Consider the following 288,358-nt stretch of genomic DNA (forward strand, 5'->3'; position numbering starts at 1 on the left):
TTTTGTATTGTATTAATTGCAGACTGGGATTTTTAATTAATTTAAAAGTTTTTAAGCAAATCTGAGACCAGAAGTTTTGGTCTAGGTTGACTGATAAATCTGCTTCCCACTTTGCAGTAGGAAGGGATATTGATTCATCTAATTTAGAAAGTGTTCTGTATATTTTAGATAATAATTTGGGGGATTTAAGAGTAAGAAAATGTGCCGCACTTAGTGGTGTTTGTAATTCAACTTGACTGAGGTTAAATTTCTTTTTTACTATGGATTTAATTTGTTGATATTCTAAAAACCTTGTCTTGTTGATCCCATATTGTTCAACTAGTCTGTCAAATGGAATAAATTCTGTTCCCTCTAATATATGTTCTAAGTATTTAATTCCTTTACAACTCCATTCTGGGAAATTAATCATATTATTGTTTTGTAATATGTCAGGATTATTCCAGATAGGTGTACGTTTGCATGGGATTAATGAAGACTCCGTTATTTTTAGAAACTCCCACCATGCTGTTAGAGAAAAGCTGATGTTGATACTTTTAAAGCATTCATGTCTTTTGATGTTTGAGCTAATAAATGGTAGGTCTGAAATCTCTAGATCCTTGCATAGTGCCTGTTCAACATCTAGCCAGGGCTCAACTAAGAAGGTATGTTTTAACCATTCTGAGATGAACTGAAGCCTGTTGGCTAAGAAGTATTGGTGAAAATTAGGCAGATCTAATCCTCCTCTATCCTTGGTTCTTTGTAGCGTTTTTAAGCTAATACGCGGGGGTTTATCTTTCCAAAGAAATTTGGAAATATATGAATCCAGAGATCTGAACCAATCTTGTGATGGTTTGTTAGGGATCATCAAAAATAAGTAATTTATTTTTGGCAAGATCATCATTTTTATAGTGGCGACCCTTCCCATGAGTGATATGGGTAAAGATTTCCATCTAGTCAGATCGCCTTCTACTTTCTTTAGAAGTGGGATGTGGTTTAGTTTAGTTAAGTCTGAAAGCTTAGGAGAGACATTAATACCTAAATATTTAATATTTCCGGATTGCAGTGGGGCAGAGGAAGAATTATGGAAGGAGCAGTTAATGGGGAGAACTGTAGATTTTGGCCAGTTAATTGAATAATCTGAAACTCTTGAAAACCAGTTTATTAAAGTAATTACCTCAGAGAGGTTGGTTTGTGTGTTTTGCAGAAAAAGCAACACATCATCCGCATAGAGACTGATTTTATGTTCTATGTTCTTACATTTTATGCCCTTAATTGTTGTAGCCTGTCTAAATGCTGCTGCTAGAGGTTCGATAAAAATTGCAAAAAGTGAAGGGGAGAGTGGGCATCCCTGTCTGGTGCCCCTCAGGAGACAGAAGCTGGAGGATGTCTGGTCATTTGTTCTGATACGAGCCGTTGGGGAATTGTATAATATTCTTATCCAGTTTATGAAAGAGTTTCCAAAACCAAATTTGTGTAAAGTTGCGAATAAAAATTTCCAATTAACTCTGTCAAATGCTTTTTCTGCATCTAGAGATAATATTATGGTTTCGATGTTTTTATCGTATGAGTAGTCTATTAAATTAAGTAGTCTACGAGTGTTTGTTGAGGAGTGCCGACCTTTTATGAAACCAGTTTGGTCAGGATGAATTAAGAGGGGGGTCATTTTCTCTAATCTCTTTGAGAGAGCTTTGCAGATTATTTTAAGGTCTACATTTAAAAGAGAAATTGGACGATAGCTTGAGGGAAATAAAGGGTCTTTGCCTGGTTTTAGCAGGAGACTAATGTTGGCAGAATTCATATTTGGTGGTAGTCTGCCCTTTTCCTCGATTTCCTGCAACATGCTGTGGAATACTGGTGCCAAAATTGTCCAGAATTCTTTGTAGAATTCTGCAGGGAAGCCGTCTGGACCTGGAGCCTTATTATTGGGCATACTTATCAGGGCTTCCTGGAGTTCACTTGGCGTCAGTGGCGAATCCAGTTCCATTGCTTGACTGTCGAATCATTCAGTTTCTAAGAGACATTTTTTTTCAGGAAAGCATTCTTCTCTCCTTTTTTGAAAATGGCAGTTGCAGAAGCTAGATGTTTAAACTTTATGTAAATTCTAACTGGTAACAAACTTTATTGGCTTTTGTTAGTTTGTACTATTTTAAATATTTTCTTGGATCTTAGTGCAGAACAACGAATATGTTGTACTGCTTGAAAACAAAACAATAGAATATATATTAACCCTTTAAGACCTACCATAGAACCAAGTCCGCCAGAGCTTATCTTTATATTTTTACATGCTGTAGTGCCATTTTTGGGAGCATTTCAAGTTGCTATACATCAATACAACCATTATAGCCCAAATTTTAATAATATGTCTGCATTAAGTGCATAGTAATTACATAAATTGCAAAAAAGTGCAATAAACTACAAAATTTTTTTAAATCGTTTTTGTTTTTTTAACATATATTTCTAGTTAGAGAAATTTAAGAGGCTTATCCCTCAAAACTGTAAATACAAAAAAGTTGCACAAAATAGTTTCCCACCACAGGAAATTTATTTTGAGTGTCTTCATAGTTTTATTTTTTAAATACACCAATTTTTATATACTGCAGGAAAAACGAAAATAAATATTATAATGCAAATTTGCAAAAAAACAGCATGTGCATCAAAATAAACTATTTCTAGCAGTGCAATATGAGTCCTAAGCATCCCAGAAATGACACAGAAAGTCATAAAGTCAAACATAACCTTTAAAAACACCAGTATATGCCTGTATAGGCCCGGAAGGTAAAAAAACTACATTTCCGCGAAATGACATCACTTCCTGTTTTGGGCAGGTAATGGGGGAAATGCGATAGTTTGCGCTGAAGTTTATTCCAACTAGGAAGTGTTATGAACAGCTGATCGGATCGGCAAAGTGTGTTTCTGGAATATTGTGTTTTTGTTGCTGCAAGTGCTTTTTATGCAGTTTTTGCAAAGCTATATGTGGAAGGAAACCGTGACCTAGGACAAGCTGATGGCATAAGATGTAAGTACAGCTCCTGTGGTTTCATATGTAAAAATAATTATTGCGCTAGCTTATGTGGTTGCAGTGCTACCGGGATTTAAAAATAGTTACGCAAAACGGAGTGTGCCTGCTCCGACCGGCTATAGTTATAGGGTTAAAAAAAAAAAGAAAGGCTAAGAGTTAATCAAAATCTTTGTTGAATTAGCGTACAGCTTCTTGGCATAACCATGTGTACTTGTGGTATTTCAGGAGTGTCTTTGAGAGCATTTTGTTCCAAGGCTGAACAGAGGTAATAGAAAATGAGGAAAGAGAGGTGAAATAATGTTCAACAAAATTCTCCAGTTGGCATCAAACCAAGAATGTCTTGCACACAGGTTGCTTTTCAACCGCCAGGCCACATAGGTTCCCCACAAGGAGATAAGATTGGATCACTGTAGTTGTCCTCAATTTCATTTTTTTTTTAGCTTCAAATAAATTGGTAGCCACTCAGAGGTTGTCCAGATCCAAACAGATCATTAAAGTTCATCTGAAGCTCATATTTGTTAAACCTCTAACATTTGTTAGGTAACAAACTTTGGTGGCACAGTGATCAAGTTTATTTAGTGCAGTGTTACTGAAATGAAGGCCAGCGCTTAGAACATAAAACAATGTCTGCAAGAAACTGCTGGTTTTAAAGGGAAGTTATTTCGCTAATTTTCAGCTCAGTGTTTTTATTCTTGGCCTCTACTAGAATAGCTTTGCATTATTCAATTCATCCATCCATCCATCCATCCATCCATCCATCCATCCATCCATCCATCCATCCATCTTCATCCGCTTTGTCCGGGGCCGGGTCGCGGGGGCAGCAGCCTAAGCAAAGAGCAATTCAATTTTATTTATATAGCACTAAATCCCAACAACAGTGGCCTCAAGGTGTTTTATATTATAAGGTAAAGATCCTAGCAATAATACAGTTTTATGACGATTCATAGTTCATTGTTTGAAACGAGGTGCTTAAACACTTGAAGCCATCTTTGTTCTGACTGGCTGCTCCTTGTACAGACGGTTTGAACAGCAAACAGAAGGAAGATTCCATGTTGACAGTCTAAGCTGTGCGCCTGTGATGACCATATACAGTCATTTTTCATATTTTTGCACATTACCAAATACACCTACCATTTCTACAGGAATGACGAGGATCTCTCATTATACATTTTGAACCCTCAGAGAATGCACTGCTAAAGGGAACAACAAAAAAAACTATATCTCAGATTCTACAGGACTTAGGTCAAAAAACTTTAAATGTCAAAGTTCATGACAGTAAAATTAGAAATAGACTGAACTTGTATGGTTTGTCTGGAAGGGCTTCCAGGACAAAGGCTCTTCTTTCTAAAAAGAACATGGCAGCATGATTTAGGTTTGCAAAGATGCATCTGAACAAACCACAAGACTTCTGGAACAATGTCCTTTGGACAAACAAGACCGGAGTCTTGTTTGTTTGGCCATAATGCCCAGCACCACATTTGGAGAAAGCCAAACACAGCATATCAGCACAAACACATCATACCAACTGTCAGCACGGTAGCAGAGGGGTGATGATTTTGGGTTGTTTTGCAGCCACGGGACATGGATTGCTTGCAGTCATTGAGCTAGACATTAACTCCTCTGTATACTAAAGTATTTTAAAATTAAATGTGAGGCAAATTGACCTCAAATGGGTTACATAACAGGGTAATGTTCCCAATATGGCTGAAAAAGAAAAGACTAAAAGTGTTGGGTCCTTAGGAGAGCTGTACAAAATAGCAAATACCTCAGTGAACTGAAGCAACATTGTAAAGAATTGGCCACAATTACTCCACAATGATGTGAGACACTGATAAAGTCATACAGAGAACAATTACTTCCACTTATTGCTGCTATAGGTGGTTCTTAAAGTTTTCACAGTACTCCTGTGACTGTAAAGGTTACGAGATCTCACTGACATCAAACAGTCAACACAACAATCTGTTGCTATGAGCATCACACCACTCTCTTGGCAGTATTGCTGCTCATAGCAAGAATACATATACTAGCATCAATATCTGAAAAGTTGGCTTTGTTTAATACGAGAATCCACCATCACAGCAGTATAAACACGACAGAAAATAAGGAAAATAAAAATATCTTTATCTTTAATAAGCCACAGCAGTGAACTGCTTGATTGAAATTATTTAGCTGTAAAAAAAAAATCCTTGCTTTCCACAAGAATAACAATTTCCCCAAAAGATAAGTAAACAGCCAATGTGAAGAAACTGCATTACATGTATAACAAACCCCCAAACTCAAATTTTGCACTAAATGAAAAATGCCATTGTAAACTAATCTCATTTGGGAATAGTGCTAAACATTGTTCTTGAAATAAAAATCTATCATATTTCTGATTAATAAATCTATGGACAGAGCTTGTCTGCTAGAGGCACTACATGAAAGCCTTTATATTTACTGCTGGAGAGATCTTTTCTGTTTAAAAAGGGGGAAAAAACACCCTCCTGGCTCACAGAAAGAATTTCTTTTTATGTTATCAGAAGCAGAAGCATTGTTTATATGGAATAAATGGAAGAGAAGCACGAGCAGTCATAGCAACCTAAAAAATCGTTGAGTGACAGAAAAACTGAGGGAAGATTGCAAAGCATTGCACACACCATTTGACTGACAGGCAATACCTGAAAATGGATTACTTGGCTGCTTTGAGACCAAGTTGTCACCAAAATAAATGTTATAAATAGGAATCTCCTGTCTTAAAGGCTTTAGGCTTGTAACTGGCATGATTTTAGCACATATGTTGCTACCACTGTTTTACAGGGCTGCCAGACGAAGGCAGACACTTGTACACCGAGTGGTAAATCTGTGTTGGATGAATGCCTCAATGAGTGCGATTTAAAATCCCATCTTTCTGCCTGGTGTTTAGGCCTCTTCAGACCCTGCCGATAAGAGAGGGAAGTTTTCAGCCGCATTACAAGTAGAGAGAGGATGATGACAGCAGGGCTCACCTCACCCCAGGGAGGTGAGTAGCCCAGAGGTGTTGTGAAGAAATGGATTTTAGGAACACGGCTGTGCACCGAGAGGACCAAAATGGAGGAAAGCGAAGGCACACAGTGGTAAACACTGCAAGACAAAATGGGAGGCACAGGTGGAGAAAGTCTAAAGATCAATACTGGTTGTCAGCAGAGAGAAGAAGAATAGAGGTATTGAACGATGAAAATAGGAGATAAACATTTAGGTTGAACATAGAATATAAAGCAATAAAGTGTCATATTTATACATAAAAATGCAACAACCCTGAGCGCACAGGTATTGTTGCATTCATCTTTATGATGATTCAAATATGTTCGCCAGTCTGTCGATATATGGAAATCAAATATTTAATTTCATCCTTTTAAAGTATGTGTGCGCCTCAAAGTGTAGTGGTTTACACATTTACTTGGCAAGCCAAAGGTAGCTGGTTTAGTTTCAGTAAGATTCACAAATCCCTCTTGGATGCAAGAGGCCATCTGATGTAAAACTGCCAAGTCAAATGTGCAGGACGCTCTGCTGCTGATGACTCCTCGGGACAAAGGAGCAGCTGAAAGTAGCTTCATCTATCCTTTTAAACTCTGTGTTCTTCTCCTCGACGAGCTCTTGAGAGCGATATCCATTATTTGGTGCTCAGCAGGTGCTGTGCAGAGTGTATTATTCAAGGTTATTTTGTCGGAAACAATTTCCTGCTGTGATCAAATAGTGTATGTATTGTAAATGGTTTCCACCATATAAGACTAGCTTGATAATTTCCACTGACCGTTACAGAGCTCCTACACAAAAGTACGATGTAAACTTTCAACTTCTTTTGAAAACTAACATGATTCCAGTTGTTTGTTTACTGCTGACATACACAGTGGTAATATTTCCCCCGAGGTTATCAATGATAATGTAAAACAACTTGAACCTAAAAGTCTTTTTTGAATTAAAACATTTACATAATTTTTACCATGTCTGAATTATTTGTATATATTTTTTTCCTCCTCACTTCCAAGACTCTGAAGAATGTACGGAGTGTTGCACATAGGATGGGAATTAAGAACTGGTACTTATAGTTACCTGGTTTCCAGTAGTTCAGTTCCTGCCATCACAACTTTGGCTCTTCGAAAGCAGCTTCACAAACAGCATGCTAACTTTGCTATGGTGCATGCTAACATTAAGCTAGCTAAGAATCCAGAGTGACGTTAGAGCTGAGTGAATAGTAACAAACCGATGAAAAGTTAGGTTGGAGCCTCCATTTCTACCTGTTCATGTTTCTACAGTAAACTCACTGCAACGATCACTTTAAAGTCTCTTTGCGCTGGTTTTCATCTTTGTCAGCATTGTGTTCTTACTTAAAAACTAAGAGAAAACTCATATCTGTGTCTTCATTAGGATAGGGACTTGTGTTAGTGTGTGGGACTGTAATCTGTTTTTTTTTTTAATCCTTAGGTGGTAATTATGAGACAATACATTTTCAGGTCATTTTACGGAGAAATGCGAAAGTAATGTAACAAGTAGTATAATAAATTACTTTTTTCTGGTCATAATTAAATAAACAGCTACAATACTTTAAGGAAAGTGTTCTGTGTAATGTGTGTAATAATGACTTTTTTTTTTTAAGTATCGACCCCAACACTAATCACAACAAAGATGGGAAACATGTCCAAATGGCACAACCATTTGGCCACACAGCGTACAATTTATTTCCACGAATGTAATGTCTTTGTTATGCTGCTTAGCGATGGTGGTGGCCAATTAACTCAATTAGATAAATTGATATGTGATATTGATAATTTACACTTTTAAGTATCAAGGAAATTGAACATCAGAACTGCCCCCACTTAAGCCAAACAAGATAATAAAATAGCATCTCAAATTAATCTAAAACATTGCATTACTGATTAGCTAAATGTACACCATACATCCAGCCATTAGCTTTAAATGGACAAAGAAAGCAAGCATGGTGGTGCACTGAGCTCTGCAACTTCACAGCAAGATGGTTCTGGGCTTCAATCCACATGCTGACTGTGGCCTTTCAGTGTAAGGTTTGCATGTTCTCTTCATGTACTCTGTTTCCCTCTCACAATCTAAAACATATATAGAATCTGTGGTTCTAAATCAGTGTTGGTATGAATGAAAAACCAAAAACCAAAACAACAACTTAAACAACACCTTATTAATGAGGTCCTTTTGGAAGTAAGTCTTAGTTCTTGGCATCCCTTATGGCAGCCATTCTGGGCTAAAAACACATTCCCCAGCTTAAGTAAATTGGGAGAAAGCCATAACCTACTCAGTGGTCACTGGGGCACAAGATAGCACACAGAGTTGATAAAAGCATTCATATAAAAGTTTGGTGACTTTGTCTCCAAATGCACTTTAATAAGACTTTTCCTCCAAAGTTAGGTTTGTACTCACCGAGCGCAGTTTTATGACATTATGGCTTTATTTATGACTCAAACCAGAGTGCCAGTCAAAGGAAGTATTCTACAGCAGTAAAGGCAGATAAATATTTATTTTGTAAAGTGCACTCACTCTTTGGTTGAAGGACAGTGCTTCATTAAACATCAGAAGACCCTTTTATCCATTTAACAAGCTCATAATGTAAAGTAATGGTTTTGGCTGTAGGAGAACCAGAGAGACATTTTGCTATTAAAGGAAGTTCCTCACTGAGTGAAATGCTGAGGAAATACACTCTAGTGGGTTCCTTTTCATTCCTGTAGCAGATACGTTGGGCCATCCTTTAAGAAGGGAAAGGAGAAAATGTCATCCCATAACACGCTGGAGGCGCAACATTCAAAGTTGATGCACAGCTCAGCTAAGTGTAACTATTATTTACTGCAAACTTTATAGTCAGTGATTGATGAGTAGACTTGAGGTTGATCTTCCAGGTGAAGCATATAAATGTTAGAGATATTAAAACACAGAAAACAGCAGACCTAATATTGATGAGATGCATCATCATAATCAGAGTAGAGGACTTCTCTAAGCGATGCTGTTTTATTTTCTTTGGACTCTGCTCTTTTCCTCCTGCCATGCAGCTCAGTGCTCAATATTGTTTGGCCAGTATATCCACTATCCCTCCTCTGCACATGCTCAAACCCCTCAAGCTGAGCTCTTCCCTCTGATATACTCATTTAAGGAGTGGTGCCACAAAATTGCTGGTGTAAAAGCTGAAACACTGATGTCACTGCCACAGCAAGAAGTCCACTGATGACTTTTAATTGCAGATCACATGATTTATTTCCCCTTTGAAATTTAACCCACATTTAACTACTTTAAGTTAAATACGAAAACAACAACAACAAGCAACACATGTAGGCTGGTTCTCAACTGGCTGGACCAGGTATATGACCGCAGACTCCAACCGGATGTTTTTTTTTCTGATCCATTTATTCAAACAGCAGCTGGAGAATAACAGACTTCATTTACAAAGAACATGAATTGCAGTGTCATGTAATTTGTACATAAAATATTTGAATAAAAAAAAAAAAGACAAGTAAAGCCAGGTGTCACGATCCTGGGTCTTAGGACCCAGTGTTTTGAGTTTTAGTTCATTTTGATGTTTATAGTATGTTTAGCTCATTAGGCCTCCTATGTTGATTTGCTTATTAGTTCCCCCTTGTGTTTCAACCCATGTTAAGTCTCCCCTGCCCTTCATGTCTCTCTGTGCCCCCTCTGTTCTGTTTATGGTGTGTCTTTGCATGTTTGAGTTTCTTGTTTTCTGTCACCCTGCATTGTGCATTATGTTCTCATGGTTGGTCTTTTGTTACTCCCTCTAGTCTAGTCTCTTGTGTTCAAAGCTGAGTATTTCCCTCTGTGTATTTTGGTTCTTAGACCTCTGCCTTATGGTTTGTCTCTGTTTCTTAGTTGCTGTCTCCACTGTGTCTAGTTCGCGTCTCTGTGTGATACTTCCTGTTTTACTTTGAAGGTCCATGCCTCATGTGAGTGTTTCTAGTTTTGCGTCTCTGTCTCGTCCAGTCCTGATTTCTCCCAGCTGTGCCCTCCTTCTGTGTCTCATTCCCTCGTTATCCCTCTGTGTATTTAAGCCCTGTGTTTCTCTTTGTCAGTGTCGTAGTCTCCATCATAGCTGTGTGATTTTTCCCTGTGGCTCCTTGTGCTTTAGTTTTCCCAGTTTAGTTTATTTTGTATTGTTTTTCGTGTCCCACTCCACGCCAGCAATAAAGCTGTGTTTTTTGAGTTTACCTTTTGTCTCTGTGAGTTTGTGTTTGGGTCCTACTTTTGCCTGCACACAGCCGTACTGTGACAGAAGACTACGACCATTACATGGACCCAGCAAACCGCTCTTAGCTGCGTGAGCGTCAGGATGCTGCCTTTGCTGAGCTAGAGGAGGAGCTCCGCTTGAGGCCTGCACACAGCCGTACTGTGACACCAGGCTCAGTAGTGCTCTTTACTTCGATTCAGGGTCGGAGGTGTAACGCGATGATTCCTGTGACTTACATTTTGATAAAAAGGAAACGTGCGCGACGAGTGAAATAAACTCAATTCAGTTTGCTGTTTAATGTCTTATGAATGGCAGCTTCTCACTCAGAAGAAATGTGAATCTTCTTAAAGCTGATGTTCAACAGTTCAGTTCTGAATGAGCAGTTCAGTTTCCAAAAACAAATGTGCTTAGTTAGTGTGTAAGTTGCACTCATATGTAAATGGACACTGATCATTAGGTAACAGAAGATAATTTGTTACATGCAGTGTGAAAGCATTAAGGTGCTTGACTTTACCTTCTCCCTGCAAAGGATGATACAAAACTTAGAGCCCCACTGAAGAGACTGAAGTGTCAACCTAATTTTCAACATTATCCAAGAAATTTAAACTGGCTGTGATAAATTAATTTTCTCTTTATTCTGTAAATGGAAGTTTGCACTAATTATAAAAATTGATAGTTTTGTGAGAAGCTCCTGATACTAAAAGCTTTACTCTATGATTTATTTCCGTATTTTAGACTATTTCCGTTATGTGGCACTCTCTGTTCAGTATTGGTGTCATACCTGCATTTATCTGAACCTTTTTCTAGCAATTTCCTCTGCCACACCAACCCTCTGCATGTCCTCCTTCATTAAATCCATGAACGTTTTCAGCATCCTTTGCGATATACCCACTACACCTCCTGAGCTACAGCTACAGCTCTGCCACCTGAGCTACAGCTCAGGTGGCAGAGCAGGTCAGTCACTAACCAGAAGGTCGGTGGTTCGATCCCAGGCTGCCTCCTGGCTGCATGCCAAATATCCTTGGGCAAGATACTAACCCCGTGTTTGCCTACTGGTGGTGGTCAGAGGGCCCGGTGGCGCCAGTGTCCGGCAGCCTCGCCTCTGTCAGTGCGCCCCAGGGCAGCTGTGGCTACAATGTAGCTCGCCGTCACCAGTGTGTGAATGTGTGTGTGAATGGGTGAATGACTGAATGTAGTGTAAAGCGCTTTGGGGTCCTTAGGGACTGAGTAAAGCGCTATACAAATGCAGGCCATTTACCATTTACATTCACATGTGAGCTGTCTCCTCAGATGTACTTAATTCTAATCATGGCCATTCTGGTCCGTACCAGTGAAAATCATCAGTACCCTCCTCTTATTCGCTACCTTTACTTCAATTCTTGCATCTTCAGTTTTATCTCCCTGTGATTCAGACAGATGTATTCTGTGTTGCTTTTGCTAACTTTCATTACAGTGCATACAGTGCATACTGTAATGCATTTTTGATTTTCGGTATAAATGCTATATACAGTAGTTACTGATCAACACTCCACGGATTAGAGGGATATCTAACATAGAATCACAACAAACATAACTCATTTCTTTAACCATGTAAATTAATCTATGAACATGCAACAATAAGAAAAAGAACCTCTACATTACACTGCCTCTCAGCCCCATCTGTGGTCCTCAGAGCCACAGCAGAAGGTAGTTTCTTTTGGCCGTACAGTACAAGTTTCATCAATGCACGCAGACTGTATTTCCACAATTCTGCTCTCAGAAGGCAATCTAAGTAATGAACTGTGCGAAAACCCATCTGTATTCCATTTTCAATTTGGCGCATCTGCAGTGCTATTAATGATCTTGCAGACATGTTTGTATGCAATGTGATTTGCTTTGTTGCATCTTTCCGCAGCAGCACACAAAACTTATCGATATGTTGAATCACGAGATTGGATTTGGAATAAAGTTGAGTGCGGCGTAATATCTTCATGAACAGGACATTTAGAAGCCATTTTTCACACACAATGAAAAGACTGAAAAACAATGAAATCATTAGTTCTTAAAGCAAAAATGTGTTTTAAATAGCTACATTTCCCAGCGGAAAAAAAAGAGGTTTTCAAGATGATATCGTCAAAAAATAAAAGATCCAAGGCGTAAAATTATTTTCAGAAATTATGCCTTTTTGTAGAGGCGGCAAAGCTGTTTTATTTGTTTGTTTTTTATAGCAGTGTGGTATTAGCAGCAATAGTTACAACCACAGCTTGTAAAGTAAAGAGTGCTTCATAAAGAAACTCAATTCTAAAAGAAACTAAAACATGGCTGTGGGTATGTTAGTGAAGCACACTAAATATGTTGAGGCTGCTGAAAATTATCCAGAGTCAACTGCTTGTTATTGATCTGTTTATCTCCAACTGGATCGAGTGAGGTGATACAGTTAAATTTGATCTTTAATGAAGGCAGATAATCAATTCTTCATGCAAAGAAGAAAAAACATAATTAAGATTTTGTGTATCTCAAACTAAGCGCCCAGAGCTGTTATAGGATAATTATTTTTGTTGAAGAAATGACAAAATAATATATATATATATATATATATATATATATATATATATATATATATATATATATATATATATATATATATATATATATATATATATAATCCAAATATAATAGAAATATAATTGGCAAAAAGCAGTGTTTATGGGTTTTTTTTAAACTGTGTATTGAGGCAGAAAAAACATAAACACTTATAAAATTGTCATGGTATTTTTTTCTCTATTTTTTTCAAACATCTGACACAAACAAAAGAACATGACCATTTATTTGGTGTAGTGTTTTCTTCCACTCAATGAAGATAACTCCAGTTTTCAGTATTTGATTTTAGCATTTGATTTGAAAAAGCTCAAACTTCACTGTCTGCCATCTGTCTGGCAACATTTGGTGCTTTGCAGACAGTGAAATGTACATTTCACTCAGCTATTTGATAAACCAGAAACAGACTGATGCTTTAAATATGTGTTTAGCATGTTAGCATTGTCTACAAACCCCCACAAACAAACCAAACAAACAAACAAAAATGAGCTTTAAGATTCAAGAACACCACTGTATACAGAGACTGCAGATTTAGGTGATAACAGCTTTTAACTAGCCAACAAACATTTGGACAATGAATGACCATTGCTGTGACATTCATTCAAGCCATGTTTGAAAAAATATCTTGTGCCAATGTCCAAGATGTGGGAGAAATGCTTTGTCACTAGTCCAATTTAAGATTTCTATACCTGGATGATTGTGCATGCAGAAAGTTCTAGAGCTGTGCTTTCCTTAAATAAAGTGTCACAATGGTGGCTTTCCATTTATTTGGCTAGATCACCATGTTAATTAATACTTAAGTTGAAAGATTCAGAGCTCATTTTAGAATAAATTGTATCTAAATTGTGCTTTTCTACTTGATTTGACCGCTTAAAGTGCTTTTCTAAGCCTCATTCACATACACATTGATACATGTGATTCACACACTCACACCCCAATGGATGGATCAGGGCCAACTAAGGGTTCAGGGATACTTTGACATATAACATCTGTTATCTCTGACTGTCTTTAAGCCAGCTGATTCAAGGAACACCTGATATATTGAACTTGCTTTGCAGTACACCTACATCAGGGAGGTAGTTTACCATTGAAGGTAGGATAAGCTTTTGTTACAGCAATGACGATAATGATATACAGCAAGTAAAACTGAATATTTTGAAATCAACAAAGCAGAATTTTTCAAATTAAAGAGCTTATGAGGCTCTGCCAAGCGGCTCCATTGTGTTGCAAAGAATCACTGCATGTGTTATGAAAGCTTTCCTATATCTGTCCTTGTGCTAGCAGAGCTGAATCACTCTGTTATAGAAAGTGCTGCGTGGATATTGGAGAGAAAAATACAAAACTTGTAAATTTGAGTTATATCATAAGGTGGGATCACACTCAAAAAATCCTTTTCATAGCACTACATTTCATACTGAACTAATCAGCCATCATGCTTAAAATTAATATTTTAAGTGAAAGGGACAATAGGACAGAGGACATAAAAGACATACTATAACAGAAACCGAAGAGAAAATGTAGTTTACCGGTTGGAAACTATTCTTGATGAATTTCTGGCTTCTCAGAGAAGTTCAGTGTGTTAGCTCAAATTTGGGGATAAAAATGTTTAAAATTCAGTTTGTTATTTGCCTAATAAAAAGCAAAAATACTATTTATGGTTTCAAACTGATTGTTTACATTATAAAGACTTTCGGGCTGCCTCGAAGAGATTCTGGCAAACCGTCAGACGTCTCAGGAGGGGAAAGCCAAGTCAAGTCAAGTCAACTTTATTTGTCAATTCTGCCACATGTACAGGACATACACAGAATAGAAATTGCGTTACTCTCAAACCCTAGTGATTAGAAAAATGCAATAAAATAATTAAAAAGTAAAAATTTAAATAAATACAATACAATTTTACGTATAACAAAAAAAAAGCTATGCAATATACAATATACAATATTCAAGTAAGAAGGCATAGTGGTGCAAAATAGACAAATAGTGCAAATGGGGATTTAGTAGTGTACGGTAAGAGATAGTGTAACAGCAAAGTCTTATGAGGTCCAATGCTTAAGCAGTCCAATGCTCCACAAAGTGACTGGAGCAGGCCAGTGAGTGCGTCAGAGAGTGAGTGTGTGTGTGTGTGTGTGACAGAGTTCAGTGAGACCGTGGTGGAGAAGAGGGGAGAGGGGGGCAGAATCGGGAGGGAGTTTAGCTTCCTGACAGCCTGATGGATGAAGCTGTCCTTCAGTCTGCTGGTCCTGGCCTGGAGACTCCGCAGTCTCCTCCCTGACGGCAGCAGCTTGAAGAAGCTTTGCATTGGGTGCGTGGGATCAGCCGCTATGCAAAGGGCTTTTTTAGTGAGACGGGTGCTGTAAATGTCCTGGAGGGAGGGGAGAGAGACACCAATGATCCTCTCTGCAGCTCTCACTATGCGTTGGAGGGTTCTATGGCAGGACGCATTGCAGGCTCCAAACCACACAGTGATGCAGCTCGACAGGATGCTCTCGATGGTGCCTCTGTAGAAAGTGTACATGATGGGGGCTGGAGCTCCTGCTCTTCTTAGTTTGCGGAGAAAGAAGAGACGCTGCTGTGATTTCTTGGCCAGTGCTGTGGTGTTGTACGTCCAGGAGAGATCCTCTGTGATGTGCACACCCAAGAACTTGGTGCTGCTCACTCTCTCCACAGACGCTCCGTCAATGGTCAGAGGAGCATGTTGGGTGTGCATTCTCCTGAAGTCCACAACAATCTCCTTCATCTTCTCCACATTCAGAGAGAGATTGTTGTCAGCACACCACGTGGCCAGGCGTCTCACTTCACTTCTGTAGTCGGTCTCATCCCTGTTGCTAATGAGACCCACCACCGTTGTGTCGTCCGCAAACTTGATGAAGAGGTTGGAGCTGTGTGATGGAGTGCAGTCATGGGTCAGCAGAGTGAAGAGGAGGGGGCTCAGCACACATCCCTGCGGGGCCCCCGTGTTTAAAATGATGGTGCTGGATGTATTACTGCCGACCCGTACTGCTTGAGGTCTTCCGGTGAGGAAATCCAACAGCCAGTTGCACAGTGAGGTGTTGAGCCCCAGCTGGACCAGTTTTTGAGTGAGCTGTTGGGGGATTATAGTGTTGAATGCTGAACTGAAGTCTATGAACAGCATTCGAACATATGAATCTTTTTTGTCCAGGTGTGTGAGTGCTGAGTGGAGTGCAGTGGAGATGGCATCATCGGTTGAGCGATTGGGCCGATACGCAAACTGGAAGGGGTCCAGGGAGGGGGGCAGGACAGTCTTGATGTGCTGCATGACTAGTCGTTCGAAGCACTTCATCAGGATGGGAGTAAGTGCAACAGGACGGTAGTCATTAAAGCAGGAGGGAGATGACTTTTTTGGAACCGGAATGATTGTGGTGGCTTTAAAACATGTGGGGACGACAGCCTGGATGAGTGATATGTTGAAGATGTCTGTGAAGACATCAGTGAGTTCCACTGCACAGTCTCTCAGTGCACGACCAGGAATGTTGTCAGGACCCGGAGCTTTACGTGCATTGATCCTGCTGAGGGATCTCCTCACGCTGTCCGGGGACAGAGTCATCACCTGGTCACCAGGAGGGGGTGGGGTCTTCTGTGCAGTGGTGCTGTTTTGGACTTCAAAGCGAGCAAAGAAAGTGTTCAGCTCGTTCAGCAGGGGGATAGTACTGTCACAAGTCTGTGGTGGGGGCTTGTAATCTGTGATGGTCTGAATGCCCCGCCACAGGCTCCGTGAGTCTCTGCTGTCTTTGAAGTGATGGGATATTTTCCTGGAGTACTGTCTCTTAGCCTCTCTGATGCCACGGGAAAGGTTGGCCCTAGCTGTCCTCAGGCTTGCCTCGTCTCCATCTCTGAAGGCAACATTCCGAGCTTTCAGCAGCCTGTAGACCTCTCCTGTCATCCATGGTTTTTGATTGGCCCGGACAGTTATGGTTTTCGTGACTGTTACATCCTCAATGCACTTGTTGATGTAGGCTGTAACAGTCTCTGCGTACTCCTGGAGGTCAGTGGTGTTGTTGTAGGTGGCAGCCTGCTTAAACATGTTCCAGTCTGTGGTGTTAAAGCAGTCCTGTAAAGCCTCTGAAGACCCTTCTGGCCACACTTGTATCTGCTTGCGAACCGGTTTGGTGGCTTTAACGAGCGGTCTGTAAGCAGGCATTAGCATGACAGTGATGTGGTCTGAGGCGCCGAGGTGGGGGAGGGGAAAAGCTTTGTAAGCTCCTCTCTGGGTGGTGTAAACAAAGTCCAGAGTGTTATTTCCCCTTGTTGGAAAGTCTATGTGTTGTTGTATTTTTGGAAAAACGCACTTTAAGTCTGCATGATTGAAATCCCCAGCCAGGATGAGAAAAGCATCAGGATGGGCTGTCTGCTGCTCACTGATGTGCTGGTACAGTTCATTCAGTGCCTCGCTCCTGTTGTTGACATTGGAGGAGGGAGGGATATACACAGCGATATACAAAGGGATGCTCTACCTGCACTGTGTATAGTGCTGGCGGAGCGCTGCTGACGTCGACTGAGAAAATTGTCAGGCGGTGGAAGGAATACTTCGAGGACCTCCTTAATCCCACTGACACGTCTTCCGAGGAGGAAGCAGAGTCTGGGGATGAGGGGAATGACCCGCCAATTTCCGGGGGCGAGGTCACTGAGGCAGTTAAACAACTCCTTGGTGGCAGAGCCCCTGGTGTTGATGAGGTCCGCCCCGAGTTCCTGAAGGCTCTGGACGTTGTAGGGCTGTCCTGGTTGACACGCCTCTGCAATGTTGCGTGGAGATCAGGGGCAGTACCTGTGGACTGGCAGACCGGGGTGGTGGTCCCCATCTTCAAGAAAGGGGACCGGAGGGTGTGTTCCAACTACAGGGGGATCACACTCCTCAGCCTCCCTGGGAAAGTCTATGCCAGGGTGCTGGAAAGGAGAGTTCGTCCGTTAGTCGAACCTCGGATACAGGAGGAACAATGCGGTTTTCGTCCTGGTCGCGGAACACTGGACCAGCTCTTTATCCTCTCCAGGATACTTGAGGGTGCATGGGAGTTTGCCCAACCAGTCTACATGTGTTTTGTGGACTTGGAGAAGGCATTCGACCGTGTCCCTCGGGGTGTCCTGTGGGAGGTGTTGCGGGAATATGGGGTGTCTGGCCCATTGCTACGGGCCATTCGATCCCTATACAACCGTTGCAAGAGCTTGGTTCGCATTGCCGGCAATAAGTCGGACTCGTTCCCGGTGGGTGATGGGCTCCGCCAGGGCTGCCCTTTGTCTCCGGTTCTGTTCATAATTTTTATGGACAGGATTTCTAGGCGCAGCCAAGTGGCGGAGGGCTTTCGCTTTGGTGGCCTCAGAATCTCATCTCTGATTTTTGCAGATGATGTGGTTCTGTTGGCTTCATCGGGTGAGGGCCTCCAGCTCGCACTGGAGCGGTTCGCAGCCGAGTGTGAAGCAGCGGGAATGAGGATCAGCACCTCCAAATCTGAGGCCATGGTTCTCAGCCGGAAAAGGGTGGAGTGCCCACTCCGGGTCGGGGATGAGTTCCTGCCCCAAGTGGAGGAGTTCAAGTATCTCGGGGTCTTGTTCGCGAGTGATGGGAGAAGGGAGCCGGAGATCGACAGACGGATTGGGGCTGCAGCTGCAGTAATGCGGACGCTGCACCGGTCCGTCGTGGTGAAGAGGGAGCTGAGTGTAAAAGCGAAGCTCTCAATTTACCGGTCGATCTACGTCCCTACCCTCACCTATGGCCACGAGCTGTGGGTAGTGACCGAAAGAACGAGATCGCGGATACAAGCGGCAGAAATGAGCTTCCTCCGAAGGGTGGCTGGCCTCTCCCTTAGAGATAGGGTGAGAAGTTCGGCCATCCGGGAGGGGCTCAGAGTAGAGCAGCTGCTGCTCCACATCGAAAGGAGCCAGCTGAGGTGGTTCGGGCATCTGACAAGGATGCCCCCTGGGCGCCTCCTGGGTGAGGTGTTCCAGGCATGTCCCACCGGGAGGAGGCCCCGGGGCAGACCCAGGACACGCTGGAGAGATTATATCTCTCGGCTGGCCTGGGAACGCCTTGGTATTCCCCCGGATAAGCTGGAGGAGGTGGCTGGGGAGAGGGAGGTCTGGGCCTCTTTGCTTAGGCTGCTGCCCCCGCGACCCGGCCCCGGACAAAGCGGATGAAAATGGATGGATGGATGGATGTTTACATTTTAGGATTGGTGGTCTATTAAATTTGTAAAGCACTGTCTCTGAATGTCGTAGCCATGTTTTGTTTTTGTGTTGTTGTTGTTTTTAAATGTTCATTGTCTTTTTCTTATATAAAGCTGATATGTGATCTGTACTTTTTGGTTTGTACTTTTGGACCACTAGTGGAAAGCAAAACAGCATCCCCTCTGGCTGTCCTTATAACCACAACAGCTTCAGCCATTGTCACTATCACCTCAGTGTTGACTGGTTATGAGTGACTCATTTTCCATTAGCAATACAGAATTTATCCACCCCAATGTTTAGTGTTCAGTGTAGCTTTAAAGCAGCTGTCATATAATATCTATCTATATCTATCTATATCTATCTATATCTATCTATCTATATCTATCTATCTATATCTATCTATATCTATCTAGATAGAGAGAGATAGAGAGAGATAGATAGATCTATATATACACACACACACAAAATAAGCCTAAGTCTACCTTCATTTTGGAGAAATCCATGATTTGTTTTTTAATGAGAGATCATCTCACTTTAGAACCAACCTCATCAATTGATTTTTTCCACTAGGTGTTTTGCAAACACGGCACCGCAGAGATGGAAGTTGAAAACAAACCTCATTATGCCCCGTGACACTGCAAAGCGACTGCAGGTGTGTTTGTTTTCGTGAGATGGGGAGGGTAATGTGAGGATTTGACCTGCAGTACACAGTAATTCCAGCTACACAGTCTTAATCTCATCTCATTTAAAGCTCCCCTTTTCCATCAAAACAAAAGAAGCCATCTCACATGGAGCCCAAATTGATTATACCACATCCCCTAATTCAAAAAAGTTATTAAATCAGACCAGTATTCTAGTCATTCTCATAAAGCTGTAGGCCATCTCATGGATGCCTTCTCCTCCGCTGCTGGATTCTCCAGAGCTCACTCCATCACCTTCCCACAAAGTCCTCCACATTACCCTGAGCAGCTGTTTGGGAAAATCAAATTATGCACAGAGATATCATTTAAATTCAGCAGCCACCATCACTGTTACCCGTGATTTATTGATACCTAGGAGCAGGCATTAATATTGTAGTTGTGATTAAGACTCATCTGACTTGGTTTATGATCTGCACCCATTTTGATGTCTTTATTATATGCCCTTCAGTCTGCAGGGAGGTTAATCTTGTGTTGGAACCAAACTGTTTGTCAGACATTTGGGGGGTTGTACAGTAAGGCTTCCCTTGTTATGCCTAACCTTTCAAAAGGTTGCAGTGTTTCATTTGACATTTCAGAAACAGACCATTTGCCTTGACAGGCACGCCATCACCAAATGACAGAATTAATTTTCTCTGAACTACTGCTAAACCTAAAACCCCAAACATTATGTGGTTCGTTGGTTTTCCATGACAGTTAAGTCATTTAATGATATTTCATGACTAACGTTCTTTATAAATTAAATAAAATAGTGCAAGAATTTACTAGGAGGGTAGCCAGTCAATGAAGTAGTATTACTTGTTAGTAAGGCTACACCTATAATTTGACAGTGAAGTTTTCTATTGAAAACACTTTTGGACAACCCAATAAAAAATGGAAAGTAAAGAATTAAACTAATTCTGTCTTCTAAATATGTAAGAATATGCAAAGGTATCCTTAATATGGTCAGGAAACCCAGTAGCAGCATATTAGAAGTTGGCTGTAAATGGGGGGTTTCTTAAAGGGAGAAGAGCAGAAATGGTTTAACCAAAGAGCTGCACTGAGTCCTAGTATAAGAAAAAGAAGGATTATTATTGAACAAATGAATCATGCAAAGCTACCACAGTGGTAGTAGTACAAACATATGGTGATTTAGTTGAACATAATAGACCCACTTTAATTTCCATTTCACTCTCACCTGCATTGTTTCCAGCAGCAGAGACAAGCATGCTGCATACTATCTGCACACCACATGCATAGTTGTGGTGATTAGTTTACATACACTCATCATGGGCATGAATGTCATGACAATTTTGGGCTTTTTTTTTTTAAACTGTCAGTTGTAGTCAATCAAGATCACCATTTAAACTGCAACTCTGGTTTATCTCCTGGAAAGGAGAAGTCACACAAAACAATGTGCAAACAAAGTTATGAAATATGATTCAATAAACAAGTTTGTGGTTGAAATAGTAAAAAATATAACTTTTTCTGCAAGGATTTTATGTTTTTTGGCTGATTTTAGATCAATTGCATTAATACAATATGTCAAAATGAAAACGTAACTGTAAATTCAAACATGTGAGGTTGTGCTGAAAAGAATGATACTAAACAAGGCAAGTAAATAGTTTTTAAAGGCGAAATGCAGAGGACAAATCAAAAGTAGTCAAAAATGGCCAATTATACCCTGGATCCCAGAGGGTTAAACATTTTTTTTTAAAGTAACGCAATAGTTACTTTTCAAGTAATTAATTACCTTTAGAATCTTGTAACTCAGCTAATATTTTATATTTATTATTATCAATTATGTTTCCTAATGCGATTTGTATCATTGGGGTTTAAAGTATCAGAACATAATACAAAAGCATATAGCCTTTAAATGTAAGATGAACAGTAACATGTGACATCACATTGTGTCATTATTTAACCAAAGATAAGTCAAAATGCAGAAGCAGAATGTAAACAACTAAGTACATCCTTAATGCTTAAAAAGAATTTAAATGGAAGGCACCTGCCAGGTGCTGCTAATAAAACCTCTATAAAAGCAGAAGTTTTGACAGTTTGTAGGTCTGGGGCATTCAGGTGTTTGTTAACGCAATGCTGATGAGGAAAGACTGCAGAAGTCTTCGACAAAGAACTCTTGGTGCTCATTGCTTTTCATAAGGTAATTTCCAAACCATTTCAAATCCATCATTCTACCGTTTTAATCAAAAATGTAACATTTAAAGGCCCCATTTATCATATGTTAATGTCAAATGTTAATGTCAGTGAAGGTACATTCATGCCAACTGTCAAGCACGGTGATGGGGGGGTTATGATTTGGGTTTATTTTAGAGCCAGAGGACCTGGGCACCTTGTAGTCAATGAGTCAGTCATGAACTCCTCTGTATACCAAAGTTTTTTAGAGTCAGAAGTAATGCGATCTGTCACAGCCAAAGCTTGTCTGAAACTGGGTTATTAAATAGGACAATGATCTCAAGCAAATATACAGCAGAATGGATAAGTGAGCCTTTTTCAAAGTCTAGACTTTAACCACGTTGAAAAGCTTTTGCAAAATCTTAAGAGAGCTGTGGGTAAATGAGTACATTCAAACCTCAATGAACTCAAGTCATTAAAGTCATTGAAGTAAAGAAGAGCAGACAAAAATTGCTCTAAAATGATGTAAGAGACTGTAGAAATAAAATAAAAAGCATCTCAGGATTTTACTTGAAACAATGTGCCTGGTTAGTCACATTCCCAAATGGATTTTCCATAACAGACTTAATAATCGAGTCATGTTGCATTAACCAAAAACATAAAACAAAAACCATATCACATTTTAAGTTAAATTGAGATCTGATGTTATTCAACATCATTAGGCATATCGTAGAAACATGAGCTAAAATGTTTTAATCCCATTATATCTCTTGGCACACCCAGCTTCCTTGGTGGGCGTGCTTTGCAGTTACCGATCACCAAATCCAAAAAGCAGTGCGATACAGGGTCCTGGAAGACACCTGCATGTCAGAACTCAGATAAAAATGCAGGTCTTGTGTGAAATAGCTTTAAGTTCAGAGGGATTTTGAGATCAATCACCTCTTATTCAAACCAGTGAAAGCCACAAGGCACAGATGAAGAGTTTTCAAAGAAAAGAGCAATCATAGTGACTGTTGGTCTCTTACTGACTCACAGTGGGGGATTTTCTTTTCTTCTGCCTCCTTATACAATACCACAGCCTAAGTCCTTGCACTGCCTTAGTCACTGCGCCATCATTCCACTCTGACACTATTGATTGCATCAAGTCCCTCCAAAAGAATGAATGGAATAACCTTCCTCTCTGTATCCATTTCCTTTAAACTGATGGCAGAAACACAGAGGGTGTGGGGAACGCTGGGCCAAGGAAACTAGGCAAAAGGATTGGTCTGTGTGGATTCCCGCTCTACTGATCATGTGCACTGAGTGCCAGGCTGACAGTAACCGCAGACAATCATCCTCATCCCCTCTCCCATCAACCTCATCCCCTCTCCCATCAACCTTGGTTTGGCTCGGCCAGCCACAGCCTGCACAGAATCAATCAGCACTGAGATATGGGCAGCCGTCACGGTGGTGACCAATTTTGGCATGCAAGGCTTTCCCTTAATAGACAAAGAGACGGAGATCAATAGCCAATTTGGCCTTGGAATGAGGCTGGACTGGATCAAGGAAAATTCATTTTCTTATCCCCTTTTTTACTCTGGAGAAGTCGGGTAAAATATGACGAATATTCACGACCTGTACAGTAAAGAAGTGAATCATTCATCTGTTTGAGTACGGATAACCTTGAAAGCAAAGTCAAGACTGAATTTTTGATCTGAGGTTTTTGTATGTGGCATATATAATGTGCCAAGAAAATGACAAGGATTTTAATACATAGAGTATGTTTCTTCTGTTTTCTTTTGTTGCCTTTACTGAATCCAGATTTGCTCATTTTCACCAAAAGCAATGCAAAAGTTAAGCCTGGAAAGTAACTGAATACATTTACTCAAGTAGTGTATTTAATGTTATTTTTTGAGCTTACTTGAAAAAAATTCATTTTGCATTTTTATAAAATCACACTCTTTTTCCATCTGAAACAAACCTTCTTTGTGATCTCATTTTTTTTAGTTTACATTTATTATTTTCCATCTTCTTCAGGTTCATCTCATGGACTTCCAATTTTATATAGACCCTACAATATTAAAAGAAAACCCCAAGAAGGAGAATGAAAAGAGAGCAAATGAGTTTCCATAGAAACATAAGGCACAGCTGGTGGTAGCGTATTGGCTTTAATGTGCCAGTAGAACACAAGACAAGAAGAGCACCCTTTACTTTTTTACTTAATATAATTAGCTATTATCATTCCAATGACAAGCTAAGCTAATAGGTGTATGCTAAACGATAACTCGGCATGGTGGCGTCCAGCAGGCCTATCAGCGTCTCATTGGTCAAATCAGTAGCTGGCTTCACGAGGGATATAGCCTCATCCAGCTTATCAATAGTATCATTTTTGTCCACGATGTTGTGCCATAATGTAAAACTGGTTGATACACAGAGGGACAGCATGTAATGGTTGTTTCGAGGATCAGAAATTTTCAGCTCTCTCAAGCTATCAGGTTTCTCCTGAAGGACATAATTCAGGCAGAAATTGTAACAGTTGTCGTAAATGAATAAAGAGCTTGAGAGATGGGTGTAAATCCTGCATACAGCATTGCCTCCATACAGCTGGCCAAGCCGATAACAGCATGTTCAATTCTACGTTTTTTCTTTCTCTCAGCCCAAAAGAGTTAAAAGTAGCCAATGTTTCATATAAAGAAACAGCAACTAATACAGATCCTTGTTCCCAGAACTCATTAATGCTCTCAGATGACTCGGGTTTCTCTTTTCCCCCCCTTTCACTTCTAATACTTTACATACATTTTACCGGAAACAGTTGTGTTTCCTTCCCTAAGTAAGAATTTTAATGCAGTTCTTTAACACTGGTATTGATTTTTCCTTCTATATACAAACAAATAATTATGTGTTCAGTCCACATTTCTCGCTCTCTTTGGAAACACCATCACTGCCTGTCTCATCCTATTTTAAAGTTTTGTCACAATGTGAATTATAATTATAGCAGTTGGGACTAAAATGACAATAATTTGTGGTTGTGCATGAATGGACAGCAGCCTGTCGAGAATGTAATTGGAGCAGGAGCGGATTCAGTCACGAAACCTGAAGGGTTCCTTTTCTACCCATTCACTGCTCATAATTATAATGTGACAATTCTCTCTACTATGTTATAATTTTCCCATTGAGATGCATATTAACTTGTTTCCATTAGGAGCCTGTCTCCGTGGAGAGTTATCTGGGGCTGATATTGCTCATATACAGAGTTATCAGTGGGGAGAAAACCATGGCCTGCAGGCGTTTGAGGTGTTCACGTCTTCCTCCTCAGGCTGTCCTCGAGCCTCCTCGGCCTCGCCACAGAACAAAAGGGTGGATTCAATTATGAAGTGACACCTTGAGGCATGTAACAAAAGCATGCTGCTTCGAAGGAGATCACTTAAAATGTATCCTCCCTCTTTATCTCCTGTCTGTCTTCCTGTCTCACCCCTGTCTCTCTCAAGTCAGTGATTCCTATAGAATAAAAAAAGGAGGAAAAAACACGTGTGTCTCATCTCTCAGACGCAAAGGGCTCCCAAGGTCATCGTACCCTGAATGTGACAGGGAACCTTTCCTTTGGATTAAACAGTTTTATTGATTCAGAGCAATTAGTGCAGAACCGAAGGGATAACTCAGCCCACACAGCTGCATAGGTAATGAGGATTACTCCCTTCTTGTTTCCAGCAGTCAGATATGTTCACTGCATTGAGAGATGTGTTTTAGCCTTTTTTCCACTCTCTACACTGGCTGGTTGCCATTTTTTCACTTTTTATCGCTTGTTTTACTTATTTAGTATTCTGCATTGAATTTACATACTGGCATCAACTACTTAAAACATAGAAACACAGAGTAACAAAATTAATGTTGCCATTCTTTGTTTAGATGTATAAATGGTATTTACACTGACTAAATGCATATAGCGATGTTTATAATGGCAAAGTCACATGGGGTAATACCTGAGCCTGCAGTTCCCCTTTTAGAGTCTTTCAGCTAATTCTGTTTGCTTTTAAAGCCCATATTTTCACTGCTTTTTACACTCTTACTATACCTCAAGCAAAAGGTCATAAACAAAGAAGATATTTTTCTGTGTTGGCTGAACGCATAAATGCATGCAAAAACACTAACTTTACACAGATATGAGTGGGTACAAACAGTTGATGTGGGAACAGTGATGTTTTAAAAAAAAATATATAGAGTAAAGTGTTTGCCACTTCTCGATTTCTTATTTTTTGTATGTTTGTCACACATAAATGTTTCAGATCATCAAACAAATTTAAATATTAGACACAAACTGCAGTTTCAAAATGAAAGTGTTTATTATTAATGGCCCCTAAACCTAACAGCAACAACTCCCATCAAGTGTTAGCAATAACTTGTAATGAGTCTTTTACGGCACAGTGGAGGAATTCTGGCCCCTTTGCAGAATTCTTGTAATTCAGCCACATTGGAGGGTTTTTGAGATGGAGATGCCCGAACCAGTTCACTGGCTCCTTTCGATGTGGAAGACTAACAGTGCTTGATGGCTGAACTCTTCAGAAAAAGCTAATTTCCACCGATTGCATCTGCAATCTCCTTCTTTTTGTCACTATCCAGACCAGAAAAGGGTGGGGTGCCTACTCTGGGTTAGGGATGAGCTCATGCTGCAAGAGTTTAACTATCTCGGGGTCTTTTTTATGAGTGAGAGGAGAAGGGAGCGGGAGATTGACAGATGGACTGGGGCTGTGGCTGCTTTGATGCGGGTGCTGCATTAGTCTGTTGTGGTAGAGAGAAAGAGAGAGCTGAAAATAACATGTGTGCCCAAAATTGCTGAAAGCTTTATTAGACTGAGCACAGTCATCACATTAAACACAACAGCAAGCAAACTCCTGCAACCACTTGTCAACCGGGGCAGAAATATATACATTTCCCTGGTGACTGGTGGAACCAAGGATCACTCAACAAGCTCAGGAACTGCATGATTTCACTGACTTCACATTGACACATCATTGCCAGCTCTCATTTTTTCCTATTTTTCCCTAGCAATGGGTGGTTATCAGGCAGTTGCCAACTGCTCTTCTGTGGCTCTTCTGCTCTTCTGTGGCCAGTTGTGTAACAGGTGTCTTAGACAGAAAAAAAATCATAACAACAAAACCAACCAACACAAATATGATAAGAAAGAAAAAGAAATGACAAAAGCCACAAAGATAGATATGCGATTCATAACAGTACATACTCGAGTAGTTAGCAGTTTGAGAAAGTTTAATAGGGATGTTTTGTTAAAAGGGTCTCTCATACAGGTGCAATGTAGGCCAGACAGTCTTTATAACCTAAAGATGACCTACTTGCGTTTGCAGCCCCTCTGCTCCCAGTGATATTGTGTGCAATTCACATCAGTTGCTAATTTTTTATGCCCTTCTGTTGGTCTACATTTAGCGGTGATAAATGTAGACATCAACAGCAGAGAAAAAGAGGCCTGCCACTAAGTAAACAGAAACAGATACAATACAAACATCTTAAATATTAAAATAACTTGGCTTATAAATTTTTAAGAGAAAATAAATAAATAAATAAATAATACCTTGGGGCACCTTTTAAGCTCACAGGGTATAAACTTCAAGCCTGCAGCCTCAAAAATAGTAAAGGTGCACAATTAACATCAAATCAACATCAAAACTCTGCTCAATAATCTCCTTAGATATAACCCTTTTAGCACATATATCTACAAACTATGTGAATGACTTATACTGACTTCTACCTCAAGTCTCCTGTTTTATATTCCTAAATAAATATTTCTCCTTTCTAGAATAAGGTTTTGTCAATAACTATTATAGTTATGTCCATTAATTATCTTCCATGCAGGCTTGATTATGTTCCGGATCATACCAGTGTTGTGATGATTAAGTTCCATTTCCACTTTCACAAAGATTTGCTTTTACTGCATGTTGTGAGACTTCAAATACTCACATACTCGTCTATATCATTGAATTCTGGTGTTCCAGTCACTTCCATGACCACAGGTGTATAAAATCAAGCACCTAGGCATGCAGACAGCTTCTGCAAACATCTGTAAAAGAATGATGTCCAAACTTTATGTGGCCTTCAGATTAGGTCAAGGCAGTTGTGTAAAGGAGCTTCATGGGATGAGTGTCCATGGCCAAGCACCTGCATCAAAGGCCTACATCACCAAGGGCAATGGTCTAAAGCAGGGGTAGGCAACTACAGGCCTTGAGTGCTGGGGTCCTGCAGGTTTTAGATATCACCCTGGATGAACACACCTTAATCAAACGATTAGTTCATTATCAGGCCTCTGGACTCCTTCAAGACATGTTGAGGAGGTAATTTAGCCATTTGAACCAGCTGTGTTGGATCAAGGACACATCTAAAACCTGCAGGACACCAGCACTTGAGGCCTGGAGTTGCCTGGTCTAAAGCATACTGCCAGTGGACTATAGAGCAGTAGCAGAGATGTGTTCTCTAGAGTGATGAATCATGCTTCTTCATCTGGGAATCCCATAGAGGAGTCTGGGTTTGGGAGTTGCCTGAAGGATGGTACTTGTCTGACTGCTTTGTGCCAAGTGCAAAGTGTGATTGTTTTTCAGGAGTTGGACTTGCCCCCTTACTTCAAGTGACGGTAACTCTTAATTATTTGCTTCCAATTTTGTGATTGCAGGGTTTGCTTCTTCTTGTTCCAACAAAGCAAGGTCCATAAAGACATGGATGAGTTTGGTGTGGAAGAACTTGACTCGCCTGCACAGAATCCTGACCTGAACCTGAAAGAACACCTTTGGGATGTATCACAGTGGAGACTGCAAGCCAGGCCTTTTTGTCCAACATGAGTGTGTTACCTGATGAATTAGCTTCTGGAAGACAGTTAAATAGTTCCCATTCTTGTGGTACTACCATGCCATGAGGCCCCATGTTGTGCAAAACATATTAGGTTAAAATTCACAGATGGCTTTCCTACTCACTGTCAAAAAGCAGTAATTACAAGACTTTTAAGGGAAAACCACTCAGCCAAGTAGCTGCAATTAACATACATTCATATTTATTAGCTCTTAGTTAATGGTGAGTAGATGCATCTAAAGTTTCACTGTGATTAAAGTTTATTAAGTTTATTTTATCAAAGTTCTTAACCCTTGTATTTTAGTGAAAATTGAAAATGAATCTACAGGACTCATTTAGTCAGTTTTTCACCATCAGTTTCATCGGCCTTGGCTCACTTTCTGTGAAGAACGTGACAAAAACACATTTTCAATGAATGCACACCGTAGCCACCCACTCGCCTACATATTTACATTACATGTGTGGTGTTTGGGTCCACTCGGGGTAATAAGTGTGGAAATTGTAGTACTGTTTACATTCACTCTACCCTGTTCTACCTTGGCCTGTTGTTAGTGTGTGTGTGTGCGTGTTGGATTGCACATGTGTGCACGTGTTTTGTCTTTCTGCTCCTGCTATTCCTGCAGAAATCTGCAGCATTATTACATTTCAAGCACCTGCACCTGTCACATTACCACTTGTTTTACCCTCCATCTTGCAAGAACCATTCCATAGTTTCCTCACACTCTATCTCAGCTGCATATTGCAGAGAAATACATATTGATGCCAGCAATGGTCAAATTGAAAGGTCTTCTTGCCAAGGAAGACAGTTCAAAGAAATAAACATCATTTATGGTGAAAAACTTTAATTTCTATTTGTTCAAGGTAAAAAAGATTTTCCATCCATGTCATATGATTTTAATGGCAAAAAACAAATTGCAGTTTATTCATAAAATGTGATCTAACAGAAATAAAGTCCAAATATGAATGATATATGTTGTCTATATCACTGAAGTAAATCACAAATCTACAAAGCATTTTTACATAAATTGTTATATCTGTGTTGATTCAAATGAGCTTTTTATTTCATCTTTGACTTCCTGTTCTCATGCAACAATTGTGCCTGCTGAAACTGCAACTCCAGCCTAGACATGAAGTGTATTCTCTAACACGGCTGTCTTACCCTGACCATTACAATTCAACTTGCTCTGCAATATTCTCTCACAATGCATCACCTTGTCATGTTTTCTGTCTTAAATTACTCCGTGATTGATTTCATCTAAAGAACTTGATGACTTTTCCGTTCAAGGCTGGGAGGAATGATTGGTGTTCTTTGTTATTGAATCAATGTAATTTCATCCAATAGGCTTAAAATTGCAATGGTAATAAAACAGTTTGGAAAGACATATTGTAGCCCTGAAATGCTTCTAATCTTGACAGCGGTGCTACATCTACATGTGGTAAATGCCTGTTCACACATAAGGGAAGTAGAATTGCTTGGCAACCATTAAAAAAATGATCTGGCTTTGATGAATCAGCTAGGAGGAAAGGGTTAATTGTGTACACTGTCAAAATGGCAGACATTAATCCCCCGCTCAGGCTGGCCTGGTTATCTTTCTACCCTCTAACTGAACCTAATGACTTTGCAACACCTCATCTGTCACTGCTGTCATAACTTTTACTGATTTCATTAAAGCCCCTGCAGAGATTAAAACTGGGACTCTTCATTCTGCCTTTGCAGCCTGACACATTATTGGCAACGCACGCAGATTAATTTAAATGTTTTCTGAATCAAAAAGTGAAAATATGCTCGTCATTCCCCCCTCTAAGCTAACATAATATAAATGTTAATTGAGATTTGTGCAGTGAGCTGAGAAAATGGATATTTGGAATAAAGCAAATGCTCTCCAACTTTTGAAATGCAATACAGTATTGGCTTCTTCTGTGCTGTACATTTACAGTACACTAACTGAGAAAACACATTTAGACAAATGAAAATATATAATTAGGATGGAGCACGAGTTATCAGTGAAGTGCTGCTTCTAAACAGGCCCTTCTTCCAGTGCAGTAATCACTTTGGCAGCTGAGATAATTTAAAGATTGAATTTTATACTGAAGTGAGCTGGTCAGCTGCTTTCTTCCCAAACAGCGAGCGACCAGTTTGAACAAGTGAAATTAATCTGTCGGCAGCTATGAATACACGTGAGCTGACGGTTAAACCGGACTCGGTAACAGATTTGTTTAACTTAAAAATATATATGCATGTACCACACACACACATTTCCAGAGATGCCTAACAGGCAACTCTCCAGCAGCAGCAACACCACCACCATTAATTTTAATCTATTTTTTATTTCCCCAGCTGTGAAAATAAAAAATTCAATATTGCAGAAGCTTAACAGCTCCACTGGAATTAAAACTGTGTAGTCAGTTTTATCCCAAGGCTCACTATCATAGCTGAATATCGCCTTTCTCTCCACGGCAGACACTGCTGTCGTTTGTGTATAAATGAATAAACTCTAGTGCATTAAGCTGGGGTGAAAGGTTTTCTCATATTTAGGTTAAACAGAAACAGCTGTGTGTATTCATGCCAACCGCTGGTGCTGTAGACTTGGTACAGCGGGGTAATTGTGTGTGGCATTGAAGCTGGCCCTCATTAACCTTACTGCATTACCTTTTACTGTGGATAAATGGAGGGCTTTAAATCAGCCATCTGTTGCTGCCCAGCTACCTCGCCAGAGTGGAAGTGACATACCCAAACCTTTCAAGGACATTAGTGTTGTAGACTAACAAGGAAGGGAGCTTTAATCAGACACAACAACCCTGCAGAGCTCAAGCTGGTTGATTCTTAACATCTTTTATCTCACATTGCTCCCTTATGGAAGAATTTGCTTTTATTGCAGCAGATGTTGATTTTTTACTAATTGTAAGGCTTATTTTTAGAGAGACGTCCCTTGTGAGGTGATGAATGCAGCATGACTGTTGCTGGTTTGATTTGAGCAACACAAGGGATGGGAAAAAATGATTTGGGGGAGTAGGCACAATCAAAGAAGAAACTCCATATGGACTAAAAACCTTATTCAACTGTGAAAAGGTTGTCTTGCGGAACCTATAGATTTTAGTAGACGCAGCTGTTTCCTCCAAAGAAAAATAAGAAAAAATAAGAAAGTGTATTCCGGCTATGACTTTTCACAGTTGGAGGATGAGCAATGTGATAATGTCAGCCAGTTTTCTGTTTTGCCCTGCTGAGTTCTGCAGTCACACAGTGTTGACTCTTGTTAAAAACAAGGCCAAATCAGGGTCATAATCAGCCTTGGAATCACGTTGTATGTTCCCAAGTGAACCCCAAGAACTGGACTGTTTATTAATCTGAGTGAGGGCAAGTGTAATGAGTTTGGAGACTGCTGCTCGACCGCAGGACACAAGTTTAAGTCTCGTATGCCCAGCTGAAGTGTCCTTGAGATTGGATGGGATTTTTCAGCACCTCTAGAAACCCTTTTTTCTGTTTCCCTGAACTCTGAGCTAAAAACATTTTCCTAAACAAAGACATATATTCCCTATCTCATAAATTCATCCTTTCCTTTACAGATCCTGAATACATCTCCATCATTTCCCAAATGTCAGATAACTTTTTAGTTCTTTAAAAAAAAAAAAACTCCCCATTTTAGTTACCCATCCATGTCCAAGTATCAAAATCAGCAAGCATCAATATGTAACATATGTATGGTTTTTATTCAGCTATGAGTAGGTGTTTTTTTTTTCACACCCATATACAGTTATGTGGAATAAAAAGAATTTCCTCAGGACCCTTTGGTAGCTCGCTGAACCACATTTAGCAGCAATAACGTGAAGTAATCATTTTCTGTTTTAGTCACTGAAAGAATTTTGCCCCACTCTCCACCACTTATAACATTGTTTCAGTTCACTGAGCTCGGCCAAGTTTGGCCATTACAACATCTTGTAATTCTTTTCATGTTTAGTCATTCTGTTGCAGATTTGCTTCTGTGCTCAGGATCATTGACCTGTTTTCTGCCAGACAGAGAGCCTCAGATTTGACACTAGAATATTTTTGGTATATGGAGGAGTTGATGGTTGTCTTGATTAGAGATGGCACGATACCACTTTTTTATGTCCGATACCGATACCGATATCATAAATTTGGATATCTGCCGATACCGATATGAATCCGATATAGTGTTTTTTAATCAACAAAACTGTTTTTTAAAATATCTTGCTGCATTTTGCAAGTCTGCAAGTTCATACTCAAGTTTAAAACAACAACTACACTAAAGCTATTCTGTTATACCTGTATACAAAAAAAATATTTCATAGTTCAGCAATACTGATCAATCTAATAAACTTAAACCTACACCATCCTCCCTATTCTGGTATTTTAAAGAGTACTTAGCGTAAATATTAAGCAACCTAACTAATAGGGTTCCAACTCCCAGCAACAACAAAAATAAATAAATAAAAAATAGGGAACCACCCCTCACGCGCCACCTCATGATGCTTAATCAACGTAATCAACCTTAATTTGATGCAGTGTGAAAAAAAAAATGCACAGAAATCAATTATTTTTCAAGAAATATTAAATAGATTCAACATCTTTCTTCAACAAAATTGCAGACTGCACAGATGGTACCTTCCCAAAGGAAAAAGTACTATAGCTTACTAGGGTATATATATTAGACTTAATAGTTACTATATACAGTAATTGACTTCTATTCATTTTACATCAAATTAAAACTTTGTGTGTCAGATAATTATTTATTAAAAGCTAGACATTTTAAATGAGAATAAGAAAGAAAAGTATGTCTTTGTGCCCCCTTTTCCCAGTTAATGCCCTATCGGCCCCCCTGGCTAAACTTTGCTAGATCCGCCCCTGCACAGTTACCAGCCGTCAGCTACGTAGAAAAAGATCCTGGTGTAGAAAGTAATATTAAATAAATTCTAACAACAGCTGATCAAGCTTAAACGTGCTGCTGTTGTTCAGCCGCTGGTTTCCTCTTTCTGGTGCAAAGTGGGCCAAAAACAAAGACGGACTCGCGACAGAAAAGCCGATCAGCTGATCATTTAAGCAGTTTCACGATTGAAGTAGCAGCAGGAGAGCGAGAGGCAGTCGCTCGTTAAGCTTAACGCAGGAATGCTTTACAAACATTCAGAGATGGACTTACACACTTGCTTTACTTCTCTCGGGATAACTTTGTCGGAGATGAAATGCCAGGTTGCTAGCGAAGCTCCAAATGCTATCCAGACCACAGGTCCTGCATGCCACAGCTGCTCTATCACGTGATGCATACTGCTCCGACGTGCTAACGTTCTGAGGCGAGTTACAGCGTGTTGCAAGTTTTGTGAGGTGCTTTCGTGATATTTAATGGATCGGATTAAATTTTTTTATTTTTCTCCGATATCCGATCCAGTCATTTAGGTCAGTATCGGACCGATACCGATACGTAATATCGGATCGGTCCATCTCTAGTCTTGATGCTCTAGTCCTGTGGCTGCAAAACAAGCCAAAACCATCACTACTCCACTATCGTGCTTCAGAGTTGGCAATTGTGCTGATATATCTGATTTCGTTTTTACCTGATATTTTCTTCCACATTGTGTCAAAACATCTCAACTTTGGTCTCATCTGCCTTGTTCCATAAGTCTTGTGGTTTGTTCAGATGCAACTTTGCAAACTTAATGTAAGCTGTGCCGTTCTTTGTAGAGAAAATATGTTCTCTCCTTGCAACCCTTCCAAACAAGCCATACTTGTTCAGTCTTTTTCTGATTGTGCCATTTAACGTGCTAACTGAGGCTTGTTGAGTAGAAGATGCAGTTCATGGATTTTTTGCATTTTCTCTGTGTATTGCATGTCCTGACTTTGGGGTGAATTTGCTTGAATGCCAGTCTATGCAGGCTCAGGAAGACTGCGTCAGTAGGGCCACAGTCTTCCTGCAAAGAGTCCTATAAAAAAAACATTTCCGTTCACATGCCTGTAGTACATGCTTCATCACCATTCATTTTTACCAGTTCTATACTAATGCAAATGCATTTGGCATTTTGGAAACCTGCCTGTGAGACATCTCTAGAGTTAGGGAATCCAAAACATAGTTCAGTTTAAATGTGAATCAAGTTTATATTTAATTCTGAACTAAAATTTTAGATCGGAAATTAATTTGACACGGGTCTTACACCCTTATCGTCACCTGTTTTTAAGCCCTCTGCGCCAGAATTCAAATGACCTGCCAGCAAGGAACATGGAGCCACAGTTAAATTGTATTTGTAAAAAGCTCCCAGTTGAAGGCACAAAGTAATTTGAACTGGCAGCCAGCAAGACCGGTGCCATTAGTGAAATACAAGATGACAAACTGCCATAATAGTGTCCAGTTTTCTGTTGACTGACATTAATTTGACATGCATTCAAACAGTGTGCTGTATGACTTGTTAAAATGTCATTGTGGTGACAAGTGCGGCACATACGCTGCATAATCAACCACAAATCACGATTAAATGAGAAGTCTGAAATGGAGAAGGACACAGTAATGAACGCAGAGAAGGAATATGAAAGAGACACATCTTAATGATGCACCAAATATTTACAGACATCTGTAAACCATCTGCAAGTAATTATCACATCTGTTTACAATAAACGCAAAAGCTTTCTTTGTCCTTAAGTTCATATTTATTTGTAAAAGGAAACAGGTGCTCATTGAAACATTTGACTAGTTAAATGACACAAACAGTTTTTTTTATTGTTTGATAACACAAATTTTTATCTACAATGACAATGAAGTTTCTATTCATACAACAGTTATAATATAACGTTTTATACATGAACTGAAAATACAAAGTTACAGTAAACATGCCTTTTGATAAAAATATTTTTACAAAAAAATGTACATTTCTATACAACAGTTATCAGTTACACATCTCTACAAGTCCCACGATTCTGGTTTAAACCTGCAAGTACTCCAACAAACTGTCAGTGTATTATTTTTTATTATTTTTAACTTTTAAAATTCATCTAGCCTTTTTGAAATAAACATGGTAAGGGCTATTTACAGCGGAAAGAAAATCGAGTTGAGCCAAAAGTGTTCTAAAGTGACCCAGATAAATTACGACAGTTAAAAGCAATGAGGGTTTTTTTTCTGTGTTTTTGCAGAATATTTGACACGTCACCATACTGTCCATCAAAAAACAGGCCACCAGCAAAAAAAGAACCCAGACAAAAACCCCTCCCCCAAAACAAACAAACCAAAAAAGATAAACATGTTGCAAAGCCATTTCCTTTAAACATGTTCGGGATACAAAAATAGTGCTAAATATTACACATTATCATCATTCACCAGATGCTTATTTTGAATGAGCTTCAGGATAATCGTTTTTTGATTTTATGCATGTTTTTCCCCAAGTAGCTCTGCCCTGCCAGGACTGAGTAGTGTATTTATAATATTGTGCAAAGTGACTTTCCATTTTCGAAATCTTCTGCTGAAGGGAGTTTATTCAACCAAATCACAAAGAAATATTTGCTTACCTACTCTTGGTGGCATGGAATTTTGACAGCCTTGGTTTGGTACTTTCAAGCTACAATAATTTTTGTTTATGCTTTTCAAATCACTGAACAATTAGAATCGATTCGAATACAACCAACACATTAACTGGTATTCATAGTTTTTGAGAGCAATTATTTTCTCCACAGTCAAAAAACAATTTAAAAAACACCACAGATGAGTGTATTTTTTAGATCAATTACGACACTGTTTTTCAAAAGAATGCCGAGTGATGAATTTATATTTTATCTTGGTTACACCAGGGTGGATCAAACCTTTAGCAATTCAAGGAACAACAACTTAAAAACAGGGTCTCAGCTTTATCAGGAAATTATTGAGAAAGTCTTTTGTATTATTAACAATATGAATTATTTATAACCAGTTTCTAATTTGGTATTTTGAGTGAAACAACCTGTGAAACTTTCATCGAGACTGAATCACATAATTAAACATGTCTTATATAGCCTTCTTATGTATCCAGGATGCACCTTTTTAGTAGCGTTACTCGAAACAATAATCCTTCTTCATTAGGGAACCTTTAAACTATGCTAATAGCTTTAAAAGAATACATACCAGCTGATTATTTTGTTGCATCAATCAGCTGATGGAGCAAGATGGTGCTAACTAGCTACATGGCATTGTTAGTTATTATAGTTCAACTACTAATAAGAACTTCAACAATCTCAAATATGTATATAACATACCATTTAATATAAATACAGGGGGATGAAACTGGCCTGTTTCCTTCTTACTAACATTAACTATATCATAAACATATCTAAGAATAGGGAAGTTCTTATTAATACCTTTGATAATTCAGAGGTTCAGCACCAATCAGACGGTTTAATTCTGGGTTTTAAACGTATTTTACATTGCGGGCCACATACACCTGAATTGGGCTGGACCAGTGAAACTACATCATAAATGTATAAAGAAGAGGTTCTGGCAGTTCACTGCCCATGCTGTCCTGTAATTCTAAAAAAACAAAGTTTTCATGAACTCACAAAAAAATGTACTTTTAATTCAGTGGACTCACCAAGGACTGTTAATTGTGTCTGCTAGCAAAAATAAACTGCAAAATAAAAGCTCCTGTGGGTCGGATATCCTCCCAGCATGCAAAAGGTCCCACAAAGTTTTTATAAGATGAAAGCTAAACCTTAATGAGAAAAAAAAATAGGGATGCCAACAATACAACATGAGGAAGAAGAATGGAAAGATTGTGTTATCCCATCATTCTGTTGTTTGTGTTGCGATGCGTAGCAAGAACTTGTCGGTATCCAAATTCCAGTTTGAGGCTTTAATATTTTTATAATTTAAACTACAGTATTTTGAAACCTGGAGTCAGGGTGTGATTTATGAAACCAAACAGAGGTGTGGGAGTTGTTTTCTTTCCCCATGAAAATAATGAATGTATCACAGTGGTCCTATATACTCTGAGGCCAGTTAGAATATTTAGTACTGCTGTAATGTAATGTTCATAGAATAACGACAATCATCCATTTAAAACACGACGTTTACGAGAATATTAATGGTAAAATTAATATGTGTAATATTCTCTGTCTCGTGATTTCCCCTTCAGACACAGGTAATCGACTCCAATTACAAAAACACAAATGGTGAAACTTTTCAGTCAAACACTAAAACACTGACAGTTTTTACTGTAATGAAGGCGTGAACAGAATTTTAGCCGATATGCATCTTCATCAATGCTACACAGCGATGAGCTGAGACACCTGGGTCCCAACAACAACCTCCTCTCAGCAGGCTTGGAACAGCATCAGCTTCTTATTGTTTGAATTAACACTGCGGTGGTTAAATTTGAGTGGTGGAAAAATACCAGAGTAAATTTGATTTGAATAACGAACACGTTGAACGCGCTGACATCCATTCACTTGCAACGTAATTCAATTTGCAACAGTTTATGTATAATCAGGTAAATTATAATTGCTCAGCTAAAGCTGAAACTAGATTGTTATGCAATGCACATAAACAGTTGAAGAAATTCCAATGTTTTCTTTTTTACTGTTCGTAAGCTGCACCGAGTGAACGGTCAAATGATCTCAGTGCCTAGTGAAGTTGCTTTAATAAAGCACTACGCTTTATTTCAAGTTCGATTATTCCAGAAATTTCGGGGTTCTGAATCAAAGATCTCATCCTGAGATAGTATCAAAGCCTGCCAATGTTTAATTTAAAATCATAACAAGTTCCACCATTTCAAAAAACCTTACTTTGCTGGCTCAACTAGATAAAATGGAATCAATGCAGGATGCAGAAGGAGAGGGTGAAGGAGAACAGCAGCAGTCCATGTTTGGATGCACAAGCTGAGCGGGGAGGAGTGCACTGAGACGTTAGGGCACTGCTCCCTGGCAGGAGGCCTGTGCCAGTGTTGGCTCTCTACCACAGGAAGCCCTTTCTGTTTCTGAAACTTGGCAGGAGTTGGAATATATGATGGAACAGCCCCACAGGGCATTTGTGTGATAAATGGATAAAGCTGGATAAAGTTATGCTCACAGCTATTGGCTTATGTATGAGTCAAATCCGAAGCAGACGGCAGCGATGTTTCATTCTTTTGCTGAATTTCCTACCACGGTCACAGATTGTTCTGTCATTTATTCATTTGATATTTGAGCATAAACAAAAATTCTTTGAAAAACAGAAATTACAGCACAAGGACATTTCAGAAGAGCAGTAACAATAGATCAAAAACATTTCCATCTTTGAACATAATTTCATTTAGAAATCCAAATAAATCCTTTTATTCCTTTGACTTCGGTTTGATTTTTTTCAGTTTCAGGATAAGAGTGCGAGTTCTTCCAATGAAATATAAGTTGCACATGAAGTAAACTCGGGCCACTGAATTAAAATGGGTCTTGAATATATTTTCTTTAGAGATCATCACATCACATTTTGTTTGAGCTGCACAGTCAGGCATCTAAATGTGATTCGGGGTCTCTCATACACAACTTACAGTCCTGAATGGGTGTCTTGATCCCTTACAGATCATTTCCTGTCTCTTGAAGGTGACGATGAATTCTAATACCACCGACCAGGAGCGTCTGCTTCCTCACCCTGAAGAGATAAAGGAGAAAACTTATGAAAATACATTACAGAACTGCGTCTCCTCCTCAAACATGGTGAATGCTTATAATGCTGTAAATCTGATGAGGATTAAGCTGAATTTTAAGGCTTGTCCATTCTGAATGGCCTCAGAAATATCTCGGGAAGTGCAGAAATATTTTCTGGTAGCTGGAGCTGCCTTGCTAATCCTTCTGGACATGACTTATTGAGGTTCTTCTCACTGTGATTTTCAATCCTTGGTGGGCCTGCAAGCTACACATTCATATATTCTCTCGATCCTCGAGTGGGATTTTCAGGTTTTTAAATGTATGTGCTGTGAGGGGGTTCGGTGAATTGGCCACTGATGGAATTTCAAAAAGGCAGAAAGAAAATGGAAAACTCAAGTGTAACGTGGTTTCATAAGAGGTGGAGGGGGGAATAAGCTGTTGCCTAAACTGAACATTTTTGCCTGTACATTAAGAAACTGTAGCTACATAGCAACCACATAGCATATGCTCATTTTGTACAAAATCCCACACAAATGATTAGCTTCATTGAGCATAAAGATGGAGAACAGAGGGAAATAGCTAGTCTTGTCATAAATGGCAATGAGAGGAATCAAGGGGCCTTTATTGGCAAATGATATAAGCTCATGCAAGCACAAAGTCCGGAAAGGTAAAAAGTAGTGCTGTCAGCATTAATCTTGTTAAAATGACGTTGACGCCATAACCGCTGCACGCCGTCAACACGTTAGCGCGGTTAGCTCATTAATGCATTAGCTCCGTGCAGCCACACGCACGGGGCGATCCGCACTAGCTCGCTAACGGAGATTTGCCGCGTTAATGCGGTTATGGCGTTAACGTCATCTTAACGAGATTAATGCTGACAGCACTAGTAAAAAGTCAGAAAACCAGGAACACATGCAGCATAACAACAGGGAATATAAACAGGTATCTCAAAGAGGAGGCGGGCTATGAATACAGTGGGAGCTAATTAAACAATGGCAGATATAAGTGAATAAGGTAAAAAGAGTCAATGGCAGGTGAAGACAACAAGCGAGAAGAAAAACACCGGTGAGACTAAAATAACAACAGAATCACAAACAGCACTGTGCTACAAAGCAAGTCCAGCCTATGCGGCATGTCCCTCTGTTATCTGGTTTCATCTACCCTAACATCAGCAATCATGCTATGCGGTCACACAAAAGTAGCTATCAGCTCAACCGGAGGTTTAACAATCTAGCTATGAGCTAGTTTACATGAAAGCTGAAGCTTTGGCAGCATGTGACCATCAGAAACATGGACAGGTCCTCTGTCAAAAACCCCAGCTATGTTAGAGTAACAGGGTATCAGTGCTCTGTCATTAAGACATGGACGAATCACACCATCTATTATTCCACTAAATCAATATTTAAATGTTCATAAGACCGTTATAGTTTATATTCTTTCAGCTGCAGCCCTTGGTAGCGGTAGCTGGGATTACTCTAAAGATTAAATCGAAAATTCAAATGTAGGCTTATGCTACGTACAAAATGATCTAATTTTACAACGAATAGATCAAAATTGGGTACAAAAACCAACAGAGCTCTGCAGCCTCTAATGAAGTGAGTTTGCCTTAAGTCATCCAACACCAACAGAAGACTAACAGAGTTTAACTCAGTGCTACGTCTACACTGAGCTACTCGTAAACACTGCCGCGCACGCATGCTGTGAAGAGCTAGCCAGCACCAAGCCAACTGATGGTGTGGCTGCATCGTTACCCACACCCTGAGAGGCGAGAAGCAGGGAACTCTTTACCTTAGGCCTCACCATTCATATCCCCTTTCACAAAATTCAATTAGATGAATGTTGTTTATGGGCAGTTCTGGCCCATTGGAATGTCATTATTGCTCCGTCTGTCGAATTCGGTATTAGATGCCCTTCAGTGAAGCTGGTCTTCCAAATGTCACGGAGCTTATGACTTAGGAGATGATTAACGAATGTTTAGAGAAGCTCAAGACACAGTTCAGCAGCTACGGTTTCTAATGAGGACTGGATGTAAGGTCTTTAATGAGGCCAGGCTGCAAGACCCCCCCAGAACCTTTTGCAGTCTTTTATTACGACTTCACAGCCGCTATAATGGATGCTTAGATCAAATACAAATCTAAAGCTCTTACCTGATCTCAGTTGTCAATATCCGATACGTGGTTTTCTATCTGTAAAGGAGAGCACATAGAGGAGGTTAACATCACAGACATGATACAGCCTTTTTAACTGAACACAGAGGTTGTATTTAATCTTTTCTAAAGGTCACTGGTGATATACGCTCAACAAGAGCAGCCATGCCAACCCGCAGAACAGTCTTTGTAGCACATTATCACAAAGTGTGATCAATGTGACCTTCAGGAAACAAATAAATCTCTTCCACCATGCCTCTGAAAAATAATCTCTTCCATTAGTGAGGACACGGAGCTTTCATCTAGGATAGTATGGCCATGTTCACCTGCTGGGTAATGGCTAATAAATAAAGTAGGGCTGAACGATATATCGCATTTGCGATAATATCGCGACATGATCAAGTGCAATTTTCTAACCGCAAAGGCTGCGATTATACTCTGGACATGTCCAAATTCATGGGCTGCATCCTCCTGAGGCCGCATTTGTAGACCGATTACGTCACAGCGACGTGCCGAAGGCTGTCCAAATTACTACCATATCCCAGAATTCATAGCGCGGCCCAGCCAAACTCCAGTTTCCAGCAATGGCGGCCGCTACTAAGTTTTAAAATTACTCATACTAATCTTTCTGGGTCACAAAATAAACTTTTAACATATTTTCAGGCGAGGAAGTAGTTGTGTAAACATCAAATATCTGCTCGGTTTATCAAGATATCCCATATTTGTAAAAGTGCTTCGACGTTTTCAGAGGCGTCTGCTACCCACCAGCTCGACAGCTAGCCGGGAGCTCGAGGGTTACTGATGCGGCTGAGAGCGGCACAACTCCCGGCACATCATTTTCAGATCACCGCGGAGTTTCGCTGCTCGGGTTAAACGTAATATATAAGTCACTTAGACAACCTAAAAATTTTATTGTTGGGCTTTTTTCAGTGTTTTGTTTGTTCGTGAGTAAATCGGTTTGGCTGAGATTAAAGTTATTAGATTAGATAAAATAAAACTTTATTAATCCCCCGGGTGGGTTCCTCCTTGGTTTTCACACAGCTGACTAAACGTCAAACAGAAAACTTATTAAACAGAAGTATGAGACAGTCGAGAATTTACACCAGTGTCTGGTTATATTTTAGATAGCAAGAAGCAGACGGCCGAGTTTATTAAACTCCACCGAGACAGCGGTGACGCTAATCAGAACTAGCCTTCTGATTAGCTAATCAGAAGGCTAGACCGTCCAATTTCACGCCTTTAAACTTTAAAGGCGTGTTTGTGTGTGTGTTTATACAATTGCTATTATGTTTGCACTTTATGTGTAATGTTACTGACTGCAGAGATCAGTAAGATGTGTGTATTTTTTATTTATTAGTTTTATTTATTTAATATTATTTTTTAATTGAATGACTGTCTAGTAGTTCACAGATGTCGAAAAACTGAGTGTGGTAAAGCCACTGATTTTTTTTATGTATATTTCTGCAATCTGCACATTGTACTGACTTTCATTTTAATGTTTACACCAGGGTTCCTTGTCAGCACTTTATGCTCAGATGTTTGTAAGCTAAAAATAAACTATTGTGTTCAAATATACTGTTGTGATTGAAGAAGTTAAATAAAAATGTCAGTCATCAATTCATGCATCACTTCATGTCATCATAACAGAGGTCTGTCTTCCAGGAAAGAACAGTTTAAAATTAATGTAATATAGTATTGGCCATACTATATGATGTATTGCTTGTCTTTGTTTAATAATACAGAAGACAAAGACCTTAAAAAATAATCGCATATCGCATCGCAATCGCAATATTGGGGCAAAAAATCGCAATTATATTATTTTCCATAATCGTTCAGCCCTAAAATAAAGCATAATAAAGAAAACAAGGCCAGTGAAATACAGATAAAACCAGTATCAACTGTTTCCATGCCACTACTTGAACTTGACGATTGTGAAATGGAAAACATATTTAAAACGTTGAAGTATTGAGGATGTTTTGAATAGGTGAAGCCAACATGCATTTTGGTTTTGTTCCCCGGGACCTTCACCATACATCAGTCTCTTTTACTTAACAGCAGTCTATTTTTCAGCTGAAATCACTGGCGTAATAAATGTGCGTCTAAGCCACAGCTGACTGAGATCAACTGGCTGAGTGAATACAATCAATATAAGCATTGTGGGAACTATCGCGTCAGCGGAAAGACTGATTAGTTTCAGTTTTAGATTTTCCTTGATTGGAAATAGTAATCTTTTTGAATTGTTGGTAGTTTGAAACATAAACATATAAATGCCTTCCTTGCTTTCCACCACCTTCCTCACTGGTTCTAGGGGTTTTGACCAGTTATGGTGTTTTTATGATATTTTAATGAAAAGATTGCTGTAACTACACAAAAGATGTACTGTATTGTTTCATTAAGTAATCCTTCTGTTAGGCTGATAACTAAATTACGCCGTCACTGGCTAATGTCAAGTATTTAAGCAGTGCATTAAAATGAAGGTGAAAATAATTTTGCTCAACAGACTACATATGTCTACGTCTAGGTTCGATTTGTTGTACATTCAGAGATGCTCTTCTTCATACCTTGGTTTTCAAAGTGGTTATCTGTTATCTGTTTCCTATCAGCTTGAAGCAGTCTTGCATCAACAATCTATTTTCACCAAGAGAACTGACACTCTGCTGATATTTTCTATTTTTCAGATCATTCTCTGTAAACCCTAGTGATGGTTGTGTGGGAAAATCCCAGTAGATAAACAGTGTACAATACTCAAAAGTCTGGCAACAACAACCATATCACATTCAGACTCACTAACATCACTTTTAGTGAACTGCTGATACCAACATCGATATTGACACTTTAAACTTATAAAGGCAGTTTATGTAGAGGAGAACAGTGTGCGATGACTTCTGAGATTAATCGTCATCAGTCTGAAAATCACACATTTGAATGACCTCCAAATCACTGTGATTTTTGCTTTCTACAATGATTAATGCAACAATGTACACTGTACATTAGAGAATATAGACAACAAAACACACTTTTCAGCTTTTCACCTATTTTGAAATGATTTTTTGAGACCTAAAATGTCTCTAATGGACTTTGGGACAGCTTCTGTTGTTTAAATGGGCTACATACTGAACTACGAGGATAGAAACAAAGGATTGATCCATTACTGATACCAATGCTGGTGTCAGTACTATTGGTATTTGAACTGATCTGCCCACCTCTAATCACCTTTCTTTCCCAATTTTGACTTTCGGTCTTTACTTCAGCAGGTGGTCTTGACTATTTCTACATGCCTAAATGCACTGATTATTGGCTGTTTTACTGTGTTAACAAGCAGAAATCTATATACATCTATATAGTATAACACATAGTGTAATATATAATTATACAAAACTGATAAAAGTAATAAGTTCTCTTTAGTCAAATAAATTCATGTTTTTATATGAACCCAGCTGAGAATTTGACATTTTCCACTAAATTATTATTATTTTTAAATAATCCTAATAATTGAATCTCTTTGAGGGATCATCTTTTGTTGGCTGCTTCTACTGACCTTGTGAAAGAAAACCTCCGAACTGAACCTTCACTTCACGGTTGGACCCACATCACTTCATGTCAAGTCTGTCTTAAAAGCTCTCCTATGTGTATTGAACCCACTGCTTTAATTATAGCCTGCAAGCATGTGTATGTGTGTGAGCCTGTGCCTGTGTGTGGGCCTGAGAAGAGGCTTACTTCCACTGTTTCAGCCAGGGTCGACAGGGAGAAACTGTCAGTCCGGACGCCCTCACCATTCACTCATGTGAAGCAACCGCTCTCTTAGATCTGTGGCCATGAATAATTCTGGAAAATTAACTTTCAGAAGGCGAAGACTGTCTGCCCACTTGAGATCTCCCAAAGTGCCTTGGTTTCTTCCCCCCTGTCAGGCCTGTCAACCGTTTCTCTTACCAGATGGTGGCTACCCTCCTCGTCATAGTCATCCTCGCCTCCATCGGTCATCTCTCCCGCCTCTACGTCCAGCGCCCCCTCGCCGGCCTCCTCTCCAGAGTTTTCTGCCGTCTCTGACACAGACTCCTCATGCAGGGAGTCACAGTTGTCCTCATATTTTCTCTGAGCCTCTGAGAGAGAGAAAGGAGGCCACAGTGAATGAAGTGAGAGTGTAAGCAGGGCCTGTATTTTTCTTTGATAATAATAGTAGTAGGCTGCTTTTTTGCTGTTTTCCCAGTTGTGCAGAAACAGGCCATGGTTCTCCTTACACTCAACTGGAGTGAAGTAGTTTGTCCTCAGCAAGCAACCGGGTGACTAACACTACTTTTTTTATTTGAAGTAGCAAAGCATCAAATTAGGATCAAAATTCTAGCATTTTACTGTGTTTATTCTTTTACAAGCGTGACATGTTTCACTTTTTTCCCCCAATTAACACACGTGTGTACAGTTCTTAGCAAATTTACAAGACCTCCTGTTACATTAATAAAAAAGCAGGAATGCACGTACGTTTTGACAACAAATTTTTCAAAAACTGTTAAAAAATTATATCACTTTTATCATTTTTAACAGCAAATTGAATTCACATTTCTATTTGAACACTGGACTTCTCTGAGAAGTCAGAAATGAATCAAGAGTAACGTTAAACCACTCAAATTATATCTGCTCAGGAATGTAAATCATTTCAAAACTTAAAAAAACAAACAAAAGCTTTACAAGTGCTTTACTATTTTTTTTTACTATATTGGAAAAATTAATGAATCTAAAAATAATAATATAATTTTAACATTAAAAATATCATTTTGAGTAAAGATCTCGCATATACACGTGGATTAATGATTACAGAGACACAAAAAAAAAGAGTTTTGGTAATTACAGAAACTGTTAATTTAGAACAACTGTGGGATTCCCCTTAAACTGGGTGATGTTACAATTAATCTGTTTAGTACTCTACATGCTGAAAGGCACTGCTGGTAACATGTTTTTTATTGTACAAGGGTTCAGACAAGGTGTTGGTACTCCATAAATAGCTTCTTAAAGAGATCATATTAAATTTAAGGGATGTAACTGCACTGAGACAGCACACCTGATTTGCATTTAGATGGAAAAGGATTTAGATTTAAATTTTGTATAGTTTGCGTTATTTAAAACAAGCTCAAATATACAAAATCCACTTTTGCTAGCTAGCTACCAACAGATGTGTCAACCCCTGGATTTGCATATAGCTTAGGCTTCCTACTATTTGCCTCCATTTTCATCTTTTCTTTCTTTATGAAGCCAGTTCATTTAAAGCTCCGCTATATGTGCATATTTAGGTTACAGTGTCACATGTCTGCATTAAATTATCCAGGCCACTTAACATTAGGATTATTTATTACACAAATTGTATTTTTTTTTTCAAGATGTATCTGTGAAAACACATTTTATATCTTATTTTGATTTATTTTTATGTTAAAAAATCATAATGGCTCTTCAGTGTAGTGGTTAACACTTTTCCTGAACAAATCAGAGATCCCTGGTTTGATCCTGGGAGGAGACACAGATCAGGATTAAGTCAGGAAGCACATCCAGTGCAAAGAGTTTGCCAGATCCAACATGCAGAGCTGTCCGCTGTGAGTAAGCGGCCCTTTATGAATAAGGGATCAATCCGAAGTAGCTTTATTTATGTACGCTGCTTTATACTGAATAGTCAAAATGTCTGTGCAGCCTAGTTTAAAACGTTTTACACAAATGTTTAAAGACCACAGCCCCAATATTCTCCTCATGTCACAGTTTATTATGCTTTATGACTTTTAATCTTGATGTTAACTGCAGAACTTTATTCCTGGAGAGCACAGAGAAATCAACATCCGTGTGTTGTCTCTGACTGCAGCCAGTTTTTTGTCACCTTAAGAAAAAGAACTTGGCGAGCCGTGACTTCTTGATATCCTTTTTAAGACTGGCTACCTGTTGCTTTTTGAATTCATTATAAAATCTTTTAAAACCTTAATTGAGGCAGTCTGAACTTCTATTCAAAAACAGAACAAGTGAGACAGACAAAAGATGATCTGTAATAAAAAATTTAAGGCTATTTTATAGCAAAAAAGATGGGTACATTTTGTAGTAAATTGCCTCCGGTTTTTCATTTATCCGCATTAATTTTTCATTCTCACTGCTAACAAGCTCCACAGCAGTTTGCCTAGAACACAGCCGGGAGCCGGGTTGATTTACTCGGTCTTCAAGTGCCGTGGAAGTATAAGAGAGAAGTTGAAAACAAGCCACACATGGTGACAAATGTGCAACATGCACTTTATGGCATGTAATTTAAATGACCTTCACACTGGGCTGCACTCTGAGGCTGTCCTGTAGTGAAGGGCACTGGTGAAGACCTCTCATATAAACTGAGTCAGCATGGTGTTGACACCTGTCTGCGGTTATGACAGAGAGCTCCGCTGCTCTTATCTCCCACAATGTCACTAAGACTTATGACCAGTCTATGCTCTTAATTTCCCTCCCTTAGTGGGTGGTGTCCCTTTTCCCTTTTGTTCCCGTCTAGCTCAGATTCTGCCGTCTGCTTCTCACCGGTTTCAGCTCTCTGCTGCTTCTCAATCTTCTCCAGGCGTCCCAGCAAAGAGTCAATCTTCATCTTGATCTGAGTGAGCTCTCGTTTAATGGTCTGAAGTTGGTCCGTTTTCACTACTGAGGCACAGAAATACAAAAATGATTTAATTTGCATACTCATTGTAATGATACACAGATTGCCTGCCTCCATCATATTAATACTCTTAGTCTCGAGTTTTGGATGTCACAACATCATCTGACTCACACTTTCCTCAGGGAAGAACATCTCAATCTGGCCAACTGAAAGCTACCCTGCTAAGACTATGGACCTGCTGCTTTCAATTTGAAGATTAGTGCACGGCTTACGCCCACCATGCTGTGCAGCGCTGCTCGAGTTTTACTCAGCAGTGCCAATATCTGAACAAACTGTGTGTGATTGCTCAGTAGATATTAGATCATGTTATTGAGCATGGAGATGGCGTGCACCTTAGGGCTGTACCTGCTTCTCTGAGTGCATATTGTACATTTGGTTAGTGATATTGAAAATTCATCATTTCCTGCTGTTTGAAATGGCTTAAGTGTTCACAGCATGAAGCAGCCAAATGGGCTGTATTTGTATCTATGCTGTTAGCATAGACTGTAAATGAAAGATGGACACTACCAGTACCAACCAGGCTGTTTTGCAGCCATGACAACTAGAAGTCTTGTCACAAAGAAATAGATCCATCCATCCATCCATCCATCCATCCATCCATCCAATTAGCATGTCTTTTAACTGTGGTAGTCACGGTATTTGGTCTTTGACCCAGTGTTTTATGTTCTGGGCTTGTGATTCCTGTTTGTTTATTATTATTTTGATCATGAATAGTGGGTTATGTTTCCTGGTTTAGTTTTCTTGTGCTTATGTGTTTCTGATTATGTTGTTTATCCCTGGTGATTAAGGTTTATTTTAAGTTGATGAGTTTCCTTCAGCTTTTCCTTCTCTATCTTGTCCTCAGTTTTTTGTCTGTACCCCCCTGTGTCGCTCCCCCTCTCTCCACGTCTCACTCCCTCTGTGTCCCTCTTTCTCTTTCTGTCTCTCTGTTTCTCTTAGTCATGTCTCTGTGTTTTATCTCCCTCACCTGTTCCCATGTTCCTCTCTGTGTTTTATCCACATCTCCCCAATCCCCAAATCCGGTTCTTGTTGCAATACTTGCAAAGTAGATATTTCATTTAAGGGAGGAAACACTACGAATATGCAAAAGCATTTGCTCACAAAACACGCGATGACCTTAAATGAATGTCGTGTTTTTAATTCCGCTCCGGACTCGTGAATCTCAACCCAGCAGCAGCGGTAACGTTTGCACGTCCTCTCCCGTTAATGCGGCAGGTAAATAATCAACTAACAGTGCATATTATGTTATTATGTACGATCTGCCTTATTACAAAACCTGCCATTACTGTGCATTTAGGTGATTATGATGAGAGAGACAGACAGAGTCTGGCTGGCTCAGATGCTGGCAGTTCTCGCTGCAGTCTACCGGTAGCGTCTCCTTTCAGGCCAGGATAGACGAATGTCACCGAGCAGTGACTAAGTTTGTGGTAAAAGGCTTGAACCCATTTGCCACAGCAGATGCCCCCGATTTTCGGTAAGTGAATGTGTTTAATTGTAGGCAGGGACATTACTGGATATTCTTGTGTAATTGTTACAGAATAATTTATGTTGTTACACTTTCTCTTACCGTACACTACTAAATCTCCATTTGCACTATTTGCCTATTTGCACTACTCTGCCTGGTTTACACTCAATGTCACTTACCCATTATATTGTATATTATATAGCTTTCTTGTTATATGTAAAATTGTATTTATTTAAATTTTTACTTTTTAATTACTTTACTTGCATTTTTTTAATCACTTTTATATTTAAATATATTTAAATGTTCATTTGCTATTTATCTAGGGATTGAAGAGTAACGCAATTTCTATTCTCCGTATGTCCTGTACATGTGGCAGAATCGACAAATAAAGTTGACTTTGACTTTTTTGATACTTTGTTATTGCTACAGAAGAATATTTATTTTATTGTTTTACATTTACAATTTTTTTTCCTGTGGACCCTGTGACACCCCATTGAAGAAGCTGTGGATCTCTTAAGATCTCACTGTTGGGTTTGTAAGGCCATGTTACTCCTATATTTCTATCTTGTTCAAAGAGAAGATATAAAACAAAGTTCTAAGCTAATCGAACTTAGTGTTCTCCTTTTTTTTAAAAAAAAAGAATCGATAAGAGAATCGATAAAGAATCTAATCTTTAAACAGAATCGAAAATGGAATCGGAATCGTGAAAATCTTATCAATAGCCATCCCTAGACATATTGATACCATAAACTCTTAAGGAAAATAATTACTGAGGATCAAGCGAAGTAATTTTCTCACACAAGGATTGGACCCCTCATGGCAATCAAAGACACATTTCCATTCTTGTACTTGAGGAGCTTTGGTGTTGATGAGCTGGCTAGTGCTTTTGGCCACTGCTAACGTTTTTGCTGTCACTGTGATTGGTTTGTGTTTGTTAGTCTGATGATGGCCTCCTTCACTTTGACTGACAACCCTTTGTACCTCATATTGAGAGCTCCAGTGAACAGCTACCAAAAGCAAATTCAACACTTTGAATAAACTCTAGGTTGTTTATCAGCCTATTTTTATTGCTGAACGACAAGGGAACAGACCTCACCTGGCAATAAAACCGTTTGTCAGTCTACTGTCAAATTACTTTTGAGCCTGAGAAAAAAGGTAATGTAATACTTTTATTAAACCCTTTGAATTGAAGCTAAAAGTTTGCATTTCTTGACTCTTTGAGTTTCAATCCACTCTGGTGGTGTAACAGACGTGAAATCACAAAAATCAAGTAATTGCCCAAACATTTAAGGAGCTGACTGCATGTCTATAACAGATAGACTAATTGCTTTTCAAAGAGTGAGAAAAATTCGGAGACAAAAAAGGAGCCATCAACGACCCCGATGAAGGCCACGAGCTGAGACGCATCGCACTGTTTCTACAACAACTCTTAGACATCCATTAGCAGCTAAGCGTGTCAAGAATATTAAACACATTTAATTAAATACTGTCACGGTCCGGGGCAGCGGCCGTGTGGAGAGTGGAAGGAGGACTCAAAGCGCAGCACTTATTCAGGTGTGAGGGTGATTTATTGATAATAACAAACATAAAGAGGAGATGGCAAAACAGAACTACGGATGAACTAAACTGGGTGAAACTACACAAAGGAGTGGCAAACCTGAACACGAAGGGAGAACAGCAGGGAGAGCACGCAGAGGATTTCACAGGGTAGATGCAGAGTACGCAGGGTAACACAGAGGATGAACACAGGTAGGAACACAGACGACGCGACGAGGAGCAGAGGAAATCACACGCTATAAATACACAAAGAGACACTGGGAAATCACACACAGATGGGGGAAACAGCTGGACCTGATTAACCTGACGAGACAGGGGAACACTAACACCAGGGACCAACAGAGGGAGCACAAACCCAGAACCCAGTGTCTAAAATCCCAAACACAAACCATCCCAAAACAGCCATGAATAATAATGAAAGTAATAACAATAAGTACATAAACATAAAGTCACTGAGTCATGGTTGCAGGACCATGACAGTACCCCCCCCTCAAGGGCTGGCCCCCGACAGCCACAGAAACACACCACCAGATCCGGGCGGGCGGCAGGGGGCCCAGGACGGAGGGACCGGACCACGACCACGGACGGAGGCCCCAGAGTCCCAAAACAAAGATGAACACAAAACCCACAGGGGAGCAGAGTCCAAAGCACAGTTCAGGAGGCCGTCCACGAAGAAGGCAGCGGCGGCGCATAAAGAGTTCAGGAGGCCGGCCGTGCGGAAGGCAACGGCGGCGCGTAAAGAGTTCAGGAGGCCGGCCGTGCGGAAGGCAACGGCGGCGCGTAAAGAGTTCAGGAGGCCGGCCGTGCGGAAGGCAGTGGCGGCCAGTCAGGCGACGGCGCTCGGCCAGTAGCCTAGCCAGCGGTCCAGAAAACGGCCGTTTAGCTCCAGACCCAAACGAGGCTGGGCCAGGCGAGGCTGAGGGCACGGAAGCCGGGACCGCAGCAGGCGGAGATGATGATGCAGACACGAAGGCTGGACCAGACGATGATGCAGACACGAAGGCTGGACCAGACGAGGGTGCAGACACGAAGGCTGGACCAGACGAGGGTGCAGACACGAAGGCTGGACCAGGCGAGGGTGCAGACACGAAGGCTGGACCAGGCGAGGGTGCAGACACGGAGGCTGGACCAGACGATGCTGATGATGCTGATGATGGACCAGACGAAGATGAAGCCGGACCAGACGAAGATGAAGATGAAGCCGGACCAGACAAAGATGAAACCGGGCCAGACAAAGATGAAACCGGGCCAGGCGAAGCTGACGCTGTAGCTGAAGCCGGGCCAGGCGAGGATGAAGCCGGGCCAGGCGAGGATGAAGCCGGGCCAGGCGAGGATGAAGCCGGGCCAGGCGATGAAGAAGCTGCAGCTGAAGCTGGGCCAGGCGAAGCTGACGCTGTAGCTGAAGCTGGGCCAGGTGAGGATGAAGCTGGACCAGAATCAGGCGAGGATGAAGCCGGGCCAGGCGTGGATGAAGCCGGGCCAGGCGTGGATGAAGCCGGGCCAGGCGATGAAGAAGCTGTAGCTGAAGCCGGGCCGGGCGAGGACGAAGCTGTAGCTGAAGCTGGGCCAGGCGAGGATGAGGCTGAAGCTGGACCAGGCGAAGCTGACGCTGAAGCTGAAGCCGGGCCAGGTGAAGATGAAGCCGGGCCAGGTGAGGATGAAGCCGGGCCAGGCGAGGCTGAAGCCTCAGGCTGAGGCGTGGCAGTAGCAGGTGGTAGCGCTGCAGGTGATGGTACTGCAGGAGGCGGCGCTGCAGCCATAGGTGGAGAAGCAGCCACAGGTGGCCGGACGGGATCCTCGGGCCCCCCAGCCGACGTGGCAGTCAGTGTGGCATGAGGCTGGACGGGCTCCTCGGGCCCCCCAGCAGGCGAAGCAGGAGGCTGGACGGGCTCCTCGGGCCCCCCAGCAGGCAAAACAGGAGGCTGGACGGGCTCCTCGGGCCCCCCAGCGAAAACAGCCGCAGAACCAGTGGGCACCGGGGCCCCCGGCACACACGAAGCAAGACCAGTAGGCACGCGGGCCTCCGGCACACATGAAACAAAACCAGTAGGCACGCGGGCCTCTGGCACATGTGAAACAAAACCAGTAGGCACGTGGGCCTCTGGCACACGTGAAACAAAACCAGTAGGCACGTGGGCCTCTGGCACACGTGAAACAAAACCAGTAGGCACGTGGGCCTCTGGCACATTTGAAACAAAACCAGTAGGCACGTGGGCCTCTGGCACATGTGAAACAAAACCAGTAGGCACGTGGGCCTCTGGCACACATAAGGAGGGCTGCAGCTGCGCAGAGCACTGACCCTGCTCAGGCAGTGACAGCCCGGTGCAGTTCACAGCTGGCATCTTGGCCACCAGGGGTCCAGAGTAAGCTGAGGGTAGTAACCCCGCCTCTGGGGAAGCCCCGGAGTGAGTAACAGTCACTAATGTTGCCAGCTGTTGAGGAACAGGTCCGTAATGTAACAGTTCCTCTCCCTGCCTAGAAACAGCGGTGGAAAAACAGTGTGAAAACTGTGATTCAGCTATTACCGGAACCGTGGGTTGTAGCGATGCTAGCGGTGATGGTGGTGGCTGAGTGGCTAACTGGAGCGGCGGCAGAACAGGCAATTGCGCCCCCAGGGAGGCTAACGGCTGAGCTACTGACTGGGGAGCTTGTGGCCGAGCACTGAACTGAGCCGGAGAATGGCGATAAAGTCCTGGCTCAGAAGGGGTGGCAGAGACACAGTCTGTTAGTCTTGCAGAGGGTCTGTACACGCCCACTTGCGAAGGGTCCGTTACCACGAAGGTGGGTAAGCGATCCGAACAGTCTCCCATCCCGCTCTGGATAGCCCCAGAAAACAGAGTCTCGGAATCTGGGGAAGCCAGAACATGTCGCTCGCTCACCGCCTTGGACTGCTCGGAAGTAAAAGCAGACGGGGGGTGAAGACCGAGGTCCAGAAGGAGGAACTCCCGCTCCCACGAACAAAGCGAGCCCAGAAGCCATGGGAGACCGGTCACCAGACGCTGTAGCCGCCTCTCTACAGCGCGCTGGGACGTGCCACCCGGGCTTTCCAGCCACAGGTCGATCAGCTCCTGTGTGGCATCGATGAGATTTTCCCGTAGTTCCCTGGACGGATTAAGCGCTGCTGGGTCCATGTTGTGGTCGCGTCGTACTGTCACGGTCCGGGGCAGCGGCCGTGTGGAGAGTGGAAGGAGGACTCAAAGCGCAGCACTTATTCAGGTGTGAGGGCGATTTATTGATAATAACAAACATAAAGAGGAGATGGCAAAACAGAACTACGGATGAACTAAACTGGGTGAAACTACACAAAGGAGTGGCAAACCTGAACACGAAGGGAGAACAGCAGGGAGAGCACGCAGAGGATTTCACAGGGTAGATGCAGAGTACGCAGGGTAACACAGAGGATGAACACAGGTAGGAACACAGACGACGCGACGAGGAGCAGAGGAAATCACACGCTATAAATACACAAAGAGACACTGGGAAATCACACACAGATGGGGGAAACAGCTGGACCTGATTAACCTGACGAGACAGGGGAACACTAACACCAGGGACCAACAGAGGGAGCACAAACCCAGAACCCAGTGTCTAAAATCCCAAACACAAACCATCCCAAAACAGCCATGAATAATAATGAAAGTAATAACAATAAGTACATAAACATAAAGTCACTGAGTCATGGTCGCAGGACCATGACAAATTCTCTGTCTCTCTTTCCAGGAAAGTACTGAAAATCGACAGTTCTTATAAATTCAACAAATCTAACTCAACCCAATCAACTGAGACTTTGTACCTCATTCACATTAAGCATTAACAGCTTCCAACAGAGGAATAGAGAATAGATGAAAAGAAAAAGATTTTACCTTCCCAGTAAAAATGTAGCTTAGAGTTGTGTAAATGATCCCAAAGTTGGAACACTAGAATAATTGCATTCATGTATTTTATCTTACAACAGATTCATTAGTAAAACTGCAACTTATTCACAGTTGAATCCATACAAGTTTAGTTTATGCATGCGCACAACTTCACATTATTTCATAAACAGTCAGAGGCCTGTGTCATAACACGAAACGGTACTTTTGAATGATTAAGTAGGCTAAAATGAATACTTCTGCTCGTAAGGTAAACAAACAAAAAAGCCTTCAAACGATATCAGTGTGTTTCAAAGCCACTTTTGCATTTCACACACTCACAGTTGCGTGATCGTTGCTTCACTTATAGAGCCGCATGAGAAACAGGCGGCACAATTTTCCCTCCCACAGCTTCTGTTTACTGCCTTATAAATAATTGCTCTCCCCTACCTGCTTCGCCCGGGGTCTAAGTGTTCTCTCCACAATACACAGCTGACGTTGGAGTAAATGAAGTGTAACTCTATCATGTCAAAGTTTGAGTCTCAACCTTGATATGTCATATGGAAATAACAACTGCCGAATAAAAATAAATAAATAAAAACTCAACGTCATAACCAATTCAATCTGGTCCGTCTCACGGCTGCTGAAATGAGGGTGTACTCCTCAGCAGCTTGAACTGAGCAGATTAAAGAATTTAGACCAAACAGTAATAAGATAATCTCATTCCTTACCCCTCTGAAGCTGAAATGTGTCATCTTTTGAGAGGAGGGGGGGAAAAAACAGACACCAGAAGTTGAGAAGAAAACATAAAATTCTTTTTGACACCTATCAGATTCTGTCAGGGCTGGAAAGAGGACGGATGAGCGCTCTGTAAACACACCCACGAATTCCTGTAAAGCTTCAGCTGGAAAAACCAGAGACAGGAGAGGCACGCTAAATCAAAAAGTAGCTTGTCTGGTTATCATTGTCTGCATGTGGCTCTTTAAGTTGGCTCCTGTGATGTACATTTACGCCCACATGCCATCACAACGCAAAGCCCATCCAGTCTACCAGCTACTTTGAACGATCTGAACTAATGCATAAAACATAAACACCTACACTTAGAGAAGATGTCAGTGCGTGATAATAACAAAAAATACAAAATCCTGACATTTTACCTCGTGGTAAACTAGATTCCCCCCAAAAAAGACTTTTTAATCTGTCACCAGAATTCGTGCTGAAAAACAAACACTACAACTCTCCCTCCAGTAGGATCCAATTCACACTACACAATATTTGTCATTGTGTGCTTTCTTTGAATCGACGCGGTATGATTAATGTGTCCATGAAAAAGAGTGAGAGCCCATGGTGACACATTGGAAGCATTAAATAAGTAATGTGTCAGGAAATCCCAACACCTATTCTCATCTTGTTTTGTAAAGCAACCTAAAATCTGTGAAAGAGCAGAAAATTGATCTTTCTGAATGTAAAAAAAAGGGGGAACAGTAGATACGCAATCATATCTCTACAGGGCACAAACTGAGGTATCTCTATCTCCTTCTCGGCTTTACCTCCTTCCATTTGTGCAAACCAACATCGATGACTAGACACACATATACCACCCACTTCCCTATTCCAACGTTATCTGAGCTCACTCTGGGCAGCTTTCTCGTCGTCCTTTGATGATAAGAAAATGTGGAACAGTTTCTAATTTATCGCGGCCTCCAGGCCTTTTTTCCTTTTGTGCTATCAGGCGCATAAGCTGCAGAGAGAAAACATGCCCGTCCTAATCCAACATTGTATCATCAGCGCAGCATCTTTAGATAGCTGGAGTTAAAGGAAAAGGCTGGGGAAAAAAGCCATTGTTATTTAATAAGCATCAGGAAAGATTTAGGGAATGAGTAATGGGTCTAATTTTAGGACCTCATGATGAACGGCAGACGTTTTATCTTGGGGATAGTGAGACTCTCTTGAATCACTGGTCTATGAAGATTAAACTGGACAAAGAGTTTTAGGGTTGGTGATGCTGATGTCATTTACTGGGTTTTAGGACATAATCTGTTAGTTTTAATACTGGAAAACAGTGATTTTTCTGGAACACATGTACCTCTTTTTAACCACATATTTGTAAGTATTCAGTAAAACTGAAGTAAGCTCACTAGTGTAGTGTTTCACTAGAGATGAAACGTCTTCAAGTAACTTAAAGAAGTCCAGACGCTTTTCTTTGCAAGCTCCTTTGACTCACTAATGTACATTCCCACATGGACTTGGTGCTTGGTTTGTTTAATTATTTAGGATGGTATCCAGTTAAATCCTCACCCAAAGTGTTCAGTTTGAAAGTGTCACAATTTTGGCTGTTCTCGGCAGTGTAAGTTCCCACTGTCACTCTTAGACTAGCTGTTTTTTTAACCTTAGTTTTACATGCAAAATAGAACACAAAGAAGAATTAATTAAAAACCCTGATACTAGAAACTGCGGTGACATTCTGAAATGTCTTGCTCAGGCAGAACGACAGTCTGAAACCCAAAGATTTTTAGTGTGTTCTTATAAAAGGGTAGGAAAACATGAAATTTTTCCCATTGGAGGAGCTGGATTCAGTGAAAGAAAGAGTGGCTTTAGAAGAGAGGGCTGAGAGTGGAAGATGAACACAGTACAGAATCCAAAGGCTTCATTCATTCAAGTTGTCGCCAGCACAGCCAATCAAGCCTTAATCCTTCAAATGTCTGTGCCTATTAAATATTATAAATATCTTCTTAACGCAGACAACACGCGCTACATGACAACATAAGGTTTATTATAGTGATTACACGATTTCCTCCAGTGACAGCAGCTCCAGTTTCTTGGGGATTTGTTTGTGCAAAACGCATTGTGATAAAAAAATGAAACAGCAGGAATATAGTTTAAAATGTTAGATTATTTGGTTCATGTGTCTATGGGATGTTAAGAAAATCTGCAATGTGCTCTCGCAATGTAATGCAATGATAATGTGACTTGTAGTGAACAGGATTTGCTGAAGTTTTTGTATTGATTACATTGTTGCTGTACTAGCCTGCTTTGATCAGTACACTCCAAACACTTAACAACAAGGTTATTTTTGTAACATTTGGTTTTTGTATCATTGCTATTGAGTTTTTTTTTTAATCTGTGGTGCATCTGAGTTTTGTTATCTAGATTTATTGTTCAATGTTTCTTGTCTGATTACGTTCATTCTGATTGTTTGTTTCCAGTCTGTATTCCTCATCAGGGTGTGTAACCTTTAGTTAGCATCATTTGTGTTTCCTTTCTATCTCCTCAGTCAGTGTTTAATGTCTCCATGTTTATCTCCTGTCACTGTCAAGTTCCCATGTCTCAGTCCTGGTCTGAGTGTTTGTTACTTCCTGTTTTATTTTGATAGTCCTTCATCTCTTGTCTCTTGTGTTAAGTTTTGCTTCCCCTCGTCTCGTTAGTCTGATTCCATTCATCTGTGTTCCCCGGTGTTTCCCATCTCTCTAATTACCTGGTGCGTATACATTGTCGGAGTATCCTTTTGTTCTTTGTTGTGTCGTCTCTTGTGGTTGTGTCCCTCACTGAAACAAATGTTTGATTCTCCTAGTTTTGGTATTCTTGTATTTCGTACTTTGTTTTAGTTTAATAAAACCAGCTTTTAGTATACCCCGTCGAGTTTGGGTCGTACTTCTGCCAGCAACACAGCCTACTGTGAGACACCTATAAGTGATTCTTTACATCCTTTAACTGTAAAATTGAAGAGCATATACACAGAATTTAAATCCAGACACTTTAATATTCCTCTCACCTCATGCCTTATCCTCTTATGCCTCAGTCATACAGGTCTATAGACCAGGTGAGTAGTTTCTGAAGGTTGCTGACTGTCAATAGGTAAAATTGCAAGATTGTTTTGGTCACTAGCAGATTCTCATGGTTATCTGTAGTTTGAAAGGTGTTGGTTGCAAACGAAAGGCACAACTTTTACTGTGAAGTTGAACACTTTCCATTTTAAATTTCACTTTGCTAACAGGGTAATTAGCTAGTGTTTGTAGAGAAGTTGGCATCTTCTGTGCAAACTACGGGCAACAGTGGAAATCTGTCAATCACAAAAGCAATCGCAAGGTTTTCAGGGCAGCGCCGTGCCTTTTGTGGTCATTTTCACTCATCCAACAGTCCAACACTGTTTTGCTAAACCTTGTGACAGTGGTGAACATGGCTGTATACAAATAAACTGCTTGATTTGAGCTTCCCCAGCTTCAAATCCAAAAAGTAGAAAAGTCAAAATCACGGTATTCACCACTCTCTTGATCTTTGGTATACGTGATTGAAATTTGAAGCTTACTATTTTTTTCAGTTACTATTTTAAAAGCTACCAGGCTGCTACATGTTTTTTATTATCAGGATTTACAAATTTCATTTTGATTTATTTGCACAAACTAGGATTATTATTATACATAATTTTAAACTCAATACCACTACCCAGAAAAATAATCAATGCCATTTTCAATACGAAAAATAACAAAAAAATTAAATGGATTATTTTTTTGAATAAATACTAGAAAAATACCAATAATTAAATAGTTATTAAAGTAGGAAATACAAACTATTTTAAAGCTTAACTTTTCACTTGAGATTGCGGTTTCTGTTATGGAATTAGTTAACCCAAAAGTGTGAAAAGACCTCCCTAAAACACATGTATCCTCATAATCCAGTCATCTGATGACTGTCTCCCACCCCAACCCACCCCGAGTAAAGTAGCCCAAGTGGTTCAAGCTGCCCACACTAGCCCACCATTTTGCCAGGACAGCCTAACCTTATTTTTCTGTCCAATCTATCTGGGCCACAATCAATACAAACAGTGATTTTTCATGGTCCTGGCAGGGGCAAATTAGTCTCCCAAACATACAGCACCACTGCTTAGACAGAGAAGAGAATTCATTGACTCTGTCCAAAAAGAGGATGGGAGATGCTCTTTTTTTGCTCTTCTCTGTAATACCAACTGCAGCTGGGTCCTCCTGACAGGCCTTACCAAGCTGCTCTCGCTGATAACACTGGCTAGACAGGCAACAATGAAACAAACACTGTAACCAATTACACAGGCTGCGGATAGAGACAAACGTTTAGAGAAACACAGCTGACCACAGCTCCACAGAGATGGCCCCAATCTCACTTTAATTACATTTAGGACGTTATAGTGCATCACCAGTTAATCAGAGCACCAAACGGGATCCAGATGGATGCTGGGTGACAGGAATAGCACTGTTTGCTGAATGGGTACTGCTTGGAAAGCTGGGATTATATTTGCGTTTTGCTCTACATTGCAGCGTGGCTCGCTCTGAGCTGCTAGAGTGAAATTAAATAGCTGTTTATAGAGGCGCTTCGCAAGGAGCACAGCTGAATTATGCCACTGCTCTTTATTCTCTGAGCCATGGTTTTGAGATGTGCATTAAGCCGTCAGATTCAGAAGGGACAGAATACCATTAGCGTAATTAGGCTGTGCTCTGTAAAAAAAAATAAAAAAATAAAAAATAAAGTAAAATCTGACAGGTCCAGTGTAAACACAAGACAAGCAATAGAGCACCTTTGTTACGTACATTTCACTCCGGCGGAGGATGATGTGGGAGGTCTGGAGGATGAAGACGAGGAAGAGGAGGATGTTTTGATGGGGAAGGAGGTCTTCCCACGGCGGGAGGAGGGAGCGAGCACCCTGGAGCGTTTCAGCGGGATCACAGCTCTGGGTGGGGGGGCCACTCTGCCGTGGTAGTCAAAAAGCCTCAAGAGAAGAAAAACCTATAATATTACACTTGACTTCTTACGCATTTTCCATAGGCCCTATAGCAGTCAGCAAATGTTCATCTAAAGGGTTATTTGATTTATTTCACCACTGCTTCTTTCCACAGCCCTCTCGCTATTTCCAGTATTGAATCAGAAGGCAGATTTGCTATGGATCACTCGACTTCCTTCTCTCAAACAGCACAGGTAAAACAAAAGACAGATGTTCCAGTTCAATTTTCCTGAGATCCCCATTTCTGTTCCACTAAAGGGTGTGTTGCATGCATGGAAATAATCCCTTCACATATATAAGAGGATGAAATTGAGAGGGTGCTTAATGTCAAATAAAAGTGCCAGCTTTGACTGTTCCTGGTGACACCAGATTGTCACAGCTCTCAATGTGAAGTTTGACATTTAGAAAATAGAAACTGTCTCTGCAGATAAGCACTCTGATCATTGGTGGATAAATGTGAGACAAAACAAGTGTTTCTTCATCAGCATGTTGATCTGTTCAGTCTGCACGACAACTCGACTATTTCAGTGTACCTGTCTGGGAACGTGAATAGAATTTAATAGGCAGGACAAGTGTCTCAAAGTCTGTTTTACTACCCATTTGCTAAGACGCAGAAGAGATGTGAATAGTAATTATTATCACAGAAAAACAGCTCTGCAAAGCTTTGAATTCTACACATTTATATGGTCATAAACAATACTCAAGTAGGCTGTGGCATTTAAGTGATGCTCAGGCCTAAAGTATGACGAGAAAGGCAGGATGGACTCATGGGTTGAACATTGTTCATGCCAGATTCTAACCCTACTATTCAAATGTTGCAGCAGAAATCAAGACATCAGACCAGGCAACAACTTTCCAATCTTCTACAACCCAGTTTTTGTGGGTGTGTTAGAACCATATCCTCAGTTTCCTGATCTTAGGAGTGGCACCCAGTGTGGTCTTCTGCTGCTGTAGTGCACCTGCATCTAGGTTCAATGTGCTGTACATTCAGAGATGCTCTTCTGCATATCTTGGTTGTAAATAGGGTTTATTTGAGTTAACGTTGCCTTCCAGTGAGCCTGAAGCTTTGTTGCTTTTTACAACAAAGCATTTTCAGAGAATTTCTGTTCACTGGATATTTTCTCTTTTTCTGGCCCTTCTCCGTAAACCCGAGGGTCGGTTGTTTGGGAAAATCCCAGGAGATCAGCATTTCTACAGGGATTACATGCACCAGCCCATCTGGCACCAACAACCACACAATTTTTTTAAGATTTATTTTTGGAAGTTTTAGCCTTTATTTGATAATACAGTATTTAGGGTGAAAGAAAAGCATAGCTTGAACCCAGGTCAGAAAGTTGCTTTAATAAGTAGTTAAACAGGTGTACCTAAAGGTGACCAATGAATGCATTTCAAACTGAAATTGTAAATACCTCTACAATGTAACAGAGCAATGCAGTTTTCGTGGTGTAGCCAACATGCACAGCTAAAGACCAACATCAAAATAGTGAGAATGTCACAGCTAATGTGACATTCTAATGTCACATTAATGTGAGAATGCAAAGCTTGACAGATGTTACAATTAAACTGAGTCTATAGAAATTATAATGTGATGTATAATGTTCTGAAATGTTACATCTGATCACATATTGGTAAAAAAAAAAGAAAAAAGAATGGTACCTACCTGCTGTAGAAATCATCCCTGTAGTACTCGTAATCAAATTCATAACCACTATTAGAAAGACAGAAGGGGAGGAAGGCACAGAGAAAGACAGAGAAAGAGAGAATGCGATGGATTATGATAAGAGGAGCCATTTCAAGCCTGTCAAAAATAAGCAGATAAAACACAAACTGTTCCGACTCAAACGGACATGCTCTAGTTGACGCCTACAGCCCATCACAGGTTAAGCAGTAAGCCTAAGCTACGCTGACATGCAAAGACCACAGATCGAGAAAAGATCAACAAAAAGTTTGAGAGAGCCAATACAGTCAGAGTCAAAAAGAAAAAAAGTTTTTAAGACCCTAGAGCTGAAAATCGATGTGGCACGCTCAGGATGACAACTGATTTAGAATTCAGGGAGAGCAGCGATGAAAAGGAGTTGTTTTGAAATGCTGCTATTCTCGCAGGAATTTTAATGTATTAATGATTAATGCATTACTATTTCGATTTAGAACAGTGTAGTGTTGGTTTTTGCTTCTCCGGATCCTGCTCCATAATTACCATATTACACCCGACTCATTTCTACTGCAGATATAAATTGCAAATGAGGTTCTATGATAAAACAATGCAAAGACTAATAAAATTAGTGTAATAATACTGTAAAAAAAAGAACAAACTAACCAACAATTCACAAAAGTGTAAGGTATAAGCTTTGCCAATGAAAGCGTCCCAGTGACACTTTCCCAGAAAAAACATGCCTAAACCTCTATCACATTAGTCTGCAGTAAACAAGCGCAGCTTTGATCTGTTTGTGACCAGGAGATGTGTGCGGGGCAGAGAATCAGGGTCATGCTTAATGAAGCTTACACAACAGTTTCTCCTTCGAGATTTACAGACTTGTGCTGAAAAAACTTCAGTCGACGTTTTAAAACTCAATTAGAACGAGGGGGAAAAAAGCGAACATAATAGGGATCCTCATATTTTTAATATTACTGCACATTTACATCAGCTGGAGCAGCAGGATGTGAAAGATGATTAATATTAATGATAAGAAACTTTTCCAGAGGAGGAACATGCTGGAAGAAGGGCAAATCTTACCTGTAGACAGCTGAGAGCGGCCGTTTGGAGCCTGCTTTGGGCCTGTATGGCTTGGGCTCCCCGGCCATGTTTATGTCTGTAAAAAGACAAAGCGAAAGTCTTCAGTCATCAGTCATAAAGGGGTGTTTTTACTGTGGATTAAAATAACATACAGAACACTATTGTAACTGTGTAATTTAAGTATTTTTATTTTAGTTTTAAGTATTTTTCTTAAAAAAAACCAAAAAAAACTATCCATCTGTTTCTTTGTCTGGCGATGTGTGGTCCAAATTTTCTTTGCAGGAATTTTAGGTCAGAACACGCTGTGTGTGGGCTGCCTCGTCCTCTTCCTCTGCAGCAGAGGACACACAACAAAACAGCAGCAGAGACTCTCACACTGAGCTTAAATGAAACACGACCAAACAAATTAATTAACAACATCAAATAAAAATGTTTTAAAGCTCTGTTATTTGGGGTCTCGACCGATTGTACAGAACTTAACTATACACATTTCTTGCATGACATTGTGCACACACTGCAAATACTCAATCACTACTAACCGACTCGCAATAAAACTTTGAAAGTTAAAGCAAATCCAAGGATGTTTTTGCCAACTAGTTAGCAAATATGCACATTTTTCTCCTAGTGACTGATGGTTGCTAGGTGGTGGCTGACTTCTCTCTATGGCCTGTATGAATGGTGCTTTTGCAACTGATTTCCCAGCAACTGCCATTAACCTCCAGCAACTACTCACCAACCGGTGGGGGAACAAACATTTAATTAATGGTTGACATAGTGTAATGAACCAGTGTCTAGGCCGAAATTGCCAACATGATTGTCACGCGTCCAAAATGGCAAACAAGTTAACGCCACATGGTTAGTGAGCACATGTCCTGTAAACCTCAAAAGAATCTCATGATTTCATTTTTGCTATTGTGTTCACTCTGGTCTGTTGTAACATGTCATACTTTGAAAACAATGCGAACTGAAATACAGCTGCACAAAAAATACCTACAAACATTAGGTTTTATTCTATCAGGGGATTACTTTAGCACTACATGTCTAGTTAGCTATGTGCTAAAGTGAGCTTTGTGCTTTGTGCTATAGCTAAAGCAACAGCAAAAAATAACTGCGTGGCTCACAGCTTTCTGACTTTATCAAAATCACAATATAATACAGATAAGATGCTTTAGCCTAACTTACAACAATATAATAGCTTAAAACTTGCATTGGTGTATTTGACTTGACAATAGCTTGCAGCACAAGTAAGAATACTGACTGACAGGAGTCCACATTTTCCCCCCATATGCCAATCTCCAGAAAAGTTTGTGTGGTTTCAGCAGTTCATAAAAACTTAGTTCTGGATTGTTTACCCTCTTGGTAGTGCATTCCACTACACTGCAAATCTCAGGCACTTTTCAGTTTGTTGCTTGCAGACAGAAAAGATGAACAGGCACCTTCATACAACACAAAGTCAGTGAAATGCTGTGTATTGCTTCCCCTCAGGTGTGGACCAGACTTAATTGTAGTCTGTCTCTATGTGGCAAGCCCAGCTATGAAAACATAGAGGACATAAGGCCAGATTACAGCACAAATGGTAGAAGTGTGATTTCTTTCTCTCCTAAGAAAGCAACTACTCCATTATGTCTGTATCTGTATTCGGTGGGATACTATCTTCTATGAAAACCTTTAATTTTGTGCTTATACTTGCTGGCAACTTAATTATACTGTGTCAGATACTGTTTTGCTATCTGCTCATAACTGTTGAAAAGGAAGTTATCTTACTCTCTGTATGAATAAATCAATATTCGCTTCTGAATATTATCATGCAGTATACGGGATATCACAGAAACTCATTCAGTGTCGGTGTTTCCTACGCTGCGGTGTAACCTAATTTAAAAGCCAAAAACTGTGCCCATGAAAGTGAAATAACTTCCTTTCTTCAAACATCCTCACATCGAGCAACGGCTTGTGATGGTGGCACACAGTTCAAAGCCATGGCTGAGCACAAGGGAGCATAAAAGTACTTCATAATACAGAGATTTAAAAAATCAATTTAAGCTCTTTGGAAGCTTTGTGCTGTTTCCGCTGCAAAACTGAACTTTTCATGCGACATTTAAAAAAAGCTGCAGTACCGTCGAGTAGACTCACTAAATTCGAGGTGCACTGCGAGAGCCAATTTTCTAAAGGCAAGACTGGAGACCTTGCTGCCGTGCACTGGAAAGATTACAAAACAAAATTGTCGTTGCAAGGCACAAGAAAATCCTTGAAAACATACAAACAATAAAAATAAGTAAACATTAAAAGAAGAACTAAAACAAAAGCAGAAAGTTAGGAGGGCTTTGATTTATAGCCGGCTGTTCGTGCTTTCCGTAAAAAATTCTTTTTACTATCAGGCGTAGAGGTTTTGTGATCCAGCCAGTCAGTGATGCAGACATTTCCATATCACTATCTGTGCATTGCCAAGGGTGCTGCAAGGTCCTCATATTTTGTGAAGTCTGAGTGGCTTCTGGGAGACGAGCCAGTTGGTCAAAGTAAAACACCGGAAAAATGAGGAAAACAGTCCAGGAACTTTATGGATGCAGATATGAGGTGATATTTCTGAGGTGAGGGAGGCTACAACACCTTAACGTAACACTTTCATGTGAGGTCTAGTATAAAAAGTAGCTTTCCAGAATCTCATCCCACTCTGAGGTTATTATTCTTCTAAAAATGAATAAAAAAACCATAAAGGAGGGTGAAGCAAATAGATCACTTGAGGCGAAAAGTGAAAAAAATTTCCATAGTCTAACCGAAGGCGGAACAAAAAATCCCATCAAGTGCTTTTTTTAATATTGTCCTTGATATCACACAACTGTTCATGAGCATCAGCATGCTCAGCAGTAGCAACGCATTAGAAAGGCCATTTCCTAACTGGCAGGACACAACAAGTTTACGACTGAGAACAATGCACCAATCAGCAAACGCCCTTGAGAGGATAAACCCACACCCCATTGTGAAGAGCCTTGGCTAAGTGCCTTGTAGGTACATAGATCACTTTAAAGGCACTTTCTGACAAATTGTTGTTTTTTGCATGCGGCCGTGTTCTCACTATCACTTTGTCCCCTCCAGCAACACACATTTGCCTAAATAATTTATGCATCTGCTCTGCCCCCCTTCGTCCCAACACCAAACAAGTGGAAGCACCCCAATCCCCAGGAGTGGAATTGCACTGGGGTGAAAATAAGCTGCTGGCAAACTCTTGCCTCCTTCTCCCAGAGGCTGCTCTCATGAGAAATAGGATTAAAGCCTGGTCTGTTTGTATGCTGCCTACTTAGACATGCTAAAACACAGACTTTTTACAGAAAGCTGCATGACCAAATGAGTGTGAGTGTGTGTGTGAGTGTGCATACTTGACAGAGTATGCAAGGATTGACCATGATGGTAACCTTTGGAGATAATTACACTTTTGCTCATCAACCTGAAAGGTTGACTTACAAAGAGATCAGGTCCAAACCTTTAATTAGCCCACAACAGCCCAACTAAATATAATTGGCATCTAAAACCTGAAGTGATAAAAAAAAAAAATCTCTGACAGCTCTGTTTTTGTGAGCCATTATTTTTGATTCAGCATGGTTTATATGCAGTACAGTCAAATCCATGCTGTTCAGTCCATGACAGGTATCGCCACTGCTGAAGGCTAAAAGAGCCTTAGCCTATTTCGACTGAAGCTGTCAGTACATGTGTGGTTCAAGCAGAGTCCAGTGGAGCAATCAAAACCACATTTTCAAACCTCAACTGTTAACTAACACAAAAACTGCACACTCTTTGATTCAACATTTTAAGGCTCTTTTCATGGATAAATACCATTGTTATAATCAACCTTTTGGAATGTAATACATTTTTTAGTGAATTTAACATCTTTTTAATATGAACTGTTTGTGGAACCAAAACATGGCATTTGAAGACGTGTTTGGGAATAGATATAAACACTTGTACATCTATTCAGGTGTTTCATTAACACAACAATCGGTTATTCTGACAATGACTCTCCCAGTATTAAACCTACCTGTATCGGTGAGAGAACCATGTTCTTTAGGATCTCATCAAGTTCAGGACCTTCTTTCAAGAAAATAGCAACCAACTAAATCTTCATACATCCCATCTGTTCTTCATCTTAGGGATATGTTATTGACTTACTGAATAATACTGAAGCATTTGTTCATATGTAGAGTTAACAGTTAATGGCTCAGAATTATTATATCAGTGTTAAACACTGCAGTTCAACAAAGATCCATACACCTTCTTCTGCCAGCATTTATATGTTTCATTTTTTCAAATACTTGAAATGTTCACATTTGTTTTTTGACAATAAACTCAACCTTGTACATTTCAGACAATTTCAGCTCCTTTTTGCTGGAAGGTTGTATTTTTCTACTATAAATACCTTAAATGTGTTTCATTGGGTTCAAGTAAAGCAACATTCTTGGTAGGTCATATTTCTTTTTTTCCCCTTTTTTTCGCACTTTTTTTCTTCATTGTGAACTCTGGTGTAGTTTTGGCATTGTGTTTTTGGATGGTTATTATGCTAGAGCATTCGTCTTCTGCCAAGTCATTTTGTTAGCCAGACCTTTGGTACATCCACAGGCATTCATGGTGCAATGTGGAAATGCCATCTCAGAAGCACCTTCTGTCCTTATGGTTCTCCGTATGGTCACACTCCCACCTCTGTGCCTATCAGGGTTATGAATTCACTGCAGTAGTCCTTGGCCAGATTTACGTCAAACATGTTCTACCTCATCTGAGACTCAGAAATTCATCTTAGTCCGATCTGACTAAAGCAGAGATTCAGAATATTTATCAGGCTTTAATCTTTAATTGAAGTTTAATCCTATAGTTTTGTGCCAAAGAACAAGCCAGGGATTTTTTTTTCTTGGATGCTGTCCAGTATGGTTGATGTTATGCAATGTCCTTTCTGCTTTTCAAACTGTCACAGTAACTCTGATTCTCACTGATAACCCTTGTGCCAAGTTTCCTCTTGCCTGTCTGTGTTTCACATCTAGATTCTAGGATGACGCCTGATTAGTAGTTCAAAGGTTATTTGTAGGCCCTTGTACTGCTGCAGCTGTGTTTTAATTGACTTTTAGTTATTTTGTTTAATCATCATGTGTTTTTTGTAATTTAATCTTTACGAATTAAAACAATTCTTCAATTTCTCTGCCAATTCCTTCATTCGTGGACAATTCACAGCTCATTTTATAACTGCGGTTATGCAGTGGGGCAAATAAAAAAAAATTACTGGTGCACTCAAATGCATTTCAGTGATCACAGGTTTTCTCACATGGATGTCTGTGATAACAATGGTATTTGGGTTTATTGCAATGAGTTTCCACTTTGGGGTTTTTATTTGCAGTATCAGTACTAGGTAAGTAAAGAGAAATTCTTTATGTGTAAACTGATAAATAATGCAATAATTTAGAGGCTGAATTATAAATTGTATAACAAATCTGTGCACTGAAGGACAGAGAAAATCCCAACAATATTATGAACTTCTATGAGCAAGCACTTTGATAACAGTAGGAAGGAAAAGCTCCCTTTTAACAGGAAGAAACCTCCAGCAGAACCAGGCTCAGGGAGGGGCAGACACTGTGACCAGTTAGGGTGAGGGGAGGAAGACATGGAAAAAATGCCAGACATTTTTATTGAAAAATTAAGCTTAGTGTGCACATTTCTGTAGTGATCTGGAAATCTGAGACATGACAAACCTTTGACGTTCCGTTTGTTTGACAACTTGCTTGTTAGCCACAGTTGCCCAGTTGCACTAATTTATTAAAGATCTTGATTATTCAAATATAATAATGTGGTCTTGCTTTAAGGACAGAATTTGTTTTGGCATCTTGTAAGAATGCTGTAGCACTGTTTCAAGCTTCGGTTGGGATCCTATAAGCAGGCAAAATGACATATTTTCATGTTTGCATCGTCACTTCTGTATGTGGGAAGTGGACTTGAAGGGAACTGATTGCAATCCATGAGCCAAGATCATCCACTTTTAGCAGAACACTTTGAGTTTGTGTAGGACTAAAAAGTCATTTTAGTATGAATGAGATGCTCAGTGCTTTTTTTCTGTTCTTCTCTTTTCCTTAGTTTCGGGTTGCTCACTTGCTCAGTCTGCAGCTTGGTCATCCATGGTTGGAGGTGGAGCTCTCCGTGATGCTGAAAGACTTATAAAGAAGGTCTGCTCAGCCTGGGCAACAATTTAAAAAAAAGGGTCTGACCTTGCAGCTGTGCAAATGTACACATAATGCAATTTCAGTCTTTCAGTGCTGAAATTAATTGTAGATATATTTAAGCTAGCCTCCAATTCTCTATCTCTAAGAGACGGCGCGTGCCTGTCTGTCTGTAGATACTAAAACAAGCATAACCCAGGTATGAATAACAATTTAATGCTACAATTTTACTGACTAGGAATTGGGGGGAAAACAGGGCTCTGGATGTAAACTGCAATGGAAAGACAGAGGCACGAAGCATAAGTAATCGCCAAAGACAGACTTGTGTTCCTCTGTCAAGAAAACAAGGATCCGTGACTCCCTGAAGGAACATGCCCATGTGTTTTATTGGTCTCATTTGCTGCCTTACATCTCTGTCTCCCTCAGACTACTCTTGCTCATGCCTCCTGTTCCGCCCTCGGTCTCACCCTATCACTCAATGTGTCTGTTCGTCTGTTCCCATCCCCCTCGCTTTCCCTCCCTCTATCACCTTCCCTTTCCTTCCACACGAACTCGCACAAGATGATATCTAACCCACCTCGCCATCCGTCACTTTCTCTCACAGCCCATATTTCTTCCTGTGTCTCTGCGCACTGCGAGGAAGCTCATTATGAGACATTTCAGTGCTGAGCATCACCTGTGGGGCCCTTTCTATTTGACACCTGTGCCGCCAACGAAAGCTTCACAAGTCTTATTTCTTCCCCTTCTTTCATTAGCAAGGGATGAATAAGCGCAGAGCAATGGAAGTCAAGACGCTGAATAAATCACAGCTATAAACTAAGCCATATGGCAGCATATTGTACAGGAATGACTGGGAATGAGAAAGCACTCCTGCGAAAACTGACAAGACCCAAAAACACAGGCTGAATACAATGCGCGCACAGCAGCAAGGACCTACAAGAAATGAGAAATGTGGACTTTCCCAAAAAAAACTGATGATAAAATTCCCCGCATGCCAGGGCTGATGGTTCTACATCACATCTGGCCTTTTTTCCCCCTCATTCGTGAGTTATTTTATTTCACTTTCCTCTTCTTGCAACGGCAACTGTCTATTTGATGAGATAAAAATTAAAGGCAGAGGCGAGAAAGAAACATAAGGAGAAGAATATGAATGTACTACTGGAACAGACGAAAATCTGCTCGTCCTGTTGAAGCCAGCAAATCAGACTTCAATCTCTCTGCCTCTCTAGCTTTCTGTTGCGTCGTAAAAAATGAGACAGTGTACCGTTTTTTCTCCTTTCTCGATCTTAGGGAGGAGAAAACCAGCTAATAGCCTCAGGCTTCAGGAAGAGGAGAGCTAACAGGCATGGGTAGCAGGGGTCAACACAAGGTCTTGGAGAGGCAGAGACAAGAGTCTGTCTTAGTGAGCCAAAGAACCTTTCTGTATTACTGTGGGAAGAGTGCTGGAAGATTGGCAGATTCCTGAAAACTGCCTTTTGCGATGTACTGCTCCCATCAGCCGTCTCTGTGTGCTATCGGTATGGTGACGATTCAGCCCTCCAGCCTTCAACAGCTCATTTGGTACAGGTTTTTCTTTAAAACATGGGGGGTAACTACTATTGTCTACATATATGATTAGTCACATCCATCAGTGTGATCAGTGCTAATTAAGATAAACCTGCATTCCAGCTACTCATTAAGCTTACAGCCTTAATGAGAGCAGAAATATGGCACAAGCTCCTTTGACCAAAATACACTTGAAGTGAGTCATGCCTTTTAAAGCGCGCACACACAAACACAGCAACAAAGTGGTCATTTGCATGTCAAACTACCTTGTGCTTGGGCAAAATGTCCTTTCAGCACTAAGAGAAAACCCAACAACCAAAACACAGCTGATTTTGTCGATTTCCGTAGCTGCAAATGACCTGTTTGGACGCCTGCTGTGGTGCGGCACAGAAGCTATAATTGAGAAAACAACAATTGATGAAGCAGTCATTACATGTGTACTCTTCCATACAAAGACTGAAAATAAACAGGCAGAGATTCAGAGATTCGCAAACATCCTATTTAGTAGCTGTTCAAGTAAAGCTGCTGCTTATTTTGTTTTTTTGACAAGATATAATTTCAAGAGAGCATCTTGATAAAGAGCCCGTATTTTTGTCCTAACAACTGGCGCCATTACCCATAAGAACCTTCAGATACTGTCACTACAGCTGTAAATCAGGCATTCAAAATTAAGTCGGCTTTCTGCATTAACGATGCTCCAAGGCTGCATTTGTCATTAAATTCTACCTGAGCAATGGCTGGTACAAGCAAAGTGTGAAGAGTGAAGAACAGAGGAAATGAAAGTAGCATTCTATTAAAAATGCCCAAAAAAGAGCTTTGCAAACAAAAGCAAAGAAAGAAAACTAAGAGATTACAGCAGTGCTGTTGCATTTTGGGATTAATGTTCGAGCTAAATGGTAATGCCAGGCTCACAATGACAATGATTACATGCTCAGTTACCATCTCAGTCACACTGCATGCTATCACTTCCCAATTAGCACCAAAAAGTAGATATGAGTCTGATGCAAATGTTCAGTCTTTGAAGATTTTTTAAAAAACACAATGTTCAAGTTCTGCAAATATTGTCTTAGAACTACATTTAATGGGTGTAAAAACTGGCTGCAATTTGCTCAAAGTCTTCATGTCTGATGCCAATTTGGTGACAACAGCACAACTAATACTTGCATTAAATTATAGTGAATAAGAGATTACCCTGTGTTCTGGGCAGTGTAGCATTTAGAGATGAAGACTATGGCAAACTAATGGAAGTAATGTGACTTCTCCAAGTTGAAGTAAACAGAAACCGAAGCCCACAACATAAATCTGTAGGATTATGCAGAAGCCACGAAATATAAATCATTGTGCTTTGTCACTATGCTCTGTTGCAAGGATCAAATCAGTTTTGCTAAAATTGTAGAGCTCTCTCTGACCCAGCATCCTGCTGCCATTGAGGGACAAAAAAGCCTTTTTTCCTTCTCATTACCAAAAAAAAACCTTTGCTGTCCCCTTTGAGTTACAGCGCAGATGTGTAACACAGGCTGAATACAATGCGCGCATAGCAGCAAGGACCTACAAGAAATGAGAAATGTGGACTTTCCCAAAAAAAACTGATGATAAAATTCCCCGCATGCCAGGGCTGATGGTTCTACATCACATCTGGCCTTTTTTCCCCCTCATTCGTGAGTTATTTTATTTCACTTTCCTCTTCTTGCAACGGCAACTGTCTATTTGATGAGATAAAAATTAAAGGCAGAGGCGAGAAAGAAAAAAAAGAGAGAGCAGGACACGGAAGGAGCTGCCGATCATCTTCTCACGGATTAAGAAACTCTGGCGCCTATCTCCCCAATGACTCAATTAATTGAACAAAGTAACTAATCATGCAAATTGTGTCTCGGCAGGAGAGACAGAAACAAAGACAATGGCAAAAATGAGGGAGCTGAATTTAGCAGGTGATGGACAAGCAAAAGGAATAGGTGGGGATGTAGGAAATTCATGTTTGCAGCAGATTACATCTAGCTGTCTTTGGTCCAACTTCACTATTCAGTGAGTCTAACTCAAAGGAAAGGAAGGCAGGAGGGCTGAGATATAAAAGTGCTGTACTGAGTACCAAATCTGTGTCTCCGTAACCAGTAGGTGAGGTCCTGTCAGTTGCAGGCATAATAAATCTACAAATACTCCAAGGACGTTTTTCAGACGAGCAAAGACGAAAGAACTGACACAGGCCACATTACAGGTACAAGATTTCCAGAAAATTTCAGAGTGAATTACAGTCAAATTTGTCACTGCAGTGGATGAACAATGTGCCCTGACAGTCTTTGATTTTCACAAAGGTCTAGCAGCTCCTTTCAGACACAGACCTCATATATCTTTATCTTACTGTAGTTCTCACATATTAGCCGCATTCTTATTTTTCTGTGCTGCCCGTGGATCCATCAATCAAGGTCACAAGATGCTGCCGTCCCCTCAAACGGAAATAACCCTTTACCTTTTTTTCTAGGCAGGGAAGCTTTTAAGAACTGCAAATAAAAAATAAAAAAAAAACATGTTTACAGACACCTCTCAGGAGAAAGAAAGACACAGCAGGCAGTAGTGTTGTCTAATTACATGGAAAAAAGAGTAGAGAGGAGACTGAGGGACAATCTGCATATCAAAGGTGCTGTTCTAGGAACCTTTGAAGATCAAACACTGAGCAGGGCTCTTCAGGAGAACCATGAAGCCAGGTTCAAGGTGAGGCGATGTGACTCTACATTTTTCTGTTTGAATTTGGCATTTGGCAAACTGTACTCTTATAAATTATCACGTGTAATTTAAATATAGTAATTCACACATACCAAAAGAGGATTTAAGTTTCATTAGTTGCCCCCCTTCAAGCATGCGTTAAAACTTGCTGACTGGATCTCAATTTGCAATTTTTTAATGTATGGCAAGAATTGGAAAGTGCAAAATTGAGTTTCCATTGCTCCTTCACAACTTTTAATGTGACACTAGCTTCATCACAGGGGCAAAGTGATGAAATCCGTCTTTCTCCCAGTAGACAAATTTTATTCTCTAAAGAAGCTAAAATTCATACTGCATTAAAGTTTAAAGTGGATTGCTTGCCTGATAAATGGCTTCATTGTACATATTTAGCCCCAGAGAGGTAATCAGAGCTTAATTTTGCTTTTGAATCTAAAATTCAGAAAATGTTACTTACTAAATATTTTCTTTAGTGCCATCAGTACCTCTGACAGTGCATGCACCGAGGCTGCAGTTCGTCCAGAATTGATTGATGGGGGCAGCGCATGCCTATGCACGTGCTCATCTATCCTTACATGCTTAAGAAGAATGCCTACAAGCTCAAGAAAAAACTATACATGGAAGATGGCGAATAGTGTCACTGCCGCGATAGCTGCGCCCCGACTCGTCAATAAGAACGGCAGAAAGAATTGGGTATGGAAGACTACTGCTATCGTCAAATCAAATCTGCACCACGGGCTAAAATGTTTGCAGTGAATAACTCTATAAATGCTTAAGCTAACGTAATGTAACTTAATGTAATAATGTAATGTAAAAAATAAAAATGACTAACAAATTAAAATAAAATAACTATACCTCAGCCTTTTCTCCCTGTTTCACTTCCTTAAGAATGGCTTCTTCACCTAATTTAATAATGTTATATCTAGTAGTAGCATTAGTGGGCTAAAACATTTCAGTTCACATCCTAATTTTTTTCTCTCTTTATTTTTAATTGTAGCATCACATTAGGTATCGAGATTCTATTGCTATCAGTGCTGGTTATTAAATTTCTAGTGATGCCTCTGTTTAGCCACACTTAAGTAAGAAATTATTAAACTGTTAGAAATTCATTAGAAAAAATGTGAAAATTTTGTCCAGGTTTCTACTTCATTTTATGACCCAGCAAGTCATAAAATCCCTCCCTTATTTTGTTGCTAATAGGGTCAGATTAGGGCTGTGCGATATGACCAAAATCTCATATCCCGATATAAGAATTTTGTCGTCCCGATAACGATATAAATCACAAAAATGTAACATTTTCTGTAAATTCTGTGAATCTCGGGCAGCTCGATTTGCGGGAAGTGTTTCAAGCTGCGCCTCATGTACCTGAAGTTGAGTGTTTTAACAGATGCATGAAACTATACATTTTTAGACATAGGTTTTAACGGCCGCCGTTTTCTTTGTGAGTATTTATTACACGGCATGCTGCGGGGAAAAGCCCGTTCTAACGTTTGAGTCTAAGGTTTATTTTTTAGCACCTGGCGGCTCTTTTACGTTTTTTTTTTTAACTTTTTTTTACTTCTCATTCAGTTTATTTTGAAAAGGCTCAACAGGATCTTGAGCTTTTTTGTGAAAGGTTTATGTGGAACACGTGATGGTGTTACCGTCATTGTTGCTAACCAAAACGCATAAAAACAGGCGCTTGTCCGTCCGTAGTGTGGTTATATTAAATATAAGAGAAAGAGAGAACTTTAAGAAATTAATATAGCCACTACAGTGACCATCAAAACGATGAAAAAAATATTGCCGTAAACAGTTTACTTTGCGACACCACGAAACAAACGATAGCGTAAAATGAAACGATAAACGTTTTTATATCGTCATCCGATGTACAGTGGGGCAAAAAAGTATTTAGTCAGCCACCGATTGTGCAAGTTCCCCCACTTAAAATGATGACAGAGGTCAGTAATTTGCACTTCAACTGTGAGAGACAGAATGTGAAAAAAAAAATCCATGAATCCACATGGTAGGATTTGTAAAGAATTTATTCGTAAATCAGGGTGGAAAATAAGTATTTGGTCAATAACAAAAATACAACTCAATACTTTGTAACATAACCTTTGTTGGCAATAACAGAGGTCAAACGTTTACTATAGGTCTTTACCAGGTTTGCACACACAGTAGCTGGTATTTTGGCCCATTCCTCCATGCAGATCTTCTCGAGAGCAGTGATGTTTTGGGGCTGTCGCCGAGCAACACGGACTTTCAACTCCCGCCACAGATTTTCTATGGGGTTGAGGTCTGGAGACTGGCTAGGCCACTCCAGGACTTTCAAATGCTTCTTACGGAGCCACTCCTTTGTTGCCCGGGCGGTGTGTTTTGGATCATTGTCATGTTGGAAGACCCAGCCTCGTTTCATCTTCAAAGTTCTCACTGATGGAAGGAGGTTTTGGCTCACAATCTCACGATACATGGCCCCATTCATTCTGTCCTTAACACGGATCAGTCGTCCTGTCCCCTTGGCAGAAAAACAGCCCCATAGCATGATGTTTCCACCCCCATGCTTCACAGTAGGTATGGTGTTCTTGGGATGCAACTCAGTATTCTTCTTCCTCCAAACACGACGAGTTGAGTTTATACCAAAAAGTTCTACTTTGGTTTCATCTGACCACATGACATTCTCCCAATCCTCTGCTGTATCATCCATGTGCTCTCTGGCAAACTTCAGACGGGCCTGGACATGCACTGGCTTCAGCAGCGGAACACGTCTGGCACTGCGGGATTTGATTCCCTGCCGTTGTAGTGTGTTACTGATGGTGACCTTTGTTACTTTGGTCCCAGCTCTCTGCAGGTCATTCACCAGGTCCCCCCGTGTGGTTCTGGGATCTTTGCTCACCGTTCTCATGATCATTTTGACCCCACGGGATGAGATCTTGCGTGGAGCCCCAGATCGAGGGAGATTATCAGTGGTCTTGTATGTCTTCCATTTTCTGATGATTGCTCCCACAGTTGATTTTTTCACACCAAGCTGCTTGCCTATTGTAGATTCACTCTTCCCAGTCTGGTGCAGGTCTACAATACTTTTCCTGGTGTCCTTCGAAAGCTCTTTGGTCTTGGCCATGGCGGAGTTTGGAGTCTGACTGTTTGAGGCTGTGGACAGGTGTCTTTTATACAGATGATGAGTTCAAACAGGTGCCATTCATACAGGTAACGAGTGGGGGACAGAAAAGCTTCTTAGAGAAGACGTTACAGGTCTGTGAGAGCCAGAGATTTTCCTTGTTTGAGGTGACCAAATACTTATTTTCCACCCTGATTTACGAATAAATTCTTTACAAATCCTACCATGTGAATTCATGGATTTTTTTTTCACATTCTGTCTCTCACAGTTGAAGTGTACCTCTGGTGCAAATTACTGACCTCTGTCATCATTTTAAGTGGGGGAACTTGCACAATCGGTGGCTGACTAAATACTTTTTTGCCCCACTGTATATCGTTATATCGAACAGCCCTAGGTCAGATTACATTTCTTTGAATTTTGTGAGTACAGATCCAAACAGGAATCATTCCATCCTCTACCTTTTATAATACATGCTGCCATTCACAAAACGCTCATTTGATCATGACTGGTTAGAGGATTTTTGTGGACATCCCATTACAAATGCAGGCGCCTGTTCTCCTGTAAACTCATGTGTGACTTCCAGCCTGCTTCACCGCCTCGCTGCCCGTGTCTGCTGCTGCATGGACCAAAGTCCGAGGAGATCAGCTCATAATCCCCAGCCCCTTGAGGCACCCGCAGAACAGATAAAGGCATGGCATTGGTTTGAGATCACATCCCTCTGTGTGACCTGTAAACCTAGTGAGCTGTCTCATGCAAGTCAACAATGATACACTTCAAAAAGCGGACGATCCAGGCTGCTGGATACATGAACATGGCACAGCGAGGGAGCTTAGAGATGAAAAGCGAGGCATGAAAACAAACACCAAGCTGATATTCACAGCAGAACAAGTATTTCTTTTGAGCAACATTCACGACAGCTGTTAATAATCGGGACATCGCCACTGACTTTCCCTGCGACTAAAAATAGGGACTTTTAGCTCTTTAGTGTTAAATCTAGAACAGAAATCTTTGAGGTGCTGCTTTCAAATTCCCAGTACGACATTCATATTTCATTTTTAACCAAGAAATAAAGTGAATTACTGATTTGGGGAAATTTGACAGGCTCATTGCTGGCCTACAGGCGTGAAAATATGATGTAATTTTCAAAACCCATGTTGCTCATCCCTGCATAGGTACTACAAGCGCTCCCTGCCGATGGATGACAGAGAGAGAGTCCTCTAATTACTTCAGAGCATTTGCAATGACACTTGACAGACATTAATTTCGCCATTCGTCACACTGGTACATACAGGCTGGAGTCATAGCTGTCACTGTACTTTTGATCCAGTATTAAATGGGACCTACTGTGCACACTTTCTCCTCCATCATTTTTTTCTGGCTCTTTTATTCTTCTTCTTCTGCTTGCTGGGTTTCACTACAATACATCAGCTGAACAGCTCTTGTGCTAGCACGAGTGGGTGGATGAGAGGCAAAAGAATGTAAAGACCACTATAAACCTTTAAGGTAAAAAGGCACTTGCACATGCGTTGTGCAGGTAGCATGCGATAGACCTGAACAGGGAGACACTCATTTCTAGCTGCACATTATTCACTGACATCTACTACTGTAGCTTTGCATGATTCAAAATCTTTTGTTATGCTGGACCTTGGTGCAGCCTTTCAGCTAATTGCTAGTTATTGTGATTGGTTGCCCTTGCAAAGACGTTTAAGAGGCTATTTTCATTCAGAGTTACCGGCACATTTACTGATCTCATTGATTGAAACTTTGCCCATGTTTTGAATAAACATCCACTATTGTAACAGTATATGTACAGCACTGTGCAAAAGTCTTTAGCCATCCCTCATTTGTTACAATTTTACAGGAAAATGAGATATAGAAAAAAAAACATTCAGAAGAATGAAGCTGTTCTCCATGAGATGTTTTCCAGATTGTATTGCACGGTGGATCAAAAATCTGAAGGTCCTTTTTTGCGTTCATAATTCCATTAATCTTGACAGGATTCTCAACATCACTTTGTGAAATGTAGCTCCAAACCATGACGAAGTCTCCACCATGGTTTACAGGTAGCTGTAGACACTCACCGTACGTCCTTCTTCATACATACAGATTTGGTGATTTAAACCAAATATTGCAAATTGAGATTCATCGCTCTCTAAGACCTGTTGCCACTGATTTTCGTATGCACTTTGGCGCACCTCACCCTTTTCTCCCTGTTTCCTTTTGTTAAGAGTGGCTTCTTGACAGCCAGCATTTCTGATGAGGCGTCAGTGAACAGTAAATGGATCAACTGAAGGATCAGATGGAGGTCAGAGGTCCTGTGTCAGGTCTTTGCTGGATTTTTTCCCCTATTTCTTAAGAACATGACTTTTAGATGTTGTTCATCTGCCACTTCTTCCTTCATCCTTTACTTGTTTCCTCAAGTGTTTTTGAAGGACACACTTCACACGATGCCAGGTTTTCTACTAATAACTCTCAGGAATTAAATGTTGGTGCAATAATAATATTTTATGCCTTTCAAACTTTTATCTTTGCCATTTTTTGCAGTTTCAAGTAAAGAAGTGAGACCAAATCACGTGTTTTCTGCAACAGGCCTAAAGTTACACTTTAAAACTGCATCTTTGCTAATTTGGTGTTACTTGTGGACACGACACTGGTTCACCCCTTGAGCCAAGAGTCTTTTTCTTATGCCGGAATCCTTAATAGGTCAGTGTTAAGTGGCTTAACAAATAAAGAAAAAACATTCATCTGAAAAAGGTCATGTGCAAGGATGGGACTAAACTCTGGAAGACCTTCCGAAAGCCTGAAGAATTACTGTTAAACACCACTTTAAAAAGTTACAAACAGTCCCCTCGTAGGCAAAATATAAAGAAATGAGGGGTGGCTTAAATTTTTTTGCAGTGCTTTATAACACAAAGTAATGAAAACTAACAGTGCCCCTTCATTAAACACCATTCATCAAAGTGTGTTTTTCTAAGTCGTTTTCTTCACACTAAGAAAAATAGAGGCATTTGGCAGCACCCCCCCCCCTCCAGAGCCTATTAGGAGTAGACAATAATTAGTAGGATTTTCTTGTGAATGTTGGTGTTTTCTCTGTACATCAGCACTCTTGCACATGTCTCGTGCTTGTCTTTGTGTGACACTGATTGGTGCTTTTCCTGGCAACAGTCCGAACAGCCTTTCCTCCACTAAACAGGCGTGGTGCTGCTGGTGAGAGAGATGAGGGCTCGGGGGTGGGGGGTTGGGGTATGTGTGTGTGTGTGTGTGTGTGTGTGTGTGGGGGGGGGGGGGGGGGGGGGGGTGACATCTTTTGACATCTCTGTCACATTATTTCATCAGCCACAGAGGAGACTCATTAGGTCCTTTCTGACAGATAAAATCACATCTCCAGCACAGCGCCGTGTGATGCGGTTCCTATATATAAAGAAAGGTGTGGAGGCACAGCTGGTGAATTTTTAAACTTGCATCCAAGGCAGCAAATAAAGTATCTGGAACGGATTATATTCTGTAATTGCTTGTGATTTATTCAAGAGAAGCAGAGCAGTGGATGCTTAACAGCCCCACCAAGGTTGTGCATGATTTGTATTCCTTCCCATGGACACGCAAGCTGAAATTCTGGGTAAAATGGAGATAAACTGAAAAGAAGTCTAGTCTGGAAGGCAGGAAAAAAAAGACCCTCTCACACACAAACTCTTGACACGCACAAGTAGAAAAAAAAACTGCTATCCTTGACACATGGTTTGAGATACATGGAGGACATCTGACAAAAGATGTAACAGCCTGCCTCACTCGTCCCCCCTCCTCCTCCTCAGCATCAGCAGCACGGCACACGCATAAAGGAACAGAGTAACATCTGGAGCACATGAAAACACATTTCTTGGTCGTACGCTTCAGCCTTGAGTCATGTTCAAAAATCGCAACAAACACAAGAACATCTCAAGTCCAGACATAAAAAAAAAGGAGGAGAGGAAAGTCTAGAAGAAGTTTGCTTTTGTATTTATCAATATTCATTTCCATGTATCACATATCAAAGTTTCCCACTACCTTTATGAAGCGTATAGTACCAAAATAAATGTTTAATACATACAAGCGCACGGAAAACAAATCCCCGAGGTTTAGAGGGCTCAAACCCCATTTGATCTCCAAAGATTCCTGGCCTGCAAGACCTTAAATATTTATGGACTCCAACTCAAATACCCCTGCTGTTGCCCACACTCACAAAAAAGGGCCTGAGATGCTTTCTATTCCTAATCAAATTAATGACAATAGGCAACACCGCAGACACAGAGATCCCTTTTTGATAAAGAAAGGAACGATGTCTTTTTAATAAAATGATCAATACACAAATCCCTGTTTTTAAAGCTTTTATATTTTCAAAATTAAAGCTGCTGACGCCAATAAATAAATAATAAACTGCTATAATTTCAAGCTAACACATTCCAAAATCTGCACGACTTCACAGCTATGTGCCAGTCGCTCTTGCATTGTTGCTGAATCTGTGGTATATGTTGCTTTTTAGAAGAAAAAAATCATAACAAAAATGCACAACATCCTTTTTACAGTCACATCTGCATCAATAAGTTAAAGCAGCCCCCCAGTATATTTTTTTGATCATCTCTCTCAGCCACTAGTGCTTGCAAGTGATCACGGCTCAGCACACTGAGCGTGTGAATTTGCAGTTTTTGGAGTTCCCATTTCTGCAGAAAGGTCTGATAAGGCTGCAGGTACTGAACAAAAAAAGGAAGGATACTGGACTACCTTTCCCTGAGAAAACTCATTTTTCTCATATAAGAACATCTTTTTCTTCTGTCTGACTTTTCCAAAGACTAAACTCAAATATAGCAGCACAAAAAAAAATCCATCCTGTAAGTCCACAGCCGCTGGCAGTCTCTCACGGACTCCCTGGCCTAATAGCTGGCAGATACAGTCCGGAGCCCTTAAACAAGCTCTTTAACAATATGAGCCCACGTATAGACTCGCTGTCTTTTTTTTCTTAACTGTCTCCTGCTCTTTGTGCACCTGGGTTTCTTTGTGTGTTCTGTCTCTTGACACTTACGCCTTTGTGCTCTGTGTCCAAATTTGGCTTCCCTCCCACACTGTCTACATGCAAGCTGCAAATCTAGAAAGTTATACAGCGAGATCTATTTCCAGCCACTGCACAATATACATTTCCATTTTCTCTGTTGAAGAGGGAAAAAAAAGAGCATAACGTGGTCTTTCTATACAGTGCACACCAGCCACAAAGCAGCACTTTAAAACCTTTATCGCACTCCACAGATGTCTAGGAGACAAGGAAGGGGGAGGGGGGATCACGGTATAACTGACTGTGTGCACTTGTGTCAAGAAGTGCCAACTGGTAATTAGTGAACCACTGGTTTGCCACGTTGTACTTAATTACTTGTTAAGTCATCTTTCCAGTTTCTTGACTGAGGCAGTGTTGCTCTGTGGCAGAGTATGAGTGCGCACACAGCTCGGAGAGCCTCGCTTCAGGATGTATAATACCAACTCTATTATTCTGTTACAGCATAATAACAGCCGCTAATTATTATTTAATCTGCTGATTATTTCCTCAGATAACCATTCAGTCTAATCCTCTAATCAGGATGTTTCTTTTCCCCTGACCCACAGAGACCCACGGATATTCACTCTACTGTCACATGAGATACAGAAAAGCAGCAAATTGAGGTAATTAAAAAACTCACACTGGATAATGAATGACATTGTTGCTTGAAATAAAAAAAGACTAAGAGAAGAGAAGACAAACCCCTAATTACCCAGACAGTTTTCCATTTGTAAATTGTTTGCCCATAAGTAGAGCTTGATTCCGAAGCAAAATTACTCAGTGAGTTTAGACATCATACTGTGAATGAGCTCAAATATTTTCTTTTCTCACCTCACGGATGCAGAAATGAACGGAGATCATACTGCGTGCGCACAACAGAAATCTGCGTGTTAATATGCAAAACACCAGCAAGACAAAATTCACATGAATTTGTGCACTCTGGAACACAAATGGTGTTTGTTGCAACTGCAATAACTCACTGGTATATAATTATAACTGTATGGGAAATGAACCGCCGAAGCTCATATCCTTGATAACACATTTCTTGGCAGTGTGAGCAAACTTCAGCAGAATTAATAGGCTGTATTTCAACAGACAGAGCAGCAGAGCAGGTGCAAAGATGGTTTTGAAAGAAGCAGCCAGGGCTCAGCAGGTGACTTGATTTAACACTTCATCATCACAGGATCAACAACAGAATGCAATATTACAGAGCCGATAATTGCTCGCTGACAAATCTGAAATTTTCTATGTACGATTACATTTCACGCATATTTCAACTACTTAAAAAAGGCCCTGCGCTCGCTTTAAAGCGATCGGGTTGCATCTTGGCATGCGCGAGTCACGGCTTAGTATTTGCAACTTGTATTTTTATGCCAAGCACAGAGCGACATCATCATAAAGAAAATGTCCTCGGTGTATCACGAAGCCCGAACGATCTGTGTAAACTTACATCGATGATTGCGACGCTTCCCCTTGTACATGGTCATTATGTACCGGTCCAGCTTTGCGCTCTTTCAGATACTTGAGAGGCAGAGGGCGTAAGACTTCAGCGTGCTGCGATACTTTCTGACTGGAAATAAATTAGCCCTTCAGACGGAGAATTGGAGGCACTTCTAGAGCGAGGACCATACCATGCTTAGAGACGGGAGGGGGGGAGCGGGCTACAGTGCACTCTCCCCCATACAGACATCAGAGCCGGTCAAACAAAGTAAATTAGGAGAAAACAGCCGGGAAGACAGATTATGATAAACTCGTTTAGTTTATATGGCTATAGAATGAAATGCAACCTTTAGATTCACTAAATACGCAAGTAAATCTTCCAGTTGTGCCGAGTCTTCGGTATTTTGACTAGATTTTTGAGTCACAAAAATAAAATCGTTTATTGTTTAGTCATTTAAAATTCAAATTTGGCATAATACATACATATACGTAATACAAGCTGTATTTTTCGTTGCTCTGTTCAGCCAATAAGATAACATTAAAACACTAACAAATGGGAAAAACACTGCGTATCTCCTTAAAATGCAATGTTCTGCTGATTTCGTGTGAACGATATTCTGGGACGTGCCAGATCACCAAGACAACAGCAGCAACCTCACCAGCAAGACAAGGCATCCCACTAAAACTGATAACAATCTCAGTGGGTGGTAACCCCCCCAAACAAGACTATGTCCATTGCTCATTGGAGCAGAGCTGGTTTAGGAGATCCCACAGTACACAATATTGGGTACCCAGTTTAAATATTGTGGCAAAAGGCATGTAAAATTAAAAGCATTATTAATTATCCCTTAATAATGAAAGTGTCCTCCTTAGGGGGAACATTTTTAACATTTTTGGTAAGTTTTCCAAAAGTTTCCAAGATAAGACTGAACGTAGCAGACCTGATTTAATAAGATAGGTTTCCAGGTGGGCTTTCAGATTAACTGTTCTACAGAGATACCACACTAATATATAAATTCTTTGTGAAGATGTGAACATAATTTGTTGCCAGTATATTAAGCTTTTGTTTCTAATGTTTGTTTGGGGTTTTTTTTTTTTGTTTGTTTCTTTCAAGCTATCTATGTATTACTGAAAGATTTGGAGATGGGAATATTTCAGATATTGTGTCAAACTAGCCTTTTTATTGTCACCATAGAGGAGGATTCATCAAAACTGTCATGTTAGCAAAACTGTAGGGGTGAAGCTACTTGGGCACTGTGGCCATGTGGTAAATTATATTTTAGCAGTGGCTGTATGCTTAACACTTCTGTTTTGGATTTGACATCGTGATGGCACTACTGTAGGTCCTGGACATTTCCCCTGAGGCAATTTCATGGTAAGCCATTTGACAGATGTCCAGACAATTTTCCTATTGGCACTATGCAGGGAAAATCTGCTGATTAGGAACTGATATTGTGCTGGGCCATAAGTGCCTGTACAAATGTTCATAGCAATTCACTGCAGTCAGGACCAAAAGCGGACCTAAAGACTGTGTATGTACCTAGCTACCAGGACGTCTCCCTGTTAGTTAAATGCTGCTATGAAGACTTTGTTCACCACTGCTATCCTGATGTTTTGAAACCAAAACATATCAAAGGTATATTCATCTGTACTCTTTTTCACTTTAACTGAGACCATCATTTACAAAAGTAGTATAATGTTGTACTAAAAAAGTCAGTGAAGCCATAAACTAATCAGCAAAGTGCTTATTTAGGTTTTAGATAAAGGGAGCCAAGAATTAATGTTTCCATGGACCTTTAACCAGACTGAAGTACTGTGATCTGCTACTATTTATACCATTATTGGTCAAACTTTTTGGGGCGTCCTCGTGACCTTGTCCCTTTGCCAGTTTGCTGAAGACCAGCTTGTCTGTTCTGCCACAATCCATCCAGCAGATGTAGCTTAGCAAGTGTAACCACTTTGTCCTAACTGTAGTCGAACACTTGGAAAGCTTCAGGAAGTCAGATTTGAGTTTGTTATGTGTTGCCAATACTTGAAGTTCAAAAGGCAGTGCAGCGAGCATCAGGGGAATGGCTCCAGGATTTGAAGATGCCTAGTTCAAGTTCAAGTTCAAGTTCAACTTTATTGTCACTTCAACCATATACAGTTTAAAAATACTGTATATGGTTCCTCCAGGAACCAAGGTGCTACAAGACAAGTTAGTGCAAAAAAAATAAATAATAATAATATATAATATATCTAGTAATAATATTGTGCAAAAGAGCATTTACAGGTTGGTGTGTGCGATGGTTTGGTGGTGTAGGTCAGTGTGTTTGCGCTTTGTGTTGGTTAGTCAGTCCAGTCTCAATGTTTTGAGGTATTTGAGTTAAGCTGAGTGATAATGTTAGTGTATGTGTGTGTGTGCGTGTTTATCAGTCAGTCCCTTTTTGCTGAGGAGACGGATGGCTTGTGGAAAAAAGCTGTTGCACAGTCTGGATGTGCGTGCCCGAATGCTTCGGTACCTTTTTCCAGATGGCAGGAGTGTAAAGAGTGTGTGAGAGGGGTGTGTCCGATCAGCCACAATGCTGGTGGCTTTGCGAATGCAGCGTGTGGTGTAGATGTCCTCAATAGAGGGTAGAGAGACCCCGATGATCTTCTCTGCTGTTCCCACTATCCGCTGTAGGGTCTTACGGTCTGATATGGCACAGCTCCCAAACCAGACAGTGATGCAGCCGCTCAGGATGCTCTCAATAGTTCCTCTATAGAAGGTGGTCAGGATCGGTGGTGGAAGCCGGGCCTTTCTCAGTCTTCTCAGAAAGAAGAGACGCTGTTGGGCTTTCTTGTGCAGGGAGCTGGTGTTGAGGGACCAGCCGAGGTCGTCGTTCTTGCTAATGAGACCCACCACGGTCGTGTCATCAGCGAATTTAATGATGTGATTTGAACTGTGTGTTGCTACACAGTCATGAGTCAGCAGTGTGAACAGCAGAGGACTGAGCACACAGCCTTGTGGGGCCCCAGTGCTCAGTGTGGTGGTGCTGGAGGTGCAGTTCCCGATCCGTACTGACTGAGGCCTTCCGGTCAGAAAGTCCAGGATCCAGTTGCAGAGGGAGGTGTTCAGGCCTAACAGGCTCAGCTTTCCGATCAGTTGTTGGGGGATGATCGTGTTAAATGCTGAGCTGAAATCTATGTACAGCATTCGGACGTGTGAGTCCTTCTTGTCCAAGTGTGTCAGGGCAAGATGGAGTGCAGTGGAGATGGCGTCGTCCGTTTAGCGGTTATGGCGGTATGCAAATTGCATTGGGTCCAGTGAGGGGGGCAGCAGGGTCTTGATGTGTCTCATGACGAGCCGTTCGAAGCACTTCATGATGGTGGGTGTAAGTGCGATAGGGCGGTAGTCATTGAGACAGGACACAGAAGACTTCTTGGGCACGGGGACGATGGTGGTGGCCTTGAAGCACGTGGGGACAACGGCACTGCTCAGAGAGATGTTGAAGATGTCGGTGAGAACATTTGCCAGCTGATCAGCACATTCTCTGAGCACTCTGCCTGGGATGTTGTCTGGTCCAGCAGCTTTACGTGGATTGACTCTGCGTAGAGTTTTCCTCACCTCAGCTGTAGTGAGACACAGGACCTGGTCGTTCGGAGGAGGGGTGGTCTTCCTCGCCGCCACGTCGTTCTGCCTGTCGAACCGAGCATAGAAGTTGTTAAGCACATCTGGGAGGGAGCCGTCACTGTCACAGGCAGGTGGTGTCGTCCTGTAGTTAGCAATGGCTTGTAAGCCCTGCCACATGCGTCGTGTGTCGCCGCTGTCCTTAAAGTGGTTGTGGATTCTCTGGGCGTGTGCGCGCTTCGCCTCTCTGATGGCCCGAGAAAGTTCAGCCCTCGCTCTTCTAAGCGCCACCTTATCTCCCTCTTTGAAGGCAGAGTCTCGGGTCCTTAGAAGTGCACGCACTTCCGCAGTAATCCACGGTTTCTGGTTGGGTCGTGAGATGATGATCTTGGAGACAGTGACGTCATCGGTGCACTTGTTGATATAGCTGGACACTGATGATGTGTACTCCTCCAAGTCAGTGAAGTCGCCGTAAGTTGCAGCCTCTCTAAAGGGGCTGCAACTTACGGCGACTTCACTGACTTGGAGGTTAGGGAAGACCATGTCTTTTTTCTGTACAGAAGAATACTAAAGTAACACAGCTGCCATGTAAACAGCTAGTTTTGTGTAGATGTATAGGTCTAGCATTTGTGTTGAGAGAATCGAGGATATTTGCAGCTTTGCTTATTCATTTTTCTTAATTCATGGGATTAGACCGCCGTCATATGTTATTTATCTGCTGAGATAGGTACATTTATGTGCCTTCTTGAGCTCATCAGCTTATGGCGTTAACCCGGCTAAGTAACAGACTCACATTGATGTCCACATTGCTGGCATTACTCAAACTTATGAGCCTTTAAAATGCTTCAGGTTTGTCCGTATGCTGGAAATAACTGGATTGTCATTCATTCAAAGGGCACAATGTTGCCATGGTACATCCTTTTTGATTTAGCACAACAAGTAATATTCAATCTGATAGTTATCTTACACATGTGCATTTACTGACACTGGCATAAAAATAATAATACACTCCTTCCACAGCCTCTAGGCAAGCTTGAAAAAGGTGCATCTCATCTTACTTGCAAAGGGGATTGTGTTGCTAAGGAGACAAGGGGAAGGAAGCAGGATGGATGTTGATTTTGTGTGATTTATTCCAATATATTACTTTATTGTTGTGTGGGGTAAAAAAGCACTACGTGCCCCCTCGTTTTTGGCTGAATTGTTCAGTGAGAGAGAGCAAAAAAGAAATCACTCTGAAAACTAAGATCATGGAAGAAACAGAAATTCAATCAATATTGCTCCACTCTGAAACTGCTGCTGCCCTAACATGCCCCGGTGACAAATGGTCTTCTTTATATTTTCACTTTGAAACCTAGAAATGATGAAGACCCTCAAAGTAGATCTTGTGAAAATGGGCAAATCAAATAAATCAATACAGGCTGTGATTAGTGGTTCACACTGAGCTGTAGGTCAAAGTCATTTGTTGGGAAACCTTCAGCCCTGTGAACCTTTTTTATGGTAAAATGTTTAAAAAAAATAAGATTATAAACCATTTCCATTCAACTGCAGCTAGTGATGAGAGAACCAGATAGGGCAGCGGGGACATCTGCTGTCCATGATGGATTAATACAACAAGAGTACAACCTGAAAACTCGGCTAATCAAATGGGTAATAAAATTAGATTTTTTTAAATACACAAGGCAAGCACTAGAAATGCACTCCGACTTGACTCAAGGTCTTTTCATCGAGCTTTAGGAAGGATAAATATCTGGGCAAGGCTAAATTCCACATTTAATGCTTTTCTTTAGTTTTTTTATTTTACAAAATACCTTATTTTTTTTTTAATTAAATGCGTCTTTGTCAAGCACACTTCAGCAACCTTGTGAGTGGTGAAAACAGCAGCATTCCCCTTTTTAGAGCAGTCATGAACATTCACATTTGATGTTTGAAGTTTTATGTTGAATACGTCAAAACTGCAGCACTCTGAACCTGTTTAGTAACTAAAGTTTGAATAGCAAGCTCAACAAGTTGAAGACCTTAGAAGGTTTAAACAAAATGCCTAAGATTTCTATAAAGTTCGCAAAGCCGCCGATCTATAATGTATTAACAAAGGAACTAATGTATTTCTGAAAGGAGTTCAGATAAAATCTTCTGCTTCTGTCCTTTCTGTTGCCTTTTATATTTTTTTCATTGTCTTTCTAACTGTTTCGGTTTTTCAGCCACCAAGTTGAATTTAATTGTAGGGTCATTTTTAACTGGATATAGCTGAGCATTAACTGGCTGAATGAGATATTTATTTCAGGGTCAACTGAAAAGGACTAGGAGAGTGAATATCGCCCCAGCTTTTTAAAAACGATGTTCACCTTGCAGCCTATTTGCTGCATGTTTAAATAAGATAAGATAAGATAAGATAAGATAACTCTTTATTGTCATTGCACAGTCATACATAGTACAGTAGTACAATGAAATTGGAAAAACTGTCCTACGTCGGCACTACATATAAGCCAAAGAAGAAGAAGAAGAAGAAAGAAAACACCATTCAAGGCAACTGGATTACACTTTTTATCTGAAAAAGGACACAACTTTATTATATACACATCTGTACACAGGACCAGAGAGCTGCCAAACCTTTCATAGGGACTATCTGTCTTTTTAAATATTAAGCTGCAGCGCTGTTAGCAATATTGCACCTTAGTGCAGTTTGAATCCAGTTAAACTAATTTAATAACATTTCTGTATATAAGGGAAAGATAAATGCAATTACCAGCAACTGAAATTGGGTGATTTCCTAAAGAAGACGAATATACCCCGTTTGCAGGAAACTCATAAAGTCTTCATAGCACTTAGCACATCATTACCCTTTTTAAGACACAAAGAGCTCAGTAGAATATGTACATGCATCAACCTAATCTAAAGTGCTCTGGATTCTGAGACAATCTCCGCTGGCATTTGAAGCACACCGCCTGTTAACAAATGACCCTCATTTATGGCTGAGATGGAGGATGCCCAGGGGGGAGATTGTCTACATGATGGATACAAATCTGCTCAAGCCATCACATCTCATTGGCCTGTGACTTACAACCTCTCTTAGCTCATTAGACAGCTACTGCTTTTGGCACTACTGAGTAATTGCAAACGTATATCGAGTGTCAACTGCTGCAACTGCCTAGCAGTCTGTGACGAGAAATTATCTCTTTGTGCTAACAGTGTGTTTGCATGGCTTGAACACCTCACTTGTTTGGATTCAGTCCAGATCGACAAACCCCTCAGACAAACCCCCCCAAAAAAAGGCAGGAGAGATGAAAATGAAAATTTACAATTAAAAAAAGGACTGCTATACTTCTGCATTGTTAGCAGTGCTTTTATATACATTTCAACACATCCTAACTTTCCTTCTCCAAGTTTAGGCATGCAGATTAACCTCCTTTTACTCAAAGGGCCAACATACTCAAAGGGGATTTATACTGGGAGGATTAATGGAGGATTATTTGCAGTGAGATATACTTTAAAACTCACTGTATAAGGAAACAGGATCCTATACTACATATTGTGTTATATCTTTAGAAGCAGAAACAAGAACAAAATGTCTCAACTAAACGAGAGCATCCCTCCAGTTCAAGTGCTGATTGTAACCCAAACCTGAGAAGGAAAATTGCACACTCTAGTGGAGAATACACAGCATAACAGCGATGGCTGCTTCTCACAAAGAGATTTGAAGGAAAAACAGATTTCCATGTTAAAAATAGAAATGACATATATGTTTCTGTACTGTGTGTGGATTTTTGTGGAAATTCTTTAGCTGAGTATCAGACCAGTGTTATCAACAGGCAGCTTTTATCTGGTAATGAAAGTAATGATCACACAATCGTGATGATTTTGTAAATATGAGCGTGTATCATTTTTGGTTCTGGTACATGCAAATAAACCTGCCTTCAGTAACATGTCCTTAGGCGCTCAGTGTTAATGGGCACACACCATGGCCAAATTCTGCTTTCCTATAATTTCAGTCTAAGTAAACAGAAATCTATATTTGTACAATATTACTGACCCAAATCATTTGAACAGTATGATATAGTTTATTCTTTATTAGGGGAAAGACAAGACTGCAAAAGTCAAGAGCCACCCTTCATTTCTTCATATTTTGCTTTCAAGGAGCCAAATCAATTTTCCAGGCTTTCTGAAGGACTTTCAAAGTTTGTCTTTGGGTGTTGGCTGCTTTATACCTAATATTAAAAAACACCCCAATGTTTTCTATTTTAATTTTTTTATGCTCATTAAGTCACTTAACATTTACCTATGAATCACTCAAGCATAAAAGAACGCATGAACCTGCGTTGTGTCTACACATAACAGACAACGTCACCAAGAAACAATTTTAAATGGTATCTTTAGGACCTATGCTACTAGCAGCCTGTCAGAAAAACACATTATTTTGCTCTTCTCAGTTGGATCTATAAAAACAGTGTGACAGGCATAAAATAGTGTTCTTTGCTCCAACAAAGTGATTTCCAAGGAGCTATGTAGACAAAAACGTGGCATACCTCTGCATGGTGTACAGTGTGTTTGAGGAAACTGTGAAGGACAAGTGTTAGACCAAAACCAAAAGTTGTGTCATAAGAAAGAGGTAAAAATTAGGCAAAGATCTGACAAAGGACCTGAGTAATGCATCTGGCCCTTCAGCTGATCCATCAACGACAGTTAAGGTTAATCTAAATTGCTTTAAGTTAATTTGGCATCACATACCCACTTCAACAGCTCAGTTATTCATGCATTTCATGATATTTTCTCATTTTTCATATTGTGTGACACATTGGACTCAAGCAGCACCATCAACAATTCAGCATGTGATATCCTTATATAATCAATCTTTGAAAATAATGGATAAAAAATCTGTTCGACTGCATCATTGTCACATTTTAAAGAAATATAATTTACTTAGTTTTAAGAGTATTAATCATTTGTGTTTACTTAAACGAGTCTACAAGTGTATTAATAGGCTGATCCCAGAGAGTCCTACTGTCAGGCGTTGTGTGGAGGCGAGGAAGAGAGGAAGAAGGAACCCAAACGCAGGACTCACAGGTAGGTGAAGACTGGTGAAGGTTTATTATAAGGAGTGGATGAACAGAACAGAGGTAGAAAATGGCTAGCTGGACGAATGACTGAAGGACTGAAGGACTGGCTGAATGGCTGAATGGCTGAATGGCTGAACGCAGGCGGAAACGACAACATAACATCAATGACACGACAGTGAACGAGTAGAAACAGAGGGCTTAAATACACAGACTGATGAGGATGATAATGAGAGACCGGTGAGTACACAGCTGAACATAAACTGGCTAATGACACGAGACGAGCTGACACAGGAAAAGCAGGAAGTGAGAACATGGAAGTGGCAAAATAAACTGAACGTGAACAAAACTGAAAACACTGGGTCACCGACCCAGGAACCCTGACACCTACATCCAAAGACAAGATAGTAATCGCATTACTAGGAGTATGGTGAACGGCAACTGCAAAATATCATATCGCAGATCTAAATTTGGACAATCAGTGTTTTCCATAAAGGCTCGCCATCTGTGGAACACACTTCCAACTGAAATCTGACTGATTATAGATATTAGTTTCTTTACATTGAAGGTTAAAGGTTGGTTAAAGGGAAATCAGAGCTGTAGTCATTTTAATTAATCTTTTTGTTTGTTTTTAAATTGTCTGTTAATTGTAGCAGTACTCATGGTGTATTTTGGTTTCATGAAAATGTATGTTTTAACTCTGTGTATTGTGAATGTAAGGCCAACAAGGGACAATAGTTGGAAATTAGCAATAGCTATAAACTTCTGTGCAGTACATCAGTTTCACGTTTTATACTTGGACTATGTTAAACTGCACTGTCCCTTTTAAATAAAGAATTATAACATCTACTGGGAGAAAATGCTGAGGTATGCCAAATACTGAAAATCAGTGGCAATGGGTCACATAGAGCGATTCATCCAAATTTGAAATTGTTAGTTCAAAAAAGTCGAGCAGAGAGGAATAGCAGTGTCTACAGCCATCTGTAAAGCATAGAGGCGGCGCTGTCATGGTTTCGGCTGCATTTCAGCCAGTGGTTTTGGAGAAAATTGAAGCTTAAAACTTTTGCACTGTACTGTAGCTTTCAGTATTGGTGCCTTTCTTGGATTAAAAATACAATTTATTCATTTATGTGCTCACTTTTGATTTTTTCTTAATCTGGGTAACAGCAGGCTGGGTGCTGGACACTATCCCAGCATGCCTTGGACCAGATTTTCACCTGATATTTTGCTCTTTCAGTTTACTAGTGATAATAGTCTTTGTTTGCACATAATGACATTTGAAAATCCATTCTGAGCTAAATATTATGACATTGCTAAAACAATGAACAAATACGAGTCATCCATTCTTTTATTTCCTATTGTATTAAGGATTATGCAGAGTTTGGATTTTATCCCAGGAAACCACAAGCCAAAGTTAATACAAACACTGTATGGCAGAATAATACAATCAATTCAAGAAAATTCAAATAATGTAAGACGAGAAAATATTCAAGTCAAAACCAACAACAAATATCCAAGAAATCTTGCATTTGGTGACAGTAACTAATAACTAAAAATAATAAAGAAGAAACCAAACAGTTTTTGTACAACAAACATTTTTTCTTAATTTCATTTGCAAAGAATTTGATTCTAATACTTGATTAAGTGAGAGTAAATCTTTTAAGTCATCAACAGAAGCACATTTAAACACCCTGTTTTATTAAATTATTTGCTAAGTTGAGGCTTTTATAGAGCAAAACTGTTCCACCCATGCTCTCATCTACCTTCATTTAATCATACATAGATTAATCTATTCATGTGATTTACATCTATCTAGCCTACATCTTCTCAAGTAAGACCTCATTTGGCTTTTATTTAGGCTCTAATCTGCATGATCCCTTCGCTTTTATTCTCACTCCCTCGCTCACTCGCTCGGTTAAGTCTCTTTTTTCCTGCTTCCTGCTCTCTCTCTCTCCATCTGTCAGGGTCAGCAGAGTGCAAAGAATCACATTAAGAAGTATTCAAATGTTGAACTAGTTGCAATTGGTATTCATACAAGCATTAAAGACTGCCAAATCTAATTCGGCTCTGACGCTATCAGCGCCACAGATATTCACCCAGTCAGTGGAGATAATGCAAACCCCACAGGGTGGAGAGGGTTAGAAAAATCCAATACAAAGACAATAATGTCTCCTGGATGTAATGGAGCCAAAACTGTCTGAACCATTGCCTACAGAATTATTTTGGGCAAAGCGGGTAGAAGGGGGTGAATTTCACTTCATTTCTTATTCTACCTACTGCAGCTGAGATTAACAAGGCTGTAAATTCTTTGACATGAGTTGGAAAGTGGCGCTCGTAAAGAATAGAGTGATTAATGTCCCAAGGATGATAAATGGCAGATTGTCAGGTTTGCTTTTTAGTAAAAGACCTTCACAAGTACACTTCAGAAGAGCTCTAGGACTTGTAGACTCAAACTGAAACTGAAAGTATGAAGGTGTGCTACGTCTGGAACGTAACTTTTCAGAAGACTAACTGTAAATGCTCTTGTTAACACATCCATTGTCACTGCTAATAAAATACTGTCACAGATCTGTTATTGGAAAAAATTACCCAGACAGCACTTGTCAAAACATTTTTACTGTACAAGCAGATGAACTGTTACCATGACACAACAACAAAAACCAGACTGGCCAGGTGCTGCTATTCAAATGCAGTGGATTAACCAATCATCAGCAAGTGTGAGCACATCTATAAAACCAGACATTTTGGCAGTTTGCTGGTCTGAGGCATTCAGGTGTGTGTAAACACAATGCTACAATTTCCTCAGGAGTGGGCTTTCCAACAAATTCAACCTAAGAACAAACCATGCAACGCTCAGAGAAACTGCAAACTGAAGCATGTTAAAAGTTGAAGTTTATGACAGTAGAAGAAGAAAAAGCCTGAACAAGCCTGGTTTGTTTGGAACAGTTGTTTCTCGCTAAAGCTTAGGTTTGCATCTGAATAAACCACAAAACTTCTGGAACAATGTCCTTTGGACAAACAAGATCAGAGTGGAGATGTTTGGTCACAATGCACAGTGTCACATTTGGAGAAAACCAAACAAAGCATATCAGCACAAATACCTCAAACCAACTGAATACAGTAGAATAGCTTGTTATTGTCATTGTACAGGGGTGTTGATTTGGGCTTGCTTTGCAGCCATTGAGCTGACCATCAACTCCTTTGTATACTCAAGTATTCTAGAGTCAAATAGGAAGCCATCTGTCCAACTGCTCATTTGGCCTAAACTGGGTCATGCGGTGAAAAGGGATCCAAAGCAAAGCTGCAAATCTACAGTGCCACAGTCAGAATTGATTTCTTTATTGAAATGCTGTATATAAACAAATGCCCGCCAGCCTTGATGAACTGAAGCAACAATGTAAAGAACAGATGACCAAAATTCCTCCAGAATAATACAAGACACTGATAAAGTCATAGAGGAAACAATTACTTCAGTTTTTGCTGCTAAAGGTGATTCTACAAGCTACTGAAACATGGGGTGACACATGACTGCATATTCACAAACTGCCGCGGGTGTTAATAAATAAATGAAGAAATACATAAAAAAAAAATGGAATCAAAGTGATAACATTGAATACAGTGAAAATAAAAATATATCCAATGACATAAAACAGTAATTTATGAGAACATCTCAGTAGTTTAATGCCCTGATAGAACTGTAGAACATCTCAAATACACAATGTCAGTCATATATATATATATATATATATATATATATATATATATACACACACACACACACAGTGGCTTGCAAAAGTATTCGGCCCCCTTGACCGTTTCTACATTTTGTCACATTAGAGCCACAGACATGAATCAATTTTATTGGAATTCCACGTGAAAGACCAACACAAAGTGGTGTACACGTGAGAAGTGGAACGAAAATTCTTCTTTGTAAAACAGCTGCAACTCAGTCAGATTAGATGGACAGCGTTTGTGAACAGCAGTTTTCAGATCTTGCCACAGATTCTCGATTGGATTTAGATCTGGACTTTGACTGGGCCATTCTAACACATGGATATGTTTTGTTTGAAACCATTGCATTGTTGCCCTTTATGGCTTTATGTTTAGGGTCGTTGTCCTGCTGGAAGGTGAAGCTCCGCCCCAGTCTCAAGTCTTTTGCAGACTCCAAGAGGTTTTCTTCCAATATTGCCCTGTATTTGGCTCCATCCATCTTCCCATCAACTCTGACCACGCTTTCTTCTTGCTGCTCTTCCATAAAGGCCAACTTTGTGCAGTGCACGACTAATAGTTGTCCTATGGACAGATTCCCCCACCTGAGCTGTAGATCTCTGCAACTTGTCCAGCTCGGCCTGTGAGTTTAGGTGGACGGCCTTGACTTGGTAGGTTTACAGTTGTGCCATACTCCTTCCATTTCTGAATAATTGCTCCGTGGGATGTTCAAGGCTTGGGAAATCTTTTTGCAGCCTAAGCCTGCTTTAAATTTCTCAGTAACTTTATCCCTGACCTGTCTGCTGTGTTTTTTGAACTTCATGGTGTTGTTGCTCCCAATATTCTCTTAGACAACCTCTGAGGCCGTCACAGAGCAGCTGTATTTGTACTGACATTAGATTACACACAGGTGCACTCTATTTAGTCATTCTTACTCTTACGCTTGTTTAAATGAGACTCAAACTGTGAGTACAATGAACTGTACTCACAGGTGCTGTGACTTGGTTTGTTTCTGTGTCTAACTGTGACAACAACAACAATTGTGACCTGAAGTTAAGACTGCCTGGCATGATTACCTTTTTTTTTTTTTTTACCTATTAATTCAAAATTTAATTTCTGAGGCAAATAAAAATGGTTTTCTTTGTTGTTTCTGTTTTATTTTCCCCAGTGGTCAACAAAAAACAAAATCTTAAGTCTGAATGATGCAAAGAAAGGCAGCAAAAATCTAATTTCTCAAAATTCTCACTAAGAAAAACTGATTATAAGTACAAGAAAAGCTACTCATACAAAGTAGTCATTACTGCAGCCCTTGTAAAAACTATAAAGTACGCTAAAAATGCAATTCATAACTATAATAATGAACTTGATATTATCTTGGTAATTGAAATAACAAAGTAAGCATCTCAAATGATAACAAATCTGTGAGCAGATATGCATTATTAATCTTTATGACTACAACTCCTTCAATACAGTGCAACAATAGTTTTAGCCTAAATATTAATAGATGCTAATAAATACCAAAAAGGTGGTTTATTGTATAAATGATGTAACCTACATACATAAAAGAGGCTACATATATGGTTTAGGTTTTTTGTCATTGACACAGACACATACAACAAAAACATGCCTCGGTATTTGTATACTTACAATGACTATCCACACTGAAACATCAGAACTATTTTGCTGGTCTTGCTGGTGCCACCAACTCAGTTCTGACCTTTTGGTAATGGACATGGTCCCTATGGGGCTGTCCTGTGGCATTTGGCACAGGACACTGGCAGCAAATCCTGTGGGTTGGGATGTCAGGCTTTTGTGGATTCAATCTGATTGGATCTGGGAGGTTTTAAGGTCAACACCTTTCCTACTTTGGGCTCTGAAGCCTGTCCTTTGCAGAGTGTGTCATGCTGCTGGAGGAGACTGCTGCTCTTTGGGGACATCCCTTGCCATGTTGGAGCTTACAAAGGCCTGTGCTACAAAGTGGAATTGTAGAAACTCCAGGTTTAACTCTGGGTTTGTAGTATTATAAATGTGGTTCATGGTAACTCAAGCTGAAGACCCAACCTGCTCCAGAGCAAATTATATTCTCTATTAGAGATCAACAGGTACAAAATCAACACCCACTGACCAGTGACTCAAATGCCATTCCTAGAAGATCTCTTGGACCCCTGTACATAGATATTAGGACGTTTTAAAAATGCTTCTTTGTCTTTCCCTGATGAATATTAGGAAATAATATTCATGCTTAGATTTTATGATTCTACATTTAAAATTAGGGAACCTATTTGTATTTCTTGACCCTATTTTTAAATTGCAAGTAGGTTAAGCCTCTGTTTTTATTCTGTTTTTATTTTTATTCTACACCTTTCTGAGACCTCTAAACACCACTGGAGGTGCAGCTGAAAGATTAAAAGCTATACAGTCTTAAACACATCTAAACATTAATTTTATATAATATCTATATCAAGCACACTAAATTTATTACTATCTTTTACAGTCCTATTGACCAAAGTGCTTAAAAAGCACACATATTCACAGTGCTTTTAATGCGTATCTCCTCCTATGTGATTACTTTCCTGTTGTTGTTTTAAAAAATATTTTAGTTTTACCTTTCTTACTCTTCTACAAGTGGACCTATCCACTGCCTTCGTGTGACGGCTTAGCCCGATTTCCAGCGGTAGGATACGAGAGGCCAGATAATGGAAAGATATCCTGGGTACAGTGAAGTTGCTTTACAGTACAGGATCCTGATCTGCAGCAGTGTTTCGTGGTACTAGTTAGAGTAACATTGGCATTAAATTAGTCCCCAAAGTCTCCCAGCAGATGATGACATTCTCACAAGATTCTCAGTGTTTTTCAATTATTTTAATGTTGTGGCTTATCACTATATACGCTTCACGTGCGCAGATGTTTGACTCAGTGTCAGGCTGATCTGACAACGCCACAGGAGTGCAGTGAAATTTTGAAGACCCATTTAAAAAAATCCTCTGATTATGATGACATTTAAAATAATAATGACATAAAACCTTAAACATACAGAAAAGTTGACACTGTAGATCAATGCGTGAGACGAGATTGCATCTTTATAAATAAGGATGCTAGTCCCAAACGGTAATAACTGCCGAGTTCCACAGTGTGGTGCTCAGTGACCACAGACTGACAACGTGCCTTTTTAGACAGATACTCCTGATTCCATGTTCTTCATGTACTCGACATACGAGGAGTTGAGGCTGACGCTGTCCTGACCCATCATTTCAAACCAAATTAACACTTGATGAATTTCCCCTTTTTCTTATAACAAGCGCTCATCTTGGCCAGCGTTCAAATTTCATTTGACAGGATGGCTCCCACAACTCAAAGTAATGAAAGCAGCCCATCTTCCCCTGTTAGATGAGGTGCATAAATACAGACACAGCTCATTAATAATTCTGTCACACAGGTAGGCTACAGAGGAAACAGTGACACACTTTACAGCTCAAGTCCAAAACCCATCTGTGACAAGGCCCACTTAAATATGTTTGCATACTTGAATGGGAAAACAAAGACACTTGATTTTACATGAAGTTTGCACATGAGAGCTGCTGCTTTTTAGTCATTCTTATGCTCTGATCATGCATTACATATGAATTCTAACCTGCCCATGAACATTCACTGCATAATCATATCCTTTCAGTTTTAAAAACTGTCCCTGCTTTCATGCAGTCATTATCTTTGTAACTTCACCACTTCTTGCATTTCCACCAAGGCTACAGGCTAATAAGGATGTGTAAACAAGCTACAAGGAGTAGTCAAGGTCAGGATTGCTCTTCAAACCAGCTGCTATCTATTGAAAACAGCCCTGCCCCCCATCGCGTGTATAAAGCGTTTGTCAATTTTTCCTTGGAGACACAGCGCAAACATCTCGGTGTTATGCTTCCGCCCCCTCAACAGATGGAAGAGACGTTTGGTCATCCTGTAAGCTCAGAGCAGTGTGCAACTATTAATGAGTATGTCTTTGGTTCCAGGAGCTGAACCCCTTATCCGAAATGAGTTTCAGTGAGCGAGGAAGCCGTTCAGCGTCTTAATCCAATCTACAGTGATTATGCAAAATATTCAGGACACTTTTAACAAAGAGGTCAGTTCAGGTAGAAGTCATTATCCCATACTGATTTCCTTAATTAAATCCATACCAGTCACAAAGGAGGACGCACCGATAAAGGAAAAGAAGCTGAGCTGGAGAAAAGACGTTAAAGCTTAAAGATAAGTAAGGCTGTACACCAAAAAAAAGGGGGGGGGGGGGGGGGGGTTCAAAAATACCAGACGGAAGTACCAGATGTTTTGGTTGATCACTGTATATTGAATTAGACAAATGTTTGTGAATGAATCTTTTGTTGGGAACAAATCCGAGCTCTCTCAGTTGCACAATAATCCTTCGAGCTGTGCCCCTTAAAATAGCACAGGGTTCAGGTCTGAGAAGGCCAAGTGGCCGATTTTGTTAAGCACCACTGCTCTGAACAATGGCTCCGAGTACCTTGGGTGGTTGCGGTCTGACTGTAAACTGTGGCTGGATGGTGTCAGAGGTTACTCCTGGCTGCAGCCAATGCGATGCTTTGAGTGCTGTAAACTTGACGTAGTTAACCGCCATCATGCTCGGTGTGACCTTTACTGGACAGTGGAGCCCAAGGCTGGGTCCCGTCCTCCAGCTGTGAGCAAGAATTCCACGCTAACAACTGGATGCCATGAGTCACGGGCCCTCAGCTTTGCAGTGTAATTAGGATGAAGGAATAAGGAAGGGCGAGAGAGCGAGGAGATGGAGGGAGAATGAATGCTAAGTCAAATAAGGAAATGTGAGAGGAGAAGTAAACACATGAGAGAGCAAGATATTGCTCGGGGTGAGGTTCTGGGCTGTTTTTTAATGTTATTTTGTTTATACTGTCCATCTTCATTCAGGGGGCGAAGTCCCCAGGAAGTCTGTCAGTGTGATTTTTAATTCATGCACTAAGCAGGGGGAGTCAGCGGGGTCATGCTGCAGAGTCCTGTGAGCACAGGACCACAGAAACCCTCCGGGGTCGCAGTAATTATCACTGCATGTATAATCACAAGTCGTGAACCATTACTCACACAATACGTCACCTTTTTGTCGCCTGGATTACTCTTTTGTCATTCCGCCCGAGGTGCACATTGACAATTAAGGCATGAATTAAGAAACAGACATGACTGACTGGATCAATTATTATGAAGTGTTAAAGGGCAGATTTTCCATTCCTGGGGTCTGTGTCACATCTGTTATGGGAAGCCGTCTGTTTAGCTGATGCTCTGTGGAAAGGTTGCACTGCAGTGGTCTCTGTCAGCAAGACCTGCTGCAAGGACGCACTTGCCTTATTGAGGTATTATCTCTCAGCTTTTGCAAAAAGAGCATCTGTAAGAACACTAATCCCACATACAACACAGCTTTTATTGCACATGGCTAAAACTCCTGTAGCTATCTGGGTAAAGTCAAGACTCTTTACATTAGTACGTTTCTTCTAAACATGTCATCTAATCCTATAAAATTACATTTTATTACGTTATGTTCTTACGTGAAATTCCAGCACTCAGTTTCAGCCAATGACTCGTTCATTCATGACCATCCTGTCTGCATCGGCATGCCCTAAATGTGAACCCAAATTCAACAGCACACGGGCATTTTTGATTACGCATAGGAAACAATTACCCAACAGTGCTTTTTTTCTTCTTCGGTCCAAAGCTACTCCCCCTTGCTGTCTTCTCTCTCTTGTTCTCTGCAGATGGATGCAATATTAATGAAAGCATCCAGGATGCTTGTTAGGCTTGAAGTTAATCCTGTTCTTCACTCTTCTGTGGAGTAAGGAACAGAATTAACTCACAGAGGTTTATTTACTAACTGCTACCAGTACACATGCTTAAAAGAACCCCAGCCAGCAGAAGGATGATATAGAGAGTCACAATCTAAGGTGGCTGGTTGGTCAGCTGGAAGATATTAAGATAGAAATGTACACTGACGTGCCTTCTACTGACTCATGTCAACATCGGGGGTATACTTCAGAGCCTCTCGTGACCAGTGGTCACTGGAGTGTTTCTCCAATGCTTGTGCTTTGTTGACACTTGCTCTCTTATTGTCAGTCTTCTTCTTAAGTGGTAGATTTCTCTAACAACAAAGCTGAATTAATATGATGCATTTTTATTCATATGTCTCATTTTGTTTGTAATCACCATAAAAATGCTTAATATATAAAAAATAAATACAGAATACCAATATTCTGTTAACTTTAACCCTTAATAAACATGAAGCAGTAATTTTGAGAGAAATGCAATGTAAATATATAAAATCAAAGGTTTAGCTTTTCCAATAATTATTCATTAAGGAAAATATGCTTGATATAAACTGAATGTATACCAATCATTAAATTTCATTTCAGTTTCAATTCAATTTTATTTATACAGCGTCAAATCACAACAACAGTCGCCTCTAGTTGCTTCATATTGTGAGGTAGACCCTACAATAATACATACAGAGAAAAACCCAACAATCATATGACTCCCTATGAGCAAGCACTTTGGCGACAGTGGGGAGGAAAAACTCCATTTTAACAGGAAGAAACCTCCGGCAGAATCAGGGAGGGGTGGCCATGTGCCGCGACCCTTTGGGGTGAGATTATTTGGCCATAATCCATCAACTTCAACATTGTACGTTATACTTATCTAACAAAATTGTATGGAAAATTTACATGTATTTAAATTAGTCAGCACTTTGGACAGAATTCTTAATGCTTTTGCACAGTGCTTTTGGTCCATATTGAAGTAGGACCACACTACAACCAGTGTGGTCTTCTGTTACTGTAGCCTAAGCCAAAGCTTTTGCTTCAAGATTCGATGTGCTGTGCTTTCAGAGATGCTCTTCTGCATACTTTGGTTGTAATGAGTGGTTAATTTTGTTACTGCTCCCTTCCTATCAGCTCAAAACAGTCCAGCCTTTATCCCTTTACCTCTGGCATCAACAAGGTATTTTCACCCAGAGAACTGCCGCTCACCGGATATTTTCTCTTTTTTAGACCCTTCTCTGTAAACCCCAGAGGTGGTTGTGCTAGAAAACCCTAGTGGATCAGCAGTTTCTTTAATGTCATTTCTAATTTTTCTTTAATCTTCTTTTTTAAAAATAGGATTTTTGTTATATTTGCCAGTTTTGCAATTAGCGAATAGCTGAGCACATACTGCATTTTTCATTGTGGGCGTTCTACTTGTGCTGAGGTACCAGTTCTCTTTGTTTTGCTAAAGAGCACTTTAACAAATGGGGTGTAGAATGAAAACCCAAACCCCAAACTTGTCAGCACACCACCACTGGAAGAAGTTTCATTTTTCTTCACCAGAGATCAGCGAACCACCTCAGCGAACCACCTATATATATTGTAATCGTGCAATATATATATATATATATATATATATATATATATATATATATATATATATATATATATATATATATATATATATATGTAGTCGGATGGTAACAAAGAGAGGGAAGGTAGTCAGAACTGAGGGGATTGATCTACCAGAAGGCAACATTGCAGACATAGAGGACAGTTACAAGTACCTGGGGATCCCACAGGCAAATGGGAACCATGAAGAGGCCGCTAGAAAGGCTGCAACCACCAAGTACCTGCAGAGGGTCAGGCAAGTCCTGAGGAGTCAGCTGAATGGTAAGAACAAGATCCGGGCCATCAACACATACGCCCTGCCCGTGATCAGGTACCCTGCTGGGGTAATAGGCTGGCCAAAGGAGGAGATAGAAGCCACTGACATAAAGACAAGAAAGCTCCTTACCATGCATGGAGGGTTTCACCCCAAGTCCAGCACCCTGAGGCTGTACGATAAGCGGAAGGAAGGGGGCCGGGGACTGGTGAGTGTCAGCACCACAGTCCAGGATGAGACAACGAACATCCAAGAATACATTGGGAAGATGGCCCCAACTGACCGAGTGCTCAGTGAATACCTCAGGCAGCAGAAACCCAAGAAAGAGGAGGGAGACGAGGAACCATCATGGAAGGACAGGCCCCTGCACGGTATGTACCACCGGCAGATAGAGGAGGTGGCTGATATCCAGAAATCCTACCAGTGGCTGGACAAAGCTGGACTGAAAGACAGCACAGAGGCACTAATCATGGCAGCACAAGAACAAGCTCTGAGCACAAGATCCATAGAGGCTGGGGTCTATCACACCAGGCAAGACCCCAGGTGCAGGCTGTGTAAAGATGCCCCAGAGACAATCCAGCACATAACAGCAGGGTGCAAGATGCTAGCAGGCAAGGCATACATGGAACGCCATAACCAAGTGGCCGGCATAGTGTACAGGAACATCTGTGCTGAGTACAACCTGGAAGTCCCGAGGTCAAAATGGGAGATGCCCCCAAGGGTGGTGGAGAATGACCGAGCTAAGATCCTGTGGGACTTCCAGATACAGACGGACAAAATGGTGGTGGCTAACCAACCGGACATAGTGGTGGTAGACAAACAGAAGAAGGCGGCCGTAGTGATCGATGTAGCGGTTCCGAATGACAGCAATATCAGGAAGAAGGAACACGAGAAGCTGGAGAAATACCAAGGGCTCAGAGAAGAGCTCGAGAGGATGTGGAGGGTGAAGGTAACGGTGGTCCCCGTGGTAATCGGAGCACTAGGTGCGGTGACTCCCAAGCTAGGCGAGTGGCTCCAGCAGATCCCGGGAACAACATCGGAAATCTCTGTCCAGAAGAGCGCAGACCTGGGAACAGCTAAGATACTGCGCAGGACCCTCAAGCTCCCAGGCCTCTGGTAGAGGACCCGAGCTTGAAGGATAAACCGCCCGCAGGGGCGTGCTGGGTGTTTTTTTATATACACACACATATATATATATATATATATATATATATATATATATATATATATATATATATATATATATATATATATCTGAGCTGGTTCGCTGATCTCTGGTGAAGAAGAATGAAACTTCAAAAGTAAAAATTAATAATTTTGCCCATATTAACAATAAAATTAATACGACCACAATAGTCAAAGCAGAAGTGTTAAAACTAGCCTGGTTTCTAACCTGTACATATGTCAATAAGTGCCTGGACCACACACACACTTTCCCACACACAAATTCTCACTCACAGCTTGCTGAAGCCCACTGAGCCCCATTCTCTCACTCTGATTCACAGCTCAGTGTTTCTCTGCCTTCTGAACCCAGATTTCTAATCAGAGAATTAGCTGCAGTTTCCTCTGCCAAAATCCACACAGTAATCCATCTCACTTTGTCCACACTGTGGCTCATGCCCCACTAAAGCATTTGTCAGTCTGTATGAACGAGGGAAAGGGATGGAGAAGGGGGGACAAACAAATAGATAGAAAGAGATCCTGGCAGCTGGGGGAAATGCGATTTCCTCGTTTCTTGGGTGGCTTTATTAGAAGCCTATTAGGTGCACGATTACAAACTTTAAATTTCTTATACTTTGACTGCATTCCAGCTTGGATAAACCGCGAGCCTGGCCAGGCTGTTGATTTCACATGAATGTATGAATGTGAGCCCGTACGCTTTGTACCTGGTATTTTGTCAAGCGTTGGGTCAGCCTAACTGCGCATTCAATGTCCGGTCCAGTCTCTCAGTGCGTGATTAATGAGAGAGGAGACAGGTGACGGCGGTGCATTCTAATCACATACAAGGACAAGGAAAAATACCAAAAAGAAAGGCAGAGAGGGGCTACAAGAGGGGCTACGAGAGGAAAGAGATAGAAATGGATTTTACATTGATATTGCAATGTCTGTTAAATGGGTATATTCAAATTCAAACATTTTACTGAAAGAAGCACAGATGAATGGCTTCTATCTGCAAGCACATACATAACTCACATATTAACACATGCACATGAACTGAATATTCTTACAGCCTCAGAAGCAAACATAAGGAGATGAAGGATACAGGAAATGCCTTATGGGGTTTGATTTGGCAAGACTCAGTCCAGTGGATCAGGAGAAATTGGCCCATCTCGTTGCATACTGCAATACCCAAAGGGCCTCTCACTCATGACTGTTCATGCTTCTAAACCTGGCTCTCAAAATAAAGTTAGTGAACTGTGCAGTTATTGTAGACATAGCTGGAATTATCTATGCAAATTTCAAAGCAAGACTGAGCCTCCTGAATGCTAATAGTGAATGATGGAAAGAATTACAGCAGCCAGGTGGATAACATACAGGATTGGTTTGGATAGATATTAAAGGAAAAAGAAATCCCTCCTGGATTTTCACTTACAGTGGTAAGCCTGTAATATGCAGCGCAATGAAGGGGTCACATGCATTTTGTGTAAAAGTGTTGAAATGTTTTAAATTAATCAGTTTTACTTTTGTGTGTTAATTAAATTTCCTCCCCCCCCCCCCCCATTTTTGTTTTGTAGTATGCCAGCTTTGAATCTCTCTGTTAGACAATGAGTGAAGAGAAAAGCTATTTCAATGCTGGAGGACAGACACCAAATACTGAATAGGCTGCTTACAGATGAGCAATAATCTAACAAATCCAATTTAGGTGAACTGCATGAGATTAGTGTAGACTGTATTAAATCAGTTTTAAAGCATGTGCTGTGTGATAAGTGAGTGCTAAAGTGTAAATAAAAAAAGCAACATTAACCATGCTAGCTCTTGCATGGATGGCCTTAAATGCTAACAGTGAACATGCTAACATGCTAATGTTTACAATTGCTAATTGTTTTTTTTTTTGGGGGGGGGGTTAGCGTTTAAGCATGTTTATTTTTTTATTAACACAACACACAGTAGAGTTTGCTAATTAACATTAAACACAACATACAAATAAGGCTAAGAAAAAGTGAGCCAAATTCATGCTAGTTCACGGTTCTAGATTAATTTCATCGTGGCTGCACCAGTAACATCAATGCAAAAGAGTTCTAAAAGTAAATAAATAAAATGGATATGAAGTTAAATCCTTCTGCTGTCTGTTAGGGCTTTGCCATTTCAAAGCATCACATCATGCTACAGCAAGTATGCAGGACAATGAGACAAACCCCGAGATATGTGAACAACAGATGCATGTCAGTCTCCAATGACGATTTAATACCTATAAAGGGATAAAGGGAGGTACTCACAGCACAGTACTCTCCAAAATATACAAGGAAACTACTCCTGCTAAAGGTGGAAGCAACAAACTTGTTTCACCACTTGAAGCAAAAATATATCATTGAGTGCAACAAGGTCACGAAGGGCTCGCAAAGAGGAGATACGAGCAGTTGTTGATGTGCAACCCCAAAATAAACAAATGACTCACCTGAGTATGGCTGGAGCAATCGCTAGTTGCATTCCATGTTGCAGGAAATCACTAATGTGCTTAGATGGTAGAAATGCTTTAAGCGACTGGTTAAAAAACTCAGCCCTACAGTAGATACAATATCCCAGGTTAAAAAAAATATGTTTATCATCAAATTTTATCATGTGGAGGCCTCCTTGGCTTTTAGCTTGAAGCGAGTTTAGTTTTGTTTTACTTTTCACTTACAGCTTCCAGGGAAAACACTACCTAGGCTACTTATGTTCTTACATTTAATGCTGTGTCCCTGTAAATAATGCAGTCTCACTACAGTTGCATTATAATGCAAAATTCAATGGCAGTGTGTTTGAATTTAGCCTGGTATATTCTTAATTCAATTCAATCTCATGTTTCCATAGTTTTTATTCTGTGGAATGTAACACTACTAAAACTTTAGCCGCTGCACTCTGTCAAGCATAATGAAGGAGAGCATTGTAAAATTGATTGTGAAAAACATAGTATTTGATGTAATGCCAATATTTCAAATGTTGCTGTTATGCTTATCTGCCTCATGTTGGATTTTAATTGGTCTGTTTCTGCATGTGTCTCATAGCTACACTCACATAACAAATTCTAACTTAAAGGCAGTTTTGATGCTTTTTATCATTAATGTCAGGAGCTTTCAACTGGCCACCAGTGTCCTGTTCTGACCTCACAGCAGTCTCGCCCCTTGATTAAAATAATACATTGTAAAATGCCTTTAAAAGAAGTCCCCTGTAGACGAACTCCTAATAATCAAAAATAAAATAACGTCACCTGTATTTGTCTATTAATCTCTAAGTATAAAAATAAACCCAGAAAAAAGCAACGTACAGCTCCAGTAAGTGTATCTGTAGCCACTGTAAGCACTACTCCCTGCATGTTCTCCTTCTACCTGTCCCTCCTCACTCTTCTCCCTGCTGTAGTTTACTCTCTGTGTCCGGTGCTGCTTGCTATGCATCATGTTGGCCCAAAATGACGATTGATTGCAGTGCCACTGCTTTTGTAATCCGCTTAGGATGGATTTTGCATCTAAATCACTTTATTATTTATGTGCCTAACTCTTGCCAATGCCATTTGGAGGCGGTATGATTGGTGATCCATCAAACATTATCCTTCACTTTGGTCATTAATATTGTAATGGGATGGACCTTCAACATGAAACTTCCAGGTGGAATACGAATCTCTTCAGGGAGGGTCAAGCTACTTAAAACAGGAGTCAACAGAAGAAAGATTATCAGGTGTACTCGCTACCAGGCAGGCTCTCCAGAGATGTTGTTAGCCTGCCCTCTCTCCGCTATCTACCTCTCTCTCCTCCACTCCTCCGCTCCCAGCTCACACAGCAGCTTGTATCTTCATACATGGCCTTGCTTAGAAAAATATAGGATGTTATTCTTTCATTGCCCTTTTTCCATCAGGGCTTCAATCACCACCTGCCAATCACACACGTCTGCTGCTTCCAGGCACGCACTTAAGCTCACCGTGCCACGTCAGGACACGGTTGAAACAACCACCTCTGTAGATGAGAAAAAAAAGAAATGATAGATATTCAGCTTACCACATAAAGGGCAAGTGTGATATGCATCGCAAACATTTGATGCAAATACTTCAAAGGAGTTTTATATAATCAGCTTTTTTATGAAATCTCTGAAAAGTTTCAAAGACCCAAGTTTGATGTTAACTCCTTGCGAGTCCTTCCACTTAATGTTAAGGTAGCGTAAGGGTTATTTTCAGCGTGCCGTATTAAAAATCGGCACTGCAACGATGTGGAGGCTCCGGGGATGCTGAAAAAAAATCTGTCGTTCGTCGTCTCCATGGCAGCCCCCTGAGCCCAGAGAAGAGGGAGGCCATACAGATAGAGCTGATACCTCTCAATGGGTGAGGAAGGCAACTGCTCAGATGCATTTGAGGTTCATGGATGCCAGCAATCATCATGTCACTGAGCCACAAGAAATTCTTCCAGTCAACTTTTAGCCAGAGGGCAGGGAAGGCACCAGAAGTGAAAGGAAGAGACATTTGTACTTTACAGTACATGTAGAGCAGCTGACCTCAGATAACTCTAAATACTTGAGCGATTGTCCTACGAGGGATTTTATTGTCATCGCGGAGAATAGTTTGCATCTTTCAGAAAAATGAGCGAAAAGTGTTCCGAGTTCATACAATTCAGCATTTCTGTTACGCATTCAACAAATGAAATGTGTTTTTGTAAAAGGAGCTGCTAATACTGACAAGTTTCCCGCAGTTGTTTTGAGTGCTACTGAGTCTTTGATAACAAATTTATTGCTTTGTTTAGTCTCTTCATTCTCATTTGCATTCAGTTAAAGTTCCAGCACACTACCATTGCCAGCGCCAGGAAGAAGAAAGGCACAGCTAGCAACTGGCTTGGTAAAAACTGCGAGGTTTAATTGTTTCAGCTCCATGGAGAGAGACACACAAAGCAAAACAAATCAAGGATACTGTGATATATATAAATTGAAAAACAATGTCTTTCTTTTCTTTTTTCTTTTTCTTTTTTGCATATTTTTCATTTATCACTCTTTAATGTTTCAGATGATCAAACACATTTTAGACAGATTTTAGACAAAAGATAAACCGAGTAAATACAAAACTGTATTTTTAATGGTGATTTTATTTATTGTTCTTTTATCATTCAAACCTACCTGTGTGAAAAAGTGATTGCCTCCTAAACATAATAGCTGGTTGCGCCACCCTTGGCAATAAGAACCGCAATCAACCATTTGTGATAATTGGCAATAAATCTTTCAACTCAGTGAGGAGGAATTTTTAATTCAGCCACACTGGAGAGTTTTTCAGCACGTACGGCCTGTTTAAGGTCATGCCAAAGCATCTCAATCAGATTTAAGTCCTGATTATGAACAGACCACTCCAACACGGTTTTGTTTTTAAAAAAAACTGTAGAACCAGGACACGTTCACCCCCGTTTCAAGTTTTTTCCTTGTGTGGATAATGGCTCTCACTGTGGTTCCCAAAGCCGTAGAAGTGTCTTTGCAACCTTTTCCAAACCGATAGATCTCATTAACTTTCTTTCTCAGCTGTTTCTTTAGATTGTGGCATGATGTGTGGCTTTTTGTGATATTAAAGCCTGCTTTACTTTGTCAGACAGGTTCTGTTTAAGTGGTTTCTTGATTTAACAAGTCTGGCAGTAATCAAGGCTGGGTGTGGAAAATCATGATTTGGGGGTGGTCACTTACTTTCAAATAGGGTAAATGATAAATATGTCAAAGAATAGGAAATCAGGAAGGAAACGCACACTTTTTCACTGCACTGTATATTTTCTACTTTTGATTTTGGCATTAGAGCTCCACTGTTGCACGTTTGATATCCACAAATCAAGAATCCTTGCTTTAAATACTGCCAACACTGTGGCAAGGGAGGTTTCTTTACTGTCTAGTATGTACTGGGGCTTTTTTTTTTCAATGTTTCACCAACAGAGGAACAGAGGAAAGCGTCTTCGTGTCTGATGTGATGCTATATTAAACATCTGCGCTCCTGCAAAACGAGAAATTTCTTCAAGCTTGTATCTGCGAATTGCACAGAGATACAGCGCTCCACTCAAAATAGCATCACACGTACTATTATTTGGTAATGATTGCTGTGCTCAGAATCCTAGCTACGATCTCACGAACTCCTACTCATATTTGATAGAGTAATGGAGCATCCATTTTTCATTCTGCAGGCGAGGGGAGGACGGTGCTGCCAGCTTTGCAATTTTAGAATTTTTGCATTTGCTCATCTGCGGTTTTTTAGCTACACACACACACACACACACACACACACACACACACACACACACACACACACACACACACACACACACACACACACACATAGCACATATACAGTAACAGTCTCATCTGCAGTGGTGGCAGCAGGCTATGACCTCTGACACTTGTGTATCAGCGAGTGCACAGATTAGTCATCGCCTTGGGTCTGCACAACTGAAGTGGAGCTGTGCAGTCGAAGTATGATGTGATTATTCCACTGACCTCTTTTCCCACTTCAAAACTGTACTTTTTCAAACATTCCTCTCCCCCCACACAAAGATTTGTTGATTCGTCTTGCGCGGGCGGTCAATGATAACAACAGACATTGTCAACAGTGGCTCAAACAGCAACACACATGAATGCCGGTCCTTTAGTAACAGAGCAATGTTAGCGTACCTGTGAAGCTGACGTGCAATCAACTTGCAGGTAATAACCCTTTAATGAAATGTTTTTGCACAGGAAGCCGGATGCTTTGGGGAGGTCATCCTTCATCACAAAATCATTACGGGGCTGATTCATTTCTCTGCCATGTTAATATAAAAAGCATCAGCTTGGCAGGATGAGAAGAAGGGTGGTCTAAATTGTCAATTAAAGATCTATCTTCCAGTCTTACTTACGCCACATGACTTGCAGACTGAGTGATAGCAGTGAAGGCTGGATTGTCTTGCTTCGTGTGAAATGAACTCTGTAGTAATGAAAATACTTTTAGTTATTATTGTTTTCTCAACCAAAAACAAGCAATCACACATGAAAAAGAGTCACCTGTCTAGCATTAAAGTCACAAATTAATCAGTTTAACTCTTATTAGGCCTTCGGTGGATTGCTCACATATGGTTTTGGCTCCGTCGGCTGATCAACCTTCTCGTGAATGGTTTTAATAACAGTTTTTTTTCCTGCTAATTCACTGATTGTAACATCCATAACAATAAATATCAAACTAATGCACATCCTCAAGAGCAAAAACACATTAGCTCACATTAACCAGTCAACGAGAGATCTTGATAGAGAAATAGTATAATTAAAAAAAAAAATCTTATTATTATTATTATTATTATTTGTTTTAGAAAGCTCCAATCACACAATCAGTTTTCAGGAGGAACATCTCATTTGTTAAGCGTGCAGGGGAAATATCCAATAATTGGCAAAGAGGAAACACTTTCATGAACAGCTCAACATCTTAACAAGAGAAAAGCAGCTGAAAGAACCACATGAGTAGACTTTTATAGGAGGGTGTGAGAGTCAAGTCAGACTACCGGTGTCAGACTTTTGGTAGATATAAGCTGTGTCGAAAGGAGGCAGATCAATAACTTGTCTGGTTGATGCAGAACAGACAACTTTTAAATGAGCTCTGCATTTTCTTTCATTAAATGTTCCCTTTTCAAAAAGATTAGAAAGATCACTTTCAAGTCCAAGCTGACAATCAAGCTGTGTCCTTCTTTACTCCATAGTCACAGAAAAATCATGGTGGAACCAAAAGTTTTGTGTCTTTATGATACAACATCATAAAGACACAAAACTGCAAGGTAACCAAAGTGATCATGTAGGTCTACCTTATTATCCACTATTATGTCCATGTCTTGGCTTTGTATCTATGTTCTTTTATGGGTTCAGTTATTATCGTACCTCTTCAATCTTTCCGTAGGGAGCCTCGTGTTTCTTTGCAATGAAATAAGAGCCTAATGACAAATATCTCATTTTACAGAGAAGAGGCTTTCTCTTGGAAACCCTTCCAGCCACGCCATACCTGTCTAGTCATTTTTAGTTCATTGTTATTAGCTGTACAATGCACTGAGTCTGAGTGAAGGAGAGAGATCATTGTCCTGTTAATTTGTCCCAATTTTGTACAAACTTTGGCTGTTGGTTAGATGGCCTCACATTTGACTCTAGATTACTTTGGTATATAAAACAAGCCGAATCATCACCTCTCCATTACTGTGCTTAACACTTAGTATGATGTGTTTGTGCTGAAATGCAGTATTTGGTGTTTGGCCATAATGGACAGCATCATGTTTGGCAAACACCACTTTGTCCAAAAGATATTCATCAAGAAAGTTGATTCAGCTGCAACTTTTCAAACCATGCTGCTAATTTCTTTCTAGACACAAGAGTAGGACAGGTTTTCTCCTGGCAGCCCTGAAATGAGCTATACTTTCGCCATCTTTCACTAATTGTGCTGTCATAAACTTCAGCATTTAACATGCTAAGTGAGGCCTGTAGAGCCTGAGATGTAGCTCATTGAGCAGTCTGAGGACTGCACAGTCTGACCTTGGGGTGGTACATTCACTGGAAGATTGGTAATTGGTATGTTTTCCACATGTGAGTATTCTTTCTCACTGCAGAATGAAGCATTTCTAATTGTTTGGAAATTGTCCTGCAACACTTCCCTTACCAGACTGGCACCAACGATTCTTTCTTTAAGATCGTTTCTGGTGTCTTTCCTCCTTGGTAATGTTTTAACCCACACTAGAATGCTCCAGACCTGCAAACCACTAAAACGTCTGCATTTATAAGGTGCTCACACTTCCTGATGTAATTATCAAGTGCATTGATTAGCAGCACCTGACTGCTACTTAGTCTCTTAAAGTCTCTTACGGAAGCTGTAAGAATGTATTTTGCTTTCTGCAAACTGCTTCTGCATCTGGTTTGACTTTTGTTATATAAATAATGACAAAGTGTAATATACCATGTTTTGGAATTCATCTGAGATTGCATTTAGTTAATTTTAAGATGTGCTAAGGACCAAATGGTTAATTTGGTCCTTAGCACTGAAAGAAGGTTTAATTTCTTTTTACTGTTATTGCATTATGACTAACACTCAGTAAAACCTGCACATTGCACTCACTGCAGAGCCCAGGCTCCCTAGTTGAAACACTAAACTTGCTGCAGAGAATTTAATCAAAAGGTCTCTTGCTCGCCTGCCTGCATGCACAGCATTATCTGGTCATGATCATTTTAAAATTATGTTTGATAGCAGTAGTGTCTAGGAATGTGCTCCGCTGTATCTTTGCAATTCACCCCTAGGCTTCGCAAAGATGTTTTAACAAGATAAGGCCCCAGACAATGCCCTTCAGAGACAAAACTTAATTCAACACTGAAACTTAAATTGTAGCTTTGTTTGCTTCTGGAGTGAAGACACACAAAACCGTATAACAATGATTCTTCGGTATTTTTCTAATTTGTTTCCATTTGTATAAAAAGTTAACTTTTGACTCACGTCTTTTGATTGCTTAAACATTTTGCCTGCCAGCCAGGAACAAAACAATTCCAAATATGAAAAGTTTTCCCACTCACGATCCACAAACAACAACAACAACAACAACATAAAACACAAAAAGTGCACGCACAGTAGAGTAGCAGTGCTTGCACAGCATATTGGAGGTGCATCCCATGCCACATAATAAATTCCATTCCGCTCTAAGTAGTATGTCACAAGAACTTTGACACACTTTCTGCAAGTTGATGTTTAGTAAATGTTAAAATCAAACTGCTTACATCCACTAGTGGATCAGTTAAATGATTCAGCAGGGATTTTCTCAAAAACAGCATGACAACAAACACAGACATTTCAGCATTTAGGAGCCAAGAGAGGCTCTAAACTAAAAGCCTGAAAGATGCCTAAGGCAGTTTTTGTTCCCGAGAGAGACAATCCATTCCTCCAGCAAAGATCAAGCCTCTGTATTTCAAGAGAAAAGTGTTTGTGAAGTACAGTATAGGCTATATTTCACTGGGCTTTCATACTAATAAAATCTGCATAGCAAATGATAGATACCTGAGAGCAAAGAGGAAAAGAACAAAACAAAAACAAAGCAAAGACTCACCAAGAGGCTGTCCAGCAATGATACGGGCGTTTTCCCCCGCCACTGCTGCTCGGGCGTTCCTTTCGTTCATGTATTGTACAAAGGCGTAACCCTTGTGCACAGAGCAACCCACTATCTTGCCATACTTGGCGAAGATGACCTCTATGTCGGTCTTCTTGACGATGGCTGTGTTGAGGTTGCCAATAAAGACTCTGGAGTTGAGGGAACGAGGGTCATTCTTGTTGGTCACGTTGCTGGTCTGAGTTTTACCAGTCATTCTCCTCCAGTTGCCCTCCTGGGACACAGACAGAGGGGGAGGGGAGGGGGAAAGCTTTAGAGGACGGGCAGGCCAACTCCAGCTAATTCTGCTCCAAAGGAAGTGTTTAATATTATTTTTTTTAACATAACATAATGACACAGATAGTCAAATAAATAAGCACAATTATAGATGGAACCGTTTTCGAAGAACTTCAGGAACTAATTCAGAATCAGTAAAATATCCAATAATACTCTTAAAGAAGTCATTTCATGATTGCAGAGTTGTCACCAGTTACCTAACTGCTGCTTAGAGAAATCAAAAACACTGCAAGTTTAAAAAAAAGGAAAGAAAAAATATAACGGTTTAACAACTGACCTTTCTTGAGCTGCAACAACACTAAATTTAGCCAATTCTGAATGATGATCATTGCTTCTTCATCACATACATGTGCTTCTTACTTACTTACCCAGCCAGCTCGGTGTGCTGGTTTGTGACCTTGGCTAACATGGCATCGTGGTTTTATGTTTCTCAGTCAGACAACTACTTTAAAGAGTAAAACACACACACAGAGTCTCTCTGTGATTCCTCCAGCAACTGACAGCATTGCTGTGAATGGATGTTTTACTGACCCAGCTGGGGGCATGTGATTGGCTGGTGACAAATCCACTGTCACGAAATGTGACATGAAATATAACTAGATAGAAAAAAAGATGAAGTAAAAGTCAAACTTCTGGAAAGGAGATTTTGAAACAGATATTTTACATACACTTAAAATTACTTCAATTTAACTTGAGTCATTTGACATTTATTTACTCATATTACACACCGGAGCTCCATGAAACACAGGATAATTACTTTTTTCCAGTAATACTTTATATTAACCGTAGTTAATGAATGGAAAATTCATTTTTAATAAAAATAAAGCTTTTACTGTTAATGAAATTGCACCATTATTTAATGCTTACACATCTTTTAATAATAATTGTTCTGTAACTGATGAATGACGGCCTCTGTTAATATTTAGAGTTAAGTGACTATAAGTACTTCACGTTTAACTCAAAAAAGTAGGGCAACTTTCCAATTCTTTCATAAATGTGAAGTAAAGGCAACCATGTCAACTTTTACAGAACTATCTACATGTTGTTTAATTAGATTTTAGATCTTTCGGTGTAATTTTGGAAGGATGAGCAATTTTGAATGAGGAACACAGGTTGTGTTGGACAAAATAAGCCACTCTGAGTGGATCAGGGCAGAGAGTGCTGGGAGATGACAGGATAGGAATTGGAGCCGGGCCTGAATCAGTCTGAATGCATGATCTTTACCCATTCCACATTCATTCTGACAGGTGGAGCTGGATTGATGTTTCTAAGCTCTGCAAATGGTTAATAAATACTATATAGATCATCTATAAACACAAATTGGCTGTCTATTATAACACAACTGTGCGTGCTGTAACTACATGGACTTAGACTGTGTGTAATTAGTCAATAACACACAATCATTTTCACTTTGTGTTTACTTTTGCTTTTACTGCCCTTTAATATGTACCAATGTTATCATATTAAATTCAAATTATAGCTAGTTTTTAGTAAATGATAAACATAAATGACTTGTTTGATAGCAACATATCATTTTCTTAAAACTTACTAAACTTTTAAACTTTTACCCTTTTTCCTAGTTGGGTTCTACTTTTTTAATGCACCTTTTTGTTGAAAAGGCTGTTGTTGTTGTTGTTGTTGTTGAAGGTTTCCTTCTCTGTATGTAAAGTACAATGTCACTGGCCAGTCAACTGCTTACCTAAGCCACATTTTTCATGGTTGAAATGCTACCACTGGATGATTGTGAGGAGCATAAGAAGAAGCAACAATATGTGAATGTCACAGCAGTTCTCTCCGCTTTGTGAGAAACCAAATACAGTAGCTGTCAGTGAAAAAGCTTTGCTATCTCAATACCCATATTGTTGCATCCCTAATGCTTTGTGTGCCATTTCACTGATCACATAAAGCGTGGGCTGTAATTCGTGTTACAGTTTTATTCAGACTTTTCTGTGCTGTCAAGTTATCAACGTACATTAGCCTCAGCTTTTGTAGGCCTCCTCTGCAATTATTCCTAAATGACCTTTTCACGGCTTGAATGTTAGTTTTCACGAAAGATGATTGGTCGCAGCATCGGGGCAATTATGCCTACCCAATGAAAGGATGCACTATTGAGCGATCATTGTTGTATGTTTAATTACGGTTATCAAACAGCAGATAGGTAAATTGATCCCCCCAAATTTTTCCACCAGTTTTTCCTTTGATTTTCTTTTCACTGCAAGCATGTCGTTTTGTTTTTTTATAGCTGGAAAAATCCTGGTTTTCATTACAGTTTATGTTCCAAAATGGATTACAGTTAGTCCATTAAATACTGTGAAATATTGTGAAGAAAACACTGCATATTTAATATTTGCCTGCTCTGAGTCTCTGTCCCTGACACACTGTGATAACAACTATTCAGCTTTGAGACGAAGAACCTGAATAATGGATCCAATCCTCAGTAAATAGGATTAGTAACCAAGGTAACGCTGATGTTCTTGGAATATCGTGCACGAACACACAAGCGCACACACGTACACATTTCTGACTGGCAGTCTCTTTCCCTTTACCAAACATAATTTCCAATGCAAACGGCTGTAGACTCCTACGGCGCGGCAGCTTTGATTGCCCACTGCGTAGCGTCAATCTCTGCACAATTACACAGTGTAGTTTTATTGTGATGTGCTGTCCCATAATAACTTTGTTTGGCAATTGGCTGTATGTGGCAGGAGAATAATTCTGAAAAGGATGCAATTCACACACTGAAGCCACAGTAGATAAAGAAGAAAGCTGCCCAGTCAACCAGTAAAGTGGAACAGCCGTGCGATTTACAGAGGAAATATTCTGTGTCATGCATCCATTACACCTGAGTCTGGGATCAGGCAACACACACTACCGCTACTCTTTCACTTGGCAACACATGTTTTATGTGTTATATCACCTAACGTCTCATGTTATTTATTTGACTATTTGCACCTACTGTGGTCGCATAGCAGCTCGGGTTTACAGTGTTGCATGGATGTGCTGTTTCTGCACGTTGCCACATGTGGGAATAAACTCCTGCTCACCAGCCCTCAAGTGGCCTTGTCATTTATCAGTGGCAGACACTGAAAATTGATGTGGTGCAGGCACACAGATATGCATGTCTTAACTCAAACGAGCACCACAGTGACCACCTAATGCTAGTTCAAAACCCCAGTCTGACACTCCTGCCATATGGATGTTCATGGACAGGTCACAGGGAACATGACACATCAGTGGAGAAGGGTTAGGTTGCCTCTCTAGTTTAATAAATCAGGAGTGGATACTGGCCTTCGGACCACTTTACCCCTTCTTACTGTTATATTTCATGTTGTCTTCTCTGTTGTTTTCTTTAGAACGGGACACTAATTTATTCCATCAGTGGTTTTCCTGCTGACCTTGCCTTTTAGTATATTTACAACCTCCATTAAGCTTCTTGTCCTCTGAGGTGATAGCGTCACAGGGAGAAACATGGGAAAACAGCGCAGGAAGTGATATTCAACCAGGAATGTAATTGGAAAAAGAATTGTTTTAGAGGACCTGATATTTGTTATCAAAAAAACACAGAAACGTGCTCTGCAAACTGCTTTTAGAGGAAAAGTAACGACCTGGTGTTCAAAGCCCACTCTTTAAAAATGATTACAGCTTCAACTGTACTGCCTTTTGACAGTTAAGAGGTGAAGACAGATAAGTCTTCATTTTCACTTTCATGCCGGCGTGGTCGTGTCAGAATAAGTGCCACATTTTTCAAAAGGTGGACGTCTCCTTTGGGGAAAAAAACACTTTGATGTTCTGGCATTACAGAAAAGCGCAGCATGCTTTGCCTCTAATATGTTTTGTAAGAGAAGCCCAATATCATGGCAATGATAAAGACATACAAATAAGGTCAGTAGAAAAAGCATCAAGGTTATGTAGTTGACAGCACTGCTGTGTTGGGTTAGCGGTTGAGTGAAAAAAGAAAGGGTTTCGTGCAGAAGTAGCCATATTACTGAGCTCTCTCTTGCTCTGTAATGCATTGTGCCTCGGTAGACAGGCTCTTAAAAGGTTGTTGTTTGGCTCTGGCTCTGCCTGATTTATAGACATTTTTTTTCATGGAGGGAACTCATTGAATTGATTCCTTTTGTAATTTCCTACCACTCCACCACTGTACATTTCTCTTCACGATGCCTCAGCCTCTCTGCTCTGATTGTTGCCTAGGCAGCTCGACGGGCTAAGGAAAGGCCGAAGAAGCTGCTCGCTGAAACAGAACAGAGAAAGGTAACCCGATACACCTTTTCCAAAAGCGTTGCCACCGTGTACCGCAAAGTTAGAATAATTGCTTCAAAGATTTCTTCCATTTATATCTTGACTTAAAATGTGTCTTTCTGCCCGTGAAAGCAACAGCAACAACTGTGAAAAAAAATCCTATTTGTAAATCAACAGCTCTATTTGTATTATAGGCCGCAGAGTATCTCAGTCGTGCAGCCAGCCATAAATATGTGCACTTTTGTGAAGTGTGGTCAGAGGCTGAAACGATTGTGATCCAAAGAGAAACAGCACTCCCAACATTTCGCCTGATTTAAAGGTGAAGGAACAGTTACGGAAATTAAATTTAATATGAACAGAATAAAGGCCGTAAACACATTTAATGCTATACAGCACTTTCCACTATTCTATTTGCATCTAAAAAAAAAGGACTCCAGTCTCCAAGATAGGAAGCCATAAAACTAATTCTCTCCACATTTTCAATCAGCTGCTGCCCTTTGGCTTTATGAGTCAAGGTACACAGTGCCGGCCTCAGCTTCAACTCTGCTACACCACTGCAAAGTGGACCTATAAAAAGGAGGAGGAGGAGGAGCCATTCTAATTTTGCTGGCATAGGGTGTTTGAAGTGCTATAAATGTGAGATAAATTTTGTTCAATGGGACATTTACACAACCTCACTGTTTATGACTATCACAAGTCATTGTTTTTTGTTCTCTGAGCAGTTAATTGCATGGGGTAAGAGAGCAACATCTCTTAAGGTAAGAGATGTTTTTGACTGCTAACCTAAACCATGAATGGGATTTATGGTTTTAAATATTTAATTACTGTTTTCAGAGGCTGCTAAATCATTATAATCATTATAATCTCATCTTCAAAGCTGCCCTTAGCTTTTTAACTAAAATTGGAGGATGATGTAAAAAAACAAAACAAAAAACACTACTGTAGCCTTGTCTTAACCCCATCAACCAGATTTTCCCCTCAATGTTATATCAATTTCAGACACAAAAGACCTCTTTCAGGTGGTGCAGTTGGGGAAGAGGGTCAGAAGCACAGTATGACACTAACAAAATATGAACAGCAAGACACAAATAACAAACTATAGACACAAAGAGGAGCTAGGTTTCCAGTGACAGAGAGCTGAAGGCTAGGGATCCCAGAAGACTAAACTGGGAGCATAAAGATAAAGCAACCAGGAAATGTAACATTGTTGCATTGAGTTGCAGAATTCAAAAGAAACTGAAAATCTCTGAAGGTACAGAAAAGCAGGACTCAAAATTAAGCTTGAACTAATAACAAGAAAGAATAAACTATTTCCTGAATCTAAATAATAAAGAATATTAAGCTTAAAACGCAGAGACAAAACCTGTTTGTCATGACACTGAGAAGGTGGTGGAGACCAAAGCAGAGCTAAAAGGATCGTTGTTGTTTTACTCACGTTCACCACCTCCTAATACGTTAAATAGGTGTTATAGTCCCAAGACATGGCCTAAAAATCACAGCTCTTAATTGAACCCCATTCTAATGGATGAAGTGCATCCATTAGTGTTAGGTTTGTATTGTTGATTGTCATTTATGCTTAGAAATATTTACTTATATATGCTTAGAGTTTTGTAATTAGTTGTAGATTGGTAGAGGTTTTGATCCTTGATAGTCTGCAAACTTTGTGTGTATTAGACAGCACTTTGGGAGCATGAGAGGTCATACCGTGTCTTATTGTTTTATGGCAGGATTAACGTAGTTGCGTCTGTTCTAGTCTAAGTGCTCTTTGTTTAGATGAACTGCAGGACTTCCTCACCGTGTCATCTAGGATGAACCATCTAGGGTGAGGGGGAGGCTACCCTCTTCCTGACCAAGGATGTTTGACCCTTTGATCAGCAGTCCACACACACACACACACACACACACACACACACACACACACACACACACACAGGCAAGGTACTCTTTGTGTGTATGTAGACGTCATATGTTAATGAACTTATGCATATTCATGTAACCTCAATAAAAGAACAGTGGTACGGGAGAACGGACGAGAGCAACTGGGGTCAAGCGAAGGAACGGTGCCTGTCCGGTTCTCTCCCGTGCACGAGAAACAGGAAGAAGCTTGCCTACTTGTGTCTTGCTTTGCAGTGTAATTATATTGTCTTCAACGTTCCAGCGGATGGGTTCAAGCTACAAACCTATCAATTAGCTCTCTGCTCATGGACAAAATTTCATCAATAATGACGTCTGTTATGCAACCCCTGTTTAATAAATTACTGAACTTTTCCTCTAGTGTGCTTTTACTTGTGAAATGAGTTTTAAGTACAAGCAATGACAGTAATGATACAATACTCCTGTGTGTAATTTATGTGGCACAGCATGCTATTTAAAAAAAAAAAAGCAGACTGTGCTTACTAATTTTTATTACTTTTTTGTTCAGTTTATGCTTGAGCATTTCTTTCTTTCTTGGGTGGTTATAGCCTTGGAAGAAAGACTATGTACCTCATACATCTTGTCTTACTTCAATACCACAACCCTTCACATTGGGCCCCTTTTCCTCTTACCTGCAGCAAACCTCATTTCACTACAAATAGTGGCTATGCGTCGCAGCGCCAACCATTTTTATTCCCCTGAACTCTGTTCTCAGAAAATTCATTGACTATTAGAAAGCCTGAAGGAACGATACAATTAGCTAACATGCAAATGGAGTCATTTCTCAGTTGGCTCTCATTCACCTGCACGAAAGTGATGGGTAAAATATGATGGGAAAAACTCCCGTGTGCCGGGGCATAGCAAACATTGGATGATATACAAGAGGAATTTCTTATTATCCAGGGGGAGTCTGCTGTTTGTGACTGACAGGGGAACACCTCAATTGCACTGACAAGATTTCATTTCTTTCCATGGTAGTATACAGCTGCACAGAGTTAAAAGTAATCTGGTCAAACACAGTGAGCTCTCGAGCGCAGCATAGATCAATCTCTGTCTGCTCTTAATCCAATCTGATTGGTAAGAATAGCATCGGGGTGATATAAAACCCACTCTGCATGATTGTTTTGAAAGCTTCCTCTCCACTATGGAACATAGCTCCACGGGATATCTAAAAGCTTTCTATCCACAGTGCAGTTGGATGTTTCCACCTCCTCAAAATGGGCAAGCAGAAAAATAACATCAAAAATCAAGACGTTTCAGAAGGGGTGGGAAAGAGCCGAAATCATTCACTTTAGTACAAGAAACAAAATAACAAAAGAAATCAATCACAGGTGGAACTAACTACTTGCATATACATACATACATTATTGTTTACAAACCAGAAGAATTCATCAAGTCTGATGTGCTTGTGAATGGAAATTTCTATCTTTTAGGTGCAGTGGAGTGTTAAGCTTTACATAACAGAAATAGAAAGACAGCAGTGCAGTACGTAAGTACACTTAAGTACGTTAAGCAGGGAGCAAACATTAAAATAAGCTTAAATAAACTTTCTGCTCTGAGTGATTTTAATAAAGTGGCATTCAAACTCAGGAAATATTTGCACTAGTTGCATTTAGTGATTAAAAAAATGAGGATATTAGCAATGCCACACTTTACTTAATGTGGGCTGGATCCCTATATCCTCTGGGCATCATCATTTAGGGTACCACTGTGTGATGCAACGACCAATATTCATGCCATGTGGAACTATAGCAGTTATTATCATTACAATAAATTCACCTACTCTAAAAAAAAATAAATAGAGAAGACAGTTTCATATATCCAACCACACTCAGCACAGTGAACACCAACTGTTCTCTGACTTTTGTCCACTTTTGGACAAACATGGAAATGAGCTGAATTAAATTGATTATCAACTTTAAGAAATTCAGACAAACAGTTGTCCGTACACACAGCTTTAGTGAAAAATGGGTACAATATGTATTGTCCTTTTACAATTCCTACTTTTTCCTTTACCAAATGAAATATGCGGCTCTTTGTTGTCTCAAACTTTGCATGTTTGCTGTTGATATGAACAGGTATTGTACAGTAGATTTTTCAAATGAGAACGCTGTCTCCTATGAGAGATGTGAAAGTGAACCAAAACAATAAAGCTGTGGCTCATAAAACCTGCAACTGGAGGATGACATAAAAATCAGCAGAGCTGCGGGAAACTGCAGGCTCTGGAGATACTCCTCTGTGAATTCACCACTGCAGGCAACCACGATATTATCCAATGTTAATTCAAGAAAGACGATTGTTTCTGGTTTACACTAACGGGTACTGAAAGGGCTGACAGAGAAACCGTGGAATCTGCTCAAATTTGCATTTCACTTTAGCACTTCCTTTGGAATTACTGTAGAGAAGACACATTGGCATTTAACGACTATTGTGTTGGTTGTGCTTTGCTAATTATCTTTTTATGTGCAACTGCATTTTAACTATTGCTATACTGCATTAACATTCATAAGGGTAAGCTAATAAAATTCCAACTGACATTAACCCAGAGAGTGTAAAAATGCTCAAATATTGTAAAGCTACTCTTTGATTTGGTGGATCTAACCTATTTGGCCCGATGACCATTCTGTTTCCCTCATTAAATCTGGATGTGTCATCATTAGCTCTCCAGGTTGTCGCTGCAGCTGGGACAAATTTTTAATGGGGCAAATTAGCATTTGTTAACATCTACTCTGCAGGAGAAGTAAAACAAAGTCCCAACTCTTCATTAGCAGAATTAATCTTAAGTTTTTAAAGGTGTTTGGTTTGACTGTAATGAAAATACAAAGTGCAGCCTGGGTTTTAGTACTGCAGTCATGTAGCCATTAAGCAGTATTTTTTGTCTGAAAGAGAGTAGTTCACTGAATCTTGTTCTTGACTTGCTACAATTAACAGTTTGCAGAAGGATATTTCTTATTTATAGGCGTCCCTATGCACTGCACAAGCTCAATAGTCGGTATTGTAAGAGGATGACAGGCAATTTCTGAGCTTCAAAGGCTTGGCAACAGCTCAGTAGAATTTAAATGACCTTAAAATTCACGGGTCTCATTTACAGAATTACTATGCAGAAAGGAAGGGATATTATCTGTATAATGTCATCAGAATAAGCAAATTTTTCACCTTTTATGCACTTTGCTCTCATTGTTGGCCTTGCATTTGAATATACAGTGTCCTCTGTTCTTGAGCCAAACTCCAAAGGGTGATAAGGAAGATATATTTGGCATCGCCTCTTCTCCGGTGGTGCTACAGAGCTGCTGGTCAGCCATCTGCAATCTAGCTATGACCGATGTGTCAGGTCCTTTCTGGTATCATCTGCCTTTCCCTATAGCACCGCCTGGTGCTGAAACTGTTGCATAAATAAGATGCTTGGCTGTTGCCCTGCCTTGGATTTGTTTACATATTTCTGCTGGCGGTAAACAGAGTGTGATGGTTTGGAGGCACTGAGAGGCAAAGTCCTGCTCTCCATCGGCTGTGAAGTGCAGCTGGCTCAACTGTACGTTCACACCGCAAGCAACACAATCAATCAAATCACCGGAAATTCACTAGTTTCGTATTGAGGTAAGCAGCCAGAGACATTCAGCCTAGACGTGGGGACTGGGCCAAGAAAATTTGGCCATGTTTTTCCTTTATGTGTTCATCAAGCTTCAACGGGTAGGTTTTATGTCTTCACTGTTTCCAATGTCAATTTCATTTTTATTCATAATCTCTCTGCCTGCCAAGTGCAGAATGGATGCAAAGTTTATTCTAGTCACTTATCACTGTCCGCATGGCAAGAATAAATATTTCAAAACTATTGGTACAACCAAAGTTTGCTAAACTAGTTGTTTGTTAAATCGGACCTTTTAACATGCATGAAATGAGAACATGAGTAAATACAGCCTGAGCAAGTTGTCACATTGTTCCATTTCCTGTGGTCTCCCAAAGAAGGAGATACTAATCAGTGAGAATAACCCTGACAGTTCAGCATGAAGGGACCTGTAGGATATGTACACTGAAGACAGTTTGAAACACTCCTCAGATGGACTTTGATGATACAAATCTTCATAGTTGTCATGTTTATGCCTGCGCCGGCACCATCCTCTCATTGCCAGGCTAAATGTTCAAAGGTAGCAGAAACTTTGTGTAACTCATTGACAAGGTAAAGCGAGAAAGTAAGAAAAAAAAAACTTGTATCGCAAACTTCAAAGAACCCCCCAACACTTCAAAAGCTTCTTCACGGTTCGGTGACTAATCTTCAAAGTCATGCCAAGGATTGAACTGATAGTGCCGCTGTGTATAGCAGGTACAAACATCCTTGTCAGTGCCACTGAGGTGTGAGGTGTAGAGAAAGGGAGAGGAGATAATGCCGGAAGCTAATTGAGACAAAGTCTGTCCCTCGCCTGTGTGAAATACAAAGCTTCTGGCTGCAGACATTTGGTAATTACAGCTGCTTGAGATCAGTCAAACGTAGTCAGACATTTAGCTAAAATAGGGAATTATTAGTAATTCCAGAGGTTCATTGGAGAGCTTGCAGTAGATCTATGTTATCTTTTTACTACCTTGTGCGTCAGAGAGATCTCAAGAAATAGTTGGGATGAAAATCTTGTTGAATGACACATCTTTAGGGAAATGTTCATTAGGGACTTCTACAGTCTCTCTACCTGCACCTGTTAAATCAATATTCCCCTACTAATTAACACCACATGTGTCAACTGCTTCATTCTCACACAGGCTTCCTATTTCGTCTTTGTGCGGCAGAATCGTGAAAATAATGAAATATTGCCAGTAACAGTATGGAAGAATGGAGAGAAAACCTGGGTGTAAGAGCTAGAATATTTCATTACTGCATCCTTGCAGGCTTCTTTCAAATGACGAGACAAAATCACTCATGTGTCTAATTGGTGCATATAAAAAGACTGTAAATATGAGAAAAATGGTTAAATGCCATAACGTCTTGATGACTCATCCCACCTTAAAACAAACTGTTCATATGAGTTGCTCATATGAGAGGCCACTGTTTTGTGCATTTTGTGACAAAATATGTCTTTTGTTGGTGTCACATCCATGCCTACTTTTCTGTAAGCCCCCCATGACCATTGCATAATAGTATTAGTCAGTATAAAAGCTAGTGAACTGAGAGGTAGTTCTTTCACTAATACTGTAGATTGTAAAGCTCTTTAAGGGTTTGTGATTTGTAACATTACATTAAAAATGTGTTTTTGTCAGACTGCTTATTAAAAACAGAGGTAGCCACAAAAATGTCACACAATGGTTTGTGAAGCCCCATTGCATAGCACATAGGTCACCAACATGTTGACGTGGGAGTGTTAACATTTGGGTCATTTATTAATATCAAATCAGCATGGGCCTTCTGCTCAGTCACCTTTGATTTCCTTAAAAATGTCATTGTCCAAAATTTGGAAATATATAATGACTGCTGTGAAATTTTACCCTCATATATCAAACACTTTTCAAGATATATATTGGAAAATGAAGCATCGACCCACTTTCAGCATGCTTTTGTCACACTTTGAAATTGGAGGCCATGTTTAAACATGAATATCAGAAAGACTATTAAGGATGAGTTTAGACTTCTAAAGTTGTCTGTACCACATAGCACACCAAATTATTTATCAAATAATTCTATAAAAGAAATGCTTCAAAAGCTCACACAAGTTACACAACAAGTTGCTGCTGCCAAAGTTAAAAAAGATGAGTTATATATAAAACCAGCTCCTGTGCAGGTTTTCTGAAGGGGTAAATTAGCTAGTTTTGTAGCCGGCTGTGAACACACACATTTTTTCTGTGGTAAATTTAGTCATTTTAACACGGGAGTCTGCTGGGACTGACTTGTTTTTGGAGAACGTCTGAAGTGGCCACTTAAGGCTTGGAGGTTGCCACTTGGGTTTCATACATGGAAATTGAAGCTCACTGTGCAGTGAGTTCTGATGAAATATCTCTCCATCAGAGCAATATGCACTCTGCAACATTAACGCTGTTTTCCTATACAATGCTTTATTGCAGTTATCATCAATCATCCTTTCAAACAAAGTTATGCAAAGATCGTCACACAGAAACAGAGGACATATTCACAATGAGTTTAGAAAATCACATGTTTGTATATTCACCATTAGGTTTCCATAAACCAAGCAAAATCTAGGAACACTGCCCTGAGAAATGTGGACCTTTGTGCATTTTTGCAAAGATGATTTGCAAAGTCATTCTAAAATATGCACATCAAAGTAGCCTCATTTAGTGAGAGGCCTCTTGTGAAAGACACCGTCTCCACCCTCAATCAAAGGACACTTAGTAGATCCTGAATTTAAATCTGAACCTAGATAATCCAGGAGTCCCCAAAAAGCCACATTTCTACTACAACTGACATGATGCATTTCATAGACTCACTAATGCCTGTAATGAATTTAAATGCAATGCAAAGGAGTGTATGGCAGAAGAAAATAAAAAAGAGAACACTCATGTAAACACAGACAAAAGCAAAAACAAGCAAACATAAACAAAAACAGAAAGCAAATGATATGTATTGAGAAAACTGAATCTTCAACATCTATATTTAATTGGCTGGCTGCATGTGGTGTCGCCACTGAAATTGGCTCCCACCCTCTCCATCTGTAATTAGACACTTCATCACACCCCCACAAGCCTGTACTGCATTTGTACCATAATAGTAAAGCACAATTAAAACCGTCTCAGTGTTTGCTGACAGCTATAGTCTTTAAGAGTTCACTGGCTATCTAAACAATTGAGAATAAAGAAGAACTGCAAAGACAATAAGATAAAGGCAGTGATACCTTACTTAGAGATTAATGTCTCTTACAAATGGCCAATGCAAACACAGTTTCAGCAGGTAGTAATTTGCTTTTAATTCTTTCTACTCTGAAACAGACAGCTCAATTACCCCAGCCAGTAACTGAAGCCACAGATGCAGATTTTTAAAACATTTGTTACTTGGAGCCCAAGGGAACCCTTAAGGGCCTCCCCGGGCAATGAAGCCGTCATCATGCTTCATGAGGTGTAGCAGTTTCTTTTCTCGTCTTGCTCTGGCATATTTCCATTTATCACGTCTACTGATGCGCAGTGTAAGAGCCACACACTTCAGCAAAATGGATCAGAGTGTAAAGGCTTTCAAAGAGAGGGAGACATATTGAATATGCACACACAATCATGCATGCTTTCTCAAATGTGTGTACCCCCAAATAGTACGCAAACACGAGGACATGGGCATACACAGACACACGTGCATAAAGTCAGTCACACACTTGTACACAAACACCGCAGACATAAAAGCAACGGAGAGCCTCACACAGCAAGACGATCACAGGCCTCGAAGTATAAGTTTTGACAGTTTGACAGCATATTCTGTCTTTTGTGTAGCAGAGGAGGCTTATGGAGTCTGGCTGCTGCCCTCAACACTTCTTCTCCTCTTGCATTAATGAAATAAAATGCACCATATGCCTTTATGCACAATGCCGACGAGCATGAGAAACTTCACTTGCATCAGACAAAATAAACAATACACAAAAATAGACATTAAAAAAACTACCATCTTAGTAGCTCGCTTCAAAAAGCAGCAATGCCATATGTATTTGAAGGGTTTCTTTTCAAAGGAAGACATCAGTCATGCATGGGGTAAAATGACACCTATACTCGCTCAGAGTGACTGCTGTCACAAAAAAGGCTCAGATGTTACTAAAAGGTTTAAAAACTCCCGTCTAAGGATTTATTTATATCTAAGCAAAGTATCACTCCCGTTAGAAATAATTACATGTAAAACAGCCTTTGAAGCACTTGTAGTGACTGAAAGACTTCAGATCCTTTTAGCAGCACACTGGATGACATGTAAGCCTTAAAGCACTGTGCAAAAGCCTGGCCACATAATGACATTCTAGCTGTGGATGAACGCTCACATCCTCTTAGCAGCAATACATGAACTGAGACGCTGAAATGGCATAAGTTCTTATGAGGGGAACGTTGCTTTGAGGGAGATGGGCCACCTTTAAATGGAAACACCACTGGGGCTGTTTTTCAACTGTCATCGGCCCATGGGACAAATATTTCCCACTGTCAAAATGAAATCCATCGCCATATTCAGACAGAGCAAAGGTTACTTATATGACTTCTGCAAATATATATATATATATATATATATATATATATATATATATATATATTAGTGGATTAAAAAACAAAAGCAGAAATCAGTGCACACTGAGAAAAATGTTGATGCATGGAATCTTACCCAAGAAAATTTGACACTTAATACTTAGAAAACGCTCGCATAAGTTAAGGTGAATTAAACTGCTAAACCTTTGATATTGTGCTCTCTGTCACCTTCTCATGCTTTATCACATCGTCCCTTTCGTCACTTGTTTGTTGCCGTGAGAGACAACTCGTACGCCCTAAACAATGTCTGTCACATTGCATTATTACTGCCGATAGAGTGCCGGATGAATCGTCATACAAATAAAATGCTGTGCTACAAAAGGGTGGAAGAGGTCACAAAATGATCAAAGAATTGAGGGGAAATGGATGACAGATGGGGTCCTTTTTTGCCTCGCAACACCAAGCCCGGAGCGCTTAAACCACATAGATAAACAGCTTTTTCATGGAAGAGTGAATCCTGTTAATTTGTGGTGGTGGGAGAGTAATAACAAGTATTACACAATAATAGGTTTCCCAATGTGCTTTCATTTTTTGCCACCTGAAGTGTTTTTTACAATCCTGTAATCAGGATGAAGTGAATCACCCTAAAAATCAAACTCCTACTTATCACACGCTGTTATTATTTCCCTGGTTGCAAAGTTCTCGATATACTTTAGAAATACTATAAACACTGTCATGTGATAATCACCGTGCGATAATTCCCTACTTTGCCTTGCAGAGCTGAAGGGGATTAGGCCTAGGTTTCCTTAGCTAACCTAATAACATGTATGACAGAGCTGCAGGCGGCTTAGTGTTTACTGCCTCACATTTCTCAGTGGAGCGCCAAGTACAGCATTGACAGACCTGATGTTTTTCTCTCAATCACCTTTGCTCCTTCTCCAGTTAAATCCCTGATACCTACTGCACTGCACCCCTCCTTCATTCTCTGCCTCTCTTTCTGACTGCACCACCAACTGACTGGTGTGCTTCATAAAATGTAGCATGTGGCAAACATGCTACATGCTTTAGCTTAGATACAGTTTGGTTTCCATAAAAGTCACTGTTAGAAAACTTGCCTGTGGGCAAGAATTTTTAATAATCTTGAAATAATCTGCTGACCATGTGAGATTTTTTATTCAGCCCAGGCTGAATGATGGTCTAACTCTTCAACTGATTTGTCCGGAAAGCTTTATTAAGGACTGAACACATGTGAGTGCAGCTCAGTAAAGTCCATATCTGTAATGGACTTAATGTAAGGGGAAAAAAGAATAAACTCAGTAGCACTTCTTTACCAATAAGATAAAATCTTGGAATCTTTAGTGTCTGTATAATCTCTATGTAAAGATATCTGCATATAAGCATGCAGAATGTGTAGGCAAAAGACTATATTTTTAACAACAAAAGCTGGTTTAGGTTTGTGTAGTTATAATTCAAGTAGTTTTAACCAGTTATGTTTGAGAAGTGTTTTTATTGTATGAAGTGTTTCCTAAAATGCAACCTTGCAATCATAGACTAAATTGTTTCTTGAATATTGCAGGGTTTAAATCTTATACAGTGATATGTACTCACTGGTTGAACCCTGTTTGCCTTCAGAACTGGCATAGATTCAAAAAAGGTGCTAAAAAGCATTGCTCTGAGATTTTGATCCATATTAACATGACAGCAACATACAGATGTAGTAGGTTTGTGCAATTCCACACATCCCAGAAGTGCTCTATTGCATTGAGATCTTGTAATTATAGAGGTCTTTTGAGTGACCTCATTGACATGTTCAAGAAAATGGAAAAGGCATGATCAGAAAAAACCTCAGGTAGTCTGTGGATTTTAAATGATGCTCACCAAGACAGCCAACTTCAAACACTGATATGAAGCAAGATGGATACACGCTTTCATGTTGTGTGCATCAAACTTGCCCTTTGGAATTCCAGCCTTCAGTTACCTATTCTTTGTTGACAGGAGCAGCATCTAGCATTTTTTTCTGCTGCAGTTACTGCTGCTTAAAGCAGCCATTTTCCTCTCACCTCTGACATCAATGGGGAATTTTTATTTAGAGAACTGCCACTCACTGGATATTTTCTCTGTTTTTGGATCATTTATTGGTAAATCCCATCAGTAGTTTCAGAAGTCCACAGACCAGCTTTTTTGGTACCAACATTCATGTCATATTCCGATTCACAAAAATAATTTCTCTTTCCCATTCTGATGCTAAATTTGAACTTCTTGACCATGTTTGCATGCTTAAATGCACTGAGCTAGCGCCATGTGACTGCATTAATGTGCGGTTGAGTAGGTTTACCTACAATGCTTGATGACTGTTGTTGTGAAGTTGCACTATATAAATAGAGTATATAAAGGTTGTATTCCATGGTAGTTTTTGTCTGAAAGCAAAAATGAGAAGTTGCTGCATCGTTTGACCATGTTTGTTGCAACATTTATTAGCCACATGTATTAGTCACAACACATAATGTTAGTGGCTAATGGAAAAAAAAATCAGCTGATCTTAACTTGCTAGCGTTACCGTAATTTGAGTTATCATGACAACTGTTATTGTACTTCCCTTACACTAGCTTAAAGTTGTATGGTAGTTTCTATCATTGCCATTAAAATGCCAAAGTTGTTATCACTGTGGGTAAAAAGTAAGCCACGCCACGAATCATCAAACGATAGTCGATAGATTCCCAAATCAGTGACATCAAAAAATAAAATCAGTATTTACGCTCAATGGGTGCTATGTATAAAGAAACAGCTCGTTGTCAACAACCTCAACTATTAGGTCACTGAAAATTATAATATACAATTTAAATATGAAATTCAATAAATAGAAGTTAAAAATCTGCATTGCAATTTTTTAAGGAAGGAATCATTTTTGCAAGCTTATTGAATGAGGATGAAACACTGTTTAAAAGTGTACTTGAATATATTTTTAGCCAAAGATGGAATTAATTTTTTGAACCTATTAGCAAGGCTAAAAATCTCATCAGAAATGGCCCACCATTTGTATGCATTAGGAGACATGTTTGCAGCCTTTTATCCCTGTTTTATCCTCATCCAAGTGCTGAGTGACATTTCTGTCCTTTTTGCTGCTAAATGCCCTTGTGCTCGCTGGATAACCACCAGTTGTGTCTGTCTGCTGTTCTCTCCTGGGCACGTGGCTTACAGAGAGTTCTTCAGTTAATTTTTGGTGAGCAAATTATTGAATCACAAAGAAGAGAAAAGCTACTTTGAAGTGAGATGAATGGGTGTGATATTATGAAAGCAAATATTAGAACTGCTTTTCTTGGTTTTACAAGTAAGATACACAAAATCTCTGCTGATTATTTATGCACCCCTTAATTTTAAAATACAACTGGCCTGAGATATGTTTTATTCTCTGTCTTCCAAGTTAGTTACATGTCACATATTTTCAAGTCAACCACTCACAACAGCAACTTTCCTGTAACAAAATATAATAATTGTAATCATTTCTAATGACTCTTAGGGAATGAATAAAAAAAAAGGTCCTTTGCTTTATCTAAATTTGGTATATTGTGAAAATTAATTTTGGTTCTAGCCCTCCTCATAAACTGGTACTTTGTCTGCAATCCAACAAGAGAAAAGAATGATTTAGAATGATTAAAGCTTGGAAACACAAAAACAATATTGTCAAAGTTATAAAAACAGCTGTGCATTGCTGTAAATATGGCTATGCTGCTTTTGACGCCACTGTCAGTTCAGATTACCACCTAAAAGATGTCGACTGTCGTCCAAAACAAAGTGTGAGCACCAATTCTGCTATCCTGCCTGGTTGTCAGCAGTCTTCACTGATAATAATAATTTGGGTTATGAAGCAATAACTGTAAGTGTTTTTTTCCCCCTCAACACACTTGGCAATGGTAAATCTTGGTTATGAGCATTATAATAACAAAGGCGACATTTATATGCAGAAGGCATGTAATAACTTTCTCCTAGTAATGACTCACCCAGAAGCGCATTGATGAAAGAGCATTCAGGTGTAATAGACAAGCAATGAAAGAGAATATGATGAAAAGTACTTAAATGTCACTTTTATTTGCACAAGATTACAAACATAACAAAAATGTTTCCCTTCCTCTATGATTGGTTTCGTTTGCCTGCTTTTATTTCAGTTGCTGGCACGTTTTCTCACAGTGCAGTAAAAAACCTATGCTGCTAAATTAGCAATTACTGCAGAGTTATGAATAGTCACTGGTAAACAGAATTTACCTGATGACACTTAGGTCACACTGCAGCTTTCTGCAGTCATAATTAATAGCTTAAAGCTCCAGTAGTAACAGTAGTGGGCACAAACACACACATAAAATCACAAGAACTTGAAAACAACCCTCCTCCTGCAGCTTTACTTTATCTATTATCTGTTCTAAGCCCTTCCTACCACCAGACAACTGCACAGCTTTTTTATTATTAATATTAAACATCACATTTGTCACATCCTTTATTCGAGCTTCTATTTTGCTTCTTCATTTGCAGTATTTATTCTGTGCTTGTTGTGAATTAATATACAAGACAAAAAATGTTTGCATGTGTAGCAAATGTGCCCAGTATGTTAACTGCACACCACTGTACACCAAAACTACCACTACTCAAATTACCTAACAAATATAAATGGTTGCAGTAAAATGAAAAACAGAGTTTTTTAGGCTTATTTGTTGGCAAGCTACTCAATCAAACACCAACTTTTTCATGTTGACAGGTCCACAGGTTTGGCTATGGTAGAATGGAGTCAGGCATCAATGAAAAAAGGATGTAAAACAAAGAGAAACAATCCCCTGGACGTCCTTATGTAGGACAGTTCCATCTAAATGGCTTAGTTTCTTATCATGTGGGAAAATCTCTGAAGAGGTTGAAGTTGTAAAGAGGTCATATTTCCAACTTAAGAAGGAGTGAACGAGACTTGCTCACCCTCTAGAAGAGATGCCTCTTTCCAGGTCATAGCCTGGTCTCTCAAAACAGGGCAGTGAGCATATTAGAAAAGGTAAGCAAGTTATAAGTGTTAGATTTCATCAGAAACCTTGACGGTGTGTTGGACTTGCCTTCCTTTTATAAAAATAATTTGAAGTTTAAAGATTTGCTGTGGCATCATATCAGATGGGAAATTAGTCAGTGCATGGAGGATAGACAAGCAAAATACATGTTAAAAATAATCTCATGTCAGGTGGGAAGTTCCCTAAAGAGGCCACAACTCCTGCTTGTTCAAGATGCAGTGAAGGACACTTGCTCATTTTCTGCATGTGGGGTCCCATTTCCAAGTCTTACCCTATTCTCTCAAACTAGGGCAGCATAGGTGTTGGCCAAATGCCAGGGTATTGATTTTATGGCAGTTGTGAGAGTTGTAACAGATTTGTAAGCAGCAGACTACAGTTGCAGCTCCCATTCACCCTCAGGCTTGACATACAGTATGGACTCTTAAGCATTTTTCTAAATTGTTTTCATTGTAATGTGCTTTTTTTTTTTACTCTTCCAATGGTTCCACAGAGTCCCGTTCTAATAGATTTAACTTCTCTCTGGGACAAATTGCTTGCAAAATATTAAGTACAAAAGCAGCGCTGCCTGGCTGTTGATAAATTATGCAGCCTTTATTGTTATACCTTGTTGCTTGGTTCGAGAACTCTTCAAATCCCCTTACTTAGCTTTATATGTTTCAAAACACACCAGCCAATTAGGGGAAAGAAATAAAGGAAGGGTGGCTTCAGATGTGTTATCCAGTTGTATTTTGGATATGTTTTTTTTCCCCTGTTGACCTTGTTTGTAGCCCAGATATTTTAAACTTTTATGTGCTTCTGTTTTTCATTTTAGCTATTGAGTTTGCCCATAAAGGCCTCTTGTAATGGAAGGTTTGCATAAAAAAGGACCAGAAGTTAAAACATGCAAACGTGTTAACACCTCAGTATCAAGACTCGCTTTGTTCAGATGTAAAATGGTATTCATGTCAGCGTCTTTGTATTGTAAATGAAAGTGGGCAAATAAGCATAATGGCTATTCATTTCACTGAAAAGATTTTTATGGATTCAGAAAAGTGTGTTACTCCAGCATAATGTTGCCTTTAACACTTATGTAATGTAAGATCAATACAAGGTAAATTCTTACAATAACCAGATTTTTTAAATGGTATAGCCATGTATGCCAATACTCATCCTATATGAATTTTTAAAAAGATAGTCACTGACAATATGTATGAGTAGTCAAGGTGAAGTCATGGCAATGCGCCCTCTGTCAGATCTAAGGTTTTATATATTACGACATACTAAAAATGTTCTTATCAAGTCTTAAAATAAAGTAAATACAACCTCAGATGAACAACAACACATGCCATATTAAACTCTGTTGTCATGTTTTTAACAAAAACTAAGCCAAAATGCAGAAGCAATGTCTGAAATAATGCATATATTTGATAACTATTGGAGCCACTTATCAGCAGTGATAACATAAAAAAGAACTTGGATGAATTTTGTTTTTTTTTCATTGGTATAACATGTTTGTGGTAATATGCTGTGTTTAGTTTTCTCCAAATGTTGTGCTGTGCATTACGGCCAAACATTTCCACTTTGCTCTAAACTCTCCAAAGGACGTGGTTCCAGTAATGTGGTTTGTTCACATCCAGCTTTATAAAGCTAAGTCAAAACTGCCATGTTCTTCTAAAGGAGAAGAGGGCTCTGCCTGTTCAGTCTTCAGTGTACTGTTACAAACTTTAACATATAACTCAGGGGTCTCAAACTTAAATGAGCTGTGGACCACCGTTGTCTCGTTGGTGGGCCACTTTAGTGTTTAAATAGTACAAAAAAAACAAACAAATAAACAAGAAAACACCCACAAATATTAGCAAAAATGTGTTTTTTGTTTGTTTTTTTTGTTTTTTTAAATTTCAAGTACTGTATAAGGAGACACTTCTCACTTTACATCAAACATGCTAACTGAAGCCTTTGGTCAAACACATGGCAGCACTTCTTCTATAATTTTGGTCATATTCAACAAAATAAAAATGCAGACATACACATTAGTTTTTGACTGCTAGTGAACATTGTTTTCCCTCAACATATTTGTACTCTCTGCTCATATTGCCTTGATAAATATTTTTTTTCCTTTTAAACAACTTATTTTAACATTGCACTAACTAAAAAAGTAACATCAAGGCCAAACTGCATTATAGCAATAGCTCTTTCTCTAAGATAACTGCACATCTTTCCTCTTTTGCATTGTATTAAAACACACGATCAATGCCCCAGACCAACAAACTCCCCAAACAACTGCTTTTGTAGAGGTGCTCACACTTGCTGATGATCAGTCAGTGTATTTTGATTATCAGCGCCTTGCTGCTAACTCCTCTAGAAGCAGGGAGGGTGTTTCACATACTGCTTTTATATTTTGGCTTAATTTTTATTAAATAACACAATAAATTATATGATATTTGGTCATTCATCTGAGGTTGTATTTACCTAATTTGAAGTCCTGCAGAGGAATAGATTATTTTTTTGTTATGTTCTCTTACATAAAACATTAGAATTTAAAAGAGGTGTACTTTCTTTTTTACCATGACTTTACACACGTCTGCAGGAGTCTGACTGTGAAACAGATATTTTGGACTATCACACTTAAATCAAACACATAGTTAATGACATAATTGTTTTTTGTGTCAAACAAAATGCCAAAGTGGGTTATTTATATCAAATGGATTAAAATGAAACCCTTTCTTCACGGGGATGTTTTGAAACACTTCATTTGTTCTGTGTAGGGAATCACAAAAGAGATTCTTGAAATTCGGCTGGATTTTCTTGCTTGTGTCCAAAGGGGATATATTCATCAACACCCAACTGTGTCTCCAGATGCCGCAATCTTTACACTTATGCTGGTAATCAATATGAGTGCTGAAGTGTGCTGGTTTGTGCTGCTGGGTCATGTTTACCATGCAGTGTATGGCAGACACAGATCTCTATTTGCTGGCGTAAAGAATTCTCTCAAAATAACACGAAGCAGACAGAAACTGCTGCTGGTACGCAGCTTTGTGTTTCTGTAAGTACCACATCTGTCCTGTGTCCAGAGGAAACGCATGCAGTTGAATGACATGATAATGTCATATAATCAGATTATATAACACTTGATGACTATGAAATTACATGTGGACATTTCCACTGATAGCACTAAGTGTATATCTTTAAAACCCCATAGGTTTATTTGCGTTATTATACACTCATGCTACTTGTTTAATTTACAAGTACATGCTCATCCTGTAGCATTGTTTGCTCTGCTTGTTGCTTTGTTGGCAAAAAGATATACTTAATCACGTTACCAAGAGTGAAAAAACAGAAAATATAGACGTTGTAAATGTTTATATGAATAAAGATAAATAAGGGACTCATTGTGCGGTTGTGCAGGAAAATGTATTTAGCTCTATGCATGATTAAGGGAATATGTGAGCCATCTGTTGTACAAAATAAATATACTGCTACACTCATCATTCAGACACTTACCACCCCGGTTAAGTGTATAAGAAAAAAAATGCAAGAGTTTGTTTGAATGTGCACCCTCAGAGTAAAAGAGGATCTCAGAATGTAACTTTAATTATGGTTGTTATAATTTATGTATACATGTCAGTAACATGCACCTCAACAAAATGGATATAATGGCATCCTGGAAAAATGGTGATTTCTTTACGGTGGACTCATTCACATGACGCAACATCCCATTGCTTTTATATTAAAGTTTTCCTGAATTCTCTGAATACAGTAAACCTGACTTTGTAAGTTAATGTGTGAAATTATGTAAATAAATATTCAATAAATATTCATATTCATAGTAAATATCACAATCTGGAAATATCAAATGTATCACAAATGAATATATTACATATATATTAAATTATACTACACCTTTATAAGTTGGTACCGTTGTCTAAATGCAAGGTTATTGGTTATTGGCACCATCGGTAGGTGGCCGCTGGGCAACATGATGACATCATAATATCCCATATAGATAAGAACATTCAGGGTCCTAAGATGTAACTATGCATACACAATAGCTTTATGTAATAAAAAAGATTGGGACAAATACATTTTCGTGTATTAAGCTAAAGTTGCTTTCATATTTTTTCTTCTTATTTTTTTTTTTTTGCTAATTAATTTTTACTAAAAGATTACAAACAAGAGAAAACAGCAAGGATGCCTTTGTCCAAATCTGCTAGCAACTCTAAAGCTTATAATGAGCTCATTTATCTAATCTCTATTCAGACCAAAGTATAAAACTGACAGGTTGGGGTCTTGCAGAGAATTTGGGCTATAAAGGTTGTCTTTGATTTTCCTTAAGTCTTGCCAAGCAACGAGGCGTGTTCCAGGAAGTAAGTGCACCATGCTGTTGATAATAGCAATAAATACAGCATGTGGTGCTGTTGATACAACTAATCATTTCTAATCAAACATCTTTGTTTTGTACTGAAAAACCAACATGATTAACTAGCCATGCTTCATTAGCTTTGTGCTGTCTTTAAACCTTTATGCAAAGATTCACTTCAACTTTAGCTTTTTATGAGAAATATGCAATGCATGATCTCCCACACACTGTAAAGATTGAACTTGACATAATATCAACTGTATGTGCAGTAATGAAAATTTAGTAACATTTAGAGAATTTTTAAAGATGGGTAAGTGTCAGGACAGAAAGCTACAAAAATCAGCACCGAGAGAATTCATTAGTGTTGTATAATAAGTTAGTAACACCCTTTTGAATCACTATTGTAGTCATTTTTCGCTATAGGATAGTGGAAATCTTCTAGTCTTTCGAAATCCAAGACAGGAGCTCATGAAATATTTATGGATCCGAGCAAACAACAGGATATGTAATTATCATCAAACACAAGAGTACACAATGGCTGCAATCAAGCCACTTCTGTCTCTCTGTCAGTCAACCCAAGGGAAAGGTTAAGTTTCCCTCCTACTCCACTAATTTCTGCTGACCTTTCCAAAGTGATGTCTCTAACCCAGTAAAGTTTCTTCAAATTTCTCGATACTTATTAAATCAGTCACAATACAATCAGCGTGAGGACTGTCTAAAAATAAGCAGGCTCCTGATGGTTTGTGCCACACTCCAGCAGCCCCACAGAAAAAAAGGAGCCCTTAACATATTCTGTTGAAAAGTGTTGCCTGGATGAGACGATGACACATCCTGCCACGTTACTATGACACTGGCAACGATCCAAAGCGGCAGACGAGACTTGAAAGCACAACAAGGCCATGAAAAACCATCTTGAGAGTTTACATGGAGATTTTCTGTTGCTTTTAATGTTGATTAATGGTGGCTTAGCCTCGGTTTTTAAAAATAAACATGAAGCACGGCTGCTACCCTCCCCAACCTATTCCAGCTTTGAAGCTCAGCTATTGGAATTGACTGGCTCTCGGACTACTCTGTGTGTTGTGGTTTATCGTCCGCCTAAATACCATAAGATGTTTATCTCTGAATTTGCTGACTTTTTGGGATCCATTCTTTTTAAATATGGTTCTGTTATTATTTCTGGTGATTTTAACATTCATGTCTGCTGTATGGATGACCAATTGGCTAAAGATTTTCTTGCACTGACTGACTCTTTTAATCTTATTCAGTGGGTGAATGAGCCTACCCATGTTAAAGGCCACACCCTTGATTTGGTTTTTTCATTTAATGTGGATATTTGCATTAAGGAAATTAGAAATACTGGACTTTCTGATCATTCCCCGGTTATCTTCGATGTTGACCTGGGCAACACTGGACAATACTTAGAGGCTCCTCACCCTACGCATACTATTAATGCTGATACTGTGGTCAACTTTTCTACGTCTTTTGTGAACTCCCCATTTATTATGCTGGATTGTTTTACTCCACACACGCTTGAGAATTTTACTAATACTGTTTTAACTACTTGTTCCTTGATTCTTAACATTGTTGCACCTATCAAAATGAAACGCCCCAGAACTTACTCACAATGTTGGTTAAATGATTCTGTTCGTGCTTTACGACGTATATGTCGGCGGGATGAGAGGAAGTGGAGGAATGATAGACTCCAGTCATCATATGATATTTTACGTATTAGCCGCTCGAAGTTCCAAGCTGCTGCCAGAATGGCTAAAGCGGCTTTTCTCTCTAAAATTATTACCACTAATGGTGATAATCCTCGAATTCTATTTAAAATTTTTAACTCTGTGGTGAACCCCTGCCCCTCTATGCCACTGCCGTGCTCCCCGGGTCTTTGTGAAAAATTTTCAAACTATTTTTTAGATAAAGTTTTATCTCTTAAATCTACTCTTCCTTTGGTGACTGATAGTATGTCTATTCCTGATTGTTCTGCTACTCTTTATCAATTTGAACCCGTTTCACTCTCTACTCTGAAGCGTCTAATTGATAAACTGAACAATACTAATTTTGTACATGATGTTCTCCCATCCCGTATAGTCAAGGATTGTTTTAATGCAATTGGGCCTTGTTTATTGTCCATATTGAACCTTTCCTTGCTTTCTGGCTATGTACCTTCAGCTCTCAAACATGCTATAATTCAACCTGTTCTAAAAAAAAGGAACCTTGATCATAGTGATTTTGCCAACTATAGGCCGATTTCTAAGCTTCCCTTTCTGGCTAAAATTCTTGAGAAGGTGGTTCTGCTTCAACTGCAGACCTACCTGGATGAGAATAATATAAATGATAAATTTCAATCGGCCTTCAAACAACATCACAGCACTGAATCAGCGCTGCTTCGTGTTTTCAATGATCTTTTACTAATGGCTGACAATGGACGCCCCTCTGTCCTAGTGCTATTGGATCTTTCATCGGCATTTGACATGGTTGACCATAACATCCTATTGGCGAGACTAGAGCACACTGTAGGCATTAAGGGCGCTGCCTTGGATTGGTTTAAATCCTACCTCTCCAATCGGCTCTCTTCGGTACATCTGGCTGTACCTGTTTGCTGTGGTGTCCCCCAGGGATCTGTGTTAGGCCCTACCCTTTTCTCATTGTACATGCTTCCTTTAAATGCTATCTTTGAGAAATACCACATTGCTTTTCACTATTATGCGGATGATATCCAGATCTATTTTGAGCTAAACGATGATCTTGCTCTTTCTTTGAATAGCTTCCGAGAATGCATGTGTGAGGTCAAGAAATGGCTTTTGGCAAATACTCTTACCCTTAATGATAAGAAAACCGAAATTATGATTTTTGGTAGTAATGCCCTTCGTGCCAAACTTCGGGATGCCTTTGGTTTTCTCACTAGTTCTTTCTCTGACACTGTTAGGAATCTGGGTGTCTTATTTGACAGCTCATTTACACTTGATAAACAAGTGTCTGCTGTTGTCAGATCTAGTTTTTACCAGCTTCGCCTTATTTCTAAGGCCAGGCACTATATCCCGTATAAAGACCTAGAAAAGCTCATCCACGCCTTTGTAACGTCAAGGCTAGATTACTGTAATTCACTTTATTGTGGTCTCCACTCTTCCCTTTTACATAGATTACAGACAGTTCAGAATGCTGCAGCACGCATTCTAACTAAAACCAAGAAGTTTGCCCACATTACTCCTGTCCTTGCTGATCTGCACTGGTTGCCTGTCAAATATCGTATTCAATTTAAAATTTTGTTGTTTACTTTTAAAATTACCAATAACACTGCACCAAGCTATCTTAAGGAACTTTTAAACCCATATGCTCCTGCTAGGGCTTTAAGGTCATCCTCACAGTTACTGCTGGTTCAGCCCAGATCTCGACTGAAATCTAGAGGTGATCGATCGTTTGCTCTAGTTGCACCGGAGCTGTGGAACAATCTCCCGATTGGCATCCGGGCGTCTGATTCTATTCATTCTTTTAAATCACAGCTAAAAACATATCTTTTTAAACTTGCCTTTTCTACCAGTTAAATGCTGGCTTGCTTGCAGTGACCTATTGACCTATTGTATTAAATTCTCTGCTATCTTTCCATTATTGGTGTCTTTTATCATGGTGGTACAGTCTTACCTTGCTATAACCTATGTGCTGCAGTTTACTCTTATTGGTGGCTTTTATCTGTGAACATAATTCGTTACCTTTATGTATTTGATGTTAATGTGTGAACTGTTTTATTTTTTATTGTTTTATGTAAAGCACTTTGGTATGCCCAAGGCTTTTAAATGTGCTCTATAAATAAAGATTGTTGTTGTTGTTGTTGTCTTAAATCCTAATTACATTATTGTAATTGTCATGAATAGTGTTGTCACCGGGAGAGAATACTGATCCAAAGCTCACATTTTTACATTTTCCTTTCCTAAAGAGAGTTTTTATAATTCGATAAATAATGACATACAGCAACTTCCTGTATCAAATGTTGTCTTTGTTAATTGGCATAGTTATTGTCATGAATCAGTTAATTGCTGACACAATCTCTCAATTTAATCTGCAAGAAAAAAATGTGCAAAAGCCTGTATATTATATATAGCCTTTATAATTTACACCCATTGATATGCTTGTCACCAAATGCCTCTGACACCATCTACTGTCACCATTTCATTGCATTTTATTTAACTGCAGCTATAAGTTTTTCTGTAGTTTAAAGCTAAATGCAGTGCATGCTGTAATTTAAAATTTTAAGTCAATACCGAACAGGTCTGATAGAAACAGCAGATAATTTCTGTCACGGTTCTGGGTCCGTTGGATCCAGTATTTTGAGTTTATGTTTTGGTTTAATTTTGCATCATGGATTGTTTTCTTGTTCTCTTGTTGTGGTTGTGATCATTATTATTAGAGTTTCATGTTTCTGTTATCCATGTTTTAGGAATTGTGGTTTCATGTGTAGTTCAGTTCCATGTGGCATTTTCTGTCTCTCTGTGTTGAGTCCGTGTCTCTGAGTTGTGATTCATGTTTCCTGTTTTATTGTGAAAGTCTTTGTCTTATGTTAGTGTGTGCAGCTTTGTTCCCCCTGTCTCATTAGCCCTGATCTCTCCCAGCTGTGTCTCCCTCCTGTTGCCGATTCCCCCGTTACTACCCTGTGTATATAAGCCCTGTGTTTTCCCATGCTCAGTGTCGTGTTGTACCTGCAGATCCTGCCTGTGTGTTCCAGTTAGTGTTTTCATGTTTTGGTTTCTGTTTTGTTGGTGCCAGCAATAAAGCTGTGGTTTTCAGTTATATTTCTGTCTGAGAGTCCTGCACTTGGATCCACATCTCCACCTGCCTGCACACAGAGCCCTGACAATTTCATTGACTTGACAAACCAGAACTGGGTGCAAGAGAAACAAAACATAATAAATAATAAAATAATAAACATAATAAAACAATGTAGTTGCACCAGGCATCAAATAAGAAATGAGCCGAGGTAAAATCATTCGATTTTATAAGAATGAGGTGATTAAGATAAACAAAATTAATTTTATAGGCTCATTACCAGGCTTGCCAAGACATAAATGGAAACCAATACTTTCACAGTCCAGATTGTCTGATTTAGACCAAAAACCCCCCAGAAAAATCATTAAATATATTGACCATTTTTATTTTAAAATGTGTTCTTCTCTGCTAATTTACTGGCTTAAAAGGTCAGAATACCTATCTAATTTAATATTTGGAGCCACAGAGGTTCAGCCATGGATATCTAGAAGGAAAGGCCAATCCCAGTAACCCCTCTGGCACATGTTAGACCTGCTCTTGGCTATATTTCACTCCTCTGGGTTGTAGCGCACCACTCAGAAACTATAATGACCCTCCATGTTGAAGTGAAGTATTCCTTGAGTCTTCAACTTTCAAAGCTCTTCATTTAAGGGCTTTCAAGCTGATTTTTATTGTCACATCTTAATAAAACTGGTCAAAAAAGTTCATCTTGACAAAGCTGCCTCTTTTAACCTTTACCCCTTACTGTCTCATTTGCAGTACTGTTTTTTTACACTTCAGTGCATTACTGTCATAGCAAGACAAAACTCTGTAATATGTCAGGGTTTCTCACTGGAACTAATATATTGTAGGTGTTGTAATAGACCTTATCATCTATCATCAAATATAGCAACAAGCACCTTTAGCTCATAATTAGCCCTCTGAGAATATGTAACTTTAAAAAAAAAATACTTCTCACAAGTCTTGTCAAACAGTAAAAGTAATCATCCTTGCACACATCAATGACTTTTCACATTTTTCTTTTCCAAAATATCAAATTAGAGTACTAATATGATAGTTTAGAATTCAAAGGGTTATTAAATAACTTCCTGTTATTTTTTATTTGTAAAATAAAACGTGGTTTTATGGGAATGCACTATTCTAAGTCTTTTGCTAGGAAAACGGGAAATAGCTACAGTGAAATGTGAAAACATACATGGAAATACAGTGTATAAGAAAAAAAAAACTGAGTCTATACATTTTCATTGAGCTCGAAAGTCAATATTTGGTATGACCACACAGTCTGAACCCTTGTAAACAAGTTTTCCTGTACTTTAAGTAGTGTTCACGAATAGTCCTCCAGGCTTCTTAAAGGACATCCAAGTCTTCTTTGGATGTTAGCTGTCTTTTGTTCCATTCTCTGTCAAGATGATTCCACACTGCTCCTATAATGTGGTGGACAGGGCTCTGGTGAGGCCAGTCCATGACTCATAGTGTTCCACTGTTTTGTTGTTGTTGTTGTTGTTGTTTTGTTTTTTTTAACTATCCAGGAATGTTTTTGCTACATTTATAGTCATGCTGAAAGCCGAAGCAGTTGCCAGACAGATGCTTTCCATGGTACTTATAGTACTTTCCTACTTTTCATAATTCCATCAGTATCAAGAAGATTTCCAACACCACTGGCTGGAACGCAGCCCCAAACCATGACAGAGCCACCTCTATGTTTTAGACATGGCCTCTTCCCTGTCCTCCTCCAGACATCCTCCCATCCTTAAAAATGGCTTTGTAGCCACACTGAGATCATTTCCGATGAGGCTTTGGTCACGTCCCTCTTTTTTCACCAAGTGTCCAATTTTCTCATTTTTTAATGGACAGAATTAAAATGGAATGGATTTGATTTTGACATCTTTTTATGCTTGAATCGTTCATAGGTCAGTGTTAAGTGACTCAAAAAGAAGCCTTCCTCTGAAAATGGTCAGGTGCAAGGAAAAAAAACAGCCAGTGTGCAAAGAACATAGTTTGAAATTGCAAGGCAGTCTGGCTTCTTGGAAGCAAAAAATAAATAAATGGTGGAGGGGAGCTCAAGACTTCTGCACAGTCAGAAGTCAGAGCAGCTCATTCAAAACTTAATCACCTAAATATAGTGTTTTTCAAATATTAAACAAGTACTTTCAGCATCTAAGCATAAACTGTGAGTCAAAACAAAGTATAAAGTGGAAAACACAACACTGCAAAATGGTACATAAACCAGGGTCTCCCTCTCATACTAATGACTCATGATACCCTCCTTCCTCCCTGTTAATGCACAGTGTCTTGCTCTTAAAAGGTTCAACAATAAAGGTGAAACAAGGAAAAGTTGTGTGCCAAAGGTAACCAAAAGAATGGCAGCATTTATGTCCCGTTTGTGAGAATGACACATCGCATATGTCTAACTAAGTCCTTCTTTGGTTTATGTTAAGTTATAACATCTGGTTGTTACAGAGTTAAACGGTACAAACATGACAAACATATATCGGTCTTATCAAACATTCAGCAAGAAAGTTAATATATTTTTCCTCAAGTTATTTTTTTTCTTCAAAAACCTCTAAGAAGTAGACAAAAGTGTAACACTGATAATAGATCCAATCTCCAGCTCTTATTCACTAATTGAAGCAGTACATTCATCTGAATGACAAATGAATGATCTAAAAACCTACACAATTGGACATTCATCACAGATCTATCGAGTCTCCCCTTAAATGAAGTCTAAAAGAAGAGCTACACTTTTGCTTTGAGTGAAAAAAGCAAAGGAAGAATATTATCCATTACACATTGTAAGAACTGTTGTATTGTACTGCAGTTTGCACCACTGTAGTCTTCATGGTCACACTTTCTGCTCCTTATTAAAACCATAATCAACAGCTTTCCATCAGCTGACAGCTTGGAGGTGTCCCACAGTGGCTCTGAACTGGAATTGATTAAAACAACTTTGTTGGATTAGGAGTGTTTTCTCTTTGTGTGTGTGTGTGTGTGTGTGTGTGTGTGTGTGTGTGGTTTTTTGCTAGTAAGAAGCTGTAGTCAGTAAGGTGTTGAAGCATGCATCACCAATCATGAAATGCACCAGCAGTGTAATTTATAAATCTATGCAGTTACAGCTAAGTGTGGCTAGAACGTTTCTAAACCTGTTGCTTTGCTCGGAATGATACAAAAAACAGAAAAACATCCGGTGTGATGGTCAGCGGTGACTGGCCATACTGGTTGGAGCTGACAGGAAGGTAAGAAGTACCACAGATACCAGTTATTACAACTGTCTCTCTCAGAATGAACAACACCTCCAGCTTCGAGGAAGATGGGCTTTAAGATCATACTGGGCTTCACATCTGTCAGACGAGAAATGTGAGATGTGGTGGTGCTCTGGTACACCTGGTACACCAATCTGGACAGCTAAAGCCCGCACAGGTTAGAAGCCAAATGCCTTGTTTCAGTAGTCTAGGATGGTGGTGTTTTAATGGTGTGTGGGATGTTTCTTGGCAGACTTTGGGCTCTTGCTAGAATTCTGCTTTATTTTAACCTTGCTTATGTCTCTGGGTGTCATATAAATTTTGCACTCTTGACCTCCACTCAGGGAATTTAGAGAAATGACTAATCTGGGGGAACTTGTAAGCTGATCGGATCACTGCAACATTCAGCTGCACACTGGAGTGAATTTTAAAATGGACTTCTCCTTTTTACACTGATCCATTATCATTTGTATGTCACTCTGTGAAAGCATTATTACTCGCTGTAAGCATCGCTTTAAGGCCACAAATTATCCATCTTCTTATGGTGACTGGTTTCATGAACATGACAAGAGAATAGAGGACTTCAACGGCCTCCTCGGTATTCAGATTTGAATTTAATCACCACCTTTGGCATGCTGTCAAACAGAGGATTTGGGGAACGAATTATTATGTGATGCAATTATTTCAGCATGGATCAGATGAATGTTTACAGTGTCTCGTGGATTGTGTGACACTGATAGTTCAGGTGGTTTTGAGAGCAAATAGATGCCCCACTTAGACGAGTGTTGCTACTACTGGGCTTAATTTTCATCTCTGGCCAGCTTTTCTATCCTTGTATTAGTGCAGAAGCAAAGAACAATGCAATTTAATGCCCAAGCCTTCTGATGTAGTGCAGCTGTTTTATAGTTATTGCTTGGGCAATTGGGTGTTTAATGCCCATGCGTTCTTTGATAGAATATGCAAAAAAGATTTTAGAAGCACAAAAGACTCACTAATTGCACCATGTGCTCTTTAAACATTGATCTGGACAATTTGAGACTCGCAGCACCATTACCTTCAACTTTTTTTTTTTTTTTTTGCCCTGCCATTAACTCTTGTTATGGCTTTAATAGCATCTTTCAACCTCACTGCTCCTCTTTGCTCTTTGTGTCACTGCTTGTTAATAGACTTATAGTGGACGAATAGTTCGGAGCCTTTGCTTAAGTAAACTAACGAACACTGTATCACACTGTAAAAACATTCTCTTTCACCTAAAAAGCCCTGCATTTTCAAATAAGACTCCAATAAAAATTTAATTAGAATCAGGAAAATATTCTGAATATATTAAGGGTATTGAATAAAATGGATTATGTTAATTTTTAATTATGTTTTTATATTTTAGAGCACTTCAACTAATAACGATTGTTGTATGGAGAAATCTGCTTATGATTGCTGCTGAATCTAAAAAATACCAATGGTAATTGTACCATGATTAAAATGACCAGTGTAAGTTTAGGAGCACATCCTGGCGTGTGTTTCTACACACATCAGCTGCATACACTTCATCTCAAGGATCTAAGCCGCACACCCATCTATAGGGTTTGCAGAGAGTGGTCTAAAAAAGACAAAATATCCAGTGTCCATTCTCTGGATGAAAATGTCTTGCTGATTTTAAAGGACAAATTGCTTCAAGCTTCCAGGAAACAACAGTAGCTCAAATAACTGCTTGTTACAATCAAGGTACAGTATGCAGAAGAGCAGCTCTTATCCAGATACCACTCCTATCAGCTAACAGCAGGAAACTAAGGCTAAATTTCCCACAAGCTCAACAAAAGTAGAGAGTAGAAGACTGGAAAAAAACATTCTTTGGTCTGTTGAGTCTCAATCTCTGCTGTGATGGTTGGGCCAAATGATCCCTGCTATCCAACATGAAAGCATCATCAGCATGGTGTAAAGGTGTAAGAGATACTTTCTTGACTCACTTTAGGTCCTTTATACTAACTAAGCACCATTTAAGTGCCAAAGGCTACTTGAGTATGTCCATCGCTTTTTGACCACAATATATTCATCGCCTGGCTGCTTCCTGTAGGATAGTGTGTGTGTGACAAAGCTCGGGTTTCTTGAATATCTTATACAGTGACCAGATCTCAATCCAATAGAGCATTTTGTGATGTGGTTGAAGGGAGACATTGGCATGACAAGCAACTGTGTGATTCTCCCATGTCAATACTGACCAAAATCTCTGAGGAATGTTTTCAGCACCTTTTATTGATTTAATGCCACAAAGAATTAACAAGGTTTTGAGGGCAAAAGGTTATAACACACCATTAGGAAGGTGTACCTAATAAAGTGGCTGGTGAGAGTTTGTGCCTTTGGGATTGAAAAAAGAAAATATTTGTATCATGAACTTGTCAGCCTACTTCTTGGAAAACCTTTCCTAGTTTTTCTCAGGAATTGGCAAGGACAATGGGAAGCTCATCTATTGTTTTTGCTTACATATAAAATTAAAGTAAAAGTATTGCAAATACTCATTTAATCATAAGCACGTACAGTTTATATTATCCCATCACAGTTTTTTAGTTGATGCTGGTAAAAATCTGTATGTCAAAATGAGAGCGATAAAGCTAGATCCCTTCAGAAAAAAAGAAGCTTAGAGGAGAGAGCGAGTGAGACAGTCAGTGACAGAGACAGATTGTTTCTTCTGTGCTTGCATAGAAATGGATGGAGTTAAATTGGTTGCTACCTTGCCCATCTGCCATAACAGCTGGTGATGCTCTAATATAAAAGGGAGCAAGAAAAAAACATAGGCGAGCCCAAAGGCAGTCGTTCTCATTTCTCTGAGAACTAATTTGCTGTTTACATTCGTATCGCAGTTTAAGCTGATTCATTGGTTAGATTCACCAAAAGCATCTCCCATACTGTATGTTACTGTCTAGATTTGTTACATTTTGTTTTATTGCATGTTCATTACATTCATTCCCCCTTCATAAATGGGACCTAAAATAAACCTAAAATCTGGCAGGCTAATCATTTTGAACTCTTCTCATTGTTTAACACAGTCAGGGTGAGCCTTATCTGCGGATGCTGTCCTGGGGTCCTGAATCGGAGCTTACATGGGAGAAGTGGCTTGGCAGTAGATGAGACAGACAGCTAAATAATCAGCCTGCAAGACCTGGCAGTGGAATGTAATTACTGAATGAATGGACAAAGCATCTGTCTTTCTGGAGGCTTCTGGTGAGATCTCTGAGGATGGGAAGGGAGGCAGCATTGTGGGGAGGAGCAAAGTAAGATTGAGGATAATGTGATGGGAAAGGTGAGGAAACGAAGGGCAAAAGAGGTGCAGGGGACCTCCGAGGGCATGTCCTATCACATGCTGTAGTCTCATCATCTGTCTTGTTTTAGGTGTACAAGAACAAGCTGCACACAGTTTGGGCGGCACTCGTAAAAAGCTAAGTTATGTAGCTTATATTTTTACAAAATAGCAAAAAGTCATATGTCAATATTTTTATCTTGAAGAAAAAAAGAGAAAGAAATTTGCTCGCTATTGATTTGCAAGCCAGCCTTTTCAATTCAGCATCGCACCAGGTAATAGTGAAAGATTTGTCACTCAAAAATATTTTATATTTTATTTCTTGAAACAATGGTTATTCAATTTCACACAAACACAAACAAGCCAGCTTTTCATCTCTTCAACTGTTGTCATGTTTGCTGACTAAAATGAATGTAACTAGTTAGAAGTATCTTGATCTTTAGCTCCAGGAGCGTAAATTATTAAAGTTTCCAGGTGATTTGTTTCAAAAAATGATCTTAAAAAGTCAAATATTCATATTATATCATTATACAACCCTTAAAGAGACAGGCTGCATGCCATATGCAAACATGTCTTAAGCAAAAGTTTAGCATCCTCATCTGCTGATGCTACAAATGGAAAACATTTTTGTACCACAGCTTAGAAAATCACGTGGCGATGTGCTTTTTGACACTATTGCTACCTTTACAAGGCAAAAGACTCACTAATGATGACTAATGAGGGGATTTCAAAATAAAACTCCATACAATGTAGCAAATGTAGTTTGGGATTTAAATAGTATAACCTTGTGTATTCTGCCCAGTCTTGTACAGAATGTAAATAATACCTGAAAACTTTTAAAGCTCTAGAAGAAACACTGGGTTACTACAGCTCCATTATGGCATACTAACACTTGCAACATTTCCTTTATACAACACTTTTTTAGTATCTTAATGAAGGTTAAGCAATAATGAACATACCCTCTCTGAGTAAAAGAAGTAAAACATACTCCCTTTGTAGAGCCTCATTTACACTGCTCAAATATGGCAACACCGACTGAATCCTGTATCCAAGTGGAGGAGTTGTAAAAGACGTCACTGGGTGGGATTATTAAGGGGGAAACTACTACTAATATATATATATATATATATATATATATATATATATATATATATATATATATATATATATATATATATATATTTAAAATCAGGTTGTAAATGTATTTTATTCTTTTAATTGGGAGATTTTAACCTCAATTATCCACTAAAGAAATCACAGCTTATGCACCTTTTGTGTTGTCTTCATTGTTCTGAGGCTTGGACAAAAACATTCCACGCTTCTTAATCTTTGAATTTGGGATTTTTTCAGTTTCATTGGCACAGTTGTATAAAATTAAGGACATGGTGACATGGTGACTGTGAAAGAATTCCCAACAAGTCAGCTGAAAAAATGTCTTCCCTTTTAGACATCCCACCGTAAACTGTAAGTGATACTCTTGCAAAATGGAAGTGTTTAGTAACCACAGCAAGTCAGCCGCAAAGTGTGAGACCCAGTAAAGTTACACAGTGGAGTCGCCGAGTGCTGAGGCACGTGGTGCGTAACACTCGCCAATCTCTCCTGACTCAATAACTGCTGAGCTCCGAAACTCCTCTGGCATTAACATCAACCCAAAAGCTGTGCAATGGGAGATCACCCTTTGGGTCTCCATGGCTGGCCAGCTGCTGTAGGTGTAATGTGTAGGTGGACCAATATTTTTGTCCACGGCGTCATGCACTCCCTGTTTGTAGGAGCAGATTGGAGAACAATTCCCTGCAATCCTCGTGTTTATGGCTGCCATGAATGCTGTTTCACTCAGGACTATAAAAAGAATTAGAATAGAGTGCAATTATATTGTTGCTTCTGAATTAAATAAAAGTGCCATAACAAAACAAATAAGACCGCTGGATGGAACTGTTCAGACCAGGGTGGATATTTGTTTTGTGTGTTTCTGAAAAAGCCACACACTCTGCAGCCGGTTATGAACTCTCCAAAGTGGTTTGCTTTGTACTAGAAAGGTGAATGAGTGTTCCACTTTCATCTAACGCTATTCAGCTCTACAGCGCTGAATTGTCTTGCTGAGATACTTCCAAAATCCATACAGACAAGTCATCTCGGCAAATACACATTCAGACCCATAAACCATGAAAAATAATAACAGTTCAAGCTCAAGCTGCACAGTGAAATTTCTCAGTCTGTCGGCCTGTTTCTATAAGTCTGGTCTCATGATGATGATTTTCTGAAGGGTTATTTCTATCCTTGCTATTGCTCCGCAGATTTCCATATTGCTTTCAATCTCTGAGCCTATAATTAATTGGAAAGTGAAATTGCTTTTCGAAATGTTTCAACTTGCATTGACTGACCTAATTAGTTCAATGATTACACTCACCAGGAAGAGATCCCTGCCTAAATGATGGGGCTAATTTGAATGAATATTTTAAGCCCATTTCTGCAATTAATGTAATTTACATATGTAATGTGTCTGTTTGATTACTTAATTATGTTTGTATTCCCTGACGATGTCACTGACAGGTGTCTTTAGAGTATAGCAAAAATAATGCAAAATCCAGATGTCCCACTTCATTCAACTAGTTTAGCAGGAGCTGCAACTACCTGCATTACAGAGCTGTCGAGTTCCTGTGGCTTGCAACAACTTTGCATCTACCCCCGACAAATTTATTCACTGTCATCTGCAGACTCGCTGGAGAATGACAGAAATTGATTTTCCTTGCAGTTAGCTCCCCATGGGTCTAAAAGGATGGGGGGGGGGATGATAAAATAATACACAAAACATCTTTCTTCTAGTTTAGCCATCTGGTCACAAACATTTTGAAAAGCCGCTGTGTCAGTTTTGGAGTAAAACTGAAAGATAGTGCAGAAGGCATTTTAGTCTTCAGCTAATATTGTGACTTCCTAATAATCATGTCATGTAACATCCAGTAAGTAAATATCTGACTTGCCGGTTCACTGGATTTTTTTTGGGAGAAAGGTTTGACTTGAAATGATCTGAAAGATTTTAGTTGAATTACAAGCAGGCTATGTTCAACACCACTTTGCAAGAAGCAATCCCGCTTCCATGGGGACTCTAAAATTAAGAGTTATCTCTGTGGGGTAACAACATTTGCTTCTTATTTTTCTTTTTGCATTAAATAGAAAAAGGATTGATGCCGCTGATGTTTGTCTGTCACATACACTTCGCTTAGCTTAGCACAAAATCACAACACCCAGGGGATAAAGTGGAATTTGGCTACTTGAGTGCGCTGAGATTGGGTGCAGTGCAGGGAAATGACTCTCTTAGAAATAAGTCACAAAATAAATTGATGTCCCATTTTCTTTATGGACAGGCTTTGACCAGATGCTGCTGCTTTAGAGGTTTACTGCTCTTCAGTCAGATTGTTGTATGTTATATGAACTATTTCACGAGTGCAACACAATGCAGCACTGTAGATTGTACCATAATACTGCTACTTAGCTCAGCATGAATTTGCATACTAGTATAATAGTCCAACAAAAAATATAATTAAATTTGTTGTGAAAGACACAATTCACAAATAACCAAATAACTTCAGCAAATTATTACATGCAGATCCAGAATCTGATATTTTAATAATAAAGTAACATTTATTTGGACATGACATGTAAGTTTTCCCCCTCTAGCTAATGTCACTTGCCGAGTAGTCATTATCTCTCATTTTCCTTTAATGTTCTGTCTATTTTAGATCGTTCACACATTTTTCCCCCTCTTAGGAAATACAGTGACTGGACACTTAGCTAGCAGACAGACTATAATCCAAACTGCACAGATGCAGTTTTGTGTGTCGAGTTTGAAATTATCTGCCATTCACAGAAATGGTAACTTTGTTTATGCTTACTGTAGCGGTAGGTAGTGAAGTACAACATGGCAACTTTTCTGACGTCTGCACATGTGGAAAGGACCAAGGGTGATATTCATTTCTCTGTGGCCTAACCTGGAAGCAAAGCCAGGCTGCTTGATAAAATTATGTATTTTGGAAAATTTTGTAAAATTTGGATTAGGTTTCATTACTGAGCAACTGAAAGGTTCTGGAACTCCCACTCATTTTAACCCCTGAATAAACATAAGTTAGCCCAGCTAAAAACACCCAGTAAACCCCTAGTTCTCAAACGATATAATTAGTTAGTGCTTTAGAGTGACTCTTATCACCTATTTTTAGTATTTATGCTAACTATGCTAAAGAATGCTAACTGGCAGCTAGCTGAGAACCATGGTCCTATATTTGATGGAGAAATGAGCCGGCATTCTGCTGAACTTATAATCTTAATCTAAAATAGCAAAGTCTGCATCCCATACTTCAAGAGTATTTCAGAAGATGATAAGCTATCCATTTAAATGATCAGTATTCCCACAGTACAACCATGCTAAAAGATAGGACTGCATTACAAACTAAGAAAAGCAGCCTGCTGTTTGAGGGCCCGAGACCCTAACCCATTTTTCAACAGCAAGCATCTGCATTGCTCGCTGCTTCTGTTGTGGCAGCGAGCCACTTGTCACGCACACGCTGTTTTCTTTTTTCTATAATTCTACATTCAGTTTGTTACTAGCTTAGAACAGCCAGTATACGGTCAAACAGTTTACCTATTTGCAATTTGTGATAGGCGGAGAGAGAAAAGAAAGACAGAGGAGTAAGGACAGGACATAATATTATTCTGGCTTGTTTTTACTCTCTGTTATCACCTTTTACCTGTGCTTGACTGGCCATCTGGCATACTGGAACTCCCCCAGTGGGCCTAACGTGACTTTTCGGGCCAACACAGCTGTCAACAAAAACGTCAGAGTGCCAAAATGGATAAGACTAGGGAGGTGCTGGCAGTGGTGCTGTACACAGTTAGAAGGACAGAGAAACGGAGAACTTAGAGGGGGTTAAGTAAAGCAGAAGGTAATGGGCTGTCTGCCTGGATCAACAACACTGTATGTCAGGAGAGATGAGATTAGGATGATTAGCAGGGTGATACTTGTCTGGAGTGTCAGAAAATTTAAGCTTAAACTCTATTGGTGAACGAAGTGGCTGGTTTTTGCAAAGTTGTGTTAATTACATAACAGTACAAACAAATATGCACTCTCTCCACAACTTCAATTTGGCTAGCTTGCCACTTTTCTGGTCATAATGTGTTTGTGTGGATGTCAGAGTATGCTAGCTAACACACTGTGCAAAGTGGCTAAGACAATTAGTAAGCACTTGCTAGTGTAAAAAGGATGCCACAATTTTGTTAACCACCATTTATCAGCATTAGCAGTGGGCCAGCTGGCAGCTTGCTGTTCCCAGTGATGTTTTGGGATATGGAAAAAACCTCTTAGGACGCAAGATTTTGTGTGGCAGTGATGGACATTATAGGGGAGTAAAATTGAGACATTCTTGTCTTTATTTATTCCCTAAACAACTATTTGTGCATTGTCTTTACATACATTGTCATGTCAGTGTGACTGTTTTGCGCCTCTCTGACATGATCGCACCACTTTTTTATGGATTTATCAAACAAGTCCCCCGCATTTTTTTTTTACTTTTATGTTGACAGTTTATTCACTTTATTTTTTTCCTGCTTTTTAAGAACTTACCCAAGCAGGAAATGCTATGAGTTAGTGAAACATACTGTACTTCAACCTGAAAAGAACAATTATCTGATCAACTGTTTATTACAGACAGATCATTACTTCTTTTAAAATTCTCTCAGTACTGTACAGGTATTAGCAGAGTCACTTTCAAAAAACGTTTCCTTTATCTAAATCTTAGTCTTCGCTTATTCAATACACACCTTTAGTGCTTTTAAAGGGTGGCCTGGACGGCATGCATATTCAGGGCAGCACAAACATGTTATCGATTGCGGTGGGCTGGTACAGGGCAAAATGCCAGGGGCGATGGGGTCTGTCAGACAAGCCCTGACAGACCCGGTGTTATAGAGAATTTAAATGTTATACAGGCCCTCACGAGTGGGGTTTTCTGGCCGTGCTTATGAACAAAAAAGGAAACATATCTGTAGTTTATGACAGTTATTCTGAATTTAGTGCTGGTAGCCCTGCATCCAGGGCACCAAACCAAGAAAATACACTTGCCCAACAAAAAATTAAAAATAAATAGATCTTAAAATCCCTGATTTCTTTATTATCTGTTATTCAGACAACATCAACTTTGATTAAAACAATTTTTGAATGACTTAAACCGTGTCCACTAGAGTCTGCTAGAGTCCGCTCAGGTCACAGCAATGTAAATTTAATAGTAGTCCACATACCTGCCTGTCTTTTTTGACTGTTTGGACCAGTCTGCAAAGAATTTATATCACAATGCACCAACTACACATGCGGCCCAGGTAAGGAGACTTCAAAAAACTATAACAAGAATGACTATTCTGTTATCCTGTCTTCAGCTGTCCATGTCTGTATTCACAACCGAGTATAATCAAGGCATTATTTTTAAAGCATCTTGCTGATTAGGGATGGATGATGTGTCACAAGTAGACTTTGCTTTAAAGGTTGAGAAGCACTGGCTTACAGGACATGCAAATGCACTTTAAAGTCTCTTGATGGGGCTTTAAGTGTTCTCTTTTGGTTTTTCCACATTTCTATATGCTATCGTTTCCTGTGCAGTAAAACACTAACTGGGCAGCAAATGGGACGTAAATATAATCCAGAGAATCGTGTTACTCTTACGAAACAGCGGAATTTGTAAGTAAGCACATTTATATCCACTAATAATGCCAGAGCAGGCTATTCGACTGAAGATTTCATTTACCTTTCCATCAAGACAAATATCCAAACCACATCTTTGCACACTGATGGAAGTAGGCGCTGGGTGTATATTAGAGAAAATGGATGGAAAAGGAAGTAATGGCTATAATAACTGCTGTTATTGCAGAGAACATACAGCAATGTGCTTCTTGATTTCCTCTGATGTCAAAACCTGGGGGGAAAATCAATATGAAGAATGAAGCCTTATTTACACACGCCACCTGATAGACTGTGGCTCGCTGCAAGATGTCAACGGGCCATTAATGTTTCAGGAGATGATTGCTTTTTTTGTTTTTGTGGCTAAGTGGGGAATTAAATGACAGCAGTTCTATTTTTAATCATAAACCCATCAGTGAATAGGGCAACATTTTAGGAAGACAGATGTGTTTGTGTGTTTTTTTATTTTTTATTTTTTTTAGTTAACCTCAATCCGAAGAGGATGCAGTTGTGTTCAGGATGCATATTTGCAGGGACATGTGCACGTGGGATTATCACTCATGGGCGGGGCTCACGATGACAGCTATTCTTTGCAATGAAACCAAGCTGATTTCTGCATTTTTTCCCTTTTGTTTCTCCTAGTTAGTAAAAGTTCTGCATAACTTAACATCATTTAAATAACAATGTGAGTGCTTACGTGTAAAAAGCCCCAAGTCTGTCCATGTGTTGTTGTCAGTTAAGAATTATCTGTCAGCCTGAATCAGACTTTGAATGTGGAGCAATCATACATTTTCACCATCACCAGCAGTCCCCCCTGATACCTCTGACTGAACCGTTTGTTGAGAGAAACATAAAAGGTTTGCTCGGTGGACATGTTTTTGCCCTCAGGGGTACACAAACTCAATAGCTAGCTAGCTAGCTAGCCATCTCTTCTTGAGTGCACCTGTGCTTTCCTAGTGGCACACACTGAAAATTGAGGTCATGATCCCCACGACTATGTGAGTCAAGATGCCTCTATGTTGGAATATCTCTCTTTCTTTTCTCTTTTTCAGTTTATATCTCCTTGAAAATATCTATCTGGAATTCCCGTGTACATTCTTTCTCTTATAGAGGGCATACACACATTTGTGCATACATACATTTGAAGGGTAAACCGTACATGAGCATTTGCAACCCATTTTTCAAAACTGACTTTCATCTCTTGTGTAGATCTGCATTATTGCCTCACTTAAAAATTATCTAGCCTTAAATTTATATTTCTAAATTGAAAATCTTGAACTACATATGATGGTTGTAGAGTCTATTAGCAACTTATGTAAAACTACAGATTCCTTTTTTTTTTTCCAAACACATGCATTGTTCATTATTGTCTGCAAAAAACACAAATGAGTATATTAGAATATATAAGCCAATAATTTGATAAACATTAAAAAAATTAAATGGTTTAAATGTATGAGCTGTGCTACGCCCTGTGCAAGAGTTTTGAATGTATCTGACCAAATTTAAAAAACAAGCTGCAAAAGCAAAGATGAAGATTTGTCGTCAGAGCAACAAATCACAGAAAAAGTATAATCACTTTATGATCATTTTATTTTTCTCTACACTTTAGTGCCTGTTGTATAAAGTGATCACAGTTTTTCGCTGTCTATTCTATATTTGGATCTAAACTTCAAAGATTTGAAACCTCTGACTCCTGTTTGGAACTCCCTCCCTCCCTTGTCAATGTGCCCTGAGGCATGCGAAAAGGCCCCCAGTGCCTCAAAACATAAGATGAAGACATCCAAAAGAAATGCAGAATGCTTTGAGTTATTTGTGGTTGTTTTTTTCCTGTTAATTTGTCTGTCTTTGTAGTGGTTTTGCGTCTCCGTGGTCAGTTTGTGTCTTTTTGTTATAATTCTGTTCCTCTTTGGTTGTTTTGTGTCTCTTTGAGGTTGGTTTGCATTTTCTTTCTGTCTTTTTGGATTATTTATGGTTGATTTATGCCTCTTTGCAGTTATTTGCGATTATTTTTTGTCCATTTTCAGTCTCTTTAAAGTTATTTGATTGACATCCCAAGAAAAATTCCTTCAAACCAACACTTTAGCCCCAGGAGAGCTCTGACCGCTTGCCCCTAGGGATTGTGCTCTGAAGGCCAGTTCACCAATTTATCCATGCATACGTTACATTTTTTGTTGTCTCTCTATGCTCTTCTTTTCTCTCTTCACTTTCTGCTTACCCTAATTGGTCCCTGAGATCCCCACTCCTGGAGATTTCTTCTTTGTAAGAGGGAGATTTTTCACCCTCCTATTTCCAGCTATTCTACTATTATTATTATTCTACTACTATTACACTGTTATGGTAAAATCTTTCCCTTACAATTGAAAGTTCCCAGAGATGACAACAGTGAATTGATTAATTCAATTAGATCAAGTTTCATGCAGACCTTATCAAAATAATATTCAGTGCAAATAAGCCTGTCGTGACAGTGTAGGTACGGCACAGTGCAACGTATCATGTATGTCGACTCTGTTGTGTTTAGACTGCCAATACATCCGTGACTGGTCACAAGCAGGTGAGAGACAGCTGAGGCCAGCAGGACAACAGCGAGAACAGCTGATCCCTGCAGAACCAGCTCGGAGCTGACCCAGATGAGGACTCTCCACTGTAATCGGAGTCCCTGAGGTAATCTAGGCAAGACATTATCTGCATCGTTGCTTCTCTGCAGCATCTGGAGGGCTCTGCCACCTGCTTTGGAAGGGTTCATACCACTCCTCTGCCTCTTTTTTTTTTTGTTGCTTTTCATTTGTTTATTTTTCTGTCACGCACTCAGCATCAAAGAGCACACAGTCACTTAGACATGCCAGAACTCATGGATCAAGTTGTCAACTTTATAACCTCGTCTCTTAACTGAAACAGCTTTTCCAAGATTCACTCTTACCAGTAAACTATGCAGTTCTTTGAATTCATCGCCGTGGGCAATGCTCCACTGCTTATACAGTAGGAAAAAAAAGTTCTTCCCAATTAGATGTTTCCCATGCATAATGTTCCTACGCTTAATATTTTCATGCCCAGGTCATCTTTAGATTGCAAGTAAGCACTTGCTTTTGCATCCTAATGATAAATCAATTAGTTGAGCCTTAGATGTTGCCTATGGCAACTCAAGTCTTTGAATTTCACTATGCATTTTGATTTTAACCTCTATAAATTGACCTGGGAGCCCTTAGTCTCTGGTATTTCTGTGTTTATCTTTTTAATGCTGCTTTTAATATTTTATAGTGGCATTTCGGGAGAGTCTTATGTTTATTTAATATGCAGTGTTTTCTGCTTTTTTTTTATGTTTCAGAGAGGTAAAGAAAATTTTCTAAATATTTGATCAGCTTGTCTTTTCCTGTGCCACTGTTCTAGTTTGATACTACTCAACTTAATGTGGATTGGCTAGCCCGATCAGGGGAAGAAGGTTATCAGGAGGGCTGAAGAGAAGAATTTCTGCATAATGAAAGTATAATAAATGCATACAAGCAAGAAATAGAAGCTAAAATCTTTCTCCTCTTAAACTGCCTGCTCTTAAAAGGACCAAAAAATAGGTAAAACTTTATGTATCAGATTCCTTCTCCTGCTCTTTCTTTACAAATGTATGTCTAAATTTGTGTATGTGCAGATTGAGGTCATGTGTATTGTTCTTTTTTTTCGTGTCCTGCCAAAATATTCCAGCCACATTTCCATAATTCTATATGTATCCAAACTGAGACCTTCCGTTATTTCCAGAAAAGAAGCACAGACTAATCATCTTTGGCTCGGTCATCCTTCTGCCTGAGGGTTAAATTTTAATGATGATGTTTGGCACACTGATGTGAAAAACATGTATTAAAATGCCAAAAAGTTAAGTGTGATGAAACAGGCTTATGTATCTACAATGAGACCAACAATTTTCTGAAATTACAGTTTAATTAGGAGGGGGTGGGGGAGAAGATGCTGCTGCAGGAAACTCTGTGACATTTTCGTCTAAAGACATAATACTTATGTATATTAGAAGCAGCAATGCTTCATCCATATCTAATTTAAAGCCTAATTTTGAATGTTTTGCTCTTACGTGATACTCCTGCCGAATGGAATTTAACACATACTAATTAGAAAATTGTACTGAATTTTTAAGCTTGACCTCATGTGACCTGGAAGCTATCATGTAGGCTGGATCAACAACTGGACAGCGCTGGGAAAGCAGTATAAACTGTACTTTCCTCATGAGCGGATCTTCCAAACACTGACCTTTACACCATCTTAGCTCCATGTCCTTTTGTGAGGTTTGTCCTAATCCCACAGCTCTAAACTTATTTCCTCCCTAAAAATAGAAAAATTCAATTCGCTTTACAAATCCAAAACACATCCCAAGTCTCAGTCCAGGTCTAGTTTCGTGTATTTAATCAAAGGAAAAAAATATCACTGTTTTGTGACTGATCCCATTGTCTTCATAAGCATCAAGTTAAAAGAGCGCACGCCCTCAAGACCGAATGTCAGTTGCACGTAACTAAAACAAAACTTTGCTTTCATACGAAATTTTAAAGTTACAATCAGGTCTCAGCATGTCGGTGCAGAAGTCTGATTTCAGTGATGCACAGTAACTCAGATGGTTCCCATAATAGACACTGGAAAGTCATTCAGCCTGACCCTATTCTTCAGATATGGGTTTAATTGCCCAGACTATGAAGTGCAAGATCCCCTCACTTATCAAATTAACAGCTCAGAAAAGGACAGTAAAGTACTTAACAGTAGTCTCAGTAGAATGAGTCATGGCAAAGGTAAGCTGTTTACCTGTTAAAAGGAGGGGAGAAGGAAGCGAATGCCTCGTTGAGAGAAATAAAACACATCGTAAAACACTCTTTTTACTTTGGTACTTCATGTTATGTTGATATGGTTGACTAGCTGCCAAAATGCAGATGAAAGACGCTTTGAGTTGATAATAATATGGATGCACTTCTGCGAGTTGCCTTTACAACCATGCGATTACTAAAAAAAATCTAACTTGTGACTTGCACAAGTTTGCCTTGCAGACATTTTTTCTTTCAGGTAACATAAAAACTGGCCTTTCTTCTTTGTGGTAAAGCCTAAGAAGAATTAAGGTATTGCTCACACTTAATCACTCTGTCAAAATAACATTACACTAATGCGGTAAGGAGTGGTGCTCTTTGCCGTATGCTTATTAGTCAAGAAGGAGAAACGGGATTTTTTGTATCTACTTGAATGGAGCAAATCATTATTTATTGTTATAGTACAATAATTATCAGAAAGACAATAACTATTTCTGTCAGGCTCATTTTCTAGATTGATTTATAAAGATGGAAAACAGCAACCAAACTCTTTCCTATGTGAGTAATGACATGTGGAAATTCAATTAAAACAATGCAGAGATTAATTGAGAGCTTCACTGACTGGCAAAAAAAATTGTTAAGATGAGAGCAAAATTCAGACCAGCTTTGTAGCTGCCATATTTTCAGACAGTGGCAAGTCATACTATATGAGTGCCTTTATGGTTAAAAAAACATAATTTAAGTAAAGAGCTACTGCTGCTTCTTGAAAATGATAAAACTTGTTTCATGGTCCCTTTTCAACACTTTAAAGGGCAAAACAAAACGTCTCAGTCTGCTCAGGTTTTGTCCTCCTTTAATGTTGCTTATTGTTTCTTCTTTTGAAAGATGATACTAAAGCAACATATATCTGCACACACACACACACACACACACACACACACACACACACCACCACCAAACCTGCATTCACTTTCATGCATCTTCTAGTTAAGCACATGCTTAGTGCACATAGCTGACTCTTGCGTGATGTTTTATTCATGGTAGCAGAGATATAACCACACATGAGCTATCATACTTCTCTGTGAGACTCCTGTGCGGTTCTGGCTTGGCCCAGATAACAGAAAACCTGCCTGGAGCGCAGACACAACACTGCAGGACGTAATAGAAACTATCATAATGCTTAGCAGGAGAGATGTCTGTGGAGCTCACACTGTGGCGGTGTGGCAGAAACAACTCTCAACTCAGGGCGTGAAGACATGTTGATGTCTTGTGATGTTGTGGTTTGAGGTTTGAAAGCCAACAGATGGATTGATTTTAAGGGAGTGGGCTGATGGGAGTGGGCTGATTAAAACCTTTGTGCACCGAAGATAATGAAGACAATTTCTTTGGAACGTTTACAAAAGACAGCTATTTTATGCAGCTAAAAATTGTGTGTAATTCTGCATAGATAAACTGGAGGACAGTGTGACACCTTGAAGAAGTTACTGAAAATATTATCTAGACACATGTGAAATGCCCTGGCTTCAGGCTAAAATACAGGCCTTGAAAATTAAAGTCATTCTTTCACCGAATTACTCGGTGTAAGAGTTTAATGTGCTCATGGCTTAAATGAGTTCAGTGACTTTTAGAAATTTTTGAAGGAAAATGTAATTAAATTGTGGCTGCAGTGCAAGAACTGACGGTACACTGATTACTTGTATCTGAATCTAATTGTTGGATTCAATTGTAATTCTTCTTTTTCAGTCACTGACAGACTCGGTGGCAAATCCACACCTACTCCAACACCATAGCCTATAATATATTTACTATGTGTCTACAAGCAAACACTTACTCTCTTCCTAGAGCCGTTTCTAAATTGGCTCACAAATTGGACCCCATTAAAATCTCCTCATGCTCTTTATCTACATCTCCTTTATGGTCTGCATAGATCTAACTGAAGACAGAGAAATCAATACTTAATAACAGCCTTTCAATTCTCTGCAACATGTTTAATCTTAATTGCTCTAGTCAGTTTGCCTTATTAACAATCCTAGTTTACCAACTGCGTTTTTCATCCAGTAGTTATTAATGTTTCATTTCACCACATTAAATTATTTGGATTCTGATCAACTATGCAAGCCTGTTTAATGACACCGGGACTTAACAGTCTACACTCAGACTTAATGGTCCACTCCCCTGTGTTTTATTGGCCTGCAGTATTATGCCGACGAAACCTCTGTTCTGTTAAACTGAACACATATGAGTTAAATGGAGCAAACTGATGAGATCTGATGCACAAGCTTGACTCCTTTCTTTAAAAATGGAAACTCCAAAGGCAGAAATGATTTAGATCAGCCCGGGAAAAAGTGAAGAGTAAGTCAAGTAGAGATGGTGGATTTCTGCTGAGTACCATGACTTTTTGGCTATGAACCCCCCCCTCCCCCCCCCCCCCCACACACACACAGAGCAAATAATTCGAATAACTGATTGCAAGCCTTGCTCTTTTCTAAGACTCCATGATATCTGTTTTCGCTTTTATTTTTGCATTTCCTGCAGCACTAATAATCTGAGGTTAAACTGCCTCTTGAAAGGATTATTTCACTCTAAGTCCTCTTTTAGTTCATTTCCTGCAAAATCAGATTAGAAAAAAAGTATTTATGCATACAGGCCCACAAAAAGCGGATTTGAGTTTGTGAAGGACTAAGAGGGGCACTTAAGTGTGGGAAGATATTTGCCCATGACATACTGCAATGGAAAATGTAACCTAATTATTTCCCTCAAGTTGGTAGCCAGCTGCAGTTTAAAGAAGCGTCTGCTGCAGTAAAGGAATTTTGTTATTTCCGCTCCTCCAAATCGATATATGGATAGACTTTCGATACTTGCATTTATTGCAGTCTATCCGTCCTTGGCTGTATCTACTTACATTTAGTCTTCAGCTTGAACGGCGTGAAGATTGTTGAACTCACGACAAAGAAAACACTGTTCGAACGAACTGCGTGTGATTTCCAATCCGTGTTCTTGAATTATTGACCACGACATTAGATTTTTTTTGTATTTTATTTTATAAAGCATTAGGTACAGATCGATCACAGCAGGTAACCTTCAGGTAACATTGATGAAGAATGCCTTTTCTAATCAACAATTTGAGCAGCCCTTACAAAATAACACGTCAGCCACAGGTGCATATTTCTGTCACCTCATTCTTTATTGTAAATACAGAAGCGTGTCACTCATCCGCTCACGTTATATACCTGCAAGAGGGAAAATGTCTGTTCATCCTCGTTGAAAACAAGAACGCATTGAACTCCCCCAAGAATCAAAACTCCCCTCGTCCACCCAGCATCATCTAGTCAAAAAAATAACATCCAAAAAATACTTGACACTGCCACCAGCAAAAGTATAATGAAATCGGAAAAAGAGAGGAACACAAAAAACCAAAAACAAAAACCACAAACCTGTGAGCTCAGCTGCAAGAAAAGTAGCACGTTAAAATGTCATCGGGCTTTAAAAATGATTCCCCCTCTTTTTTTCCATAAAGAAAAGAGGAGCAAAGTAAAAGCAAGGATCGGATCGGTGGTGATTTCACCGAGACATCAAAATCACAAAACTCGAAGGCAACAAACAACACTGCAAAATGCAAACCAAAGCATAGCAACAGCAAAAGTCGACAGAAACAAAAAAGAAAAAAAAAGAGAAAAAAATTAAAAATGTTTCAAAACCACCAATAAATGTTCGAAAAATCTCAATACTGACAAAACCTGCTTGGTTTCGACCCTCGAAACAAAACTGCAAGCAAGTAAAGGCTTTCTCAATCCCGATAACGCACCCGTTTACCCTCTTGGCACTCTCGATCAGAATAACTGCATGCTAAAAACTTGAAGCCTGGATGTGGAAAAACGCTCAAAACCACCATGTCAATGCTCAATTCAACCATCAGCAAAAGGAGGAAAAATAACAAAAAAAGGGGGGGCAATTAAAAAGACAAAAAATGCTTACAAAAAAGCCATTGGAAATGTACTCACCGAGCGGGAGTAAAATGTTGCAATAAAAATGTGATATGGCTCAAAATACAGTATGGCGGTGCTAGCCGAAATGCTGTGCCTTTTCTCTAGATCTCTGCCTCCAGTTCTGTCATGTGACTGATTCAGCCCCGACTTCCAGCAATGAGAGACCAGTGTTGAACAGCTGATGCTGAATGCTCTCCTAACGGCTCGACTCTCTCCAAAAGTAAAAAGAGGTAGTCCTTATCATCCCACAGTTATGACTGAGCAGCTTGTCTGTTTTTCTTTCGGTTTCTTTTTTTCTGCTTTTTGTCCTTCTGTTTTAAAGATGCAGAGCTCACGCGGTGTCAGCGCCACGTCACGATCCAGGCATGCTTTCATTTCATTCACTGCAAGCACTGGCTGGGATAAAGAGCACGGTTTTTCTTACTGGGGGAGAATGAACAGGGGTGTGTGTTATTACAGCGAGGGGGGTGGGGGTCAACGTAAAGCTGCATCGCAATAGCATGCAGCCCTGTTCCCAGAGCTTAAACTGTGAAAGTGCAGCACACCGAACAACACACCGTTAACGGGAAACCAGCGCTGACCATGGTGCTGAAATTGGCGAGAGCAGATGTGTCCCTGGTTCTCAGCACGATGTAATACACCCGGGACCGGCAAACAAAAATAATGCATTATACTTGAACTGTAATATCACCAAGACCCGTCCACGGTGCTGGAACTTTGAGTGTTGTAGATATTAAGCCAATTTAAAGCATTTATTATCTTCAGCTGTGCACTACTATAGATAAATAGATGTTTCTACGTTTTGGAGAATTGGGGTAAAACACGTGTGACCAAGATTAATTTTTCTTTATTATAGCAAGTATAATTTATCACGCATGCAACTAAAGTATAGTATGGCACAGAGCCTTAACTGTGCATTCAGTATTGCACACCCCTGGTTGTGTGATTGAAAATAAGAAAGGGAACGCTTCTTGGACAAAGAAATGATAGACGAGCCTTTTTCCAAGCCGTGTGTGTGTGCGTGTGTGTGTGTGTGTGTGTGTGTTTGTGTGTGTTGCTGAAACTTAAGCACAAAAGAAATACTGAAGCAAAACAATGGTGTTTGTACTCGTTCCAATGATTTTGTCATCTTATACATTATGTAGCCTAAAGCCTGGTTTAGACTGCCTATGCTCGTGAACTGTGACTAAGACAACTGTCAAACACACAACACCATCACCAACCATATTAAAAAAATAAAGCAGGTCTTTGTTACAGAGTATGGATTGTATACTGCTTTTTTAGCTCAGCACAGCAGTTTTACCACACTCCCTATATAGAGTAAGAAATTCTTAGATAGACACAGTGTATGATGGAAAGTCTTCTAAACAGAGTACATGATTTGTGGCTATGGTCTCAATAATACGCAGCCATGTTGCTGTTGCTGAAAGCAAGTACATATTGAGGAAAAATAAAAAAATGTCTGCTGCACCGAAACGGAAACTGAAATTCATTGTTGGTTTTAACTTTTAAATTAAACACAGAATTTGAACAAATCCTAATCAAATCCATTATCTCGCATCATTTTTAAAAATGTATATATTTTCTTGGATAGTCAACTGGATAGTGAAGCATTGCACATTCGGACACAAATGATGGCTTCTGAGTGACTACAGGGTATATATAGACAGAGTGAATGAATGAGTGATATTAGATTCAGCAGTGTCCTTAATATAATTCATCTCTGTCTATGGTCCTAAAGTGGTACATTAAGATGAATGCGTTTTGAAATTATACTCTTTTAATGTCTCTAAGCCCTGTCCATGGTCCTGAAACTGACTGAGTATAGCATATTTGGGGCAAACAGCTGTATAAAGACTGTACATGGAGCCGAAACTGGGTTGCCTTCATCGTGTAGTTGATGTCTGTAGTACTTCCTGTTTAAGTATGATATTGAGAGAGACACTGCATGGATTAATTCTATATTTTTAGCCGTTTACTCGTGCTTTTTAAGATCAAGAAGCCAAGTAGACAAACAGGTGACTCTTAAGATTGGTTTTCATGCTATTTGGATTTATCGTACCTACATGACATCCTGCAGACACCCACTCTCTCTCTCTCTTTCTCTCATTTGTTGAATAAATACACCTGAGAAATGTAGGTTATTGCTGATTGTGCCAGACAGGAAAGTAATAATGTGTTATTGATGCATTAGTGTCTGACTGCAGTTGTCAGACGAAATTCAGTACAAGTTCATGCAACACACAGGGCTGGAGACAACTGTCACCATTCATTCATCACAACTGTGGTTGGTGCACTGTTTCCACCTTAAGCACTGTCTAATGTAATTCACTTTTCAGATAACATCCAAGCCTTTGGGAGGCACAGTGAAAATCCTTTACAGTGTCTAAAGGATATATTGGGTGTCTAAGAACGGTGATCAAACTTTCCTTAGAGCAAATTCTAGCACCTTTATCGCAGAGTGTTTTCACCTCTTCTTCCATTTGGCCATCAGAGCCTCTTGAGTCGTTTTGGAAGAATACTGTAAAACACTGTGTTTTTCCCCTTTTTCTTTTTTTTCTTCATTTGGTGTGATATGTCAACAGTGTCATAGCATATTGGTTGTTGGGCCTATAAAGTAAAAGTGACGGTCAGCGTGTTGCTGTGCAGGGCATGTCACACCATAATTATCAATGCCTGGGGGTGCTCATGACCTAATTCACTGTAAACTAGGTGATTCACTAAGATGCACAGGTCGGATTTAAGAATTAGGCAGTAAATAGATCCAGATAGCTTCCAACATGTGGGCAGAGCACGGGTGACAAGAAAATGGACCAATTAAACCACAGCCAGTCTAATTCCTTCTAATCCAATACCACACTCTATAATAAACTATGACTAATGCATGACATTGCTATTGACATGAGGTTATTACCAGTCATTTGGCTCAAAATCACCCCTTTTTTCCCACTTTAATTAATGGTGCACAACTTTTAATGCCTGCTGTGGAAAATATACGGCTTATGCCTCACTCCACATGATTTACGCATATGTGACCATAAACAGTGGAGATACTGTCATGTTTACTATAATGCACTCGCAGGTTTCTGGATCGTGATATTATCCACCATGCTGTCGCATCTCAAAGACACTTGCGAGGCACGACCTTCATGAATATCTGGAACAAGAACTATCAGTCATACCAACCTTTTGACATGAGAGGGGTCTATTTTGGCCAGATACTCAACAAAAACACGCATTTTCAAGTTTGATTCCATGGTAGCCTGGATTCATTTACATGCTGATGCATTTGCAGTTGGTAGATTTGCAAATTAAATAAGAAATGAAGCTAAGCAGAATCATAATTCATTGCCCAGAATGAAATCCCCATTAGTAAAGTACAGTGCAAGGACCACACATCGCCTCAGGCCATAAACATTCAGTCAGAGGCAGAGCTCAAAACATCGGGGCTTTTGGGCCTTGTGGTTCTTCTTGAGGTACATTAATCAATATTTGTTAGTACATTATTTATAGGATGTGTGCAACATGCAGCAACATTGAAAAGGAGGCTGTGATTTTTCTCTCTCTCTCTCTCTCTCTCTCTCTCTCTCTCTCTCTCTCTCTCTCTCTCTCTCTCTCTCTCTCTCTCTCTCTCTTTTTTTTGTTGGATCCAGTTTCACAGCCACCTCTTGTGTTAGGAAATATTTATTGCCCCAAAATCCACATCTCCTCTATGTAATAAATTACAAAAATGCCCTATGTGACTGGATGTACAGTATATTTCAAGACGAAAACAAAACACAGCTTTTTCAGTTCCCTGCCCTATTTTTGTGTTAAATAGAATGAACTTTCTATAATATAGTCATAGGATACCTATTCCTGCCTCACGCAGCTGAGGTCCACTCCAATACGTGGCGGTAGCTCGTTTGTGTGTTTCTGTGGCAATACACAAAAACTATAGACTGAATTAATTTCCTTTATAAAAGGAATTGTATTCTTTAATTACCATTTTGTCAAGAAGTAGGCAGAAATTATGTGGGATATTTTAATCAAAAATAAATGGAGTATGCACACATAACTGTAAGGGGATTTAATGCTCATTACCATAAATGGGTTACATTTACAAATCTACAGCTTGAGGTGGAAGGATTATATCAAATAAGTCAAAATGAATAATATTCTTGAAAGCCTTTTCACATTGCCTGTGTCTGCCAATAACAGCCTTAGAATATGGGTTTAGTAAAATCACTACAGGAAATGCTTTTTTTCCACCATTGTGCATGTTTTAAAGGCTGAAAATGTATGTGTGTGGGCTGGGTCACTCAGTGAAATGTCAACCAATGCATTAATTGTATCAACCTCAATGGCTTCATTCTCTCCAAGATGACGGATCCACATCACCTTGTTGAGACAGAAGGCAGGCTTACTGACATGTTATAGTAGTCACTCTGCAGAGCATCCTTATTTTTGACACTTCTACAGCTACACTGAGACCCATCACCCTTCAGCACCATCTAAGTCTTACCATTTAGATTTTACGATCTACAGCAGAAGGTTAACTGGCGTTTTGTATGAAATCTTACCCAAATTACCACTTTTTCTGCTACAAATTCAGTGACCTATGGTAGTTTTTATAGTTTCTGGTGGGGTTGGGATTTTTGCAGAGGACTTAAAAAACTTTCACATATTCAGATTAGCAGGGAACAAGGCAAGCCTGTAAACTAGAGATCGCACTCCTACAATCACATGAGAAGTGTATTAGAAGACTTTCTAATGCAAGCTTGACCAACATTTCCAACTGTGCATACTTTACATTACAAGATAGATTTTATTAAGAAGGTGTAAGAGAAAATAGCAGTTATTTGCCCATCAAAAAATAGAATAGTAAAAGAAAACATGCAGATTTGTTGAATCTGTTGAATCTATGTCACCATTTTTTAAAAAAAACAACAACTTACACCACACTGCACTCTAACCAGAGTAACCATCTATTATGACACAAGGTATTAAAGAGACAGTACACCCCCTGAATCTAATTTACACATTTCCGTCTGGTCTGTAGTGATGTTCATCCATCCAGATTATTTTTAAATTGTATTTTGTGTGAGTTGACCAGTTTTGGAGATGCTGGTTATAGTGATGCTTCCCTTCTCTTCAGTATAACACAAGGTAATTGGCAGCTGTTGTGCTAAAAAGTAATAAAGGAATAATAAAGAATAAAATATCCCCTTTTTCTCTATCCCCTTACCGCCAACTAATCACAGCAGATGGCTGCCCCTCACTGAGCTTTGTTCTACCAGAGGTTGGCCTCTTCCTATTAAAAGGGAGTCCTTCCTCCCACTGTCGCCAGGTCCTTCTCATGAGGGAAAATCTGATTGGTGGGGCTTTCTCTCTAATGTCGTAGGCTCTTTACCTTGTGATACAAAGTGGCTTGCGCTACCTGTTGTTGTGAAATGGTGCTATATAAATTAAAGTGGCTGGATAGTGGCGTCTGCTTTGACTGCGCTGTTTTCAAGCTAGTTGACTGTCTTTGAGTTTATGGGTGTGTTCCAGTAGAGTTGAAACATTTCCCTTTAGGTTAACATATGAAAAGTATTTGCTAAATTAACTTTAACAGATTCAGATTTTTTTAAGGAACAACTAAGTCAGGCAACAAGCCTGACTGGCACATTTCCCCCATATGGTGTGCTGCATTTTATAGTTCTACCATGAGGTTCAATTACAATTCAACACAAATCAGAAAGAGAACACTAATTAACAAGTCAGGTTTTTCTCCCTTTCAGACCTAGCACACAAAGAAACTGTGCTCTCTCTGAGCAATATAATTTTAATGGGATTGTCATTTGTATGCAGATACTACAAATGACTATCAGAGAGAGGAGCAAAGTGAAATTTGAGAGCTGCACTATTCTTTACGGGACAGCATGTTCCGCTATCTTTGTTCTTCTAACATTCAGCACTGGCTTATGAGATCCAGTGCTTATAGTCTTGTGATAAAAGCAACTCATTATAACAAGAGGATGTTCTTTTTATAACGAGGCACAGTTATAGAACAGTGGGATGCTTATTTTATTCTTATGTGGTAGAGCTTTAGAGAGCGTGTCTATACTGTGTAACTGTACTCATACACTGAACAGGGAAGTTTAAAAAATGCAGCTGATATTAGAATCAGTACAAATTTCAAACTCTTTTTTTTTGCAGCATTTAGTCACATCTTTTTTCCCTTTATTTTTAGGAAATTGTTTCTTTACTCATTATCAGTTCAATCTTTGTACCTGACCATTTTCTTCAAATAACTAATTTGTAACTGTATTTTTAGGTGCTTTGTTACCAGCAACCTGTTATAAAAATACAATATATTTCAAAATGAAATAAAATAATAACAATAATTATGTGATCTTAAAAAATATGAGGAAACTGGTCATAGTGGGGGGACAAAGGCAAAAGTGGCAAGCCTAAAAAGCCCAATCTACTGCAGATGAACAGTATCTGAAAGTCATGACCTTAAGAAATGAACGACAGGACCGAAGAGATGCATCTGGCCCCTCAGTTGATCCATCTACTGTTCACTGAAGCCCCAGAAATGGTCTGCAGCTGGCTATCATCCCAGTTTGATCACAAACAAACACACACTATCAGTCATGAATTGGTGTCCCCCGGCCATCAACATTAATGAAGCAGTGTGTCATCTTGACAGAAAACAGAACAAAAGGCAGGGAACATCCAAGATAGATCTTCAGTTGCACTGCTTCTGTAACTTCTGTCTGAGGCTAGCTTGGGCAGGCATGGTCCCACATTTGGGTGGAGATGCTACCTGAACTGGTTCATTCTCATTGGAAACCTTCAGTAGAACACCTACCTGCCCTCCCCCCTGTGACCTCCAAGCAAACACACAAACAAACTAGTGTCCCTTCCAGAAATGTTTCACTCATTGTGTTCAATAAAAGCTTGAGACATGTTAACTTCTTTTTTATTGGGCCTTTCTTTAGAGTCTCTAGGCATACACATTGACACTGAGTTACCTTCTAGAAGTCTGGAGAAGTATAACTGAAGGCTCCTTAGAGAAAGAACAAGAACACTAGTCTAAGAAAGTTTTGTCTGTGTTGAAGAATAAAGATAGTCATGCCAAATATATGGGTATATATTCTCGGTCATTATTACTTATATACTGAATTTCAATTGTTATTTTTATGTTTTAATAAATGGCTGTACTTATTTCACATAATATATTTCACAAGTATAGAATGAGGGGTGGCTGAAGACCTTTGCACAGTAATGTCTTTTAGAGTTAAAATATTTTGTCCTATTCACTTCAGGGGTTTACTTTTACTATTTTGCAATAGATCTGTGTCATGAATATGTTTTCTCTTTATCATCTGTTCTCGGGTTTTTCCTTCAAAATGCACAGTTTTCATTGTCAGTTTACAGTTTATGGAGTGAACTACTGCATATGTGGGAACAAGCTATATGATATCTTTCCTGGATTGCTTGAAACCGAGTTAGGTGGTGCTAGACACTACTCTGTAATGAACACATTTATCCCTTTGTGGTCTTTGTACAGACAAAAAGATAAGTGTATTTGGAAGCCACAAACACCTGTATAATTTTCTAACCTGCACAACAGAGGTGGTATGTGAAAACTTATCATTATCTTTTATCAAGCACAGCCACAATCATAGCAATTATGATGATAATACAAAGATTAAAAATAATAATAATTTAAGTTGTATAATTTCTCCCGGAATTAAACTTTAGTTTTGAGGACTTGCCATTGCTTTAACTAGAGTCAAATGATAGTTTTCCCAATCATCCCAAACTCTGTTTGAGATTCTATAAGAGAAACCAATATGCTTTACTAACGCCCCTGTGGACTGACTGTGCTGGGCTGTTTGTCTCCTTGCTCATTTGTTCTCTCTTCCTATGTGCACTAGACTTGAATCGTCAAAGTCATTCTCATCAAAATAAAAGGCAACAGTTGTTTTAATTCTGATGCAAAACAAAGCACTCCTCTATGTTGTCTGGCGTTGAAATAATATAATATTTTTATTCACACTGTTTTTCGCCTTCTAAGTAAGACTCAATCTGATATCTTGTCAAGGGAGGTAAACAAAAGTATGAACTGGCAGGTCAAAGGTTTGGACGCTCACAGACAGTCAAATAGCTGTCCCGACAGACACGCAAAGACACTCATGGACACTTTAGCACTAAACTGGAGTTTGCCAATTTTCTGACAGTGTGCTGCCATCTTAAAAAGCATTTACGCTTCCAATTAAGTTTAGTGAAAGAGACATCTTGAGAGAATGTTGCGACAAGGAGCTGGAAAAAATAACTCACGTCGTTGCATTCTGATGAACAAAATAATTGACTTTGAAAAGGTAGGTGAGCAGCTCCAGACCAGCAAATGCTCTGAAGGTAGAAGTGGAAGAAGAAAGAAGATGAAGACGAGAGGTCCTTCTGAAAGAATGCACACACATATGATGTATTAACCTTGTTAACAGCTGTCAGATTAATTGTCACATCATGCAGGGACATTTCCTTTTCAGCGTGACTGCACCCAGAGAGACTGAGACAGGATGACCTTTACACTATGAAGTGGAAGGACTCCCCAGGCCACTACACGGCCAGGAGCACTGTGGGGCAGGTTTATTGTGCTGTGTGTTGTGGGTACCCTTTTGGTAGTTAATTAACATAAGTACATGACAGTTAATTTATTTTCATGCAGTGTTACTGTTTGTCTGTGCAACCTTTCTCCATGATGTTCGTGAATTGCTCATTGGAGCTTATGGTGGAGATATGATACAGGTGGGGACAGGCTTGTTTTGGATTTGTAATTATGGTCATCTCACTGGAGGTTTTGTTGCACGTGTTAAACCATTTCACAACTTTGTACAATCACAGGAGCATGAAATTAGCCTAACTGTGACTGTGGGGACTAAATTGCGTGTGGCTAAAGTGGTATGACTTAACTGGATTTTAATGTGGTTATTTGTCCAGAGCTGGTCACCAGATTTCTCAAAATGACAACTTTTTTTTGTTTTGTTAAAGTTACCACGTAGCAAATGTCTTTGCAAAGAAAAAAAGGCTTACTTAAATGCATTACTATTTATCAAAATTAAATTTTGTATACTTAAGGTTTTAACACACATGATTAATGTACTTTCTTATTAAAATACACCTGCAAAGCCAATTTTCCCAGTAAGCAGTTTTACGAGTGAGCAGTTGCCTCTGTTTTTGCACACGTAGTGCTCTTTCTTGGCACATAAGCACTACCTAAAAATAAAGCACCATAATGATAAACTGGAATAATGTGACACCAGGTGCAACCAGTGGTCTAAAACTTAACTGGGTGCCCTTTTAAATCCCCGAAGCTTTGTTTTCTTCCTTACCTTCTTATGTCTCAGTTATTTTGCTACCCTGATGTTTTTTTTCCAGTATTCCAATAAATCCATTTCCTACAATGATCGGGACTTGGTGGCAACAAGCAAATCAGGGTATTCCAGACTTCCTTTTTCTTATGTCCCAGGTCAGATGAGATATATAATCTTTCCAGCAAGTCCTGGATCAGCCCCAGGACTCCAAAATATGCATGGGCCATTTTTTTTTAATTTCCAAAGAGCAACTTTTAGATGAGAACACATGATAAACATATACTGATGGAAAAAGCGCTGCTACGTGCAACTGAACACGTGGCACAAAGTGAGATTATGTAATGGCCACCGTCATTATCTGTCGGCATTGGATGTGGAGACAAATTGTCAATTTGTCTCCAAGACATTTTAGGTCATTTTGTGAAATGGACAGAGAATGAATTGATATTCATTCTCAGCGTGTTTCCCATTTCTATGTTGCTTTTACGTAAGGGAAAAAAACCCACCTTGGATGTCTTTGAATTAGATATATTAAAGACGTCTGTATAAGTCTTTGTTAGAGAATAAACTCAGCTCCCAGCTTGCATTCAGAAGACAGACACCATTTCTAGTTTTAAGATTAGAGTCTAAACTTCGCTTTATGATAGTTAAGGCAGGATCAGGTGATCCTGAATCGTCCCTTTGTTAGGCTGCTGTAGGCTCAGACTGCCGGAGGACTTCATGTGATGCACTGAGCAAGTCTTCTCCTGTCATGGCGAGTGGGAGGAGCTGTGTGGGGAAAAATAAAGAAGGATCCAAATGCAGACACTCACTGAGATGTGAAGGAGGTTTATTGAAAATAAAGTACAAGGTGAAAAACGGCAAAACCGAACAAAAGCTAAACTATACTGGGGCAAACTAAACTACTGAACAGCAAACCTGAGCACGGAGGATAAATGGAGGCATACGAAGACGGACGGCAGGGAACACACACGATGGATCCACAGGAGATTAACGGACGGACCAGCGACTACAACGTAAGAAGACACGACTTAAATACATGCAGAAGAACACAGGGAGATTACACACAGGTGGGAAACACAGCTGGAAGTAATTAACAAGACAAGACAAGGGAGGTAAACTGAATACACTCACATGAGACACAGACCTTCACAATAAAACAGGAAACAAGAACCACTACACAAAGATGCAGACTAGACACAGAACTGAACCTACACTAAACATGATACACAAAACCTAAGAACTAATCCCTGAACACGAATAAACAGAAACATAGAATTCTAATAATAATCAACAAAGCACAAGAGCATCAGAAAATAAACCAAAACATAAAAAACTCAAAATGCTCGGTCAAAATGACCCAGAACCATGACATCTCCACTCACCTCTTTTCAACCCCGAACTGTTTATACACCATTGCATCATGTCATTAAATTTTATCTTCTCTCTTAATTAGTCTATTTTTTTGCCCTGTCTCCCTATGCTCTCTCTTTTTTTCTCCGTTTCTCTTTCCCCTCATCACCCAAACAGTCGTAACAGATGTCTGTCATTCCCTGATCCCAGTTCTGAAGGAGGTTTCTTCCTCTTAAATGAGAGTTTTTCTTCCTGCCATTGCAAAATGTCAGCTCATCGGGTCATCTGATTTTTGGGGTTTTCTCCAGAATACTGCAGGGTCTTTACCTTGGAGCATCAAGTGCCTTGAGGCACTTTATACTACAAGGCTGCTGTGACTGGCGCTATATAAACAGTCACTAGTAGTTTCTCTGGATATATTTTTTCTCAGATTAATTTTATTTTTTGCAAATGGCAGGTAAAACATAACACCCCAAGAAGTAATTAAAAAGCTTTCAAAGGCTATCCTCATCTGTTCTGGTAAATTGTGTTATGTTGAAAGTTTAGTTTTTTTGGGTAGAACTGATGTTGATGAAGGGAGTCATTGTGGTAAACATGTTGTAGCCATAATCTAAATTTGGAAACAAAACTCCTTCATTAGAGTGCTTACTCTTAATTTCACAGTTGAGTGGAGTTACAAACAAGTCTGTTATTGTTTTTCTTTTTAAGAATCCATTTAAACTCATAGTGCATCTGTCTTCCTCTATATCTAAATGTTGTACAGTATCACTATAGAACTGGGTGGCCTGGACTAAATGTCAACATTTATATTTGCTTTATGTTTGTGTAGCAAACCATCTAAAACCTCACAGGGTTAAGTTGTGTTATTTTTACACTTCTACAGTGAAAAATTTAATGGACTGTCAACAGCAGGAAGTCTCTAAAATCGTCTGAGAACACTGGAAGTTGTTTAAAATAAACTCAAGATAACTTTTCAATTTTCTTGCTTATTGTTCACAAATGCCTGAACAACAGTTACTCTGAAAAATCCTTATTTTCAAAAGAAAAAACACATTTGTTCTACTTATTGTAACACTAAATAGATAAAATACGCAAAGGACAATTTTTTATTTCATTAAAATTTTAATGTAAAATCTATGTAGGTGAAGAGAGGATTCTCAACAACTACCACATCTCTATTCCAACGGCTAAATGTCTTATGTAATAATAATAATAATAATAATGGATTGGATTTATATAGCGCTTTTCAAGGCACCCAAACCGCTTTACAATGCCACTATTGTGGTGTACCTCAGGGGTCCATTCTAGGCCCCCTGCTGTTTATTCTGTATTTGCTCCCTCTGGGCGATGTGCTGCGCAAACATAATGTGTCCTTCCACACCTTTGCTGATGACATTCAGATCTACCTCCCTCTGAGGTTAGACTGTAAGGACTCTCTGCAGCCGTTATTCTCCTGTTTGTCTGACATTAAGACTTGGATGGCTCTTAACTTTCTACATCTAAATGAAAGTAAAACTGAAGTCATTGTGTTTGGGCTTCCTAAAGACCCCGACCTTTCCTTTGATTTTATGGGACCCCTAACTTCCGAATGTACTTCCTCCATTAAGAGCCTCGGTGTTACTTTTGACAGTGCTTTTAAATTTGATAAACAAATCAGCTCCGTAGTCAAGGGATCTTTTTATCATCTACGGATTTTAGCTAAAGTCAAGTCCTACCTGTCCAGGAACGATCTAGAAAGGGTGGTCCATGCTTTTATTACTTCACGGCTGGACTACTGTAACTCCCTTTATGCTGGTTTAGATCGTTCCTGCCTGCATCGCCTTCAACTGGTGCAGAACGCTGCTGCTCGCATGCTGACCGGCTCCAAAAAGAGAGACCACATCACTCCGGTCCTCTGCTCTCTCCACTGGCTCCCAGTTGCTTTTAGGATTGATTTTAAAATTTTACTGTTGGTTTTTAAGGTTCTTAACGGTACTGCACCTCCTTACCTGACAGAGCTTCTTAGCATTTACCGCCCCAGGAGATCTTTGAGGTCAGCAGACCTGATGCTCTTAGATGTTCCCAGGTATAGGGGAGAGAGGGCTTTTGCTGTGGCTGCACCCAGACTGTGGAACAGTTTACCTCCTCACATCAGATTCTCCACAAGCCTTGGAACTTTTAAAACTGCTCTTAAAACTCATCTCTTCTCATTGGCTTTTAGCAAGGTTTAACTTATTGTTTTAATTTATTGTTTTATCAGTGAGGTGTTTTATGTACTTGTGTTTTATTGTATTTTATATTTGTATTTTATTGTACAGCACTTTGGTCAGCCTCGGTTGTTTTTAAATGTGCTTTATAAATAAACTTGACTTGACTTGACTATTCATTCACTCTCGCGCACACTCACACACTGGTGGAGGCAAGCTACGGTTGTAGCCACAGTTGCCCTGGGGCAGGCTGACAGACGCGACCGCCATGTCCTTACCAGGTCCAACTTCAGATAAACATCAAATAGCATTTTATACTTTGCGAAAAAGAAGTAGTATGTAAAAAAAAAAGTAGAGCCCATGATTCAGTAGCTTGTAGAAGCACCTTTAGCAGCAATAACTTGGAGTGACCATTTTCTGTATGACTTTCAATTTCTCATGTCACTGTGGAGAAAGATTGGCTCACACTTCTTTACATTGTTGCTTCGTTTCAGGGACGTTTGCTGGCATTTATTCATGCACAGCTCTTTCAAGGTCCTGTCACAGCATTTCAGTCAGGTTTAGGTCTGGACTTTGGCTGGGACACTGCAAAACCATGAGTCTTTTCCGTTTCAGTTATTTTGTTGTAGATTTGCTGCTGTGCTTGGACGAATTTGCTGGGATAGCCATTCCTGTGATGATTGCCAACTGTCTTCAATATTTTCTATCTGCGAATAGTCTTTGAATGATGGACTTCACCTTGCCATTATAATGCCAATATAGATAATGTGTAAAAGTTGATTGATTGATTGATTGATTGATTGATTGAATCTTTATTTTGAACATGTTGAAAAAGTATAAAAAAAAAAATAGAATTAAAAGAGACAAATGAACAAAGCAAACAAAAGGAAAACGAGCAACCACAACTCCAAATAACGTCCATGTTCAAAAAGGAGCAGGAAGAAGCATAAGCTTATTTAATCCCACCCCTTTTCCACTATCTAGTATCAATAGACTACAGAAATACCTCCTTGTAATTACATTATATGTTATGTGTAATTTTTTTTTTTTTTTTTTTTTAATATATACACATATATGTTTCTATCTATCCATACCTACGTATATACACACATACGCACATATACACATTTTCAATAACCCCATTAACACCTGAAGGATACACAACCTACAATTTTATATATATTTTATATATATATATATATATATATATATATATATATATATATATATATATATATATATACGTATATATATATATATATATATATATATATATACGTATATATATATATATATATATATACGTATATATATATATATATATATATATATATGTATATATATATATGTATATATATATATGTATATATATATATATATATATATACACATATATATATACATATATATATACATATACATATACACATATACATATATATATATATATATACATACATACATACATACATATACACATACATATATACCCATACCAACAAACCCGTGCATGCGCACACACATGAAAATATTAGACAAGAACACCCTATCAAATCTCTACCTTTTCCCTGTACCCTGTAAAAACCATATCCTTAAACCGCTTTTTAAACTGCGCCATGCTTGGACATTGCTTCATATCTTTACTTTACACAGAGATGCAAAAACTTTTTAATGTTGTACGGATACGAGGATGTTTTAAATTTAATTCCCCCCTCAAATTGTATCCCCGTTCCCTTTTAGAAAACATTTTTAGAATATTGTCAGGAAGCAGGTTATTTATTGCTTTATATATAATTTGTGCTGTGAGAAAATGAACCAGATCTGTGAATTTTAGAATTTTTGATTTTAAGAATAGTGGATTTGTATGATCTCTGTAACCAGTTTTATGGATTATCCTTATGGCCCTTTTTTGTAATATAAAGATTGATGATAGCGAACATTTGTAAGTATTGCCCCAAACCTCTGCACAGTAATTCAAATACGGTGCAATCAGGGAACAATAGAGAATGTGGAGTGATTTGTGGTCCAGAATGTGTTTTACTTTACTCAAGATTGAGACACTTCTTGAAATTTTGTTATGTATATGATTTATATGAGACTTCCAGTTTAATTTATCATCTATAATCACACCAAGAAACTTATGTTCAAGTACTCTTTCAATTTCCACACCATCTACATGAATCTGCACTTGTGCATTTCTAAGGGAATTCCCAAATAAGATAATTTTAGTTTTACTTAGATTTAGCGATAGTTTGTTCCTGTTAAACCATTTTTTAATTTTGCACATTTCTGAAGTAATTGTATCCAGCAGCTCCTTTAGATTCCCCCCAGAACAAAAAATATTTGTGTCATCTGCAAATAATACTAATTTTAATATATCAGATGCCTTACAAATATCATTTATATAAATAATAAATAATTTTGGACCCAGTACAGAGCCTTGTGGAACACCACAAGCAATGTCCAAGCATGATGAGGAATGGACACCCAGCTTCACAAATTGTTTCCGGTCACTTAAATAATTTTTCACCCATTGCAGTACAACCCCCCTAATCCCATACCGTTCCAGTTTATTAATTAATATGTCATGATTGATTGTGTCGAATGCTTTCTTGAGATCCAGAAATACTCCAGCTGCATACTGTTTCTGATCTATAGCATTCGTAATCTCCTCAATTGATTCGATTAATGCCAGAGATGTTGATCTTTTTGATCTGAATCCATATTGACTGTCAGAGAGTAATTTATATTTATCTAAGAATTTGTCTAATCGTTTATTAAACAGGTTTTCTAGGATTTTGGAGAATTGTGGTAGTAAAGAAACAGGCCTGTAATTTGTGAAGTGGCGTCTATCCCCGGTTTTATACAGCGGCACAACTTTGGCTATTTTCATTTTGTTTGGCACTTTTCCCGTCTGAAATGATAAGTTGCAAATATATGTTAGAGGTCCTACAATTCCTTCAATGACCTTCTTGACGATTTTCATGTCAATATCATTACAATCAGTGGATGTTTTATATTTACACATGTGTACAATGTCAATTATTTCTTTTTCCTCCACTGATGTGAGGAACATTGAGTTAGGGTTCCTATCAATCAGGTTTTCACTACATTCTACTGATGGCAGTGACTCAGGAATTTGTTCTGCCAGTTTTGGTCCAATATTTACAAAATAATGATTAAAGCTGTTGACCTTATCAGCAGTGTTTTCCATAATATTGCCATTATCGATAAAGTATTGTGGATAACTTTATTGTCCAGAATTATTTTTAATGATACCGTTTAAAACATCCCATATTCCTTTCATATTATGTTTATTGTTGTTCAATATTTTACTATAATACTCCTTTCTACATACACGTATAATATTGGTCAACTTATTTTTGTATTTTTTATATTTATTTTCAGCTTCTTTTGTTCTTTGTTTTAGGTATTCCCTATAGAGTGTATTTTTCTTTTTACATGCATTTTGTAAACCCTTAGTGAGCCATGGTCTATCTGAATATTTGTGCTTTCTGTTGTATTTTATTGTTGGACAGTTTTTATCGTACAACTCCATGAATATTCTTAAAAATATGCCATATGCAATATCAATATCAGCTTCTTTGTACACCTTGTCCCAGTCCTGATTTAATAGATCGTTCTTAAATGCAGTCATAGTTTCTTCTGTCCTTACACGTCTGTATCTCAGTTGTTCTTCATGCTGATTTTTCTTATAATTAGTGTCATAAACTGCAAAAACTGGTAGGTGATCACTGATGTCATTAATTAATATTCCGCTCACAATGTTGTTTTCCATATTGTTAGTGAAAATATTGTCAAGTAAGGTGGCACAATGTGGTGTAATTCTGCTAGGCCTGGTTATTTTAGGATGTAAACTCAAACTGTACATAGTGTTTAGGAATTCGTCGGTCATTTTATGCTTTTTTGGATTCAACAGGTCAATATTAAAATCACCACAGATAAACATAACTTTTTGATTTGTTTTAGAGAATATTTCCTCTATGAAGTCATTAAATACTTGAATACTAGAGCCAGGTGTTCTATATATACAGCTAATTATTACATTTTTTTCTTTTTCCTTATAAATTTCAATTGTTATACATTCTAGTAAATTATCAATTACAGTTGTCATACTTTCTACCACCTTGTAGTTTAGGTTTTTATCCACATACACAGCTACTCCCCCTCCACTCTTGTTCCTTCTATTTACAAAATTCACTTCATATCCCTCCAGTCCAAAGTCCATTCCTTTCTCCGCATTGATCCATGTTTCAGAAATGGCAATAATTCCAAATGGATTTGTCAACTCATTTAGATATTCCTTTATATTGTTGAAGTTGGCATACAGACTTCTGCTATTAAAATGGATTATTGATAATTTATTTTCCGTGTTGATGGTGTGCTTAAACTGTTCATCAGTGAAGTAGCAGCAGTTACAGCTGATGTTGTAGAAGAAATTATTTTCCGGGTCTATATCCTTTTCTAAGTCTAGAACATTATGGTCTGTGTATCGAAATGTTCTCAGTTCCAGATTATCATAAAGAGAATTCCAATGAGTCATGTTGATATTGTTGCCGGATGCAGATGAAGTTCTTTTGGACTGTGCCATGTGTTGTGTTGTGTGTCACGTCACATGTGTATTCATACCTCCAGAGTAAGTTGACCTCAGTATTTGTCCAGCTCTTCCATATTTCTGATGACCAACACTTTGGCTTGTTCCGGTGTTCCATTGAGTTTAATGAATACTTTGCAGTTGGTGGTCCATGTATTTTGAATTTTTCCCTGTTTCTTCAAGTAACGTGCTTTCCTGGCAATGTCCGCATTTCTTTTTATCAGATGTTCGTTCATGAAGACATCGGATCCTTTCAGTTTCCTTCCTTGTTTTAACAGTGCTGTTTTCTGTTTTCTGTTTGCAAATCTCACAATGATGGCTGGTTTGTTACTGTCATTTTTTCGGGGTAGAGGGTGGCAAGCCTCAATGTTGTTATAATCCACTTCCACACCTTTGGACCGTAGAAAGGTAACCACTTGATGCTCCGTGGAGTTGACATCTTCCTCTCCTGGCCCTCCTACATTGTCAGTGGCGACCGCCCGGGTGTATGACCGGGGTTTGATGCGAAGCCCCGTGATGATAACATCGTTCATCCGGGTGTACTGCTCCAAATCCGCCACTCTGTTCTCCAGGTACGCCAGCCGCCGATCCTTCTCGGCGTTCTGGATGCGGAGAGCCTTAACTTCCTCGACCAGGTCCAGGATGGCTTTCTGCTGCAGTTTGACAGTAGAAATCTCCTCTGTCATAAACTCCAGCGACTTCTTAATATCGTCTCCTTCCTCGGCTGACAGAACTTTTTTCGGGCCCATGCTGAGAGACGCTCTCGTAGCTTTGCCGTGACGACCGGCTAGCTACTTCCCAGAATCCTTTGCGGAAGTTTGGTTATATGTGGTCAGCACTGTCACCTGACAGAAAGAACATCCACCTCTCTGTGTGGGGTTACTATGTTCTCTCTTCAGGTACCCCTGCTTCCTCCCACAGTTCAAAGATATGCTTGTTAGGTAAATGCAAATTCTAAATTGGCTCTAGGTGTAAATGTGTGTGTGAAAGTCTTTCTGTGTCTCTGTGTTAACCGTACAATATACTGGTCACCTGTCCAGCGTTTACCCCGCCTCTTCCCCTATGACACCCGTGAAAAAGGCTCTAGTCCAGACTGCAACCCTGAATCGGATAAACAGAAGAAAATGAATGGATGGATAATGATTTCACATCAGAAGAGCTATGATATGGAACGCCAGGACTGCCATAATGAATTAATTAAATACACCATTAAATAATTAATTAAATGTGGCAATAATTAATTAAAATTGGAATTAATTAATTAAATAAATAGTTATGATATATGTAATTAATTAATTATTGACACATTTAATTAATTATTTATGTATTTCACGTTTTAATTAATTATTGACACATTTAATTAATTAATTATTGACATATTTAATTAATTATTTATGTATTTCACATTTTAATTAATTATTGACACATTTAATTAATTATTGACACATTTAATTAATTATTTAATGATATATTTATTTATTTCATTTTGGCAGTCTTGGCGCCTGGCTCTCATCATGAAATAATTTTATCTGTCAGCCTCACCCATCAAACTCAGGGGGCGGGGTTAACGCTGATCGAGTCAAAACCATTGCTTTGGCCTGGTGGCCATTGTTTCTAGCACACAACAACCGGCATGTGGAAGCTAACAGAACTGAGCTTTGAAAAACCCTGTTTGTGTGTTACCAAATACCGTTTTAATATTTTTTTAGCCGAGAATGTAGTGGTTTAATCTTCATGTGTCTGGTCGGTTTGTCAAGATACAGCCTCTTTGCAAAAGTGTTTCGATGATTTCGGAGATGTCGTCCCAGTCTCACGGCAAAGCGTGGGATAGACCCGCTCGCCTCGCAAGCAATCCCACCGACAAAGCGCAGGCCCCGGTACACAGCTGTAGTAACCCCCGCTGACTTCTTTTACTGAGGTTATATTTATCGGTGTTTTATTTCCTGATGTTCTTATGTGTCCTACGTGTTTCAGTCGCCAATTCTGAATTATAACTAACATTAAAAACATGTTTAAGGAGGAGAGAGAGCAAATAAATCTGTTTAACATCTGATCTTTGGGTTTTTGTTCAGTAATCAGCGTGACCTGTGTATAAACACATAAAAGAGATAACGTTGGTGTTTCCGTCATGTAGTAACTGCTGGCTTTAACTGTACAAAGGTTGTTCGACACTATGAAACACATACAGACTTCATGATGTTCGGCTAATATTTTTATTGTGAATATTAATCATGCTGACCTCGCTCTGTACACCACGCAGCGAGGTCAGCATATCCACGATATCCTCAGCTCCATGAGTTAACACAAAGTTTCCCAGCTGACTATCTAACTGCCAACTATTCCAGAGACGTGAAAATATACAGCATAAAGAAAAGTGTAAGAGACTCAGCAGCAGATTAGAATAACAGTTATACATTTAATAAATCACCAAATGAATCCAAGAAACGAGCAAACCTGTTCCGACAATTTGAATTTGTATTCCCTCAGCTGCAGACTCGCTGCTGTTTAAATGTTTGAAAAGGAAGATTAGATATAAACAAACGTCAAACATAGACTCAGTCTGCCTTCACATTTGATATGAGGCCAGCACGTATAGTGGCCTCAGCAGGCTATTACTGAAATACACATGCTATATCATAAACTATGATATAAATAGGGAGGTCCTATTAACATGTTTAGTTTTAAAGGACACCTTCCTGCCTTTAGTCTCATTCATGAGCAGTATTCGTTTTCTTCTAACATCCAGAAGTCTGCATGTGTTTCATAGTTTGTAACAAGCCTTTGACAGGTAAACATAACATGACCGAAAAAGCAAAAAAAAAAAAAAAAAAAAAGAGAGAGAGAGAGAGAGAGTTGACATAAGAAGAGAAAATGCTCTCAATTATGGAGACAGGCAAATGGTTCATTTATGTTTGATGTGTGTTTATTCCTCCCTAAATATCGTCGGTGAAGTTCGCCATGCACGTCAGATTTTCCTGCGCATTTTTATACCTCTGCCAACAGAGAGAGAAAAAATCACATTCTAACAGACAGCTGGTGCTTAGAATACAGTTGAATAACTATTAAAAAACAGATGATATTTAGATGATAGTTCAGTCTAACACATGTGCCAGTGAACCATTAAACGTCTGTGAAACTATGCAGTTATGAAACGTAACTTTAACCTCAGCCAAACCGATTTGCTCAGTTGTAAATAAAACAGCGAAGTAAACGTGACCCGACAGACAGAACCTGAGTGAATGAAGTCCAGCGTTTAACCACTGAGAGCTAAAACTCAGCTGAGGTTTGAAAGCTGTGTGCCGGTGATTGGACATCAGCCGCTGATAAAGCTGGCTCGCCTATAAAGTGCTCTGTAAGGAAACAAGCTCCAGCAGCTCTGCGCTCGGGGAAAATACTATATTTACTTATCTTGTGCAGAAAAATGCGCTGACATTGCGTTATATCGAGCACCGGCTGCCCAGTTAAACTGTGACTATCACCAGGTAACTAGGCGTGTTTCTTGAATTAGCAGCAGGTGTTAAACAGCTGACAGATGAGGAGGAGGATGCATGCAGGTAAACTGAGGGTCTGCTGAGCTGATCGCTGGTTTCGTGAGAAAAATGTCAGCTCGTTCTTTATGTTACAGAAGCACAGAGACACAAGACCAGGCGGAAAGAGACGATCGTTCGGTGAAAATGAGAATCTGCGAATGCAACATGTGGAACACGGAGAGTGGAATATGTAAACAAACCGGTTAATGTACCCCCTCGGTGCGCTCTGCATGCTAACTGTTAGCAGAGCTAGTGAAATCTCTGAAAACATCTGAGCACTTTTGCAAGCATGTTCTATGTTGACAACCTGACCAGACATACGGCGCGACATTCGCGGCTAAAACACTGTTAAAAGTGTAGCTGGTGACAGAAAAACGGGGTATTTTAAAACTACACCACCACCATTGCTGCCTGTGATTTGATCTGCATTCTGGGATAACTGGCTGCCCCAAGTCTACACAAGCAATCGATTATCTAGGATCGACCTGTTTTGACTTACTTTGCACGGCAACCAATCAAATGTTAGAGAAGCTGCATGGGCAGCGTTAACCCCGCCCCCTGAGTTTGATGGGTGAGGCTGACAGATAAAATTATTTCATGACGAGAGCCAGGCGTCAGGACTGCCAAAATGAAATAAATAAATATATCATTAAATAATTAATTAAATGTGTCAATAATTAATTAAATGTGTCAATAATTAATTAAAATGTGAAATACATAAATAATTAATTAAATGTGTCAATAATTAATTAATTAAATGTGTCAATAATTAATTAAAATGTGAAATACATAAATAATTAATTAAATGTGTCAATAATTAATTAATTACATGTGTCATAACTATTTATTTAATTAATTAATTCCAATTTTAATTAATTATTGACACATTTAATTAATTATTTAATGGTGTATTTAATATATTCATTATGGCAGTCCTGGCGTTCCATACTATGATACAGTGCAGATATCCCAAAACATTCAGTCATATTACTATTAAATTTCCAGTGCTTACAGAGCATTCACACGTTTAACATTTTGTTCTACCATTTCTATATACACAGTTTTTCCTGATTTTAAAGTATGCTTTACTTGGGTGCAGAAATGGAAAGAGAAAAAGGTGAACCAGCAAAAAAATGGGGAAATGTGAGCTGGGTATGCTGCGCTTGTTTGTGTGCTCAAAGACCTATTTCCAGGTTACATACTGTCTTCCTTCATCAAAACCAGAGGGTCTGTGGTTTAGGCGTACAGGTGCACCCAGGGGAATGACTCCTGGTCACAGTAGAAGAAATGTAAATCCTTCTTAATCAGATTCTGCAAAAGCTGATAGTGATGGAAAAAAAGCTTTCCAATGGCCAGTAATACTCTGGCAGTCATGCAGGCTGGCCTTATACAAATCTTGCACAAAGCAGAGGGCAAGAGAGTCTGTTTGCCCACTATTGTTTCTTCCCGTGGAACCTCTCGGTGGTAGTGAATGGCTTTCTGATGTCTTTGGCATGTGATGCTTGCAGCTAGTTGAGCAGCTTCCAGCCCCAGCTTTCTGCCTCAAACCTTTTGGCTTTAAAATGCACAGCCCATAATGCTGCAGTTTTGCTGCATGGCCATGCAGACCTGGAGGATCAGACTGCACTAACAGGATTTTTAATTTCACAAACTGCATCTAAAGGAAGAAATCTATATAAATAAAAATAGTATTAATGCAGGTGGGTTTCAGTTAAATAATTTATAAAGATTTCAAATAGTGTTTTTGTCTTTATTTTTATTTTGTTTGTTTATGGATGGATGATTTATTTGAAAACCTTGTGACTTGGATACAGTTCACTTGGTCTTGTAGCACTGCATGAAGTTAGTACTTCTAGCTCTGGAAAGGGAAAATCTTATCAGTTTTCAAAACCACAGTTGAATCCTATTGGGGGAGTAGTTTTTCTCATTAGTGCGCAGAGTGTGTAATGACATTCATCAAAATATGGCACCCACTGCCTCCAATTCTATCAATCTACATATTACATTTTTGGAGGGGTCAAAGCAGCTATTCCTTAAATTTAGAGTTAATTTCATGATAAAAAATAATGAAAGTAATAACAAATGCAAAATAATATGTAAACAGATTGTGGGAACTCGATGGGCGCACTTGGTATTTTTTTTCCTTTTTTTTTTTTTGCAGAGCTCAGGTCACCCATTTGAATCCTTAAAAAAAATTCTGAAGCATTTTTTTAAATTTGTGGTTTATGGGAGCAATTTCTCCAAAGCAATTTAAAAAGTCAACTATGAATTATTCATGCAATTAATAATCATAAATGTGATCATTATACCGGTGCTATTATACCTCAGGCTCTTCATTAACGCAGTTATAAACCAGGGGAAAAACGTCTAAACGAATCAAATTACATTTTTAACTAAATGTCATTAATAATGGTTCTCAACAAGGTTCAGTTTATTATTGGCCATGATTGACAAACAAATCTGTGAGCACACAATCACTTACAGAATACCATATATATATGTATACTCACAAATTAATAGAGTATGCTGTCTGATTCTGATTCTTCCAAAGACAGTTTCGTCTTGACTTCCTCTCACAAGGTTAACATATCATCCAATCAAATGGCAGACATGCTAACGTGGTCAATCTGACCTGCATCAGAGTGGGGAAGGAATGTGGCTTCAGATGCTTTGACCTGGGCATGTTTGTTGGTGCCAGATGGGCTGGTGTGAGTATCGGAAACTGGTGATCTACAAGTGTCTGTGAAGGTTCTCAGTCATCCAGGTCATCGTAGTCAAAAGAGCTTGCAAAGAAAAAAGTCTGGACTTCTTTAAGTTGCTTGAAGACGTTTCACCTCTCATCTGAGAAAATTGAATTGACAATTTTTTCACCAGTTTCATCAGTATATATATATATATATATATATATATATATATATGTGTGTGTGTGTGTGTGTGTGTGTGTGTGTGTGTGTTTTTGGGTGATTGGGGGTTCCAGTTGATATAGCAGTAAAGAAATTTGACCCCCCGTGCCAGAAACTGGTTTGTTGCCTCAGGGCAACAATGTGCTTAAAAGGTACCAAAATGTTTTCTGTAAATTTAGACAGAACCACAGCACTGAAACCGCTCTGACCAAAGTGTTTAATGAAATAGGTCTGAATACAGACAGTGGAAAAATGTCAGTCTTAGTTTTACTGGATCTCAGTGCAGCATTTGATACAGTTGACCACAACATATTACTCAAACGACTGGAGAATTGGGCAGGTCTGGTTAAACTGTACTAAACTGGTTCAAAACATACTTAGAAAACAGGAAATACTTTGTATCAATAGGTAAATTCACATCTGAGCAGACAAGTATCACATGTGGAGTTCCCCAAGGTTCCATCTTGGGACCCCTTCTGTTTAACATTTACATGCTCCCACTGGCACAGATTATAAAGAACAACAAAATAAACTACCACAGCTATGCAGATGACACACAAATATATATCACAATGTCACCAGGAGACCAAGGCCCTGTACAGGCTCTTGGTAAATGCATTGAGGAAATTAATGACTGGTTGTGCCACAATTTTCTCCAGCTTAACAGAAACAAAACTGAAGTAATAGTCTTTGGTGCCAAAGAAAAACGATTACAGGTCACCAGAGAACTTCAATCTATACATCTAAAGACCACAAACCAGGCGAGAAATGTGGGTGTAGTGATGGATGCAGACCTAAACTTAGAAAAACACACTAAGACAATAACAAAATCAGCTTACTATCACCTCAAGAATATTTCAAGGATAAAAGATCTGATGTCTCAACAGGACCTGGAAAAACTAGTCCATGCATTCATCTTTAGCAGGCTTGATTACTGTAACAGCATCTTTACAGGTCTACCTAAAAAATCAGTCAGACATCTACAGCTCATTCAGAACTCTGCTGCTCGAGTCCTCACTAAGACCAAAAGAGTGGACCACATCAGTCCAGCTCTGAGGTCTTTACACTGCTGCCTGTCCGTCAGAGGATAGACTTTAAAGTTCTGATGCTGGTCTATAAAGCTCTGAATGGTTTAGGACCAAAATACATCAGTGACCTCCTGACCCAGTATGAACTTTCCAGATCCCTCAGGTCATCTAGATCCAGTTTTTTATCAGTTCCCAGAGTCAGAACCAGACACGGAGAAGCTGCATTCAGCTTTTATGCTCCTTATATCTGGAACAAACTCCCAGAAAGCCTCAGATCAGCTGAAACACTCAGTTTATTTAAATCCAGGTTGAAGACTCACCTATTCTCAGCTGCATTTGAATAAAACACCAAATCCACACTTTTAAGCTTAAATTTCAAAACTTAAATTTTAACTACTGATTTTATCTACTGTTCTGATTTTATCAGTTTTTTTTAATCAATTTTAAATCATGCTTTTTATTTGTTTTTGTGTTTAATGTCTCTGTAAAGCACTTTGAACCACCTTGTTGTTGAATTGTGCTATATAAATAAACTTGCCTTGCCTAAATACTCCTGTAGTAGTAAAAATGTATTTCACGTTTTAATTTTATTTTAACAAACATCAAGTTCAACAAGCAAATAACTGCATGTGGGAGTATGTATATGTGTGTGTTCGCACATGCACGAGTTAGTTTCTGTGTGTGTGTCTGACATTTACTATTCTGTGTGGAACTTCATGAAATAGAGGAGAATATTACATTTGAGTCATTTGACATTTAGAATACTGTTGTTTCCTGGTACCTTACATCCAGAAATTAAAATCAGTCTAAATGACCAAATCATCTTTACATTTTTACACATTCATGCACTTTTATTTTGCTAATATATTTATGTCAGTTTATGTTTAGCAGTTATTGGCCCTGTGGCCTGTGTAGTTTTGGTTACTGAAACAATTACTGAACTCCAAGGTCAAAGGTCAGACCCTCTTCTACTTCTTATTTGCTTGAATCCCAAATGTGTCATATGAAATTTAAAAAGTAAATAAACAAAAAAATGCATAAATAAAAAACAATTTTAAGGGGCACATTTCAAATTGTTGCCTGAGGGTAATATGACATAGAGCATTAAGCAAAATGTCAGAGCAAAGATCAAAGCAACACAACCATGAAAGAAGAACACATTTAAAAACTTTTTAAGGTCGACATCCTTTAGCCAGTAACAGCATGTCTCTGTTGCTGTGGTTTTATTTTTATCAATTCATTTATTTTATCTGTGCCTATGTCAACATGTTAGTTATTCACCTAAAAGTAAAAAGATACGCTATAAATGCTCTAATGCTCTTCATCCAGTTATTTACCTTGATTTCTTCTGGAATGTCATTCACTGATCTCTCTGGGCAACAGTTTCTCTATTTTTAATCAACCTCCTGACATCGACATGGCAGATGAGTTATTAGCTCACAGAACTTTTGTCACTGTAGACCAGTGTTGGGACTAACGCGTTATTAAGTAACGCGTTACAGTAACTACGTTATTATTGCGGTAACGAGCACGGTAACTAGTTATTATGCCAAAATCAGGAACGCGTTAGTCGTTACTGGGATTTAGATAGGGTCATTACTCGTTACTTCGTGTGGTGGCTATCGCGGAGCTTCCACAGATTCAGTAACATTAGCAAGTGGTGGAGGCCAGCAGGTGGATGAAGGAAAAGGGACGCAGAAGGAAAAGAGACCCGAGGCGGCCGCCGGTCCAAGTGTGAACTGAACTTCAGGTAAGAAGTTATGACCTGCAGTCTCTTTGGGTCAGATATAAACCAAGTTTAGGTGGAGTTTATTTTCGTTATTCTGACTTTTTCCGTACTGCGTGCTAGCTAGTGTGGCACTATGTTAAAGACAGAGACATGAAAATAGTAGCCCCCCATTTTATTTGATGCTCAGAGACATTTTCTTTTAGTAAGGCCACTGCAATGTAAGTTTTACTGTTGCATAAGTTCCGCCAGCAGAGGGCGCTCGGTCCTGTACGCATCGGTAGCTGACGCTACACTAGAAGAAGTAGTGTCAGTGATGAAGAGGCAGCATACGGCCTGCGCGCCAAAGATAACTGATTGTCTTATTTTTCTGTTTTTACAGGTAAGCTGGGTGGTTGATAATATAAACAGATGTTATAAAAGTGACAGACAGCAGTGGCGATTAATGATAAATGTCTTGTGTGTGGCGAATGTTAAGCTAAAGAGCTAATTTCCAAGTTGGTCCAGTTGTTAGCCTGTGCCGATCCAAGTGTTAGACTGTACCGAAACTCTGTGAGCTCGGTGCAGGTGTATTTTTGGGTTAAAGCCACAAGATATATATTTTGCACAATAAGAGAAAATGTGAATTGCTTTATGTTTAGTAAATATGTTAAGAAAAACATTTATTTGAAAGAGATCTAGTTTATTAAATACAGTTAAGAAGACAGGTTCATAAATAGATTAACCCTTTAAGACCTACCATAGAACCAAGTTCGCCAGAGCTTATATTATATTTTTACATGCTGTGGAGCCATTTTTGGGAGCATTTCAAGTTGCTATACATCAATACAACCATTATAGCCCAAACTTTAATAATATGTCTGCATTAGGTGCATAGTAATTACATAAATTGCAAAAAAGTGCAATAAACTACAAAAAAATTGAAAATCGTTTTTGTTTTTTTAACATATATTTCTAGTTAGAGAAATTTAAGAGGCTTATCCCTCAAAACTGTAAATACAAAAAAGTTACACAAACTAGTTTCCCACCACAGGAAATTTATTTTGAGTGTCTTCATAGTTTTATTTTTGAAATACACCAATTTTTATATACTGCAGGAAAAACGAAAATAAATATTATAGTGCAAATTTGCAAAATAACAGCATATGCATCAAAATAAACTATTTCCAGCAGTGCAATATGAGTCTTAAGCATCCCAGAAACGACACAGAAAGTCATAAAGTCAAACATAACTTTTTAAAACACATAACAAGTAAAACACAAGCTCATAAGGCCCCGATCGTAAAAAACTACATTTCCGCAAAATGACGTCACTTCCGGTTTCGGGCAGGTCATGCGGTCATGTGATAGTTCGCGCTGATGGACGTAGGAAGTGTTACAAACAGCTGATGGATCGGCGAAGCGTGTTTCTGGAATATCATGTTTTTGTTGCTGCAAGTGATTTTTATGCAGTTTTTGCAAAGCTATATGTGGAAGGAAACTGTGACCTAGGACAAGCTGATGGCATAAGATGTAAGTACAACTCCTCCAGTTTCATATGCAAAAAAAATTATTGCGCTAGCTTACTTGGTTGCAGAGCTACCGGGATTTAAAAATAGTTACGCAAAACAGAGCGTGCCCGCTCCGATCGGCTGTAAAGGGTTAAAACAGTAGTAAAAACAAGATAAAACTGTAATGAGAGTTCACTATGTTATTCATGTGTATAGTAAAATGTATTTGTGTGATTTAACCAGTTTACAAAGGTGGTGCATGTGAATGTGAAACTGTATAAGTTACTTGTATAAAGTAATGTCAGCTACACTAGAAGAAGTAGTGTCAGTGATGAAGAGGCAGCATACGGCCTGCGCGCCAAAGATAACTGATTGTCTTATTTTTCTGTTTTTACAGTTTTCTTTTTTTTTTTTTTTTCTAAATGACATCAGAAACAGCAGTATGCGACATTACGTGATGGCAGAGCTTCAGTTCATCCTTTGTCATTTTTTTTTTTTTTTTTAATAAATAGGACAGGGGGAATGAATGAGAGAAAGAGGGGGAGAGAAAGAAAGAAAACCAAAGGGGAGAAGAGACGGTGAGAAGGGGGGGAAGAGAGAGAAAAAAAAAAAAAAAAGAACTCCTGGGTCACCTGTATGGAGAAAAAAAACAAACAAACAAAAAAAACAAACAGAGGAGACAGCAAACAACAAAGAGCAACATAATAATAGAGAAAACAAAGCACCATCACAATAAACTAGCTAGTCATAGATATCAATATTTACTAAATAATAAACGATATTGTGCAGCACGCAAGATAGACAGCGCACAGTGTGCTTTGAGGCAGCAGCCAAGAAAGCTTTAGTCCGCGTCTGTGAATACCCATGTGTGCATACCTGTGTGGATCAGCATGCTTGCATTCCAAAGGTTTCTCCATGTAATGATCTGCTAGGGAGTGTGGGGGGGCCACAGCCCCGTCCTCCAGGGTGTGACGCGGGTATGGAGGAGATCAAAACTCCAGACATCCAGAGGCCCCCAGAACACAAGAGACCATGGAAGACCAACAGAGGGGCAGCCGCGCCACTGTTCCAGTAAGAGCTGAGGAGAGTCCCAGATGAGGGCTCGCCCAGCAGCCGCGGAGCAGAAGTCAGGGGGAGTTGCAGTGACGCGCCCGTGAGCTCCGCCGGCCCCCAGCTGTGCCTGAGTGACCGAGCCCCAGGCCGAGAGGCCGGGGGCACCCCACCTCCAAAGGGGCCCAAGCGAGCCCCAGGCCCCAGGCCCCGACAAGCGGCCGCCAAGGAGTGAGCCGGTTTTCTGTAAAAATAAATATGAGTTGGCCCATCATTTCAACAGTGTAACACTAGCATGACAGAGTTTCTATACAGCTGGGTGGTGCTATGTTACTGATGTTGAACTTTATTTTGTTCATAAGTTATTAGAGTTGCCAACTGTCCCGCCTGGTATTCAGAGAAAATATTACGTGTTTCTTATTGAGGTGAAAAGGAACAGTTTGTCCCGTAAATCAGCTACAATGAAAAAGACACAAAGCTGGAGTTTTCCTGTGTCTTTGCTGCACAGCTGCCTCTTCTTCTTTCATTCTCTCCCTCCCTCTCCCGTTTCTACTTCAATCATGAAACTGATCAATGATCAGCTGATCGGCTCTCTTGTTTGTTTATCGCCCACTTTGCGCCAGAAAGAGGAAACCAGCGGATGTCGCGCTAAACAACAGCAGCACATTTAAGCTTGATCAGCTGTTGTTAGAATTTATTTAATATTAATTTCTAGTATCAGCTGATGTTTTCTGGAGCCACAGCTGCAAAAAAGCTGCTGGTCATGATATGGTTTGGTTATCTGGTGAGAGGGAAACATGAAGATGAAACCAGGAGATGTCCTTACTGAATCATCAGCTGAACAGGTGATGGAGAAACAGGTTTACCTTTTGGGTGACATAAATGAGTTGAAGGGAAGTTATGAACTGTTTCTGAGAGACAAATAACCCCAGGATCCTTTTTTAGGTAGCTGACAGCTGGTGACTGTGCAGGGGCGGGTCTAGCAAAGTGTTGCCAGGGGGGCAGGTAGGGCATTAACAGGGAATGGGGGGCACAAAGAAATACTTTTCTTTCTTATTCTCATTTAAAATGTCTAGCTTTTAAAAAATAATTATCTGAATCTTTCAACAAACGATTGATAGATTGATGCATATATACCATCAAAACAGTGTACATCACTGTCACAACAGTGTTTATTTTCATTCAAAGGCTTTATGATTTTTCCTATAATGGTGGGCTGGTCTCTAGTCAAAATGCCCGGGAGGATTTTTTTGTCCCAGTCCAGCCCTGTATGCAGCTCATCTGCAGTCTGGTGTTACCTACATCTTCCTATTCAGAAGGCAGAATTTCCGAGTTCTGAGTACAATCGAAAGCACCACGACTGCAGCTTTTGTGTTGGATGTAAAAGGCGCACATGACGCTGTGACGTAGGCTAGAATCATGGCAGCAGTCAATGACGGTCCAGGCGTGGGATTTCTCTCGTGGAAATATGCACATTATCTTTTCCTTTCTATTGGTAGGTGGCACAGTGCACTTGTGGCAAGTAAGCAAGCTAGAAGACTGGCACAGTTATGAAAGAAACACATTAACAAGAGAATTCTGAGTAAAACCAAAGTTACTTTCCCTAGTAACTAGTTACTTTGAAAGTAACGAGTAACTTGAAGTAACTGAGTTACTTTTGAGAGAAGTAACTAGTAATGTAACTAAGTTACTATTTTAAAGTAACTTACCCAACACTGCTGTAGACTAACACCTATTCCACTGCTTTACATTTTACTCTGAAGCTATTTTACTCATAATACCCTGTAAGACAATGACAGAGAAGAACTGAAATAACTATTGGACAAGAAGGTATAATATCAAATCATATCGTACCAAAAAGGTACGTATGAAAACAAAATCCTAATTAATAATTAAAAAAAATATATATTGTGTTAAAACTTTCATAAAATATTCAAAATATAAATCTTATCTTGTGACTACATTGACTTGTTTGTGGAAAAATTACTTTAGGCTCTAATGCACCAACTATGCATGCCTGCCAAGTGGTGAACTTCAAGTGGACATCAAAGAAGTCAAAAAGTATAAACGAATGACTACTCAGCCATCAGGTCTCCAGCTGTCTGTGTCTATGTTAACAACAGAGTGTAATCAAGAGACCAAAGACATGTATTATGAGTGATTTGAATGAATGAATGTTTTTCTTTCTCTGTTTGCCTTGTACTCAAGACCAGGAAACTGCTTTTATAGAGGTTGTCACACTTACTGATGATCAATTATTCATGTTCGTTTGATTAGCAGCAGATGCCTGCCATTTGCCTTCTTAATTACCATGGAAGCAATAAGAGTGTACTTAGTTTAAAGACTGAGTGTACTTTTTTCACATAGCCTTATATGTAGGCCACTGTATATTGACCTGATTACATAAGTGCTGATTATACGGTAATTATTGAGTGCTTCACATCAGTTTTTGATGCAAGTGTAACTCTATGGATGCATCTCAAAACTGCATCATGTAACACAGTAAGGGGAATTGTTGAAAAGAATATATAAATGGGCCAATAGGTTTGACTATAGGAGCACAGGGGTGTGTTTAAATGAGACACAGAGACAAGAATGTACCGCAAAAGAACCAGCCGACTTTAGAGAAATAAACCTTAAGGTTGACAAGCACAGGTTAAGGCACTTTAAAACTGTGGAAAAGGAAACTTACAAAAAATGAAAGAAAAGTAAAACACATAAACTACTAAGATAATGACTTGGCCAAGTGTTACTTTTGGTTTTCAATGTTGGGTTTCAAAGTTGGGTTTCCTTGCTGGGTGCGCCCTAGTAACCTGACTCCTTAACTTTTATAGAAACAGATCACACAAATCCAATGTACATTCAAATGAAAATCTCACATTCCTTTCACATGTGGAGAATGTTCTACATAACAGCTTAATATTCAAAGTCCCAAATAAAACATCCAAGGGGTAAAGTCCAAAAAATTCCCAGGGTGTGAAAGAAAATAGGGGTGAGAGAATGTCAGTCAGTGGTCTTATGTATAACCAGCTGTGTGTGAAAGTGTGAGTGATACAGTCCTACCACACCACAAGGTGCAGCAGATCATCAAGTGGAAAAGAAGCGAATCTCAGTTTCTCTAAGTCCAGGTGGGAAGGCTCGCCATCTAATTCACTGGAGGAATCCACCTCAGGAACAATTCAGCATACAAAAAAAACCTGACCAATCTCAGTGCATCACAGCCGAAGACAATGGTATGGTGTTTCTCGGTCAGAAAATGCAGGGCTCTTACTTCTGGAAGCAGATTGAGATAAACTTTCAGGCAGTTGATAACAACTAGAGCTAATGAAGGCTAACAGTTTAGCTCCACGTGGTACTTTCTAAAGTCACCAGAAAACTGCAGCATTCGCCTGTTTACTCACTCTTTGGCTACTTTTAAAATGAAAGGTATGCACACACACACACACACACACACATATATATATATATATATATATATATATATATATATATATATATATATATATACATATATATCTTTATTGCACATGCTCATTCGCAAAGGGACATCCAAGAAGTAGAGCTATCCTGTCACCATTAAGATACATGTTCATACTTCAAAGCATGAAAGTCCCTTGAGATGTACTTTCATGTGTTAAATGTATCAATACTGCAGTTCATCATTTCATCCTAAATGTTTAACCTATTATCACCCAGGTGGGTAATTGTGATATCATTGTTTCCAGTTTGTTTTAGCATTCTTGTGCAGTTTGGGATGCTAAGCTGAAGATATTACAATATTTACAATACAAAACTACCCATTGGTATCACTGACAATTCACATGCACAGTTCTCCAGGCAGGAATGAGGACAGGGATAAAGACAGCAATATCATCATTTTTCTTCCAATTAGCCAACTTTTTTGTAAACTGTTGCAAGAAATGCTTCCAAACAAAACTAATTAACAAATGTGAAGATTTTGCCTGGTCCCACAGCATAGCAATAATATGACATACGAGACTAATTAATTAGCAGCTTATTGGAATATGATCTGAAATGTACAAATTCATCAGATGCCCGTAACTCCTTTGCATTTGTGTGGGTTTTTGTGTCATAGTAGAGAAAGTGATTGAAGTTAGTTGAAATATAATTATGTAAGTGTAAACCCTTTGTGTAAATGTGAGGTATTTAACATGCTTTGGATGTCAGTATACTCCAGGGATATGATCGATTGAATCATAGGGGAAAGAAAACAACATGACTAAAAAAGATCAACAGCAAAAAACCGTATAAAGTTTGTTGTGCAGTTGTGGCAGTGAAAAGAATCAAAACTGAGAAAAAACTACAATCATGTGAAAAAGATGTTGTGAAAAACTACAAACTCCCTTATTTGTTCCATAGGAATTAAGAGAGTAAGATGCAGCCAACTGCTATTATTCAAATGGACTTGATTAATGTTATCACGTATTTAAAAGCAAAAGTTTTGGCAGTTTGCAGGTCTGGAGCATTCAGTTGTTTTTTAAACACAATGCCACAGTCTTCCCAGGAGTGGATGTCCCAGCAGATTTACCCCATGATCTGACACTGCAATGCTCAGAGAAATTGCAAACCAATCCAAGAGCTACATCTCAGACTCTACAGGCCTCAGTTACCATTTAAATGTTAAAGTTTATAACTGCACAGTTAGAAAAGGATTGAACAGACATGGCTTGTTTGGAAGAGTTGCCAGAAGAAAGTCTCTTATCTCTACAAAGAACACTGACCATAATGCACAGCACCAGTTTGGTGAAAACCAAACACAGCATATCAGCACAAATACCTTATACCAGCTGTTACACAAGGTGGTGAAGGGGTGATAATTTGGCCTTGCTTTGCAGCCACAGGGCTCGAGCGCCTTGCAGTTATTGGCTTGATCACAAACTCCTCTGTATACCAAAATATTCTGGAGTCAAATGTGAGGACATCTTTGCAACAGCTAAAGTGTGGCCAAAACTGGATCATGCAAAAGGACAATGATCCCAAGCACACAGAATAGTGGAAAAAGAAAAGAATCAATGCGTTTCAGTCGTCGAAAGTCATCAAAATCCCTACCTTAACCTGACTGAAATGTTGTGGTGGGAATTTAAGAGAGCTGTGAATGAATGAATTTGAGCAGACTACATAGTCCAGTGAGAGGAAGTACTGGTCACACTGAATAATATCAAACCAGCCCATCCATAAAATACTGCAATAACCTATTTCTTTCTAACAAGTTGAGTCAAAATAACTGGTAGTGTTGTATTTCATAGCAATCGAATCACCTAGAAAGAACAGATAATGTAATAAATAATAAAATCACAAAGTATGTTTTATTTTTAACAATTAGTGTTCATGACTGTTCAGTCTATCAGCCTATGGATTATTAATAATGTTCTCTCTCATTGCATGTTTAGCAATCTGTCATCACAACAGTTGACCTTTCTCGGCGTAACTGAAGTAGATTTCCTTCCACCTCTTTCCTTTCACAAATCTTTGCTCCGAGCCTGCTTTGTATTCCTCTGTGCACTTCTTCCTGACATACCCCCTGTTGTGCCTCAGTTATTTGTCAAGTCACGATGATGAGGTGCATGCTGAACTTTGTGTAAACTCTGTCATTTCCGTTGAATTTTTTTCTTGGAAAACCAAGGCTTTCCTTAAATGTCCGATGCTCATTATAGAGTGTCTGGTAGGACAGTGAAAATACCACATAAACACCTCAACTTTTTTATGGATTATTTACAGTGTATTGTTGTTTTTAATTGAGCTAAATTCAGTTTAATTAAAAAAATAACTTGTCTAATTTTGCTTTCTTTTAGCTTTGTTCTGTAATTACTGTCCACTGAACCTGCAGTTTCAATGGAAATGGCAAATTCATATGACAAGACATTATTATCTATCCTAAAACATATTCAGGCTCAATTCAGGTAATTATGTTTACTTGCGCAGTATTTAAACTTGAACAGAGTAGCTTTGTCTTTTATCAGACATGACACCAACCAAAAATGGTGCAGCATTTAACACACTTTTAGATTGTCCAGCTTCTGGCCACACTTAATTAAGTCTTCAACATTAAAAACAAAAACTGAACCTGCATCCACCAATAAGCTAATTAAAAATATGCTGCTATTAATTAAGAAGTTATAGCATAACAAATATGGCTGCTGATGCAATCCCTTTTCTGTGTCTCCATTTCCACTGTTTAGCCTACCCAAAATATATTGGGCAGTGGTGTATGTACTAATCCAATTAAAACAGAAAAACTATAACAGCCGATATAAAATTGCACGTCATTAAATCAGATTTTGTCAGCTTAATTACAAGCATTTGTTTCAGTGCAAAATTTATTTTTATGCCTTAGATAATAAAAGTAAATCAGGTAATGTAACTCCAGTGTATAGTGGTTTACATAAGAAGTTCCCCAATTTGAGAAAGGGGGAGACAAACAAAGCCTCAAGGCATCACGAGCTAGTGTACATGCTCCCAGTGGTGGTCTTGAGCCTGGATAAATGCATGAGAAAGGGCATTCAGTGTAAAATATGCACCAAATCAAATATGTGGGTACATCTCCTGTGTCTCTGTCCGTGTGTACCATAGTCATGACCAATAATGGTAACTTTTTGAAAAGACACTCTAGCAAGACAGAGATCACAGTGTTCAGTTTAAAAAAAGAAGAAGTTTATTTTACTGGAATTTAAATCAGCAGGGGGAGAAATAGGAGCAGGGAGAATCTCAGGTGAATGTCTATTCACTGAGCAGGAATGGTCTTGCCAGAGAGGAGAAATAAATTAGTTTTGACCAGAGTTGCACCAAGGGATATTGTGCTGTGATTTTGATTTGACTTCTTACTTGAGTCTTTTTGCAAAGCAGGTGGAGTGAGAGGGAGAAGCATGCTAGAGGTTTTTTTTCCAGGAAGTAAGGAAGCCATAAGTGGAAACACAATTCTTCATTCCACAGTAACATATCAGCTTTGGATTCCAGGGAACTATTGCTTCAGGGAAAGAGCTTCAGCCGACTTAGAGAATCACTGAGAGGCAAAGAGAGAAACAATGTTAGGAGCAACGTCACACTAGAAATTGAGACAAACATTGAAGCACCCGATTACTTAAACCAGTACAATGTCAATATGGAGAGGAGCTGGGAAATCTGCAGCCTCCAGAATTAAAAAAATGTGTGGTTCACACCAGAACCACATTCAGCAATGATTGGAATTAAGATGGAATTCCCTGGTGGTGGCAGAGATGCTTGGGAGGGGCTCTGAGAAATCAGGGAGACGAGAAGATGGGGATGAGGAAGATTGTATCAACATGAATCGTAGTGGCAGAATGACAGCATATAAAAGTCAACCGAACAGAGGTTGATTGGCTCATAGAAGACCGGTTGAACTACAGTAATGATGGCAGTCCTCAGTTTGACAGCATGGAAAAGTGGAAGTGACGCAAAGAGTACACTAGCAGCCTTAAGATGCATGACAGGAAATGTACAAATACAGATCTTCTTATGTTTTAAAGCCTCATCTTTGCTCCTTCACATATATTCCTTTTTTTCTTTGCTTCCTCTAAACATAACACTTTTGCAAATTTCAGCTGAGCATGGTTTCAACTTTAATAATTTTCAGTGGTGTAATTCAACAAAACTCAATAAAACTCATAGATTTCCTTGTTAAGAAGATGCATAATTAAATTAAATTACTTCAATTTGATGGCATATCAGATATCCCTGTGGCATTCTGAGGCTTTATTATTTTTCCATTAATGACAACTTGCGATCAATCACAAAGAGTTTCTCTGAGCTGCTTGATTACGGACTGCTCATTGTCCCATATGCAACAGTGAATAATTGCCTGGGATCAGCTTGGGGAGTTTATAGTAAATAAGAGCTTTAAAATATCTTGACTAAACACATTTATTAACGTGTTGATATTCATGTCAATGGTCTGCATTAAACAGACCTTGGACACTGGAAAATAGGGTGTTTAGGTATTGCAAGAGTACAGACGTGTTCAAGTCAGTGGTTCTCAAACTTTTTTGGCATTCACCACTTTAGAAGAAGAAAAACATTTTCCTCCTTGTCACCCATGCCCTGCCTGCAGTGGCTCTGAGCCCTATAGCGGGGCTCACCCTGCAGTTTGAGAACCGCCGGTTTAAGTGATTATCATCAGAATTCCAGAGATGCAAGCTAAAAGAAGATGGAACGAGTAGAAGCGGCAAGTGAAGAGAGATTTTTCTACAAAGGCCTAGAAGGACTGAAGGGAAGCCCTGATAAGGCTTATAAACGTATAAGTCTTTGCCAGGACTTGTACTGTGGTGAAAATTGAATCAAAACAGACAAGAAAAGATAAGCTACGAAAATAATCATGCTTTTATTCCTGCAGCAACAACAAAATGGGACTATCAGTCTCACCAGTGCAGCTATTAAGACTTAAAACACCAAACAAATTGCAGTCTTAGGAAATGTAGAACATGAAAGTAATTGGATTGGAGATAGAGTTTGAATAATTATTAAAAAAAAGGTTTTCAGTCACAAATAATTTTTTATATACTTTTCCTTGAGACAACTGTGCTCACCAGTGGGATGCTTTAGTCTAAATGACAGACTTATCAGTGCTTTCAGTCAGAGTCAGTGTGGTAAGTGAAATATGTCAGAAATGGAGACTTCAAAGACTGTTGTTGTATGGTTTATTTCCAGAATATTCTTTTATTCATGACCACAAATGATAGGACAGAATTTTAGATGGATGACACTTTCAAAACACGATGAAACATTTAAATAATATATATCAACACACTCTATGCCTGTATGTTGTATACGTATATAAAGCTATTGAATTATAAACATGCAATTCAACATCTATCCATCCATCCATCTTCTTACGCATATCCAGTTCAGGGTCATGAGTGGAGGTTTTGTTTATCCCAGCTGTCATAAGACAGTGTACATCCTACACAGGTCAAAACAGTCATTTGCAAAGCTTGCATTGCACTTCAAATGAATATGATTCATAGTAGACAGGTTTAGTCCAGAGGTGTGGACTCGAGTCACATGACTTGGACTCGAGTCAGACTCGAGTCATTAATTTTATGACTTTAGACTTGACTTGAAAAAATGTTCTAAGACTTGTGACTTGACTTGGACTTTTACACCAATGACTTGGGACTTGAATTGGACTTGAACCGGTTTACTTGAAAAGACTTGATATTTTACCCCAAATATAAAATCTAACATGCATATTATATAGAGATTGAAAATGTGACGTCATTCAGGGGTAGAACCGCAAAGGATTCTGGGAACTCGTGGCAAGCGGTACTAGCGCACGCAGGCTTTCAATTAAAATCAGTTATACAGCGATAAAAAGAAACACAAAAATGTCAAGAAGCCGTTGTATGATTAACTGCAATAGCCAGTCGCATGACAGCCACGGGAAGCCGACGGGTAAAGAGATCGGTTGTTATCGGATTACGTCGTTGAAGAGAAATTGTTCAAGCCATGTTTCCGAAGTAACAAAGACACGACGGATGGACTGGATAGCAGCCATTCAAAGATCAAATATAACGTCCCAGAACACTCCAGCTCACAGGTTAGTCTGCTCCAAGCATTTACACGAAGGTCAGTGTTTTTTAGTAGTTAATACGTCATTTTCATAACATAATTGGTGATATAGGTTACAAGCAAGTCTGGCGCTGAACAGAAATTGTCGCGCTATGCTCCTTTATTTATTGTGCATAAATAGTGAATTGTCCTAACACAATATTGCGTTTCGCTTCTGTTATTATGGTACATTGACAAAAACATATACTTTTATTCACAGGATAAAACAGGTTTTTTGTATCACTAATTGCCCAGTACGATTACAGCATACAATATTGTTGTCACTGCTACATTTCTGTAACGCTACCAGAAATTATTTCCACTACTAATTAATTACCGTTGAGCTCAAAGGTCCTATTAATAAACGGTTAAGGAATGTGTATTTATGACGACGATTTGTGAGACCGGTAAACTTATGATACGTACGATGGTCTTTCGTTCTACACGGTGCATTTCAAGGTCCTGTACCCATCCGTCGGTAAACTGTACCTGGGCTTGTTGCAGTGACCTGAAGTTACTAAACTTCATGAGTGTATGCACTCACTCCAAGAAGCGTATAATTATAAATATGCATATAAATATGCTAAGATGAGATAGCTGACTTCATCTAACTAGCAAATGTTGTCCAGGCTACGTTGGTGATACAGTTTTTTTTAATGTGTATATTTTTGTCATGCGATTTTAAAGCTGGTCCTACAACCGCATCCAAGAATAACATGCAGCTTATCTCAGAACTGTCGGTGAAAATTATTCTTGGAGCTAGGTTTAATTGAGCTGCATTTTATAGAGGTGCAATTTCACAATTTGTGTATATTTTCTAAGTTCACTATTTTGTCATGTGTTGAGAAAAACACAGATTTTAAAATTACATGGTCTAATATTTACATTTAGCATATAACTGCAACATTATTTTTTCGTTGTTTTTTTTTTAAAGACTCGAAAGGACTTGAAATTCAAAGTTTCAGACTTGTGACTTGACTCGGACTTTTACACCAGTGACTTGAGACTCGACTCTGACTTGCCTGACATTACTTGAGACTTGACTTGAGACTTGAGGATAAAGACTTGAGACTTACTTGAGACTTGCAAAACAATGACTTGGTCCCACCTCTGGTTTAGTCTATACTCAACCTCCATTTGCATAACATTTAAAAGTGATTCAAATTCAAATTTTATTTGTCACACACACAGGCAGTGTATGACTAAAAAAAAATAAGACAAGCAAATCTTTGCTTTTCATTATATATAATATTTTTAAATGATGGGAGACTGGCCGACTGACAGAATAGGTATGTGTGTAAAAGCAATAGATTTCTATGGGTAGCAGTTTGAGGTTCATACATCATGTGCCCAACTTGAGTGTCTTCTTTCATTTGTGGCTTTACTGGTTGAATGATTGTACTCTCTTCTATAGGAGGGCCAGAGAAAAATGTCAGACAGTGTGATGATACTAAGCAGAAAGAAAGCAGTGGAAGGAACTGTGAAGTATCAGTCTAGCTTTCAGCACAGAGCTGGTGACTCAGCACTGGCCAGCAATGGATTTCAATAAATCAAAACGCTAACTGGACTCACTGGGTGGCCATGGCTGAGTGTTTCTCATTACTGTAGGAAAAGTCAACAAAGGGTTGAGTGACAGCTTGGAGATGGGTCAAGGAAATATCTACACATTTTTTATTTATTTTTTATTTATTTATTTTTTTTTGGAAGTGACATCAGAAACAGCAGCATGTGACATCACGTGATGGCGGAGCTTCAGTTCATCCTTTGTCATCCTTTTTTTTTTTTTTTTTTTTTTTTAATAGGACAGGGGGAAATAATGAAAGAAAGAGGGGGAGAGGAAGAAAGAAAACCAAAGGGGAGAAGAGACGGTGAGAAGGGGGGGAAGAGAGAAAAAAAAAAAAAAAAAACTCCTGGGTCACCTGTATGGAGAGAAAGAAAAACAAAAAAAACAGGGGAGACAGCAAACAACAAAGAGCAACATAATAAAAAAAAAAAAAAAGCACCATCACAATAAACTAGCTAGTCATAGATATCAATAGTTACTAAATAATAAACGATATTGTGCAGCACGCAAGATAGACAGCGCACAGTGTGCTTTGAGGCAGCAACCAAGAAAGCTGTAGTCCGCATCTGTGAATACCCATGTGTACACCTGTGTGCATACCTGTGTGGATCAGCATGCTTGCATTCCAAAGGTTTCTCCATGTAATGATCTGCTAGAGAGTGTGGGGAGCCACAGCCCTGTCCTCTATGGTATCAAGCAGGTATGGAGGAGATCAAAACTCCAGACATCCAGAGGCCCCCAGAACACAAGAGACCAAGGAAGACCCACAGAGGGGCAGCCGCGCCACTGTCCCAGTAAGAGCTAAGGAGAGTCCCAGATGAGAGCTCATTCAGCAGCCGCGGAGCAGAAGTCAGGGGGAGTTGCAGTGACGCGCCCGTGAGCTCCGCCGGCAGCCAGCTGTGCCTGAGTGACCGAGCCCCAGGCCGAGAGGCCGGGGGCACCCCACCTCCAAAGTGGCCCGAGCGAGCCCCAATAAGCGGCCGCCAAGGAGTGAGCCGGTGTGTACCCGGACGCCCACCCCCAGATACAAAGAACCACCAACGCACCGATACCTGAGGGAGTCCGCCACCGGCAGGGGAAGTGGTGGTGGGTGGAGATAGGCCTCCAAACCTTGGAGGGCCCGAGATGTCCCCAGAGAGGTGGCGTCTGATACCCAACCTGACATATAGACACAGACATACAGGCACACACAGACACAAACATCCATTCCCACCCTCATGCTCTCATATGTACTTCACACTCAACCGACGTGGAGACAGACATAAAGAGACGCTGTACACACAATCACACTCCCCAAGCGTACTCTACTAACCGGGTCTAGGTACCCTTGCCCCTGGAGGGGGGAACTGCACCCAGACCCAGGTGGTGTTACCCTTTTCCCTGCGGTGGGGAGAGGCAGACCGCCCCGACTCCGCAGCAGCAGGGAGGCCCCAGACCGCAGTCGGACGGCCCACTCCTCCTACTAGCCCCCCCGCTCCAGTAGGCCGCAGAGAATGGGGGTGAGAGAAGACTCCAAACCTCCCTCCACCCACTCATTGTAGTGTTGATGCATGTGTGTTCTAAGGTGCAATTAAAACCCAGGAGGGCATAGAGCTACCTGCCAGAGAGCAGCAGGTAAGCGCATAGTCCCTCCTGCTAGCCCTCAATGTCTACATGTATTTAAAATTGAGAGGTGGGCAACGACGCCAGGGGTGAGGCGTACACCCTGATGGTAACTTGGACTCCGTGTATCGTGCCCACCCCCAAGATCCTATATGTATGTGTAATGAGGGTGTGAGTAATGTGAATGTCTAAGTTGTGGGATAAAATTGAGGCAGAGGCAGCCAGAAGGGGACAGAGGGGGGGGGGGGGGGGGGGGGGGGGGGTAGCCTCCTCTGCATCCTGGTGACATACCCCTACTCCAAGGCCCTGCATGTGTGGGTGGTTGTGGTGGAGCAGGAGGAGGGAGGCAGCTGGAGATGGGGAGGGAAGGAAGGGAGGGGCAGGTGACCCCTCCCTGGGGCCAGCTCCCCCGCTGACCCCAGTAGGCACTCCCACACTCCGCGACCCGCCAGGGAAAGGGGGGCCCAGGCCCATCCAGACCGGGGCCCAGCGCAGCAGCGCCCCCCGGCCCCACAGAGCCCGGGACAGTCCACCCAACCCCACCACAGAGAAAACTGCACCCACCCCACCATCCACTCGTCTTCCAGACTACATGAGACAATAGACGCCCAGGCTGAGATCTTCCTCCACCTCTCCTGTATCTCCCCCTCCTGCAGAGAGTTCCTGAGGGGAAGAAAGCTCCTGCAAGGTGTAACAATCTCCCCCACCGGTTGAAGAGCCCCACAGGCGACTCGACACGCCGGCGGCACCCTGCGCCAGGGATGGGCTCCCATGCACCCACCCGCCCACAACCCCGGCAACACACAAACCAGGACCCAAGGCCCCGAGGCCCAGCCAGGGCCCCGGCCCAGAGATGGAGTGCCCCCAGACCCTCACGCCCATCCCGGACCCACCCAGGGGCAGACAGGCTACCAGGTCAGTAACCCACGTCCATCACCACAGACCCTCCCCTAGCCCCGCTGCACGCAGCCACGAGGAAATGGTCAGAAAAAGGCCCCCAACCGGACATGACCGCTACCCCAGGTTGAGCCCCCCAAGGAAGATGCCTCCGGGGAACCCCCCGACGCCCTAAGCCTGTCCCTGCCCCCACACCAATCACAACATTGAAGGCGGGACCAAACTATGACCCCCCACCCCCACTAGGTGATGGAGCCGATCAAAGGAGCCCAGAGCAATTGATCTGATGTGGTGGCCAAGGCTGTAATTCAACAAAACTCAATAAAACTCATAGATTTCCTTGTTAAGAAGATGCATAATTAAATTAAATTACTTCAATTTGATGGCATATCAGATATCCCTGTGGCATTCTGAGGCTTTATTATTTTTCCATTAATGACAACTTGCGATCAATCACAAAGAGTTTCTCTGAGCTGCTTGATTACGGACTGCTCATTGTCCCATATGCAACAGTGAATAATTGCCTGGGATCAGTTTGGGGAGTTTATAGTAAATAAGAGCTTTAAAATATCTTGACTAAACACATTTATTAACGTGTTGATATTCATGTCAATGGTCTGCATTAAACAGACCTTGGACACTGGAAAATAGGGTGTTTAGGTATTGCAAGAGTACAGACGTGTTCAAGTCAGTGGTTCTCAAACTTTTTTGGCATTCACCACTTTAGAAGAAGAAAAACATTTTCCTCCTTGTCACCCATGCCCTGCCTGCAGTGGCTCTGAGCCCTATAGCGGGGCTCACCCTGCAGTTTGAGAACCGCCGGTTTAAGTGATTATCATCAGAATTCCAGAGATGCAAGCTAAAAGAAGATGGAACGAGTAGAAGCGGCAAGTGAAGAGAGATTTTTCTACAAAGGCCTAGAAGGACTGAAGGGAAGCCCTGATAAGGCTTATAAACGTATAAGTCTTTGCCAGGACTTGTACTGTGGTGAAAATTGAATCAAAACAGACAAGAAAAGATAAGCTACGAAAATAATCATGCTTTTATTCCTGCAGCAACAACAACATTTTTTATATACTTTTCCTTGAGACAACTGTGCTCACCAGTGGGATGCTTTAGTCTAAATGACAGACTTATCAGTGCTTTCAGTCAGAGTCAGTGTGGTAAGTGAAATATGTCAGAAATGGAGACTTCAAAGACTGTTGTTGTATGGTTTATTTCCAGAATATTCTTTTATTCATGACCACAAATGATAGGACAGAATTTTAGATGGATGACACTTTCAAAACACGATGAAACATTTAAATAATATATATCAACACACTCTATGCCTGTATGTTGTATACGTATATAAAGCTATTGAATTATAGTAGTAGACAGGTTTAGTCTATACTCAACCTCCATTTGCATAACATTTAAAAGTGATGGCAGTGTATGACTAAAAAAAAATAAGACAAGCAAATCTTTGCTTTTCATTATATATAATATTTTTAAATGATGGGAGACTGGCCGACTGACAGAATAGGTATGTGTGTAAAAGCAATAGATTTCTATGGGTAGCAGTTTGAGGTTCATACATCATGTGCCCAACTTGAGTGTCTTCTTTCATTTGTGGCTTTACTGGTTGAATGATTGTACTCTCTTCTATAGGAGGGCCAGAGAAAAATGTCAGACAGTGTGATGATACTAAGCAGAAAGAAAGCAGTGGAAGGAACTGTGAAGTATCAGTCTAGCTTTCAGCACAGAGCTGGTGACTCAGCACTGGCCAGCAATGGATTTCAATAAATCAAAACGCTAACTGGACTCACTGGGTGGCCATGGCTGAGTGTTTCTCATTACTGTAGGAAAAGTCAACAAAGGGTTGAGTGACAGCTTGGAGATGGGTCAAGGAATAATCTACACATTTGAGGTAGCAAGCAACTTTATGACAGATTCCTCACTTTGCTTGATTTGTGTATTTTCCGCAATGTGTCAACACTAACATAAGATTTGTCCCAACAGTGAAATCTGACTCAGATTTAATGTCCAAACTAGGTTTGGACTAACAGCAGCGGGGATTTAGTGATTCAGCTAAACCTGCTGTGCTTTGGCAACCAGTCTCCAAACAATCATGGCCCAACTCTGATTAACAGCAGTCACTCCCAGATTGGCAAAGGTCTGCAAATAATTCACATCTAATTTATAAACTCAGATTGCCAACATATTGCAATCGATCTGTGTCAGTTTGCGCCGATGAGCAAAACTTGTTTGTGATGTGTTGTGGGAATAAAAGAAAATATATTCTTGCTAAACATGGCTTGCATTACTGACATTTTATTAAAACTTTTATTAAAGATGTAGTTGTAGTTATTTTATATACACAAATTGTGCCCATGGAGAGCTGATGCTCAGTCCATTTAAGGTCTTAAACTTCGTCCGGCGTGACGGTCCCGACGATATATTGTGTAAGTGACTTCGAGCAGTAGAAGGTTAATGCATACATGCTTACAAACACAAATAATTATAGAAGATAGTCTAGACCAAAGGCCAGGAATACATTCTGCTTAAAACTGCATTTGTGCCTGCATAGCAACAGTTGACAAAAAGATGTTAAAAAAATAGGTATGAACTGGACAAGTCAACAGGAAACATCTGGAGGGTGAGACGGTTGAAACAAACAACCATGTACGGTAAAATGTTGCTGATAACGGAAATTTGTCTAACTGTCATTAACTGTAACTTATGCATGTTATACTCTTTGCTGACGCGAGAAGGGGCTGAACCCTGACATATTAAAACCATTTTGAAGTGTGCTTTTTAGCAGAGATCTACGCTGATGTGTTACAGTATACATCTTCCCACGCGTGTCTTCAATAAAATCATCGTTTGACTGAACTCTTCTGGGCCAGTGTTGGTTTGTTCTTATCCTCAATATCCAAGAATCAGGTGACAGTGTCTCTTTGCAATAGGGGACTCAACTCAACAGGTTGACAACTGGATGTACTAATTCTGAAACTCTTAAACACTTTATTGCCATTGCTGAATGATACTTCTATACAATGGAATAAACTAAATTGGAGTACTGTCCCACATCAGTGCTAGAAAACAATTGCCTTACAACCACAATGAATTAAATATACAAAATAAAATGTTCTCATATGAAAGCAATGTATCCAAGTGCCTAGGTCATTTTGCAGTCAAGTTGCCATTCTGCAGCACTTATGTCAATATCTGGGGAGAATATCTGAATTTCTGCTTTAAATCTAGGAAATTCAGATTCATGAAATAGGAGCATTTAATGTGAATTTTTGACTGTGCCACTAACCATTGTTTTCGTACTGCAACTCCAGCGTACTGCAAAGGGCAAACATAGTGAAATGCTTAAACAAAAATGGTTTTATGTGGAGCACCTTGATGTAGCGTTACGCCAAAGGTTGTGTGCTCAATGGTTCTGTGCACTGCCGTTTAGCCAATGTACTTCAAAGTCCGCTGCCTGCTGCACACTACTGTAGTTTGTTTCAAATACGTCATTCAAACCAGTAACCACAACAAAACGTTGCACTGTGTTTTCAGGTTCAAATATTGCTCCAGGTGTGCTAAACAAGCTGATGACCTTTGCTTATCAACTAGCTGTTGCCCAGTGCAGATTATGATTGCCTCTAAGACAGTGGGTGTAGCATCACATTTTTGTGTGAGCTGGTTAATAATTTGCTAGTAAAATCATCTCTGCCTTTCATGTTAGAGTAATCTTACCTATAAATAAATAAATAGTTATAACTAATTATGATTTGGAACTGTTGCCTTGATGTTCAATGGTTGGAGTTTAAAAACTGAATGTGCACCATAAGTCTGACTTTCAACACTAAATGCTACAGTTGTTTGTGGTTCCCTTAGGCCAACATGTTACTAGCTTATAGAGTTGATATGGGCAACACTTTAGCAAGCAGCTGCAGAATGGAGGAATTTTGGAGGACATTTTTGCTATAGGAATTTCTGGCCAGGGCAGCACAGTAGTGCAGAGGTTAGCACTGTCATTTCACAGCAAGAGGGCTGTGGTTGAACCCACTGGCTGAGTGGGGGCAGATTACATGTTCTCCCTGTGTCTGTGTGGGTTCACTATGGCTACTTTCTACAGTTCAAAGACATGCTTGTTGAAAAATGATATATGCCATAGGTCTAAATTGGCCATAGGTATGAATGTGAGCATGATGGTTTTCTCTTTCAGTATTATTACTTCTGTAATAGATTGGTAACCTTTCCAGGGTGTGCCCCTCATCTTGCCTTGTGACAGCTGTGATAGCCCCCCAACCGTGAATTGGATGAATTGAAAAAAATGGGTGCTTGAATGCTTCTGGCCATGTCAGGTGAATTTTCACTTCCCTTTAGGGAGTGTTTTAATCTCCAAAACACTTTCAAATAACTGTCCTTTGAAATGTCCTTATTAGCTAGTTGCTAATTTTGCTGCTCTGCTGTTTTTTGATGGCCTGGTATGTCAAATCAAATCAAATCAAATCAAATCAAATCACTTTTATTGTCACATCACATGTGCAGGTACATTGGTACAGTACATGTGAGTGAAATTCTTGTGTGCGAGCTTCACAAGCAACAGAGTTGTGCAAAATACAATAACGTAAACAAGCAAAATACAAGAATGGCTACATCTGAAACTAATAAATATATGTACAATATATAATAGTATATGCATATCTGGATGTGTATACTAAATGTTTTTCTACGTGTGTGTGTGTGTGTGTGTGTGTGTGTGTGTGTGTGTGTGTGTATACACATATTTTACAAATTAAATAGAGTAAACAATAAAATAAAATATATAAAAATATACAGAGTTGAGACATGTGCAAGACAGTGGCATTACTGTACAGTATGGAGTATGGAGTACTATACAGTATGTATACATGTTAGCGTGTGTTGCCATGTTTCTTTTTTTCCCTGTACAACAGAAACCAAACCCCAAAACAAAAACATTATATTAGTAATAGAACATAGATGCCTACAAAATAGGCAGTGAACACTGTACAGCATCACCATGTTGGATTTTTTTTTCTGGTAATGGCTATAACTGGGACAAGCTTAGTGTTAAAGGCGGTCCCTCATTCCCTTGTGAGTGTCAAGTCTTCTCAGTCTCCTTGAGGAAGACACTAAACCCTTAATTGCTCTGTGCTCCTGTGCTTCCAGGCCATTCTCTGGTGACATTTATAAATATGTATTCATAATATGTCCCTAAGGCATATGTTCACAAGTATTGCAGTTTACCTGTTTTAAATATGGCATGATAATCGTTGGTGAAGCCCGGTTTAACACAGGTCAACAAACCACAATTTCAAAAGATAGCAAAATAAGCAGCTGGTACAGTCATGGTAAAAAGTATACCGTCTTTTCATTATAGGGCTTTATGTACAAATAATCTGGTGCTTACGGGCTCTTACATATAGGTAAATGCAACTGCAAATGTACTAGTTCTGGAATATGTCCTTATGAGACATATGAGACCAAAGTGTTTAAAAAAGCTCTTGAATCACACAGTGTCCCTTTTTTCAAACACTAATTTTGCCTTTGGTTTAGTCTTTTTTACATCATGTAAAAAATAACATCATGTAATCTGTCATGTTGCTGTTCATACAGGTTTGCATTTTAAATAAGTTTACATTTAGTAAGGCCCAGATGAATTTGTCCAGAAACATAAAACCTTGGAATTGACTGGGAGTGTACTTTCTTTTCACAGTGACTCTGTATCATTACAAAGACATTAGACCCAGCCTTGGCTAGAAGCTTGATACTGACCTACATAACTTTTGGTAAAAGGACCTAGAGCAATACTGTCTTGCTTTTCAGCACTGACAAATTTTTCTACTTAAGTGAATGCAAACGATGCTGCGAATGCCACTGCAGGAAGCAAACAAAATTAACATGCACAGAATTTGATAGTGCACCTGTTATAGTCCTAAAGCACCTCCTGCCTGAGGAGTAAATCTGCTGAAGATGTGTGCCTTGTCTATAATGATGCTGCCATTCTAAAATTGTAAAATTGTTTCACTCTCTCAGTTTTAGTGTAAAATACAAGCAATTTCCTGCAAATCTTTCCAAACAGACTGCAGTGACAAAGCCCAATCTCATGCTTTTAGCTCCTTTCTTTCTTTTTTTTTTTTCAATGCTCCAGTGAATCTTGTTCTCGCTGCTCCTGGACCTGCATTCTGAGCGACTACTGTGTTTGTGTGCACATTCGTGAAGCTGCCTATGTGTCTGCGTGCATGTGTGCCCAACACTTGACTATAATGAGCTTGGGAAATCTTCTACACTGCTCTAATAGCTGCATTCTAAGCCATACCCCTGGGCTAAAGGGTCTCGTTGCGTCGATGGGAGCTGAGGCGAGCACCAGCGCCTGGCAGCCTGCAGCCAAGCCATCTATCAGCACAGCTTAGGCCATTGCTACTGCTCAGCACCATGGCAGAGGCGCGGGCTGACACACACTGCTCTGGCTGGAAATACAGAGACAAATTGCACTTATATACTACATGTTGAGTTTCATTATCTAAGAGCAGCATTCAGAAGGCGAGAATAGAGGCAGAGCGGGAACGATGCACAGACACAGCCAGATGCATTATATCCTGACATTTCAATATGCTCCAAAAATAGCTGCAATTACTTATCTCCCCTTAGATTAATAGATGTTTTCATTGCTGGTTACTCAATCCATTAGCAGTTTGCAAATCCAGTAGAGAGGTCTAAATTTATAGTTGCCACTGATTCAAAATGTGGATAAGATCTGTATTTTCTAATATTTTACTTACAGTAGAAATGAGTCTCTCAGTCTTACAGTATGGTACTAAGCCGTGTGAAAATGCCAAGCTCATTATCATCGACGGGTCCAGCTTGATGAAAACTAAGCTGCGATTTCAGAAGAAGCTGATATGAGAGAGGATTAACAGGCTGTCAGGATACTGGAGGGGGATTCAGACAAAGTCGTGCCTATGTTGCTGTCTGCAACATCAAAGTTCATCTTTATTAAAGAATCTAATGAGAAGATTTGGAAATACAACATCCAATAAATCAGACATGATCGCTGTGGCAGACACAGACTTGTTTTCTTTTATCATTTAACAAAGAAATATGCGGATTTTAGTCACAGCCCTAAACTAGAAATACGATGGACTTTCTAAAGTCCTTTTTTTTAATTCAGAGGAATTCAAACTTTCATTGATCACAATCACTTGCCCATAAATAGCCAAACTCCTGGTGATTATTACAAAGCTACATGTATCTAAAGTTTTTAGTGATGCTGAGCTGTGTCACCAACTGTACAAGACCGAATCATTAAAAAGTAGTTAAGCTAAACAGACAAACATAACATTTAATGCACACTTTTGTAAAAGAATGGTTCCTTTTATGAAGCTGAAACAATCCTGAATGAAAATACAGTGGAGACATTTTAACTTCTAGTGTCATTCAGCATTTTTGTGTATGTCGTGTTACTATGTGGCCAAGTCATTGCATGACAAAGAAAATGTAACGGAAGTAACACACCGCAGGGATGGACTGCTGCCTGCAGGTATAAAAATGCTTAATCCCTCAGAAATAATCAGATAAGTCTTCACACAAAACAATTTCTCTTGTTGTACCGTGCCTGAATAATCCTTCAGCGTGACAGCGGGAAGACAAGAGCAACGGCCATTGATCATAGCTGTGATTGTAAGGAGCCACTGGATTGAGTCAAACAATCATCCACAATTACATTGATTGGATGAATCTCCAGTGGAGCACCGTGGCTAAACAAAGAGGAAGCAGTTGGAGACTAGGGAGGACAGAGTGAGGTGATGAATGATTCACTGTGTATTCTGCACCTGTAATTTAGTTTGACAAGCTGATGAGACAGCACTGTGTGCCACACTGAATGCTAATATGCTTCATGCACACTTTAGTCCCGACCACACATTAGAACCAATCTTACCACATAAATAGCTGAAAAAAGTTGGAAATAAAGCATCGGAAGAGAAGAGTACACGATGAAAACAGGAGCCCTGTGAGAGTCTAATTAAACATCAAGAAGTCTTCCCATGTGCCATGAAAGAAATAATGCTGACAGCTTACATCTAAAAGAAAATAACCTATTCTTATTCATAAGCAAAATAATTCCATTTCTTTGTCCTGTCTTCCCTACACCTGTTCATCACTTGCATTTGTGCCAGCAGGCTCTCCATCCAGAAATCCTATCCTATCAGCAGTCTCCAACACTGACATAAATGTCTTCCCCATATTTTGTTTCATTTTCTTCCCATACGTTTAAATCCTTCCATCTGGATAAGGGACGTGTACGGTGGTTTATTCCATTGTGCAAACATACGTCCTGCATCTTAAGACCGTGTAAGCTTTTTTATGTTTTAAAGCGCGTGAATTGGTTAGCCTTTTCAAAAATCTTAATCCCCTTGAAAGCACTTTCATTTGAAGCACATGTATATTTAGATTTAACCGATATGGATATATGTTTTTGTCATAACCCAAGATATACACGAATACCAAAGTATAAAAAAAAACCCGTTGTAACAGGGTACATAATAGTAGTGGTGTTTTTAGTTTTTTAAATTATTGTCACGGCTGAGAATCAAAGCAATTTTACCTCCACCACCGGCTCTGCCAGCTGATGTGAACTCTTGTTGTTGTTCTAAATTGAACACACATCACCCATTACTTCTCTTCAGCAGGATGGAAGGGCTAAAATTGAATAAGCTGATAATTACCTAATAGTAGGTTTAGGTGACCACCTGCTGCACCTGCCTGCATGTATGTTACTCTGCATTGTGCTGGTACCATCCAAAAGTGGTATTGAGATGTTACTTTACAATGTAGTGTTAGCTGATCTTGCTATAGTTACAACATTGCCACACAGAAGATAAAGTGCAACAGCCAAACATTAATCTCTAAATGTCTAGTTTTTTTACCTATTTTCTGTCACGGACCCAGCTCTGGGGACTCGGGGTCCGTGAGAAGTGTGGACTATTATTATTATTATTGTTATTTGATGTGTGTGTCGTCTGCACTGCTACTGTTCTGTACACATTTGTATGTAGGCAGGTGTGTGTGTGCATGTGTGTGTAGCTGTTTTCTGTGGCCAAGTTACAGACACCTTCAGGCCTGGTGGGTGTGGCCCTGCTTGAGGACTGGCTGCACCTGAAGTCCTTGCCACACACCTGCTGCTGATCTGGGCTCGTCGTGGGAACTATTTAGGAGAGCGATGGAGCTTCCACCGACGCGAGATTATTGTGTTAGACTTCACGTCAGTCTTCTAGTTTAGTTTAAAAGTCAGTGAGTGTATGCCTGCTGGGATTAAGTGCTTTAACGGTTGCCTCTATTGTTTTCCTCAGAAGGAGTGTGGGACGAGAGAGAGCAGTGAGCACGGGGAGTGCAGAGACACAGGAGCAGAGAGCACTAAACAGGGACTTTTTGGGAAGAAGACACGACACGGGAGTAAAGGGAGAGCACGGGGATTTATTGTCATTTTCGCACTGTAAATAAACGCACCGCTTGCAGTGAAGAGTCCAGCGTTCTGGGTCCTCCTTTCCCCCACATCCCCACGGCTTGCCCTGGCAAACCGTGACATTATCTGCAGTTCTACTTGGTTTTGAATTTATGCAGATTTGTCTTCCCAGAAAGGTCTCAGTTTCATACATGCCCAACTTGCACACAGTGGCATAGTCAAATAGTTCGACACACAATTACAGCCACATGATATCATGTAGTTAGTGACAGTGCTCACAAACGTTCATAACAACAAATCTAATCAGAATCCAATAATTAAATTAATTCTTAAAAAAGGGTTTAATTCTGATTAAAGAAGCTAACAAACATATGAGTCTTAGTAAGAGCAGTCAAAGTTTTGAGGCATTCACAAGGAAAATTATGGAGATGAGTAAAAAGAGAAACAAAGTCCGTGTCCTGTTATCTGCTAAAATCGTGTATATATAGAAAATAATCCAAGTACCTGACATTTATGTTGTTATATGTTTTTGTTTTAAAGGTAAAATATTTCAAGTAGAGGTGGAGGTACAGCTACTCCTTTCCATTGAGTTATGTGTACTTAGCAGGGTGTTTCATTTTCAGCTGTCTGTATGAACAAAGATCCTGTAACTTACTGCAGTCTGGGAGAAACTGCAACCTTTAAAATGCATTTATTTATTTTAATATGAAAATAATGTTTTGCATTGAAGAAATTACTTTTTTATGCTTCAACACACCATGAGTTCTTACAAAGATAATTAAAAGAAAAAGAAAAAAGAAAAGAAAAGAAAGAAATCGGGAATGACCAAGAAAAATCCAGACAACACATCTCTAGTTTTCAGTTTTCCAATTTCTCCTAGTGTCTGCCAACAAACTCCAGTACCCATTCATCAACCAGTGGAGGAATGCATATTTTTACCTAGCAGCCCCGGTTGCCAGCTTGCTTAGGCTTGGTCCTTGAACCTATGTGAGTAAAGTGTTGAAAGGAGAAATGTATGAAGCAGACAGAGTTACAAGAGAGAAATTGAAAAATCTCATGCTTGTTGTGTGAGCAACAGCTTTACAGAAAATGTTTAATGCATATTCTAATCAGTCACACCATCAAAAAGCACTTGTAGATATGTGAATAGCATTAATTATCTCACCACCTTTTATTTTCTTGCTCATTGTTCATGAACTGAATTATGAGCTAAACTGTGAATCTGATTTAATACTGTTATGTTCACTGATTCAGCATTTCAGATAAAATTAGGACTTTAACAGCCGGGGCGTCACTGTGCGCCTCACAAAGTGAAAATAGCTGGAGAAAAAAACTGTTATGAATCACAATACCTGACTGAACAACACTTTCATTTTAAGTGCTTTTCCATGTCCCAAGATTCTGAAATAACATGCAAAAAAAGGTTAACCTTGCAATTTTACATTGCATTAAGAACAAAGTACTGAGTATTAATGCAGTCTGCTAGAAATCCTCTATATATACATATATATATATATATATATAAACACCCAGCACGCCCCTGCGGGCGGTTTATCCTTCAAGCTCGGGTCCTCTACCAGAGGCCTGGGAGCTTGAGGGTCCTGCGCAGTATCTTAGCTGTTCCCAGGACTGCGCTCTTCTGGACAGAGATCTCCGATGTTATTCCCGGGATCGGCTGGAGCCACTCGCCTAGCTTGGGAGTCACCGCACCTAGTGCTCCGATTACCACGGGGACCACCGTTACCTTCACCCTCCACATCCTCTCGAGCTCTTCTCTGAGCCCTTGGTATTTCTCCAGCTTCTCGTGTTCCTTCTTCCTGATGTTGCTGTCATTCGGAACCGCTACATCGATCACTACGGCCGTCTTCTTCTGTTTGTCTACCACCACTATGTCCGGTTGGTTAGCCACCACCATTTTGTCTGTCTGTATCTGGAAGTCCCACAGGATCTTAGCTCGGTCATTCTCCGAGCTATGCCTTGCCTGCTAGCATCTTGCACCCTGCTGTTATGTGCTGGATTGTCTCTGGGGCATCTTTACACAGCCTGCACCTGGGGTCTTGCCTGGTGTGATAGACCCCAGCCTCTATGGATCTTGTACTCAGAGCTTGTTCTTGTGCTGCCATGATTAGTGCCTCTGTGCTGTCTTTCAGTCCAGCTTTGTCCAGCCACTGGTAGGATTTCTGGATATCAGCCACCTCCTCTATCTGCCGGTGGTATATACCGTGCAGGGGCCTGTCCTTCCATGATGGTTCCTCGTCTCCCTCCTCTTTCTTGGGTTTCTGTTGCCTGAGGTATTCACTGAGCACTCGGTCAGTTGGGGCCATCTTCCCAATGTATTCTTGGATGTTCGTTGTCTCATCCTGGACTGTGGTGCTGACACTCACCAGTCCCCGGCCCCCTTCCTTCCGCTTAGCGTACAGCCTCAGGGTGCTGGACTTGGGGTGAAACCCTCCATGCATGGTAAGGAGCTTTCTTGTCTTTATGTCAGTGGCTTCTATCTCCTCCTTTGGCCAGCCTATTACCCCAGCAGGGTACCTGATCACGGGCAGGGCGTACGTGTTGATGGCCCGGATCTTGTTCTTACCATTCAGCTGACTCCTCAGGACTTGCCTGACCCTCTGCAGGTACTTGGTGGTTGCAGCCTTTCTAGCGGCCTCTTCATGGTTCCCATTTGCCTGCGGGATCCCCAGGTACTTGTAACTGTCCTCTATGTCTGCAATGTTGCCTTCTGGTAGTTCAATCCCCTCAGTTCTGACTACCTTCCCTCTCTTTGTTACCATCCGACTACACTTCTCCAGTCCGAACGACATTCCAATGTCATTGCTGTATAGCCTGGTAGTGTGGATCAGTGAATCGATGTCTCGTTCACTCTTGGCATACAGCTTGATGTCATCCATGTACAGGAGGTGGCTGACAACTGCTCCGTTCCGTAGTCGGTATCCGTAGCCAGTCTTGTTAATGATCTCACTGAGGGGGTTCAGGCCTATGCAGAACAGCAGTGGGGACAGAGCATCTCCTTGGTAGATCCCGCACTTGATGGTGACTTGTGCTATGGGCTTGGAGTTGACCTCTAGTGTTGTACGCCACATCCCCATTGAGTTCCTGATGAAGGCTCTTAGGGTCCCATTGATCTTGTACAATTCTAGGCATTCCAGTATCCAGCTGTGGGGCATTGAGTCATAGGCCTTCTTGTAATCAATCCAGGCAGTGCACAGGTTGGTCAGTCTGGTCTTGCAGTCTCGGCTGACTGTTCTGTCTACCAGTAGCTGGTGTTTTGCGCCTCTGGTATTCTTGCCAATTCCTTTCTGTGTCCCACTCATGTATTGACCCATGTGCCTGTTCATCTTAGCCGATATGATGCCTGACAGGAGCTTCCATGTAGTACTGAGGCAGGTTATTGGTCGGTAGTTGGAGGGGACCGGTCCCTTCTTGGGGTCCTTGGGGATCAGGACCGTCCGGCCTTCAGTTAGCCATTCCGGGTGTCTCTCGTTAACTAGCAGCTGGTTCATTTGTGCTGCCAGACGCTCGTGGAGTGCAGTCAGCTTCTTCAGCCAGTAGGCGTGAACCATGTCGGGCCCTGGTGCTGTCCAACTCTTCATACTGGAGACCCTTTCTTGGATATCTGCCACTGTGATGGTTACTGGACCCTGTTCAGGGAGGTCGCTGTGGTCTGCCCTCAGATCCACTAGCCACTGAGCATTGCCGTTATGGGTTGCGTCCTTCTCCCATATGCTCTTCCAGTATTGCTCCGTCTCCAGCCTTGGTGGTGCTGTTCTCTTATTATTGTTCCCTTGCCACTGAGAGTACACCTTTGCTGGTTCTGTGGAGAACAGCTGGTTTATTCTCCTGCCTTCTATCTCTCTGGTGTACCTCCTCAAGCGGCTACAATTGTTATGTTTTTTTAAAACGTAAAAGGCAGTTTGGAAATTGGTCTATAATTAGCTACAGTGCAATTATGTTTAATTACAGCCACCTCAAAAGCCTGGGGTACTTAAACCTATTAAGAAAGCTAAATTGATGATATTTAAAAGTGTTAATTAGTGGTAAAAGTAATTTGATTGTCTGGATAGATCCTTAATGGTGACAAAAACAAGATACAAAAAGCATGCTTTGGTAAACATACAAAACTTTATTGCCAATTATAACCCACACCCAATCTACATGTCTTATCACCACTTATTTTACATTTTTCAAATGAATATACTGAATCCATACATAGACTGTACTGAATGATCGGGGCCTAGACAGCTCTGAATAACATCTGCTGGTCACTGAGAAGCAGTCACAGCTCTCATAGCAAAAAAATTAAAAATTAAAAATCCACCTGCAGGTGTCTTGGTCAGTTTCCATGCAGCATCTCGGTGTTGCTCTGAAGAAGAGACGTTCTGCACAAGCTCAGTCAGAAGACGTGCGTATGTTCCTGCCTTGAATGACTAAATAAGAGTATTTAAAGAAAATCATTGGAGTGATTAAGCGGTTGCCTCATCTCATTCTGTTTGTCTCTTTGTATGAACTCCAACGCAGTGATTCTTTACAGAACTAATTAATCTCCTGGTTTATTTGGTAGGTCCAAAATTGTTAATAAATAAATCTGAAAAAAAAAAAACATCTATATGAAACAGTCTCATGAGTCTTCATTTGGCACCTAGGTGTTCCATCTCTGTGAAAACCTTTCTTGGCTCACTGCTTGTGTTTGCAGTGAAGAACAAAAGGCAAACGAAAGGGATGGGTAAACAGAAACCCAGGTAAACTGTAAAACTAATGTAGCTTTTACTCATGTACATCACAAATGGAATTTAAAGGTGAGTTTATTGCCCTCACAGTATGAGAATAGCTTATCAGTTTCCAAAAAAAATATCAGGCTGTTGAAAAACAAAAGCAGATTAATTCAATTTAGTTGAATATTATTTTTATATTTCCAAATCACAACTGTAGTCACCTGAAGGCGCTTTAGATTGCAAGGTAAGGACCTTAGACATTAATAATAACTAATGATTAATGAACTAATGATTAAACGTAGGGTGTTGTATAGACACATACTGTTTATACACTGAGCGTTTCCTGTATAAAAAGGAAACGCTCAGTGCATCATGGGAAGCCCCCAGCAGCCTAGACCTATTGCAGGATAACTAAGGGAGGATTTAGTGTTGCCTGTTCCAGCCTTAACTATACACTTTATCAAAAATGAAAGTTTTAAGCCTAATCTTAACCAAAATGTCTCCCAAATCCAAACCAGGAGCAGGTTCCACAGAACAGCGACTTAGAAGCTGAAGACTCTGTCTCCCATTCTACTTTTAAATATTCTAACTAAGGAGCCACAAGTAAACCTAATATGAGAATGAAGTGATCTATTGGGATGATACGGTACTATGAGGAATTTAAGATAAGAAGGGGACTGATTATTTAAGACTTTATAAGAGATGAGTAGGATTTTTACATTTGATTGTGGATTCAACAGGGAGCCAATGAAGAGAAGCCAACATAGGAGAACTATGCTCTTTCTAGTCCCTGTCAGTACTGTTCCTGCAGTATTTTGGGTCAACTGAAGGTTTTTCAGGGAGTTTTTAAGACATCCTGATAAAGCAGATAGAAAAGTCTTTTATAGAACAGTGGTTTCTAAGATAAATAAATAGTTGAATATATGTCTTACATGTGCAAAGAGCAACAAAAGAGTATTCTTTTAGATCAGCCTAGGAGAAGGCTTTGAAAGTTTAAAATGCCAATGGTTGTCACATGTTTGTAAAATAACAAATGTGCATTTTCCCAAGAATTCCTTTGTTCCTATATAACCTCAAAACTAGAAACTTTAAAGTCTGGATTTTTTTGTACAGTGGATTTTATGGATGGTATCAACATAGAATTTTTCAGGGAGCAGCAGAGAGCAGTGCATTTATGGATGGTATCTGAGATCTCAAAGTGTCTCACAAAAAGCCAACTGCCTGCCAAGGTTCCTGGAAAAAGTGTTCACCAGTTGTTTTGATCTCCTTCTGACATACAGCCACAATAAATATGGACAGAAAAATCACCTTCTTTATGAAGCATGCACCCTTCCTGAAAAGTGAAAAACGGTTCAGCTGGTTATTTTTGCAGAAAATAGAATTATGACTGAGAGGGCAAAAACTTTGTGCCACGGGGCTTTAAATGGATAATTTGCCATTAATGAGAGCAATTTTACAGGGTAATCTTCTTGTCAGGTTCAGTGAGAAAATCGCCACAGGCAATCAGTGACTAAACACCCATTATTATTGCAATGGTAGGTGCATATCTAGTTATACCTTGTGAGCCAATTGTTTTGTGCTTTAATATAGTGAAGTTTAATTTCAGTAATAGATTATATATAGCGAACACTGTCCCCCAAGAATGAGTTTGCTCATACAATTAAACCATAACCTCTGGTATTTTTGACGAGAAACTGATTGTATCTCCAGATCACTGCTGTTTGTGACATTTGTCAGTATCTCTTTGCCATTTATGTTCTTGCTTTCCTGCTTTCACCACTTTTTCTGTATTCAATCACATATCAAACAGGGCATTACTGAGCATCCTGCAACCATATAAAAAGAGCAAAAAGGCGGCCATGATGACGGTCTCCTTTAGATCAGTCAGTGATCTTTTCCTAAACTTAATCAGGTAGATTTGGTGTCTAAACCCAGCCAAGCAGCAAGAGACAAATACACTTAAAAGAAAATGAACGTTTAATGTGAAATACAACAAAGCTAAGTGAGAAAATGGTTGAACCCTGATCTCCTTAATGAAATTTTGAGGAATTATGTCTTCTCCTTAACGGCATTACACTTAAAAAGTAATAAGGTTATCAGGAAATCAGGTCAGATGTATTTAAACACTATTTATGGGAGAAAAAATAAAATAGTCTGATGCTGACCACTCTCTAACTCACCAACAGACCAATGTCAGTTGCAGGCCTTGTAAAAAAATAACACATGTTCAGTAAATGCACAAAACACTATTAACGATGTTTGTTTACTATTTCATTTTCTTTGGAAAAAAATAACTTTTTAAAAATCAAAATCTTCCTCACTTCTTCCTCCTAGTTTGGTCCATCATTTCCTGAAAAAAATATCTGTGCCTCATTAGTTTTTCTTCCCACACCCGATGCTGCTTTTGGCTCTTTACATTGTCTTGGCAACTATCAGCGTGGTTGCTCATGGGCTAGAGCTTCACATGTTAAGAGCCACTGATACACAACCATATGGCAAACAAAAAGATGAGAACTGTGAAGTGGCACACATCATGTTGCTGATTCTCAGCAGGATTAACAGCAAGCATTTTACAGTCACACAAGGAAAAACAGCAGTTGGTGACCGTGGCATGACCAAAATTATTTTGATTTTGTGCAACAAGCTTGCAGTGTTGTTGCCTTTGAAATAGTTACTTCAAGGCTAGAGATCAAGTCTACAACTACTAGCAGTCAGCTGATGTACTCGACATCAGATAGAACGACAGTCAGACACTCAGTTTGCTCTTAGTTGCAATTGAACGGGTTCTAGTTGCATGTAAATCAAAATCACAAACCCGTTGCTGTCTGTATGCACGCAAATTCACATATAACAGAATTTTACATGAAGTACTTAGTATTAGAATCCACCCAAAACTTCACATATTTGAAACAAACTTCTCCACAAATAGTGACGCAGTTGCTGCAGGACAACAATTTAACAGCAAAAAGACACCTGCGCTCACCAGCCCTGGTGAACCAACTTAACCAGATAAGTTGAGTCCTGTACTTTAAAGAGACTCTTCACAAAAAAGTTGCACTCATCAGTGCAGGCTGACATTGACTGCACTGTGTTAGCAAGCTGTCTGTGTTTATATCGCTGCAATTATTTAACAACCTTTGCAAATCTGGCAGTGATTGCAGACAGTCCAAGTCCTCATTTCTTTGGAAACAGGTTGCAACCCACCAGGCGACCTGCGCAATGGCCTTCTGATTGAAATGTGTCCACCTAGTGTTGCATGCTTGACCTCTGGGCAACCACAGCTACCTGCAGTCAACTGTCAAATACATAAAAATTCAGTACAGTTACCAGGTAACCACAGATTTTTCTTGTTTGCAAGGAAGTTGGCCTCCTATTTTACTCTATCCTTACTGATTCTATCCTTACTGATTATTCGCTTTTTTGTTAGAATAATAGATTCCAATAAAATTCTGAAAAAATATGTGGTCTTTGTTGCTTAAAACCTGGTGTGACACCTTTTGTATCCACCTAGATTAGCTCTTTTTTCTTTTTTTGCACTGTCTACAGTGTAGGCCACATTTTCTTTTCATACAGAATGAACTGAGTGGATGTGGGAACATCTTATGAATACAGTTTATTCAGCAATAAAAATAAATCTGAATTGCAAATTATCTATGTATTTGCCCCTCCAATGAACCTGTTTTTTCAATTTTATGATTGTCCTGATTTAATATCCACACTATAAATATTTCAACCCCAAATTTGTTTAAGTGTGTCCATGTGGGTGTGTTGTCAAAAGCAATGGCACAACAGATATGTAATGTGAATATGACTCAGTATGAATAAAGGAGCAGCAAAGGCTCCAGTGCAGTCTGCATATTCCGGTAGTCCCAGAAGCTGCTCTGAGTTGAATGAGGTAAAGATCTGCAAATCAATTAATCAGAGTCTGCCTTAATAATTGCAATATAGCCAGATAATTTTCAGGCCAGAGAGTTCTCCTTGCTCTTTCTCCATCTTTCTCTTTGGCTCTGTTGTACCTACAGGTATTTCAAAATGCTCTCAAAGGGAGCGGGAGAGAGTGGGTGAGACTGAGGCAGACATGTCGCTGGTGCTGGAACATCAGGGCCAGTCTGTTAGGGCTGTCTCTCTCTGTCACAGTCTCAGCCACGTCTCTGTTATCTGTACTGAACACATGTCCACCCGTGCTATTACACACTGACTGCTAATGGAGCATAAGACCGAGGTGGACCTCCCATTCACTGTTGGTTCCACCGCTGCATCTCTGACTCATTCTTTGCCGCAGAGACAAAAACATCCATGCAAACAACTTCTTGAAAATCACACATTTTCTATGAATTAGAAATGTATTTCATTTTTTTTTACAAAGCTTTGACAAAGCATCCTTTTTAATGGTAAAAAAAAAAAAAAGATTATTTCCACAGAGACGGACGATGGACTGCTTTGCTGGAGGCAAAATAGCTGTAATAGAAATGGTAATGTCCTCCCTCTATCTGATCACGTTCGTTTTGAGATGCATTCTCTGGGTGGCAATTTGAGTTATAGTGCTTTCCTATTTCCTTCCTCTCTGTCTTTCTGACTGCTTCTAATAACACAGTGGGATGCTGAGAGAAGACTGTTTAGAGCCTGACAGAAAAGCAACTCAATGAATTTGATGTCACTCTCTGATCTTTCAGACCCTACTCACATCCTCATACAGGCGCGTGCGGGAGAGCACATTTATTTCCTCTAATCCTTTTTTCACGGTGCTGTAGGGCTGGAGGCTGTCCCAGTATGTAATGGGCGAAGTCAGGGAAATACTCTGGACAGGTTGTGAATACGTAAGAGTACATAAGGCTATAAGAGATAAACAGGCATATTCTTGGGGGGAAAGTCTTCAGCCTCATTCTTTTTTTAGTTATTAACTCATTACCACAGACTTTTTCATTTTTATTTTCCCTCAACTCCTCTAAAAATTGTTAAATTCACAGTGTTAGCTTGACCCAATTGTTCATTAAATGAGGATTTATGAAAACACATGCATGCATGACAATTAGATTCAAATCAAGTTCTGTTCATTTCTTATAAAAATCTATCTATTTAGATTTATTTTTTCACCAATATCCAGTTCACATCCGAGGGCATCAATGACTGCAGCTCTGTCAGATGATGTTGGCATCATACAGATAGACACAGGGTGTCCTATGGCACTGGTACCTTTATGCACCTGTTGTAGCAATACTGGAATCTGAGAGATAATACTCTTTTAAAGAGTAACACAGTTCACATTTGTGACCTGGATTAAGCCACTTTGTCAGCCAGGAGACTAGTTTATTGGGACTTTTTGCACTTTGTTTTTGAATGCTGGAAAGTTTTATGTGATTTTACATATATTTATGCTGTTGCTGAATCTGCTAATATCAGCTTAGGCTATTTGTCTCTAGGAAAAATCAAGGAAAGATAGCAACTTCCTCCTCCACTAGAACTAAAACTACTGAAACTACAAGTGTAAAAATTTACATAATAAACATGTGCATATATTTTTGCTTTCACTTGCTGGTTAGTTTTAGCCACCAACGATTGGTTGAATTATATATCTTCACTAAAATAAATGCACATGTTGAAAAATGGCACTTAGTCTGTACATTTGAATTCAAGACCATCTCACTATTGCTATAAACCACAGGTGTCGAACTCCAGGCCTCGAGGGCCGGTGTCTTGCAGGTTTTATGTGTGTCCTTGATCCAACACAGCTGATTTAAATGGCTAAATGACCTCCTCAACATGTCTTGAAGTTATCCAGAGGCCTGATAATGAACTCATGATGTGATTCAGGTGTGTTGACCCAGGGCGAGATCTGAAACCTGGAGGCCTGGAGTTTGACACCCCTGCTATAAACCATGTGACACACCAGTGGTAAATGGACTGGTTTGTTCGCTACTCTACTGAACTTGCCTCATTCACACAAGTACATTTTGCTACACCTACTCTAAGTGCTTTCTAGCTAACATTTCATACTTCATACTCCAGTGAACGCATCAGAAAGCAACTTGGTTTCAGTATCTTGCCCAAAACTGGGCAGTACTGGGGACTGAAGCGGGCAAGGCTCAAACCACCAGCCTTCTGATTATTAAATGGCCTCATGTGGGAGCTAAGCTAAGCTAGAAGCTCAGGAAAGTCACTCCACATAGCTTCCCTCCCACAGTTGTGCATCATGTAGAAGAAAGCAAAGATGTATTTAAACATCATACTCCAGCCAAAAAACCTTAGCAGCTCCAAATGTCACTACAATTTATATACTTTAAAGCTGTTACAATGTGTACTTACATAATACTCAGCAGAAATGTCTCAGTAGCCTTTTTTCACACATGCACTAGAGCCCTGAACTTCTGTACTGTTGGATTGGACATTAGCCAGGCTGTCTGATGTCTGATACAGTGCGTTGCATGTGCTTTTTATTTATAACATTCAGTCAGGGCAGGAAAGGTGTAAGTTGGCATTTTAACATTTTAACATTTAGATTTTTTGTTTTTGGAATAATTTAACCAAGACCAAAACTTTTCTTTAGATTTTAAAGTGCTCCAAATAACAAATCTAGTGAACTGACAGATGTAGTTGCTCTTTATAATATGTTAGGCAGCACCACTAAGAAAAAAATAACCTTCCCAGTAATTTATTCAGCAAATTATCAACAGATGTAAGGCGTAAAAGTATGTAGATCCTAGGCCTCATATATAAAAGAATGCAAGAAGGCTTTCTTGGATGTGCTGCCGGTGTTAAACCCTCTCACAACATTTCAGAAATCAAGCACTTGAGAAGGCCTTCCCACAGCTTTCATTTGTGGGATCATTTTCCAGTTCAACTTTAGACAGATGGCCTCACATTTTCTCCATTCGCTCATTTGCTGAAGAAGAATTCATTGTTGGATCGGTGACTGCAAACTTCCCTTTCCCTGAGGCAGCAATCCAAGACCAAAACATTACATTCCCCTATTATGCCTTACAGATGCTATGAGATTGTTCTCCTAAAAACACTCTTTGATCTGCTCCAAAGAGATTTGACAACTCACCAGCTTCCCCCATCTTCAAGATGTTTGAACACGTGGATTATGCAAGGCCTCCATAGTGATGCACGCATTGTCCTGTCAAAGTTTTAGGTTCCAAATTTTGCATGGGGAGGGATCTTTCCCACTTGCTTTTTGTATATGTAACATTTTGAAATGAAGTTTCTGGCATTTTTCTATATGTTCACAATCAAAAACTAGTTTTGCTGCAAGTAATACAGGTCAAATTTATGCTCTCTTTACAGCTGTGTAGTAGAGATCTGCCTTTTTACAGCTGCCTTTCCACAACTTCCAGCTAGGTAACAAGTGGACTAACATCTCTGTCATCCAACCACTTTTCCTGTCCAGCATTTTTTCTCTTTTGATAAGATACACATAGAACACGAATAGATCTTATTTCAATCCTGGGAAGTTGCGTTGTATCCTTGTCTGAATGGAGCCTTTAAATTCCCATGAATGTCTCCTAATCAAAGGAAATTTAAAAAAAAACAGCTTTACTGAAGATCATGTGGCATCACATTCATCACAGCATTTCAGAATCATTCTGTCTGCCAGACAGATCCCTGGGGCCAAATGCACTAAACAAAAGGCAGTAAAGAGAAAGAAGACTTAGTGGATGACAGTGACCAATGAGCACCACAGTACCCTCAGGCTGAACCCTGAGCCCATTTAATCTGGTGTTCCTCACTTTCTCATCACTCCACAGGATAGGCTCTGCTTGCTCTTAGATCTACTAAAGCACATCAAAGTCCATGTTAAAAAAGTTTTTTATTAGATGTTAGACTTTATAATTCTGGTAGAGGCTTGTTTAAAAAAAAAGGGTATTTATATATTTATCAACAGTCTGCTCTACGAAGAGGTAATCCAAAATATGAGGCGCTTGGATACTGCTGTGACTGGAAAATAAGCAGAATTAAAAATATAAAAATATGCAGTCTATTAGAGTAAATAATTTTAGCTGTCATGACCTCTAATTAAAAGACTCTGCCGAGGGATTTTGAGAAGAAATGCTGTTTGGTAGGTCAAGGAAAGGCCTCAATCCTTCAGAACAATGAATGTGCTGAAGAAAATTAGCTGCTACTGTATGAAGGTTCTCAACATGACTATTAGCCAATATACAGATTTTCTCCAAACTAAAAACCAAAACACATGCAATATTAATACTGAAATGCATACTACAATATTTTGGAGGTGAGAGTTGAGCTTCAGGCTTCTTTTTCTTCTGTGTCTGAGCAGCTCTTGGGTACTGCTGCAGAACAAAGCACAGCTTGGTCAGATGATTTGAACATTTCAGGTGTCTAGTAGCTGGAAATCAAATCTCATGAATTCCAATCAGGCCCTGAATGAAGGGGAAAAAGCTTCATAGAAAAGGGTCACAAATTAATGCGGTGGTGTCAGATCTCTGAATTGTCATCCACATCTAAAATGATTTCATCGATTTAAAAAAATAGAAAAATTCCAATGGGCTCAGTGTGGGCTGATTCTGCAGCTGGAAAAGCAGCTGAGCCCATCAGAGTTTTGTTGGCAGGATTATGGGGATGTCATGTGGCAGAAAAACAGAAATATAAATGTAACCAGTGTGGACAAGCTTGGATGAGACTGATGCAGCTATACAGATGCTATAAGCAATATTGAAATAGTTTGTTCTAAAATTTATGCTCTTTCTGTGTTTCACAAGAAATGATACACCTTAGTACTGAAGTTGTTATAACTTGTAACTTCTGTATAAGTGTGTTGTTACTATGTAAAAAGCTTGATAGTAACACATTCAGGTAAATTTCAAATTAAGGCGGCCAGCTGGTGTGAATACAGCTGTGGCATCACAGCAAGAAGGTTCCTAAGCCCCACGCCCCCGGTACCAGGGGCAAAAAGGAGATCACGTTTAATCGGTTATAACACGGGTTGAGAAATATAAGTCCAGATATGTGTGGTATCCACAGAAACCTCAGAATCTCAGCTAAAATGTCATATAAACCATTTCTACAACCACCAAACACACCGAAAACAAGCCGTTATGTAAATGCGCAGAAGTCCGCTAAACAAACAAAACCGAACCAGAAATTCTTCAGACTTCATGTAACCAGTTAAAGATAGGCTGGTTATCTTCCAGGGCTATCACTGACTCCACACACCAAGTTTCACCACGATCAGACCACAATTCACTAAATGAGCCGCAAAAGAAGACCACAAAAACACACAGCGGCACAAATGCGGTAAGACAGAAATTGGCTTATCCCGATTTCCGCCGTTATTTTCGCCGGTAGCCAGTAGCCACGTGATTACCAGTAGTTACCATGCCTACCTAGCTGCATCAGAGCCATTTTCCGTCAACAACCTCCATTTTAGACCCACCTACAGACACGTGACTGAACAGACGCCACATGCAGTAAATTTGGGCCCATGTGGATTTTGGCATTACAATGCCTGATTGGTTGAAGTGACATGAACGTGGCATTGTTACAGTGAATCTATTGGCTCAAACGATTAAAAAGAGGTGTCAATCACGCAAATTGACCAAAAGAAACCAAAGTTACAGCCCTTCGGAGTTTAAAGGGCCAGAGGCCAATCAAACGCTTTATGCGCGCTGCAGAAAAGGGCCATTACCATGTAAATGTGTGGTTAAAAAGAAAGCATTTTTAGGTCTGTTAATAAAATTTATTAATTTCTGCTCTTTAATACCTAAAAAAATCAACTGGCATGGTGTCCAATTGTGTGCCAAAATTGGACATTTTTGTACAATGTCTGGATATTCATGTATTGACAGGGCTGTAACTTTTCACTGTTTCACTTTAGAAACATAAATCTTTGCACAGATTATGTTTATATGTTGGTTACTGAATTTCTGGAACCAAATGTGATCTGAGGCATATTTTTAAAAGGGTTATATGCTAAAAATTAAACAAAAAAAAAAGATTAGGGGACGATAAAATCTACTTAATTCCAGTCTCAGTAACGTTGACACAGTAATATCTGCTTCAATATTTGCACCTCTGATGAAATTTCCCAAGTGTTATCTTTATTTTGATACCAAGATGTTTCCGATACCTGGGTGTCCACATCACTCAGGACCTGTCATGGTCCTGCCACATCAACTCCCTGGTTAAGAAAGCCCGTCAGCGTCTCTTCTTCCTCAGAAGACTTAGAGACTTCCATCTGCCACCGAAGGTGCTCAAGAACTTCTACTCCTGCACCATCGAGAGCGTCCTGATGGCAACCATCTGCACCTGGTTTGGGAACAGCACCAAGCAGGACAGACGAGATCTGCAAAGAGTGGTGCGCTCAGCCGAACGCATCATTCAATCAGAGCTCCCTGACCTGCTGTCCATCTACACCAAGCGGTGCAAGTCCAAAGCTAGGAAGATTATGATGGACCTTTCCCATCCCAACAATGGACTCTTCTCACTGTTGAGGTCTGGGAAGCGCTTCCGCTCCCTTAAGGCCAAAACAGAGAGAATGAAGAGGAGCTTCTTCCCCCAGGCTATTCGGGCCCTGAACCAGGTGTAGGACTGGACTCTCCCACACATGTCACTATAAGACTGGACTCTCACACACATCACCACACGCACCACCACACATTTCCTATAATCCTATATTCCTATTCCTATAATTTCTAATCTTTATAATCTTTATAATCTCTTCTGCCATTTGCACATTCTTTACTGTAAATTCCTAAGTTAATTTGTAAATTTTGTAGTAAACTGTAAATTGTAAATATTGTAAAACTTTTCTTCTGTCATTTAATGGTCGGGCATTGTACAGCTACAAGCATTTCACCCCCATACTGTGTATGGTTGTGTGTGTGTGTGACAAATAAAATTTGAATTTGAATTTAAAGATTGTAAGTACAGAGTTTGTAATTGCAGAGAAATAATCAATTAAATTTGGGCATCACATTTTCGAGCAGGAAACTCAGAACCCCCCTTGGGGCTTAAGAGGTTAAATCCAAATCTCCTGGTTATCAGGGGGTGTTTATGTGTGACGTTTGCACGTTATCCTCGTGTTATGTGTTATGTTAGGTCAACTGGTGACTCTGTATTGGCCATAGCTTTCTATGCAAGATAGACAGGCTATAGTGCATGAAAGGAAGTAATTTATGAATATGCGTGAAAAGTGTAATGCAGCTTGTTACACTTGTTACACACAGTAATAAGAATAGAATAGACCAAAGCAACCACAAGCAGCTTTTTGGTCCAACATTTTCATCTAGTGACAACCAGCAACCTTCAGCAGTCACTCTCCAGTCTGCAAATACCATTAAAATATCATTTTTTATTCTTTTTATCAGACTTTTTATCAGAGGCACTCATGTGGAATGTGTAAAGGTACTGCTAACTGTATTATACTGGCTGATCAACTGACCTTTCTTCCCATTTTTTCTTCATAAAACATGAACATCTCAATGAACTATGACCTCACATTATTAAAGCCGGATTAGTTTCTGCAACAAACATTTCAGATATAAAATTCTCATGTTTTCTCTTTCAAAAATAACAGCAAACGATGCATTCTGTCCTTTGACGATTCTCCATGCTACAGCTTCAGTAAAACTACTTCAGCAGCCGTCTGTGACTCAGATAAATTCTCCAGAGACGTGCAAAGTATAATTACCCCTTCTGTTCCAGGGTGAACAGCAAAGCGGCCATTCAGGGATCCTCAAGTGCCTCACCAGTACTGAGCCCCAACATACTCCAGCTCTAAATGTGATCCACTTGTGATATAAAAACACTGCATGCTTAGACTTCAGTAAATTTGGGATTGAATGAATTTCCTTTCTTTTTCCTTTCTGAAATTAATCAGTCGATTTAAAATTTGATACGAATATGTAGCAAAGAGAAAGAAGTAAAGACTGTTGTCCATTAAAAATTTTAACGGGAACATGCACACATGGCACTTATCTAACGAATAAAGACACTACAAATCTTCTTCGCATACAGATCAGATACAATTAAATTATTATGCCAACACTTTTGTACAGGCCTGTTTCAATGAATAGAACATTTTCATCACTTTGATTAGGTTTTACATTGATGGATATTCATTCTAAGGCCATTTCATGATTATCACCAGACAGTTGTCCTGTTTGAATAAATTTAACAGATCAAAGTCGCGTCCCTGGCAATAGAAACTGCACATGCATTAGCCATGCTCCCATTTTCTCCTTAGGGAGGGGAAGTACCCATTAGTCGAGAAAATGATTTGATCGCTTCTGTCAATGACAGCACTGTGAACAAGCTCATTGCATCACTGAGCACCATCAGGAGCATTAGCCTCAATCACATTCCCTTTCTTGAGAGCTTTCAAGTTTACTTTGTTTTCCAAGATAGAAGCTCTTGTAGCAATGCTTTACTGGCTTATATCTGAGTTTTATACCTTCTGATTTTGTCTGTGTAATATTCTGAATCACTTGGAGTCAAATCCCAAGTAGCAGCTTCTATTTCATTTAAACCTTGGTTTTTAATTTTAACCTGTCCTGTTTGGTTTATTCTTCTGTATTATTTTCAGATTTCTTGTTTCTAAAATCCATTTGAAAATCACGACTTTATGTGCAGCACCAAATACAAAAAGACTCACAGAGCTGGATAGTTTCTGTGGGTGTAAAATGTTATTTTTATAGCTGGCTAGATATGATGTGGCTTCACCACATAGTCAAAGTTAATTTCTGATATCCCTAATATCAGCCTCGCTAGCAATTTTTGTGCAGTGTTATTCGTTTAAGAGTTTGATTTTATTTTGCATTTTTATTATTATTTTTTTGGACTGTTTTTAATGCTTAAATACTTAACCAAATCAAAGAGCAACACATTCAAACCCAAACTTTTAAAGGCGGTGAAAAAAAAGACGACAAAAGCAAAGACAGCTGTGGAGAAGCATTTTATTTGAGCAAGCGTCAGAGTTGAACGCCCAGTGGCAGTAATTCCAGCGTGGGTCAAGTGGACCGTGAGGAAATATCCAGCGGGAATGGGTTGTGGCATGTAGAGCCATGGGTCTACATGGCTGTCGGTGGCCTGCATTTGAAGGAGTTGCTCCAACTGTGAACACTCCTGTCAATGACAAGAGAACCGGCCAGTTTTGTTTTACTTGCTAAAAAAGGCTGAACATTTTACTACTGTGCTGAAAGCAAAAGATCCATGGTACTTTCAAGTCAATTTCACGGGTTTATTCTCTTTCTTTAATAAGGCTTTTAGGGGTTTCATACTTTTTTGTTGTTAACCAGACTGTGGCTAGAGAACTTTGTTACCTTTGATTCGATTGTGCGCCCTGTTTTTCCAGGATGTGAATCTCTCTCTTTATGTATATGTGTGTCTGTATTGCTTTTGCTTTACTTGATCTGCCTGATCGTTCAAAAAGAACCCACGAAAATGAAGTACTGCCTTTGAAGTAGTTTCAACTTCAAAGTAACCAATGTGAACAGCCCTCTTACCGGCTAAAAGTTGCTCAAGCTTAAGCTTTTGCAATAGTCAAGGCCAACAGCTTTATAGAAAAAAGAGTCCCAACTGGGACCCCATGGGCTCACAAACTTTACCCTATAGTAGTGCCTTAAAGTGGCAATCACAGGCAACCGCTTTCCCTTTAAGTAAAAAAATAGTGGATTATTCCTTAAAGACACCTTCTAGAGCATTTTCAGTGGACTGCGAGCTTCGAACTACATTCTGTTTAAAGGCCAGCAGGAGGCAGCTGTTCTGGTAACAGCTGACTTCCAGATGTATCGTAGTTAGCTATTTAAAACAGCAAGATGGTGTTTAACATCAGCTCTGGGCTTCATAACAGGACTTCACGACACAGTGGGTGACATCACAGCGGCAAAGTCCATCCTTTATAGACAACAGGGATGTTGTAAACAGGTACTGCCATTGTTAACATCAATTGCTGTCAGTCACATGCTGTATCCCTGCTCACGATAGTGAGGATGACCTTTTCATCAGGCCAAGTGCACTGTGAAGGATAAGAAATTGGTGTGCCATTAACACGGCCCAGGCTCAGCGGGCATCAAATCAATGGCGGAATATGCTTTTATAATAGAGCCCCAGATGATTTACTCTTCCTATAAATGTGCTTTCAGTGATATTGCAGAGCTCAGAGAAATTTAGAGCAGCACACATTTCAAATGAATTGTTTATCAAAAAGATCATTCAACCGGGTGAGAGCCGAAACTGTGATAAAGATCAGGCTGGTGTGTGCAGCCAGTGAGCTATCTAAGTATATGGGCTGATAGGTGGAACTGGCTTGTTATATATATATATATATATATAATGTTCTTCCTCTACACATGTCGAGGAGCGTGTCAGGCTACATTTCACTGTGTGTTATACTTGTATAACTATGCATGTGACAAATAAAGAACCTTGAACTTGAACTTGAACTTTGTGTTTAGTTCAGTTTTCCCCAGTTTAGTTATAGTTTATCTCCCTTCAGCCTTTTCGTTACGCTGTTCATTGAATAACTAAATAAAACGGCTCCTCTCTTGGTTATTCACGCTTCATACCTCGTTTTGTCTGCGTTTGGGTCCACACCACACACCGGCCATCCGGCTGTGACACTCTGCATTCCAAACAGTGGTAGGGAACCTTGCATGTGTGGGATTAACATGTGTTTCCCACACTCCCTAAAATGACACCTCAGGTGCCTTTAAAGTCATATCACCCCACCAAGCCCTCTCATGTTCTATGTTTTGATGTCAGTTATCTCTCACTTAGTTCAATCTCAGGTAGCTTAGAATAATTGGATTCTAATTTGTTTCATTTTATATTATGTTGTTACATTCATGATGCTTTTAGGGGCTAGTGTAATGGATTCACATTTATATAACACTCAAACAACATTTAACTTCAAGTCACATTTGAATCATACATTCATATGGCACTTTTTCTATACACTTCAAGCACTGCATCTTCCTCACATCCGTGGCCAGTGTAACCAACATCTATGGTCTTGAACTGTGGTAACAGATCGCAATACAATGAAGTAAGCCCAAGTAGGGACAGGGCGAATATATAAACTCCCCACAGAAAGGCCCCAGCTGGCATGTGAACCAGGAACCTTCTTGCTGTGCACCATGGGTTATCACTCCTACGTTGTTGTACTATTTCACTGTTTACCCTTCAAAGACCAGCAGGTGCCTTTCTCTACAGGAAGCTGGGCAAATGTGGTGGGAACACACACATTTCTCCTGACAGTGTCAAGGTCCCCCTTTAACTCTAACACATACAGACATGACATGTACAGCTTCACAGTTTCAAGATTCCCTAAAACTCTGGTGGTTCTGAAATCCACCTGAACACATACGGGTCAGATAACCACAAACAACCTCAGTGTACAACAATCTGTAGCACCTGTACAAAAATATAAATAGCATAAAAATATGTTGTACAACTAATTAGATGTAATGACAAAAAAAGCATAAACAGGTGAAGACAACCTTCTTATGATTGGCTGCCTCTCGCAACCGGAAGGTTTGGGTAACAGGTGGAAGCTGAAGAATGATTTTTTGACTTACATGAACACACACCGACCTTGTTATTTGTAACTTTGGTTATATTGTCTGCATTAAATAATGGAGCTTTTTTCCCTTATACATAAATGTAACAGAAAAAGCAAATAAAAGGCAGAAAGGTGTTCAAGGAAGAAACTAGAGACTATAATAGCTGATGATGTATTCCATTAAATGTGAGAATTCAGATGAACTATTTACACCTTTTGCCACTAAACTTTATTGTCTAATTCTCATACTCCCTCCGGCTCCGTGGCTCCAAAAGTTTATGAAGTGTGCTGTGGTCTGACCCTCTCTGAACTCGTGGCAGTTGGCCATCAAAGCACCGCTCTCCACTCTCCTCCTCTTTCATCTCACCTATCTTTCCTGCAGCCTGGTCAGAGATTATCACCACATGCGCAGGGCACTGGAACATAAACTAGCACAGCAGGAAAGCGAGGCTGAATACAATCTGTGCCTCATTTATATTAATGTTTCATATGCATTAAAACCCTATGATATTAAAAGTCTGTCTGGCTTCTCGAGTTGAGAGCCGGTTCTCACCTTCCTCCTCACTTTTTTTCGTGTACAGCTCGGGATGTAACCAGCTTCCAGCAGCCTCCGCAGGACCCGCACACAGGGACGAAAGGAGATTTGGGGCATCGTGGGCCAGCATTTTTTCTTTCAATGAGAACATGACTAAGAATAATAGTGTTCAGTGATGCGCTGCAGCTGTCTGCACTGTTGTGCACAACAACATTGATTAGATTACTTCCCTGACTAATGGCCACTTCCCCTCCCTTAGAGAAGAGAGTGAATCTCTATCTGATAGCCAGTCTTCCATTCAGGCCTGGCTCTATCCACCACTTCTTTATCTACAGCACATCCATCTTAGCTGACACAGAAAAGGAGAAATCATTAAAACTTTATTTGATATCCTCATTTTTTTGTCACAAATTCAGCAAGATGAACATTAAAGAAGCAGTGTCTCTGCTCCTGTACCTGAAAAAAGTGAGTCAGCAGCAATATTACATCTATGCAGGTAAAGACAAAAATAAAGTGCCATTTGCCCTTTTCATAATGGTTTTTAAATGCTCGCGTGCAATCAGAATTCCCTTTGGACTCTTAAGAGTTTCAATCCCCTTGCACTCTAACCTTTATTTTTTTATTTCTGAGTTTTTCTTTCCTGTGCCAAAGCCCTGGCTATTCCCGGGGGCACTTTTCAGCACTTCTAGTTAGCACTCCAATTACAATTCTTTACCTTACTCAAATACCTTGAGAACATAAAGTGTTGTGTTGGCATGCTAGTTATGGCTGAAAACAAATTACATCTGAGGCTCATTTGATTGACCACTGGGTACATTTTAAAATAGCTGAAATTTTTCATTTGTAATCATAATAGTAAAACCAACAATCTGGCTTTCTAAAGGGGGAAATATCATAGTTGGGTATTAGACATCACTATGAGACTTCCCAAGCTGACTACTTGAATTAGAAGATAACTTCAGTGTCACAAATCCTTTGAAACTCTATGTTATAAAACAATGTGGTAAAAAAAGAAAACATATAATTGAATACACTCTTGTATCAGTTTGTCGAAATATCTACATTTGGATTTGGGACTTTTACTCAAATTACTTTGAAAGAAGACATGTTTTGGAATCAAAATAGCCCCAAAATCTCAAGGCTGCATTAATAAAAAGTATCTGTTTTTAATATTTTCCCTCAAATGCACTCAAACATTGGCAGTTATTGAGTTTTATTGGAAGGTTTTTGTTAAAGGTTTTCTTACCAGTTCCCACAAGATCACTAGCTAGTGCGCCAGGTGAGCATCAACTAATCACCTGCCTGCAGTATTTAAGTATTTTCTTCCACCGGTCACTCTGCTCTTTCCCAGATTATTCTGATAGTCGTAGTGGCGTTTTCCTTGAGCCTCAACTCCAGTTGCTGTAGCGGAGTTATTTATGCTCACCTGCAGAGGTGGGACAGAGCTGTTTAGGGAGCAGTGTTGGGGCAGCTTGATCGACAAAGCTGCTGCAAATCCACTGGGCCATTTATTAATCTGTGTTTATGTTGTTTATATGGTATGTAGGCACAAATATGAAAATTGGTTTGCATTAAGTCTACTTCAGTGCTTGTGCTGGGTAACCTTACAGGTAGTGGAATCACTGTCACATCAGTTATTAGTTTTCTATTTATCCTTTCCAGTATAATAACCTTCTTGTACTCCACATACCTCCTCATGTGCTGACCAATCCAGCCTGTCCACCTGCTACTTGGCCTAAAGTCTGCCTTGCCTCTCTGCCTTCTTGCTCCCCAGTGATCTCTTCAAGCTACGGTCAAGGACTGACTCTCCTCTTATGCTTGGGAAGTCCCATTTGGATGTTCGTAGCATTATTTAAAAAAAGAAAGAAAGAAAGAACTTTGACTATCATAGCCCACGAATTAGTGTCATAGCCTTTGGTTTTGGAGCCTGACTTTTGTGTTTTGGACTTTCAGTTCTTGTTTATTTGGCATTCTGTTTGATTATAGTCTGTCAGGTCATTCATTTTTTCAGTCTAGCGTCCTTGGTATCTTCATGTTTCTTCTTCTTAAGTCTAGATTTGTGTTAGTTTGTTTCTTGTGAAGTTACAGTACTTCATTCTTCATTTTGTTGTTCAACATCTACTGTTTTTGCATTTTTTGTACTTCCTTTGTGTTGTTCTTAATTAGTATCACCTGTGCCTATGTATCATTGAGGTCCACCAGTTGCCTGCTGCCTGCAGTCAGGAAGCATTATCCTCTGCTTATCATTTAAATAAAAAAAAATAAAACACTAATTTAAAAATGATTAAAAATAATAGAAAAAGAAAAAGTAGAGTGAGTATTGCTTCATTTTCTGAGTCCTCCTTAAGTGCTTGTTACAAATAGGTTTAAAAATTATGCTAGGTTTTAAAAATCCAGTGCTAAATAAAATAACTGGGTTGTGTATGACAACAGGATGGTTGCAGTGTTTATGTCATAAATTTCACCCACTCTTGTTTGCTATTAGTCTGTTAGGGAGAAATGAGTTGAACTATTTTCAGCTGAAGGCACCGTGAGTACAACAGGGGGGAAAAGCTGTATGCTGAGGGCACTTTGTTCTGCAGACTTTCTGTGTTGTTGCTGCAGAACTTCATAGAATTTGCACAGAAAATAGACCCTGCCAGCACCAAAACACCGCCTATGAAAACAGACCATAATGCAGCTAAAAAGTTATGGACTGTAGAAACTTATGCAGAGTGGGTAATATCAACCCCTCTCATCAGCACACATTTCAAATCGTCTGGAACGGCTTTGAAGCCATGTACTGTCTGGGAGTCAATAACAGTTGGTAATTACGAGGGGATATGAATCCTAATTGTTACTCACATAAAGCATACGGAGTCAGGACATTTAGCCCTCGGGGCAGGACTTTGTTCCCCACTTGACAGATTACTTCCTATTATTTGTGTTTTCTCGTCAGTAATCCCAGTCGTTGCTCTCTCTCACAGCTCTCAGGGACAAATAAGCATTGCGGTGTTTACACAAACAAAACTTAGTCCAAACACACATGGCTCCACTCAGCATAACAGATGGATGCTTCCCCTCTCCAAAGTGATGCCATTTTAAACAGAAAACAAGCTGATATGGCACAATGCCTCTAAAATATGTGAATAGATCATCAATATTTGATGAGATATTGGCAGTTCTTTGGCATGATTAAGGCCTAGTATGGATTTAAGACACTCACCCTTAGCATCATTTCCTGTAACAGCTGCCTAGGGTTATAATTTTTGCTCTATCATGAATGAGATGGTTGTTGAGAGACATCTATCTCAGATCCAATGCATTATCACCAACAGCCTGTTGCTAGAGTGGACAGACAGCATTGGCTTGGCAGGAAATACACAGGAAAATGAACCCATATACTGTATGTGAGTCTATCTGACCACCATCTGCCGTAGCGCAGAGAAGCTACATTTGTGTGTGTATGTGTGTGTATCTCTGTGTAAATGTTTGGTGTCTCCATCTGATGTTTGCTCGGTTAATCAATAGCGGTGATGTTGTTCTCAGATGACATATAGTCCAGGCATCCCTATCTCCTCACTCTAATCAGATTAACACTGAATACCATCTATGTACACACACCTCCTGGTCAGGATTTAGAGTTCTAAGATGCTGCCAGCATCGCCACAGAAGGAGAGCAAGAAGGCTGTCTTTAAATTGCTAGTCTGTTGGGAACTTTGTCAAAATAACACCAGATTTCATTGATAAGAAAGCAATTACAGCAGCTTTTAGTGTTCAATTTGTGTTTTCTGTAAGCCAAAAAAACAACCATGGTCCAGATTTCAAGTATCCAGAATGCAGGTACATTTTATCTAAAAAGAACTTAAACTTGATTCCAACAATTGCATAAATGAGCAGCGGGGAATATTTTCAAACTGGCAAACAGCTGAATGCAAACATTAGCTGCAATCATGAAAGCCATTTCTTGGATGATTCCTATCAGCGAGAGCCAATTCTGCTCAGTGGCGTCAGCATGGAGCATTATTTTCATTGGGTAAGAGAAAACACTTGTGCTCCTCTACATTCGGAATTGTTTCATATTTCTATCTCTGCCTCCTCATCCATGTAATACCATTCTCTTATAATCAGTTGAGGATTTAATTTCACAGAAAGGATTCGAAACAAATGGCTCCAGCAGCCGATTGCCATTCACCATATTCATCCATCTCCTTCTTATTGAAAATCATTCTGCAGGGCCTCCCTGTTTTCTGTAAATCCATCTAGATTACTCAGCTGGTTCTAGTTTTTTTTATTATATATATATTTTACCTTCTCTGACATTCCCGTAAACAAGAGTTCATTTTGGGCGAAACCATATCAAATCAAACTTCTGCTGGTTTAATTCTCTTCACCTCTGTGTAATTTTTGCTGTTGTTGTCTTCCTGATTAGTTGGGATTCAGCTCAGCTGTCTGTGAAGGAAACAAATCCTGCCAACAAGAGGACAAAAATAAATTGGGGCAACTCTTGACACAAATAAAAAGAAATGTAAAACAGGAGGGTTTGAATGGCCGCACACATCATTGGAAGCTCTGCCCCCTGACTGTATCTATATGATTTTTCTGCTCTTTGCCACACCAACGTATAGTTTATGTGATGTCCTTCCTTAAATTTAATTACTGCATTTAACTTATATTTTCATTATAAGTTAAATGCTTGCACTGAGTTTTCTGTAGTATTTGCATTTGTATGTGTAACGTGCATATACTGTATATAAAAGATGGACAAAATTCACCAATGGGTCTGGTTTGAACATCGGGAACTGAGCAACTGGCACACAGGTACATCCTTGGTCTCTGAAGATGTGGAAATCAATAAGATATTATGACATCATGTTGCCTCGTCACCACCTAGCAAAAAGCTAAAATAACCCATTTTTAGGATTTATGCACCTACAATAATTTATAAAAACATCTTTTTTGCATATTTATAACCACCCAAATTGATTTATGCATGATATATAATGATCATCACACTGCCCATCAATAACCTAGCAACAGGTCTAGAAACCAGTTTTTAGCCTTTTTGCACCGACGGCACCTTATGGAAGAATCCTACTGCCTCAGTGTCATGAAGGAAACTTTTAACTATGTTCATAAACGCTGAAAGTTTGGCAAATACATTAGCAATGGACTAAAAACGACCAATTTTTAGCATACAAATAAAAACTACCTACCTACTTATTGAAATCTATTATACCCAACAGCATGAAAAGACCAAACGATACTGTAACATGGCCATGTACTAATACAGTATAAAATGCATAAAAGCCAAAATGTAATGTTCCTGTATGAGGAGAAAGGGTCTCAGGAAGTAAGAATTGTATTTTATGGTGTCATTTATGGGATTTAACATACAGAAGAAGACTCTTCATGCTCTTACACAGAATCGGGAACCTTGCATTTTACATTCAAAATTTCAAAACTGAGACATGTTTTCTCAAAAAATTCATTTTCCACAGATAAGGTTTCTCTTTCCAGTTTTAGTCACATATCAAGAGTTTTCTCGCTCTTCCTAATTAACTATGGATTCTCTGGTAATTTTCATTAATTACTGAAACGCTTGCAGTTAGTCATCATTATTCTCATTGGGTTATTTTCTGTATTTAAAGGTCAGGGAACTTGTGAATATTGATAAGAAATCGAAGAATAGCTGCGATCGCTTCTCCACCACTGTGGGCTTGAATAGAAAAGCGCTTTTGGAGAGGAAAATGGAAAAATAAAGTGTGCCCTGTGGCAATTTAGAGGACTATTAAATTGACCTCTGTGCCCTAATGTCTGCGTGTAAATATGTGTTACAGAGCTGATTCATTATCATGTTTGCAAATGTTTCCTTCAGAGGACATTCTTGGATGAGCAAAACGTATTTTGCACAAAATGTCCTTCATTCATTTTTGTGTGTATTTATTTGATACAATGCACGAGGAGGGAGATTTGCTCTTGGAGCAGTATTAATGGTGACATGGGTTTTGCATTTCTTTTTGCACATTGGTCACATAAAATGAAAAAATAACAGAGAAAATAGCCACATTTATGTGTGCAACAGACGAATAAAATCAACAGAGGCTTGAAAACATTCACAGTCTGACAACTACACAACAAGCATACATAAACAACACAAATAAGGTCAGAGAGCGAACTAAAGACTCATCACAAATAATGTGATATTAATGGTTTAAAATCTCCAAAGAGAAAAGGAATGTGGCTTAAAGGCATTTACAGCTCGGGCTGTTTAAATGGTAAAATCTGAAACCACTTCTGTCAATATGTGACTAAGTGATTAAGGATCTACTCACACTAGGCGAGCCATACTATGCCTGAGCACGTTTGACCCCCAAAAGTCCATTTCCTTTGACTGTGCTGTGATTGCTGTGTACCATGCCCAGTGTACCTTGCTCTGGTCGACTTGCAGAGGGTGTTCCAGGCACAGTTCACTTGGGCTTGGTGTGATCGTTAACTCCAATGTTTTCTCAAAGCTGCCTCTGTGAAAATCATTGTGTTAAGTAATTAAGAAATCTATAATCAATGTGAGAGGACAGTGTCGCCAAGACGGCCCCAATTAAGCCACAAAATACATAAAGTTGTGAACCTTATTGTCCTCTGCAAAAATGCTCTTCAAAAGCATGTGCGCGTACTTGGAGCTGGATCGTTAAATACAGTGCAGGCCACCGGGGAGTGGAGAAGGGGGACATGGCACAAAAGAATTGGAAGACCGGCTTGTATCAAACATCATGTCATCCATCAATCCATCCAGCTATCTATTATTTTCTGCTTAATCGTTGTGAAAGGAAACTAAGTAGAGTATTTGAAATGTCCTTCTTTCCAGTCATATTTCTGAGATAGATATATAATAACTACAGGGGGTTCTGCATCTATCTAGACATATCCTCCTAGTTGGAGACTGCGTGGAGACACCAAAGACCTATACTTACCAGCAGTGTTGGTCAAGTTACTTGAAAAAGTAATCAGTAACTGATTACTGATTACTTCCCCAAAAAAGTAATCCCGTTACTTTACTGATTACTTATTTTCAAAAGTAATTAATTACTTAGTTACTTAGTTACTTACTTACTTTTTAAAAACACGATTTACAACCTGAATAGGTGATAAAGCGATAGCTCTTTCAGCCCAATTCTACTTTTTCTGCATAATCTATCATACAAAATGTAATCAAATGGAAAAGTCTCTTTTAAAAACTTGTTTAATTAGTTTTAATCTTTTAACTTTATGCATCAAGCAAAAATTTAATTATATGCAACATTCTCTGACTGGAAGAAATTTGTTTAATATTTAAACCTATTTTCTGCACATTCCGGCACATAATTTTTTTTTTTTTTTTTGTGTTTACACTCACTCTTTCAAATAGATGCAAGTAAAACACAGCAGAAAATAAATAACATCAAAGACTAGCGGTCCTTTTGCTCTATTTTCACCTGTAAAGCAGGAGTAGGGTAGCCGGAGGTTTACCCTGGTGCAGGCGGTCAGTAGAAGAATCCGCGAGTTTCTCTGTGAGTTGTGCACTCGGTGCTTGCTTGGAAGTTACGGGGTTTTTTCGCTGTAAAAAGAAGTTTTCTTCCCACGCACAACGGACACTAATGTTTTTGTCACTTTTTATGGAATCAAACTCAAAGTAAGGTCAGTACTTCCACGCTTTAAACGCTGCACGCTCATACTCCATTGTTGATCTGCACACAGCTGTTGTCACGAACGTTGCACTTGCTTACGTCACTGTCATGAGACATTCTCGCAAAATAATCATGGTTTTAGTAAAGCAGTAACACAGCGTTCCTACGGGAAAGTAACGGTAATCTAATTACCGTTTTTGCTATAGTAATCCCTTACTTTACTTGTTACTTGAAAAAAGTAATCGGATTACAGTAACGTGTTACAAGTAACGCGTTACTGCCCATCTCTGCTTACCAGATACTCAAAATGCCTTAAAAGCTCTTTTTGACATTACATACTGTGAGATATTTTTACGGTTCTCAAATTTCCCTTTTAATACACATAAATTTACTTTTGCTTTCACTGTGCAACAAATGTAAGAAATTTCCTATGCAGACATGAAAAACTAAGGTACCTCTGCAACTTCTTGTACACATGCTGATCTTTCTGACCTCATGAAACCTGGGTCATGTCAAGTAGGAGAATCCATAGTAACATAGTAACAGTACAGTCATCAAAAATGAAATGAATATTACTGGCACTTTAGTAACGTTTAAATAATCAGACAAATACATCAGTTTTTGTTTAACTACAGCTTTATTTCAAGAGGTTTGAAAATAATTGAATCTGCACATAATCCGTTGAGCCATCTAGGAATGTCAATGAAAGATTTATGCATTAACATCAAAACATAAACGATCCCTATTGTGAAGCAAATATTTGCTAATACCTCTGTTTTTCTCCCATACAAGGTCAAGTCACACGTGAATTAAATTTATTCTTCAGCAACATATTTGCTCTATTCTACTCAAAATAGTGATTTCCTACAGCTTTTAACATGTTGAATCCCTATGGACATTTCCTTAGAGCATTTCCCAGTTAAAATGTTTTTACTCTTTGGAGACCAGTTTGGACTGATTTCCTCCTCATGTCATTAAAGAAAACAGCAACTCATGCAGATGCAAACATTTGCAGAAAGAACAGAATGGCTTGTTTCAGTAAGTGTCAACCAAACATTAGTAAACTCTGGCATCCTCAGCCTATTGTTCTGCAGCACTAATCCAGGGCTCGTGTATTGCTGCAGATTCATCCACTTTTCTTATAATTAGCATATTTGATTATGTAAAGGAATTCTCTTGACTTTGCCGGGCTTCCTGAGAGCCTCTATTCATTTCCACCGATGAAGAATAGTCAGATCACAATTAAATGATAAATGGTTAAGTGTTGCATATGGAAATCAGTCCGTCTTGTTTAGATGCAAGTCTTTTTGTCTGTAATGAAGAGCTGCGGATTAGCATGAAAGGTCACAACCACACCGGGTCGAGAATTTGGCACTCCACACTGCATGGTGATTGCTGCTTTACATAAATCATGTAGTCCTTCAAACTGTGTTGAGACAAAACAATATTCTCGTCTAACTGATTTCCTCTGTAAACAAAGTTTTCCTCTCAATCTGAGGATCTGCATTCCAAGGATTTGTTTGTCAGTCTCTTGATGTATCTGTCTGACACAGTAATGCTAATTAGTCCTAAAAAGGAGAAAGGACAAAAAAAGGACAAAAATTTATTCTGCCAAAAAAGCTGTGTTGTGTTTTCAGGAATCATACGGGTAAGAGTTGAGTACAGATGCAGGACAGGGGTATTTTTCTTTCTTTTTTTTTGTTGCCAAGTTGACATAAGACCGGCTCAAAAAATCACATAATGAAGTCTTTCTATTAAAGCGTCCTCTGCACTCTTTTAAGGCTGTTGGTAGGTATTCATTCAACAATTGATGGCATTTAATAAACCTAACACATGTTAGAGAATCTCCATTTCCAGTTAGATGTCAATTAATGAGACTATTTTCCTTTAACTCAGAAGAAAACTACCTTACATTATGTATAAAAGGGGCATGAATTCCAAATTACTCACAAAAATCACTTAATTGACTTTAATATATTGAAAATATTTTTAAAACACTTATCAAAACAATATAAACCACTCTTTACAGTTTTCCAAGCTTAACCTGGATTTACACGGAATTAAAAGTCCATAATTACACATATCACATGTAAAGGAAAACATAGATTTTGCCTTTCCGAAATAGAGATTTTGGTTGCACATAATTCCTCAAGCTCATTTGTTTGTGTGTGGTTCAGCCAGAGGTTGCAGTAATCCCCCAGCAGGCTCCAGACTCTGATCTTCCATTACACATTGTATTGAGCAGCCTGCGGGGAGGAAATACAGTGGCTTGTTCTTTACCCTCCAGACAGCCTTTTGTGCTTTCTGAGTGTCTTTGTGGTTTATTGGGAAAGAGCACAATGAAGAACTATCTCACACTGTGTAAGAAATGTTCTCCATTGTTTCATTAATCGTCACCCTGTAATCTGTAGTTCTTCCTCATGACTGGCGAGTTACAAATGATGGCAGCTGAAGGCAATAGCAAAAGAAAAACAAGATGCAAAGATAGGGGCCTACAGGTAAAACAAACACCAGAAGAAATACTCCATACGTGAGGTTTGAACCATTGTCCTGCATCCTACTTTTTCATTCAATTTCCTAATGGTCTCACATCATTGTTTTCTATTTCTACTTTAATAAGTGTTTTTAAAAATACAAATGTTTTTTTCATCATAGGGGACCCCTGTTAAAAGCATCCAGTTTGACCTGTGCCGTTTTCATTAATGGAACTATTTATTCAGTCATGTTTACCATGGGTATCTAAATCCGGGTATCATACAGCATCAAAGGGAGTAGGGCCACTGTCAGTCATCTTTAAGAATAAAGACTCTATTTGTCATGTCAATAGGAAGCTTCCCAGCTTGGAAGTTATCCAAACTTTGGAGACTTCACTAGATCTACCTGAGACCTCTGCTACACAGGAAAAAGAGAGCTTATACTACAGTGAAAGTCCCAAACTGAGCAGCAATGAGACTTCCAAGAGTGAGGAAAACCCCACCGGCTGATGTGACTGTCCAACACCTACTTGAAAAAGGTGTTACCTTTGCTATGGGAACTAAGACAGGAAGGTAGCAACTGTTTGCCCCTCCTGTCATACGCCAACATGCCTCGAGCGAAGCACGAGTCAAATTTGTATGTTGTATGTAGATTGTGAACACAAGCACTAGAAATTAGTTTTCCTCAAAAAGCGTCTGTTCTCCCTTAAACCGCGCTACCCGTGAAACCGCGCTACCCGTAAAACCGTGCTACCCGCGCTTTCTGTTAAACCGCGCTACCCTGCCAGTTAAAACGCGCAGGCAGCACGGTGTGACGCTTTTCTTTGCAAGCTCCTTTGACAATACCCCTTCATAGACAGCGCAGTTTGACGGGTGTGACAAACCGCGCTACCCATGACAGTGTGGTACCCGTGAAACCATGCTGCCCATGAAACCGCGCTACCCGTTAAACCGCGCTGTCTTTTAAAACCGCGCTACCCGTTAAACCGCGCTGCCCGTGAAACCGCGCTACCCGTGAAACCGCGCTACTCGTAAAACCGCGCTACCCGTTAAACCGCGCTGCCCGTGAAACCGTGCTACCCGTGAAACCGCGCTACCCGTGAAACCGCGCTACCCGTTAAACCGCGCTGTCTGTTAAACCGCGCTACCCGTGAAACCGCGCTACCCGTAAAACCGTGCTACCCGCGCTGTCTGTTAAACCGCGCTACCCTGCCAGTTAAAACGCGCAGGCAGCACGGTGTGACGCTTTTCTTTGCAAGCTCCTTTGACAGTACCCGTTAAACCGCGCTACCCGTAAAACCGCGCTACCCGTTAAACCGCACTGTCTTTTAAACCGCGCTGTCTGTTAAACCGCGCTACCCGTGAAACCGCGCTACCCATTAAACCGCGCCGTCTGTGAAACCGCGCTACCCGTGAAACCGCGCTACCCATTAAACCGCGCTACCCGTGAAACCGCGCTACCCATTAAACCGCGCTACCCGTGAAACCGCGCTGTCTTTTAAACCGCGCTCTCTGTTAAACCGCGCTACCCGTGAAACCGCGCTACCCGTAAAACCGCGCTACCCGTAAAACCGCGCTACCCGTTAAACCGCGCTACCCGTAAAACCGTGCTGCCCGTTAAACCGCGCTGCCCGTGAAACCGCGCTACCCATGAAACCGCGCTGCCCGTGAAACCGCGCTGCCCGTGAAACCGCGCTGCCAGTTAAAACGCGCAGGCAGCACGGTGTGACGCTTTTCTTTGCAAGCTCCTTTGACAATACCCCTTCATAGACAGCGCAGTTTGACGGGTGTGACAAACCGCGCTACCCATGACAGTGTGGTACCCGTGAAACATGCTACCCATTAAACCGCGCTACCCGTGAAACCGCGCTACCCATTAAACCGCGCTACCCATTAAACCGCGCTACCCGTAAAACCGCGCTACCTGTAAAACCGCACTACCCGTTAAACCGCGCTGCCCGTGAAACCGCGCTGCCCGTGAAACCGCGCTACCCGTGAAACCGCGCTACCCGTTAAACCGCGCTGTCTGTTAAACCGCGCTACCCATGAAACCGCGCTACCCATGAAACCGCGCTGTCTGTTAAACCGCGCTGCCCGTGAAACCGCGCTACCCATAAAACCGTGCTACCCGTGAAACCGCGCTACCCGTGAAACCGCGCTACCCGTTAAACCGCGCTGTCTGTTAAACCGCGCTACCCATGAAACCGCGCTGTCTGTTAAACCGCGCTGCCCGTGAAACCGCGCTACCCATAAAACCGTGCTACCCGTGAAACCGCGCTACCCGTGAAACCGCGCTACCCGTTAAACCGCGCTACCCGTTAAACCGCGCTACCCATGAAACTGTGATACCCGTTAAACCGAGCTGCCAGTTAAAACGCGCAGGCAGCACGGTGTGACGGGCACCGTGACGGGTGTGACGGCAGCGCGTTTCTAATCTGTGTGACTGATGTGGCGTCATACAACCTTCGCAGACAGCAGCAAGATGCAACTGGTGTGACGGGTGTGACGGCAGCGCAGTGTGAACTGGGTGACCGGTGTGAATGCTATGTTGCGGTGTAACACCATTCTGCCTTCGCAGACGGCAGAGTGGTGTTACGTCATGCAGCCTTCTCAGGCAGCGCATTGTATTCTGAACTTGTATACGTCCCGCAGCACGGTGTGACGGGTGCGGAGTCATGCAGCTTTGGCAGAGGGCAGCGCGGTGTTACGTCAGGGGCGTATACTAAACTCTCTCCTGCCCTCACTCTACACCTACGCCTGCACGGCCACTAGTATCTCTTATTTTATTGTGAAGGAGGATCTCAGTGCCTTTAAACTTTATTGCTAAGAGAACCATCTCACCCTCAATGTCACAAAAACAGAAGAGATGATAGTGGACTTATAATGATAATAATGGATTGGATTTATATAGCGCTTTACAATGCCACTATTCATTCACACACACTGGTGGAGGCAGCTACAGTTGTAGCCACAGCTGCCCTGGGGCAGACTGACAGATCGCGCCAGCACCACCAGCAGGGTAAAGTGTCTTCCCCAAGGACACAACGACCAGGACAGAGAGCCCGGTGATCGAACCGGCGACCTTCCGGTTACAGATGCGCTTCTCAACCCCATGAGCCACAGTTGCCCATGACCTGCTAGAGGTGTAGTAAAGCACATACCCGATCACCATCAATGGCGCTGCTGTGGAAAGAGTGAACAGCTTCCATTTCCTAGCTGTACATCTGGCGGAGGATCTCACATGGTCAGTTCACACGAACAACATACCCCTTCATAGACAGCGCAGTTTGACGGGAGTGACAAACTGCGCTACCCTTGACACTGCGCTACCCTTGATACTGCGCTACCTGTGACACTGCGCTACCCGTGAAACCATGCTGCCCATGAAACCGCGCTACCCGTGAAAACATGCTCATACATCATACAGCATCAAAGAGAGTAGGGCCACTGTCAGTCATCTTTAAGAATAAAGACTCTATTTGTCATGTCGATAGGAAGCTTCCCAGCTTGGAAGTTATCCAAACTTTGGCGACTTCACTAGATCTACCCGAGACCTCTGGGTTTATGCTACACATGAAAGAGAGAGCTTATACTACAGTGAAAGCCCCAAACTGAGCAGCAATGAGACTTCCAAGAGTGAGGAAAACCCCACCGGCTGATGTGACTGTCCAACACCTACTTGAAAAAGGTGTTACCTTTGCTATGGGAACTAAGACAGGAAGGTAGCAACTGTTTGCCCCTCCTGTCATACGCCAACATGCCTCGAGCGAAGCACGAGTCAAATTTGTATGTTGTATGTAGATTGTGAACACAAGCACTAGAACTTTGTTTTCCTCAAAAAGCGTCTGTTCTCCCTTAAACCGCGCAGCCAGTCAAACCGCGCAGCCAGCACGGTGTGATGGGTGTGACGGACAGTGTGACGGGTGTGACGGCAGGGTGTTTCTAATCTGTATGACAGATGTGACGTCATGCAACCTTCGCAGACAGCAGCACCTTGTTACGTCAGGCTGAGTGGTATGAAGGGTGCGACCGGTGTGACGGCAGTGCCGTGTGACCAGTGCGAAGTCACGCAGCCTTCACAGAAGGTGGCGCAGTGTTAAGTCATTCAGCCTTAGCAGACGGCAGTGCGGTGTTATGTCAGGGGTGTACCATCTCACCCTCAATTTCACAAAAACAGAAGAGATGATAGTGGTCTTCTAGAGGTGTAGTAAAGCATAACCCCGATCACCATCAACAGCGCTGCTGTGGAAAGATTAAACAGTTTCCGTTTCCTAGCTGTACATCTGGCGGAGGATCTCACATGGTCAGTTCACACGAACAACATACCCCTTCATAGACAGTGCAGTTTGACGGGTGTGACAAACTGCGCTACCCATGACAGTGTGGTACCCGTGAAACCATGCTGCCCATGAAACCGCGCTGCCTGTTAACCCGCGCTACCCGTTAAACCGCGCTGCCCGTTAAACCGCGCTACCCGTTAAAACGCGCTACCCGTGAAACTGTGATACCCGTTAAACCGAGCTGCCAGTTAAAACGCGGAGGCACATACCCTAATCACCATCAATGGCACTGCTGTGTAAAGAGGGAACAGTTTCCGTTTCCTAGCTTTACATTTGGCGGATGATCACACATGGTCAGTTCACACAAACAGCATACACCTTCATAGACACCAGTGCAGCGTGACAGGCATGACCGCAGCGAGGTGTGACCGGCGTGACCAGTGTGACAGCAGCGTGGTGTGACGTCATGCAGCCTTCTCAGGCAGCGCGTTGTTATGTCATACAGCCATCGCACACAGCAGCTCGGTGTTACATGAGGGGTGTATACTGAGCTCGCTCCTGTCCTCACTCTGCACCTACGACTGCACGGCCACTGGCATCTCCAATTTCATTGTGAAGTTTGCGGACGATACAACAATGGTGGGTCTTATCACCAAAGGTGATAACCGGGTGCGACCGGTGTGATGGCAGCGCAGTGTGACCTGTGTATCAGATGTGACTGGTGTGACGTTATGCAGCCTTTAATGACGGCACCGCGTTGTTACGTCATGCAGCATTCACAGAAGGCGACGCGGTGTTACGTGAGGGGTGTATACTGAGCTCTCTCCTGTCCTCACTCTACACCTACAACTGCATGGCCACTAGTATCTCCAATTTCATTAATGAAGTTTGCCGACAATACTACAGTGGTGTGTTTTATCACCAAAGGTAAAGCCCGGATGTGACGGGAGCACGGTGCAACTGATGTGACGGGTGTGATGACAGCGCGGTGTGACCTGTGTGACCGGTTTGACTGGTGTGGCTCGGTGTAAGGTCATGCAGCCTTCGCAGATGGTTGCGTGGTGTTACGTAAGGGGTGTACACTGAACTCTCGTGTACTCACTCTACACGAGGATCTCACATGGTCAGTTCACGAACAACATCCCCCATTCATAAACATTGCAGTGTTATGTCAAGCAGCGCAGTGTGACAGGTGTGACAAACCGCGCTACCCGTGAAACCGTGCTGCCTGTGAAAATGCGCTGCTCATGAAAACGCGCTACCGTTGAAACCGTGATACCCGTTAAAAGGTGGTTTTTCGGAAGGGAGTCAGACTAGAGCTGCTTCATCGAAAGTAGACAGTTGAGGTTGTACCAACAGGAATGCTTCCTAGAGGAGGTGTTTCGGACATAACCTACACGCAGGAGGTGCAGGAGCAAACCTGGGACATGGGAGAGATTATATCTTTCATGTTTATTGTGGTGAATTTGATTGTTTTACATTGGAATCAAATAGTTAAAAACTGTCATTTGTATTTTTCATTTATGAAATACGCAAAATTTACTGTAACTTTGCATTAGTAATAAAAATATTAATTTTTCCTTTAGATTATGTAACTAATAATTTTGTGAGAATAAATAAGTTTCACTCTTATATTTGCTCCTTACACTAATTTATTTGGAAGTCAGGTATTTCAGGTTGATGAAAGTTAAAGACAAAACCTGCAAAAAATTGTGGATGAATTTAAGCAAAACCTGCAGTGTTATCATCATCATCATCATCATCCAGAGAACAGTTTTGAAAGTCCTTCAAGAAGCCTGGAGAACTATTCCTGAAGACTACTTAAAGAAATGACAAGAAAGCTTTTCTAAAAGGATTTCTAAAGAATAAAGATGGTCATACCAAATACCGGCTCATTAGACTGTACAAACTCTGTTTTTGTCTCATATGCCAATCTCCGACCTGTATCCCCATGTGATGCCTGTGTTGTGTGTGTAAGGTCGGGAGGGGGGGGTCCTATTTCACTGCAGAGCAACCTGCACGTGGTGAATAAAGCCTTGATTGATTGATATGCTGTATTTCCACATATTTTTGCATGTATTTGTTACGGCCAAGAGGGCCAGGCTGTGGGTGTGGACTCAAATGCAGACACAGTGGGAGGCAAAACAGGCGTGAACACAGTGCTTTATTTACAGTGCCTAGTTAACTTACAAAGCAGGAAACTATGAATGCTATGAACGGAGAGTGCTATGAACTGTGGAAGCTATGAACTGAGAACTATGAGGCCAAACTATGAACATGAAACTCTATCTGAGTGGTATGACTAGGTGCAAGATTTCATGGACGGATCCTGGGAATGGAAAAAGGGGCAGCGGCTTGGATGGAGGTACACAGTCACTATAATGAGAGAAGACAAGCAGTCAGTGGCAGTCTAGTGAATCATAGTCGAAGGATTAGACTGTGGTGGTTAGGGCTTACGCGTTGCAGGTGAAAGTGTCATGCGAGGAGGGGGTGTCCAAGGGGGTCCGGGTGAGGAGTGTCCAGAGAGGGTCCAGAATATACTTGGATCAAGGGACTTGGCAGGGAGGCAGGCAGGTGGAGTCTTATGATGAAAAGCAAGCAACCAGATGACAGAACCAGCGTCCAGGCGGAGATGTGAGTAGTTCAGCTTGGGAAGCGTGACTGCCAGGTGGGTCCTATGACAAAGAAAACACGGTGAGGAGAAATGAATTGTTAAGGGCTCTCACAAGGGCTTGGCTGCCTAGCACTAACATGAGTCAGCAGTAAATCTGGCAGAGGTCTGTTGTGAGTGCTAGTCTTATATGCTGGTGACTTGATTGGAATCAGGTGTGAAAGCTGATTGGAGCCTCTGCCTGAAGGTGGAGCCCAGCAGAGTGGAAAAACCCCGCACTCACCCGGACCATGACACTATTTCTGTTTTCCTGCCAAAATGTAAAAAAAACAATGAGGGGTGGCTCAAGACTTTTGCACAGTATTGCAAGTATTATATAAAAAAATACAAACCTGGGTGTTATTATGTTTCTCCCAAATATTTATTTGTGTAGTTGCAAGTGACAAATCCTTTTGTAGGGTTATCACTACTGATTTTTGGCTTTTCATACGTCATTTCACGCCATGTAGTCTTGATGAATGACACACTAAACCTGACACAAAACATGTAACGGTTTTCTTTTTAACAACATGAGAAAAGCGTAAAATGATCACTGACGTGACATAGGATACGTGTCTGCATGCTTTTTATACTCAGTCCCATAACATGTTAAGACAGTTACAAAATCAGCTTCTCCATTTTCCTTTTTTAAGTGATCTCATGCTGTGTTGTTTTCTGGACCAGCATGCTGTTTTCTGCAAATATGAAACACTGTGCATCATTTTATGGATAGAAAATGCCCTGAAAATATCTTTAGATAGGATCTCTAAATGGCATCAGCAGGGCTAAAAATTAGGTTGGGTCATAGCAGAGCGCTATTTTGAACATAAAGTTTCACAGGGGACAGTCTTTAGAAGCAAGCCACTTGAGATTTTTCACTCCTAAAACGACACAGACTTCTATGTTTGTTCAATCACGCAATTTTTATTTATTTTAATGTAGGCAACTTCACAAGTGTCACGTTTGGCGATACTGAAATAGGTTCATTGGCCTTTACAGAGCTGTGATTTGTACATGTGGTTATATGTAGATGTAAATGGGATAGAAAACAAAGACAATATTGCTCTCTGATCATCTTTACGAAAAATATAGAAACTAAAAGCTGAGAATGAGCTTGTGCAGAACAGTTTACAAACAGTGAGCATGCATTATAAGTGCAAAACTAAAGGCAGTTATGTAGAACAAGCTTATTTGGGCATAAAAATAGAAACATTCAGTGCATACACAAAATTTTGCTTAATTCGTACAGTGCTTTCTGGAACATGCTCAGAGTAAAGGGGGAGGTTATGTTTAAAAACTGAATATTGTTACTCTGCCAGCTGTGGGCGGAGGAGAACGACATTATCTGGCTTGTGCCTTGTGCCATAAAATGCATTCAATTACTGTGAATGTACTTTAGTCTGCAGCATAATATTTAACTTAAATAGATCAGGACCATAAAAAATATGTTTTAGGATGAATCACAGTTTTACAGTTGGTCAGTAGCCTTTTATTTCTCTTACACACACACTGTAGTGGAGATATCAAAGATAGGCACGGCTGTGGCACTGATTCAGTCTTTGAGCACTACGGTCACCCCGGTGTGTCGGCCAGAACACCACTTAAGGCCAAATTGCCCAGAGCACGAAAGAAGGAGAGAGCTTGAGGTTCCGTTTGAGGCACTTTATTGTCACCGCTTAATTTCTGGGGCTGTAACACAGCGGGTGTACATAAGTGTGTGTCTGGGTGTGTGTGTGTGTGTGGTTTCCTACAAAGGAAATAAACAAGGGAAATAACAATAAATAAAGAGAATGGAAAAGTCAAATACTCAAATATAAACATAATACAACATAGTTAACATAATCAAATATAAAGATCAGAAAAATATAATACACTTCAAACTGCTCACACTATGCAACTAAATAGCATTAGTGCGAGGTTAAGCAACCGTCAGTACATGTGAACTACTTCCGGTAGTTATACAAAATAAAAGCGTCCCCCATTATATTCCGCTATAATGCTCTTATTGTGAAGGGCAAGCGGGACGCCATACTTCCGGTTATACTACGTTTGCTATTTTATTAATCCACGTACCTAATTGTTCGCTACAAACTTCCCTACTTCAAAGTAAACAATCACAAGCATCACATACAACATATAGAGAAGGTCTGATAACACAGGAATGACATTATGGACATACGAGCGACCGTACATGCGTCAACAAGCTAAACCGGGGCCAAGCTAACAACATAAGTTAGCATATGAAATGAGGGTGAACTCACGCGTTGCATGCGTGGCCTACCGCTCCAACTATGGACTACATTAGCTCCTAAATGGTAACATACTACAGTACTGACACAACAAAGGCAAAATACGACACAGGTCACTACTTACTTGTCATTTACGCACACCTAACATGCCCCAGGAATCAGTGCACCCCCTCCGGACCAACACTGCTCAGCCGCCATTAAACTGCCCACCTTACTAACCGGATGATGTCACTAGAAGGTGGGCTGGCCCAAACTGACAGAAGATGGAACATTACATGAACTTATATAAACTTATAAACACCAGTAAAACTATTATATGAACTTTGGGGCCTTTTATACAGCCGCCCCCAAATGTATGTAAGACATTTGCTCATCAATAAGGCAACAAAGTTCTAGGGTTGTGGTGAGTTCGACGCAGAGCTGTCCTCATCTTCTCCAGAGGGCAGCGCAGGGAGGACAACCAGTCTGGCAACTGGCTGAGTGTAGACTCTCTCCTTCACCTTCACGTCAGCTGACCTGATGCGTCCATCAGGGCTAGGATGAGTTTTAATCACCCTCCCCACCGGCCAGAGAGCCCTGGGAAGCTGTGGATCAGCGATCATCACCACAGAGTCCTCAGCCAAATCAGCTGCCGTTGTTTGCCACTTCTGGCGAGTCTGCAGACTGGGAATGTACTGACGAATGAAACGTGACCAGAAATGGTCAGCCAAAACCTGGGAGTGCTTCCAGCGACGGCGACTGAGGAGCTCACTCTCTGGGTATACTACCTGAGGTAGCGATCCATCCGGCCGCCCCATCAGAAGAACATTAGGAGTCACCGGATCTGCATCTCTGGCATCGGAAGACACATACCCCAGGGGCTTACTATTGAGTATCCCTTCCACTTCGGTGAGTACAGTGCGAAGCACTTCTTCTGGAACTGACTGAGCACCAACGGTGGCATAGAGGGCATACTTAACCGACCGGATCTCCCTTTCCCATGCTCCCCCAAAGTGTGGGGCCCCTGGAGGATTAAAGCGGAAGCTGATCCTCTGGGGTGCTAGAAGCTGTTGTAGTTCCGGGGCCATCTTCAGAAAGGTCTCACGCAGCTCCCTCTCACCTCCCCTGAAGTTGGTCCCCTGGTCTGAAAACAACTCGGCAGGTGTTCCTCTACGGGCGACAAATCGCCGAAGAGCCATCAGGAATGCATCTGCATCAATGGTGTTAAGAACATCCAAGTGGACTGCCCTGGTGGTGAGGCACTTGAATATGATTCCCCATCTCTTCTCAATACGCCGACCAACCTTGACCTCAAACGGCCCGAAGCAGTCCATTCCCGTAGAGTAGAAAGCCGGTTTATATAGACGTAGCCGGGCTGCTGGCAGGTCTGCCATCCTTGGCACTGTAGGTCTAGCTCTCCACCTTTGACAATCAGCACAGAGGTGTTGGTAGCGCCGGACAGCTTCACGCCCTCGCAGAATCCAGTAGGAGCGCCGAAGTTCTGCGAACACCCGCTCCGGGCCAGGATGATGGAGGCGGCGATCAAAGTCTTGGATCAGGAGTTTGGTCACTGGGTGGCTTGGGTCTAAGATAATCGGATGGAGTGTCTCCAGAGCCAAATCTTCAGATCGACGAAGTCGTCCTCCAACACAAATGAGCTGTCTGGTCTCATCCACTTCGGGTGACAGAGAGAGAAGACGACTGCTCCTGGGAACTGGCTTACCGACTTTCAACAGGTTGTACTCCTCCAGGAAACTATCCATCTGGGCCCTCTGTAGGATCAGCCTCTCCGCCTTGCGATAGTCCTCAACAGTGGGATGACCATCTGGTTGGGCCGCCCCATGTAGCTCCCGCGCTGTAACCTCTAACATCTCACTCCAGGTTTTGTAGCGGCTCAAATCTGAAGTTGGCTGACCTGACGGAGTAGTTGCTGTGGTCCCACAGAACACAGCTTTGCGCAGCTCCGAGGCATCTCCTGCTTGGTCAACCGTGAGATCCTCTGGCCAGGAGTCTGGACTGCGCAGGAGAAAGGATGGTCCTTGGCTCCATCTATTTGGTACAGTGAGCTCCTTCAACTTCTTCCCACGTGTCACATCGTCGGCTGGATTCCTTCCAGAGTCGACGTATCTCCAGGAGTGCCTGTCTGTCAGCTCTTGTATCTCGGCTACACGAGTGCCCACGAAGACCTTAAATCGGCAGGATTCAGACCTCAGCCAGGTCAGCACTGTTGTAGAATCGGACCATAGGACCGTCTGGTCGATTCTAAGGGTGAGCTCCCTTTCCAGCACTTGTGAGAGCTGTGCCCCAGTGAGTGCAGCACAGAGCTCCAATCGGGGCATGGAGTGGAACCGCTTAGGGGCAACCCTGGAACGGGCCACCAAGAATGACAGATGCACTTCACCATTTCTGCCAGTGGTCCGGAGGTAAGCTACTGAGCCATAAGCTTCTTCAGAGGCATCACAAAATATGTGCACCTCTCTCTGACAGCTGAAGGGGTCCACTTCCTTAGGCACATATGGTCGGGGAAGAGTAATTTCAGGTAGAAATTGCAGCTCTTCCTCCCAGGCTGTCCACTGCTGCATAAGCTCCTGAGGTAGGTGTGGGTCATCCCTACCCCTTTGCTTGTCCCAAAGATGGCGGATGATACCCTTCGCTCTGGTTGTGTAGGGTAAGATGAACCCTAGGGGGTCGTACTGGCTGGCCAAGACCTTGTAGATATTGCGCATCGTGGGGACTGCATATGGAACTTGACGATGCTTGTAGCCTAGGACATCTGTGTGGAATAGCCAGCTCAATCCCAGGGTAGATTCTGGGGTATCTACCTTGTTCTGGGCCAGCCATAGTTCCACACTAGCGGAGCAGCTCTCTTGTGGTAAGTGACTGATGACGTCACGTTCATTGCTGGCCCACTGACGTAGGTCAAAACCTGCTGAGGCTAGGATGGCCCGTAACCTGTCGACAAGTTTCCTTGCCTCTTCCACGGTGGGGAAACTCTGAAGGCAGTTGTCCACATAAAAACACCTTTCGACCGAGAGTCTCACGTCATCATCTGGCTGGCTGTTATCCATGACATGACGCTGCAGGGCAAATGTGGCACAGCAGGGGCTACATGTGGTTCCGAACGGGAGCACCCGCCACTCGTAGACTGCTGGAGGGCTCTCGTCGCTGATGTCTCGCCAGACGAATCTGAGCAGGGCACGATCTTCTGGTAAGAGATGAACCTGGTGGAACATGCCTTTAATGTCCCCACTCACTGCAACTGCATGCTCTCTGAAGCACAATAGGACTCCCAGAAGCGACGCACCTAAGGTGGGCCCAGGCAGCAGGTAGTCGTTCAAGTTCTGTCCTCTGTACTGAAATGAGCAGTTGAAAACCAATCGGTTCTTGCCATTATGGCTCACCATGTGATGAGGGATGTACCACACCTCCTGACCTTCTGTCACAGGTGTCCCAGAGCCACACTTAATGATGGAGCCAGCCTTGATAAGCTTTGTTGATAAGATTGTTCGCTTGCCATAATGAATGCAGACTTTGACAATCTTTAGAAGGACTTTGCAGCCTTCAGTGGGTCTGTCTAGATACAGGACGTCGGTTGCTACCTTCGAGTCACCGCTCACCACCACTGTTGTTAGCGACCCTTTAGGTGTTCTAACATTGACATCATGCAGTACCTGCAGGTGCTTCCCTTGGCAGAGGCTGCAAGTCTTCCTCAGATTGCACTGGGCTGCCTGGTGTGACCGTGCGCAGCGCCAGCACCTCTTGTTACTCTTTATCCACTCTGTTAGCTGGTCCTTTGTCAACTTGGATACCATTGTGCACTGACTGAGATAGTGCTCTTCCGTGTTACAGAATAGACAGTATGGCTTGCTCTTGCTGGCCACACCACCTGGCCTCAAAGCCTGTGGGTTCGTCATTACCTCCTTTGCACCATGAAGGACTGTGATGGATCTCTTACCCTGGCGCACCTCAGGCCTGGGCCACTGTTTCTCCTTTGTCCCTTTCACTGCTAGCTGCCCTTCAGAGTCTTGGCACCAGGACTCATACTTAAGCCACCCTGCGAGATCTGCCAAGGTATGCATCCTCACACCTTGTTGGAACATGCAGCGGCGGAACTCCGCTCTCTGCTCGGGGGGTAGTTTACTAAGCAGACGAGAAACATGTGAACCACAGTGTAGTTCCACTTCTCCTTCTGGGCCTAGTGTCCTTAACATCCCCACCAGTGACTGTATCTGGAGGGCAAATCTCTCAAATGCCGAGACGTCTCCACGTCTGATGTCAGGTGAGTCCATCATCGCAGCAATACGCCTCAGCACTATCTGATGTGGTTGGCCGAATTTGTCATTGAGGGCCTCCATCGTATCAGTGAAGGGTGTGGCAGAGTTGAGGTAAGCATCGGCTATTAATCTGGCCTCCTCTAAGTGCAGGTGATCAACCAACACTTGATACTTGAACAGCTCAGTCGTGTCCTCAGGTAGAAGATTCCCCAATGCCATCTTAAGCCTAGCAAACTCACTAGGGTCTCGACTGGAGAAGTTGGGGATTGTTGGGCGGGGACCACGGTAAACTGTCTCTGAGGTGATAGGAGTCCTGCCCGGATTCGGTCTGTCCGGCAGTGGCTGTGGAGAGGACAGATTGAACTGCTGCTCAGGGGATGCTGGATTACAGCCATGCTCAGTCTTACTGTCCCCATAGGCGGCGCGCGGATGCTTGGACCCACCCAGTGGGAAACTGCCTGGGCGAGGTGGGAGATGAACCGGCTTGAACCAGGGAGGTGGATTATGGGAGGCTTTATCTGGAAACCTGAGAGCTGGTGGAGGATCTGATGACAGACTCTGTCCTGGGTGGTCCACGACCATATTAGCAGGTGGGATTGCCATTGCCTCTGTCTTAATGGCTGGAAACATACATGCATCTTGGCGATGGGGGTTTAACACTGGTGGGTCACTAGGCAGTGGCGCTTCCTCAATTGGATCTGGCCACGGTGGTGGGGCAGGCCAGTCATCATCCTCCTCAATCTCTGGTGCATCACCCGGTAGCGGTGACTGCATTGACTTACTGGTTTGGAGAGAAGATGGGCCCTGCATGCTCTGGACAGCTTCCACTAACTGTCTCATTTCTGCCCGCAGTGCCTTGAGTTCGACCAGATCTGATGACATACGTTGCTGGCTCTGCTGGATGAGGTGGCGCTCCTGACGGATATCCTCTAACTCTGCACTTACTTCCTTATTTGGATGTGTATAGGGGAGCACGAAGGGTAGAGGAGTAGAGTGATCATAGGCTGGTTCCCCATGCCATCTCTCCGGATACAGCTGGGGGGCTAGCTGATTCTCCTGAATGTGCTGTTGGCTCTGAGCTCCATAGCGCGAGGCCGTCTCATGGAGAATAGCATCCCGCCTCCACTGAGGGCTGGCTAGGTTGCAGCTAAAGGGGGAAGCGAGGGAGGTCATCCTGGCCTTGTCCTCTTGGTGTCTGAGCTCTACATCCTCTCTATATGCATGGCTAATGTAGCCTGGGTACTCCACCTCATAATCTGCGTAGTGCACAGGTGGGCGAGCATGTCGTTTGGGGCGTGCGCCACGAGCCTCGTACTCTGGGCCTGGTTCCATCTCTGAGGCGAACCTAGTGCCTCCGGCTCGAAGGACCAATTAATGTAGTGGAGATATCAAAGATAGGCACGGCTGTGGCACTGATTCAGTCTTTGAGCACTACGGTCACCCCGGTGTGTCGGCCAGAACACCACTTAAGGCCAAATTGCCCAGAGCACGAAAGAAGGAGAGAGCTTGAGGTTCCGTTTGAGGCACTTTATTGTCACCGCTTAATTTCTGGGGCTGTAACACAGCGGGTGTACATAAGTGTGTGTCTGGGTGTGTGTGTGTGTGTGGTTTCCTACAAAGGAAATAAACAAGGGAAATAACAATAAATAAAGAGAATGGAAAAGTCAAATACTCAAATATAAACATAATACAACATAGTTAACATAATCAAATATAAAGATCAGAAAAATATAATACACTTCAAACTGCTCACACTATGCAACTAAATAGCATTAGTGCGAGGTTAAGCAACCGTCAGTACATGTGAACTACTTCCGGTAGTTATACAAAATAAAAGCGTCCCCCATTATATTCCGCTATAATGCTCTTATTGTGAAGGGCAAGCGGGACGCCATACTTCCGGTTATACTACGTTTGCTATTTTATTAATCCACGTACCTAATTGTTCGCTACAAACTTCCCTACTTCAAAGTAAACAATCACAAGCATCACATACAACATATAGAGAAGGTCTGATAACACAGGAATGACATTTATGGACATACGAGTGACCGTACATGCGTCAACAAGCTAAACCGGGGCCAAGCTAACAACATAAGTTAGCATATGAAATGAGGGTGAACTCACGCGTTGCATGCGTGGCCTACCGCTCCAACTATGGACTACATTAGCTCCTAAATGGTAACATACTACAGTACTGACACAACAAAGGCAAAATACGACACAGGTCACTACTTACTTGTCATTTACGCACACCTAACATGCCCCAGGAATCAGTGCACCCCCTCCGGACCAACACTGCTCAGCCGCCATTAAACTGCCCACCTTACTAACCGGATGATGTCACTAGAAGGTGGGCTGGCCCAAACTGACAGAAGATGGAACATTACATGAACTTATATAAACTTATAAACACCAGTAAAACTATTATATGAACTTTGGGGCCTTTTATACACACACAAAACCACACAAAAGATGTAAAACTGTTATTTGATCAGAAATGTATAAATGCACCCACTGGACATGGCACTGAAATCAAGAGAAGGAAAGTTCAATGAAGAATATAGTTTTTTCTTAAGTTTGACTGTTACTCCTTTACAAGTGAATCCCTCCAATTTATTCCAGCTATTCCCAATCACTCCTGCTCTTCCAGGCTGTCAAAGTCTTTACATTTACAAATTCTGGCAGCAGCACATCTGACCTTAACTCTTCTCTTTCATGTTCCCATAAACCAATTGATTTGTTATTGCAGAGCCCAACACCAGCATTTCCTCCAGGAGATTCATCTCAGACATTCCATCTTTCTCTTACTGGCTTCATTTCACCAACACCAGAGTATAGTTTGTAGGCTGTTTTCCTCCTGGTCTCACGAGTCTGTGCTTTATTTTCTGGTCTACAGATGGAGAATGCTATTATGGCTGGGCTTCCTAAATGCAAATTTGTATTATGCATCCTGCATCATGAAGTCAGCTTAATGCGTCTCCATTTAGCAAAATTTAGTGCAGATAATGCATAACAGGCATAAATCATACAATAAACCCTTCAGAGGATTATGCAAATCTTGAGTTGAATTGTTTTGGATTATTTGAGGACTGACATAGAAATGTGTAAAGAGAAAAACAGAACATGGAGAAAGGTCAGTAGTTTTGTTGCAGTTGTTTGGTATGTATCTAAGGCCTCACTCACACAGGCCTAAAGACTGGTCAGCAACACCTTGGCAACCACTGGGGAAAAGTGTGCATACCCCAAAGGGCTGACAAGTGGTTGCTGGCAGTTACTAGGTAAAATTGGTTGCTGGACTGCAAACCTTGCAAACAAAACTTGGTTGCTTTGGTTGCTTGCATGCATGCCACCCATACTTTGCATGTACTGAGCGGTAGTGAAGTTTCACTATTGCTTGGTGACTACCAACAACCTCCAGCAACCAATCACCAACTGTTTGAGAGAAAAAAACAATTCTCCCTAGAAGCTGGATGTTGCTGACCAGTCCTTATGTCTGTGCTTAACCACTAGTCGGCATGATACCTTTTGCTTTTCTTGTTTAATTTCAAATATTCTCAGTTTCTTTGTTTACATTTTTATTTTTTAATTACTTATAAACAGACCAAATACACCTCGGATGTGCAGTTATCAATTTGGAAAAAAAAATCTCTGCTTCCTACCAGTGGGAATCAGTGGTGGTCACACATTAGCTGCATTTTAATTGTCACAGCATTTTGTTAAGATCACTGCCTGTTTAAAATGATGTGATTTATTCCATTTATTTAAAAAAAATCATAATTTATATTACAGTTTGCAATGTTATTCCCTAAAAGTTGTGTAGGTTTACATTACATCAGCAGCTGCCTTCAGGGGATTGTTTGTAAATCAAAGCTTTTTAGAAAGTATCCCACGCAGTACAGGAGGCTTTAAAAATATGTTATTGATTTCCCAAAGCTTATACTGCATTATACAAGCTGCCCTCAGTCTGGAGGATCATTTGAGATTTTGGGAATAAGTGCAGGTTTGGAGATTAAAATCCTATTCAAAACAAAAAAAAAAAAACATAAAAAAGATTCTCCAGACTAAAATGGCCTTCTGATTCTGACTCTCTCTAACACACACACACACACACACACACACACACACACACACACACACACACCAAACCCTAAAACCACATTTTGAGCCTCATAACTGACTTAAAATTTGTGAGGCCCAGCATTTGGTGCCCACAGGTGACTGTTGGTCCCCACAAGTATGGTGACATGCTAATTTCTGGTCCTCGCGAAGATGTTTGCAGAGAAGTACACAGAGACTATTTGGAGTCCATGTCCTGTTAATTCTGGACAAAAATCAAATGGCTGTTATGACCATTATGATTTCCTTATATGCTAAAAATCTTGATGTGTTCTCTAGCAGCATTCATTCTTACTCAGAGGTGAAGCTATGGTTCCTGAAGTAAACAAACACATTTTCATAGAGTTTTTGAAGATTATAGAAGTCTATTCCCTGAACAAATTGCCCAAAATAACATTTAATGTCAGGTAACATTCATCACACTGTTTTGTTCACCTGAGCAGCAGTCTCAAAATGGAACTGTCAAATGGCCCAGCAACAAGAATCAAGGCTGTAGCTGTTAAGTAAAAGTATGTTGCTAACAAAAAAGAATACTGAACCATTCAAAGGAGCTTGCAAAGAAAAGCGTCTGGACTTCTTTAAGTTACTTGAAGACGTTTCACCTCTCATCCGAGAAGCTTCTTCAGTTCTAAGGTCAAATGGTGGCGAGTCCCAGATATAAACTCTCCACCATTTGACCTTAGAACTGAAGAAGCTTCTCGGATGAGAGGTGAAACATCTTCAAGTAACTTAAAGAAGTCCAGACGCTTTTCTTTGCAAGCTCCTTTGACTACGATGACCTGGATGACTGAGAACCTTCACAGACAAATACTGAACCATCCTGTTCAGCATGCTTTTACAGTTCCTCCGCCTATCGCTGTGTGGAGGCAAGAGTTTGTTCCAACTGGGAAAATGAGAAAAGTGCACCGTGGGCACCAAAAAGCCCCATGTTTGCTGCATTTGAATTAGTTTGATGATTTCATTCATCTACAATCTGCATTAAAATCTGGCCTGAAGAGGTGAATTATTTTAGTTTACTTTGTGCTCGCAGACTGTTGGCTTGATGTGCATTCCTGCAGAAGCATGTCCAATCAAATGACCCCAAATAAAGACAAGCTATGCATTGTTTAAACACAGTAGAATCTGTGCTTCCTCACTGCAGTGAATAAACTAACATCTAAAAACGTGTCTGTTATACAAAAGTGCACATTAAGAAGTTCTTTCCATGAAAATGGTGTAGATGTACCTTTACACCTTTGCAAAACTGAGTATGCATGACTAAGAATATGGAAATGGGATGTCTTTACTCTGTAAAACTACTCACTCACTGGCAAGTTTTAATGCTGGAGTAATTCAGCCATACATGAAAAAGAAGTTGAGCAAATGCCCCTCATTTGTATTCTAGTTGATGTGTGAGAATGGTCTCTATTTTATTTTCAGCTATCTTTAAGGTTCAAAATGTAAGTGTAACAGATAACATTGATTACATTAACAAACAGCTAACAATGCCTGATAAAGCTTGTTCCTGATCATGACAAAAGTTTCCCTGTGCAAGCTGATGGAGTCAGTTCCTTGGGCTCTGTGTCACGGTCTCCATCACAATCTTTGGTTTTTATTCTTCTTCTTTTTTTGCCTCGCCTTTTATGTCCCTGAGTGATTTTTCTTTTCAACATTTTTTTCTAACTCTCTCATCTGGGTCTTTTTTGTGTCAGTTTTTCTTTGTCCTTCTTTCAAGTACTTGTTTTATTTTGAAGGTTATTTCTTTGTGTACCCCCACGCCCCACACTACCCCCCCCCCCCCCCCCCCCCCCCCTCACTTTCCCTGCTGTCTTTGTTCTTTAATTAAGTTTACCTGTGTCTTATTACTCTTCTCCCTGGAGTGCTGATAGTCTCAGCTGTGCTCAGCCCCAATAAAGAAAGCAAAAATTTTTTTAAACAGCATCAATGACACCCAGTTATTACCCGAGAGTAACTGCTGTCTGTGGCAGCACTGTGCATATGTTATTGTCTTTTCACTACAGTGGCATGTATATACACATTACTGGTGAATGGTTATACTTCTGACACACCCAGCAAATGTTTCACACCATTCCACATTTTTAGCTATAGATACCATTTTTCCAGAGTCTTTGTGCTTTTGTCTTCTTCTCCGTGCCGGTCCCTCCTGTCTCATGCTTGTTTCTTTTGTTTGGTTCCTTTTTATGCCCTATAATTTGCTCTGTTTGTTATTTTACTTTTGAACCCTAGATATCCTGCCACAGTTTCTACATATTGTTTCTAATTTCCTTACCTGTGATGTGCCTCTTGTAGCGTGTGCATTTCTGAAGACTTTGATTATGAAACAACCATCACTGGCCTACACAGCATTTCAAAGGTAAAATGCCTAACCGGGATTTTCGCTACTTATTTTGTTCAATACATGTCTTCTGCCACATAGAAAAATACCATATGGACACGTTAGCAAGGTTAAGAACTTGATATTCATTGGTGAGTATACGGCATACATGGTTTTGCGGTGACAGATGGTGGTAGGTGGGGGGTCGACAGCTAATTTTTGCTCAGCTTTGTTAAGTCCTGAGGTGCAGTGAAGCTTATATAGTATCTGCTTATTTCTCAAACAACCAGTGCGTGAGAGGACTCCAGTTTGAACAAACCATTTGGAATATGGGAAACATTGATATTCAAAGTCATTCTGGATCTCCAGTTGTCTTGTATGCCTGTGAGACTGGGAGGAAACTGGAACACAAGGCCAAGATGGAGAATATGTGATCGCCACATGAAAGCATTGTGGTGGCAAGTGATAGTGATTCCTAATATGAGGTGACAGTCCAACCACTTAGCTTTTGTCATGTCCACATAGATCTGGGTTACACAGGCCAATGTCTCCCACTTTATCCTCTGTGGAGTCGTTCATAATTCTTTAAATGTCTGAGTTAGACTAATGCATGACTGAGCTGATTATGTTGTAGCCCAAATCATTAAAACATGGAAATTATTGAATGTATTAACTTAAACTAATTTTATTTTTAACCCTTGAAAGAAGAAAATATGATTATTTATTTGTCTCTTTTGTTTGGTATGAAAATACAGTACTGTCCAAATTAAAACATAAGATAAAAACAGGAGTTATCAGTTCTATAGTCAGTTTCACATATGCTCTTTATACCACTAAATTTAAGTTGGGCAATTTTCCAAGAGGCTTAGCCATCTTGAAAAGTTTGAAGCTCGTGTTATAATACTCAGAAGTATTAATAAAGCCAAAGAAGAGGCAGACAGAACAGACTGCAGGCGAGCTGCTTCAGAATGAAAGGAAATGATGCTGAGAGAGAGAAGAAAGAGGATGTGATATAAATAAGAGGGGATAGAAAGAAAGAGTACTGTAGCAGTAGGCGATCCTGACAAGTAAAAATCCTGCCTGATCACAAGAGTTGCACTCAGATCAGATGCTGAAGTCAGCGCATTTGAAGCTGCAGACCTCATCATGGGAATACATTTAACCAAACCGAGGGAAGATGGAGGAAAAGAGAGAAAAGTAAGAGAGAAAACACAGAATGATATGAAGATTTTTGCTATAAAGAACAAAAGAAGAAAAAAATGGTTCATTGCCTGCTGGTTCGTGATCTACTTTAAAAGTGAAGAAAAGAAAAGTTGATGAAACTCGAGATTTACTAAAATATGAACAAGAATGATTTTTTTTTTAAAAAGGCAGACTGGATGCATCGGAGAGTATGAAGCTCTCAGCCAGATCCTTACATTTTCAGATCACAAGCCAGATGTATGCTAATGTACTACATTTACATAATGTATGTAAGTGTACGTGTCTTTGTATCACAGAGTATATTTAAAAGGTTGTAGTATTTTGGCCACAACCATGCTCGTCAGAAGTGAGCACAGTTGGACAAGAAAATTATCAACTAACATTAACCAGCTTGGTTGGCAAGCTGTATCTATTGCACAACTTCAAATAAATACTTATTAATGCAAACACACAAAACGCACATAGACTTCACTTCAATGGTTTTTGGACACACTTATTATTTTTCAGGTAATTATCTTAAAAATTCTCCAAAAGACACCAACAAGCCATCACCAGCTCATGGTCCACTTCAAAAGTTTGAGTTGGTAAAGGTTGGGTCTAGCAGCCTGCTAGTTTCTACTATCAGTTGTTAACCTTTTTTTTTTTTTTTTTTTTTTTTTTGGAAGTATCAGTTGTTAACCTAATGAAGCCTAAGCCACTTTCCAACGCTGTTAAGCTGTTTGTGTCATCACTGGTCTAGTCCAATCACCTTCTTCTGGCTTTCTCCAGGCCAATCAGCATTCATGCCGCGTACTTTAAATCTCACTGCGCATCTGTCTCCTTTGCAGACTCTGTTTTGCAACCCACCTCCTCCCCATCTCCTCCTCTCATAACTCAAGTTCCGTTCAAGCCACCTTCATCTCCACCACCAGCGTCTAGGCTCCAGGGGGTCCTGCTCTAATCCCTTTCACAGCTGGCGTTCTATTCTGCCGAAACGGGCCATCAGGGTCTAGCTGCCAAACACCTATCTATATTCTGTTCATCAATAAATCATGTTCATTCTTTCTAATGATCTGTCCTTACTGAACTACAGTTGTTGTTCTGTTTTTGGTAAAGTTCGGCGTTTTTACAATGTGTGTCTCACTCACTTGGAGCCAGCTACAATTGGGCGCTCACACATTTTTTTCAGTTCTGGAGGTTTCTTCTTGGGTTGATATTTTTATGAGTGAGACAAATATAAGTTCAGGAATAGAAATACTGAGCAGGGAGACAATCCTGATGAAGATGTTTAGGTGGACATACAGGAAAAAATGAAAAAGGCTTAAGTGTTATAACACCCTGCCATTATAAGTCAAACTATAATGAACATTGGCCTCCAACAGTAAATGTCAAGGGCAGAAGCAAAGTCAGGGAGACAAGCCTATATACTGTAAAAGACGCTATTTGTCAATGTTCTGCATCCCATTACAGACTCTAATTTGCAGCTGTAGCACAGCGCTATTCAAAAAAAAAAAAAAAAAACAGACTCTAATACAAGCCAGATAATCTCTACAAAGCTGCTATGCCTCCAGTCCTCTTTTGCATTTTGGAAGCATCCTTAGGACATAAAATGAAAAATACTATTACCGCTTGGATTCGAATCAGTGGTGTCTTCAAATGGCTAACATCATAACTGTTAAACTTTGATCTTCTTTTTCTGACTCCTCTTTTTTAAGGCAGATTTGAACTTTTATGAGAAGACACATTTTACAAACTGAATTATATGTCTTTTTCCGCTGAAGATGCCTCATATTTAAGCAATATCACTTATGCAACAATGGAGTTCTCTATATTTAGTTCATCTTGATCAATGCTCAATGATAGAGCCATTTTCCAGCTCCAGGCATTAGAGCAGCCATTAGGGTTTCTCTGATGCAGCACTTTCCGTATAAGTGGACAATTTTGCTGACTTTCCCGTTGCAGGTCGATAATAAATTGGATTCTAAGTAAACACTGATGAAGCACCTTAAGCAGTCGGTATTGGCAGTCATAAACCCTGCTCTATATTTCAGCGATTCCTAATCATCAGTGACAAATATACTTAGGAGCACCTTTGGGGCACATTCGACAGAGGCGCTGTGTGCACCCAACATGACATCCACTCCCCACTGTTGATCAACCAGCTACCCTGACCTTCCTCCACCTTCTTGGCTCATGTTGCCATTTCAAACTATATTTTCACAGTAATCCACTCATCTGACAGTATCTTCGAGCCCTTTCATAATAATCTTTAATAAGGACGACCTTTTGATGCCACAGTCAGCTTCTCTGGGCTGTCTGATTTCGTCTAAGCATGCCGACAGGCTAGTAATCCTCTCATCTTGGCTCCCTGTGATATCGAGGCTTAATTTTCTTCAGGCTGTGGTTGCTCTTAGTAATGAACTTCGATTTTTTTCTTCCTACTCCAGCAGATTGAGAGTCAGTGTTAGGACTGATTGTCAAACCCCTTAAAAGGGAAATGATACTTCACACAAACTGTGGTAAACCTTTCCAAAAGGGGACCAGAACCATAGCTAGTTACAGCACAGGCATTTCACCAGGAAGTCAACTGTATTCACAAGTCTACTCACAGATATTTTAGTATTTCAGCATTCACTGTGTCACTTTCCTAAGAAGAATATCAGACCGTTTCAGGAAAATGCTTCCTGTTGGGTAATAAAACTTAACATATATAAGAGTTATATGTCCCCAAATTTCCCATCAGGGCAGTATGTGTCAGCCTGTGCTTCAGTGCTGAGCAGCAAAAACTGCCTAAGCTGAGCTGATAGATGGTTGAGAGCTGCAGGCATCTAGGACTGCCAAGCATCACCGCTCAGCTCACTCAAGTCTCATGCTTGAAGCCCTAGGTTACACCAAAGAGGCGAGCTACTGGAGCACTATCAGTATTCTCAGAGATTATAATGTCATTATAAGCTTGTACCACAGAGAATTGTACTTGGGAAAGACACATACACACTTCAAGATGGTCCACTTTAAATGAAAATATATGCAGCTACATTCAGACACAGTGCCAGTGCTTTAGGGAAAGACAGACAGGTAACGCATCAATATTCTCATCACAACTGCCACAGCCAGTTGTAGACAAGAGGGGTCTCGTCACTTAGCCAACATAATACTCTTGTGTCCGGCAGCAGTCGTAAGAACGAGCATTAGTCTTGGCTCATTTAGAAAGTCATAATCTGGGGGGCATTGCAAATTCTGTAATTTTGAAGTCATTGAAATAAGACAAAAAGTATAAGTCAGTTCAGAAAAAAAGTGTCAACACTTGTTTCAAATCAGGCAAGGTGACGGCAAGAAGGGAAAAAAAATCTGGCAAGTCATTTCAAGGCCGTTCCTGGTAATCAACACACAGCTGTTTACTCCAGGGAAGACACCGAGTGGTACTAACAACCAGCCAGCACCATATGTGTGAGCTATTAGTGCTCAATGGTTTAATCACTATACAAATCCAGACTGTTACTATACTGTGATGGAAAATGTGAAAATTCATACTCCTGACTCACCTTTAACAGATGGTGGAGTTGCATTTAAATCGAGCTGTTTATGTCTTTTTGATCGGGGGGAATGAAGTTCACGGATCCAACTTGGTGGCAAAACCGTAAGCCACCCAAGATAATTGAACTAAAACAATCCCCCCAAATAATCTGCACTTGGCTCTTTCTAGTGGGTGAAATATTGCATGGTGTCTTTTCTTTTGCTCCCTTCCTGCCAATTGAAGCAATGCCAACCTGTAATTCTCTTCTCTCCTCCAGATCCCCACACTGACATCAAGTGAAACAAGTCCATCCCTCCTCCCTCTGGAGGCAAGCTGCCAAATAGTTCCATTAGCATGCCTCTGGAGGAACCAGCCAGGGCAATAACGTTGCTCATTCCCTGCAAGTCAGATGGGAAAATGCTGCTGCAACAAGGCACCACAGAGAGTCACTTTAGCAGCGCGATTCAATTGCAGAAGGTGTGAACAAATGATATATGGCTTCATACAGATGAGACCATTGTAAAAGTTCCACTTTTAATGCAATCATGTTGAACTACTTCTGCACTTTTGATTCTGCCCCAAAGGAAAAAAAAAATATTTTGAGCGTCTGGAATTGGTTGGTAGCTAGTTGTCTAAGAATCCATTGACAGAAACAGTAAAGTATGGAGAGCCAGAGTAAATATAACTGGAATCACTTGTAAGCAATGTGGAAAATAGCAATAACCAAAAGAATTTAATGATATAACAATTAACAACTTGGTCTTGTGGGACTGGCTTGGTGCGTGCACTAATCTGCTACCAAAAACAAAGCCCAAGAGCTTACTTTTAAAGTGCAATTAAATTATGTAACTTTCAAAAGAACAAACACTCCTACACTGAAAAAAATGTTTTGTTCAATTTACTCAATTTTTTTATGACAAGTGGTTGCACGAAATAAATTTGTTTGAATCCAGAAATATTTTTTAAGTACACTGAATTTAATTTAAGCGAGTAAAACCAACATATATTTTTAAGCTACTTTAACTTAACTGTTGTGGATACGTCTTAGTCAAATATTATTAGTAAGTCCAACTAAGGTCGTGTTAAATGTACCAGAATAATTTGTTTCCTTTACACTTATGTCCCAAACTTATATTCAAATCAATCAAATTGTTAATTTCTCTCTATTTCAATTAAGTTAAGTTTACTTAAAAAATATTGCTTACCCTGATTTGTAGTTTTTAAAAACGTCAATAATGAAAACTACAACATTCTTTCACATCATTTATTAATGCAAAATTTGTTGCAAACAGAATAAGAATCCAAATCTCTAAGGGAAATTGCTGCAATTTGTATAATACAAATTACAAAACTTTTGCCTATGAACTAGTAGCTTTAAAAAGCTGTATTCAAACAAAACAGAAACAACAGACAAGAGAAATGTTAACCAATGTTTCTCTTCCTCTAAAAAAGAAAAAAAAACCAAACTCCTTACATAAAAGAATAAAACACTACCAGCAGTATAAAGTATCACAATTAGAAACTGATGCATCCACAAACTAACCAGTTTCAGACTTGCTGTTCTGCGATCCATATTTAGAAATTGCATTTTAATAAGGTAATTAGACTTAAAATTAAACTTGTGTTTTCCTTACTGCTTATTGACCACTGTCTTTCCATTCTAGTCCTTCCTTGAAGATTCTGAATGTTTTACATATTTTCTGACCTAACATACTCGCTTCAAAACAATTAATAGTCTTTAAAGTGTTACCAGTGTGCTGCAGTGTGGTAATCATGAATGGTTTTTTTTGTTTTTTTTATCCGGTTGAGTTAACACTGATTATACGCAGGGCAGCAGCTATAACTGAATAATTACAAAGTTGCTCTTCAAGCTACTCAAATGTACCACACGTGAAACATTCATTATTGAAAGTTAAAATGTTCAATCGAAACATAACACAGAACAAATGATGGTTGTACAAGAGTTTCACTCCTATTCACAAGAGCACCAGTCATTGGTAATTTACATAACAGCATTCTCTTGATGTGTTATTTTAGAAATCTTCCTATCCAGTAGCAATTTTGTTCTTCAGCCCAAAGACTTTGGGGGAGAGCTTTTCAAATTCAAATTCAAATTCAAATTTTATTTGTCACGTACACAGTCATACACAGTACGATATGTAGTGAAATGCTTGGACAACTGCTCGTGACCTAAAGAGAACAAAAAAGGAAAAGGCTATGAATAAGATAGGAAATAAATATGAAAAATTAAAAAGGGTAAATTTAACTAGGAAGGAATAAAATATAAATTAAGGTTAAAAATGAAATAACTGTACAACACAAATTAGAATGAAGGGTAAATTTAACTGGGAAGAATAAGATAAAGATAAATATATAAATTAAAGTTGAAAATAAAATAACTGTACAACAAAATACACAATACACAATATAGAACTATATAAGAATGTATGAAGAAATCTAAATATAAATAAATATATACACAATAACAGCAGCTGTACAAGTATTAACCGGAAATGAAGAATATAGTGACCAGTGTTGTGCAAAAACAATGTCCAGAATGTCCAGTGTGTGTGTAAGAACTATATGTGTGGGTCAGTACTGTGTGGTGGTGTGATTGAGAGACCGTATCGCCTGCGGGAAGAAGCTCCTCCTCAGTCTCTCTGTGTTGGTCTTCAGGGAGCGGAATCGCTTTCCTGACCTCAACAGAGAGAACAGTCTGTTGTTGGGATGGCTGAGGTCCTTCACGATCTTCACCATCGAATCCCATCAACACTTTCTAAATGAATTCATAATAGTCCTTCAATTCCTTGGGGAAGGCTAGGTTTAGTGCATAGATTACTTCAAGCATCAATGCACAAGCTTGGGCCAGAGATCCAATGTTGTCCATGACTATCTCCCCTTCAACAAATATTCCAATGTCATCATAATGTCCATTTTGTCCATCCTCCCTGTTGATGACATAAATGCCCATGGTGTGCTTCTTCAGGTCTCTCTGGATATCATCTCCTTCAATGTCCTAAACATTTAATAAAAAGGTAAAAGAAAAAACAATTAACTCTACAATTAAATTCCAATCTAGTCGTTGTGTGTGTGTGTGTGTGTGTGTGTGTGTGTGTGTGTGTAATACACACACACACACAGATATCTATCTAAAAAGTGTGTGTATAGATGACTTGCTTACAATGACTTAAATGACTTACAAAGAACTCCCGAATAAGGCTTCCGTCCTCTTCACCAAGGTAGAGGCAAAGTGCCCTGAGAACTGCTTCCCTTTTCACTTTAACATCACTTTCAGCCTGTTTAAAGAGAGTTGCTGATTAAACCAATTTGGAAAAAAGAACAATGTCTGACATTCGCAATAAGTAAATTTTATCATATGTCAGTTCAAACATAGTAAATAAAATTTATATATGAAATTTCAAAATTTAGATTGCTTGGCTGGTCACCTAAAACGGCTTATTGGACTCACCAGTGACCTGCCACTTAAGACAAAAGAAATCCAAATAGAATTTGCAATTAGGGCTGCTCAATTAATCAAATTTTAATCACGATTACGATCTGGGCTTTCAACGATCATTAAAAATGACTGAGCCGATTATTAGCCCCTCCCTCATTTATCCGCGACACCTTAAAGGCCAGTCCGTGAAAATATTGTCGGGCATAAACCGGTCCGTGGCGCAAAAAAGGTTGGAGACCGCTGATTAAGAGGACCCGAGGGAAGCTCGGAAAGCTAAGCAGAAGTTATTTGGAGAGGAGAGTGACTGCTGTTGGTTGAAAAGAGAGGTTAAAAAAAAAAAAAAACTTCAGTGGTGTTGCACACTATTTTATATTATTTTTTAAAGTCATTGAAGCCGGTCAGAGCAGCACACTCCGTTTTGTGTAACTATTTTTAAATCCCTGTAGAACCTGAACCGTGTAAGCTAGCGCAATAATTTTTTTTGCATAACCGGAGGAGTTGTACTTACATCTTATGCCATCAGCTTGTCCTCGGTCATGGTTTCCTTCCACATATAGCTTTGCAAAAACTGCATAGAAAGCGCTTGCAGGAACAAAAACATAATATTCCAGAAACACGCTTTGCCGATCCGATCAGCTGTTCGTAACACTTCCCACAGTGAATCAGACGTCAGCACGAACTATCACATGTCGGCCATTTCCTCCCCGAAACCGGAAGTGACGTCATTTTCGCGGAAATGTAGTTTTTTACTTGTAGGCCTTAAAAGCCTATACTGGTCATGTTTGACTTTTCTGAATAGTTGCTGGGATGCTTAGAACTCGAATTGCACTGCTGGAAATCGTTTATTTTGATGCACCTTCTGTTTTCTTTGCAAATTTGCATCATAGGATTGTTTTTTGGTGTATCTCCAAAATAAAACTATGAAGACACTCAAAATAAATTTCCTGTTGTTGTAAACTATTTTTTGCAACTTTTTTGTATTTAAAGTTTTGAGGGATAAACCTCTTAAATTTCTCCAAGTAGAAATATATGTAAAAAAACAAAACCGATTTTCAATTTTTTTGTAGTTTATTGCAACTTTTTTGCAATTTATGTAGTTACTATGGACATAATGCATACATATTATTAAAATATGGGCTATAACAGTTGTATAGCAACTTGAAATGCTCCCACAAATGGCACTACAACATGTAAAAAAATAATATAAGCTCTGGCGGACTTGGTTCTATGGTAGGTCTTAAAGGGTTAAATAAATATCGTCAAATAATCGAGATCTCAATTTCAGTGAAAATAATCGTGATTATCATTTTTGCCATAATCGAGCAGCCCTATTTGCAATATTCAGATTTACCTCTTGCATGATCTGCAAGTGGTGGGCAAGTTTCTGCCCAGAAACACCGCCCTTCTTCTGGAAAACTGTCATCAACTGAGGTGTAATTCTGTCTAACTGTGCCGCGAAGGTCATCTCCAGTTGAAGTGTTGTAATACACTGGAATTCAGCATTTACCTGTATCACACACACACACACACACACACACACACACACACACACACACACACACACAGAAAAAAAGAAGACTGGTGCTTAATCATTGGTATGATTATTTTGTTATTTCTTCATTAAATGCTACAATGCAATTGCCATCACTTCATAAAGCATGATTATCATATGGGTTAGTATACAGTGCATGAAGGATGTTACTACTGTTAATCAAAGAAGAAATGAATGGCATCAGTCCATTTAACGGGTTTAAAGGGTTTTAAAAAGCAGATATTTGTCTGTTTCAGGTGGTTGGCAACACATTTTCCTGTGCTCTTTGTCCACTGGTGGGAGTGTCTCCCCTGTGAGGTCAGCGGGGCAGAACTCTGCCATCAGCAACAGAGAGCAGAGAAAATTTAGATGTGCAACTAAAAACATGCGTGCCATGTAAGCCCCAAACATCTCTGAAATTGCTCTGCAAACTTCAGAGTACTTATACTTCAGGAGTCCTGTGGGTACCGTAAAGACTCATGTATGCAAACAAACCACATTTTTTTTTGCAATCTGATCCTTTTTCTCTTGGCTGTTTCCTTCAGGGATCACCACAGTGAATGATCCACCTCCAGCTAACCCTATGCTCTGCATCCTCTTAACTCACAAGAACTAAATTCCTGTTTTTCATTTCACTTTCGCAAGTTTTTTTTTCTTTTGTCCTGGATAAAAGAAATTTAATCATATATATTAATTGATATTAATTAATATCAATATTAATAATCACAAGAACCCTTAAGATGAGATAGATAAACTTGTCCCTGCAATACTGTGACAAATACTGTTGTGATAAATATGTAAGGAATTTGCATGTACTTACCAAAATAACACCATCTTCTTGAATAAACAGTAACACATAAGGGGAAGAAAATCTGCCAGAAAAGGAAGACAAATAAAAAAAAAAAAACTTTAGAAAGACAAACAATTACCGTTTCCAAGCCATTAGTGCATTACTTCATGATACTCCCTTGTAACAAAACAAATCTTACTTGTGCCTCTGTGCAAACTACAGATGGCACGATACCACTTTTTTATGTCCGATACCGATATCATAAATTTGATTATCTGCCGATGCCGATATGAATCCGATATAGTGTATTTTATAATAAATAAAACTGTTTTTATAAATATTTTGCTGCATTTTGTATAAGTTCATACTCAGTTTTAAAAACAAAACATTAAAGCTATTCTGTTATACCTGTATGCAAAAAATACACTGCACCCAAAATATTTTATACTTCAGCAATACTGATCAACCTAAAAAACTTACACCATCCTCCTTATTCAGGTATTCTAAACAGTACATAGAAATATTAAACTAACTAATAGGACTGCCAACTCCCAGCAAAAATATTAGGAAACCACCCCGCACCCTCCGCCTGATAATGCTTAATTGACGTAATCTACTTTAATGCACAGAAATCAATTATTTTTCTATAATAATTTGATTCAACATTTTTCTTCAATACAGTTGCAGACAGCGCAGACAGCGTACCTTCCCAAAGGAAAAAGTGCTATATGTACTACTATTACTAGGGCATATATTAGACTTAATATTTACTACATACAATAATGGATCTCTATACATTTAACCAGATCACCACTTTGGTAGTAAGATTTAGAATAATTATTTATTAAAAGCTAGACATTTTAAATGAGAATAAGAAAGAAAATTATGTCTTTGTGTCTCCCTTTCCCTGTTAATGCCCTACCTGGCCCCTGGCAAAACTTTGCTAGATCCGCCCCTGCACAGTTACCAGATGTCAGCTACCTAAAAAAGGATCCTGGAGTTATTTGTCTCTCAGAAACAGTTCATAACTTCCCTTCAACTCATTCATGTGACCTAAAATGTAAACCTGTTTCTTCATTACCTGTTCAGCTCTAATGATTCAGTAAAAACTTCTCCTGGTTTCACCTTCATGTTTCCTTCTCACCACATATCCAAACTATCATGACCAGCAGTTATTACGGCTGTGGCTCCAGAAAACATAAGCGGATACTAGAAGTAATATTAAAAAAATTCTAGCAACAGCTTATCAAGCTTAAACGTGCTGCTGTTGTTTATCTGCCGTTTTCCTCTTTCTAGCGCAAACTGGGTGACTAACAAATGAGAGAGACTAGCGACAGAAAAGCCGATCAGCTGATAATCGATCAGTTTCATGATTGAAGTAGCAACAGGAGAGGGAGGGGGGAGAATGAGGGAAGAAGTTTTAGCTGTTCAGCATGAAGACACCGAATAACTCCAGCTTTGTGTCTTTTTTCATTCTAGCTGAAGTATAAAACAAATCGCTTCCTTTCCCCCTCAATACAAAACTCCGACAGCCAGTCCAGCTGTGGCTCCATACATCGGTTGTTAAGCTCAACATGGAAATACTATGCAAACATACAGAGATGAACTTACACACTTGCTTTACTTCTCTGTGTTAGTTTTCTCTGAGATTAAATGCAGCGGTTTGGAAGCACGTAGCGAGGCTTTAAATGCTAAACCAGACCGCTGACAGGTCTTGCACTCAACAGCTCTATCAAGTGAAGCAACTTCTTTTCTGAGTTAATTTCAGTTCTGACAAACATCACTCTCAGTGCCTTTTGATCTCACATTTTTGGCAACCACTGAGTTATTCTCCTCCACAGTTTACAACCATTATTTTTTTCTGCACAAAAGACGTTGTGCAACGCCAATCCTACTTATTTCCTACTGCACCCCTGACTGTGCAGGTGCGTTCAGAAGCCCCCTCCCCCGCCCGACTATTCCTTAATGCCAATGTTGTGGCGGGAGGGACGATTTCTCCACTTAAAACTGCAGGCGACTGTACAGTGAACTTTACAGCTAACTACAGAGAAATTGCCTCGTTCCATAATTTGTTAGTACAGAGTGTGCCACAAGAACTAAGCTAAAAACATATGACATTTTAACGCATCAATACAATTACTCTTTTAATAGAGCAGTAGCTAATAGAGCACATAGCTAGCTTAAGTCAAATTCATGACAAAGTTCAGAGGTGTACAACTACTTAGACTTCTTTCTCCATGTGCACACGTCTTAAAGAGTCAACATGCTTTGACTGAGGTAAAAAAATAAAACAAAAACGACCGTAAAAGGTTTACTTACCGAAGCTAGACCACCTTTATATGAAGTTGTGCGATTAACTTGAGCCCGCTTGCAGCACACAAAGAGTCCGCTTCTTCAGTCCGCGCGCAAAATGGTGGCCTGTCCTAACGCATGCGCAAAATGGCCCAGCAGGAGGCTATGAAAAACATACTTAAGCATTTTGAGCTACATTTAATTAACTAAAATTAATTGGATTAAAACGCAGGGAATGTATTCTGGAGTTACTCGAATTATATATGTAGACAGGAATTACTCATTTGAATTGAAAAGATATACCAAAATATAATATGCTATATTTAAAAGGAGACAATATCACTTTTTTCAGTGTACAAATGAAAAAAAAATGTTACTGTATGTGCCTACAGTAGACCAATGGCCAGCATCTTATGTTGTGGAAGGTAATTAAAATACAGTCAGGATAATGGAAATAATGCTAAATAAAAATGTGCCTTTTTTCCTTAAAAAACCCAAACAATTAAAGTACATGGATTGAATATGCTAATATGATGCTGCAAAATGTAGTTGAACTGCCAGGACAATTAGTTTAAGTTCACACTTCCTTGCATCTGCTACAGTGAACCAGAATATGCTGCATTGCTTTGACCGATATGACAAACCTGACAGTATGTTCATCTTTTCAGTCATTCACCACTCTACCAACTGAAAGATGACAATGTAATCTTGTAATATGTGTGTAGGTTAATGTGACATAAAAGCCGCATATCCCTCTTCCTCTGGTGCTCCTACTTACAATAAATATTCATGATTTTCACCAGAGACTCTACCATGAAAATTATCCCTCTAGTTGGCATTACCACTTGGCTTAGTTGTTCTTGGATCATTCTGGTTATTTACCATCTTATTTTTTTTTTCAAGTTTGTTATGATAAATGTGTGCACTGCTGAGCCGTAGCATTCTCCAACTGAAGAACTGAAAAAGCAATTGAACATGCAGTTATTACACCCACATTGCGTGTGGATTTCTTCACAAAGGCAATTGGGAGTATTGATGGGGGAGTCTAGAGAACTGACTTCTGACAGGAACGTTACAGAATCATCTTGAATACTTGAAATAAGTCAGTGGAGTCAACACCTTCTGGCTTCTGTGATACTTTCTGTAGTTTTGACTCGCAAAACAGCAAACACACTGAAATCATCAACATTTGTGCCAAAGATTTTACATGTATTTACTTTTTTCCCTTTCTGCTAATGCAAATCCAGTACTTCAAATCACATCTCTTATTTGTGCCAAAATAGAATAAATACATTGTTGCTGTTTGGCATCACTGTTATTCTCTTGGAAGTCATGGAAAGTGCACCCTATTATCATTCTTAAGTTTTACATATCAAACATAATAATAAAAAAAAATGAATTTGGTCCTTAGCAAATCATAAAATTAGATAAATTCAACCTCTTCTAATGAACAACACATGATAAATTTGAGGGTTGATGACACTGCTGATTTGTTGATCATTGTTCACACTGCCAGGGAGAAAAGACTACACCAATGATATTAGAGAACTGATACCCATCTATCTGTGAAGAGTGAAGGCTATTTCCAAAGAATCAGTGAGAAGAATTATTCAACTGGAAAACATTCCAGATAGTTGCCACTCTTCCTAGTAATGGATGTCCCAGTAAGGTCAGCCCATGTAATGTTCAGAGAAACTGCAAAAATCCAAAGAGCTATATTTCAGATTCAGCAGGCTTGGTTAGCATGTTAAATGTTAAAACAGCTGAATAAGTTGAACTTGTTTGGAAAGGTTGCAAGAAGAAAGCCTCTTTTCTCTAAAAAGAGCATTGCTGCAATTCTTAGCATCACAATATTGCATCTGAAAAAACTGAAAAAGGACTTCTAAAACAATGTCCTTTGGACAGACAAGACTAAAGTGCAGATGTTTGACAGTAATGCACAGCGTGATATTTGAAGAAACCAAAATACAGCATATAGGCAAAAACTCCTGATCAGAATGAACCAAAAGGTGGACCCAAGAGGCCGACTCACACAAATGGAGAACACTGAAAACAATTTCATTTGCATACAGTGAAACAACTACTAAAGTTAGTGAGGCACAATAGAAGCAGATATAGCGAGATAATCTGAAAGAGGGAGAAAACCAGAGCTCGAAATAAAGGATTGGCTGTAACTAAATTAAACAGAGGAAAAACAAATAGCACTTAGGTGTCACACTGTAGTATGAGAGGAAAAGGGTTGCAAAGAGAGGGCAGGGAGATGAGCAACTGAGAGCAGGAAGACAGGTGAGCAGGAAAGCCAGATGGGTTAATCCAGGAGGATTAAGGTTTACAGTTTTTCTGAGAGTTTGAACATGATTTTGTGAATCTGGAAAAAGCAAAATGAATGGGAAACCAAAGGAGGATAAAGGTACAACTTGTAGCATGGAAATAAGATCATAAACACAATGACGATCTGACGATGAACTGCCACTTGGACTGCTTCTTAAATACTCTCTCCTGATGATAGAGGTCAGACACAGCTGAGGAAGACAAACCTCTTCACAAGTGCATTTGGTCATGGAGGAAAGCAAAAAAGAAACCAAAAATAACTGCCCCAGCCTGCCCAGACACTCACAAGCTTCACACCAATTGTCAAGCAAGGAGGTGGAGGGCTATTAATTTGCACTTGTTTTGAAGCCATAGGACCTAGGCATCCTGCAGTCATTGAGTTGACCATGAACTCCTCGGTATACGAAATTATTCTAGAGCCAGATATGAAGCCATTTGTCTCACTGCTAAAGTTCGGCCTACATTGGGTCATGCAGTAGAACTATTAAGGCATAGAAAAGGTATAGAAGTAGAAGTAGTAGAAAAAATATACAACAATCTAAAACAGAATGGATGAAAATTAAAAGAATCAAGGCATTGCAATAGCCTAGTCAAAGTCCAGCCTCAACCAGATTGAAATGTCTTAAGAGAGCTGTGCATAAATGAATGCTCACAAACATCAGTGAACTGAAGCAGCATTGTGAAAAGTCAAAACTCTTCAACAAAGATGTGAGAGATCGATATAGTGATAGAGAAAAAAACATAGTGGGTTGCTCTTAGCTTTTTACACACTGCCTCTCCATTTTGGCTTCATCTTTTTTTAAACAAATCACGAAACAGTGGAATCTGGTTTGCTGCTTTACACCTGGGGTTTGATTTAAGTAATTTTAGGAGCCCCTAAAAACCAGCTGATTTATTATTATGTTGTGATATGTAAAATCTTAGAACTATAAGCATTATCACTCTATAATTACAGACCTGACAACTGACCATAAAAGTCATAACGTCAAAATACTTTTAAGCCTGCAAAGTGGCAGGTTTCATAGTTGTTGTTTTTTTCAGTAACCATTTAAGGGTGTAAACAATAAGTTCTGAATAGGAAGAAGAATTTTTACCTGAAGTTGTGTTTACACTGAACTCGGGTTTTGTCTCTTCCCCAAAGCGAGCCTCAGAGGACAGAATGACACATTAGCTGCTCTCTCATCTCCGCACCTGCATTTTCACTTGTGGCAAACTGTGTCTGCTGGTGCATGTCTTTAAGCCATTTTTGCATACATTTAAATGAAAAAGGAGTGAGAAAAAAAACATAGCAGTGAATGTGGTAGGTGTGGAGGTGGAGGAGTCTTTTTGTGACCTGCTGAGAATCTCATAAAATACAAGAGAAAAACACATTAGGCTGTTTGCATCATTGGCGCTGTTGTGTTGATGAGTTGTAATGTGGACGTACAGCATGAGTACAAATCAAAAACTATTCATGTTTTATGTACCGTAACCTGTGTGTCAACTAGAGAAGAGAAATACAGATAGGGTTTGAATTTATTTGACATTCAAAAGTTTTAAATCAAAGCAGCACTCAAAAATGCACAATAAGACTCTTGGTTACGAAGGACATAATGCATTTTCTGATTCTTAATGCTTTAAAGTGGACACAAAACTGTCAGTGATGCACAAATTCAAGCATCAGAATGCAGGCAAAGCTCAGGTGGAAGAGAGATGTCTAATATTAGCACAGGGAGGCTCTTGACTCCGTGATGACAGAAGGACAGATGAACCTCTCTTCAGTCCTTGACACCTTATTTAAATGTCGAAGAGGAGCATCACTAAACATTAGCTTTCAACTATTACCTTGCTCTGCTCTATCTCTACATCAGTCTGTCACTCAAACAGTCACAGTGTGAGACAAAAATGTCTGTTTCATTTCCCTGTGTACTGCAACATGAGCGAACAGCTGTATAGAACATACATTTAAACATAATGTATATTGACCTATATTGTCTTTTGAATAAATTATGTAGCTGCAAGGTTAGAAAATGAAAAGGCATTCCTGTTCAGTCAATCAAAAAGACTTGAAACACAGCTAACGTTTGCTGTGCCCCAATTACATACTCATCAGAGTGGGTTATATGTGTATGAATCTAAATTAGAATGAAATGAGTACATATAGGAAAACTATATTTACACTCCTGTGCATTTATTGATAGTTTGCTGTTAGGGAGACAGATTTTCCTGTAATTTTTCAAACTGGTCTCTAGGCTTCAGACACTGACTTCTTTTTCACTCATTTTTAGTCTGGTGCTTGTACAGGACCTGAGAGACGCATCTAGCCCTTCAGTTGATGCATCTACTGTTCACCAAAGCCTCAAAAGAAATTATCTCAGTGGAAGTATTGCTCTTAAGAAGCCATTCTTAAGGAACAGGGAGAAAATGTTATGTCAAATTACACAAAAATTAGTTGCATCATGTCATCATAGAGTAATAGTCTAAATTTGTAATTTTTGCGTCAAGTGATTGTCAGTATGTATGCTTCAGGGTTAGGAGAAAGGTATAATGGGGAGGGTCTCCATCATCTGTAAATCGTTATCATTCAAGTGTAGAATTTGAGCTTTAATTGAATAAAAATGTTGAATTACCTATATAGGAAATGCATTCTTTTTTTACAAGTTGGGCAATTTACTGACATTATCAGATATTTTTTCCTTATTATTCCATTAAAAATGAAATATAGAAAATATATGGAGTTGATTCCACATGCTAAAACTTTGAGTTGGAAGCTCTCCGCTGGAACGTTCAATATAGGGTTCAAAGAGATATCAGAGCAAGAAATGGGGGCTGTCGATAGATTGAAAACCCAAAATAATCTTATCAGAGAGATAGATACCATCAACACCATCAGAAGACCTGAAAAACCACGAGAAATAACTTCTTTTTTTTTAATTTCCAGAAGGCAAGTGCTTGCAGAGTTATGTAACATATTCTTTGTACAGCTAAAACAAAGACTGATTACATGAAATAGAACTACATAAAAAGATAATCATAGAGAAGGAAAGGAGCAGGTCATGATCCAAAGCTTACCACATTATCTGTAAAACATGGTGGAGGCAATGCTATGGCAAGGGCATGTATGATTGGCAGTGGATTGCATTTAGTGTTGATCTGGCTGGCATTGAAGCAGCAGGATGAACTCTGAAGTGTACAGAGCTAAACTGTCTGATTCAGCCAAAGTCTGAAAACCGATAATGGCTCTTGATAGTTCAAAGGGATAGTGACCCAAAGCATACAACAAAAGCAACCTTTAGTTGTAACACAAATAGAGCATGCTCTTCACTTACTGAAAACAAAACAAGAAGCAACTGAAGATGGCCACATCAAAAACATTGCAGAGCATATCAAGGGAGAAAATGCGGATTGGGTGATGACCATGGGTTCTAGACATCATCAGACAAGGATTTTCAGGATATTAGATAACATTAGTTATCCAATTATTTTTCAGGCTCTGAAAATTGTAGACCGCATTAAAAGAGCTTTAATCCCTAAACAGTTAATGCAATTCCTTGAATTAAAGCTGAGGCCAAACTACTAAAAACTTACCTAACTGCATTTTTTCAGTATCTAACAGTGTATCTGTTTCATATCATCTGCTCTTAGAATGTATATAGGCTCCACTGGGGGACTTAATGGAACATAAAGCTATTCTGTGTAGAAACAGACAGACAGCAATAAAGCTGCTGCTGTTCTATGTATATGCTACTCTGCACCGTCTATGTACAAATGTTGTTAGCAATAAGCCCAGAAAGCCAAAAATTACATCACAGCATGCACACAAACACAGGCGTTTACATTTATAAGGGCTGTCCACTGTTTGTGTTGGTTGTTCATCTTTAAAATCAGATTGAACCCCATTGTTACCTGGATTGAGAAACACCTCTGCACGTTCTTACTCAACGAAATATGACACAAATAAACAACTAACAATAAATCTTGCACAGAAGCTGGTTGATTCACGTTTGGTGCTGTAATTTCTGCCATGCAACACAGAAATATTATTAAGTTACAGGTTGCAAAAAAAGAAAAGAAATTATTTCCTGCAGTCTGAAGAAGAAGGCTTATCTGAAAGTGTACAGGGAGAATAATGTTAACATTTCACAAGGTGAGCACAAAGTGACTATAAAATCCTCCACAATCTTCTTGACTTTGGGAAAGGTTACCTGAGGTCACGGACCCCACTCGACTGTCCTGCATTTCACTTCAGCCCATGTCACAAAAGTTAAGCCTCTCCGAGAAGTGACTGAGCAACCACTCGACTTGTGAATAATGCAGGCAGGATGTCAGTAACATAGGGTGGAGAGGGGTTTCTGCTGAGAACAGCAGGTGCCTTTCATCATCATGACACAAGAAACACGTGAGACACAGCAGGGTGTATGCTCAGCACAAAGATAAATAAAGTACGTAAGCACGCATGTAGAGCGTGTGTGCATGTGTGTGCTTCTGATTGTGGATGTTTCAGAGTGAGAAATGGAGGGAAAAGAATAACATCCTTGGGGAAATTACCTCCACAATGTGGTATTGAGTGCACTTTACTGACGGAAACAGAAGCATTTTTGAGTGCCCTGTCCAGCAGCGGAATTGAAGGGAAAATTGTTTCAGTGGTTGTCAAACAAGAGCAAAATAACACAAGTAACAAAAAAACTTGTAAAGCAAGGCTATTGTGCTTTCACAGCCATGAATAAATGGATAATATATAAATAAATTTTTTCACACTAGAGCT

At 39.9% G+C, this 288,358-nt stretch overlaps 1 protein-coding gene and 2 long non-coding RNA genes across 5 annotated transcripts; all 3 read right to left on the reverse strand.

Moving 5' to 3' along the window:
- Nucleotides 1–34,706: 34,706 nt before the first annotated feature.
- ralyl (RALY RNA binding protein like) lies at nt 34,707–165,633 on the reverse strand. Of its 3 annotated transcripts, none has more exons than XM_082546603.1 (9): nt 165,442–165,633; nt 114,650–114,923; nt 63,347–63,422; nt 62,273–62,320; nt 60,422–60,600; nt 47,858–47,974; nt 45,260–45,429; nt 41,330–41,368; nt 34,707–39,186 (listed from the first exon to the last, which is right to left on the reverse strand). In XM_082546603.1, exons 2-8 carry the CDS (start codon nt 114,903–114,905, stop codon nt 41,336–41,338), a joined length of 879 nt encoding a protein of 292 aa, XP_082402729.1. In that variant the 5' UTR covers nt 114,906–114,923; nt 165,442–165,633; the 3' UTR covers nt 34,707–39,186; nt 41,330–41,335. The 3 variants fall into 3 exon arrangements, with proteins under 3 accessions (XP_082402729.1, XP_082402727.1, XP_082402728.1); XM_082546601.1 differs by having other exon boundaries at nt 164,671–165,532; XM_082546602.1 differs by lacking the exons at nt 114,650–114,923; nt 165,442–165,633 and adding an exon at nt 83,398–83,639.
- A 91,514-nt stretch (nt 165,634–257,147) lies between these two features.
- Nucleotides 257,148–258,300, reverse strand: LOC309713844. Its single transcript, XR_014278704.1, has 2 exons — nt 257,956–258,300; nt 257,148–257,329 (listed from the first exon to the last, which is right to left on the reverse strand). It is a non-coding gene; the product is annotated as an uncharacterized lncRNA (long non-coding RNA).
- Nucleotides 258,301–275,949: 17,649 nt separating this feature from the next.
- Nucleotides 275,950–281,419, reverse strand: LOC309714739. The gene is made up of 4 exons (XR_014279010.1): nt 281,311–281,419; nt 279,022–279,073; nt 276,414–276,509; nt 275,950–276,229 (listed from the first exon to the last, which is right to left on the reverse strand). It is a non-coding gene; the product is annotated as an uncharacterized lncRNA (long non-coding RNA).
- Nucleotides 281,420–288,358: the final 6,939 nt, after the last annotated feature.

Source organism: Aulonocara stuartgranti (assembly GCF_965226115.1).
Source record: "Aulonocara stuartgranti genome assembly, chromosome: 9".
In the NCBI taxonomy this organism is placed as follows: Eukaryota; Metazoa; Chordata; class Actinopteri; order Cichliformes; family Cichlidae; genus Aulonocara; species Aulonocara stuartgranti.

Coding starts and splice junctions, on each gene's coding strand:
- ralyl (XM_082546603.1), bottom strand. CDS start 114,905: ATGACTGGTAAAACTCAGACCAGCAACGTGACCAACAAGAATGACCCT. Junction 62,321..63,346: donor CCGCTCTCAGCTGTCTACAG/GTAAGATTTGCC, acceptor TCTTTCTAATAG/TGGTTATGAATTTGATTACG. Junction 45,430..47,857: donor GCAGCAGAGAGCTGAAACCG/GTGAGAAGCAGA, acceptor TCTCTCTCTCAG/AGGCTCAGAGAAAATATGAG.